This window comes from Gouania willdenowi, chromosome 16, assembly GCF_900634775.1.
Source record: "Gouania willdenowi chromosome 16, fGouWil2.1, whole genome shotgun sequence".
Lineage (NCBI taxonomy): Eukaryota > Metazoa > Chordata > Actinopteri > Blenniiformes > Gobiesocidae > Gouania > Gouania willdenowi.
The window spans coordinates 13,123,260-13,330,535 of NC_041059.1; the positions used below are offsets into that span (position 1 = coordinate 13,123,260).

General features: G+C 39.0%; 11 protein-coding genes across 31 annotated transcripts; all 11 read right to left on the reverse strand.

The window, feature by feature from the left end:
• Window positions 1-1,206: 1,206 nt before the first annotated feature.
• On the reverse strand, window positions 1,207-19,306 carry zbtb7b (zinc finger and BTB domain containing 7B). Of its 2 annotated transcripts, XM_028470097.1 has the most exons (5): window positions 18,818-19,306; window positions 17,175-17,271; window positions 15,134-15,333; window positions 3,728-4,797; window positions 1,207-3,637 (listed from the first exon to the last, which is right to left on the reverse strand). In XM_028470097.1, the coding sequence occupies exons 3-5, from the start codon at window positions 15,203-15,205 to the stop codon at window positions 3,031-3,033; spliced, it is 1,749 nt and encodes a 582-aa protein (XP_028325898.1). In that variant the 5' UTR covers window positions 15,206-15,333; window positions 17,175-17,271; window positions 18,818-19,306; the 3' UTR covers window positions 1,207-3,030. The 2 variants fall into 2 exon arrangements, with proteins under 2 accessions (XP_028325898.1, XP_028325899.1); XM_028470098.1 differs by lacking the exon at window positions 15,134-15,333 and having other exon boundaries at window positions 18,818-19,304.
• Window positions 19,307-24,984: 5,678 nt separating this feature from the next.
• Window positions 24,985-42,412, reverse strand: LOC114477645 (potassium/sodium hyperpolarization-activated cyclic nucleotide-gated channel 1). 2 transcript variants are annotated; one of them, XM_028470096.1, is made up of 10 exons: window positions 41,943-42,412; window positions 40,587-41,813; window positions 33,609-33,815; window positions 33,120-33,333; window positions 31,691-31,852; window positions 30,691-30,909; window positions 29,453-29,599; window positions 29,092-29,332; window positions 28,836-29,000; window positions 26,251-28,622 (listed from the first exon to the last, which is right to left on the reverse strand). In XM_028470096.1, exons 2-10 carry the CDS (start codon window positions 41,252-41,254, stop codon window positions 26,251-26,253), a joined length of 4,395 nt encoding a protein of 1,464 aa, XP_028325897.1. In that variant the 5' UTR covers window positions 41,255-41,813; window positions 41,943-42,412. The 2 variants fall into 2 exon arrangements, with proteins under 2 accessions (XP_028325896.1, XP_028325897.1); XM_028470095.1 differs by having other exon boundaries at window positions 24,985-28,622; window positions 40,587-42,412.
• A 1,607-nt stretch (window positions 42,413-44,019) lies between these two features.
• pklr (pyruvate kinase L/R) lies at window positions 44,020-67,106 on the reverse strand. 2 transcript variants are annotated; one of them, XM_028471846.1, is made up of 12 exons: window positions 67,052-67,106; window positions 60,212-60,376; window positions 59,095-59,186; window positions 58,856-58,987; window positions 54,907-55,093; window positions 53,940-54,213; window positions 52,450-52,600; window positions 51,604-51,756; window positions 50,792-50,958; window positions 45,624-45,690; window positions 44,438-44,552; window positions 44,020-44,353 (listed from the first exon to the last, which is right to left on the reverse strand). In XM_028471846.1, the coding sequence occupies exons 2-12, from the start codon at window positions 60,348-60,350 to the stop codon at window positions 44,247-44,249; spliced, it is 1,584 nt and encodes a 527-aa protein (XP_028327647.1). In that variant the 5' UTR covers window positions 60,351-60,376; window positions 67,052-67,106; the 3' UTR covers window positions 44,020-44,246. The 2 variants fall into 2 exon arrangements, with proteins under 2 accessions (XP_028327647.1, XP_028327646.1); XM_028471845.1 differs by lacking the exon at window positions 67,052-67,106 and adding an exon at window positions 65,042-65,195.
• A 192-nt stretch (window positions 67,107-67,298) lies between these two features.
• On the reverse strand, window positions 67,299-75,225 carry cyp11c1 (cytochrome P450, family 11, subfamily C, polypeptide 1). 2 transcript variants are annotated; one of them, XM_028471844.1, is made up of 9 exons: window positions 74,839-75,225; window positions 74,591-74,746; window positions 73,226-73,440; window positions 70,633-70,836; window positions 70,367-70,548; window positions 70,122-70,288; window positions 69,264-69,342; window positions 68,938-69,153; window positions 67,299-67,417 (listed from the first exon to the last, which is right to left on the reverse strand). In XM_028471844.1, exons 1-9 carry the CDS (start codon window positions 75,150-75,152, stop codon window positions 67,307-67,309), a joined length of 1,644 nt encoding a protein of 547 aa, XP_028327645.1. In that variant the 5' UTR covers window positions 75,153-75,225; the 3' UTR covers window positions 67,299-67,306. The 2 variants fall into 2 exon arrangements, with proteins under 2 accessions (XP_028327645.1, XP_028327643.1); XM_028471842.1 differs by having other exon boundaries at window positions 70,122-70,548.
• Window positions 75,226-76,074: 849 nt separating this feature from the next.
• LOC114478650 (complexin-3) lies at window positions 76,075-84,063 on the reverse strand. The gene is made up of 4 exons (XM_028471850.1): window positions 82,186-84,063; window positions 80,813-81,192; window positions 78,661-78,748; window positions 76,075-76,918 (listed from the first exon to the last, which is right to left on the reverse strand). Exons 2-4 carry the CDS (start codon window positions 81,127-81,129, stop codon window positions 76,694-76,696), a joined length of 630 nt encoding a protein of 209 aa, XP_028327651.1. The 5' UTR covers window positions 81,130-81,192; window positions 82,186-84,063; the 3' UTR covers window positions 76,075-76,693.
• A 3,444-nt stretch (window positions 84,064-87,507) lies between these two features.
• On the reverse strand, window positions 87,508-94,400 carry LOC114478649 (dual specificity protein kinase CLK2-like). Of its 3 annotated transcripts, XM_028471847.1 has the most exons (12): window positions 94,214-94,400; window positions 93,982-94,132; window positions 92,771-92,861; window positions 92,625-92,691; window positions 92,149-92,265; window positions 91,890-92,056; window positions 90,874-90,968; window positions 88,855-88,984; window positions 88,695-88,777; window positions 88,547-88,626; window positions 88,137-88,227; window positions 87,508-88,067 (listed from the first exon to the last, which is right to left on the reverse strand). In XM_028471847.1, exons 2-12 carry the CDS (start codon window positions 94,045-94,047, stop codon window positions 87,885-87,887), a joined length of 1,170 nt encoding a protein of 389 aa, XP_028327648.1. In that variant the 5' UTR covers window positions 94,048-94,132; window positions 94,214-94,400; the 3' UTR covers window positions 87,508-87,884. The 3 variants fall into 3 exon arrangements, with proteins under 3 accessions (XP_028327648.1, XP_028327650.1, XP_028327649.1); XM_028471849.1 differs by lacking the exons at window positions 93,982-94,132; window positions 94,214-94,400 and adding an exon at window positions 92,997-93,136 and having other exon boundaries at window positions 92,149-92,280; XM_028471848.1 differs by lacking the exons at window positions 93,982-94,132; window positions 94,214-94,400 and adding an exon at window positions 92,997-93,136 and having other exon boundaries at window positions 92,149-92,299.
• Window positions 94,401-94,964: 564 nt separating this feature from the next.
• LOC114478646 (meiotic recombination protein REC8 homolog) lies at window positions 94,965-109,482 on the reverse strand. 2 transcript variants are annotated; one of them, XM_028471841.1, is made up of 16 exons: window positions 109,366-109,482; window positions 103,730-103,798; window positions 103,504-103,646; window positions 103,358-103,430; window positions 103,173-103,287; window positions 103,012-103,090; window positions 101,457-101,524; window positions 101,294-101,372; window positions 101,073-101,196; window positions 100,826-100,988; window positions 99,004-99,211; window positions 98,152-98,370; window positions 97,975-98,059; window positions 96,846-96,935; window positions 95,346-95,449; window positions 94,965-95,093 (listed from the first exon to the last, which is right to left on the reverse strand). In XM_028471841.1, the coding sequence occupies exons 1-16, from the start codon at window positions 109,419-109,421 to the stop codon at window positions 94,990-94,992; spliced, it is 1,779 nt and encodes a 592-aa protein (XP_028327642.1). In that variant the 5' UTR covers window positions 109,422-109,482; the 3' UTR covers window positions 94,965-94,989. The 2 variants fall into 2 exon arrangements, with proteins under 2 accessions (XP_028327642.1, XP_028327641.1); XM_028471840.1 differs by lacking the exon at window positions 109,366-109,482 and adding an exon at window positions 105,455-105,565.
• A 1,019-nt stretch (window positions 109,483-110,501) lies between these two features.
• Window positions 110,502-131,055, reverse strand: LOC114478069 (histone-lysine N-methyltransferase SETDB1-B-like). 7 transcript variants are annotated; one of them, XM_028470874.1, is made up of 25 exons: window positions 129,285-131,053; window positions 127,281-127,484; window positions 125,704-125,870; window positions 125,553-125,602; window positions 124,537-124,663; window positions 124,271-124,441; window positions 123,962-124,163; window positions 123,795-123,868; window positions 122,840-123,030; window positions 119,505-119,634; window positions 119,203-119,398; window positions 118,659-118,772; window positions 118,246-118,537; window positions 117,887-118,148; window positions 117,159-117,249; window positions 116,961-117,077; window positions 116,598-116,767; window positions 116,227-116,451; window positions 115,993-116,154; window positions 114,575-114,705; window positions 114,334-114,353; window positions 112,760-112,878; window positions 112,421-112,677; window positions 112,243-112,331; window positions 110,502-110,786 (listed from the first exon to the last, which is right to left on the reverse strand). In XM_028470874.1, exons 1-25 carry the CDS (start codon window positions 129,848-129,850, stop codon window positions 110,669-110,671), a joined length of 4,245 nt encoding a protein of 1,414 aa, XP_028326675.1. In that variant the 5' UTR covers window positions 129,851-131,053; the 3' UTR covers window positions 110,502-110,668. The 7 variants fall into 7 exon arrangements, with proteins under 7 accessions (XP_028326675.1, XP_028326674.1, XP_028326672.1 ...); XM_028470873.1 differs by having other exon boundaries at window positions 112,757-112,878; window positions 129,285-131,052; XM_028470871.1 differs by having other exon boundaries at window positions 112,757-112,878; window positions 118,246-118,540; window positions 129,285-131,052.
• Window positions 131,056-135,219: 4,164 nt separating this feature from the next.
• On the reverse strand, window positions 135,220-146,741 carry arnt (aryl hydrocarbon receptor nuclear translocator). Of its 4 annotated transcripts, none has more exons than XM_028469896.1 (20): window positions 146,418-146,741; window positions 145,140-145,227; window positions 144,679-144,723; window positions 144,511-144,561; window positions 143,421-143,634; window positions 142,714-142,927; window positions 142,518-142,620; window positions 142,367-142,432; window positions 142,172-142,257; window positions 142,011-142,087; window positions 141,427-141,561; window positions 141,259-141,333; window positions 139,687-139,838; window positions 139,377-139,499; window positions 138,450-138,537; window positions 137,097-137,284; window positions 136,382-136,571; window positions 135,929-136,103; window positions 135,720-135,856; window positions 135,220-135,637 (listed from the first exon to the last, which is right to left on the reverse strand). In XM_028469896.1, exons 1-20 carry the CDS (start codon window positions 146,452-146,454, stop codon window positions 135,554-135,556), a joined length of 2,328 nt encoding a protein of 775 aa, XP_028325697.1. In that variant the 5' UTR covers window positions 146,455-146,741; the 3' UTR covers window positions 135,220-135,553. The 4 variants fall into 4 exon arrangements, with proteins under 4 accessions (XP_028325697.1, XP_028325696.1, XP_028325700.1 ...); XM_028469895.1 differs by having other exon boundaries at window positions 136,382-136,574; XM_028469899.1 differs by lacking the exon at window positions 139,377-139,499.
• A 2,096-nt stretch (window positions 146,742-148,837) lies between these two features.
• On the reverse strand, window positions 148,838-167,989 carry cers2b (ceramide synthase 2b). 2 transcript variants are annotated; one of them, XM_028469900.1, is made up of 11 exons: window positions 167,415-167,893; window positions 159,131-159,304; window positions 157,269-157,386; window positions 157,068-157,186; window positions 154,324-154,381; window positions 154,080-154,130; window positions 152,989-153,081; window positions 152,745-152,873; window positions 152,204-152,310; window positions 151,936-152,089; window positions 148,838-150,372 (listed from the first exon to the last, which is right to left on the reverse strand). In XM_028469900.1, the coding sequence occupies exons 2-11, from the start codon at window positions 159,301-159,303 to the stop codon at window positions 150,217-150,219; spliced, it is 1,158 nt and encodes a 385-aa protein (XP_028325701.1). In that variant the 5' UTR covers window position 159,304; window positions 167,415-167,893; the 3' UTR covers window positions 148,838-150,216. The 2 variants fall into 2 exon arrangements, with proteins under 2 accessions (XP_028325701.1, XP_028325702.1); XM_028469901.1 differs by lacking the exon at window positions 151,936-152,089 and having other exon boundaries at window positions 150,227-150,372; window positions 167,415-167,989.
• A 4,270-nt stretch (window positions 167,990-172,259) lies between these two features.
• On the reverse strand, window positions 172,260-203,684 carry LOC114477944 (CUGBP Elav-like family member 3). 4 transcript variants are annotated; one of them, XM_028470669.1, is made up of 15 exons: window positions 203,539-203,683; window positions 203,267-203,296; window positions 202,657-202,846; window positions 201,122-201,204; window positions 185,595-185,643; window positions 184,996-185,124; window positions 184,814-184,893; window positions 184,390-184,545; window positions 183,820-183,964; window positions 183,446-183,592; window positions 177,611-177,676; window positions 176,359-176,463; window positions 176,073-176,216; window positions 175,766-175,929; window positions 172,891-173,301 (listed from the first exon to the last, which is right to left on the reverse strand). In XM_028470669.1, exons 3-14 carry the CDS (start codon window positions 202,799-202,801, stop codon window positions 175,802-175,804), a joined length of 1,377 nt encoding a protein of 458 aa, XP_028326470.1. In that variant the 5' UTR covers window positions 202,802-202,846; window positions 203,267-203,296; window positions 203,539-203,683; the 3' UTR covers window positions 172,891-173,301; window positions 175,766-175,801. The 4 variants fall into 4 exon arrangements, with proteins under 4 accessions (XP_028326472.1, XP_028326473.1, XP_028326470.1 ...); XM_028470671.1 differs by lacking the exons at window positions 203,267-203,296; window positions 203,539-203,683 and adding an exon at window positions 201,710-201,786 and having other exon boundaries at window positions 172,260-173,301; window positions 202,657-202,789; XM_028470670.1 differs by lacking the exon at window positions 172,891-173,301 and having other exon boundaries at window positions 175,765-175,929; window positions 203,539-203,684.
• Between the last annotated feature and the right edge of the window lie 3,592 nt (window positions 203,685-207,276).

Consider the following 207,276-nt stretch of genomic DNA (forward strand, 5'->3'; position numbering starts at 1 on the left):
TCATTGCACACATGCTGAGGGATGATGGGAGTGGAGGAACCTCTGAGCCTCTTACTGTCCTCACAGCAGAGAGTGATACGTGCCTTCATGTCTCTCGAACGTCAGAAAACTTTCCAATAACACAAGATTAAGTCCCTACATTTGTTTACTAGTCTCCATAGAGAAAACAGTTGCCAACACTTGTTGGCCCTCCTGAAAAACGGGGAAGGGGGGAGTGTGGAGCGCCTCACGATTCTACATATTGCAGCTTTAAATGATCATTAATTAATTGAAAGACATGTATTCACGCTATAGAATGGCTTTAGTTGCCAAACATGTGATATTCATTAAGTCTTTAAGTCTATTAGACCAAAGATGAAAAATAAGCAGACTTAATCAGAACTTAACCTATAGGCAAAGTGACAGTAAACTTTCCAGTTTAATGCTGCCTAATTAAGATTAAAAAATAATTAAAATGAGGCTGAGAGCATTAGGCTGATCACAAGGAAACATATTAGGAGTTTCTTTGTTCTCAAATCCATCAATGATTGGTAAAACAATGCAGTAATATGTCAACAGTTCTAATCCCAAAATCCCTGTTTGGGTTTACATATAAAGCAACCTTCAACAGAGTATTGGGTTTAGACTACAACACTTGTCCACAAGAGGGCAGCCACTCACCATATACAATATTCCTCATTCTTCAAAGATAAAATTAGCTAAGAGAGACAAATATAAAAATGTCTTCAACAGATTTCGTGACTTATTTAGTTTGAAATGGTAATGTTTTGTATGATTCATTTGTCTTCCGGGTCTGTGGTTCCTGACCACATTGAGTCGCTCTTCATCCTGTAATTTATTTATTTACTCTTGCATCATCTGAAGAGGTGAAGGCAGACGGTTGGTCACCTCTACAGTCTGGGTCTTTTTTTACTTCTCACTACAGCCTATTGTTAATTGAGGCTTTTAAAAATGTAGTTTGGATCCTGGTTGGAAGAAAGTTATTCCAAAAGAAGAAACTCAAGCTTAGATATGTTTATTTTCTTAAATGGACGGAAAAAAGTGGAAATTAATTTATAGATCTGAGAATGTCCACTAAAAACTGAAAAACAAACATGTATCCCTGATAGTTGGGGTGTGTTCACACAAACTGAACCCCCCCACCCCCAAAGTCCCTTCACCGAGAACACGAAACAGCTCGCACAAAATCACTCATTTCAGCCGACATTAGTTAACCCTCATCCATTCATTTATTCATTCACGAAGCCCTGATGAGGAACACCCTTCATGCACAGGGCCAACTGTCATACTGTTGTTCCAGTAGGACTGGTTCCAGTAAGGCCAGTAGCTAATTTTCACTACTGTTATTTCCGGGTTTGATTCATTGATCCATCTTCAACATTTAAAGAAACAATACAAAAAAAATCTATAAAATTCATGATTTTCAAGCCACTGGTATCACCCCACAACGCCAGTTTGATTCCACAATCACAGAGTGCACTGCTCAAGATTTCCTGAGAAGAGTTGCAGCATCAATCAAACTAAGGCAACTTTACCCCAACATCATATGTACAACTACACATCTGCACCAACAGGCTGGAGGAAGAATGTGTACATGGGTTTTCAAAACCTATTATCCAGTAAATCACAACCTTGAATGGTACAGAGAGTGTTTAAGGTCAGACAATAAAGGTCAAGACAAAAAAAAAAAAAAGCTTGAAGCTCTTAAAATTCATAGTGCAAATACATTGGACATAAAAACAAACAAAGAGCAGATAGTGCACACAAGACCAGATAAGCACAAGTGATTATGCAAGACTGCTTTTTTTTTAGAAAAAGAGAAATACAGCTGCTGTCATTCAAATCCATCGTTGTTTTGTTCCAACTTACACCCCAAAGAAAAGCTCACGTTCTGTTCAAGAGAAAGAAGCAGAAATATGTTTTGGTCGAAGATTGATAAACTGAAAGATTAATGGCTATTTTTAAACATGTTATGGCTAATTTAGCAGACACACAATGCAGTAACATACACTACGCTACCATACATGTTGAGTTAGCAACAGAAACGCACACTCAGGTGTCAGTTTGTGTTTGTGGAACATGGGACTTTGCCATGTTCCCTTCTCTTTTCTCCTGAGCTGGAATGTGGCAGAGGCTTTACAAACCTGACAAGGTTCAATGTGCAAAGAATGCATTAAGGGAAGACGAGCTTTAAGTAGAAGATTTCACCCACAACGTCAGCTAGCATTTTGTTAGACTTTGATGAGGAATCGATAATCTGTCCAACCTTGTGTTGTCTCATATAATTAATTCAGAAGAAGGATCGGAATAAATATCAATAAATAAATAAATACAGTAAAGGAGCACATCTTTGTTCATCCCCTCACCATTTTCCCCCATAGAACCCAAATGAGTGCATGGAAACATTGATTAGCATCAATTTTTTACCCATCGTTTGTCTCTTAATAAAGAAAACCCTGAAACGCTCAGATAGAAAAGCAGATTGTTTTTACATGGCTAGAAAACAGTTGGAAAGAATCGTCTCATTAGACTCAACATTGGCTACAACCTGTAAGAAAAAACCAAAGATCTTTGGTCCAAGTACCAAATTACTGCAACGATCCAACAGACTAACTAAAAGAGAATGGATTCCGACATCATACAAAAAGACAGTACATAAGAAAATAGCTTCTTGTTATCTAGAATATATTATTAAATTGCACCGGAATCAAAAATAGGTTCAACTATAATCCTATAAAATCCTCTTTGTACTACAGCCCTGAATCTTAGTTTGCATAGTGAAGAACCGTCCCAACACCCACATGCTCAAGACTCATCAGCCCCGAACGAAAGCTCAAAAGAAAAGATAATTTTAAACACAAACAAAAGTCGAAAGCCAACAACAAAAGGAAAACAATTTAAAAAATATAATTTAACTTTTTAAGTGCTCTCTTTAAGTCCAGCCACCTGAGCTTTTTTTTGTTTTGTTTTGTTTATTCTCTGGATGCTTTTCCAGATACACCAGCATTCACACTAGCACACAACCCTCCACTATTCTTCTTCTTCTACTTCCGCATCGCCATTTTCCTGCTCTTCTTCAGGCCACTGCTCACGCTGCCCTACTGGAGAGTCAGGTCTTTGTGGATTGTCTCCTCCTCGCATTTCCAACTCTCGCAAGAAGAACTGTGGGTAGCCGGCAAGCCTGTGGGGCCCGAGCTGAGCCATGAGGGCCAGAGACCGCTCTCTCTCTGCATTGCCCATAAATATCAGTGAAGGACCGGCACCTGACCCACCGCCACCCTCCAGCGCCGCCCGGGTAAGAAAGCCAGAGGTGTGGGCCTGTAAGGACAGAGCTTCCAGAGGGTTGGACCGTTTCACCCCATCAGCATCCATCCTTCCATCCTCTATCAGCTCAGACCCTCTTCGGGGGCGGCGTGTGCGCAGCTCCAGGCAGCTGTGACCTTTGTGGTGCCGCTGAAGATGATCTTCTCGGGCGAAGGCCTTGTGGCAGTGTGGGCACTCAAAGGGCCGAGCTCCACTGTGGAGGGAGAGGTGATTCTTAAGGTCGTACGAGTGGAGGAAGCGGGCAGGGCAGTGAGGGCAGGAGTACGGCCGCTCGCCCGTGTGTTTCCTCATGTGGATCTTTAACTTATCATTGCTTTAAAGAAAGAGGAGAAAAGACTGAATGAGTAACACGACAAATAAGTTAACACATTTACATTAAAGTCGCACTTGTAAGTTACTGTACCGAGTAAAGCGGACTCCACAGGCAGAGCACTGGAAGGGTTTCTCTCCAGTGTGTGTCCTCATATGCCGGGGCAGCTTTCCTGCACCATGGATGATCTTCTGGCAGACAGGACACTGCTGTGGAGTTTGAGACTTTCTTTTCCTCCCACCTGCCCCTACAGAAGAAGCTGTACTTTGATCAGTTCCCGGGGTCGATATGGAGGCGCTCCCAAGCAACACCCCGTTATCGCCAAAACTCTCCATCTCATCATCCTCAGACAGCTTGTCCTTGGGGGAGGGAACTGGTGGTGGGTGGGCAATACGAGGTCGCTCTGTCAGCCAGTGATGGAGCCCTCCATTTAGAGTGGCACCCCGGCCTGGCTCTTTGATTGCCCTGGGGTCCCCGTTCTGCCTGTAATTGAGGTACAGCTCCTCCTGCTCCGGGCTGGGAGGTCGGGTGGAGGACAGGGAGCGATGGCTGTCAGATGCAGGTGAAGGATATGAGACTGGAGAGGCAGGAAGTGGATTTAAAGGTGAGGAGTTGGGATTTAATCCGATTTTCTTCATTTTCTTTCTGTCCATTTTTCTCCTTGACGCTTTCTCGATTCCACCCCCCGTTAAGCTCTCTGCCACCTTCGGGCTGTGTTGACTCGCCTGCTCATCTGCCACCTCCCCCTCCGTCGACAACCCCAGGATGTCTTTACAGGCATCAGCCACACACTGAATTCCCAGAAGCTGAGCGCCTCGCAGAACATCTTTCATGCCAGAGCTCGGGATCGTCAGCGTGGCAGTGTAGGCAAACTCTAGCAGTGCGTCCAAAGCGTCGGGCGCCACGCAGTCCAGCTGGCAAACACTGAAACCGCCGCCACCTTCACCGCAAGCCCCCTGATCAGCTCCAAACAACCGGCGGAAGTAGAGACTAACAGCGGCCATGACGGAGCGGTGCGTGGGATATCGAGCCCCGCGGGAGGTCAGGGTGAGGTCACATAGAAGCCCAGTCCTCCTCTGGTTGTTGAGGTGGGACAGGAGCTCATTGCTGTGCTCCGGGAAGGGGATCCCAATCAGACCGTCCTCTCCTGGAGACATTGCTACCTGAATCAAAGAAAGGAAGGATCAGCTATGTAATGGTTCTGAGCACTAAGCAAAATACAACGTAACCGTTTTTCAAAATCTACTGTACCTCAGATTTCACAAAAGATCTGTTTAAGGTTAGCGACCTAAAATTTATTAAACATTTTCTATCAGAGAGAGTCAGCAGTAATTACTGTGACTAACAGACTCCTTTACACAAGGAATGGTTTCTTCATTCAAGATTACTTGGTGTTGACTTTGAATTAGAATTGTCAATGACAGAGCATATAAATATGATGTCAGAAAGAATATAACAAACTCATCTAAACAAGGAAGATAGGACACTAAAAGCTTAATCGTATTAATGTGGAGAGGATACAGTGTTATGCAATTGGCTGTGGCTCTGTCATACCTTAAGGCCGGTAGGTTAATTTGGTAAAAAGGTTTATTGCATTACCCGATCAATGTAAAGACCTACAGAAGACAAAGAAGTAAAAAATGCAAAGTAGGGAGTGACGGGTGAGATGATGAAAGGGGCAGAACCAGCAACAGAATGAGGAAGAGAAGACACTAAATTTATTTATAGCTTTGCCAACGCTGAGATTATGACATGTGGATTTTATGCATTACTTATTAGTAACACCTTTGATACGTCAGAAGCTGCAAGTTCAATTGAGTGGATTACAATCAAAGCTTTTGCAGTAAAAAGCAGAGTAATAAAATGAGCATTCTTTATTTCCTTGTGAGGTAAAACTTTGCCCCTCAGTAATCAGACCCACCTCCACCCTTTGTTGGATCCCTGAGCTCGCACCTTACCCTGTCCACAAGGTCGACAATATCCTTCACACACCTGAACAGACAAGATTTTCCACAAACAACTCACCCTCCAGGTTCCCCCTCCCTGCCCTGTTGTGTCCCTCCCTTAGCAACTGGCAGCCCCCTGGCCATCCAATAACAGAGTTCACACTGTGCCCAGAGGGCTCTGCACAACAACAGCGCATCCACCCGACTAACCTGCTCCAAAACACACCCTATTAAACACACAAATTAGCATTGAAACACACACACACACACTCAAAGATGCACACATTGCGTGCCAATCTGTACACCCATCACCCTCCATTGTTTAAACCAACCCGTTGGGTGACCATCTTAAGCCTTAGTCTATTTAAGACTCATAAGTAAAACTCCACCCTTACAGCAATTAAAAGAAACTGCTGCACAGTAAATCAAATACTTTAAATGCACATATTATCCAACAAAGACTTCTCAAAGCCTCCGATCTATCTAAGGGAAAGCAAACCTTGCAGGAGGTCTTAAATGTTTTTTTATAAGTCTCATCTTCATGAATATTGAGATGGGGAGCATCATAAGCCTTCTGCTGAGCTGCATGACTGTATGATGAACCAGTTAGAGTAAAGAGTGCTAAAGACTGACCTTAGGCTCCTTTGTTGTAAGACCATTTGTACACACATTTCCAACTAAATATTCCTTAAAAACAACAAAAGTTAATTTATATTGCTTCTGTTTGTAGACTCATGGTTCTTGACAACGGATGCACAGCTTGTTCTTGGTTGTGAAACAGTAGATGAGCATAAACCATGACATGAGGCTAATCCACATAATGGCATTCTCTCCAAAAAAAATTTTTTAATAGGCAAGTTTAGCATTATAGGTTTAGGAGAGGTGAAGACTTCCTTAGGACTTTATCTAAAGTCTGACATGGTTTGAGAAACAGGGCAATGACGAACCAATCTTTTTGAAAAGAGGGGATGTCACAACACACCATCCTCAATGGGGGTGACGCACATGCATATGGGTGAATGTGTGTGTCAGGGATTGTGTTAGCTTGTAAGGGACTGTGTCCAGTTCAGGCACCCTTTTGCCAACAGTAAGATTGTGCCCAAAACAATGGATGATCACTTTTAGTCATCAGTTCATACTGTAAACAAGTGTTTATTTCTCACATTATCATTTAAAAACAATGAGAAAATATTGAATATACAGAAGAATGTGGAAAAATAGAATGAGTCCAGAGGAAAGCTGCAGTCAGTCAGTCTCTGTAGGCCAAAGTACACAAAGTGGCCTTCATGATAAACTGCTTAATGTTGTGTTCTACATCAACAACATGGGTTTTGGATAAGATTACTTTAAGTAATGAACAGTATCTTAATGTCTGATTAAAGAAAAATAAAGCAGGTCCACAAAAAAAGAGGCAAGAAGTCTTTTTCAAAACACAAAGGAAAAAGACAAGGTTGAGAAGTGGGCAGAGTTTGTGGTTTCACTTTTAGCCTTTCGCAATTTCAATTTGCGCATGCGGCGATTTGCTTTACGTCACGGGGTCATTTGTGATAAACAGAGCGTCTCTCCCTCTGACTTGGATGCAGTCAGAAAGTTAGGAAATAAAAAGGAGAAGAAAAGGGTCAAGTTGTTTTGCCGCAGGTGTCACGTTCAATTTGTGCAAGGTTCCATGTTGTTTCACAGTAGTCTTGTTGTTTGACTTTGAAGCAGTGTCATTCATTTCTACATGCATTTTTAAGATGACAAGAGGATAAGCAAGGACATGTCATACGTTTTAAGTGGTCAAACGTACTGCTTAACAGGCTAGATCTGTGCTACATAAACATGATGTAACCAGTGATAACCAGTAAACGTGGGAGGATATATCTTGCAACAAGACATCGCCGCCATGATATTAGAACAAAACAAGATAAATCCACAAGATCTAACACACTACACATTGTTGTGGTTTGTTTGTATTTGGTTATATTCCTATTGAGTTGACAAATAAATATGTCCAGAGTTAAAGTCCAAGTAAAAGCATGATTTTTCTTTGTCTTTTTTCAAAAATATTGGATTGTGAACTCAGTGAATCGTCCCAATGCTAATAACCAGTGTTTCTTCCACACACACTAAGAAAATTTTGTGTCCAGACACGTAATGTTTCAATTGTAGTCTAAAGTCATGCTTTGGATACTTTTATTTACAGTTAAAAAGCAGTCACCTTTGTTCAGTAAAATCCTAGAAACTATCGATTAACACAATCATGAAATTTAAATGCTACTTTACAAAGTTTAGAAGTGATTAAATGTGTGCGGATCACAGTGTTTTCAGGAGGCCTTTGTAGCTTTCCTTCTCCTGGAGCTCAGCTTGTGGCGTTGATGCCGGAAGAGCAATGATTTCAGATGGCTGCGATGCAGCAAACATGATGGTAACATAAATGTTTCATTTCTGTGCGTTACTTTTGATTTTGTTTTGGAAAAAAAATATTTAATGCTGGAACTTTACTCCCTACTTACAGACACGCACTCAGACCAAGTCTCGTACAAAACCTCTCCAAGCTTGTGTTTATCACAAATAATGAAAGGGTCTTTTTCCTGACAACAAGAAAATGGTGAGTTACTGAACACTCACACAGAGTTGCATTGTGTCAAACTGCACACTGCTTTAACACCCCCCCCCCCCTCAATCTTTTTTTTGTCAGTATGTTTTTGCTGTGTGCCAAGGACAAGTCTGTTGAATCATGTCACACATTGTACCAAATCAGAGCACATACAGATACCACGTACAGATGTGGTCTTTTACGCAAACTTTTAGATCACAAAATATCAAAACAAAAAACTATTTTCTCAAACTGTTCCATGCTTTAAAAATGTCTGCAAATCCAAGTGTTCCAAAGATTTTCTCTTTAAATATTTGTCTTGCATTTCTTTCCTTTCTGCCGTCACCTCCATCAATGATGTCACCTCTGAAGTCAAAATGTACAATTGAAATAATTGGACCCTTAACTGTCTTCAATGTTATGTATTGCAAACATGCAGAGATCCTCAATCCTCAAAACGTATCCCAAGAAACAAAAAACAGCAAAGCATCTTAAGACTATTACTAATTATTTTTAGTAAGGAGGAATATGGGAACTTACTGCAGCATTTCTGTTGACAGGTTTGTGTGAAGGCCAGGAAAACAAAGGTGGCTGCTCCACACAAAGATTAGAACTCCACAGAAAACCTTGCGTACAGAATTCACCATCTATACAATGAATTCTAACTGCACACACTCTTGTGCTTGTGTTTACTGGAACTAAAGCTTTTAGTTTTATTTTTAGGGCGCTCATTTTCCATTGAAGCCAGTGTGTTTTCCCAGTCCACCTCAATTATATCGGGCTCCAGCTCTAAAGGAGGAAAATATGACTTTATAGTCATAAAAACCCCTCTGAGGGGAGAAATGGCTTTTCATATTCTGATGTCAGATGTTTTCCAGAAAGGTCCCGTGCATTTGTGACTGAGTGTGTTGTGTGAGTATAAGGCTCTTTCTCAGTAAAAGTTCAATCTTAAAATTCACCAGGAGGGAATATGAACTCAGTAGCTCTGGTGGGTATGATTAGAAAGTTACCTAAATTGCTAGACATAACTATAAAATGGTTTACCTCAAAGGCATGGATGCATTATAGAATTAGTATAAAATGAGAGTACAGTGAATATACTGTATATATCCTAGAGTATACATAACTTGATTGAGAACACAAGACCTTACTGCAAAGATATTTGCTTAAAACTATTACCTGTGAAGATAAAATCAAGCTCACACAACATACTGAAAACCACAATGTTGCCAGAACTAAAAAAAAAAAATTAAGGCAATCAATTTTTTTAAAGCTGCTATCCAGAGTTTCTGAAAAACGTCTCGACGTCCTGCCCTAAACAGCCTCACTTCCTCCCCCTGCCTCTGCCAATCTACCAGAAGCCACGCCTCTACTTTTCTGCATGCGGAACATAATTGGGTCGCATTGATATAGGTCTATGGGTCAGGTAAGAGCCAAAATCCTATTTAGCTGTTTACTGTTGTGATGCGCTGCCTTGTTTCCGTGCACAGTTCCGCATTCACTTTAATTGACAGGAAGTCAAAGCCTATTGGCTAGGCGATCCCAGCACTCGTTTCCATTTGTATTGGGGTCTATAGGACAAAGGCGGGACTTGTATACGGTGACGCAAACCATAGTAAAAGACTTTCAAAAGAAACATACATAAACATAGATGTCTCAGAAACTCCAGAAATCAGCTTTAAGTTGATAAACTCAAATGTCAAAATTTCCCAAAACTTAAACAGTTGGATGACTGGCTACTTGTACTTTTAAGTGCTATCTAAATAATCCCTATTTGAAACAACAGAAATAACAGGACTTTATCATTCTTAGCATGTAATTACTTAATTCTATTAAGTTGTACTTAAATTGTGTTTTTAAGTTATGCTTATTTATAAACAAATATAGCAAACAAATATCCATTTACTCAAAAAACATTAGTTACAATATTATGTTACACCAACTTGACATATACAAGTTAGTAGAACTTTTTTTAATAACTGAGTATAAACTGCTTAATCTATTTAATTACTTTGAATGTTCGGGTTTTTAAGTACAGGGTGGTACTGAGACGACGAGAAAGACGAGAGCCTGAGAATCAAGAAAATTAGGACTTTTACTCAAAATCATTCATACGTCTAACCTGAGTGATGTCCAAATAATACAAAGGAAAGCAGGTTTTTACTGACATTTAAAACCCCACCTCCACCTGCTCTGCCTCCCAACTACTCTCTCTGGATATAAGATTTGCATCCCACCAGGAGATATAAATACAGCTGCATCCAGGGAGGATTTGAATCAACATTTGAATTTGTCCAAGACCTGAGACATTAGCAGGACTTTTAGGAGCATCTCTTCCTGCAGCAGAAAGACGTTCATTCGTCTTTTAGCAACCAGCTGAATGGTTACCTTAGCTGTCCTTACTGTAACTGCTCTAAACTATGGTCCGTCTTTGTGCACGTGTGTGCACGCGTGTGTGTGTGTGTGTGTATAAAGTGTAACACTTGAACACGGCCTAGTCTTAGCTCCAAGAACACAATGCATTATTCATTAGGCTGACAGCGCAGAGGCCCTTATCCCCTCGCCCTCTCACACCACAAACTTCTACCTGGATCTATCAGAGCAGTGAGTTTGCATGCTAGCGCTGAAAACCAGTGTGAATTTGCAGCAGGATTATCACATCATCAGCAAGAGCAGCAAAGGCCCAGAAGTAGTGCTGCACAATTATTAAACAATAAAACAATGATTTGACCAGTTAGGAACATTTACAAATGTATCATTGTGATAGCATAACTTAACATACAACAAGGTTAAATGCAAAGATTGTTCAACTATGGGATTCTGCAGTGTTTCTCAACCTTGGGGCCTGGAGCTTGAATGGGGTCACCTGAAATGTCAAGTAATTGATAAAACAAAACAACAAAAAAACTAATTACAGAATAAAAATGTATTTTCAAATGTTGTAATAATTATTCTTTTACAAATTAAAAAAACAATCTTAAGCAACTAACTTTCACTTTGTCAAATATAAATCTAGTTAATATTAATTGTAAATTGCAGTATAAAAATATCTGAGTTGACACAACTTGTTACTAACACTGTTAGCTCTGTATTTGTAGTACAGTATATAACAAACTTGAACAAAAACTAAATATAGAAAAAAAAAAGTCTTTGGGGTTCCATTATATGTGTTGAGCGTGTGCCTGCGTCTTCATGTGTTAATGCACTCAAAGGTCATTTACTCTCCATAAACCGCAGACGAACTAGAAATAGTACAAACAACTTCAGTTTCTTTTTAACATTAACAAAACTTAACTCTTCTCGTTCTTTCTTTGAAAGAAAATGATATAAAGGTATTGGAAAATTCAACATGATTTGTTAGAAGCTGCTGATTACTGAAGAGTGACAGTGATTTGGTTTTTTACAACATATTTAACATGTTTAGACTTGTTAGGAGCTTTACAAGTAGTACATGAGTAGTTGGACTTAATTAGATAGAGGAATTGTGTTAAACTGTAGCCTTTAGGGTAAATGTAAGATTCCTTTGCTCTCTGACTTCACATGGAGTGTTGGTTTGAGCTGAATTAGTTCAAAGTCTATTAAAAATGTTCATTTGTAACTTATTCCTTTATTTTCATAGCATTTAACCTTAAAACCTTTTTTTTTTTTAACGATATACATATTGTACAACATTGAAGACATTTTTAAGGATTGCATAAAGATCACCACAAAAGACAAACTGAAAAGATTTTTTGCGGAGATGAAAAAGAGCAAAACACACATGTTAGTAGAATTCCCCAAACTATGCACAATAAGTGAGTAAAAAAGTCAGGAGTGACTGAGTAGGCAGGGAGTGGGTGTAGTGTAGTGTAGTGACAGTGAAAGACAAAGCAGCAGAGAGGGGAGGTTAAGGACAGGAAAATCTAGTCTCAGCTCCGAACAATCAGTGTTAGCGAAGAGACATGAAACAAGAGCGGACAAGGTTCAGTTACAGGGGGAGACAGAAAAAGACATGGGAGAAGAAGAGCATGACTCCTGGACGACTAACTGAACATGTGCACGTCTCCACAAAAAGAAACTGTGCAGGTGCGTGCTGTGCTGGAAGCCACTTCTGTCACTGACATCAACACACACACATACACAGATGTGAGGGGGGGGGGGGGGGGGTTGGGGGTGCTGAGCAAGTGGTTTCATAATACTCTCTTCCCCCCTTGTACAGTTCTGATTCTGCTCAGCAGTTTTTGACCCTGCACACCAAGCAGGGTGTGTTAACACAGCTGGAGCCTTAAGGTGTGTGTGTGTGTGTGTGAATCTTTAACTGCATCCTGTAACTCCTAATCATAATGGCGGCTTTTATATCAGACACCATGTTTGACGTTGATCAATATTACATGTAGCTGCACTGTATAGTCTCTCTAGTAAAAACTAAATTTTTGTGAGATCATTAACAAAGCTAGTTACATATGCAACTTTATTCAAAATAAAACATGTCTACCGTATTTTCCCAGATTGACTATCCCAATCAAAAATGTGAACAAAACCGTACAATTGTTTGAACAGTCTGTTTATATAACAAAGAGATTGCTGATTATGAATAGGGGTGTCCCGATCCGATACTGATATCGGACAAAGGTGCATTATTAGCCAGAAAATGAATATCACAGATATAAGCACTCCAATAAAATGTTCGGCTCCAGCGATTCTATCCATAGGTGACTATAGTTCACACTCCAACAAAGTTTTTATTCAATTGTAGAATAATGCAGATATTATGTTTAAGGTTAAAATGTATGTAACCAATTGGTTAATAATAAATGGGTCAGTTTTTCTCATACCGACCGTTGCTGACTATTGTTCTCTGTTTGAGTAACATCACTTGATCAAGCCTTTTCTAACATTCCACACTACAAAATAAGTAATAAAAGTATGTATGATTCGTGCTGATATCGTATTGGATCAATGTCGGTATCGGACGATATGCAAGGCTGCAATATCGGTATTGTATCGGAAGTGAAAAAGTTGTATTTAGACATAATTATGAACATTAATATATAATTTCAATCATAAATTAAAATGTATTATAATAATTGTGATTACTCAGTGGCATAATTGTTAGCAGGACTGCTATAGTTATTCAGTTGCAGGTAGGTTATGCTAACAGTTATTCTATGCAAGCAGGTTTCCTTCATGTTGATGGTACTTAGCGTGAGATGCTTTGCTTTATGATCTTTCAATGTCTGCTTCCCCAGAATTCACCAAGTGTCCATATTCTAAAAATGTTGAGTCTTAACCTGTTCATATCAAGCCTATTGTTAATGACGTGTATGAAGGCGTCCAAAGCCTTGCTACATCAATGCTTACCAGGCTCTACTGCAAGTTGTGTGATTCAAAAAAGCAACTTTAGTCACATCTCCATTTCTCTGCTCGTTAGAACTCTACCGTCCTTGTCTGCATCTCTGTTAAACATCTAATGGTTCTCCTTTTGTGTCCTTTTTCTACATCTTAGGTTTTTTGGGGACAAAACACAAACAGTATCTGCAGTGAAAGTGGAAACCACTGAAGTGCAAGGCTAAAATGAAAGGATCAACTACAAACCAACAAAAAAGCATCTTGATTGCTTAAAAACACAAACATTGGAAGTGTTATGGTGGCTTAGAAGCTTATCTGATGGGTGAAAGGGTTGATGCACCTTTGCTTCTTCTTGAAAAAGCTTCGCTGCATTTGCAAATGAAATATATTCAAGCAAGTTTGTCAAACAGTGTTAACAAGTGTGAGTCTAAACAGCTGCTCTCTGATACAAATCATCTCCCACTAAGGAAGATGTTGCAAAAGCAGTGGACACACAAATGAATGCACAAACACGAGAGAAATTTCGTAAAAATAACTGATCCTGATCACTTAGTTTCCTCTTCCTGTATTCAGAGTATCGACCACGATCAAGAACTGATGGAGAGATAAACTAAATACAAACTCACGCTGAAGAAAGCACTACAAGTGAGAAATATTTTACCTGCCTAAATAATATTGATTAGACCATGACATGGTAAGGGGATTACTTTTTTTTTCCTTTTTTTAAATACAGTAAAAACATCTCAACTTTTTATTTATACAGAATGTGATTTAAAGTTAAATCAAAACAATGTTAAATCACTTCACATTTGGCTTTTGTATCTGAAAGTGTAGAAATGTTCAACAGAATAAGAATCACTAACTCATACTTTCATTTTATGTGGTGAATCTGCAGCAGGGCTGGAAGATATCGACCAAAACTCATAACTCTAACTAAAAAATATATATATATATATATATATGTATATATCAAAAAGGCTACAGTATATACAATATAAATCTCGATATTTTTAACTCAATAAAGTCTTACTAGAAAGATTTTAGATTAAATATGCTGATGCAAAAAATGCCACACGCACACATTTATTAACAAACAGCTGCACAATATGTGCCTTTTTCTCTTTTAAGGGACAGTACATGTGAGTGAGTTCTCTAGTGTGGCTTGTTTAGGGGAAGGTCTTAGGAAGCACTCCGTATGTGAGAATCAGCAATAGCAGCAACTCCTAAAATGAGCATTTTAATAAAAAAAATAAGTTATAGAACAGAATAAAATAGAAATCTCAATATATCGTGAATATTGATATATTGCCCAGGCCTAATGTTCATCAGCATAAAAAAGCTTTGATCCGCCTTAACTGTGAATAATTATAAACATTTTTTAGGACTATTTCTGAGTAATGGATACAACAAAAGCAACAACGGTGATGCAAATTTTGCAACACATTTTTTTGTTTATTCTGTCCCTTATTTGCTAATTCAATTCCAAACATTTTATCCCCAACTTCATGATACTCACCTGCTCAATACTGAAAAACAACTGCACTGCTTCTAGAACCCATTGGTCAACTCTCTTCTAGGTTTTCGCTTCTCCTCAAGCCTTTTATACATATGTTTAAACGCCATGCAAAAAGAGAAGTCGATACCTACTGCAAACTGGATACCACTGGGGTGTGGGCTGTGAGCTGGTGGTCGAGAGTAAAAGGAGGGACAGAAACTCATGACTGAAAAGAGGAAACGGCTGAAAAGAACTTCCTCTATCGACACAGAGTAGGGGGTAGTCTTAGCAGTGGTAGAGGCAGACGTTGTGTTGTGCAATGACCACTTCAATCAGGAGAACCAACAGACATCTATGGAGAGAAGTACTGATTTCATTCACCAAGTAAACTTTCAATCTTAAACGTACAAGATCGAGAACCTCACTTTCCTCTCTCTGCTTCAGTATGAAAAGGGGGAAATTGTGTGGACTGACATGCCCCAACTGAGGCATTTCCTGGAACTGGGTTTGTGTGTGTACATACAAGCACATCATCAGCGCCTGACAGACCACTGGCTGTCACTTCCCTCTTTGCCCACCAGTTCACAGCACATGGTAGTCAGCAGTCACAGTCCAGCAAGGCCAAGATCATATGATCTGTCACTCTTAATATTGTCCCACATCATTCAAACACAAATATCCATCAGACAACAATCTAAAATGTTTCCAAAGTCATTTAAGCTCATTTGTGCCATCCATCCATTTTCAGACCCTATCTCTGGCTCACGCTGGGCCCAAGGTGGGGGTACACCCTGGACAGGGTGCCAGTCCATCGCAGGGCAACACACAGACAAACAACCACTCATATTCACTCCTACGGGCAATTTCGAAACTCCACTCATTCTAACGGTCATGTTTTTGGATAGTGGGAGGAAGCCGGCGTACCTGGAGAAAACACACAATTGTGCACTCGTTTGATTAAATTAACTTTATTTAAATGATGGATTAAGCTGTTATTTTTGGTTTGAGGCTCTTTTTATGTTTTCGTAGGACTAGTATTGCGATTAGTGCAGGTGTGTTTTTAAAGATTAAAACTGTATTAATTTCATCTAAAAACTCCTGTCGCTTGTACAAGACTTTGTTAAAAAACCCATTCAAACACACGACAAGTAACCTAGAGGCACTTTCCCCTGCAAGTGGTTAAAAGTTTGCTCCTGAGGGGGTGAACATTGAAGCAAAAAGCTGCTCCAATAAGTCATTTTCCTTGTTTCAACCAGCAGGTTATTGATCAACACATTTCCAGGCTTGTGTTTGCAGCCTGTGACGTGATACTGATTTGATTGCTGCTGATAGATGTCAACATTGTGTTTTTATGTTTCATGTCATTAGACTGCCGCCATCAGCTCTGAAAATACACACAATGCTCGATCCATAGAAAGGGAAAGAAGTTTTTTTTTCAAGAAATCTTAATGGAAGCATCTGTCAGAATTGTATTTATTTATTTCAAATAGTGCTGCACAGCTACAAGGTTTTGCAAATATGGGACAGTGTGCATAGATGAAGACCAGTTCAAGCAACATTAGAAGCTTTAACCTCACAAAAACTTTGTATACAAGTTGGACATTTGTTTCTACCTGACATTGCTTGATAAACCATGAGCTGTTTAAAGGAAGTGTAAATTAATTGAGCAATAATGTTTTGATTTGTTTCAGCTTTTACTTTCCTCAAAAATCTATATTTTGTGTTGAGTGCGCATGAAAACATCACAAGATTATTTTTGGCTGAAGTCCGGTGCTCTCTTTAAAAGCTTGTTGGAGTTGGAGACCGTCTCCAGTAAGAAACCTCAGAGGAGTTAACTTCCAGGTTGCTGATCAATTATTTAGCAGGTTGACCACTTTATTCAGCTCCCATTCTTCAAAGAATGTTTTAAGAGACTTCAAGAGATGTAACTTCGGTTTGATGCTCACAATAGGCCTTACCTTGACAGCTAAAAAAAGACATACAACTGATCTGAGGCATGTGTAATATAAAGTCTTGCATGAAGTATATAGTACATAAAGTCAACTTTTCATTGTTTCTGCCACCAAAGAACATACAGTGACTTACAAACAGCTTCCTGGAACCAAACATTTTGGTTGCAGGACACAATCTGTATCACAGCTGGACTGACATTGTGACTGGCTTTGTGTTTACTGTACAAGGTGTCAAACCTACCTCCAGTCCATAAACTCATAGACAGGTGGGTGTCTGCTTTCTGTGTCTCTCTTGTTCAGCTCGTCTTCTCAGAGATCAGTGGAGGTCTAAAAAAAACCTGAAGAAAGAGGAGAGAGGTTCAACCTAAGTAATCAGTTATGTAACGCACACATACACCAAAGGCTGTGATGGAGAGGTGATACACTAATAAAGAAAAACAATGTAGCATGTAGCATTAGGTGATTCAATGCAATGAATGGAATTTGAATGGAATGAGGGGGCATCTTGTAAAAAGTAGCACTTGAATCCCACTTTAATAGCGTCAGAAAAGTTGGGGAAAACTGCATCATCAATAGGATGCAGCTAATTGAAGTGAAGACATTTTCATTTTCCAATTTTACTTTTTCACAAACGTTAAACATTTAGAGAATTTCCAAAAGGGAATGACAACATAGAAATATCAGAATAGTGCCAGGGGCAGCAAAAGCAGCATCTCTACAGAGATTTAACATGAACTTATAAAATGTTGGAGGTAAACTGATCCCTGTGTTACAGGCAGGCCTATATGCACAACAGTGCAGGACGGAGGTCATGTCAGGACAGCCAGAGCAGGGAAGAAGCACAGATGTCTAATTACATTGCAGACAAAGTAAGGGGGCAAACCGAACTGGCAATAAGAATCATTTGCAAAAGCCCTGATGGCTCCTCCATGTGTGGAGATCCCACTGTAGACAAGAGCGCTTTGGAGATCCCCAGTCACATGATGGTGCTATAATGAGGACTGAAGGCAATAGGAGAACAAAAAATAAAATAAAACACATTTTTCCTCTCTATGGTCATGAGAGCTATAAAAAAAAAAAAAGATATTTCCAGGGAGATCAAAAGGTTTCTCTGGTGAAGCCTGAAGGGGGGGGGACTGAGACTGCAGAGTGCAGCCTGCATGGGCACAAGATTGAACCACAAGCTGTGCCCAAGACAAGGAAACCAAACCCAAGCCAGTTGAGCTTGTTAGGCCGGTCTGTCAGAGGGGCGAGCCCCACACACACACACACACACACACACACACACACACACACACACACACACACACACACACACAGTCACAAGCCCACTGGCATGACAGCCACTGAGTGTGAGCACATCCTATTGTAACACAGGATTAGAATTAAATACTGGGTGCGCCATTGTGAGGAGGACGAGGATGATCATAATGGTCATAATGATGATGATGAGGAAGATGATGATTAACGGGCCACAGAGGGAGAGATCATTTAAGTACACGAGGTTAAACTCGCGCGGGCAGGTGATGTGCGTGAGAGCGCAGGTCGGGTTTTGGATGTCAGCCGGTGTTCTCTGCTATAATTAGCAGCTCCTGTCTCCACTGACAACACCGAGCAAACACGAATTAAAGCCTCCCCCCAGATAACGAGAGCAGAACCCGTCCCACGCACGTTAAATAGCATGTTTTAAAGAGTGAGCGGAAGAAGCGCGGAATGCCATCGAAAGTTATCGAACTGCTATGACGTGGTAGTGGTGGTAGTCCTCCCGTGACCTCGACCACAACAGGGAAGGAGAGAAGAAGCAGACATGCCGTGAGCACACACTCAGCCAAGAGTACAGAACTGCTGGTTCTGGTTCTGGTTCTGTCAGGGACAGACTGTTACCTGAGTCACCTGTCCCCGACGCGTCGCACCTGGCCGGTAGACCCACTTCCTGGAAGCTCCGCTGCACCCGGCTGTGACTTCTTTTTCTTCTTCGTTGACTATTTACGCAGATATCTTCTTCTGCGATTCCTCCGCGTCAAAGTTCGCCCACAAGGAGGATGGACCACCTCACGTCCTCCCGTATGCCAGCCCTCTGGCGGCGGTGACCCTCTGTGTGTCTGCTGGCCCACTCCGACAGTCCCAGCTCCTCCTTTCTGAGAACCAGGAAGCGGCTTGGCCTACTTACACCCAGCCGCGGATTGGCTCTGGTACAGTGCTGAAAAAGCCCGGCGGGCGGGCAGGGCGCAGGGAGGGACGACAGGGCAGAAGTGGTCCGGCTGTGGTGCGATAGGACAGGAGGAAGAGGAGGAGCAGGAGGATGAAGAAGAAGAAGAGCAAAGTTAGGGTCCTTGCTCCTCCCACTACTGTCTCCACAGGGCATCTGTGTGTGAAAGGTGGACAGAGAGGCTGATGGAGCTCTGACACTTTAGCTGTCAAAGTCTGATCCTGAACCTCCTGCAGGATGAGTGGCAGAGGTGTAAAGAGTAGATATATCCTACTCAAGTAGAAGTAATGTTACTTGATTGAAATTGTACTCAAGTACAAGTAAGTCATACATAAAATACTCAAGTACAAGCAAAAAGTAGCTCAATTAAATGGTACACAAAGTAAAAGTTATTAGTTACTGTCACCCCTCCACGTTTTTTTTTTTTTTTTTTTTTTTTTGTTGGTAATAAATCTTGCCACGGTTCCCTTGCATACAATAAACATCACATGTATAAACTTACAGTAAAAAGGGAAAGACCAAATCTTGCACAATTTTGAACTTATTGTATTTTCCACAAAGGCATTTGTGTAAAATAAAAGGTTTGTCAAAATGTACAACTATTTTTCAAATAAAATAACACCAATTAATTCAATTCAAAATAATAATAATAATAATAATAATAAAAATAAACATTTTCAGGCTCTAAGTATACAATTACATTTATGAACTCTAAAACAGTGCCATGCCAAATGTGTCATGTGGGTAATATAATTGGTAGAAACCCCAACCTGAACAGAAGAAAGTTGGCTGGGCTTTGATCACAAATGGCACGAACAAGAACATATGAATTATGTTCAATGTGCCAAGAGACCATTAAATGGAAATCTAAAAAATAAAAAAAAAATCACAAAAAATTATAATTTACTCAGTAACGGTTGGGTAGAAATGTAATGAATTACTTTACTTCTTTTAAAACGTATAAGTACAAGTAAAATTATTGATTTAGGAATATAGTAAAAAAAAAAAAAAAAGTACAAATATCCATAAAAGCAACTTCATGTCACTTATCACTGGCATAGAAAATGTGCTTAATACTTTGCAATAGTATTTCTGTTTTCCAGTTAGCAGCTATGTCATAAAGTCACATTGTTATAAAAACCAACCTGTATTTTCATTTTATTTTTTTATTTATTTTTGTCAACCAATTAGTCATCATTTTTGTCAAATAAACTTTTTTCAATACAATAATTACTATAACAAGACTAAATGCAAACAAAATATGATGAAGAAGTATAAAATGCATGATATATACAACCAAACACTTTGAATGCAAATCTCTTATTTCTGAGAATTCTGTTGAATGGAATATCATCCTCTGTTGCAGTTCCTGGAGTGTTTAAAATGGGCTTTAAGCAACAATACAGACCGGCTTTTGTAAATAATCATACATTACCATTTTAATGAAAGCTCTACTTGTGCTGCAGTTTTCCACCTTGGCTAATACGCTGTTCTCCATGTGCAGTAAATCACATGCATTCACTGCATAAACCTGAACCTCACTATTCCCTAAGGAAGTTTATGCTGCAGTCAGAAATGTTATTACGACCAGCAGTAACAAAATAGTTCTTGGGTGAAGTACAAAAATATAGTGCAAAAATAAAGAAGTCATTAGGGATAATCTGACAATTAGAATAATTGATCACTTTCATTATGTGGATTAATGTTGGGCAGGTCTACGAAGCCAAAAGTTACTGACAATGTATTTAGTAGGTAAAAAGTAAATTTTCTAATGCATTTTCCCCCAATATTTTATATAAATGTCTTAGTCATGGCACCTGATAGCTATAATTAAAGTTAATCATTAGAATCAGAAAAAAAATTGACAATACTAATGCTTTGAGCATTATTCATTGTTGTAATGTGGACAGTTTAGAAAGATAATCACTATTTGTTGCACAAAATTACATCCGGTTCTCATTTCCATTTTGTTTCTTTGTAATTCAAGACTCTCTGAAGGTTAAGGCAAAGCAAGGCAAGGCAAATTTATTTGTATAGCCCATTTCATACATACCTATAGGAACATTTAAAAGCAGCAGTAAAAACATTAAATCTACAATAAAATGATTAAAGATCTCCCTCTCAGTCATACGCAGTAGAGAAAAAGATGGTCTTTAACTTTGGTTTGATAAATGTTCACATGTGATGCTGGTATAGACCGAAATATTTAACAAATATTATCACCAGGTGATGTAGAACAAGAACAAGTAAAAAGTCTCTGCTCTTTGTAAAATATGCGGATCGGCGAATGCAGCAGCCCGCTTCGGCCGATGCCGATACACTTGAAAAACGCAAAAAATCGGCCGATGTATATCGCCAACGCTGACTTCAGTTTTTTCCACTTCTTTGCAGCATAACAACTAAAAGCAGCATCACCATGTTTGCTGTGAACTCTGGGCTCCACTATCTGACCTGTGTCCATAAATCTGAGAGACCTCCTGGGTTCATACCTGACTAACATCTCACTAATGGATTCTGGACCAAACCCATTCACAGATGTATACACCAGCAGCAGAACTTTAAAGTCTATAGTTCAGGAGAGTTTTCACTGTGAATGAATACTCATCATGCATGGAAGGGCAGTTTGCTCCCCTCTGAGTTAAAGTGAGCAAAGGCTTCCCCCTGAGCCTATTTCAGAGCTGCAGTGCCAGGGCAGCAATTACACTCCTGTTCATCCCCCACCACCACCTCCTCTATTCATGGCTGCTAATCCTAATTAGGATGCCACCATTAACCTCTTCTACATCATCTCCTGGCTCCACTCTGAACTCCTCCCACACACAAACCCCAAACACGTTCCAGGTCCACCTCTTCTCTAAATACATTGTAATGATCAACAATTTATACCATCCTACCTGACACTGCCAGTTTTCCATCCTACTGTTTGTGTGCTATTGCCGTCTAGTGGCCATTGTTTGAAAGGCAGGTATAAATCTCAGCTCATTGCAGAAATTATTGCTCAAAACTCACTTTAGAAACTTCACAAACAATTTCCCAATTGTTAACAAAATACAGTAGATTTTGTTTTCCCTCTTTCCTTTAATTTTATTATATTACGAGAGCATAAAAATACAGTGGACACTTTCAGACACCATGGATTGATACATCTTTTGCCGCTCACAATTAAGATTTGTATGCTACAAAGCAAGGAACAAAAGACAGAAGGTCAAATGTATTCCTTTTGAACGCTCAAGAAATGGTAAATAAATATAGTAAATAAAATAATGAATAAATATAGCAAATAAATAATAAATAAAAGTCAATAAAGAAAGCCTCCCTAGGGACTTTTAAAATACAATCATAAATAATACAAACCAATCATTAGGTCTAATAGGACAGTGGTGACAAAGACTGACTCTTGTATTTTCAGTTCATGATCTAATCAAGATCATTTCCAACATCATTTTTATGATGATCATTTTAAATAAAAAATAAACATTATAAACCCCATTTTTGAATGCTTTCATTTGTTAATTTTCCACTCTCTCTCTCTCTCTCTCTCTCTCTCTCTCTCTCTCTCAAGTACCCCCTGTAATGCCATTGCGTACCCCTAGGGGTACACATACCCCCATTTGAGAAATACTGCAATAGGACATCCCCAACAGAAAGTATACATAGAGAATTACAGTCATTCAACCATTCCTTCTGTCTGTAAAGGGTCAACATATCTGATCTGATCTGGTGCATTTCCACTGGGATTAGCAAACGTTCAGCCAATCCTCTTTAAATATTGTAGGTTACACTCACTCTCCCATTTTTATATTCATACTGTGGGACTTTTTAGACAATAGGCCTTTATAGATTTTGGAGATGACACCCCTACTCGATTTATCTTTATAAACAACAATAAAAAATTACCAATGTGGGGGTCACTAAGGTCTGTTTCCTTTCTGATGTTGTGTTCGAATCGGCGAGGAATCTATAAAAATCAGTTCTTTCAAAGCCATATAGTCTTCCCTCAACTTTTCAAAGTTTTTAAATTGTCCTTTTTCTGTAAGAAGGTGTGGCATGTAACGTTATCAAAATCCATGATTTAAATCTCTTATCGATTACATTATGCTTAAACGCACACCATTGAATTATCTGTATACTCTTCTCTCATCATGTTCTGGGACGTTTTGTTCCTCAAAATAGCAAAAACAAAAGATAGAGATGATTTAACCAGCAAACCCAAATCCATTCTGTTATTATGAATATATTCACAATTCTGCTATTTGTTGGAAATAACAGGGCAGTGCATATTGGGTGAATAAAATATTTCAACAGCCACATCAGTTGAAAGACAGGAAAGGATTTCTGGAGAATTGATAGGAGCGAACGAGAGGAATAATGAAAGGAGAAATTGAAGGCAGCTATGAGTGTATTCATGAGTGTATTAAGACTACTACCTGCAGAGCTGAATGTGGTTCATTATTTGGTTCTTTTCAAGGACAGCTGAGATTCAAAAGCTGCACCCACACTTAGAAGCTTCCCCTCAGAGGTGAGACCACCTGGTGCAGGATCCAAAGAGTTCAGAGAAAATTGAACAAGAACCATTCAGCTCAGCTCACACAACAGGACATTTTACCCTCTAGTCAGAGTATAAAAGCAAGTCTTGAGGTCTACATTAAATACAGTTTTCACTGCTGCTCACTGGATTAATGATATAATGTGGAAATCAAAATAAAAAAGAAGAAAATATTAAATTCAAACTGTAAAACAACGTTGATTCAAAACTATTGGTGTATAAATTATTTCATCTAAATACATGCAAATGTTTTTCTTCTTGCGTATATGACAGCTTCATTATATTAATTTGACAATTGTGGGAATATTTTTTCATTCAAATACCTTCCTAAAATAATATATATTTAAAATGATGTAGATTTTTACACAAAGGATCAAAGATGTTTCTGCGGGATCTCATTTAAAAACACTATGTTTTCTTTCACTAATACAGAACTAATTCTGGTGACAGACACAGCGTACTTTTCTACACTTTGGGTTTTGAAAATGTGTGTATTGTATGCAGCAGTTAACAGTTTCCTCTCATATTATAGGATGACTTATTATAACTTCTATTCTGCCTATGAAGTGAATTCAGCGGGGGTGTTTCTGAGCCCATTGATGAACTGGTGCCATGTTCATGGGGTTTCCCTTTATGGGCCTTAGGTAGGTTAAGGATGGAGAGAAAAACGAGGCATTCTGGCTTCTACAAATGAAAATTTCTCGAGGTGTGTTGAATTAAATTTGGAGTATTAGCGGTGTCGCTATTCATGCAATCTTGGCATCAGCCCTCCGGCACTTAGCATGGCACACAAATCCTGTGTGGGTAATCCTCAGGTACACTGATTTCCTCACACAGCCAAGATGCCTTTAAAACTCTCCAAAGTTGCTTCAGTTGGTCTAAAAATATATTAATTTTGCTGCACATGGTCATCAATGCCTTTGATATTTTGTTCTGGTTTGATCACTAATTCTATATATCAATAGGTGGCATTAAGTCGCGCAAAAAGGCTCCAATGTGGTGCATGTGTTGACAGGTGTGTTACAGAATGTTGTCTTACGCAAAATCAGTAAAAATAATTTTCCAGTGTCAACAAAGGTTTAAAAAAATGTATGTTGAAGAAATGTAAAGTTTCTAAGATGTGAAAGCTCAACTAAAACCTACTACTCATTAAGTTTAATAGAAATTGTTCTGTATTGCTGTGTCTGTGAGTACTTTCAAAAACACAAATTAAGTGTCTCACAAAAATGATATCGAAATCCCTTTTATTCTGGCATCCAGATATACACCATCATCATCATCATCTCAAACGTTGACACTGTTATTCATTCCCTTCACAGCCACACTGTGTCACCAGTCTGACATATTAGCTACTTCTGCTTTTCAAAAGCTAAAGCTGTGATAAATAAAAAATAAAACATTTGGTCCTTGAATATATAATCTAGGCAACATGGTATCAGGGGTTAAGATAGGAATGCTTTGTTGCTACCCACAGAAAACATCAAACATCACAGGAAATGTGCTGAAGTGATGCAGGGCGACAGGAGGAGGTTGCCAGCTGAACACCAGGCCAATGGCAGCAGAGAGCAGAGTGTCAGGGAAACTGAGAAAAAGGGAGCGAGTCAGTGAGTGTCGAAGGAGCATTTGGCAGCCCGAGCTGTTAAATCTGATGAAAGGATGTGGGAAAGAAAAATAAATGAAAGACAAATAGGCTAAAAAGTGAGAGTGCAAACATTAGAACCACACAGAGGCACGTATATACAAGAGAGTGACTAAGGTAGAGCAAAAAATAGAAAGAAAGAGAGAGAGAGAGCTACAGTGCAAAGCAGAGAAGTGTTATGAGTCTCATACTTTTACACACATATTCAAAAAAGCAAACATAAAAAAAGAAAATCACAGTTTTCCAAAAAACACGTCGTATATCTGAAAGCTTTGTATTGTTCAGTAAACTAAACACTACACACTGGGGACAACAAAACTACCAAAAGACTCCTCTTAATTGTTCAAATCTAGGATTTTCATCTTTACAGTAATTTGAAATGCTATATGTTTATGGTTATCATTATTATTCTGAAAATACTACACTTTGGTGAAGAATGGGAAGCAAGGGGGAGTTGGAGCCCAAAACCAACAAGAGTCTGCTCTATTGCCTGCATCTCACCATTTTTCTTGTTTTCTGGTCCTGTTACATTCTTAGGGTGAGTAAAATGGTTTGCAAGTATTGCTGTTTTCATCTCAACTTTCCAGACTCCAGACGGTCAAACGACACCATGTCGTTTGACCGTGACAAGCCTCAAACTTCAGCTCCCCTTCTTGCTCCAATATTCACTAACACAGTAATGTATGTGCACATTTTCATTTTTTTCACCCAGGAGATCTTCCTCTTTCTTGATTGATGGCTCTGTTGTAAGTCTCATGAACATCTGATTTTCTAAGACAATCACATTCTAAAGTGAATGCAAACAAGATGCACTTCTTCGTGTTGAAATCAGGGACTATGGTGACACAACTCTGTATTTTCATGGCTTTGCTAAAAAGCACAGGCCACATAATAAAGTTCATCTTCATGTGAAACCGTCTTTCCTACATGTTGGCAGGCAGTTTGTGTCTTAGTCCTTCTGAGTCTTTCCTGGCGAGTGACAGCTGAGGATCTTTCTTCCCACCTTTAGGGGAGGGGGAGTTGGCAGTGGAGGCTGTATGTGTTGTCTGGGCAGGTGGAATGATGGATGCCTGAGTGTTTTGGACAGGGAGTGTGCTGAGTGTTGATGAATATGTTACGGTAGTTGTGCTTGTTGGCATTTGTTTGGGGGAGTTAGAAGAGCTAGAATATTTAGTAGGAGAGGTGGAGGGAGACATAGGGGGATTGGTGGTGCTCTGGTTGTGGGCTGTACATGAAGGAGGGCTTGAAGAAAGGACAGGAGATGTTTGCTTCACAGGATGAACAGAGAAGGTTACTTTGGTTGGAGCGTTTGTGTTGGCAGGTGTTGGGGCAGACATTGGCGTTAGAGGTGATAGCTGTTTTGTGAATTGGCCTCTGGTTGAGCTGGCTGGAGCAGATTGGAGACTTGATATTGGACAATGTGAGACAGTTAAGGAAGAGACAGATGTCAAAGGGATGGGAGATGGTGTGGGGCTTAGGGTTTGGGTGGATGTAACCATTCCAATTGTCTGAGTTGTAGTTTGGGAAGTAGTTCGGTTGCGAGTGGGAGTCAGTATTGGTGAAGACACTGGAGTGAGAACAGGGCTTGGTCCAGATAATGGAGAAGCAGAGGGAGGTGTGTTGGATGTCTTGGTTCTTGGGCTCTGTGGATTAGGTGGAGAAGACACCAAGGAAGATGGTGGAGAAGAGGATGGAAGCAATGAGTTGGCTCCATATGACTGAGGTAGTGGAATAGATGTTGAAACTGAAGATGGAGGTGGTGTGGATGAAGGGGATGGAGAGGAAGAGCGTGAAGATGAAGTAGTTTTTGGTTTAGGACGAGGAGTTGATGAAAGCAACAGTGGGCTTGTGCCGGCCGAAGGAGGACTTGAGCAAGGTGGAGGAGAAGATGAACGAGAGGGGGGCATTGGAAGAGGTTTTGGACGAGCTGTCTGGGAAAGTATGAGTGTGGGAGATGAGGGAGTGGGTGCAGGGGAAGGTGAGGCAGAGGATATTGGGGTCTGCTTTGGAGAAGAAGAAGATGGTAAAGAAACCACAGAGGGGATGTTTGCAGCCATGGGCACTATGGCAGTGTGTGCTGCATGTTGTGTGGCAGTGTTTGCAGAGCTTGCCTGTGCTATAGAAGCTTGAGAAGGAACTGGGGCATGTGCTTGTGTTTGTGCATTTACTGCTGCAATGGTCATCAGCTGCCCTGATGGGTTAGAGGTCAGTATACCTGCACTGCCTCCTCGTGCTAACTGCCCCACCAGGAATGGAGCTGACAACAAATTACCACCAGAGGCCTTGCGATGGAGAGGTGGATGAGGCTGCATGGCAGCCCAGGAGCGGTGAGGCAAAGTGGGCTGTGAGGCCGACAGCAGCCGAGCCTCCTGAGTGAGTCTGCCCAGTGCTGGCAGACCCTGAGAGCAGTTTCCTCCATGACGTAACAGAGCCTCTTTTGCACCTTGTTGACTCACAGCAGAAGTGTTGGGATCCAAAACAGCACTGGCAACAGCTGTAGGGTTGGTCGTTAATACCTTGTGTATTGGTGGTGGTGGCCCTACCCCTGGTGGCGTTCCAATCGATCCAGCCATCACTAAAGGATGATCAGCTTGAAGGCGAAGGCTATAGTGAAGAGTCCTCCCTTGTTGGACAGAAGTCGGGACAGAGGAGGCTGGGGTGGGTGGAGTTTTAGCAACAGGGGGTGATGTCACCCCACCAGGGAGGCCCATGGTTGAGGGGGAGGCGGGGAATCCTCTTGGGGACAAGCCACCCATTCCTCCCATCGCCATCATCCCAATAAGAGAACTCACAGAGGGGCGAAGTGGCTGCAGCACAGGAGGGCGTGGAGGTGAAAGAGGAAAAGAAGAGGAGGGAGATGGAGAGATGAGAGGGGAGGGCAGGAAGAAAGCCCCGCTCAGGGCGTGCTGCTGCAGCTGCTGGAGCTGCTGCTGCTGTTGCTGCTGCTGATGCATGAGAGCAATAGCTACGTTACTGGTGGCAGCCGCTGTCTGCAGGGGAGCGTGTACCAGTGGTGCCCAGATAACAGGGCGGGGTCGTGGAGACACGGCGCCGCTTCCACCCATGATGCAACTTCTTCCAGCCGCAGCTGCCGCTATGGCGTCCTGCATAGCTGGCATGCTGTCGTGTTTTACAATCTGCTGCACCAGCATGCTATCGCAAGAACCAAGACTTCCTGCTGCCAGGCCTCCTGAAGCTCCTGGACCCCCCCCACCCCGGCCTCCTCCTCGACCCATGCTGCTTCCCAGAGATCCACCCTGAGACGACTTCCGCAAGAGTACAGAATTCTTCCTCCCTGCAAAGAAGATAGAGAAGAGAAATTAGGCAAAAGGAAAAAAATATCCAAACACCTGTTTATGGTCTGACACATTAGGTGTGAAGAGTCAATAAGAACAACCTTTGTTGTCCAAAAGATTTACAAATACTGGCTTGTTTTTTTTTTTTTTTTGCCCAAGAATCTTATAATGGATACAAGGTTGAATCAAGAATGTAGACATGCACAGGTTACCAATACGGTCCAATCGATCTACAGCAACTGTTTCAAAGGCACGCCGCATCATGGGATGTTCCTCCAGGACCTCATTGAAACTGTCCACGCTGAGGGAGTAGAGACGGCAGTATGTGTCAGCGCGGACACTGGCCGTTCTCCGCCCACGGGTCAACAAACAAATCTCTGACAAGAAGGGAGAAGAGATGATGCCATGATATCACTGTGTATGTTCACCTAAACCTCTCCTTAGTGTAGGACTGCTAATAAATTTCACCTCCAAAGTATGACCCATCACTAAGCTTGGTCTCTTTGTTTCCTCGTGTCAGCACGCTGACTCGGCCATGCTGGATGAAATACATCTTGCGCCCAACTGTACCCTCACGGATAATGAAGTCTGATGGCTGAAACACTTCGAAGCGGAGCTTTGTTAGCACAGCGGTAACAAAGTTTGGATCGGCATTGGCAAAAAGGGGCATATTGGCCACGAGGCTGCGACAGTTAAAGCTGACTATCTCCTTTATGAAGACAAACAAAGAGAACAAATTACAAAAATATGGACTTTAGTACAATCTCTTGGAGGCATGATCATGGCCTATATGCATGAAGGTACAAGTTTGTTTTTGGCTCTACTTTACCTCTTTAAGTGGCTCACTAAGTTCACCCAGGATGTTCTCTTCATCAAACATTTTCCCCTGGAAACGGTGCTCATAGTACTCGTGGATCTTTTGCCGAACATCTGCAGGAAGCTTATGGAACGACATGTACTGCTCCACTTGTTTGTACTGCAACAACAAAATTAAACACATTCAGTTTCCTTTGGTTCACATATTTAATTTCTTAAAATACACTCCCTGTAGATTTAACTTCAAAGCTATCTAATTCACTGCTTTTACTGATAGAGTAATTACCATCATCATTTTGTAAAGTGGCTTTCAGGTATAATGCCTCAGTGGAGGGTTAATTTCCTGTCTAATGCAGTTTGCAAGAACATGAAAATATCATGAACCTAAAGGTGCACATACAAGCATGTGATCATAGGAAGAGCTGCCTGTTTAGAAATGTATTCAGCAATTTTTAAACTTTGAACCTAGTGTTAAGTATATGCAGATAGTACGGTCTGATTTACAATCAGCCCTCTGTCGAAGATTCTTTTGGAATGAAATGCCAATGCGATGGACTGGTGACCTGTTTAGGGTCCGTCCTATATAACATTCAACTCAGATAAGCTCCATCACACCGTAATCTAATATCAAATCATAGCAATGTTTAATTTGTTTGGTTCAAATCTAATACGCCAGAGTTCCCCCTCTTGACAAACATTGAGAAACATGCCTTACAGTAGATATGCAAAGTTATCAACAGAATTTGAAAACACTGTGATTTATCATTTCATGTATTTAAAAAAAAAATGATTACAGATCTTTCTAAATAGTTTTATGTAAATAATAATCATACCGTACAATGGACACACATCCTGTCCCCGGAATCAATAACCTGGCATCACATCTGCCTGTAAATTCTCATTGATTGTATTTTAAGTAATAATATTGGTCAAAAAGTACTTTAAATGTGTTTTTTTTTAAAATAAATAAATATGCATATATTTTGTTTATTGGTAATACATTAAACACATTTTGTTATATGCTTTTCCTCTGCAGGTGGATTTCAACATTTAAATAACTTTTTAAAAATTTGGTTAGGACTTAATTACTAAGAAAAAATACAGTATATGTTTTGAGATTGTTATTTGTATTATGCTTTTGGCACCTTATCAGTAAATTACTGGTTGTACTATAGCTCAAAATTGAGCATAGAACTGTTGCACACATTGAGAAACAGCTTTATTGACTGAAGGATGGAAGCCATTAATCACCTTTTCCTGATACTGTCGCCGTGAAGAGTCCAGTGATTGTATGAGAGCGGTGGCATGGCCGATGAACATGGCATAGCAGGTGGCACCTACAATCATACTGAGCATGGTGAGCCACACATCCGTCATCCCCTCCGGAGCCTGAGCGCCGTAGCCAATACACAACATGTGGCTCATGGCTTTGAATAGAGCATAGGAGTACTGCACGCCCCACGTGTCGTTCTGGAAGTGGGAGACCAGCAGAGAGGGCGACAGCCAGTGAAGGAGTTCTGAGTGTTAAATGAAGAGGTGCTGCAACAGTGAACTGGGCTTTTTTTAGTCGGGTTACAGGAATTCTCTCCACTTAATGTCAATCAGCCGTTCAACTTCAGGAAATACAGCTGAGATCATAACATAAAACAGCTGAGCAATTTACCTGTCAAAACCCACCCAGTTAACACGTCAACTAAAATGATTAGCTGGAGAGCAGTTAAAATGACTATTGAATATAAAGCTGTGATGATGGATTACTTTTTGAACCTCCACTAAAACTACAAAAAGGAAAAATCAATTTAGGCAATTTCCTACCTGATTATTATAAAAATGGTTAAAGTTGGATGAAGGGCTTTCTCTGGGGGAAAAGCCCAGCATCAAGCTGCTTAGCAACTGTCACTCAGGCAACCAATGGAATATGACTCAGCTATTCCTACAGCAGTGTATGTGCATCCACTGTGTACACACAAGACAAGATCTCCAGCAAATCCCAAGGCATTGTTCCATTTGTGTGCAGGCACAACTCTACCTGATCTTGATAGAGTTTTTATGAATTAGAAATCTCTCTCTTGGTTTTCATGTCATATTCTAACTGGAGCCAGTAACAAGGCTAGGTTTTGTGTGCATCAATGCACTTCATTTATTGGTGGGTTGTTTTTTGTTTGCTCAATTTCATCCAACAATTATTTTTTTTCATTCAAGCATGTTAAAAATAACCTGCTAGCATTCAGCCTGTTGGGAAAAGACTCACCACCATCAGGTTCTTGGAAACCCAGCAATCAGGTGGGAAGTCCTGCAGCATGGGGACCAAAAACTGGAGGCAGCCGTCCCAGTGGCACAGCAGCAGCATCATACCAATCAGGTTCACTATTCTCACCATGGCACTGGCCAAATCATAGGTCATGTGGAAGATCTGCAAAGAAAGTATAATAATGTTTAAAAGCCTGTTTAACATTACCAGCAGGTTGAATTTTATGAGCTCATTTATGTCATTCTTGCCATGATTTTTTTAATCACCCTAACCCATTCACAAGTCTTTTAGAGACTCTTTATTAAAAAGTGTTCTTAGAGAAACCGCATTATTATCATCATCATCACAAGCACAATACTCCAAAGCATGAATGCACTTGCAAAAAAGCATTCCATTTCATAAGACACCTGCAATGAGTCACGGATGAAAGCTGCACTGCAGCATTTTTGCTGTAAAAGAGTGTTTTTTACATACAAGCTCCCAATAAACAAAGATCACAAAGAATATTTTATTAACTAAATATGGCAGATTGTAGATTTGCATGATCAAAAGTCTGTCACGGTTGGTAAAGTAGCTAAAGTATACTGTCGTGTGTAGTTCCTTTTTAACATAAAAGGGGGGTAATTATTTTTGGAATATTCCATTACATTTTGGAGGGGATCCAGATCAATTCTGGATCCATTTTTTAAAAATACAAAAATTCCTGTCTCTTATCTTTGGCAAAATTTCAAAAATGAATATCTTGATTCGTAATTAACCGATCTTTATAATATTTGACTCAGTTATGTTGGGTTGGTTCCTCAATTACCCCACCAAGTTTAATCTGGATCAAATCTTGATTGTGCATTTCATCAGTATTTTTTTTTTAAAAATGGGCATGCCAATACATTTGGACGTACGGTATCGTTATTAATGGGAATAGAAATTTATTCCAACCATTTAAAGTGTGAATGGTAATGGTACCATTAAAAGGATCTCTGATCCAAATAACTGCCAAAATTTTGCAAAGAGGACATTTGGTATTTGGTGGAGGTTTGCGCTCTCCGATTGTTTTAGGCTGTTTTGATGCACAAACAGTAAGCTCAAGATTTGGTTTGATGGGTTGTGTTTTAAAGCTCCTACCAGGGCTAATGCAGATCATTAGGTTCTTTACAGTTGGTCTTCATCACCTGCTTTCAGACTGGGAAGTCATAGAAAATAGTGTCAAGAACTTGAATTTGAAAATTCAAGATACACTGCGTGTAATATCTTCAGGTATATAGTCATTTGTGTGATATAGTCATTTAGTAACCTACCCTAATCATGAATTTCTTACTTTCTTTTTAAGTTGGATATATCATTATTATCAACACTTCACAGGACTAAAATGAGTTTTCAACAAGTCTAAAGTTTACAGTTGAGGCAAAATAAAGTTGAGTGAGACATGTACCTCCTCCCATTGGTGGATGTACCGGATCAGTCTGGACAGGCGGAGAAGCCGAAGTAGGCTCAGGATTTTAGTGAAGCGAACTATGCGCAGCGCTCTAGCTGTCCTGTAGACTTCTGAGTCCAAACTGTCCACCATGAGGAAGATGTAGTCCACTGGAATGGAAGACACAAAATCCACGAGGAACCAGCTCTTCAGGTAGTTCTGGCGGATTGCCCTGGATTAAAAAATCATGATGAAGATTCATCGTTTGGCAATCAAACAATGCAGGAGAGAACATTCCTGGACCGTAAACATATTTCATTAACATTCAATAGGAAAACATTGGAATCTGAACAAAGCTCTGGCTGCACATCAGTCTGTAACATCTCACACATGATTATGTTTGATCACAGCTTTAGGTAGAATAAATTCATGGAAAGTGGCTGAAATAATATTGTACATCTGACATGCACACAACAACTTCATCGTACCACAAACTGAAGCACTGACCTGGGGTCCAGCAATATCTCAGTGTTGTCTTCTTTTACAATCCCCGTCCGAAAGTTGAGAACCAAATCAACCATGAAGAGTGTGTCAGAGACTACGTTAAAGATGATCCACGAGGGAGTATTCTCATCTCGAAAGAAGGTGATGCCCACTGGCAGGACAATGAGGTTTCCCATCATCAGCACTAACATCAACAGATCCCAGTAGAATCTGAAATAAAGAATACGTACTCTCCTAACGTTAGCAGGAGTTAGGGTTCAAGTGAACATCTAAAATATCTTTAAGTTTCATTTTGCAGAGGAAAACCTTTTTTTTCTGTATGTAGTCTATGCAGAGGTTTTCTCCAAATGTTAGAGGGAGTTTTCTCCAGTAAAATAATATGGACAAACCAACTTTAAATGGTCTAAATGCTTTGGCAAAGAAGGTTTCAACGTGGTATGAAATTTTGACTTTTTTCTCACAGTTACAGATATCTCAGTTCACGGGTTTTTAAAGTGTGAAGCATGTCCCACAGAAGCCGTTCAGCACAACGTCAAACTATTTCCACCACATTGCAACAAGTAGAATGGGACAGCCATCAGAAGACCAGTCACTTCTCAATGATATTTCTCCAGAATTCACACCAATTTTACATGGAGGAGTATTTTTTCAGTCAAAATTGTTAAATGTATTTAACGAGGCCACAAATGGTTTTATTTCAGGTGAGCCAGGTCAGAAAACTCAGAGTGAAATATCCACTAATTCTGCTTACAAGCATTGAATAAATAAGGACCTTTCAATAAGGCTGCATGGTGTTGTTACTGGTCCCCTTCGCCGACCCGCCTTCCATCCAGCACTGGACAACGCCCCGCGTACGCTGGGTCGCCCATCCGACCCGACCCCCGGCGGCGGCTGCTCCTCCAGCCGCAGCACAAGCCCAGCCCCGCTTCGCACCCCAGCCCAACCGACCCAGCCCTTAGAGCCAATCCTTATCCCGAAGTTACAGGTCAACTACTGTCTGCATACTCAATCAAAAGACAAGGGAGGCTGACCCGACTGCCACTAGAGGTGCTTGACGTGAAAGTTACAGGTCTAGTGCCCCTAGTGGCCAAAAGTTACACAGTGTGCCTTTTATGCTGTGTTCACAGCAGATACGTCACGAAATGTCCGTACGTACGATGCGACCCAGATGCGAAATCTTTCCAGTGCGGCGTGATCCGCACGTCAAGCGCCTTGGCCGTGCGAGCGCGCTCCCGATTTTATGCATATCCACACACCCGCACATTCGCAAGAGTTGAAAATGTTGAACTCCTGCAGCTGTTTCGCATGACGAAAGCCAATCAGAGTCTTTGTTGAAGATGACGTCAGGCCGTCAACACAGACACCGGTCTGTTCACCCATTCAACCATGGAGTAGAAGCTGTGTGTGACCACATGGAGCTGTATGACACAGCCTTTATAACCAGGACAGGACTAGGAAGGATTTGGCGTGGAGGAGAATCAGCGAGGAGGTGGTAGTAGCAGGTAAAAGTTCTCTCTGTAGTTTTTATCTTTGAAAGTAGGCACTGAGCTAGGATAGCATTAGCCGCTAATCACACCGGCTTTTTTCACTGGTGGTTTATGTTTGTGAGAGGAGAAAAAGGTAGTGAAACTCACAGAGTTGGATGTGTCGCTGGTGGACGGTGATTCGCTTCAGACGTAGATATGATGCAAATGGGGACATTTTTTTATCCTGCGGAACGTTTCGTGCGGCAGATGCGTCCGCTGCCGCAGAAGACGCATTCGATGTGAACGCAGCATAAGACTATTGATCAATGACCTCAAAAATACATTATTTTTGAAGCTTCACTCTTCTTTCAGCCAAAAATGTCAGTGTCATTTTAACAAATCTGCCACAAAAAAAAAAAACCTCATTACAGTAGTTAGAACTTAGAAGGCTTAGAAAACAACAGAAATGAGATGGAAATAGACAAACTGCACAAAAAAGAGAAGGGAAACAATAAGCAACCTGGAAAATGCCAAAACCAAACCTTCATCCCTGTGGCGCTGTGAAAAAAGCCTTTACATTAATCTTCAGGAAACCTTTCTTCTTATTCAGATGTTCAAAGTGATTAAAGTATGACTGATGTGCAGTTCCAGTCATCAGGAGAGAACTCCCATCATTCCTCTGTCTCTTTTCAGCCTGATCCTGTGATCCATCACTTTAACTGGTTAGAAATGACTGTGTTGTTCTTCTGTCTGTCCCCGTATGTCTCATTTAGGCTCTTTGTTTGACTGAGAAAGTACACTCCAGCTCTGTGGTCGATTGTTACTGAGTGCTAATTTAGTAACACAACCTCATAGTGTGACGCTACCACTAGACTGAGGAAGATTAGGGGAGCATGAGTCATAATTCTCACACGCACACACACATACACGCACACACAGACACAAACTTGTCAAAATGAGAAGCGCCCCACATCCAAATCACTGTCAATGAAAACATAAACACTAATGTCTATTTTGATGTTGTGGAAGCAGATTTATTCCTGACCTTGAGAACCCGCTTAGTTACCTCCGATAACAGAAAACAAGTCAGCAAATCACATCCTACGACACTGCCTTGTGTCTGTCTGATCTTTCCAGACGCTGTATTTTAAAGTGTCTCTGCTGAAAAACACTTAAGAAAACTTTGAGACTAAACTGTTTCCATAGAAGGACAGCTTGAAGGTTAGAATCAAGTGACTTATTCAAAAGGTGTAGTTTATAAATAAGAAATGCAGGGTTCACATTGCACAGGCCATAATAGATCAGAACATCACTACACTAATGTGTACCATTATAAATGGTTTATTGAATATAATAGAATAATGTCTTCCTATCCAAAGAAACCATAGCATGCGATGGATGGTTCAGGTGTCTTTTATACTGATAACGAGTTCAAACAGGTTCCATTAATACAGGTAACGAGTGGAGGACAGAGGAGCGTCTTAAAGAAGAAGTTACAGGTCTGTGAGAGCCAGAAATCTTGCTTGTTTGTAGGTGACCAAATACTTATTTTACTGAGGGATTTACCAATTCATTCATTAAAAATCCTACAATGTGATTTTCTGGATTTTTTTTCTCATTTTGTCTCTCATAGTTGAGGTATACCTATGATGAAAATTACAGGCCTTTCTCATCTTTTTAAGTGGGAGAACTTGCACAATTGGCGGCCGACAAAAATACTTTTTTGCCCCACTGTAGGTAATATGTTCACCCCATGTCTTTTGGTTTGTAAAGACAGATTTTAAGGTAATTTGACTCAGTTATGGAAGGGCGGTTCCTCTATTACAGCACAGAGTTTAACCTGGATCGGATCTGGATTCCGCATTTCATTGCGATTTTTATAGAAAATGGGGGTGCTCATATTTGGACCCACTGTATCGTTATTAATGGGGATAGAAATGTCTGACAAGCCAATAAAATGTGGATGATCATTGTACCATCATCAATGATCAGGGTACCATGATCAGGATCACTGATCCAGATAAATGCCTATTTGGCACTTGGCATAGGTGTGCGCTCACTGATTGCTTTTTTTTTTTTTTTTTTTTTTTTTTTTTTTTTAAAGCAGATCAACATTTCCCAACGCTTGGCCTAATGAAGTGCAACGTCAGGATATAATGAAACATTGCTCCTCATGTGGATCAAGTTAAATAAGTACGTCCACATTTTGCTGTCTTTAAATGTATCAAATATATGACTAAATAACTGCCTATTACAACGCAGACAAATTAATTTAAAGTTGAATTAAATTTTAAATGTTTGCACCTAAATGCATCAGCGTTGAGTAGGATAATAAATTGGCATTGTACATGTCACTGCACTCTAATCAGCCTGTGAGAGCTCCCTGCTCTGGTTGAGCTCTAATTCCAGTTTGAACTCACCCAAAGAGTTAAATAACAGTATTAAATGTGAGCAATGAAATTAATTTGTCACATCTCTGGACTCAAGCAACGTAGGTTAGAATGCAATACACTTTACACACAAACACACACTGGAGCACGCTGCTAACACGCATTCACATAGGAATTGCAAATGCAATCAAAGCAGCTCTTTCCGGCCTCATCAGTATTCCATTTCCAACATGAACAGGTGCTGGAGGAGAAGTGACCAGTATCTACCTGCTCAGCTGTTGTCACACCAAACACTAATTCTACTGTAATTGAGGCCAAGTGTCCCCTGAGTGGCCTGTGATTGGTTTTCTCACTCGCAGTTGGACAGATGTCGATTTCCAGCAAGTTTCCAATCAGATGTGCCAAAACGGGCCGACAAGAAAGCACAACAACAGCTTCCCATTACATGTAAGTTTACTGAGCACAGAGGTTCTCTTTAACAAACTGTCTCACTCTCTCTTGGTATGCCATGCTCACACATACAGTACATGTCTATATTGGAGCCTACACACTCACACACTGTTGTACTCAAGGTCAAAACCAGGACAAAACCCTATTAAGGGGCTTTAAAGTTAATCGCTCTCCCCTTCTTTCCTAAAAAGTTGGTTCCCAGACATGACTCCAGGAACTTTGATGAAAAGACAGAGGACTGAATTATGCATAAGGCCTACTTAAGGTGCATAATTTAGAATAGCCTTTACAATTTGAAAATGCATTGTAAATCTGCGTTAGGGTGTTTAACATGATAACAGGCATTAGATAATGTATCAATAAAAGACATAAGGCTGAGACTCACAAACCCATCATCCAATATATCACCTGTGAGCAGCCCACACAAAACAGCTCATGTGGGTGTTCATCAAATTGACAGGCTATATGACACCGTCAGTGCGTGTCTGTGTGCAGCTGATGAGACAAAACTGGGCCAGGAGCCCTTAGGGATCAAGTCACCCATTGTTACAGTCTGAAGATTTAGAATGCTCCCTCTGCTGTCCACCAGTTCAATTCAAGATGTTTCATATGACGATGCTAAAAAAAAAAACCCACCAACTCTGTCCTCCTATGACTTTTGTCATGTTCTGAGAAAAAAATCGTTTGGTGTATGAAATTTCAGCTTTGGTATCAATTAGGGCAATATTGAGATTCAAGATATATTAAGTTTTCTCTTTTGGTGATATAGAAAATGCAATATCGCAGATCGATATATATATATATATATACAGTATATATTATAGGTATTTTGTTTTAAAACACTCATTTTTGGAGTCGTTAGATGGTAGTTAGATAGATTTCTGAGTGCATCCTAACGCAGACCTTCCCCTAAACATCCACACGACATAACTCACTCACACATGCTGTCTCTTATAGTAGTAGTATAGTAGCATTAAATTTGGCATTCTTGCAGTTTTTGACCTGCTGATTTCAAATCTGGTGGGAGCCAGAGCCAACTCTCAGTAGGGTCGCCATATTGGGCAATTCAAAAAGGTGGCCACCCAAAAACAGGTTTTTTCTGTTACAAGCCAACAAAAAGTCACATATTTAAAATTAGAAACACATTTTTAAGGATCTGGACCTCAGGGATATGATGCCTATTTGAGAGAAACCTTGATTGATATCGCCATAATGGAAAATCCAATATGGCGACATTTACAACCAAGGCTGTCTTTAATTTACAACATAGAAGCCTGACATCCCAGATGAAGGCATCAACCAAGTCAACTGTTTAATAATAAATGTGTCTGTGTGGCATTTTGCATCAGCAAATTTATCCCAGAATTGTCTTTCTGTATAATATTGAGATATGAGTTTTTGGTCCATATCGCCCAGCACTAGTATCAATGGCATGTTATAGTGAATTCTACAGATTGATATTGAATCGCTCAAACCAGAGAAAACAAAGATGTTTCTGTCAATTGCTGATAAGGGCCTCGTGCTGTGTTCATCTGTTGTTTGTGTGATGACATTTTACCTCATTTACATGGAAGAGCACTTGTACCTTTAGGCTAACTTTCTCCTCCCATAGAGGGGGGGGTCTAACTGTATTGTACCATCTGGAGGCGATGTTCCCTCTTTCCACAGCAGCTCACTCTCTGCCTGTGTTAAATGTTAATGGGTATTAGTTCACCTTTATTGTGTACTACATACACAAATTGTGTTCTCTGCCTTCAACCAACACATGGCCTGGGTTCTTTCTGCTTCATCCCCACCTCTCACATTTGACCCTTTTGACACTTTCTACCTTTGCCCTTCAATTCCTCATGAAATGTCCATCCATCTGAAGAATTAACACTTTACTTGAGAATTATACATAAGGATGACATTACGCTGTCATTATCTGTCAATAGAATGAATAAGGTGTCATGAACGCTGTCATTTAGTGTCATTCACTAAATTATGACACCTTTGGCGATATGATGGCATTTTTTGGGTAAGGTGGAGGGAGTGGGGTCAGGGTCAGGTATGGGTTAGGGTTAGCATTAGGGTAACAAAGGGTTAAGGTAAGGAACGACAATTAATGACACCTTATTCATGCTAATGACAGGTGTCATGTCATAATAATGACATCATAATGTCAGCCTTTATGTATAAAACTTCAAGTAAAGTTTTACTGAATTAACGTCACTTCTTTCATACTGCTGCTACCTGCATGTCATCCACTTGCAGGTGCTCTTTCTTCTCCCTCGGCCATGGGATGATCAGTTGATGATCTGCTTCATTTTCTTCCTCTGATCACATTCAAAGCTTATTTGGATTCATATTTCAACCCGTTCATCAACCATTATCTTCTATCCAGCTCATTCCCACTGCCTACACTACTCTACCTTACGTTTGTAAGTACATTTGAACAGAATGATAACATTTTGTCCATTAATCATAATTACTGTTGCTCCTCCAGAAGTCTGATATTTATTTATAACTTTCATATTGAGTCCTAACCCTAATATGCAAATCTTTGGAAAATCTTTGGAAAAGGGCACTGTAGTTCAGGACTTGATTATGGAGAACATGCAATCCCAAAATTAGAAAGCAGATCAAACTCAGTGTGTGTGTGTGTGTGTGTGTGTGTGTGTGTGTGTGTGTCTCACCTAAAGTCACTGTAGGGGTGTATGATCCATGCTCCTGCTGATTTCAGCCTCTCCTGCTCCATGGCCACAGCTTTGTGGGATCCAAACATCCTGAGGCTGAACTTGTTGACCCCTGGCTGCAGCATGGCTCCAAACTGTCTCTGGATGAAGGTGCTCTGGTTGGAGTTGCTGTAGTCCTCTCCGTCCAGCCCCATGATGCCAAACCCACTCATGAGCCCGGACTGACCCATCATCTCGGGGCTCCCTGCAGCGGTGGTGTTGCAGGCTGTGGTGGTGGTCTCTGCTCCTGTTGCCACCACCATGACTCCAGTCCCGATGGAGGAGGTGGAGGCCAGGGCTGTGCGGGGTGTGGTGAAGCCCACTGAGCGTGGGGGAGCAGGGTGGTTGGTGGAGGAGGAGGAGGCTGGTGGAGGCGGCAGGGTCACCGGGGTGGTGGGTGTTCCTGCTGAGCGGAAAGGAAGACCATCCCTGTTGGAGCTCATGATGGAGGGGCGGCGGCCGCGCCCCCCTAAGGAGCAACAGTCCTTCTCCCCCTCCAGGGAGGCCTGGGACAGTCTGTAGCCTGGGGAGGGCAGACTGCTCTTACTGCGCCGGTTTGAGTCTCCTCTGTTCCTTCGGGGCAGGCTGTCACCCCCAGAGCCACTGCCGGGGGTGCCCACCCCATCCATGGCCGCCCCACAGGTGGAGACTGATGATACAGACTATATAACCAGTCTCTCAGTTCACTTCAATGTTTAGTTAACTACACACACTCACCAAGTGACGGAATGCTCAGTTAAAAAGCAGAATTAATGAGTTTTGTATTTTTGGAGGGGAAGACTCACCCTCTGCCATCCTTACCCCCGTGCCCTTGGACAAAGCCCATCGGGCACCAGATCCTCCCTCAGCAGCCCCAGTAGTCCCAGTAGTCCCACTGTGTGTTCCTCTGACTCCTATGTGTCCTCACAGATGTGTGGCTGACATTCCCCCTTCCTCGTCCTTGAAATGCTGCTCTCCGCCCGAGGCCCTCCCTCTCCTCACCACAGCCGCCCTTAGCGCTCCGACGCCGGTCATGTTGGCACCAGAACCCGGTGCTGGTCTAACGGAGATAAACGGCGCTCGACGCTCCCGTCTTGTGTGCGTAGCCCCGGCTGTGTGTATACGTACAGACGGCTCACCCGCTTTTTGTGCTTTTCCAAGCATGTGTCATTATGTAAGGGGTGTTTTGGGGTGATGTGGGACACCCATCTGCGGATGAATGACAAGGATACTTCAGAGGAGACTAATGGACGCGCGCACTCCGAAGCGCTGATATTTAATAAGACACGCACACAAATGCCCGCCGCCGACAGAAAACACAAAGAGGTGATGTATTACCTCCAACCGAGCCCATGTTTTCAGCGAGTCCTCCCTCACGTTGTCATCCATAGACAGAACATCATCTTCATCAGCACCGACACCAACAAAACGTCTCCAAAGCAGCGCCGCTGGATGAACTTGAAGCTCTGACCCCAGAAACACAATATTACCACTTCTCTCCACTTTCAGTCAAACCGTGTCGACATCACATGGATCCTCCGTCCTCAGCACACACTGACTGCTCATTTAAAAAGGCAGAAATCCGCGTTATAAAGGCAGAGGCTGCGAGAAGAAGAAAATAAAAATAAAACAACTTGTTGAGCCTTTAAGGCGCGCGGTCCATGATGAGAGCCAATGAAGTCCCCGGATCCACTACTCGAGATCCAGCACGTCCGCAGAGGCACGCGGCGCCTGCAAACGCTATATTAAACAGATAAACGCGTGCGTAAAGGTCTGGGTCTGGTCGGCCTGTTGCCATGGCATCCGCATCTCCATCATCCGTCCCCCAAGGCCGCGCGCCAGGCCAGCGCAAGACGCACGCATCCCTCCCAGGTACAGGGCGCGCGTCACCCACAGGACTGATGACGAAACTTTATTTAAAAAGAGTGAATGACTCGTTGACAACGGACAGGATTCACCACAGCTGGCCACGGATTAAAACCTACAGGGAAATATATTTAAGGCATATAACTGATTCATCTACTGTTTGGGAGATGTCTGAAGTAGATGACTTTATGTTGGCTTTTATTCTAAATCACAATAGATAAACGTTTTAAAAGTAATTGCCAAATTTGGGCAACATATAAGGATTAACAACTATTAATAGCAAAATGTAATCAGTTCAGATATTCTTATACTGCATTTTACTTTAAATAGATCTATATTTGAGAAAGTGAAAGTAGAATTGTTTGAGATTGTGTGTGTGGTGGTTTAATTTGAATATTAATTATCATTATTTAAGCTCTTTGAGCTTACTTCCTCTTCCTGCACTGTACATCTATTTCTGTGATATTATATATTGTTTTTTTAATTGTACAAAATAGATTAAAAAAAAAAATAATTCAAATAAAATAAAATAAAAAAAAAATAAATAAAAAAAAATATATATATATGAGTAATTTAAAAAAAAAAAGTTATTACGAGACATTTCAGGCGACCCCATTTTTTTTCTCCAGGCGACCACACATGGGGTTATGACACCAAGGTTGAAAAACCCTAAGCTATAGTGTGCAAATAACTATTTTCTATTTACATCAAAGACTATTTGGTCTTTGGCCAAATCTGCACCAATAGTCTCCTTCAAATAATAATAAGACTAATACTTTGACATTTAATGCTACATTTCTCATACTTTTTTGTTTTGAGTTTGTTTTGGTCTTAAACACAGTTCGTGAATCGATGTAAATTACTAAATTTATTACATTTTTGGTCAATCCCAAATAAGAAAAAACACTGTATGAAGTATAAATTTGCCTTTTTTAATGTTTTATAGTTATTGTACTTTATGCTGTATTTAGCTGATATTCATATCCTCATAAACCAATATCTTTTTTAGGATTATATAATATTTTATTTTTTAAACTATCAAGGATGAAAAACCTATTAAGGTTTCTGTAAGAACAAAAAAAATAAAGAGTTGCTCCAAGTGATTTAGACAAGATTTTGAGAATGAAATGATTTCAGTTAACCACAAATACTGTATATTCCTCTGACCCATTACGTTTGGCAATTATTGTCAGGAAATGACCGCAATAGCTGCAGGAGAAGGATCTGAAGTGCATAACTGAGTGAGAAAGAAATGGGAAACCTGTAACAGTAAACATGAAAAGCTCCATAACAGAAACCTAATTACAATGCAAAGGGTTTGGCATGCAGATGTGGACATCTGGGTTAAATAATGGCCACCATTGATACATTTACGACTATAGTAAGTAATGGAAACCTTATTACCCAGAGCATCAATGCAACACTGTCTATAACAAAAAATAATATATGTAGGTGGATGGAAGGCTTAGTGAAACATCCCCCCCCCCCCCCCCCCCCGACACCCCCCACCCCCACCAAAAAAAAAAAAGAAGACAAGAAAACAATAAAGTAAAGGTGAGAGTTCAAGTTTTATTCTAAGTGAATAATCACTGTCACAAACATAAATCTGAAATTCATGAAGCTATAATCAAGTTTTAAATGAGCACTCATTGGTTTAGTATACAAGAAAGGTTGCAGCTGTAAATGTTCACATTAACAGTCGTTTCTATTAAAGATAAAACACAATAACCTTAAAAAAAATACTGGTAGACTGGAATCTTCATTAAAGTCTGGCTGTTATGGGACATTCACTGCCCTCATGATGTTGGTGTGGCTGGAGCTTGGAATCCAGCCTGTCACTACGATCACCATGTCACCAGACTTATAGAATCCTCTTGCTTTGCCTTTGAAGAGACAGAGAAATAGTGTCTCTGTCATTGTTAGTTTCTATAAGGTATAGACACACACACAAATGTGTATATACTGACCGACTTCTATGCCAAAGTTGACCCTTCTGTCCACATCATCGGCCCAGACAGGAGCAGGCAGAGGATGGAAGAGGACAGGAAACACGCCTCTTAACAGCTGCGACTGACGAGCCACCTGAAGAAAAGGAGGTGGTAGAAGAAGAAGAGGGAAACATCTGTAACAAAAATCCATACGCTTGTTTACTTGTAACTTTGAAATAAGACTCACAATTAAAAAGAGGAAAGAAAACGCACGTCAACGTGAAGCACACAGACAGCTGTAATGTATCTATTCAACACAAACACTCATAATGTTTGTTTTTTAATATTCATTTTAATAACAATACAAATTATTATAATACATTTGTTTTAAAAGCAATTTTCTAGAACCTCAAAGATACTTTACGGTAGGTTAAAATAACAACAGCAAATACGATGAAGAAAACATAGAAATATGAATAAGAAAAAAAGAACATCAGTAAAAAGAAACAGGCATCAATGTTAAAAGCTGAGTGAAACAGGTGTGTTTAGAGAAGCGATTTGAAACCAAACTGCCTTTACAATGTCTATGTAATGATAAAGAACAGCATGTTTTTGTTTAACATCACTCTAATTCTAGATTAAAAAACAACAACGTCAGAAACATTCAGAGTAGTTCTACATATCTGTTGTATTTTAATGTTTTTGTAATAATTATGAAGCTTTTATGTTGGTAATCCAGATTCTTTTCTGTGTTCCTGTGTGAAACTGGCCGTTCCATCAACTCCAAGCTTTCCATTAATAATGCATCAGTCTTAGTCACAAAGAACCTTTGACCTGCCACAACCCAGATGTTTGGATGAGTGTGGCGCATCCAGATGTGCTTTCCTGGCTCTGCCTCTGACCTCACGGCCTCATGAGTAGTTTGTAGGATGTTGATGATTTGTTGTATACGTATTAATTCTGCACTTGTTTCAAAGTTAAATATGTATATTTCCCCATTTATAAACGTCAGAGAAACTATTTTTGTAATTCTATTAAACAAAAGACACTTTAACATATGAGAAAACATCAATTATAATGAGATTACTTCCTGTTTACGTCACTCTGCAGGCTGACAGCACATCTATGGTCATTATAAAGCGTGTGATGCATTGGAAGCATTGAAATGCACAGGAGCTCTGCATAAAGAAAGTTCTGCTGTTTAGGTCATGAGAGCAGACTGTACCTGAGGGTTTCTGGTAACCGCGATGATAGGACAGCGAGGGCGGTACCTGGAGAGGAGATGGGCAGACCTGGAGAGAAGGGAAGTAAAATGAGGACAGAAGGAACGTGAATCACCATTGTTAAACTACTCAAGGAAAAGGACGAGTATTGTGCAGTTCCTTTATCCTCTAGTCTGGGCTTCTGTTTTCTTAATGCATAGCAAATTGCTCACGTCCATCATGTGCATACAAACAGCATCAAATATTAGGTTCATGTGTCACTGGTGCAACAATAGGCATCTTGTAAAGTCAGCATGTCAGAGAATTCAATGCAAAAATACAGTAAAATATGAAAAGATTGAATTGAAGATTAAAGCCATATAAAGCCTGACCTCAGTCCCAGAAGCTAAAAGTATACATTGCATTAGTTAATGTGCTGCACTACTCTGGGATAAAGGAAAAGAACATGCGAGGGGTCGTAACCTTTACAGAGCATGCACTTTATATGTGAACAGAGAGCAAAGAAAAGCAATTGTGCATCTGAGATTTTTTTCTGTCCCATTTGCATTAGTTTGCTTAGAATCCAAGAAGCAACACGTACATTTATCACTATTGGGCACTTTGTTGCTCAGTCCAAGATTTTCAGTTTGTGCATTTGTTGCACCTGCAGGTTTTCTAATATTTTGATACATTTTTGGGGGCTGTTGTGTTTGCTGTTTCTCAGGCAGAGATCACGAGCTTTCAGCTTGTCTGTCTCTCTATACTACAAAGCTAGATAATTATATCCTGGATTTATCTCCATTAGTGGGCTTCACTCAACCAAACATTGTCTGTCAGATAGAAGCTGTCTTACAAATCTTGATTACAACTTTTGAGACAGAGGAGGAGGTCGCAGCGTCAGACCAATCACAATCACGGAGAAACTGTGTAGAGCAATTTATGTCACAATTGAGAAATAATTCTCTAATAACGTGAATAATTAAAATCCATAATTCAGACTAAAAACAACACTGTTGCTTCAGAGTAAATCAGCAAGTAATTAATGCAGGAATTGATGAGTTCATCCATTCATCACCCGCTTGTTCCTGTTTTTTCAGGGTCGCGGGGGAATTGATGAGTGTTAATGCTTAAATTAATGAGATTACAACGGAGAATAAACAGACACTCAGATCAGTTTCACTTTCTCTTTTACCTTGTCCGTGGCTCTGATGCTGCGTTCATACAGATCAGCCTAAATCATAAGGTGGAATATATTTATATTTTATATTATCTTACAGGACTGAGGCTCTTTGTATCACCCCAGAATACATGAATAAATGAATGAATTATCGGTCTGAAAGCACAGCCTTTATCAGCTGACTTATTTTACTTCATCAGTCCATCAGATTGTATCCATGTCTAAATATTCTCTCTCCTGCCAGCTGTCACGTCATATCCACACAGAGACGTGTTCACACAATGACCCTCCTTTTATTGGACAGGTCGATTTCTAAGAGATCTGATTGGTCAGGAGGTAGTACTCGTTCAGAGCCTAGCCAGAACAAAACCAGGTCCGAACCAGGTTAGTCGTTCAGCCTAAGTTACCATGGTGATTTAGCTCCATAAGACATTAGCCAGCTTCGTAGGACAAGCACACACTGATTTAATCCCGGAAGTTAGTGTGATAAGAGGAACAGCAGTGAGCGGGTCACTAGAGGCTCTGTGAGAGGTGACTGTGTGATCCCTCTGCGTAAGAGCACCTTCAGTCAGTCCGTCTGGTCCGTTAGACGAGCCAGAGAGTGGAACTCACTACCAGAGACAGCTGAGCACATACAGGGTTTTTACAAACCACCTGAGGGGATGGCTGGTGAACACTTACACCTGCCATCATTAACTGTGAGCTGTCGTATTCGTATGCTTTGTTTATCCTGTAAATAGTGTTTTTTTTTTTGTTTTTTCCCTATTGTGTCAACTTATTGTTACTGTTGTCTTGATTTGTTTTTTCTATCATGTATGTTTGTCATGTTAATGTATTTTATTTGCTTTTTTAACATCGTGGCCAGGGGATTACAGATGAAAAATAGCCTCCATGGCTAATTCTGGCTTTTTTACTCATGTTTAATCATGTGTTTTATTAAATTGCACTGTCCCCTATTGAAATACAAAAAAAAAGAGGAAATCTAGCTTCGTAGTATAGGCCCTTTGTGTCAGTCCTGTGATAAACTGGCATCCTCTCCTGGGTTTACCCTGCTTTATACCATACGACCTGAGCTAGGATTCTAATATTTTGGTTGCAAATGAAGGAAAGACAGAGGAGACTTCAACAGAATGGCCTAAGAGTATATTGTGTCAATATAACGAATAAATTGATCCTTAATTACTATTATTAAAACCGTGTTAAGAACTTTCATTATGGATTGGTTTTTGCATTACTGCAGTTACTTGATACACCCTAAATAATCATCTATCCATCTTGATTCACCAAGTGATTACATTTAAATGTATTAGGCATGCTGAGGCACTTTTCACAATCTAAAATTTAATAATATTGATAATAATAATAATTGCATTTTGTCTTGTTTTCCCCTGTACTTAAATGTTAGCCTTGACCTCCCTTTGGATGTCAGTTAGCTCTTACAGCTGGTGCTTTCTCCTCCTCTCGACACCTGATTCAAATTAGCAATCAGGTCAAGAGGGAGAGGAAGGTGGAAAACATTTCACACAACCTTGGAAATACACACACGTGTGACAGTAGTTACATGAGGAGAGGGCCTCCTCCGCTTTGCCACTCGACGCCATGCACATAAGTTTGTTTTAGTTTGGCCTGGAAATGACTGCTCCTGTTTATTCTGTTGAGGTTTGATCTCGTCTTAGTAATGGTTGGACTCTGGGTGAGACGCCCTTATATGGAATGGTTCGGCGTCCTCTCGTTTAATGTTTATTGTTCAGTCTTTAGTCCCTTTTATTTACTGGATTACCTCTGCCAAGGAGATAATACTTACACAGGTGTTTATTTTTAAGATTCCATTAAATGTCATAGGGGATCTGGATTAATTTACTGATTCTGGATCAGTTTAAAAAAAGCTTCTTAATGACCGACCTTCACAAAATTCGAGTCCGTTATGTCGATTTGGTTCTTCAATTACCTCATTGAGTTTCATCCGTATCAGATCCTGATTGTATATTTTGTTGCGATTTTTTTATTTTTTACTTTAAAAAAAATAAAAAATGGGTGTGCCCATACATTTCAAGCAACAGTATTGTTGTTAATGGGGATAGAAATTTCTTCCAAGCCTTTAAAGTGTGAATGATCATGGTACCATGGTACCATGATCAGGGTCACTGATCCAGATAACTGCCACTATCTGGAAAAGATGATTTTTGGCTAGGTTTGCGATTGTTTGGTTTTATTTCTGTCAATTTTCATTGAGTTCTTGTCTGGTGTCTATTATATGTTGTGGCCTTCTCTTCTAACAAGCCCGACACTATCTCCTGAATTGAAGGGGTTTGTAAGGCAAGGCAAATTTATTTGTATAGCGCATTTCATACTCAAGGCAACTCAATGTGCTTTACATGATAAAACATTCAATTGTTTAAAATCAATAAGAACATTTAAAATCATCAGTAAAATCAATTAAAATCATCAGTAAAATCAATTAAAATCATCATTACATCAACAACATGACAAAAAATTTCTCTCTCAATCATATGCAGTAGAGAAAAAAAGTGCCTTTAACTTTGATTTAAAAATGTTCACATTGGATGCTGACTTCAGCTCTGCTGGCAGTTTGTTCCACTTCTTTGCAGCATAACAACTAAAAGCAGCATCACCATGTTTACTGTGAGCTCTGGGCTCCACTATCTGATCTGTGTCCATAGATCTGAGAGACCTGCTGGGTTCATACCTGACTAACATGTCACTGATGTATTCTGGACCAAACCCATTCACAGATTTATACACCAGCAGCAGAACTTTAAAGTCTATTCTGAGGCTGACTGGGAGCCAGTGTAAAGACTTTAAAACTGGACTAATGTGCTCTGACGTCTTTGTTCTGGTTAAGACCCGAGCTGCAGCGTTCTGAACCAGCTGTAGCTGTTTGATGCTCTTTTGGGGGATTCCTGTCAGAAGACCATTACAATAGTCCAGTCTGCTGGAGATAAAAGCATGGACCAGTTTGTCCTGATCTTTCTGAGTCATTAAACCTTTCACTCTGGAGATGTTCTTTAGGTGGTAGAAGGCTGTTTTTGTGATAGATTTGATCTGACTGCTGAATGTAAGATCTGAGTCAATCAGAACACCAAGGTTTTTGACTTGGTCTTTAGCTTTTAAAGATTGAGACTCAAGATAATTGCTGATAACATTAGGTATATTTATACGTTCTATTTATATCCATATTTTAACAATAAATAATGATCTGATATTAAAAAAAGACCATTATAGAATGTGTTTTGGTAACCATGCCCATAAACAGCAGCCAGTTTAACATAAAGTTCAAACTTTTCAAACATCTTTATGTAAATAAAACAAATGGCACAGTTTGTATTCTGATGAAGCCGTCTGTGTGCAACCATACAACACAACAGAAGCTGACTCACTTCCAAAATATTTCTGATGAATTTTGGCTGAAATACAAATTCATTACAAAGAAAACTGAACGATGAATCACAACAACAGCTTAATTGATATCTACATGGAATCTAATTTGATGTTTGTGTTTTTTTTTTCCTCTGAGGCTAAAATAATGCCAGAACAATATAACAAGCACAAAAAGCTCAAAATTAAAAAACAAATTGAATAAACATGACATTATATGTTTAGCAAACTACTGTCAAAAGGCCTTTGTGTGTAGCTTAGTTTCCTTTTCCTCCTAAAAGTGTTTCTATCGTGAGGTGAAATAAAACTCTTGAAACCTTGAATCGACCCCTGATATACAGGGGATGTATGAAATACTTATCATTGACTAATGACAAATTAGTTAGTGTGGAAAAGAAGGTATTTGATGGATGAATCAAACTGCACGGCAAGTAGGCACTCTTTAAAAACCCATTCTTACTCCAAGAAACACATGTTTAAATGTAACAATCAAAATCACAAATGAAAACTTGGTTTGTTTTTACTTGTTTCTGTTCAAAACATATATTTCTCATTGGGATAATGGCAGTGTTAGTTTGTATAAAAACTCCTAGCTGGTGGTACATTGCATTTACACACCTGCCCTTGGTAGTGAGCACTATGATGGCCCCAGCACAACACTTAAAGGATGACTCCACGGCTCCAATGGCGGTGACCTCTGTGGGGTCAGAGGTCAGAGGAGTGAGGCGACGCAGCTCCTCAAACAGCTGCTGGTGGAAAATGGCCCCCTCAGCCTCCCTACACACCTGAGATAGAGAGCGAGAGTAAGGAAGGGTGTGTTCAAAATCACATACTAACTAAGATAGTATGGAAAAGTTGAGTAAGCCAGAAATACCAGGATGTATACTATATTGGGACATTTTTGAAGTATGCACGGTGGGCACACTAGTCATACTTAACCGCCCCATGATGCATTGCGAGCGGAATGTAAAATTATCCTGGGACCGGCTTCAAGCTAAAAGTCAAAGATTCCCTTTTCAAAATAAAAGCTTCTCTTCTTGTCTTCCATTAGTTTTGAACCCTTTTGGAAATAGGGCTCTTGTTTTGACATTAACTAGAAGTTCCGTCAGTAGCACAATGTTGGGTTTCTGAAATATGTCGAGTTTTATGGATCAAATGACCACATGTTGATATTCTACTTGGTCACTTTCTCGCTTAAAATGTATTCAGAACTTTCAAAGGTGGGAAATAAATGAGATATTTAGCCTCAGTGTGCTTCCGGTTATTGTTATTGCAGGTTCAAAATGCATCTTTGGAAACTTGGAAGTATATTTCGGTGGGAACGCTCATCATATTAATAGTAGACAGTATATACTCATTGAGTGTGTAGGACATTAGTATGCGACTTCAAACACAACCACTGTGTCACATGTAACACAACAGACACACACCGAGTGCATCATGGCCACAGCCTCCAGAGGGAACGCTCCTTTGGCGGTTTCTCCAGATAACATGACACAGTCGGCTCCGTCCAACACGGCGTTGGCGACGTCACTACTTTCTGCTCTAGTGGGACGGGGGTGGAACACCATGCTTTCAAGCATCTGCAAACACACAAAAGTACACACACATATACACAGCTTTTTCTTTAAAGACAACACAGATGTCCCAACATTGCCTAAAAAGATGTACCCTTTCAGTCTTTCAAGAACAATTTGTTTCCAAAATGACAAGGTGAGGCTTTCAGAGTCTTTAGGGAAAGAACTTTGAGGAAGGGTAATGGTTGGGTGCCTTACAGCACAGGAGGAGAAATGATGGATCATTTAGAGTCCAGTATGACTTTGTGAGATTGTTAGTGGCATGATTCAATGAGCAAAGCAGGCAGCCTGAAAACTCGGCCACTCTCAGCGTTGCCTGGGAGGTAAAGAGTGCATTTTGCAGTAGTTAAAAAGCAGAGGCTGATGCTATGTTAATGAGTGTGTGGGTGTTGTTTGTGGGCTCAGGTCTTTAGTAGCAAACCTGCTATAAGACTGTCATTCTGAGTCAGGAGTGGTAGCATAAACAAGACATAGCAAAGTGACTCAACATGGCTGCGGGAGTGTGTGTGTGCGTGATGCAAAAGTTGGGCAGTCTGGAAATAACTACGCAATATACTCATCTAGTCTTAGTTTATGTAAAAACAATATGCACTGTATGATTCATCTGTGTCTGTTAGGTCTGCAGGAGAGTTTTAAATAAACATGTAAATCTACATTCAGTGCACGAATGCTGTTTGGTTACTTTAAGGTCATCCAAACCTGCGTGGCACAAATAACAGGTTTCCCAGCAGAGTTGCAACGCCCGATCATCATCTTTTGGGCGATGAAGACTTTCTCAGCAGGAATCTCAATCCCCAGGTCGCCTCTGGCAACCATCACGCCATCGCTCTCAGCCAGGATCTCGTCAAAGCTAGCAGAGAGAGTCAACATTAGAGACGTGAGGAAGCAAAGCACTGGGCGTTCAGTGTAAAACCAAAGGATAAAAAGTTTGATTTGATGTTGCAGCAGCAGTTAGCTTTAAATTGTCATCGAAACCAGTGGTTCTCAACCTTTTCAGTCATAGACTCCCAAAATGAAAATGCCAGAGACCGAGGAAAACACTGTACCTGAAGGTGGTTGAACACAGACATGAACAGTCATGTGGAAACAGGGCCATCTATAAGGGGGAATAAAAGGGAGAGCTTTTTGGGGTCCATCCATAGTCAGTAAAACGATGGTCCATTGTTACATGAATCTGTGATAACCACATTTATTTATTTATCTGCATAATATCCACTGTTATCCAGGAAGTTTAGTATTTGGGCTATAGTATATATTCATCTTAAAGATCATTGTTTTAATCAAAAATAAAATGGCTGACCAAAAATGGTGGAAAAGGTGGTGAAATGGCATTTTAAAAACCACAGAATTTGTTAAAAGTTGCTAATTAGAATGGGCAAAAACAGAGAGAAAAAGTGGTAAAGGGGTTCAAAGTGTCAATATTTGAACAATTAGTATAAACTGGCAGATAATAATGTGGTCAACAATGGGGACATGAGATGGGAAAAGTGGTGGAAAAGTCTTGAAAGTGGAAAAAAAGTGCAGAAAAGGCAGTGGAATTTGATGGAGAAGTGGCAGAATTGGGAGTAATGTAGCAAAAATGCATTAAAAGGAGCAAAAATATGGTAAAAAAAAAATATGACAATAGGGTAAAATATGGCAATTTTGGAGTAGTTTCAGGAAAAAGGGTAAAAATATGCAAAATTGGTCTGTTTCTTAAAGGCATCTGGGGACCCCCTCCTAGTGCCCAACCCAAAAATGAGGTCGCAGGACCCCTAGGTTGAGAACCCCTGATCTAAACTGAACAAATCCAAAATGTTAGGGTTGTGAACAAGTGCAGGGGAGGCAATGAATGATGGCACCTTTATAGAAGAGGTAAAAACATCAAGCTTCAGTCTTTCTACATCCAGACAAATGGGTGTGAAATGACATCTTATCAATCACAAAATTTTACTGCATTTCAACTGCTGTTGAACACTGGCAGTGACAGTAGGAAAAAGGAGGAGATAAGTAATGAAGGTAACTGAATGGAGAAATAAATTGTGTTAAATACATAATATTGACACCATAAGTCTTACAGACACAGAGATCAGACAGGTAGTAAGAGCAAGGAGACGAAAACTATTCCATCATCGACATGCAAAGATTCATTTCTGTCTGCGTTCAAGTAAAAGTACAGCCAAGACTATTATTACAGAGTCATTTCTCACTTTTGAACTCCTTGTCGACTCTCCACCTTGCTGATCACTTTGATGTTCTGCCCTTGCTCGCCTAAAGCTTTTCGCACGTCCTTGACATCCTGAGCCGAGCGGATGAAGCTGGCAAACACCATGTCTATACCCTGGGCCACGCCAAAGCGCAGGTCAGCGGCGTCCCGCGCGCTGACCGCCTGCAGACCGATGAGGTCACAGCCCGGGAGGTTAACGCCTTTACGACTACAGAGCACACCACCGGCCTCCACCTCTGTCTCCACCCAGTGTGAGCCTGTAGGCAGCGGGTGGCAGATTAACATGTGTGCACTGGTGGGAAAGCACTAGAAAAACACTTGGCTGAGTACATTAGCATTCAGTAATGGGTGACATCATGAGAAGTAGTACAGTAGATGCACATGTTTATAGGTTTGCATGTGTGGAACAAAGGTTTGAGTCAAACTTAAAAAATCCAGACTCCACTGCAAACTACACTAAAATATTTTAAACAGATCAGCTGATCAAAAGGATGGAGATTCAACAAAAAATATTAAAATTTTATAATTTGGTAGAATACATTTCAAAAACCATGTACAAAGCAAATTTAAATATTTGACAAAGAAATCTGCTAAAAAAATAAGAAAGTAATTATAACTTGCGTGGAATATAATAAATTCAGAACAGTGACAACAGTTCAGGGGGTCAGACTATGGAACAATATAAATGATGGCATCAAATGATCAAGATCACTTAATATGTTTTAAAAGAATGTGAATTGTATTATGTTGAAGAAATACAAGACAAAAGTGTAACTGTATTGTGGTTTCAAATGAGATGTGACAATGACTGCGTGGCAGTTTGCCTGTGTTTAATGGAAATAATTTTTTTTAATGGAGGGGGCAGATGTTATAAGTTTTTTCTGCTCCTTTTCATTCATCTTTTCTTCTTGAATGAAATAAATAAACAAACGTGTAATGTATTTTGTTACCTAGTTCTAATACTTTGAGAGCGATCAGGCCGTCATCGATGTAGATGGTTCCTCCCTTGGCCAACACTTTGGGCAGGTTGGGATAGTCCACCCAGATAATCTTTCCATCCGTCTTGTCTTTCTCACTTTCTTCTGTCACCACACGCACACGACTGCCTTTTATCAGCTCCACCTCTTCCTCCACTTTCTGCAAACACACAGAAACACACAAACTACTTTAAAGAACATACAACAAGGCTGCACATCTAATAGTAGCAATTCAACGACACATTAATTACAGTATGTGCACATGTTCTTAAGCAATGTAATAATCTCAGCTTTGTTTTTGGCTGAGTAGTGAGAGTCAAATTGACAATAGTTATATATCGTTGGACGTTTCATGTTCATTTCAAAACAAAACAAAATTCAAAAGTAAGATATTGTTTCTTCTAGGGATGTAACGATTAATCGTGAGGCAGTTAAAAATCGATTCATAGGTATCAAGGTTCACATCGCTGCTGTGAAAATTGAATCGCAGTACTTTTTTTAACCAGCAGAGGGCGCTCTCCAGAAGTGTTGGCGACGAGTGAAATCTTCTACTACTTTCTTTCTGGCCGCCTTCTACTCATAAACATATTCATAAATGATTCCTTACCCCTTTAGCACCAAAAGAATATCTGTAATATTACGTGAATATCTGTAAAAGTCACATTTTTCCATTAGCTCTGTCTGCTAGCATAGCATCTCTTCTTCACTGCAAGATATCTGCATGCCAACCGACCACTGGGTTACCAGCGCCCTCTGCTGGTTCAAACAGATGTCTGACCTAAATACAGTAAAATGACTGTTTTTTTTTTTTAAGTCCAATTGTTAAGGCACAAAATACATTTTCAGTTGTTCTTTTAAAAAGAAAAAGAACTATTTTGCAGTTTGGTATTGTTTACTGTAGAACCAGAATTTAAATAATAAGCTTCTTCTACATTTGTATTATTCCTTTATTTATTTCATTCAAGATTTGTTTTTAGTTAAATTGCATTGTTTTGAATAGTTTATCAAGGGATTATTTTGACAATGAAAAACAGTATTTTCCCAAAAAAAAAATGAGGAATATTTTTGAGTCATTTATATACAGTCTCATTTTGTAAAATAAATCGTGAGAGAATCGTATCGTGAACCCAGTATCGTGAATTGAATCGTATCGGGAGTTGAGGGAATCGTTACATCCTTAGTTTCTTCACAATCCATAATTGGGATTGGGATCCAACTTTAAATTAGTTATTGAACAATTTAGCCACACATTGTGTGTATTAAATGTTTATGTATGAATTATGGGTAGATGTGTTCAGATAAGAAAACAAGGTAACGTTTTAGTTTAGGGAACACGTATTAACCATTAATGAGTTGCTTATTAGCATGGAAACTAGTAACATATTCACATAGGGTTAACGTAAATCCTAATCCTAATCATAATCCTAACCCTGTTTGGACTGTGAGACTACCATTAAGTGTACAATAAGGCATTAATAAGAATAAGGCATTAATAAGTACTTAATGATAAGTAATTAGGAACCAATATGTTACTAATGCTAATAAGTAACTAATTCATGGTTAATAGGTGTTCCATAAACTAAAGTGAGACCAAAAACAAGTTTCACAGTCACAGCTCTAGCTACAAATGTAATTTACCAAGCAGGTTTTGGTCTGCACTTTAAATTTCAGCTAAGAAAATATGTAAATGAATTCAACTTATTATTACATTTGTCAATTCAATATGCAAACCATTTGAATTTAGCAGCTCATAAAAAACAGAACACTTGGTTATGCATCGAATAATTCATCTTGCTTCTGTCCCTTTCCTCAAATTTAAAAATTATCAAAATTATCATTTTTTTTTTATCACGAGCATCATATTGACTGTTTTACAGAGACGTTCCCTCATTGATGCAAACAGAACTCAAACGGTCATGCAGATGGTTAGTGTGTTGTCCACAGACAGGCTGCTCCTTTAATTATACTTTTTTGTCAGGAACATATATAAAGATGTTATGATTATGAATAAAAACTATACATACTATCTTTTATATGCTTTAGCGTTTCATACTAACAGCTAAATATCACAACATTCACATCACAGTATAGATTTGCAGCTAAGGCACTAATACATGCATCTGATTTTGAACAGCTTCATTAATAATATCTTATTTTTTACTAATCATTTAGAAATGGCCTCAGGAGTCACATATTTCACACCACTGTTGAATGATGGTCTTACTGACAGCTTTGTAGAGTAAATGCTTTGGAACGGTAAAAAACAAAAACAAAAAAAAACGTTAGAATGCAAAAGTTCTGCACCAGTTGGAATAAAGATGACGCCATAATATACTGTATTTCCTCAGTGCTATTTGCATCAGAAGCATTTATAGCAGAATTGTTTCATGAGATCATGTTAGAAAGTAAAAGAGAGGCCAATAAAACAAACAGTGCAGCTGTCGTCATGACGAGCTGTTTCAAGGACTGCTCTTGTACAAATTTCCCCTGCAGCAGAAACATGAGGTGGAAAATGCTGAAATGAAGAGTACAGCTTTCATCAAATGAAAACAACTCTCTCTAGAACATCAGTAATCTCCTAATGTTTCTCCAAAATGAATGTTCTTTGAAATTTGCTGTTGCTAAAGCCCAAAAGGACATGTTTTTCATGTTTCAGGGGTTTTGTGACTGTCAGACCAACTGTGTATGATAATTAAACAGAAACAACTGTCACTTAAGTGTTTGAAACATGTTTTTGTCTTTAGGTGAACGCAGGATTTAAACTAAATGTTGAGGATTTTATGCTGTTATGGATTTGTGCAAATGATGGTGAGATGTGTTGACTGCTTCACATGATATTCATTTAATGCAATATACATTTTACTTAGATTTGAGTGTTGGCCTTTCACATGCTTGCTCTTCCTCCAATTCCAGCTGCATGCCATAAACGAATCTAACTCCGGCCTTTGTTCATTGATATATGGGAGTTTTACCACCGTAATAAACATTTGTTGCGTCCTTTCTTTGTCCCTTAGCCTTAGACTCCACATGTTGGGTTTCAGGTTTCTCGTCAGATACTGTATATATGTCTTTGCTTGGCTTTTTTCCGGCAGAGCAGTGTTTGGCTCTGCTGCACTCAGATCTACGATGGAGGGTCTAATTCGGACACTCACCTTTACTTTGTATTAATAAAATGTTAGGTTTATATCAAGAAGGTGTCCGCGGAGAATTCTTCACATCATCACATCAACATTTAGATGAAGGAGAACCCACCACAATGGCACTAAAAATAATAAACACAGTAATATCTCAAATGAAATAACTACATCAAATAATGAAAAGCTAAAACCACATGATCTTAATGTACTGAAAAGTGCAACATTATTGGTGACGATTCAGTTTCGTTACAAACATCTAGGTCAGTGGTTCTCACCCTGGTCTCACCCTGGGACCCATATTCATTAAATCGCGACCCACTTTTTTTCAGAATTCAACCAACCAAAGTTAGTTTTTCAAAAATCGCTGTTGAAAACACACGTATGTAATCATTTTTTAAATCTAAATCTATATATTATACTGTGCAATATGCATTTCACAGCATGCCTGTCAAAAGAAAAGTTTAATTCAAGATAAAAGACAAGCCCAACACAAAAGACATTAAGTATTAATTTGGTTTTGACCAGCTGTCCGCGGCCCACCCAGTACAGGTCCACAACCCACCTTTGGGTCCCGAACCACCAGTTGAGAATCACTGATATAGGTTATTTGTTCAGCGAAACAGGCAGAAACAGAAACAGCAAACAGCTACGTCTGCAGTTCTTATAAGAAAAGTGACAACCCAGAAACAAATAGACCAATTATTATCAGCACCTTTTACACCTGAATGGATATGACAGGCAGATTAGGTGGAGACTACTTGATAGATGAGACACAGCATGTTTACCCCTTTCACTAATCCGGTGCGGATCTCTGGACCCTTTGTGTCCAACGCGATGGCGACTGATCGATAATACAGAGGGTCGGGCGTCATCGTCTCCACTGCATCTCTGATGTTTCTGATGGATTCACCGTGGTACTGAAAAACAAATAGAAACCACACTCGTCTGAGCAAAAATTCCATGTTTGTAATGAAATATACTGAGATCTAAAGGATGCAACAACTACTATATACAAAGTACACACTTCATGGCTCCCATGAGAAAAGTTAAGGCGTGCAATGTTCATCCCAGCCTTGACCATCTCCTGGAGTGAGGGGATTGATCGAGATGCAGGACCTGAGAGAGAAAACAGGGAAGAACTTAAATAAATAAAAAAGACACGTCCCAATAAGTTTATTATTGAAAGCTAAAAATTTCCCAGTACACATAATTTGAGTTTTTTAAAACAAAAACGGACAACAGGTGGCCCGGGGGCCGTATGTGACTCTCGGTCTAATTTTTGTGCGGGCCTCAAAGAAAATGAACAAAATGACACAAAACATAAAATTATAAAGTTATACACAAAAGATGAGAGAAACAAATATCAAATGACAACAAATTATATTTTACAAAACGACAAAAAACATACATTACATAAAAACACAAAATGACATCAAAAGAACACAAAAACAGAATGAAAATTCAACAAAAATGCACAAAATTATCCAAAAATGACATAAATAACAAACCTTTTTGTTCTTATTTGTATTAATGCTGACATTATATTAAACGTCCACAAATTTAATCAAAGAATCAGTGAGAATTTTTGACCTTCATTTCTCAAATCACATCTATGATTGTTTCTTTTACTATGACAGTCCTTTTCAACCTTGGGGCCGGGACCCCCTCTGGAGTCACCTGGAGTTTAAATGAGGTCACCTGAAATGTCTAGCATGGTAATGATTAGAAGAAAAAAATGATTCAAAATACAATTTTGATTTTTTTTTTTTTAATTCTTCTTTTTTTAAAGTAAAACAACACAAAATTCTATTGATAAATCTAAATCTAGTTATTAATAATAATTAATGCAGATTGTCACTAATCCTGGTTACTCTGTATTTGTAATACAGTGTAACAAACATGATCAAAAACTAATTCTAGAGAAAAAATGTTTTTGGGGTTGTCAGGAATGTTTTATATCAAAATGGGGTCACGATCCAAAAAAGGTTGGGAACCACTGAACTATGAGATCCGTATGCAGTCAACAATCAAACACAGACGACTTCTCACCCCCTCAAACCGGCCGTCTGACCCGAGCTGACAGTGACAAACAACAGTTGCCTGAAAATAAATGTGAGAGTGAGCCTGGCTGTCACACTCACCGATGGTGCAGATTATGCTGGTGTTGCGAGCTGTGATTGGCTCCTGGTCAATGTCCAGCAGACAGAGATGCTCTAGGAAGGTGTCGGCCATGCTGGCGTCCAGCTGCTGTCGCTGGATGAAGGAGTCTGGCAGTGTCATCACGTGTGAGTAGCGCCTAAAACAAGCTGTGGTGACAATAGAAGAGTATCAGCGAGGTTAAGTCAGTCCTTCATGTTCACTTGTCATCTTAGATATCAAATAACTGAGGACCTAAAAGGAGAAGCTGTGTGAACTTAGTGTTAAAAACCAAACATACTCTGAACAATTGTACAGTGTTACATAAGCCAACACAACAGATTCACAGACAAATGAGTTTACACAAAGCTCACCTGAGAATGACCTGACTATAACTTCACCTGCATGCTGCTAACATTCAGCTTTAATGAGTTTAATGATGAATTACATGGCATTTATAAAAAGAGGGCATCTGATGAATTAAATGAAAAAATGTAAAGGCTTCTCCGCTCACATTTGAAGATAATGAAAATCATCACAACAGAAACTTCATTAATTCAGTCATTTATTGACATTCTCAAACCCTTTTAATATATACAGGGTTGTAAATGCTGAAGGTCACGTTAATATGGGGTGCCGAGTGTAAAGATTTAGTATAAAAGTTGTAGCTAACATATTTTCATTATTTATCTTACTTTTCTCATATTTAGCACATTTTCCTACATTTAACCACATATATAGAGGTAAACAAGCATTCAATCTAAATATTTAACTCTAAATCTAAATGGTATATGTTATATCTAAATGTTAAATCTATATCTAAATATTTAATCTAAATGTTATGTTATATCTAAATGTTAAATCTAAGTCTAAATATTTAATCTAAATCTAAATGTTATATATCATATCTAAATGCTGAATCTTATATCTAAATGTTAAATCTAAATCTTAATATTAAATCTAAATATTATTTGTCATATCTAAATGCTTAATCTTATATCTAAATGTTGAATATTAAATCTAAATGTTAAATTTAAATCTAAATGTTAAATCTAAATCTAAATGTTGAACCTAAATGTTTCGCACATATGCTAATTGACTCCGCCCCTTGTAACCTCAACCAATACACAAGCAGAGACGCACACAGATTTAATTTATACTAAATTTTTACACTTGGCACCCCATACAATAATGCCATATTTTTGGTAAACAATGATCATTGGCTATTGATTGTAGTTTGACACCAGCCTCCTAATCTAGTTTGATAGTACTTTTCTTTAAGGTAGGGGTTGCCCAATGAGGAAAATGGTTTTACTTGTTCTTGCAGATTCTGTGCTCAATGTCAGAAGGTTAAGTCATGATTCTTCCAGCATACAGACTTCAACTAATGTACGGTAGTTTGGCACCAGCCTCATTGGCTGGTGTTTGCCACATATACAAATTAGTCCAAACAAAATGTTAGTGCATAAAGAACTTAAAATTTGAATTTAAAATAAAGGGGTAATTATAGCCAACTAGAATTAATGTGTAGCTCTGAGTCATTGCTTTGGCTGCTGCTGGTGGTGAATCGAAGTCATGAAATAAAACTCTACATTAAAGCTGTGTTAAAAAACCCTGCAATAATAATAAAAAAGAACAAAAACAGGAAGACATAGTCATCAACATCCCCCACAGATTGGTTCTCATGACAACTCACAACCTTTTCCTAAATGTCCTAAATCTAAGAACTTAGATGTAGACATAAGAAAATATTATCAAAATTACTAACAAGAAAAGCTGTCTCTTTTGAAGATACCTCGAACAGAGTAAAAACATGTTCTGATGAACTACGGCCCATGGCCCATGCTAGCACGTACCATGTTCCCAAGAATTCAGTGAAATGACTCGGAAGTGTAACAAATGAAATTGTGCGATGTAAAATCATAATCTACGTTGAATTGCTTTTGAAACGATATATCACACAACTATGTTCCGATAAATTTGGAAATGACAGGAAATGGCCCAGGCCCCATTTAAAAGAAGAAGAAGAAAAAAAAAAAGGGCTCCGAGCGTCTCATCATATTCATTCATAGATTATTCATACCAAACAGCATCACAATCTAAGGAGAACTAACAGAGGAGTAGTCATTATAAAAATGGGGCACCCTTATCCTATCTTAAACACTTTCTGAGAAAAGCTGTTCCCTTTAACTCAGACGGACGGGTCTCAAACTGATATCTTCCTTCCACTTTGTGGCGGGGGATAATAATAATATGTTGATTTTTATATAGCGCTTTTCAAAAAACTCAGAGACTTTAAAATGAAAGAACCGATGATATAAAGAAAAGAGTACACATAATATAGAAAGTTGTACAAGACTAAATAGATGAGTTTTGAGGCGTAATTTGAAAGACTCCAGAGTGGTACAATTTCTAATATCTTGAGGGAGTGAATTCCAGGGAGAGGAGGGGTGGGGGGGGGGCTACTGAGAATATATTTGATTTATTTCATCACTATAAGTGGTTGCTACCACCAAATTATACATCCAATTGTACAAAAAAGACAAATTAAATGTATTCTATTCATGCTCAGGCAGAACATACAACCTCAAACCTACAGCAATAACCTTTAGCTGTAAGCATGAGGAGTGGAAACCAGAAAATGAAGATGATTTCTTTGTTGCGAAGCAGCGAGCATGCTGGGAACTATTAGACGTAACAATGGTCTTCATTTTAAAAGCTGTCACACTTGGTCGGGTTTGGCATTTCTTCCACCACGGGAGGAACGGAGCAGAGCGATGGTCATAGGTGGAGCAGCAACGTGGCAGACAAGGGTAGCACTCGGGGCGCGACACGAGTGATGAAGCTGAGTAACGAGGGAAAGGTGAAGAAGGAAAGATACTGATGGGAAGAATTTATGAATGTAGTTCTGCACATATTCTCTGACCTCACACAGAGACTTTTCCTTTGTTTGTGACGAGTGCAGGAAGAGACCAACCATGCAGTGAAAGGTGACTGAGGGTTTCAGGTGAAATATGGAGAGTTCCTCCAATCTGTCGATTAAATGTCATAGTCTCTCCTTTTTCCAGCTTCCTGTGACCCAGTTTTGCTGCACCGCTGCACACATCATTACGTGTCCCGCTGAGCTACTCCCATTCCCAGAGTGTACTCATGAACACACACACACACTGAGGTACCTGTTACTGGAAAGCTATAAATACCATTGACAGGAGGTCAAAGACTCCAAACTTTGACAATGTCAGTGCATTACCATAGAATTGATAAGAGCGGTGAACCCGTAGATGGGTGTGGCCACAAAAAAGCAAGAAATGACCTGTTTTTACATGTCACAGTCTCGTGTCACAGGTCATGTGTACGAAGGCCTGATAAGAGAGTAGATTCTTGTCCCGCCAGGACTCCACACATCAGACTGAAAGCCTCTGAGCGAACGTAAGGTCAGCTTGGTTGTTAATGTAATTTATTACGCTGAAGAGAGCAGAAATTACAAATGATTAACCTCCCATGTTTCCATTAGGGACTACAGCCTAGGGAATGCTCACATTATAGTTCCTCTCGACTGTTTACGCACATTTTCTGAAAGCATGCCTCGTACTCTCAGAACTCTACACACAAATGAAAACACACACACACATAATGGACAAAAACTCCTCAGTTCTCCTGCAAAATGAAACTTTACACTTAAAACAATGTTTCCTCCAATGACACAAACCATCATATGAATATGATATATGAACATTTATAAGAGGGTCAATGACCTGACACCTAAATATTCTGTCAAACTGCATTTATTTCAGTTGAAAAAAGGTTTATAAATATAAAATTAATTTAAACATATCAATTATGTAATAAGTTAGTATATAGGCGCTCACTTTGATTTTATTGTTTTAAGTTACGTTCTAAATTACTTCTGTAATGTATTTACAATAATTTTTTTTAATCTTTAAAATTACTTATTGTATTTCCTGCCCTATTTTAGGTATATTATAGTCCTGTAAAAAATTTCAAAGTATTTCTATATTTATTTTCATCATCATTCCGTAATCACGCAAACCTTGCCCAATGATGCCCATTTTATGAAATATCAGGTGGTGAAATCCTTCACCCAAGATCCAGTTAAACACTGATGTGTTCAATGTAAAACACTATGATTCATTCATTATAATGACTTTGGCCTTTTATGTTACAGTACATCGATAAGCGTGCTGTAAAATATTTTAGAATATTGTTTTCATACTCAGAACACACAATTACACGGAAGCAAACTGTTTTTTCCCCCCCCCAAAAAAACCCAATGTACAAAGTGTACATTCCAACCAAACAACAAAGTTGCACATTAGTCTACATATAAAACAACAGAAGAATTTACTGTATACAAATACAGTAAAAACAGATAAAACAACAATAACTATGCTGCATCCTCTGACCACAGCACCTCATCCACATCACAAACAATGTTTGCTTTTTATGCTAAAACTCTGACTACTTTATGTAAAACTGTGTGACAGTCAGTGTGCATAGCAGAGCAATTCACTTTAGAGGTTTGAATGACAGTGTGTTCCACAAGAGATATTCTTCATGAAAATTGTTCCAATGCAGAGAATTGTGTGTCGTGTTTTGAATAAAAGTGTGTTTTAGAACTGCAATTAGAGTGTAAAGCAGGAATTGTGCTTGTGGTTTAGCTGAATTGGTTCATGGGGTTGGTACATTAGAAACTGTAAATTATAATCCACATCAAACTATCACTATGAAGCCAAAAAAATATTTTAGATTTTCACATAATGCACAGAAAGCTTTTTTTTTTTCTTTAAATACAAAACAAAAATAATTATTCTTACCCATTTTGAGTGAACTGCTTTATTATTCCAGCTCCTGAGTTTATTTCTCTGTACTTCTCTTTCCTTTCTTGTGCAAACGTTCAGCTCTCTGACTTCATTGAGTCTTCTGTCACCTGTAAAAACTCTCTTTTTCACGTGTACCCTCTGACCCCCCATCTGGCCCTTCATCTCTCCTCCCACTTCACACTGGTAACAATCAGACCAAAGCAACAGCTACTAATGATTAATGCTGACACAGCTGAGATGATGCCAAAGCTATGGCCAAACTTAAAATAAAGTATGACACTCATTCGGATGCACTTATTCAACTCATGGAAGTTGATTTTAGGTTTTTAAAATTAGTGTCAAATGTGTGTCAGTTCATCCAATCACATTCCTTCCTCTTTTTCTCCTATACTCAACCATTTCATCATGTGCAGCAGGTGAGTTGATGGCAGTTTTAATGAACTCTCACCTTCTATCAGCCGTTAACAATCACCTGCTTTATTCCATCAGCAGATCACCTGCTTAATCATTAAAGATGAAGCGACACCGTCAGAAGCACAGAAGTATCAGTGGAGGCAGGCACTGCTTTAGAGGCCCCTGAGCAACAGTGGCCCCTGAGAGTCAAAGTGATCAGTGACACGTTAGGACAGTGGTTCCCAACCCCTATTTTGCACCATGACCCCATTTCCATATTACACATTTCTGTCAACCCCAAATACATTTGTTTTTATCCTACAATTATTTTTTGATCTCAGATATTCTTATACTGTCTTTTATTCGAACTAGATTTTTAATTGAGAAAGTGAAAGTATATAATATAGTTGTATAAGATTGTGTGTTGTGTTTTAATTTTAAAAATTATTTCATGATAAACGTGTATATATTAGGCCATAGGCTACGATAGCTATGTATCCGTGCAAATCCGCGCAAAGTTTTTCCTTCGTTACCTCACAAAGTTATAACAGATTCAAATTTGAGTAATATATCAAAATATGACCAGGATTGACACTTGTTGTGATATTTGTTAGCATATATGCATATAACCCCATTTAAATTACAGGTGACCCCAAATGGGTCACGACCCAAAAGGTTGAAAACCCCTGCATTAGGAATTTTGAGCACTGTACACTTTAACCTGCAACATGAGCTCACACTGTAGGCCTACTACAGGTCGTTTGCAGCTTTTCGTTGCATCATGGAGCCCCTCACTGGCTCACTCGTGCACGCGCACAGCTGCGCACGAACCCACGCAGGCTGCAGGTGGTAAATCTTTAGCCAGAGTGCAAACAGACCTTTGGTCCAGTTATAAAATGTGTCTGCAAAATGAATGCAGATGAGATCATGACGATCATGGATGTTAGTGCGCAAAGGTCAAAGGCCAACAATACAGCAGATGTTTGTTTTAATCAACACGAATTACCATCACACATTGATCAAGATTGAGAAAGATCATTGATTATTGGCTTCACGTTGGAGGCAAATCTACTCCATATGCAATGTCAACAACAAGACGTGAAATGTGATCAGCATAAAACAGACAAACAGGAAAAAAGGTAAAATATGTTATTAGCTGAGAAAGTCTTATCTATCTTCCTGTTCGGCCAGCTCGAACATGAAAACATGTCGTGTGTGATAAACACTGCACTGTGTTATTACAGGTCAGATAGCCAACAAGCAGATGTATTAATATTATTATTATTATTATTATTATTATTAAATGTTGTTGTTTTTTTTGTAGTTGTAAAATAAATGTATTTCACACACACACACACACACGCACACACACACACACACACACACACACACACACACACACACACACACACACACACACACACACACACACACACACACACACACACACACACACACACACACACACACACTTTTACAAAAGGCCTGGTAATCAAACATCATCAGGAATCAAAGTGTAAGTCTTGTAAAGTCATTAGTTGGCATTGTAGGCTCTTTAAAAGTCTGATGTCAGGTCGTAAAGTTTAGCTCGTAAGGAGGGAAATCACCAACCTGTTGGATGGATCAGGTAGATTAAGAAGAAGAGCAGAGCAGGAAGGACGACGAGTAACTAATAAATAGAATAAAGGTGAGAGTCTATGCGCCATCTACAGGTAACATGTGTAACTGCTGCTTTACGCAGGATGGAGACACTGTTGGGTAAGGGGCTGTTTTATTATGACTGAACTCAGAGTGTGTGAGATCCCTAATCTACAGTGAGAGTAAATGCAGAAATCCACTGAAAGATCACACATGTGACTGTGTATATCAGAGGTTGGTGAAAGAGATCCTTGGGGGGGTCTCAGGCTGCAGGATGAGAGTAGCTGTGGTTTCCAGGTCCTCTGAGGATGGGACACTGAGACGGAAGCTGAGGAGGATCTGGACAGAGAGGGAGAGATGGGATTGGAGCACTCAGGGTCAGGGAGGAGAAACCATCAAAAAAATTACATTTAGACTGTACTTTGTCTTTCTAACTACATTAACCTGTCATACTACGCTCCAGTCCACGTCAGAGTAGCTTTACAAAAGTGTTCCAACACGACATTTGTCTTCATTACCTGTAGTATTCAGACATAATGGCAACTTTGCATAAGAGCAAGGCTCCACATTACAAATTTCTACAGTAACTACACCGATTAGATTAGTCTTAAACAAGGCAATTACACTCAAGACATCGGATTTAAAGACAACATGGGTTGAAATTCTGCTGGTGGTTACCAGTATCCCATGTGTCTGTGTGTTAGTCCTGTGATAGACAAGTATCCTGTGACACTGTGTACAGGGTAAGTGAGTATAGAATATAAATGAGTGAGTGTGTGTGTGTGTGTGTGTGTGTGCGTGTGCGTGTGCGTGTGCGCGTGTGTGTGTGTGTGTGTGTGTGTGCGTGTGTGTGTGTGTGTGTGTGTGTGTGTGTGAGAGAGAAAACTGTCAAGATCAACAAGAAACCTATAGGTTTAAGATAAAGTCACATCAAAATATTCTAAAATGGATAATTGAAATTATTTTTCAGAAATGTTCATATATAAAAATGAGTTGAATTGGATTTATTATTAATTTGTCTTGTATAAAACCAATCAAGCTTGAGTCCTTTTGGTATGCACCACTTACACCTGAGGTTGTCTACAATGCAAGTTTAACACCAGAAAAGGCTCCTTCAGACAACATCTGAACAGTTTGTATTTATAGATGAACTAATTTCTCTGTATTATTTGTTTACAACAAAACATAAGTCTTACCTTTTTGAATGAAGAAACACATTTTAATGTTTATTAAAATGGCTTGTGCATTCAAACATAAAAATCAATAAAACGAAACTTTCTAACAAGATTGGAAACAGAGAATTATCGTATATTCATATTGTTTCGCTTCCGTCAGTCTGCCCCAGGGCAGCTGTGGCTAAATAGTAGCTTACCACCACTAAATGTGAAGTGAAAGAATAATGCCTTAATTCTATAAAGCTCTCTGAGTGTCTATGATAAAGTGCTATATAAAAGACTAATACCATTATAAGGGCCAAAATCTGAGCTCTAATGTCCTGAATAGTAAACGTAGCCATCATAAGCTGTGGTTAGTGTTTTTGAGGCGTTATTAAGTCGGAATCGCTGGACTCCAAAGCTGCTGCGTGTGACGTCAGCACACAAGTGTTATGTGAGTGATTGACAGGTCTGCATCATTTGGCAATTTGTGGACAATTTAATGGATGAGGAATCTTTTCATTTAGTTTGGAATAATGGGGGGGGGGTCTGTCTCTACTCAGCTAACACCAATAAACCTCACTAAATCCCCTGTGAGGTTTTCTTGCCCAATGTCTCCACCAGATTTTCCATCCCTCTCCTTATCTTGCAAAAGATCTTCCTCCCTTATCCTCCTCCATCCTTTTTCTCAGTGCGAACACTTACATGCATGAGCACAAGCTGCATCTCATTCTCCGCAATCCTCCTCCCAACGCACTGCCTCGCCCCGAATCCAAAGGCCAGGGAACGAAACCCTCTTCCTCCTCCCTCTGGTTGGCCTCCCTCTTTGCTGGTGCTCCAGCGAGCTGGATTAAAGCTGAGGGGATCCTCAAACACCTCTGCACTCCTTCCCATTGGGTAAAGACAGGCCTGAACCATTGTCTGACAGAAAGTGGATCAAAGACGTGGAGGTCAGAAGGTGCTCTGAATGAGTGCATGTGCAAATGTGGGTTTGGAGCTTAATAACAGGACTTCACATTATGAGGACTAACCCCTGCAGGTATGTGGTAGTTCTGAAGAACAATGTCTTTGACTGGATACCGCTGCACTGTAATCCCCACCGGATACAACCTGACACAAAGGAATAACAGCAGACATTATTTCAATGGTCGCTTTGACTCTTCCTCCTCTCGCTGGATTATTACTGATCACAGTTATTCTTTTTCAATCCCTGATGGAGAATCATGTAAAGGAAAGATAGAGCGGTATACAGGATCAAACTATCTGCTACGACTACAGAAACCTTCAAAGCGATGCTTGGGTTAGAACTTAGAACCAGCCTCTTCTGCTAAATTTTGTTTAGGACTTATAAATACAAGCTTTTAAAATTCAACTTTCACTATATTTTACTTTATTTTCATGAAATGTAATTAAATGTATATTTATAATTTTTAATGTAAAAAGTACAATGAGCTTGTTTAAAACAGTTTTCTTTTATTCTTCTTATTCACATCTTTTATATGTTACTACATTTGACGCGAGGGCACACGGTGGCTTAGTGGTTAGCACGTCTGCCTCACAGCAAGAAGGTCCAGCGTTGAAACCAGCATTGGAGTGGACACTTGGGTCCTTTCTGTGTAGAGTTTGCATGTTCTCCCAGTGCTGGTTTCTCATAATCAAAAAACACAACTGTTGGAGTCTCTAAATTGCCCATAGGAGTGAATGTGAGTGGTTGTGTGTCTGTCTGTGTGTGTTGCCCTGCTATGGACTGGCGCCCTGTCCAGGTTGTACCCCCGTCTAACGCCCGTTGAGAGCTGGAGATAGGCACCAGCAGACCCCCCTGAGTCCCTGAAAACGGGAACAAGCGGGTCAGAAAACATATGGATAATGAGGGGTATGAATGCACATACCTAAGAACTTCTTTGATGGTGCTTTTCAGTAGTGGCGCCCCCTGCAGTGCTTTATGAGGGTCACCGTCAGCCTGTGCCCACGACGCTCTCACCTGGTGCCTCAGCCTCTCCTGCACCTCCTGGTTACGTCCCAACTCAAACAGAGCAAACTGCAGTGGTACGGCTGTCTGTGGGGGGGGGGGGGGGGGGGGGGGCAAAAGATCACGTGAGTTCCGGGTAACACACACACACACGTACACACACACCGTGTCCACCCCTCCAGCCATCAGCTCTGTGACGTTTGCTTTGATGAGATCTAAAGACAGCTTCCCTTTCTCCATGAGTTGCGCCAAAACTCCACTGTACTGGACTCCTTCAAGTGCAGGATCTAGGCCTCGTTTCTTGGGGGACGTCAAACGCTGGTAGGCCTTCTGTATCCTAGCCTCGGCTGTGAGAAGCACAGGACAGGATGGGAAAGCCAGGTGAGGTAAGGAATTATAGACTCTTAGATGATCTAAGTTCATGTTCTGACCATGACTGAAGATGAGGTCCCATGCAGTGGCGTGCTGGGTCCATAGTGGCGCGCCGATGCGTTGGAGTAGGCGAGGGGGCAGGTAGAGGAGGGGCGGTGTGGTTGTTAGCATTCGCTCCACGGCCCAAATGAACTTCTGAGATTCCAAAGAGGGAGAAGAGGACAAAAGGCCAATTCGCTCCCCATAGATCACATGGCAGCTGGCTGCAGGAAGCAGGAGACACATGGATTCAAAAACCCGATCACCATTTTGTACATTTGAGTACAACAATCCAACACACATTTTATGACAGACTTAAAAAAACATTTAAAGAAACAGAATCTGTGTTCTAATACTTTGCACCATGGGGCAGATATGGCATATTTTCCTGAATTCTTATCAACACCACTTAAAAACACTCGTAAGCCTCAATATGCTTCATTTTTTTGCATAATCTTAATAAGATTCCATAAGATTTTGCAATGTATACATGCTAACGTTTGAATAAAAAAAGGAAAGTATGTAATGATTACAGAAACAGTATCAGAACATCTTCATTATACTTGCAATGATCACTGACTGCATCCTTTTATTGACATATGAATAAGATCTACATATGCATTGATTATGCGAGATTTACCAATTCATACTACTCAAACTGTTGAAATGATAAACAAAAATAGATTTAAATCAAAATTTTGACACTCGATAAAGGGTTAAGAATTTCAGTTTTTCACAGATGTACTCGTAAAAATGATTTATTGCTTGTGTTTAATAACTTCCTGTACATATAGTCCATACAAGAGTGCAGAACGAAGAAGTAAAAACAATACTTCTAGCCTTCAAACAGTAGGTATAGCACCCATTGAGTATTTCAAGGTAAATAAACAGCTCTGAACGATGCTTTTTGCTTTAACAAATACTCTATGCACAGTGGGTCCTTGCTGCAGGAGAAGGCTGTGAATTGTCATCACTCCATATCTTTCTTTGCAGAGTTCTCCCTGAACATTCATCCATACATGTTGGAGACAAACGGGCTCGAAACTAAACTATTGATTGTGATCCTGTGTGTGTTTACCTTGTAAAGGAAGTCCAGCGTGCCTCGAATAAAAAAAGCTTCAATGCTCCGTGACAATGAATTCAATAAATCAGCAAACAGGAGGGACAGGATGGATTACAAATGTCATGATTTTATTATTGCTTTAACTTATGGGTGAATAACTGTTTGAGAATCATTTTTGGGAGCCTGACAGAGAAACATTTGTCATTTTAATTCATGCCTTCACACAAAGGGAGATCATTTGGCTTCTTGTATGAATACGTCATGTGACAGAAACTCTCTCTCCTCCATCAGACATTCATCATCCATCCAACATGCCTGTCTTACTAGTAACCACACATCAGCAGCTTGGATAAGGTTTCACATCACCCCTATTTCTTCTCCGGCTTAGCACATTCATTTTCTCTGCCTTGGTCCAATGAGGAGCAACGTGGCTCAAAGCCCTCAGCTCCTGTCTCTGGTCCCTCCTCTCTCTGTGCTCACGTATACACACTGATGCAGATGACGCTCTCTCTCACACAGGCATTCACACTTGTGAAGGTGGCATGTTGCAGAAAGGCACACCAAAGTAGAAGACCTGCTGAAAAGAAAAGCAGGAAGCTTTGATCATTGCCGGCTTTGCTATTTCTGAAAGTGTCTGGCTCCCTTTGACCTTCACCGTCTGTAGCCACGGACATGCCTTGGGTTCGAATGAGCTTCAGTGTTCATAGGAGGTGTGAATATTTTTAAACCACAGCCGTAGGATGAACACGTAGGGAGTCGTTGCAATGGAGAAGAGGATTTTTAAGAAGGCGATGTTTCTGCAGCTTGCATAAAGTCTTCCGACATCACAGACTGTCACAGTGTGTCAGCATTTCTACTGTGAGTAAAAGTCTGCAAAGGAGGGAAGCCACAGAAATCTATACCTGCTGTTGTGACAGAGCCAGATCACTGCTGGAGGAAAACCACACATGACAGTATATGGGATAGAACATTTTCCATCACACTGCTAACATTATTCACTTTCCTCTGCCATCAAACACATGACATGTCAATGTACAGCAGGGGTGTCAAACTCATTTTAGTTCAGGGGCCAAATCTCATGTGGGCTACAGTTTTTATGCAGGAAAATGAGTAATTTCAACATTTTGTCCTAGTTTGACCTTCTACGTATACATAAAATACAACATGTGTAAGAAACCAACTACATCCAAGCACTAAGTGAGAGGAATTAGTGCCAACAGGATCTTTACTTTAAATTTCTTCTATTTTGTGACCAATTTTTATTTAATTAAGGGAAATATTATGTTAAAATTTGAGAAAAATTAAAGGATTTTGTAAGAGTTTTGAGTGATTTCAGCTGTTTATTATTAAAAATGACTGCAATTATGAAATATAAGCAACAGAAAAACTGTGAGCCCCTGCAAATATTGAGTCAAATTGGACGCTTCAAAGGGCCGGATTTGGCCCCCGGGCCTTGAATTTGAGACGTGTGATGTACACATTGGCTTCATATGCACAGTCACACTCTATAATGTCACAGCTACGAATCAGTGGAGAGGATGAACTCTGACCTTCCAGAGCAAAGCGGAACAGGTCAGGACTGGGATCGATGGTGAGACTGCGTTTTCCAGTCTCTCCTCTCCCCTCGTTCTGCACTCTCGCCTGCAGCATTCGACAGAAGTCCCTCGCCACCTCATCAAGGAGGGGAAGAAAGCACTTCACGGACGAACTCATCATCACCTCCTTGTTGAGCTGCAGACGGTCAGCTCTCCACTCCTCGCCATTCCTGTGGAAAAAAGGACACGAGGCGTGGAAATCACGGAATGAAGGTTTGAAAGAGGATCAAAGAGCAATGCAAGCCTTTTGAAAGAAGCCATTTTGGGCCAGTTTTGACATCAAAGAATGTGTCATTGTTCCACATGCCGGTAAACAAAGCAGTGGATAATAACAGTATCCGCTGACTGACGTCACGGCCAAGATGGCAGAACAATCTAAAGTTTATATATGCGGTAAACGCCGCTGTAACATGCAAATATGTATATATAACATGTACTTGTTATATTGCACATAATGGGACTCCAATGGGCTTTATCAGTGACACATGTTGGAGGGTTTCACTTGCCCTTTAAAGTCAGACTCACTTCACACTGTGAATCTAGAACAGTCAACAGTGTGGTATTAATGCACATCATTCTTGGCTTTGTGCCACCTTAACACAATCTCAATGCAGACTGTCCACATGATCACTTTGTGAACCTATGAGGTACACCCTGCACATGTGATCTTGGATACAGTTGAACATGCAATGGGATTGTACAGGAAAATAAGTGTAAGGAAGAACACACTGCTAGCGTAAAATATTGTTCAATTTCAACTAAACCTGACTAATACATATTGAACACAATTCAATTCAATATCTTATCCTGACTTTATACAGTAATGCCATATAAGAGAAAGAATAATGTGAATATAAGGAAAGCAGGAAGGTAATATTACGCAGGCTGATCAGAAAAAAAGCTACTATTTGACTGTGGATGCGTCATTGCAATATTTCATTGCCTTTTTTCATCACAAGCAGCATCAACAGTAATGAAACCCATTAGAGCGATCAATAATAATCACAATGTAAGCTTGAAAAGCACCATGAGAGCCTCCCTGTTTGATAGTTTCATCATGAGTTTGTATGTTATCAGAAAATCTCCTCAAATGCTTTTAAATTTACCGACCTTGAGTTCAGTTTATTTCATTTTCTCATTTTAAAAATGGTTCATAAATTCCTGCATAATTACACTTCCTGGTTTTGTTGTGATATGTTGGTTTATCTCAAGCTCAACAATAGAACTCTATAAAGAGCTTTCAAGGGCAACACAAATGTGCATCAGCATTTCCTCTTATCTCAACTCAGCTCCATTTCACATGTCATTTCTTGTACTAACTTGAGGAAGACTCCCTTGCTGTGTTTGCGTATTTCTCGATGTGTGGCCCACGGCTGCAGGGTCATCCTTCGGGGGTGCAGGCCCTCAGATTGGAACAGCTCGCTGATGTCCGACGGCAAAATAATATTGACGCTGCTTACAGTGCCCACGTTCTCCCTTCACAGGTACACCAATAGAACATGTAGTAAACAAGCAGCATGACTGTTCTCACAAACAGAAGGTGGATGAAGATGACCCCTGCTTTGTACCTGTAGATGGGGCCCAGGGCGTTGAACGTCCTCTGCATGTACTTGTGGAGATGTCGGAATCGGTCTTCTCTCCAGAACTTGACCAGGTTAACCCATCCACTCCTCCCCGTGTGAGGGATCTCCTCAAAGCGTCGCACCTGTCCATCCCCTCCTCTTCTCCTCACCTCTCCACTGGGCCCTTTCACACCTTCCAACTTCCCACCAACCACTGTCCCAGCTGTGGCCAAGCAAAGCCTCTTTCCTGGTGTGACACCAAAGAGCACATTTTTGAGTCCTGAAGTGGTCTGAGCTCTAGTCCACACAGTCCTCCTCATGGTCCCAAACCTGAGGTGTTGGTTGTGTTCGACCCTCCTGGTTGTCGCTGTACTTTCTGTAGGACAGATTAGTTTCTGCTCTGACACCAACCACATGCAACATCCTTGAATTTGTTTTATCGCTCTGATGAACTGATACGAGGAGATGATTTATGGATCCTCAGGTCAGGATTCAAGAGAAAAACAACAAAGTCACGCACACACACACAAACACACACACAAATACTCCATTAAACAGGGAAAAATCCAGTCTCTCTGGTCGAAACATTGTTTTATTATGATTAGGTGATAAGCATATAACATCAAATAAACTGATCTAACTTATCTTTCACTCGGTCACAAGGTTCTTCAGTGAATTTGAGATGAATTTCTTGGACTTGACAACACGACAGTGTTACAGTAACACACATCGTAAAACACACACTGAGCTCTCTAGCAGCGTTAAGTTTGCATCGCACTCTTCACTGACACTTGTTTGGCTCACTGCGATGCAGATTATTCAGTGATGTCACAGTGAACACAACAAGACAAATTTCTTACATGTTGAATTGCAAAATTCACATTTCATAGCTTGAAACGTCGTACGCACGTTGTATATTATGTCCCTGAGATTCCTCACTTGTGTATATATCTCCATAATAGATTTATTCAGAGCTGAGACAGCTTTGTAAACAAGCCACAGTACTTGCTTGAAATATAAAACAACATTTTAAATGACTGAACATTAATAATCATAAAGGATTTAACCACGGGTGTCAAACTCATTTTAGAATAATATTTTTTTTTTTTTTAGTTTGCGGAAATTATGTGATATCATTTCAGGAAAATTGAGTTCTTTGAACAAATTGAAATTTAAAATGACTGCAGTCATGTGATAAAAGCATGGCGAAATTGCAATCATCCAAATATTGTGGAGTTTCATTGAAATTGTGTATTTAGATATCTGAGCTGATTTATCTGCAACTGAATTATTTAGTAATTTGAACAAATGTTTATGTTTTTTAACTTTCTCCTACGGGACAAATTTGATGGTCTAAGGGGCCGGATTTGGCCCCCAGGCCTTGAGTTTGCCACACTTGCGTTAAACTAATAAAAAACAGTCTATGTGATGGAAAATCTAGGAAAACAAACAGGTGCCAATGTTGTTAGATGGATATTGTGCAGCGACTGACCCTGTGCTAATTCATCAAAAACAACATTACAAATAGTTATACAGTGAAATCCTTGAAGTGCTACATTTCAAAAGTAGATAAAGCCACAATCATTGTGACAGATGAGGTAATGGAAAGGCCTTGCATTTTCAAACATTACACATCTGTCTTTGGGTCTAATTGTTAAACATGAGTAATTCCACTGTCATTGAGCAGCCACTTAAAGTATTTTTTAGCATTTGAGAAAAAGAATGTTTGTATAATGGTAGTTTCATCGTGGTAAATTGAGATTTAGTTGATCCAAGCACTGCAAAGTTGTGAAGTACAATCCCATGTTGTTGTCCAACAACAGCTGCAGGAGTTGAGATCCTCTCCCTGATTGCATATCGATCACATGACCTTGCAAGTGTTTCCATTTGCTGGTGTGTCAGAGGCCATGTTGCAGGGTTTCCCCCCAGCTAGCAGTGTGGTGTTGAAGCTGAGCCCTTGGAAGGCACTGAGCAGGTTGAAGCCGTCGTCCTTGTTTTTGGTTTTAGGATGAATGATCTTGGAAAGCTCACGGGGAAGCGACACTTTGCCTCCAACAGACCTCAGATGGTTTTTGTCCACAGGGTTCTTTGTTGTTCAGGAGAGAAAAACACAAGATAAAGAGAAACTGAGAGTTTGATCATGAGACAAATGAAAAATAAAAGTTGAATGGAGTTTTTTTTTTTTTTCATTAATAAGAGAGAGGGTTTTTTTTTTATTATTATCCATTTCCCCTCCAAAAATGTATGGAATCTTCAATGGCACATGGTCCATCCTTAACTGGTTTTAAAAAAATCAAAACCTGTTAAGTACTTTCCTCAATATTTTCGATGTAATCCTGCCATTAGGTTTCGGTCCATCAGGACCAGAACCTCCAGACACAAAAACAGCTTCTTTCCCTCTGCCACTATCCACATGAACACACCCCAAGTCACCCACTGTTTTTTTTAAATTTTTTGTTGTTGTTTGTTTTGTGCACCAACTACCAAGACAAATTCCCTGTACTGTCCATAAAACTGTACATGGCCATTAAAAACATTTCTGATTCTGATTCTGATTAAATAAAAATTAAAATATGACCACCTTGGCGAAGGTAATGCTGCAGCAAGTTGGGAGTCATTTCTATAGTAGAACATTGTTATTGATAAATGTTGTGAAAATGCAGCCTAAAGGAAGTATTAAGATAAAAAAAAATTCAAAGGGTACAAAGACAGAGCCTTGGGGAACATTGTGTTTTACTTAAAGGCACACTGTGTAACTTTTGGCCACTAGGGGTGATAGAACTGTAACTTTCATGTCAAGTGGCTACAAGCGCCACAGCACTGTTGCAAAAATCAACAAACAAGCAAATCGGGCCAGCCTCCCTTGTCTTTTGATTGTGTATGCAGACAGTAGTTAACCTGTAACTTCAGGATAAGGATTGGCTCTAAGGGCTGGGTCGGTTCGCGCTGCCGCCCTCCTCTCCCCGCTGCCCGAGGCCCAGCGCTCGGCCCTCCTCGCCGAGTTGGTAGCGCACCCACTACTCCCTGGCCTCATTGCCGACGTCAGCTCCCTTTGCCGGGGGTCGGCGTAGTGGCCGGAGTTAGGGTGGATGGGGCACAGGAGACATGGCGTGCTGCGTGAGGCGGTGTCCGGCACCGGGCGGTTCGGCAGAGGGGGCCGGGTCTTGGCGGTGTCTTTTTACCCTCCTCAGAAGCAGTTTTAAACTTTTTGCTTGCGTCGGCCATGACCAGGAGTCGAGCAGGCGGAAAAATACTAGCAAAAGCCTTAGCCCAATGAGTTTATCCGAGCCTGTGGTTACGTGACTGCCATAAACTGATACGTTCTCCAGGCATTCTCCAGGTCACATGACCTGGCCAAACTTACATGTTAGGCATTTTAAGAGGACAGCCCCGCTCGGAGCATTGATACTGTCAAGCGCTGTATATTGGCCTAAGAAATCATTTAAAATAACTCATATGGGTCAACTCTTCAGGTCAAAAAGTCAGCCTTTAAAAATGGTACAATTTTCACAGTTTGAATAAAGAAATAAGAAAATTTAGTTTAGTTTTGTTTGTGTTTCTTGTCTTAGGTCAGTGCATGCACAGGCTAAATGATGTAGGTTTTAGGGTTTTCAAAATAAGATAAAGCACTAATAAGTTGGATCTTTCTGGCAACAGAATAAGCTTTTATTGTGCATTCAACATGATTCAGTTTCAGTTAAATGACCCATGAGGGAGTTTGAACAAGACATCCGAGTTCATACATCACACAGTGTTGTGTACATGTAATGAGACATCCTGCTAAGCGAAGCATTAACATCACTGCCATCCTCAGCCACAGACACCAACCTCAGACAGCTGATATTTTCTCCTGAAATGAGCTCTCATGGCAGCTCTCTCTGCATTCTTCTGAGCATTCACAGCTTCCCGCTGCCTTCTGTAAACACATGACAAAACACAAGCACACCTGAGACATGGCAGATGGGTGGCTTAAAGCCAAGCAACTAAAATAGCACATATCATGAGGATTTTTCTGCTTTTATTTTGAACCACAACAATAGTAAATCTTTCTATAAAGGACCCGTAGGACCAGCACAACCTGCTGTTGGCAGAAATGATGAACGACGTTTTGTTGTATTTTGTTGACTGTATAATAACTACATCACACAGATATATTGGTATATTGACTTTTTGCTTTGAAAAGCTTTTGGAAATGTTTTTTCAGCTGTAACGTGTGAGCGAGGTTGGAAATAAATCTGCCTCGAGGCCTTCAATGATTGCTGTGCAGATGACTTGAGTCGTATATAGAAAACTGCATAAGAATGAAGTTGAAACCAAATGTTCTGTTGGCCTCAGCATGACCCCATCATAGTTGTGTAGAACCTTTTGTGTGCCACTCTACAAACAAGCAGTTTTAGAAAACTATAGAAAAAAAACCGTAAAACTGTTCTCACAAAACTGGCCACTGTTCAACGTCAGGACAAAATTATTTTTTGCACAAAATCTGACTCATGAATGAGTTTTTAGAAATGTGGCAATTTTGACTGCATATGATTAAATAAAATCAAAGTACAAAAACGGACTTGAGATGTAAGACCTAATTCCAAGTATGCATCAACAGTTGGGATGAAGTCAGTCACCAGTTAAAATGGTCACCAGTTAAATCAGAACACTCACTGAAACTCAAAACTTTAAGTTTACTTACTACATTGAACAAATGCAAAACATGATGTGAGAACAATTAAATATATAAAAAATGAATTGTGTTAATTTAACTCATTATCTTTATTTCAAAGAACTTAACTCAGGTGATACCAACTGAACCCATTCAATGAAGTTGTTCCAACTAATTTCTGTTTTCTGTGCTGTTAGTTATGGCTGTGGCTTTGGTACGACCTTTCTGCTGTTCTCCATAACTCTAATAGTTTTCATAAATGTACAGCATATCAACTCACCACATACATTTTGACACATCTTTACAACAGTTTTTTAGGAATAATCTACTTCGTAATGAAAATAAAAAGGCTTCATTTTATTCTGTTATCAATAGTTTAGGTTTCATACAGTTAGCTTATAAGATATATGATCATTTATTGTCATTCAGACATTACATCAGTAGTGCAAACATGCGTTAAATATTGGTCACAGAGTAAATAAATAGTAAATAGAGAAAACATAGATGTGGACTTTAGTGACCTCAAGCTACAGCAAGTAATACAGAATACACAAGAGTTATTTGACTGAAATTGTACTCAAACAAGTACGAGTAAGTCATACATAAAATAGTCATGTACAAGTAAAAAGTAGCTCAATTAAATAGTACTCAAAGTAAAAATTACTAGTTACTTTCATTCCCATGTTTTATTTTTGGTAATAAATCTTGCCACGGTTCGCTGACATACAGTAAACATCTCATGTATAAACTTAAAAAGGAAGAGAGCAAATTTTGCACAACTGGAACTTAATTCATTCTGTATAAAAATAAAAGGTTTGTCAAAATGTACAATTCTTCTCAAAATAAAATAACACCAATGAATTCAATTCAAAATTTGAAAAAAATCAGTTTAATTACATGTATGAACTGTAAAACTGAGAAAATAAGCAGCATTCAATGCTGTTTTTCCACTGTGCATTACGATGCATTTGCTTGTTGTCTGGACATTTCATTTTTTGGAGTTTCACAAGGTCTGTTGATCATTTTAAAACAAAAAATTATAATTTATTCAGTAATGTTTGGGTGTAGAAATGTAACTAATTACTTTACTTCTTTTAAAACATACTTAAGTACAAGTCAAATTACTAACTCAAATGAGTAGAGATAAAAGCAACACAAATACTAGTACGAGTACTTTTAATCCATCACTTTCACTTCTGCACAAGAGGATGTTTGGAAGTTGTTATTATTTTTGTATAGTTGTTGAATTTTATGCATAACATAAAGTTATGAGTATTTTTATGACCAATCTGTGCAGTGAAACTGATTATTTTTACTCCTACTTGCCTTTCCTTTTCCAGGTCGGCCTTGTATGAGCGATTAACTGACGACTCTTTGGGGTGAGTAGATCGAAGTGGGGGGGTCCTCCCCGGCCTGTTGATGCCTCCACCTCGGCTTCTCCCACTTTGGCCACGATCGTACCCACGTCTGGCACACAACTTCCTCTCCTTCACCCCTGACACACAGCTGGTCAGCATCTTGATGGGCATCCTCATTGACTTTTTCACCTTCACCACAGACTCCATGACACAGCGTGGCTTTGTGGGAGGACAGGGAGTATCGCAGTTGTACTTTTTGTAATAGATGTTGAACGACTCGCTCATGTTGGTTTCTCTGGCTCATGCACAACCTCTCCCGTCTCACAGCAATAACTCACAGCCTGAGTCCTGGACAAGGACAAGGACAACAGTAAGACAAGGCTCAGACAGCTGATTATAAAAGTTCTATTCTATCCACACATTAGGGCTTTATCAGGTAGACAAGGTCATTAGCATATTACAAGAGAAGGAAGAAAGTGAAGTAACTGAACACAATATATTATAGAGAGTTATGTGAAACAGGAGAAATATGTTTGTGTTCTTTGTTCAATATTTAAAAAAAAGAAAGGCAACTCAAACATACTTTTTCTTTTGTGTGTATTATTGAAAAAGGTACAGTAACTGAAATGTTGTGATTTATGTTGGACATATAAGCATTTTTACTTCTGCCTGTTTCAGTCTTATTTTATATTTTTAAAATCGGATTTATGTTTGAATATTTTTTTGTCAGACTGACACGAATAAATAAACTGAAATAATAACTGGCATTTTTTCCTATTACAAATAACATTCAATTATTATTTTTCCCCTAAAAGACAATTACAATTATGTTTATGTGTGTATGATGTCGTGTTAGCATCTTTGCATTTCAATTTTACTGCATTTATTATCTTATGTAAAAGCCCAACTAAGCCCAAGAGTTGGAATTTAGCAATAGCTGTAAACTCTTTCTACAAAACATCAGTTACATCCACAGTATTGTTACTCTTTGTATCGTCCCTATTTACAGTAAATAAATTCAATTATATCCTTAACTCGAACCCACGAACCCCTAACTGTTCTATCACTTACCGCCTGTATGAGGTATGAGTGTGAAAATTCACTGACAGGTAGTGGGAAAAATGTATATGATCTATATTTTAAGATGTTTTAACTACATACGTGTAAGCCGTAGTCCTGTTTTGCATTTAATTAAATTGTAATTGATAGTTTTTAGTGAGTTTCCTTGGTAAAGTCAATTATCTGAACTCAATTACAATTATAATTAGGTCATAATTGTAAATCTTTAGCAATTACGCAATTACAATTATAATTGACCCCAACCCTGGTTACAACGAGTACCTTTATTTAGTGAGCTCTTCTTCTCCCTGGCCTCAGTTCCATGCAGGTGGTCAGATTTGGCTGAAGACTCACAGCATAAAATCCTAGCAAAGCACAGACCAGATGGTCTCCACCAGCTCCACCAGCTCCACCAGCTCCACAACCCAATCCTCTGAGCTTCAAGACAAACACAAAGAAATGTGAAGCTAACAAATCCCTTTCAGAGGTGATTTCCTTTGTCTCTACAGATGAACATCACACGTGTGCTCTTCAGGTTTGTCCCCCCAGCTTTGCTTCCTTCTTTATTAGACTCGTCCCATACCTCAACAGCCCCAACTCACCCATACAGATTACCACTTAAAGGATTTAATGAGGGGGAATCTCATTAGGCCTGGCAGTGAATGCACCAGATGACTCACGTGTTTGTGATGAGGATTTAGTGGCAATGCCGTTGTCATGTTGAGTGACACGCGCGCACGCTTCCACGGGCCTGACATCAGCACTGCTTCTATTTTAGGAAACTCATTAGAGCTCCTATTGCTAGATTTCCCAGATTTCTCCACTATTGCGGGAAAGATAAGATTGAAGGAAGGTGACAGGAACGATGACGGCACTGGTATGAAAGTCTCACACATTCAGGAATTCCTTTAATGCTTCATTAAGCAGGAGTCAGTGTTTTTCTCACTGAATATTTGCAGAGGGACAAGATATGAAAAGAGGAAATGAAGGGACACCCGAGTGGACGGAGTGTGACCTGAGACAATGGCTCGATAGCTTTAGTGTCATTAAGAGATAAGAGGACGAGAATATTGGCAGCTGGTCTGAAAAGGTGAGAGAGAATCAGAATAAAGTCGCGGTTTCGGAGCCGACTTCAAAAGAATCAAATACGTGTGTGCATATGGTGAATAGTCTCAGCTTTCATCTCCTAAAATGACAGGGAAACTTATCCTAATACCTTCTATTAATGTTATTAACAAGAGCACGCCGAGAGCGCAAACCTCTGCCAAGCATCACATACAGTAAATATCCTTGTTGCCAGATATTCTCAGTTCTCTGGATCAGTGATCTGGATCATGGTACTATGATCATTCACACTTTAAAAGGCTTGGAAGAAATTTTGATAACACTTTACTTTGAAGTTTCAAACAGTCTTTATGTATAAAACTTCCAGTAAAGTGTTACCAAAATTTCTACACCCATTAAAAGTGATAATGGTCATCTCAAAATTTAGAAAAGAGAATTTCATTAGTGATTATGATTCAAGTTTTGCAGTCTTGCAAAAGGACTCCTGTACATGTAAACAAATGCTTTAAGAAAATGGTGTTGATTTTGAATAGAGTGAAACAGATGTGGCATCAACTCAGCTATCCAATGACGGTGGTGAAAAATTCATATCTCTATTAATACCAAAAACAGTAGGTTGAAATGTTTGGGCACCCCATTTTTTATCTTTTGGTAGGGTTATTGAGGAACCAAACTGACATAACTCAGTCAAATTTCATAAAGATCGGTCAATTACAAACCGAGATTAGAATTTCTGTCAATGATGAGAAATAGCTGGGTTGTTAAATATTTTTAACTGATCCAGAATCAGGTTATTGATCCGGATCCCCTCAAAAATTCAATGGAATCTTCCATGGTGTGAGGTCTATCTATGGTTCAAATATTGTGAAAATCTGGTGAGTACGTTTTATGTAATCCTACTAACAGATAAATAAATAAATAAATAAATAAATAAATAAATAATAATGGTCTGTGAAAATGATGGTGAATGATGTGAAGGACCAGAGAGACAAGCTTTGATGTAAATTTTCTGTGCTTTAAACAGGGGACGGGACCTAGATAAGCAAACTGCTTCTCTCGTCTCCTTTTTCGACATGTACAAAACAAAAAAAAGAAATAACAAAACTTCTGTAAATGCAACCATGTCAGAAATAAACTGAATAAATAAATAAATAAAATAAAGGACCAATTTAAACAGATTTATTACAGTTTTTTTTTTAAGAACAAGCCTCAGTCATTGGCTTTAATCTTCTTCTCCTTGCCACATCTCTAAGTGGCTTCTTACAGACATTTTTACGCTCTATGACCTGCTCTCATGCCCCAGTTGGTAATGACTTGAAAACATTCACATTTCAGGCTGTTAAAACACCTGATCCTTTGTCACCCTCTGCAACCCAACCCAAATCTGCCTGCTGCACTGATCACTACCACTCTGGAGACACTTTATTCAAGAAATCATTTCATTTCATACTTTTACTTTAACTAGAATACATCAAATACAAAAATAAGAACATAAAAAGCTTGTAGAATTTGAGAAATTTTCGACTGAGCATCCAAAGGAAGCTGCTGATATTTGTTTGTTTTTCTTGTAGAAAATACAGTCGACCACATGCTGCGTTAAAGGGAACCAATCACTGTAACTCGTTCTCCACTGAAGTCAATCTTAAAGCATTGATGCCTTATCAGTGTGTACAAGGTTGTTCCCCAAAACTGTTACACAACCTGCATCTTGTGCCTCCAAAACTTTTAAAGGTAGAAAAAAGAAGGAATGACTTTAATTTATTATATTTCAAAGTATTTTTTTAAGAAGGCTTCAACAAGCTTCCCTTTGTTTTTATTGCTTCAATGGTTTTAGGTTTCATATTGAACAGCAAAAAAAAAAAAAAGAGATTCGGCAGCCAAGTGTTTTATTGTGTGGTTTTAGTACAATGTGAGAAATAGAATTTATTAGAATTATTACTTCATAATTTGTGTTTTAATTAGTGTTTTTTTTTATTAATTTAAAAAAAGCTACTTTTTTCCTTTTTTTTTTACAATTACTTCCTTACTGGTATTCCGTACTTGATCCACCACTGCTGGCAGGTGAGCAAGATTTAATACTTTAATGGGATTCTGAGGAAAAGCCTGAGGAAGGCGTGGCTCATGTGCAACAACTGAGTCAGATCACCAGCATTTGCTGCCAAATTTGGGGATGTACACTTTATAAGCAAACATCACTCACTAGAGCATCTGAGAAAATCATGTTAGCTTATACATTTTACTTTGAAAATCCTACTTGTTTTAAAATTTAAAAGCAGTGTAGTTATAGAGCGAGTTATAACGAAATTCAGGATCAACATCATCAACCAATTGCTTGTGTGGGCTTATTGACTTGTGTGTGCTAATAAAAGAGCACACGCACAGATTGCTCATAAATCGTTAATGTATGAATGCAACGCAGAAATATTAAAGATTAAATGTGTGTGTGTGTGTGTGTGTGCTTCATGAGAACCCAGCAGAAAGAAGCACTTAGAGGATTCCCATTTGGATCAGCTTTCAACATGTGACATACGACACACGCACGCACGCACACACACACACACACATAATCCTGCCGACCACTGAAGAGGTCAGTCACTGATTAAGTTGAAGTCACAGCCCAGTGAGAGTAGCCGGACAAAGAAGCCGACTCATGCTAAAGAATTAAAGTCAATTAACATGACATTACAATGGCATGCAGGGAGACATGTGATCACACACGTGCCTCCTCGGTGTCAATTCAATTCAAATGAACTTATTCAACAAATTACAACAATAGTCATCTCGAAACACTATCAAAACATAAAATTCTTAAGAAAAATCCAACAAATCCACATGAGCATGCATCATTACAAGTGAAAACAATGAATATTGGCAGTGGCTGTCCGTACGGTTGATGTATCAATATACCGACATCCTATCCGTACGCAGCGCCCCTCATTGGCCAGTTTAGGTCACATGACCAAGACTAAACCTAACCGTAAACCCTAACCCTAAAAAGTGTTGCGATATAGGGTTATAACCTAAACCTGACCCTAAATCTAACCCTAAGACACTACGTAAGTGTACTTCGGTAAACGTACCAATGGGTTGTCCATAAGCAAACTGTACAAATACACACTTTTATGAATATTAGAGACTTTCCCTCATCCTTTATCGGACAGGGATAGCAACTCGATAATTGCTGCATTGATTTTGTTACGTTTTTGATGCTTTAGCCTGTTCCAAATAAATGGACCATTATAATGTGTGAGCAGAGCTTAATGAGGATCTATTTGTTTGAATCAGGAGTGTTGAGGTGGCAGGTGTGGACCGTGCAGGCCAGATGTTTACCCAGGGACATGATCAGGAAACAATGATGTATTGTTAGTGCTGTGATGGTTAGCAGTGCTGCCTCATTGTGCAGAGGTTGTGGGTTCAAACCCTTCTGGTACAGTTTACAATATATAGAAAAGTGTCTCAATAGATTTGTTTATCTGCCTTTATTTTTGTGATAATGGTGTCAATTTTATTTATACTTGTTCTCAAATATGCACACACACGCACACACATCTGCACTCAAGAAAACCATCCACACACGCACAACCCATTAATCAGCTGCACACTCATGTTTTTGCAAACCAAGCCAAGACTGAAGAGAAAAGCAGGCAGAAACACACACATACGCACACACACACACACACACATACACACACACACACTGGCTAAGTCCTGTGACCATGATGATCTCTGCACTCAATCAAGCAGCTCGAAGAGGCCGAGATGACAATAAAGTACATTTATTTTACAACTAAAAAAATAACATTCAATATCAAATAAACAAAAAACTTTGCTATAAAGTGCATGTCAGTAACATGATACCCTGAAAGTATGATAAGCATTTTAATTTTTTTTTTTTTTTGCAATTTACAATTTAATTCAGCTGAAGCTTTTATCCAAATTGGCGTACAACAAGAGCAGTTAGGGTAGGGCAACTTGCTCGACATCCCCAGGTTGGATTCGTACCAGCAACCCTCTGATTACAAGGCCGCGTCCTCAAACGAGTACACCACCATCTCCTATTTCACTGAAGTTTGTAAAGCTTTTAATGTTATTTTGTTTGTTTTTATTATTATTATTATTATTATTATTATTATTGCAATGAAACAAATACATTTATTCTATTGCTTCATTGTGACCATCACCAGATCCCCCTAAAGAAGGATAAGAAAAAATGTAATATAGGGAAAAATATAAAAAGAAAGGGCAGTGTTACACCTTGGTAAATGGTAAAATAGACTTGATTTATATAGCGCTTTATCACCACACTGAAGCAGTCTCAAAGCGCTTTACATATCAGCTCATTCACCCAATCACTCTCACATTCACACACCAGTGGGACAGGACTGCCATGCAAGGCGCTAGTCGACCACTGGGAGCAACTTGGGGTTCAGTGTCTTGCCCAAGGACACTTCGACACATAGTCAGGTACTGGGATCGAAACCCCAACCTCTCGATCAGAAGACGACCCTCTACCACCTGAGCCACGGTCGCCCGTGGTGGGTGGGAAATGAACAGAGAAGAGAGAGTTAGGGTTTTGGTTGTACTGAAAGTATTATGTGATGCTACTATTGTGCATAATGTGTTGTGGGTGTAATCTATTGAACCAGTCTGGTGACGAATGTGGAGAGATTAAATAGTATAATGATGGTGGCTGTGACAGACGGAGAGGGTGAGTGCTCACACCTAGAACTGATAGTTCCAGACCAACATGTGTACAACACAGGACCTGCAAGACCAGCCAGTCCAGCAGCACCAATGGGAGTCAACTTTTTTCATAATTGATTTCTCCTGATTGCTGTGTAGAGTACAGATGTGTTGTTATAGCGGTTAGCTAACACCCTTATATGGTCCCTAGTGGGTGAAGCGATCACTCCTGATCATCTGCTCATATCACAGCTGTTTCTCCATATCTGATTTCTTCCTGGATGAACAAGAGGGTGGAAAAAAGGATGCTGCAATGCTGAAATGAAAGAGATGCGCTTTAAGGGTTCATAATCCAGCATCATCTCCAGGAGGTCAAACAACTGGTGATGTTCTCTCGCCTGGGATAACAAGTTTTTCTGGAAAATGAGAAGAAAAGGGTCATCCAACTGGTGTTTAAAGTTGGAAACACATGTATCCAGGCTCACCCTTAACGGTTTGCATTTAGATTTCACATGGCGTCCAGCCTTGGTGTGCTCGCTCCAATCCAGACGACCATTATGGAAGTATCTTTGCTTTCTGATAAAAAAGGCGAAACGTTTTGTGTCAGTGATTCAGATTGTATGTCACATAAATTCAAGAAAGTGTCTATTTGTATGGACAAGCTCCAGTGCTATTGGTACGGTCACCGAAGTACAAGTACGTCGCATCTTAGGGTTAGGTTATAACTTATTATCGCAACAATTATTAGGATTAGGCCTAGGGTTAGGGTTAAATTTAGTCTTAGTCACGTGACCTAAACTGGCCAAAGAGGGGCGCTGCGTACGGATAGAATGTCGGTATATTGATACAGCAACCGCACGGATAGCCACAGCCTAAATTCAATAGAGGACGATACCTGCTCCTGTAAATCATTCTCAGAGGAATTGCTCCGTTGATCATCTCCATCATGGCCAGGTGCTCCCTATTGTCATGAGTCTGCAGGTGAAAAAAAGACTAGTGAAAAAGTGAAGTAGCAACAAGAAGCTGTGATGTGTACACTGAACCTGAAACAGTGTGAAGCCTTTGTAGTACTCGAACAGGATGCAGCCCATACTCCATACATCACATGGATGACTCCAACCCAACTCTGCAGAAAGAGGAAAAGCTTCATCAGCAGCTGAACAAATGAACAGGATGAGTTGGAGTGAATAACCAGTGCCTTACCCAGTATTACCTCCGGCGCACGGTAGTGACGTGTAGAGATGATGACGGAGTGATGCTCGTGGTCAAAGGTGGCACTGCCAAAGTCTACCAGTCGCACTGTGGTGTCGTTTATTCTCCTTTCGTTGCATTTCTGAAGTGTCAATGTCAACAAATCATCAGATTCTAACGTCTTGTCCCAAATTAAAAACACATTTTTGTGCTTTTACTATATTCTATACTTTAGTACTAGACCAGAGATGGGCAATTTCTAGCAAAGCAGGTACCACAGTGGTGGACAGTCGCTCCAGTTGTATCTGCCATTGTGTCCTTGGGCAAGACACTTCACCCACATTGCCTAGTAAATATGCAGTGTGTGAGTGAGTGTTAGTGGTCATCAGAGGGACCGATGGCGCACCATGGCAGCCTCGCTTCCATCAGTCTGCCCCAGGGCAGCTGTGGCTACAATAGTAGCTTACCATCACTAAGTGTAGAGTGAAAGAATAATGCCTTAATTCTGTAAAGCTCTTTGAGTGTCTATGATAAAGCACTGTATAAAATCCAATGCATTATTATTATTATTATTATTATTATTAATAATAATAATAAAATGTGTTTGTTTGATCGAAGGGCCACATTGTTATCATTCATGTCAGGATTTAGAATGATGACCAACCTGAGCATTAACACAGTAAATAACTAAGAGTTTTTACAGTAAGTTTGTGTGTTTTTCTGTCATTCTGTGTATTCTTGCTTGTTATGATTGCATTTTGTGTATTTACTGTATGTTGTATTTTTCCTGTCGAATGTATGTTTTTTGGAGTCATATTGTGTTTAATGTTGTCATTTTGCATTTTTTTGAATTATTTTGTGTAATTCAGTTTCTGTTGTTGGTACTGTGGGTTTGCAGAGTAATTGTTTGTGTTATTCTTGTAGTTTTGTTGTCATATTCTGTAATTTTGTATTTTTTTTAGCCATTTTGTGTATTTTTGTTGTCGTTTTGTGTTATTTGGAGTAATTTTGTGTTATTAGGAGTATTTTTTTATTTCTGTAGCCATTTTATTCATTTTTGTTGTAGTTTTATGTGTTTTTGGAGTATTTACTGTTTTTCTTGTCCTTTACTGTTATTTTCTGCAATGTTCTTTTTATTTCTTTATGTATACTTGCCATTTTCATTTACTTTGGAGGCCGCATAAAATTAGACCGAGGGCCGCATGTGGCCCCGGGCCCTCAGTTGCCCATCTCTGTACTAGACTGTTATACTGTAGCTTTCTATTCAAAAACACTGAAAAAGAATAACAATGGGCCACTCGTATATGTAAGAGTGCATGACAAGTGTTTAGCTTAAGGAGTTGACCTGCACTGTGAGATGTAATGGAGAATAAAACTACTCAGACATCTTTGTAACAGAGAAGAACATCCTGCCATGAACAGATAACAAACAGGCCTCTGGACATTAAAGACCTCTAAACCGCCTCTGCCCGTGAAACAGGTTGCTTTGATTCGTCTTTGACCATTTGCATCACTTTAAGGTTGTTTTTTCTTTGTTGTTGTTGGGTTTTTTTTTGGTCTCTTTGAAGCCACAGACAAAAAAAAAAGCCTGAAAAAAAAAACAACTAACCCTCTTATACACATCATTTTGTATAGATGTGGCACAGCTCAGGAACGTGAAAAAAATATTGAATTTTTCATCAGTAAAAAAGTGTAATCACCTCGCCATCAGTGCTGCTGTATTTACCTAAGGGCAGACAACATAGAAAAACACATCATTCAGATTTTTTTATGGCACTGCTGATGTGTAGATCAGATCCTTATCTGCAAGCTTAAGGCTTGGATACAGAAAATCATTTTAGTGGTAAAAAAAAAATTGCCTCCATTGTCTCACTGCTGCACACACACAGCCTACAATCATCCTGGATAAACACGAGCCTGTTTCGGTAACAGATGTGTGTTTAACTCTCATCTTGGTTGAGATTTGTATGCCTTTGAATCCTGCATCTGAATTATGATCATTTCCTGTCTACACCTGCAACTGTGTCTGACCTTCTCAATGTTGTATATGAGGGAGAAGTCAGAGTTGACAAAGAGGATGTTCTCCGGCTTCAGGTCGGTGTGAGTCAGCTTGTTGTCATGGAGAACTGTGGAGGAGAGAGAGAGAGAGAGAGAGCGAGAGAGAGAGAGAGAGAGAGAGAGAGAGAGAGAGAGAGAGAGAGAGAGAGAGAGAGAGAGAGAGATAGAAGGAAGACATTTATCAGGAGGCGACGCCATCCTCTGGTCAAACTCCTTCACTTAGAGAATTCTGGGGAAAAAACAACTATAGAACATAATGATGGAATGAATCTCCCTCCTGATGGGTGACCTCATGTTCTAATCAAGATCATTTTTGTGTTTTTGATGTCATTTTGTGTATTTTGTTGTTGTTCGTCTGTTCCTTTTATTATTCTGCATATTTTTCTCTTACTTTGTGTGTTTTGTAGTGATCTTGTGTATTTTTCCTCTCATTTAGTGTGCCTTTGTTGTCGTTTTGTGTGTTGCTGGTAATAGTAAAGATTTTTCTTAGTGTGTGATTTTGGTGTCAATTTGTGTGTTTTGGGGTTGTTTGGTCTTTTTATTATTCAGTTTTCAGATTTCTTTCTTATTTTGTGTGTTTTTGTGAGTTGCTGATACTATTCAGTGTGATTATCATTTTTCACTGAAATAAACATCATAAAACCCCATATTTTTTAAAGCTCTCATTTGTTCATTTGTTCTTTTCCCCTCTCTCTCTCTCTCTCTCTCTCTCTCTCTCTCTCTCTCTCTCTCTCTCTCTCTCTCTCTCTCTACCTTCTGTCGTGCAATCATAGGGGGTACACGGGGTACCCCATTTGAGAAACTATGGTCTAAATAACCTATGGCTCATTAACATAAATAGACAACAATGCAGTTTCCTGTTGGGATATTGTGCTGGCTGCCCCATCAGTTCAATGTCTGTGGTGGATATTATCATTACAACATTGATCCACATAGGAGAAGCTATGAGCACAGAGACAACCAGTTGTTGTGATGTGTCCTGGACTCACAGCGGACAGCGTTGCAGATCTGCTGGGCCATGTGTCGGATCTGCTTGATGGGATAAGGCAGAAAGTTGTTGGACTTCATGAAGTCAAAGGTGCTCAGTGAGAGCAGCTCGAAGGAGATGCAGACGTGGCCATAAAAGTTAAACCAGTCCAACATCTGCACGCAGTTACTGGATGTAGAGAGAACATAGAGTTTTTTATTGTAAAGGACTAAAAAAATCATGTTGGTTGTGATGAAAATGGAAAAATACTGAGAACTCACTGTTTGTTTTGTGGATCTTTCTCGCTGATCTTCTCCAGGACTGTGATTTCTAGTTTGGCTGCTTCGCTGTATTTCTCCAAGTTCTTGATGATCTTCAGCGCAATTTGAGCTCCTCCTCTGTGTGTTCAAACACTGGGATCAAAACATCAACCTGCGCATATTATTATTCATGTGTTCTGATATGTGATAACACTTTACTCAAAGTTTTATACATAAAGGCTGACATTACGCTATCATTATTATGACATGACACCTGTCATTAGCATGAATAAGGTGTTGTTTATTACCCTAACCCCACTAGATCCCTCCACCTAATCCAAAAAATGCCAACATAGCTCCAAAGGTATTATGATTTAGCCAACAACACTTAATGACAGCCTTCATGACACCTTATTCATGCTAATGACAGATAATGACAGCGTAATGTCAGCCTTATGTATAAAACTTCAAGTAAAGTGTTAGCGCTAAATCATTACCTGCCATTGTCGATACATTGCACAACTTTTCCAAACGTCCCTTCACCCAAAGTGTCGACTATCTCATCTATAAAGCAGATTGAGATCAAATCAAACCTCGTGTATTATGAAAAACCTCTCATTCCTTGAGCTGCTCAGAATCCTACATCTGTCCCCAAGGACGTCCCCGACTTTATAGATCAGGTGACCGCTGGGAGAGTCCCTCTCGCTGTCTGCTGGAGCTTCATATCTACTGCGCTGCAAAGTCAAACACAGTCATGGAAGAACGAGACGTGTGAGAGGAATCAACTCTGGATCAAAACAGACATTAGCCAAACAGGCCTGAAAGGGCAAAGGTCATCAGCTAGATTTACACCAGGCCGTTCTACTCACAGAGAGCCTCGGTGCCGAAGATTAAAGCATTACCTCGATCGCTTTGACCAAAGCTCGTTCTAATAGAGCTTAAAAGAAAACACCGAATGACTTCTGTCCTCTTTGGAAGAGCTGAGACTCTATTTCAATCCACATACTTCGACTGATATTGATATCAGAAAGCCAGTGTGTGCAAAAGTGAGATGATACTTGGTGTGAGACACAAGCCACAAATATGACACAGATGTGAGACTGACCTACATAAAGACACACAATCTATATGAGGAGCATATAGTTTAAAAAGCTTGCTGATGGTGGCTGAAAGGTGGAAATTTGATTTCTTAGAAAATGCACAAACACGACTCCACCACTGTGGATGTGTGCAAATACAGCTACTTTCACTTGTGATATTCATAAAAAAATACACAATAAAAAAACACCATGTGATATTTGCCCACTATAACCACCACCTGTGTACTTTGCTGTGCTTTGTTTATTAATACAAATAATAATTATGAAAAAAATAATAATATGCCTGTAGTATTGGAAGGGCAATACCTTAAAATTATCAGAATGCTTACCTTGAAAAGTGTAGAACTGTATATTTTGTTGTTAACAATATTTTTACTTCTTTTTTTTGTTTTATACAACCCTGTTTTGGGCAAAAAAAAGAATTATCGAGGTCTTTTATTCAAAATGGATCAATGTTGTTATGACTCTTTTACGACCAAGATGTACAGCAATGAATACAGATGTGAAATGTATGTATGTATGAATGCACTGTTATATTCTGAAAATAATAATAATAATAATATTTGTATGTGTTATATAAATTTAGTTTGGTAATTGCAATTTTTACTTGAAAAAGAAATGGGAAAAATGATAATAGCCTCCTTTATTTATTTGATTCATGTTAAAAATACTTACATGACAATATATTATTCATATAGGCTACAAAGTTTTTTTCTTTTTAACATTTTCGGTTGGTGGTGTCGGAGATACTCACAGACAAGCAGAGGCACAGACAGTCCAGAAATCCATTATACAGAGAATACAGCTGGGCTTTTCCCATTGGTCAGAGCAGACGGTGGACCAGCAACAACTAGATGGAGTGATGCTGCTCAAGGGTTCTATCAGAGAGGTGAGGCAGCATCAGACTACAAAATAAAGCATGATAAAGCTGAAACTGTACTGGAAAAAATAAAGATAAAGGGAAAAAAGCTGGAGAAAAAAGTCACACAGCCTGTGGAGTTGTTGAGTTGACAGAGAGACAGGCTTATATAGAGTCTCTGTACAGGAATACAGAGATAATAACATCCAGGAAAAACACAAGTTCAAGTCAAAGTGTAGAGAAGAAGACAGCTGAGGAAGACACGGCTTGAAAATAAGACAGGAGGTGAGAGTCAGAGAGAGAGGGAGGGTGGTAGGACACAGGCTAAGAATAAACTGGACACAACCCCATGTGAAAGTCTTCAACCCAGAATCAAGATGTGGACGCAGATCCAGTTTCACTCAACTGACTTACTCTCCACCTTGTACCTCCTTAACCTCTGCAGCATGTTTTGCTACACCTGTCCTTGCTCTGCATACCTTCAATGTCTAATGAATGCTTGTTTTCTTTTTTTTTTTTTTTTTTTTTTTTTACAGAAAAAACAACACAACTCCCTTTAACTTTTTATTTTAGATCTCAGAGGGTGAATGATAAGATACAAATTCATTTAAAAGGCCACTTGTGCAACAATGCAAAACGCTAAAACATCAGGAATTTAATCAACTGTTAAAACATCATCGAACAATAAATAAAAACCCTGAATTGTACAAAGCTGTAAATGCAACACTTTAAAAAACGGAATCATGTAAAAAAAACATACATAACACGCCAAAACCATATATATTCATCCTGCGTATTCACTCACGTGACATCGCACTTCTTTAAATGTTTCGTACATTCAATCCATGTCGTGATCCACAACTCTTTAGACAAACATCACCCTCGCAGGTTTTTCTGTAGACTTTAGGGCGACAGGTGCACCTCTGAACTGTTGGCTCCAGGTGATATGATGATATCACCATAAGGTTCGTGCTGCACCGCACGCACTTTACGGCTTGATAAATGACCTATAGAAACACACGCACACGGGAAAAAACATCAAAAATATAGTCTTGAGATTTTCCTTTACCCTGAACCCACCACAGTCATTTTAATGGATGTCAAAATTGGTGTAAATGTTAATTTACACCAATGAAATGAAATGAGTGAGAACGCCCTTGGTTTGGGCCTGTTCCGCCATTAATGATGTGTATATTAATCATGTACATTTCAGCAGGCCTTTGACAGGCTTAGTTCAAACAACAGAAACACATTCTTACCCAGAAGCCTCAGAAAAATGTTGCTGACAGTCCTGCGGTCGACATCCGGCGGCAGCAGAGACTGAAATATGACGAGTTCATGTTCAGGAAGCTCTGGCAGTAACCTACACACACACACACACACACACACACACACACACACACACACATTAGCAGACAGACTTTAATATACTCTAACACAAAAATATACATTGATACAATCAGATGGAGAAAACTGAACCAAACAAGACTTTTTTTGTTGCCAGTCCACCTTCTAAAGGGTTTCATTCCATTTTTTTTGCTGTAAATCTTGACTTAGCTGCGTGTTTGCACATTAAATATTTCTAACTGTGAGAGGTTGTACAGTATTTATGAGGGTGTGATGTCTGCGGATTACCGTGTGCCCTCAAACTAGCTTTCATTCTTTGTTTACACACCTTAAACCAGCAGGCCTAAAGTTTAATCAATTTCTATACCACATGTGTCAAACTCAAATCTGGCCCTTTACAGCACCAAATTTGGCCCCATCGAGAAAGTAACAATCATAGAAATAACAGGAAACATTTTGTAAATAACCAACCAACGCTGTAGATATCTCAGCCGCTTCAAATACAAAAATTTAAGTGAAATCTATACAATATGTGCAGAGCTCAGTTTTCTCATTCTCATATTGCATGATGGCAGTCATTTTAATCAAAAATTATTAAAAGAACTCAAACTATTTCACAAATGTTTCCCAAATTCCCAAAATCAGGGAAATTACAGTGAAGTGCACATACTTTATAACAGAGGTTCTCAACTGGTCTCACCCTGGGACCCACGTTTTTCCATGGTCATTAAATTGCGACTCACTTTTTTCTTTTTTCTTTTTTTTTTTAGAATTCAACCAACCAAATTTAAGTTTTCAAAAATAGCTGTTGAAAACACACATATATACTCTTTTTTTTAAACATAAATCTACATATTTTCCTGTGCATTTCACAGCATGCCTATCAAAAGAAAAGTTTCTTTCAAAATAAAAGACAAGTCCAGCATGACAAACATTGGTTGTTTATTTATTTATTTTTGACTAGCTGTCCACGACCCACTCAGTATAGGTCCGTGACCCACTTTTGGGTCCCGACCCACCAGTTGAGAATCCCTGCTTTATAATTCATACATCATTTTTACATAGAAGTGTAAACCACGCCACATTAATGTTGAATTTTGCTCTTTTTCCAATTTGAAATCTGTGGCCTACTTAAGGTCAAAATGGTCCGTATTTGGCACGTGAACTAAAATGAGTTTGACACCCCTGCTCTATACTGACATTGCACTAAAAAATACACTTATTTTTGGTCCCAAGCAATATGACTTCTTTTTCTACTTCCACTTCTGACAAGGAAAACCATAGCTGCATCAGTTTTCTTTTCCCACTCTTTTGCTGTCAAAATAACAATAACTCAAAGACACGGATTTATTTTGCAGCTCAGAAAAGTTTCCCTGAGTGTGTCGGGTGGTGTTGAGACGTGTGTTGGTTACCCTTCAGATTCTGGTGTTGTTTGCTGAGGCAACTCTTGTTCAGCCTCTGGGATGCCCTGCAGTGCAGAAACAGACCTGGAGACTGTGGACCTGCAGACAAAACAACATCAAAGTCAGTCTGTGTGAAGCAAATCAGGGCATTTCCTTCTGATCTCTGAACAACATCAGAAAACCAATGACAATTATTTCATGATGTCCACTGTGTGTGTGTAAGTTATTATTAATCGTACTATTCGCTAGGATGGCAAATCCTATTTATCACGGTAGGTTTGTTTGGAGTTTACACACATAAAAAGGCTGATTTGGTAGAAATTTAATAAGAGGTGTAAAGAGTACTGATATACTGTATACTACTCAAGTAGAAGTATTGTTACTTGATTTAAACTGTACTCAAGTACAAGTACAAGTAAGTCATACATAAAATACTCAAGTGCAAGTAAAAACTAGCTCAATGAAATAGTACTCAATGTAACGTCTTGCCACGGTTCCCTTGCATACAGTAAACATCTCATGTATAAACTTATAAAGAAACAGATGAAATCTTACACAATTGGAACTTCATTTTTTTCCACAAAGGCATCTGTATAAAATAAAAGGTTTGTCAAAATGTACAATTCTTTTAAAAAAAATACTGTAACACCAATGAATTAAATTCAAAATTTAAAAAAAAAATGATCAGACAGCATTCATTGCTGCTTTGGCGCAGTGCATTACATTTAATCTGATTGGTCAACTATGATGTGATGCATTTGATTGTTGTCTGGTCATTTCATTTTTTTGTAGTTTCACAATGTTCGTTGATCATTTTTAAAACAAAAAAGAATGATTTACTCAGTAATGGTTGGGTGTAGAAATGTAATGGATTACTTTACTTCTTTTAAAACGTGCTTAAGTACAAGCAACATTACTGATTTACAAATATACTCAAAAAAGTACAAGTAACCATAAAAGCAACTTACAGTAATTACAGTGACGTGAGTACTTGTAATTAGTTACTTTCACCTCTGAATTTACGTTCATATTGATGTTGGATGCAGATGCAGAGTTTCCTGTAACATTCTTTATGTATGAAATCATGTATCATGTGTTGCTGTTGTGTAGCTCACAGCGTTGTGTCTTTGCTACTCACCCCTCTTTCTCAGGCGTGTACATGGGGGACATCTCCCGTGACACGTCCTTCTGGTCAGAAGCCTCCAATGGCAGAGAACCCTGGGCTTTAGTCACACACACACACACACACAACCTAGTCAAACCTTTCTACGCTTCAGTGTGTGTGTATACGTTTTTGCTGATACAACAACTGTACCAGAAATCTCAAACATCTCTGCCTCTGCTGCCAGTTTGAGGATCTCCTCAGGACTAAGTCTCCTCTCCTCCCTTTCTGCCGCCTCCATCATCTCCTGCTCTCTTTCTCTTTCTGAGTCGGTCGACTCGATTCCTCGCTCACCGACCTGCAGGTTCAAGCCCAAGATAGGCGTGATGTTTGCAGCCTGTCTCCATAGAACCTGAATCTCTTCAGGCAAAACTGCAGGGGAAAACAAATTGTGGAAAAAAGAAGGAAAATTAATTCTTCCATTTAAGTTCCACTGAGGTACCTCAGAAACACCCACCATCACTTCCTTGTTTATCATCTTTTAGGTCATGGGCACAGCACAGCAGCCTAATCAGGATAACGATCAGATATTATATACTGTGGTAAGTATTAAGTAAGGGTGACCAGATACCACTTTTTCACTTAAGTCTCGATACCAATACTGCAGCCTTTGTTTATACTGTATGCGATACTAGTATTGAACTGATACGATATCAGCACAAATCACCCAAACTTTTATCATTTATGTATTTTGCATTGTGGAATGTTAACATTTATTATCAACTATTTGATAAATATTTGAAAGCCAAAAGGTTGAGTTTGAACACAAATCTACGTCCATATGTATGAATATATTGCTGTCGGTTAATATGATAAATTGCGTGTTGGACAAATTTAACAACAGTATTGAGTGTGTGTGTGTGTGTGTGTGTGTGTGTGTGTGTGTGTGTGTGCGTGTGTGTGTGTGTGTGTGTGTGTGTGTGCGTGTGTGTGTGTGTGTGTGTGTGTGTGTGTGTGTGTGTGTGTGTGTGTGTGTGTGTGTGTGTGTGTGTGAAAGACACTCACATGCGCAGCAGGGGTTGTTGAAGAGTTGTGCTGCAGATGGCATCCTGAGATGAGAGGGTGGGAGGTAATCGGGGGCTCTGGTTTCTATCAGTGGGTTGTTGAGCTGCTGCTGCTGAACCTCCTCAGAAAGCTGCGTCTCTGGGTCGAAGAAGATCAACTGTCTCCTCCTCCTCCTCCTCCTGATTGGTGTCACTGGAGGAGACAAATCCTGGTGGGAGAAAAACACAATAACAACTCTAAACATTTTTATTTCAGATGTATTTCATTTTAAACAAAGATGTATCTATACAAAAATTCTATTCTTTTTTCTTTTTTTTACATTTTCTGTGATATTTTTCTTAAGCAAATTAATATCAATACCAATATCAATTAAGTAATATCACACGAGAGAGAGTATTCAGCAGAACCTCCAGCGTGATATTGCTTTTATACAACAGTTCGACAGGCGCATTTTATTAGTCAACAGTATTGAGCTACAAGAGATTATTGATTTGTTTATTTAATCATTTATTTGGCTGCGCCAAAACAAATAGGTCCACAACTGGAAAGGAGACAAGACTGTTGCCAGGCAACACATAAACATGTCATAACTGAAAGTTGACGGTTATTAAAACGCCTGAACAGCCGAGTGATAACGTCTGTAAAAAAGATTTCTGAATCCAAGTCCCCCCTTTGTCCGACTGCAACATTTCGAAGAATCTAATTTTGTAAATAAGTAGAAAAAACTGTATTTAATGCAGTGGTTCCCAACCTTTTTTGGACCGTGACCCCATGTTGATATCAAGAATTTCTGGTGACCCAAAAACATTGTTTTCTAGAATTAGATTTTCATAATGTTTGAGCTCTTTTTTTTTTTTTTTTAACTGCATTTTAGTTGAACTTTCGATTTACAAAGTGAAAGTTGTTGTTGTTTAAGTTTGTGTTGTTTTATTTTCTCTCTCTCTCTCTCTCTCTCTCTCTCATTTGAGAAACACTGATCTATATCAGCACTCATGGGTGTCTCTTGTCCAATCAAATTACTCGGTCAGAACTAACTGTTGTATATTGATGTATGGATGGATCAGATTGAATATTCAATTCTAAGATTAATTTATTCAGCTTTAATGTGGTTTGGAAAAACATTTAGTTAATTAGTGCATCAATTTATCGGGATTTAGAGTGAATATATTAACTCTACATTACTTCCCTCTCGTCACCATAACCGTCAGTAGGTGTTTATGTCTCTGTGTTCACCAGTGTTGGGAGTAACGCATTACAAAAGTAATGAGTTACTGTAATACATTCCTTTTTTCAGTAACACAGTAATATTACGCATTACTGAAACTAAATTTGACAATATATTCCCTGTTACAATCTCAGTAATGCGAGTTACATGTGCATTTTAATGAATTCCACTGATGTTACAATGAAAACAAGAAATTAGTGAAAAAAGGTTTGACGACACCAACGTAAATTCTACCCCCTTTTGTGACGTAGAAGAAGAAACTCTGCACAGACTTCCTTCCTGCAGAGAGGATTGTTGCTAGTGACCACACAGCTAAATCATAACGCATGGCCATGGAAACGTGTTTAGAAATTTTGTTTCAACATTGTTTTGCAAATGTTGCACATTTTAAAGCACTGATTATATGTTTACATTGTTAAATAAGAAGATATTAAGGTCCTGGTGACTGATCAAATGTCAATAAAATATCATAAAGAAAAGGCAAGTGTTTGTGGTGTCACACTTGTAGATATTAATCTGTATTGTCATCATTGTAATAACATTAGTATTCTAAAATGGCTTCACATAACATATAAATGTGTGATAAGCTAAAAGCACCTCCAGCCCCAGACTCCTGATGAGTCTGCGTCGTCCCTCCGCTGCCTGCGTTGAGGAGCGCGCACTAGGAGTAGAGATGGGTGTCATCCAGTCAATGCGTGGGCCAGGCTCCTCCTGAGGCAACAACGTAACATCTTCACTGGAGGTAGTGGTGGGCTGCAGCCTGTGGGAGGAGGAACCACCATCAGATATCCTTCATGCTCCCTGTGAACCACTGCTTTCTGATCACATGATCCTATTTAGTTACTCAATGGAGGATGGTGTGGGCTCCTTTGTCAGCTCCTTCTCGTGGTCTCCCTCGTCTGCCTCCCTCTCCAACTCACGCTCTGGTTCTTCTGGTGTCACTGCTTCTCTCGGCATTACCGGTTCCTCTGTTTATTATAAAATCACGCTTAAAATGTTCATGCAACTTTTTTTTAAATCCCATACTTCTGTTAAAGTTCAAGAAACAAACACTTTGCCACACACCTTCAGGGAAGTCATCCGTTTGAGCCAGGAGCATATCGAGGATATCTGGAGGGTGATCATCAAGCTCTGCACCTTCAAACTAACAGTGAATAGATGTTGGATTAAAAAGAAAAGAAAGATGGATATAAAATGTCTCTGAGTTTTTCAAACGGCTGCTCGGTACCTCTGGAGCAGGAAAGGCGACCGGCTCAGGCTCTCTCATAGTGATGCTCTCCTGAGATGCAGTGATACCTTCAGAACAGAGTAGATCATGGTCTACCATCAGCACTTAAATGTCATAATGAAAAGGAATCAGACTAAATGAAATTTGGAATGTTATGTGAATATGACATTAAGGCCCAAAATGAGTAAAAAAAAACATATTTTTGTATGTTTGAATGACAGAGTGTATCATGATATGTTGCAGCATTTTGTTTTCAGGCTTTAGAAGTGTGTTTAAGGGGAAAACACTGAGAATCTTTGAAGTATTTATGTTATTTAGGTGATTTGATAAATACAGATGAGCATCAGGGCCAATTTTGATGAAGAAAATACTTTTAGGCAAATCAAGAATAAAGTCAAAATGTCAAGATTAAAATTTGAATTTTGAGAATAATGTTGAAATATAATGTTGAGATTAAAGTGAAAAAAACAACAACAAAATTAAAGTTGAAATGTTGTTAATAAACTCAAATTACACTATTGTGATAAAAGTCAATGGTTTGCTAATAAAGTCAAATCTACGAAAGCTGGCGAGGGCCAATTGACCATATGACAACAAACAGCAGATCGTGCCTGTCTACAAAATGTTGTGTATCGATGAATGCGTTAAACTATTCTTCGAAGATGGGCTTAATAACAAAGGGATTATTTCTCTTTTAGCTCGTAAACACGCCGTTGTAATCTCTGAAGTTGTTTTGGCTCCGATACCAATAGCTGTTCCTAGTGGCTATAGACCCCTTACTGGCCCACGTCGCTGGAGGCAAAAACATGAAACGCAGCTGGCTAAAGCATACAGTACATGTATATAAACACTAGATGACGCAAGCTCAATAGCGGCCATCTTACCTCAGACAACTGATGTTCTGACATTTTGACGCGCTCTACGGTAGCTGTTGGAAATAACAATAATAAATACCCTTAACTCGATGAAATATTGACGGATTTACAAACTGTTTGCCTTATTACAAACCTCTTTGCCTCTTGCCATTTGAAAATTGTTTGGAAGATTTAACAAGTTAGGGTTATTTAAATAGTACATGCACCATTGACATTGATGTAATGAGCCGGCTGTCTGAGGTAAGATGGCCGCCATGTAGCTACGTCACTCCCCATTGTCTAACAGCACGGGTAAGTCATCTAGTGTTTATATATTTATGTATGGTGGTTTGCCTCCAGGCTAAGCCCCGCCCAACAAAATACGTCACAATGTTTACAAACAATCAAAGGGTCTATAGAGCAGCTGTACGATAACAGATTAGGGCCAGTTTTTATGGAGACTGTGGTCGTATATGGTGAATTAGCCCTAGTCCGCCTCCGTAGATTAGCAAACGTCCGACTTTTATCACAATATTGTATTTTGAGTAAATTTTTGAACTTGCGAATTTATTCACATCATTTGACCATTTGCCAAAAATTATTTTCTTTATAAACATTGGCCCTAATCTGCTACCGTAGATAAAGTACCTTCAGTAGCAAGTTTGTTTTCATGTCATTACAGCCTTATCATGAGCTCTTACCGCTTCCCAGCTCAGAAGTGACTGGACTGTGACGTTCAGGATGCTCAGGGGACGCCTCTCTTTGATACTCCCAATTCATCTGAGAAACAACAGAAAAAACTCATTTAACATCTGTTGTTTGCTGCGAGGTCATTTCATCTCCATATGTAGTCAGATGTTACCTCCAACAGCGTTCTGGGGCTGGGCATTACGTCCTGCATCACACCAAACAAGGGGTCCAGAGCTGCCTCTGCCTCCTCCATCATAGACAGAACATCTGGGAGCACCAGATGGCTTCTGACAGAAAATACAAACTGTGACGTAAATATAGGCCAACATGTGTATGAGCTGAACACTTTGCTCCTACCTGCTGTCTTTAATATCAATGTTCTGCGAGCTCCTCTTTTTCAGTAACTTGGTCACAATGTATTGGATCTCATCTGAATGGACCACATGCTCAACACCAACACATGTGCACTCTTGTTTTTTTTTTTTTAAATCAAGGTTTTCTACCCAGTAGGATGGCACACTGTCGGTGGAAGACCACAATGACCCCATACTGGAGCTGGGATGAGAGGTAGAGGGAGAAGCGAGGCCGGGGCAGACCTGGTTGAGGTGGCGGGACTCGCTCCAGTACATAGTCCATGATGTCATCACTGGAATAATGTTATTGGTAATGACGTCACTGCTGCTCCAAGGAAAAACATGGGAAAATAAAAACATCCAAATGGTGACTTACCAGGTGCGTATAACGTTGACTTTCAGGAAATCCTTACGAGGGACTTTGATGCCCTTTGTAGCAACAAGCCTGAAAAACACAGGAAAGAAAAATAATTTCAAAAGAATATTATTATTTTTATTTCTGTTACTGTTGAACCCTTGTCCTGCAATTCCCTGCTGTAATGATTCAGCTCTGAATATGACTATAATCCTTGTTTTAGATTAATGTGCGCTATTGCTTGGAAACATACCATCAATGTTGCTGCCAATCAATTAATCAATGTACCTATACCACCTATCTACCTCTGTGAGCGAGACTAGGAACCTGCATTACCCTGACAACCCAGTATGTAGTATAAAGCAGGAACAGGCGATAAATGAATGAATGAATGAATGATTAGTAGATAACCCAGCGGTTCCAAACCTTTTTTTGGATCGTGATCCTAGTTTGATACCAAGAACTTCTGGTGACCCTAAAATTAGATTACTTTTTGATCATGTTTGTTATACTGTATTACAAATACAGAGTAGCCTGGATCAGTGACAAGTTGTGCCAGGTCGGAATGTTTTTTAAATGTATCTTATTATTATTATTATTATTATTATTATTATTATTAATAATAATAATAATCAGATATATGTTTGACAAAGTGAAAGTGTAGAATACAATTGTTTAAGATTTGTGTTTTAATTTGAATAAAAATAATAATTAGGGCTGGGCAATATATCAAGATGCAATATATATAGAGTTTTCTATTTTTGGCGATATAGAAAATTACTATATCTCCTATATTGATAATTATATTTTATAACTTATTTTGAATTAAAATACTCGTTTTAGGAGTTGCTGCTTTCGCTACATCTCAGAACATCCAGATGGATTCCTGAATGCGTCTTAACCTAAACCTTCTCCTAAACAACCCATATTGCGGACTTCACTCACACGTGCTGTCCCTTATAGGTGAAAAAGCCAAAATTGTGCAGCCTGTGTGCCATTTTGCATTAGCAAATTTAAGCCAGAATTGTTTTTTCTGGTCTGACTTGAATTAAAAATATTGAGATTTATATTGTGTATTGCCATTTTGAGAAAAATTATGGAGATATGAATTTTGGTCCATATCGCCCATCCCTAATAATAATTGTAAAAAATATTGAAGATGTATTTTTAATCCCTCCGCAACCCTGAAATAGGACAAAGTGGGTCTGAAAATTCATGGATTTTTTAATCCGTTTTTTTAATTATTATTATTACTAGACCAGGTGACCCCACATGGGGTCCTGAGCCCAAGGTTGAAAAACACAGAAATAACCAGAAGGATCCTGGTTTTGACACTTGGGTGTGGAATCTGCATTTTCCATAACATTCCAAACATAAAACCATAACTGTATTAGTTCCAGTAACTAATTCAAAGTTAATTTAAAAAAGAGAGCATTCTGAGAATGAGCCCCGTTGTGTTAAGTACTCATCAGCAACTTTCTTGCATTACTAGAACATTGACAATGCTGACTGACAATCACCAAGCTCAGTTCTAACGAACATCTCAGCTCACAGCAGTGAGAACCAGTCAGCGCTGGATTAAACCAGGGCACTTTCTGCCAACGGTCCGGGGACTTTCCCCTGGGCAGGAAGGAGAAACCAGGTTCTCAGTTTGTAGCCCAGAGTGCAAGACTTCGGAATGCCCAGAAAAAGGCGGGACTTAAGGGCAACTTATACCACAATGCTACAGCAGGCTATTTAACTCACGGTCTCAATGAGTGGCTGCTATAGTGTCTAAAACTCGTAATACGGAGGACTATTACGTCATCTTTTAAACACCGCTTCATTTTTACAGAAATAGTCCATATTGCCTATTTATTATCATCACAAAGTTACACTAAAGTAAACAATATAGGCCGTGAAGGATCATGGGAAAATTTAAAGCTGTAGCGGACTCGTTTCGATTTAGTCAGGGTGGAACGGACAGGTCGAGGTTTATTCCTTCAAACATATATAAATCACACATATAAAATATATAAAATCACAAGCATTGTATATATATATATGGTTAAAAAAAAATTTATATTATATTATAATTATTTTTTTAACCTTTTAATTGTAAAATATATATATATATACTATCATGTTCTTAATGTAGACCTACATGTTTTTCCTTTAAAACTACAACATGCAAAATTACAGATAAACATTTTTGCTTTGTTTTATTATTATTTTTTTTACAATGTACAGACGTCACTGCCTCGTGATCACTTTAACATATTGCTATTTATTAAATATTTTTAACCCAATAATTCGTTTTTTCTTTTATTATTAGTATTCTCTGTTATTATCATTATTATTTTTTGCTAGAAACACACCTAGAATTCCAGTTGATTCACCTGCAGTAAATGCTGCTTTGTCGCATTTTTCTAATAATCCTCCAAACAATTCATTGGTATATCTTTTGTTTGGTTAGCCTTAGTATTTTTGTCATTGTTGTCAAAGTACCAACGTTTTCTCATAATTTCTCATTGGAGATTTTTTTTATTTAAAAAAATAAAAATTAAAAAACGGTGTTGCCACGCCTCTTTTCCAGCATGCTTTAGTTTTCAGAAACTGACTACAATATTATGCAATGTCCCGACATTAATTTCAACTTGGAACATAACGACACATTAAACGAAGCCTGAATGCATGTAACTGTATGAAATAACAGCATGATTTGAAATACCCTGAGTGAAGAACATGCATGTAAAGCAGGGATATATATCTGGATCTCTTTTCCTTCGTCTACCGGTGGGAGGAAGCTCATTGTAGAGGTCACATGCTGAGTGCTCGTCACTCGTCCAATCACCTCGGGGAAGGTCTGAGACAAGAGCCAATCGCTGCCCTTGCAGGGCATCACCTGATTCGGGTGAGCGAGTGAACAGAAATCCTGGGCTAATGCTTGCACTTCTCACAGGAGAAGCCAGATGACGCGCCTTGAGCGGCTCTGGTGGATGTGGTGCGAGCTGGTTTGGAATCGCTCGCGGCTGGCGAATGAGTCCGATGTATGAGGTGGGGCACTGCTCCAGAACCCAATTCAGACTACTCTCCACCCACCTTTTAACATTTAATTTATTAATTCATTATTTAAATAATTATTAGTTATTAAGTTGGTTACTTAATTTGTTTATTTTGTCATTTTACACATATTTAGCTGAGAATATATAGTTACAAATATCATTTTATTTTTTAATAATCAAGTGAATCTTTATCTAATGAGGAAATGTGAAAGCACTCTATATTGCTTTATCATTCATTTTGAACAGCAATTCTAAACTGGTGGGTCGGGACCCAAAAGTGGGTCACAAACCTGTACTGGGTGGGTCGCGGACAGTTGGTCAAAAATAAATACTTAAAAGTATAGTAGACGATTTTCCGGAAGTTTAGAAAAGAAACGCCTTCTGCATATGCAACACACGTCCAAGAGGGAACGCCTACGTGCGCAAGAGAGCGTTCACGTGCCCAGTTTTCTTCGTGCACAGCTCTGTTTACAAGTTAGAGTCAGCTGCAAAAATGCAAGCTTACTTTCCAAAAGATGATGTGCACTTTTCCCATTAAGTCAGACTTGCTACGGTACGTGAAAATCCATTTTCAAAAAAACCCGATGTGCACCGGACACGAGCACGTACGACGTCCTTACGTAAACATATCATCAGAATGATTGACAACTAGGAGGACCAATAGTCTCGATGATCCACCCGGAATTAGAAGCCAAAAAAACATTGTCTACTATACCTTTAATGTCTCTTGTGTGGGACTTGTCTTTTATTTTTAGATAATGAAATGCATGTTACACAGGAAAATATATAGATTTATGTGTTAAAAAAAGATTATATACAGTACATGTGTTTTCAACAGCTACTTTTTAAAAAAAACTAAATTGTGTTGGTTGAATTCTAAAAAAAAGAGTGTGGATTGAGATTTAATGAACGTGGCATAATGTGGGGGTCAGGTTGAGACCAGATGAGAAACACTGAGAAGGCAAAGATAACTTTAAGCATAGAAATGTTTGTTAACTATTTTTTTAAGCTGAACATATCTGTGAATAATTCAATTTCCCCCCTTTGTAGATCATCTGTGATCGATGAGTTTTAATGCACACAGGTACACATATTTTTCTCCAAAATGTTCAAATTTTTCACAAAATATTTAGCAAAAGAAAAAAGTAAATAAAGCCAGAAATATATATATTTTAAGTAGTTTTTTTTTTTTTAATCAGTGGTTGTACATTTTTTAATTAAATGCCTTCCTGATTGTTAAAGCGTTTTTGTTTTCTGCTGAGCTGCATGATGTAGCAGACAGGCATGTATATCTTAGGCAGTGATTCTCAACAAAATAACTGAGGGATCATCTGTTTTACTGTGAAATAAAATTCATCTGGTTGATCCAAAAATGTGATCCTTGCAAATGTACCTTCATTTATTTCCTATCAGTGGGAAATATTCAGCATTTATTTACAGAGTAATTTAAACACTCGGTGGGAATGGCTTTATATGTGCATGTGAGCCATTTTATGGGTGTGAGCATCATCAACCCATCAGACCCTAACCAGGTAAATGACACCAGTAGATAGGTAGGTATAGCTTCATATGCTGAGAAATGAGTGTGTAAGATATTTTTGTTGGTCTCTTTGAACTCTTCAGCCTCATTATCTTCAAAGCTACAGTTTCTTCTGAACATCAAAAGCTTCCAGTTTGTTTTGACTTTAGTTGCCAGATGCACCTGTCCTTTACTCTCCAACACACACAGATTTACAGCAGCAAGCACACAAACGCACCTGAAATAAAATTAAAAAAACTCCTAAATTCTCCAATATGTAAAGTTATTTAACACATTTTGACTAATTTCATATAAATCATAATCATAGCAGTAATCAATCAAATCATATGTGGGTCAATGAGGATTTCACCGCATGATATTTCATAAAATGTACATGATCAGGCAAGGTTTGCATGAATATTATGATGGAAATATTTTTGAAATCTTCTACAGGACTATAATAAAAACTAAAAACTAAAAAAAGGGCAGAACATACATTTGAATAAATTTAGAGTAATTTTAAAGATTTTTTTTTTTTTCAAAACAAAAGTCATATATATTGATATTTTGACACTTTGAATAACAGAATAAATTACAGAAGTTATTTAGTGAGATTTTAAAAATAATAATAATAAGTGAGCGCATGTACATTAAGTTACAACATATTTAGTATCGTTTTATGCATTTACATCTCTTTTTTTTTAACTAAAAGAAATGCAGTTGGAAGGAATATTTCGATGTCACGTCATTGACCCATGTACAATTAAATATTAAAATATTCAACTATAAAATAGATGATCAAGTTAACATTAATAGTATGCTGATGTATTACATCAACATATTCACATTTGTAAGTCAGGGGGAAAATACCTAACATTAGGATGGAGAATGATATGTGACATAGGAAGGAATTGTTACATATTAATAATCATCACTTAGGTGTTTTTTTTTTAATTATTATTCATTCTGCTGTAAAGTCACGTTCGTTGAACATTTGTCGCCTTTTCTGAGCTCGCAAACCATTAAAAAAAAACACACACACACACACACACACACAGAAAAGTCATTGTAAATGTTGGTGTTTTTATACTCACCAGATAATGGAGAAACATCCCGAGTGTCGCTGTAAAACAGCGGGGTAGAAAAACATGTTGATGGGGTTGGAGTTGAATCGTTAATCCGAGGAAAAAAAGGCAGAAAGTTGGTCCCAGTTGAACTGAATGTCGCTTCACATCAGAGGTTTCAACAGGCTGATCGTTAGTGCAGGGGGACGATCTGATTGGATAGTTCAGCTGTGACGTCATCCAACAAATGTTTGATCATTTAACACAGTAAAACTGATCCAACCTAAACTGCCCAATCACTAATTCAGGGATTTGCTTGAAAATGACATCTTTTTAAAGTCTGTAACATATGTGTAATAAACCTTTACGTTTTTAATCAACCTAAGTAAACCTAAATAAACTAAGACATAAAATGAAAAGTTGTAGGACTAAATTATATACAGTATGTAAGGCGCTGATAATATCCAAGCAATAAATGACATATCGGTCCCTTCAGCGATTTTGTGAACAATTTTTTTGTGTAATTTAAGGCAAATTTGTCAGACTGAGGTGTTTTTTCAACATTTGTGATGAAAGATTGCAATTAAAAATGACTTAGTATGGAAAACTAGTGAGCCCCTGCAAATTTGGAGTTTAATTGAGTTTGAAGGGACTCAGATATTATATATAACCAATCTATTTGGTAATAATGAATAATGTTTTTCACATTCTCCTGTGGGCCAAATTGGATGCTTAAAAGTTCCTGATTTGGCACACAGACCTTAAGTTTGACAGTAAAAAATTAGAGTTGAAATTAATCTTAGGGTAAAGTTGATGATTCCACAGTGAATCTATAGGTTGTGTGAATTTGGGCAAGATTCCTCCCCAGTAAATTGACATAAAACAAAACAAAAAACACACAAAATCATGCAAAAATGACAATATCACACAAAATGATATTATACAGAGAGAAAAATACACAAAACAAAAACACACATGCAGAATGACAACAATATCATACAAAAAGACAGGAAAATACACAAAATTACAATAAAAGACAATAACAAACACCAAAAACACACAAGACAACATAAAAGCCACACACAAAGTGATATCACACAAAAAAACAACAAAAAAAATCCACAGTCGATGGTTGTTCTAGGCCAGTAACACAAAAAATTCCTTCATTTAAGAAACAAAACCATTTTATTCATGGGTAGAGAAACATACAATGAATGAAAACAATTAAATGAAAAAAAAGCAGTAAAATAAAAGCTAAAAAAAATCAAACTAAACATAGCTACAGTAGTGAAAATGATCCTTTAGTCCTTGACAGGGAAGAGGTTTGAATAAATCACAGCAGACGTCCTCGACACTCGGTGGATCCACAGCAGCACAGCAGCACTTTACCTGCAACGCTGCCCACCTCATAGTTATAATCCCAGGTCAGCTCTGTGCCTGCACGGATCCGCCTGCACGAGCACACAAGCACGACACATTAGCAACATTTAACAAAGAAGATTTGAAAGAAAAAGTTTGGAACATTGGCTCGTGTCAAAAGGTGCATCATTAACTCTAGAACACTATCACCAGGTGATTTTCACCTGAGCAAACGTATTATTTTCATGAAGTTGTGTTTGTCAGAGTGTTTTAGGTTCTGGGGAAGCTTCAGCATCTTCTCTAATGTTTTAGGTGTGGATGTTCCTCTGCTACAAAGCCCACTTTTACCTACAGGCACACGTTCAGGTCATTTTCAGCCAGCAATAGTGTCAGTGTCCCATTATTACTACACTGTATGTACTGACTGCATCTAAAAAATAAAGTAAGTAAAAGTGGTCATGAAATTTCCATGTCATTTTTATTTAGTCAAATAAAATTTGTAAATAAATATCAATAAGTGGTGATTTCCAAAGAAATTCATATGGTGATAAAAAATTATTTAGTCAGATGATAATTTTTACTGTATCAAAAAATGCCATTTTTCGTTCCACTCTCCTGCAACTGTTCATGTGTCAAAGAGACGATGCTTCAGATTAAATTGGGGCTTTCGCCTTTATTTATCATCACATATGTTTTACAAATTAATGAAATTTGTTCTCTGCATTTGACCCATCCCTGAGGAAGACATTGGGCATCCACGGTGTGGCGCATGGGGAGCAGATGGGGGTTAAGGAACTTGCTCAACATCCCACAGTGATGGCCCGGGTGAGATTCGATTACAAGTCCGCTTGCTTAATCACTAGGCCACCGCTTCACCAGGGAAGCCTCAAATGTCGCAAAAATGGGTGGACCAAGGATTAAGTTTCCAGTTTTTTCTAGAAAAAATTTGTTCTTACATTCCCAATTTTTCAGTAATTTTGGTTAATATTTTTAGAGTCCACCCATGGTAGGTTTTTTCATTTTGCTAGGCATGGCACAGTTGAAAATGAAAGAACACAACACAAAGTTGTCATGTATTGTTATATTTTGATGATAATTACTTTTTAAAGGGTATAATATATTGGGTAATCACCCGGCGATAATGGTGGTCTTACTAATTTCAGCGATAGTGTTCTAAGGTTTAAGAGACGACAATCAAATGGTCTGAAATTAACTATGCTGTAGATATGAAATTGTGAGTCAAACTGTTGCGTTTACAAATAATGAACATTGCCTTCTTAAGTAGGGAGTATGTTAAAGTTGACAGTAAGTCTTAAGGTAAAAAGTCTGCATCTTTCACTCATAAATAAAAGCCAAAGCCAATCAATGCAGATCATTATTGAGTTTGTATTGATATGACAGCAGCGCCATCCAAAGGCATCTCTTCTCTCCACTATAATTACTGCCTGGAAAAACCAATGCAGCCTGTTTTAATGAATGTTTTTAACACTGACTCACCACAGGCTCATAGATTTTATGAAGGATGTGTAAATAAGTAACAGAACTCACTTGCTGGCAAAAAATGCCACCCAGGGGAACCGCAAGTCATGTGTGTCCACAAACACATTCTGGACAAAAAGGTTTGGACTGCAGCTGTGCTGTAAAGCCACACAAAAAAAACAGGATGGTGAGTGAGATCATAGGTTTTCTAAAGTTCAACAGCATGAGCTCTTATAGATGCTCTTACGTTGAGGTATCGCCCTAGATTTCCCTCTATCTTAGCATCGATGATGTAGCACGACTCCTCGCCATCGAAAAACAGGCGGGTGTTTCTGCTGGTGCTGTCTCCGCCTCCACTCGTCTGGCCCTGTTGACCACTCTTCCCTCCTAACCCGCCTGGCACCGTCCCGCCTGTGGAGGCCCCAGTTTTCACCATCATCCCATGGCCTGTCTTCAGGGCGATGCCACGAGTTGATTTCACTGCTACTTGCTTTTTAGTCACACCTGAGGAGATAAAAGATGATGAGGAGAGTGAAAACTATCTATGCTGTAGAGCTAGGCCCAGTGATCATTAGCCAGTTACCACCAGTGGGAGCTTTTTCTTTGTCTTTGTTGTCTTCAGATCCGGAGCTGATGGTCTGAACATCGTCACTGTCGGAGAGAGTCATCACATCTGGCTTCTTTCCAGGTTCAACCTTCTGCTGACTGCAAAAACAAAATAATATATATGAAACAGAAGAGCTCATGTGTGCTTGAGTATCATCAATAGGGAATGTAAGCAGTGTGGTTACAGCATGTCACAAAAGTCACTCTGCAATTTGCTGATCGAGACTTCAGCTGTAGTTCTGGTGTCGCCTGTCGTAGCACGACGATCAGGGAAATAAATTAAATAGTTTTTGAGGTTTTTATGAAATAAAAATAGTCACAATTGATGGTGACACCATATATTAGGTTACAGTGATGGGAATGCATTAGAGCTGCTATCTGGAGAGAATGTCTCTATGTCCCGCCCTCAAAAGCTCTACTTCCTCCCCTGCAGCTGCCAATCTACCAGAAGCCACGCCTCTACGTTTGTGCGCGCGCATTGCAAAACATAAAGTCGCATAACTACAATGACAACTAGACTGCCATAACTTTTGATTAAAATGTTTATTACCTTCCCATGAGAAATGTCGCCAAATCCTGGTGCGTTCGGAAACCTGTTAAAAGCAGCAAGTCCCTCCACCGTTGAAAAGTAAGCAATCAAGGAATTGTTAACTGCAGTTTCGGAGCGCTCCTCCATAACGCTATGCTGCTCAGTGATACCTGTTTGCTGTTGTGACGGTGCACACGCATTCACTTTGACTGACAGTGGCCCGCTCCAGGAAGTCGAAGCCTATTGGCTGAGCAAAGTCAGCGCTTTCTTGCATTTGTATAGGGGCCTATGGATGAAGGCAGGACTTATATACATTAATGTATATGAATGACCACCGACAGTAGATCATAGTAAATGACTAGTTAGGCATTTTTTCGCATTTCAAAAGAATGATACATAAACAGATTTCTCAGAAACTCTGGATATCAGCTTTAATATCATATATGCATCAAAATATATTAAATTAATGACCCAAAATGTATAGGTTTTAAGGTAAATCCGAACTAATCCAACCTCACCTTCTAAATTAAGTTGCCATTTGATGTATAGAATAGCTCTTCTCTGGCTCTTTTAAACTACATTTTGGCAGGATGTCACTGTGTTTGTATACCCGCCCCCCTGTCAGAAACTCTGGACGAAACGATGAAACAAAGTATGAATATAATACAGTTTAAAGAAATGTACAAAAGATATATATTTGAAAAGTACAGAAATGAGGACGGAGAACGTAAATCTCACAAATGTTAATGGCGCCTGTTCATTTTGGGTTTTTTTTGTGAGTGTTTTGTTTGGGGGTTTTTTGTTCTGTTTTTCTTAATATTAATTATCTGTATTGTCCATTTCGAATATTTTATTGGATTTCGCATTTGTTAATGGTGAAGAATGTGGGTAGGACTTGACAAACCTATAGGCTTCTTCCTGTGCATTGTTCTGATGTATCAACCGAAGTTCCATTTACAGTGCACTGAAATTGCCTTTTTTTTTTACATTTTATCTACTTAACCTTAATTTGTGTCTCAACTCACCTTTTGTTGTCTCCAGCATCCTATGAAGGGAAATTAGGAGACAAAGAGCAATCATAAAACTTTATTACATATAATAAAGTCACCAAATACATAATGCATGAGCTGTAATATTACATCTTTACTTCACTATAAGACTTTGCAATGATTCTATTGGAGCACAGCTTGATGCCCCACAGTCTGAAACTAAAACCTCTGTCCTGTGAAACATTACTCTTTACTGCTCTGTGCCATCTTTACTCACTTTCTTCATCCCCTGGCTCGTCAGCCAGGAAGCCACTTTACTTTTGCCTGTTTCCTCTGGCATTGCCAGTGGCTTTCCACCGTCTGCTGCTGCGGTTGATGGGTTTATTCCGTCTTTACTGTCCTGGCTCCCTGATGGCGGAGAGAGAGAGAGAGAGGGAGAGGGAGAGAGAGAGAGAGATGAACCTCAATATTTAAACATTATTACTAAGGACTGATTTTTTTTTTTTGTTTTTTAAGAGAATCTGATCAATATTGTATTAATTGTCAGTATTTCCTGAGTCAGTAAAATGAACAATTTTAGATTTCAGGTAAAAAGATTTTCTTCAAGTCAAAACTGGAAATTGACATTTGTCGACACAACATCCATCCTATTAAGTGCTAATATGATCATACCAAGTAATATCTGTCTATTATGGATTGATGGACGCTATTTTCAACAAAGTACAAATTCTCTCATTTTAATTGAGTTTTCCTTGCTGAGCTGACTTTACCTTCTCTGCTTTCTGAAATCGATCACTTTTCTGTCTGAACGAAATGAACCCACATGCCATGTTTCCATCCTGAAAGCTATTGCCAAAATTGACTAACCAAACACTTTCCATCTGTAGATGCTGTTAGAATGTAATGCAACAGTTTGTCTGAGTTTTTCACTCTTTACTTCTGGACTGATTTCAGGAGGGAAATCAGAAGAAACAGCCCAAAATTAGCAGAGAAAGAATGAATATCACAAACACAGTAAAACATTTCAGCCACAAGGAAGGTAGAGCTAAGGGCGTTAGAAAAAAATCAATGTGGCAATATATTGTGATATTTCACAGCACAATAAACGTATCGATGCAAAAAATTGTGCTAATACTGTATATGCATGGCACGTAAAAGCCCAGTCACTAGGTGTCAGTGAACCACATCAGACCTTGTTAAACTACCTCACTCCTCATTGCATTTTAGCTTGGAAGTTGATTGAACTTCATTGTCAGAAAACATACCGTGCACTTTTATAGATGCATGTGGTAAATTTTTAAAAGAATTTAAGAACTTAACAGAATCAGAATCTGTTGTAGAAGCAAAAGTTACATTTTAATGAAAAATGTAACTTGACAGTTTGATAAACACATCACTTGTTTTTTATATTGGTACTTGAATTACAGTTAGTTACCATTTACTTGTTTTCTGAAGTTTAAAAAAAAATTAAATAAATTGTATTTTATACAATTTTGTACTGAAATTTGTAATTATTGATATCACGATATATTGCGATGTATATCGTTTGTTTAATATTGGGATATATCGTATCTTGACATGCAAACCGTGAAATGTATGGTCAGATTCATGGCAATGCACACCCGTAGGTAGAGCTGCGTTATGAAAGCCTTCACAAAACAACAACAAAGCTCATTTTCTTTGCACTACACTCACCCTCCTTATTGCCCTTGGCTTGTCCCCGTGTGGTGTAACTCCTCCACACAGAGCTGGAGTTAAAGTAATTTTCCTTCACAAACGTGTCGTCGGAGGTGTCGCTTTCCTCGCTCTTTGAGTCTTTGTCGTCGTCATCGTTGCTGTCGCCTGAGGAGCTTTGAGCTGACAAAGGTACAAAGATTACAGACCAGTTACGGACCGTCACGTTCTCAATGGTTTCTGAAGTAAGCTCACCTCTCCTGGCCCGTTGCGCCCCAGACTTGCCCCCCACTAAAGCTGATGGCTGGATTTTCATCTTGGACAGATCAACGCCGCTTCCCTCGCTGTCTGAACAGTGAGCATCGCTCTCATAACCTTCTTTAAAATTCTCCACGCTCTCTATGTGGTCCAGGTTGGCAAAATACTCATCGCCCATCTCGAGACCTTCTTTATCAGCAAAGTCATCAGTCAGAATTTTACCTAAAAAAAGTAGACAAACAGGAAATATAATGAGATCATCATGTAATTAAATGAATCTAGTCGTTTAGAAAACAGGTGTTAAGAGGCCTGCATGTGTTGTTTTCTATTCCACTGCTGAACTGATGGTTTAACAAGTGTTTCCTCACCGGCATAAATACAAACAAATGAGCCCTTGGCCACATCGTCCAAACACCGGATGCCCCAGCCTTTGTTTTGAGTCTTGAAGAGTTGGAGACGGATCTGCAGACCATGCTGCACCAGCCGGTTGGTGCACATATTAGCACAACATTTGCACATTTTATTACACTCGTAAATCCTGAAACGGAAAATAGAGAAACTATAATTCCTTGTTTTCTCTGTTTTCCTTTCCTAAGTGCAGAATTAGTCTGAGCAGCTGAAAATAAGCACCTTCCTCTATGAGTTCATGAGGAGTGAAAGTGAACTGGCCTTCTGGTAGTTCACCTCACTAAACCACTAAACCATAAATGAAGGGTGTAAGAATGTCTCACCCTGTGGGGAGGCACTCCTCCAGTCGCTTATTCAAATAACCAGCATTTTGGTTGACCTGTGCTCCTGGAGTACAAGCCGTAGCCTGAAGAGTCAGCTGGTGGCACGAACATTTAGACCTGCATTACGGAAACAAAACGAATAAACACCAACCAAGGCTGAGGTTGATGGTTTTAAAAATACTGAGGAGTAACACTCACTTGTCTCTGCAGCCGTCAGTACATTCACAGCCAACCAGGAACTCTGAGCGGGTGTTAATGTACACGCCGTCTTCAGGAATGCGTTCTTTACCTTGAAGGAGAAACAAAGGTGCTCTTTGTGTCTGCGGATTATTGCTAAAATTCTCACAAAATATGTCACTAGAACAGATCATTTCAAGCTCTTGCAGGTTGTTCTGGGCCAAATTTGATCTGCAAAGCTTTGTAAGAAATTTAAAGTAGGTGAGTGATTGTGCAGCTGTGGCACTACATCTGTTACCATTGGCATACTGTGCTCATGCTTGAACAATGAACTCAACGATATGATGCACTTTGTCACAAAACACAAGCCTGTCAAATACTAAAATTTGACGTTTTAAACATTATATTGAGATCTAAATTGTGTTAAATGTTATTTGCGTTTTGACTGATGTGACACATCATCAGTTATGTTTAACAATGTTGAACTAACACAGCCACGTGTGATCACTTTTTTTGTCCTTCGTGCCATTACACCTTCAGCCAACACACGTTCTTTCCACCTCAAGAACGAGAACTTTTTTTTCTGATTAAAATACTTTTATATAATTTATATAAAACAAAGAAAATGTAAATATAGATAAAAAATATAAATAAATAAAAAATAAAAAGTTTGATATCTTAACATTTAACAGGAAGTAAATTACAGACTAATAGGGGACACAAAGTTGTATTGTTGTAATTTGCCTTACTGTAAGCTACTTTGGGAGGCGGCGTGGTATCAATCTCATTGACGCAGGACAGTGCAATGTCCTCCTTTCCCCCGGTAATGTCTGGAATGTAATAGAAGGGTCTTTGGGGCTGGAAGGGCCGATCCACGAGGACGTAAGGGTCGAGACAGAACATCTCTAAAAATATAAAGTCACAACCAGTCTGGAAGAGGTAGTGCTCAATCTCCCCCATGTTACGCAGGCAAAGTCCACATGGAGCCTTGTAAATGACGTGAAAAGACATCTGAGGGCCAGAAATTGTGAAAGAGGGATTTAAAAACACACAAAAAAAGGAAAACAAAGCCACTTCCTTTGTGCTGCTGCTGCTGCTTGAGGTTTACCTTGCGGTTGACTTTACGTCGACCTGTCATACGTCTGAAATCATAGAGCAAAGGTGTGAGGAGCGGGTTCTTCCCTCTGTGGAAGTCTGACTTCGGTGGCCGAACTCGGTTAAGACAAGCGGGCTGGCATGTGTGTGCCAGGTAGAAGATGCGGTCGGTCGGTGCGCGGTACGCAGGCTGAGGTGGGATGGAGGTCATGACGGTCACTGGAGGAGAGCTCTGCGTCAGCTGTCTCTGGTGCAGCTGTGTTACAGTGGCAATAGAAGTACTGGGGGCACTCGACATTCTCACACTGCTGTATAAAAACAAAAAGAATAAAAATAAATAGTAAATATCAATACAAAACAATAGATTGTGACATCATTGTTCAAAGAAGCAAAATATGTCATTAAGTAAGTTGAGTTTGAGTTCACCTGGTGAGGTTGCTGGTACTGGTGTTGAGAGACTGCATGACTTTAGAAGCATGTGTGCCTCCAACCCCGGGGACAAAAGGAGATGTACTCTTCTTTGCCATTTGATGTTTATTCCTTAAAAAACAGAAAAATTCAACAAACTCAGTAGATTACAACCAAGCCAAAGCCTATGTCAAAGCTGCCTGGAACTTACATTATAGGCAAATATGTGAATAATTAAAATAGAGATATTTCAAATCTACTGAGATAAAAAATATTTCAAAAACGAATTTGATACAGACGTATTTTTTGTGGTCAAGTCTTAAAATATGTATTTACTCTATTTGTTGTGTTAAACCTTTTGATTCTCAGAAAAGCAAAGCTAAAAAGCAAAAGGGCAATGGCATAAAATGTTTTTATTCACTTATTAAATAGCTTATAACAGTTTAAACACTAGCCCTTGAACTTGGCTACTTCAAAATCTTAAAAAATGATCACTAAACATTTAGAAAGCACAGAAACTGTTGCACAGACTGCACATCATTTGCTTTGCGAGGTCACTCACTCAACACGAGCAGACTGCTGAGGCTGTGGGGGCACTAGGCTGGGAGTGGAATGCTGGGTTAGAGGACGCTGCTGAGTCTGGGCTGTCAGGGATATATGGCCGGGCGGCGTCTGAGGAGTTTTGATGGGGGAAGGGGAAGCTCCAACTTGTCCATCACTGGTATACTGAACAACTGGGCCTTTGCTCCTTAGAGCGCCTGAAGATGGCAAACAATGTTCAACAAGTTAAACAGATAAACAGACCAGGACTGACTGACCAAGTGTGTAAATGCATTCATGTGTTTCATTATAGAGCTTTGTTACCCATGTTTGGTCTGTTCCTCTGCTGTCCAGCCAGCTTCTTCTCATGGGTGTTTGCAGAAGTTAACTTCAGATTGAACATTGGTTCCAACCTGGTCGAGCCTCTGTAGATCCATTCGCTTCTTTTATCATCCTAATCAATCCCAGACACGAAGAGAAACAAATATCAGTGGTCGTTGCAACACACAATTTTACCAGGAAACAGTAAACAAAGCTATTTAAAATGAGAAATTTTACTTTGACAGACACAAATGTCATTTCACACATTAATATTTTATTTTGCACTTGGATTAAAAACAAACTCAAACTATTGAAACAAAATCTGAGGCATCAGCTGGTGTCAGGATGTTATCATGTAATGGGGTGTATCTTACAAAAATAAAAAAAGTAATCATAAAAGTAATTAAGTCTTATTCTATTATCAACTACTGAAAGTGAATTTTACAGGGAGTATATCTAAAGTTAATAATATTAAAAGGCAATAACAGTGCTAAAAAGACATTTGTGCTTGAAGACGCTGAACTATAACAATAGCGGTGATTTTTGTGACTAAAAATAATAATAATAAACATATATATAGACTATAAAGGTAAAGGGTGTATCTAGGTGAACAATGTAGGTGTTCTTAGTATAAGAATGAAATATATACATAAAAAAAATAAAATAAAATAAAACTGTTACATATAAGAGCTTGACAATAGATTGTGATCTAAAGTACTTGCCATTGTTGGTAACTTATCTTTTTGTATATTTATGTGTATATATAAGTATGTGTATATGCATGTGTGTGTTTCTTGCATGTAAACTGTTTATCTGTTATGTTAACTGTTTTGTGAAAGGAAGCAACCACTGATATGAATAATGACAATTACAGAGGCGTGAATTTATAAGTTTAATTCCTCTCTGTTTTGAGTTTACGTATATATGAAAGTAGTGCAGAGGGTTGTTAGTCACCTCCCTCACTAAAGCCCTTCTTCCCTGATCACTCAGTGTAGAGGGACGGCCAGGTCTCGGAAGAGTCCTGGTGGTTCCCAACTTATTCCATTTATGGATGATGGAGGCCACTGTGCTCATTGGGACCTTTAAAGCAGCAGAAATTTTTCTGTACCCTTCCCCAGACCTGTGCCTTAAGACAATCCTGTCATGCTTGTTTTGTGGTCTGACATACACTGTTAACTGTGGGACCTTATATAGACAAGTGTGTGCCTTTCCAAATCATGTCCAATCAACTGAATTTACCACAGGTGGACTCCAATTAGGCTGTAGAAACATCTCAAGAATGATCAGTGGAAATAAAATGCACCTCAGCTCAATTTTGAGCTTGATCTCAAAGGCTGTGAATACTTATGTACAAGTGATTTCTTTGTTTTTTATTTTTAATAAATTTGCCAAAAATCTCAAACATTTTTAAGTTGTCATTATGGGGTATTGTGTAGAATTTTGAGGAAAAAAGTGAATTTAATCCCTTTTGGAATAAGGCTGTAACATGACGAAATGTGGGAAAAGTGAAGTGCTGTGAATACTTTCCGTATGCACTGTATGTTAATAAAAGAGTTGTGTATACGGTATGTCTTGCACTGAGGAGAGGCTTCCGTCGGGCCACTCTGCCATAAAGCCCCGATTGGTGGAGGGCTGCAGTGATAGTTGACTTTGTGGAACTTTCTCCCATCTCCCTACTGCATCTCTGGAGCTCAGCCACAGTGACCTTTGGGTTCTTCTTTACCTCTCTCACCAAGGCTCTTCTCGCACGATTACTCAGTTTGGCTGGACGGCCAGGTCTAGGAAGAGTGCTGGTCGTCCCAAACTTCTTCCATTTAAGGATTAAGGAGGCCACTGTGCTCTTAGGAACCTTGAGTGCTGCAGAAATTATTTTGTAACCTTGGCCAGACCTGTGCCTTTCCACAATTCTGTCTCTGAGCTCCGTGGGCAGTTCCTTCGACCTCATGATTCTCATTTGCTCTGACATGCACTGTGAGCTGTAATGTCTTATATAGACAGGTGTGTGCCTTTCCTAATCAAGTCCAATCAGTTTAATTAAACACAGCTGGACTCCAATGAAGGAGCAGAACCATCTCAAGGAGGATCAGAAGAAATGGACAGCATGCGAGTTAAATATGACTGTCACAGCAAAGGGTCTGAATACTTATGACCTGTTTTCTTTTTTAATACATTTGCAAAAAATTCTAGATTTCTGTTTTTTCTGTCAAGATGGGGTGCTGAGTGTACATTAATGAGAAATAAAATGAACTTTTCTGATTTTAGCAAATGGCTGCAATGAAAGAGTGAAAAATTTAAAAGGGTTTGAATACTTTCCGTACCCACTGTATGTAATGTACATTGAATTCGGAAAAAACAATCAGTCAAACTTTGGATTTTTCCTTACTTCCTGAATGAGAATGTTTTTACTTATTGTTTATAATAATATTAAGGAGATATTTACAAAATGTAACATTGCTCCACAAAGATCAACTTGGACAATTATGAGTTCTGTCTCTTACAGTATATGCTGTCAGTGATAAACTGTAGCTGAAGCTAAAAACTGTGCAATGTTGTAGATTTAGCAAGATTTGATTAAATCATTTGGAGTTTTGGTGATAAACCTGAACTTAGAAGATTCTACTGGTGGCCCGAATTTCTGTTTATCACTAATCTATTTTAAACATTAAAATAAAATAGACTATACAGTATTTCATTCTGAAGACTGGAAAATCATTTTTTTTCTCTCCATAACTTTAACAGGATTTTCATGACTGTGGGGACCCTGAACATGTTATATATTGTGCATTGCATCCTACTGAGTTTACGCATTACATTTACAGGTCATAGTGAACATTCACAGCAGTTAAAAATAGAAAACGTTGGTTTTGTAACTGAACTAAAATCATCATTATTAATGTATCTATAGATGTCTGTGTGTATGTTTCATTCTCTTACGGGAGAAGGAACCAGCACCAGCAGACTCACTGTTACAATCCAACATCATCAGCTTCAACCGATGACTGGGAATGTGTCAAAGCTGCCCCCATTGACCCTGCTGACCTACACCACCACCTGATACAGTGAGGACCCAGTTAGTTAGTCGCGGACCTTAAGAGGTCAAATCAGACTTCACATTCCCTAAAGGAGAAGATGGAAGAGACGCCATCACCACAGACATTTAGTCAATGGTGGAAAAAACAAGAGTACGATGTCTCTACATTTTAAATAAATAATAAATGTGAATACGCTGCATATGGACTTCTTTTTTCTTTTGGAGGGGGCGCCAAAGTCCACTCTCGCCTAGGGCACCAAATGACCCGGTCAGTGTGTCAATAGCAAAACAGATATATCAAACTTACTAAAAAGAGAATCTTGACCAAGCTGCCATCAACTTCCTCCACTTTGCTCCTCCACCAGGTTCCCTCCCACTCTGTCTTTATTATCTGGCTGACTTTCAGGAGCACCATGGGCCTGCTGGGATACGCAGTGATGTACTCCTCAATGAAGTCTCGACACGATGCATCCTCTATGTCCTCCCAAGTGCGCTTCACTGAAAAAGAGTAAATGCTCACTTAAAGAGTAACTAAACCCCAAATCCACTTTTTTTCAGCTGAATAAATATGTATCTGGGTATTAAGTAGTGCTGTTGATTGATCCTAGTCCAACTTTTTACATTTTAGTAAAAGTATTTTAATTTTAGTTGTAAAATGTCAGTGTTACTGGCCTCTAAGGGTTGAACGCCGGCTATTACAATTTAATTTTACTATTGGTGGAAAAAACTTTCACTCTTAGCCCCGCCCGTCCTATAATATCTGAGAGGAGGGTTTCCTCCTATAACAGCCCTCAGTGTGCATTGATTGACAGCCTCAATGAGGAACTCCAGTCCTCTGAGCGTTAATGTGGTGATGTTTTTGACTCTGTGCTTCTATAAAGAGCAGATTCTGGTCAAATCAGAGGATTCATCAAGCTGTGCGTGTATGTACAGACACAGTGTGTGTATTCCTGTCTGTCTCTGTGCGTGCACGCAAATGTGCATGTACTTCTCACTTGTGTGTGTGTGCAAGGCCGCAGTGTTCTGAGGCTCATGGTAAGAGTAGAGCAGGAACTGTTTGTGAGTACTATAGCGTCTGTGGGGCTGTGTGCTTATGCTTGTGGGACATGTACTGTGTGTAGTAGTAGTAGCAGAATCAAGCCATTTTTTTTTTATTTCCTCCCTAGTGGCAGGTCAGCAAAAAGCAGGAATTTAGGTACTCTTTAAGTGACCTGATCCAGGCTTCTTTTTACTAAAGGAAATGAAATAGATATAACTCTCACGTGGTCTGCAAATGGGGTACAACTCCGGTAGTATCACATATGAAGCATAACCATCATCAAAGAAGATAAGGAACCTGCGGCAAACAGAAGAAAAAAAAAAACATTAATTAAAAACTCAAAACAGTTAGCCGGCAACTTTTTATCCATTCAGATTTTAAGGGAGCCACCTCATGCGGTTCTTGTTGTTGGGCATCTCTGCCACTATTCCAGCATACAGCCACTCCAGGTTACCGTCCTTGTACTTGGCAACAACACGAGCGCCGACGTACAAGCTCTCCAGGATGGGGTTGTAGGTAAAAGCCACATGATTCCCAGACAGCAGACTCTTGCCTTTTTCAAATTTGACTTTGTACTTGTGGACATTATTACCTAAACACACACAGGCGACATATATATATATATATATACACACAATACATATGGAAAATGTATTTAAAATAGGATGAATTCTATAAATTTTGAAAGCAGTAACACACCAATGGAGTTAATAGCTACAAGGCTGCCATAGTGCCAAGTCTTGGTTCGTTTCTTTCCCAGAATGGTCATCCCCACTGTAAGCTCATCCTCAGTAGTGTTGGGGTTGGGCTGTGTCACTGACTGCGATGGCACTTGGGATACAAACACTGCTGGGGGTGCATTTAGATGACCTGAAGGAAAGATGAAACACAGGCATCATCAGTATCAGAGGAACAAAAAACCCAGAGGACACGTAGCATGTCGGGGTGTGGCAGTGGGTGCTCACCAGGCTGAGCTGGAGTGTGAGCGGGTGACCGGAGCAGGTGGGTGTTTGAGGAGGACTTGTTGACAATGTGAACCAACTTCTGAACCTGTTGGGAGGTTTTCTGCAGAGCTGCAGAGGTATCCTTCAGCTGGAACGATTAGTGTAAATATGTAACAAACCCAGTCGCTTTTCTAATGTTTATCTCAATTATTCACAGTTTATCACTGGACAGTAGGGGTGTGCATTGCCATGAATCTGATACGTTACGATTCACAGTTTGCATGTCACAATACCATATATCCCACTATTAAACAATATGATACTCATAGCAACATCAAATTAATTAATCAAAAAAATTCATTACCGTACAAATTTCACCTTTACAAGTACAAAATGGTATGAAATACAATTTATTCAATTTTTTTTTTTTACTTGCGAGAACACGTAAATGGTAAATAACTGTAATTCAAGTACCAATATTAAAAAAAGTGGTCTGTTTAACAAACTGTCAAATTACATTTTTCAAAGTTTAACTTTTGCTTCTACAACATATTCTGTTAAATTCTGAAACACTTTTTTATTAAAGAACAACCACATACTATATCTATAAAAGTTTTATGAAAAAAAAGCGCAATCAACTTCCAAGCTAAGATGCATTGAGGAGTGATTATTTGGTCCACTGGCACCAAGTGACCAGGCTTTTACATGCTATACATATGTTAGCACAATTAAATTATTTTTTCATTAAAAAACATGATTTTAAAAAATAGATTTTTTTCTTACACCCCTACTGGACAGATTATGTCAAAAAATAGATAAACTAAAAGCAGTACATCACTACAGAAAAAGTAAAATACTTATTTAAATGTTATTGAAACTGTTCAGACAACCATAATTATAGACACAGAAAGAGCTAGTAGTAAATGAAAAGATTGATTGTTCAAATCTGAGTAAATTTTCCACATATAAAAACTACCAAGGGCCAAGACAAGTTCTGTTTATGGATGTTAAAATATAATTAATCATCATGCTCTTACCTCTGGATCTTTGGTGGGGGGGATAGGCTGTTTTGGTTTTGGAGGAACCACTGAAAAGTTGGAGAGAAATTGAGTGTTTGCACAAAAGTTTTTCATCAATATAAACTCTGCACATATATATATATAAAAATATTTTAAAGCACAAGCTTACAGCAGCCAACAGCGATCACGTCATCGTCATCATCGTCGTCTATCTCGATGACCTCAGAGGACAAAACACCTTCGCCACGTCCCTCGTCCTCTGAGCTGCTCTCCAAATACACCAGACCGTTTTGTCGGTAGGTTTCCTTCACCAGTTTCTCACACTCTAACACAGACCTGAGAGGGAAGAGGAAGGATAGAGAGTTTTCAGCTTTATAAATTCATAAAATAATTACAGTGTTACAAACACTATATTACATCAACACTCACCACTTTTAAATAACATCTAAAACCATACATATTATGAAATAAACAGAGCGCTTCAAAGTAGAATTTACAGCTGAACGTGTTCATTTCAATCAAATTGAATTGTGTACATGTCCACTGGATCAGGATTAGGGGTGGAAACCTCTGGGTACCTCACGATACGATACGCGATACAAAGCTCACGATATGACGATACTGCGATTATCGACATATTGGTCAGAAATCAATCTACGATAATCTATGACATAACAAGAAAATTTTTATTTTAAATCTCTGAAAGACAATAAATTGAAAAAGTGTCCTATGAACAGTGACACTATTTTAGTGCAACATTTCTGTAAATAAGTGTCAACATGCCAATGTAAATGAATAAGTATCTCCAATAGTGCTTTCTGTAAACAAAAAATAGGTTCTTTCTTACCAGTGACACCAGTATAGTGCAATATTCCAGTAAACAAAATATTGGTTCCTTCAACAAACAGTGACAACATTTCTGTGAAGACGTACCAGCACATTTTAGTGAAAAAGCAGAAAAAGTTTTGGGGGGAAAAAAAAAAAAATCGATACTTAGCGGGAGCATATTGATAGTCGTCCATGCGGAAAAATATCGCGATATATCACCGTATCGAGATATTGTCACACTCCTAATAAGGATAGCATCAGTGTTCATAAATATGGGGTGCCGATTGTAAAGTTGTGCATGCTAAAATTAAAAGCAATTTTTTAATTTTTAAACCACGTTTAAAAGCGTATGTGAATTTTTTCACGTTACTTTTGAGCAGATTTACAGCAACATCTGTGAAATTTGTGATATTTTTTTTTCTCGTAAAAATATAATGTCAATGTTAAATCTAAATGTAAACATATTTAGATTTATATTTACCATTTACATTTAAATGTAATATTTACATTTAACATTTAAATGTAACATTTACATATTTTTACAGAAAAATATATCACAAATGTCACAAATATTGCTATAGACCTGGTCAAAAGTAACGTAAAAAATTCACATACATTTTTGAAACGTGGTTTGTTACCAAATGTTGCAGTTTATTTTAGTATGAGCAACTTTACAATCTGCACCCCGACAGTTATGATGCAGGCACCAAAAAAATTAAATCAATTTGAATCAAATTCACCAGTCATCTATCCCCCCCCCCCCCCCCAAAAAAAAAACATGTATTTTAAAGGGGAAACTACTAGCAAACTTCGCCCACAAAACGTGTGGTGAACCAACAACCTTCTACCTATTAAGCAGTGTTGACAACCACTTCTACATGTGTAGTATTTATTAATTGATATTGAATAATTTCTCACTGATTGGCATCGTTCAGAAGCTTCTCTGTCTTCTCCTTCTCCTCCTCTTTCTGCTCCACCCACTGCTTCAGCTCTGTCAGCTCTGCTTTTTTCTTCTGCACAATCTCGCTCTTCTCCACCATGTCATCGATCCACTTATTCAGCTCTTCCAGAGAAATGCCCAGCTCTTCCTTCAAACTGGAGTCCCAGTCTTCGACCTCCATTCTGATGAGTCAAAAAAAAATGCAATATTTCAATAGGTACAAATGACAGCTAGAACATTTCAGATGAATGTGATTATGGGAATACAACCCAAGGAGCATCAGCCGGAACAGATTTTTACAGAATTAAAATGTTCAGGTAAAAACAAAAGTTACAACCAATAAATAAATAACAATGCAGATGGATTTTAGGAAGCTGGTGATGTATGGACTAAATATGAAGGGAAGATCAATGTTGCTTGGATATCAATAAACTTAAATAGAAAATATTTTCCAATCAAGACACAGAATCAGTAGCAAATGTTCTTTCAAACACCTGCTTCTAGGGATGCACGCTTATGGCCAAAATGACCATCACAATTATTTTGATCAATATTTTAATCACAATTATAATCGTAATTATTTATCATATTACGGAAAAATCTGTGTTCTTATTGCACTACTTTTAAACAAACAATATGTGTACAGTTTACAGTGCAAAATGAAGCATTAAATGGAATTATAATCAGGTTAATTTAATGGCAGTGGCTATCCGTACATAGCCGTATTAATATACTGACATTCTATTCATACGTAGCGCCCCTCATTGGCCAGTTTAGGCGACATGATAGGTCATGTGATTAAGTACTTGTTCTTCTGTTTGCTATTAATACGTAGATTCCTAAACTACGTTACGGACTAGCTAAACCTAACCCTAATCGTAACCCTAACCCTTAACTACGTTAGGGACGAACTAACCCCAAATCTCTCCCTAAACTACGTTACGAACTAACTAATCCTAACCCTAAACTACGTACCGGACTAACCAACCCTAACCCTAACCTACGTTACGGACTAACTAACCCTAAACTACATTAGGGACTAACTAACCTTAAACTACATTAGGGACTAACTAACCCTAACCATAACCCTAACCCTAAACCATGTTACAGACTAACTAACCCTAACCCGAAACCTAACCTTCTGAAGTGGATTTGAATTTCTTGCCATCGTGAATTTGTGCTTGTTCAGCCATTTTTTCTTCTGATTTGAATGTACGAAATGGTCACATGACTTCCAAGAACGTCATGGGCCACCTACGAAAGCACCGGGAGTTGTCCGTACAGCTACGTAGGGATAGCCAGTCTGTAATTTAATCGTGACCACGATTATAATTTGATTAAGTGTGCAGCCCTACCTGCTTCTCTGTTTTACCTTCTTTTCTTTAGTCGCTAATATTCAATAAATTAAATACAAGCAGCTCTGGCTCTGGTTAACAGGAACCTCTTGTTATGATGTGAGCACACACAGGAGTGTTTAAAGTTTAAACTATCATTTATGATCATTTACTGCAGTATCCACAATACATGCAAGTATCATAATAACTATTCATATGATCAACAAGAAACAAACAGTTTATAATTATTATTTACATGTATGCAGTGTGCACGGTGCAGTACATAAGCATTCACTGAAGTTTCGTTTTTTCTGAATTGATGAGTTAAAAATAAATTAAAAAAAAAAAAAAAAAATGCCCTGTTTTTTTTAGGAAATGTTTTTCCTTTTCTTCTGAATGGGCTATATACACCCTCCCCTCCCACGTTTGAGTGGAGACCGAGAAAGAACTTACGGTTCTGTATTATAACAAATAATTATAGTTTTCATATTAATCTCACGCAACTCAACAATAGTTGAATAAAGCTACTGGCCTTTCACTGACAAATAATTGTTCCCGTTTATTCAGAGTTGCTCCTCTTGTTTTATGTTTAGCTAGGCGCAAATGCTACTTTAACAGCTACAGCTATGTTTTCATAGCATTTCTTACCTTGTATAAAACCTAATGTCCTCATCTGAAGCAGCAAATCGTTCCGAGCCAAACTTGTTGCTGATGGCCATCTCCTCCTTCTGTCTATGGAGCGCAGCGTTTTCTGCCCGGACCTCCTCTATAACACTGAGGGCTAAGTCCAATGCACCCGGCTCAGCAGAGGAGCAGTAGTTGTGGTCAGGATATGGTACATTCGAGTCTGGTCGCTCTCTTTGCTCCCAAACACCAGAACGAGAGGCAGGAAGGGAATAATTATTCCATTCAAAAAGAACAGGGACAGCTCCACTTCTTAAACGCCGACGCCCTTGTGGATATGATGGCTCCTTCATGTCAGCTGGCAAGAAATGACAACTACAGACCCTAGTGTGGTTTGTAATCACACTAGGAACATCTCTCCGGATGTTGACGATCCACTTCTTTCGCAGCTCATCCTCTTGTGGGAATGTAAAAAAACTCAAAACAGAATTACATCTAGCTGAAGTTGTACACTTAGGGACGCAACAGTGGTATCTTGATGTGCTATCTTCTCTTTTTTGGAAGGTAAACTTCGTCCTTTTGGATGTCATTGTGTAGAGAGACAACCACACAAACAGGCACAATAAAATTAAACTGTGAAAAACACGTTTCAAAAGTGTGACGGCTCAATGTTTTGACTGTCCGACAGCTAGACAGGAAGGACGTAATCGGTCTTATTTTCAACCGGAAATATGTTACGTCTCACTGTGCATATAACCCATAAAAACAGGGCCAATTTTTTTTTTTTTTTTTAAACGGAGTGGCTATCCGTACATAGCCGTACGAGTAACCCCCGGTGCTATTTTAGGGTTAGTTAGGTTGTAACGTGGTTTATGGTTAGGATTACGGTCAGGGTTAGATTGTCCGTAACGCAGGTTAGGGTAACAGTTAGGAATAGTTAGTCCGTAATGTAGCTTAGGAATCTACGTATTAACAGCAAACAGAAGTACTGGGCAATGAGGGGCGCTCACGTGAGCTCAACTGGCCAATATGGGGTAATCTGTACTATACGGCCACGTACGGATAGTTACTGCAATTTGTTTTTAATCTCATCAACTAAGAAAAACGTAAAATATTTCATATAAAAACAGAAAAACGGTGCATTTTTTAAATTTACTTGTTTTTTATCTCATCATTTAAGAAAAACCGGAAGTTTTTTCCCCTCAGTGAATGCAATAAGCTTCCGTAGTGCTGGGATGCACATACAGCAGCTTCCTGATATTATGTTGATGCCTGCAGACACAGTGATGGTCGGTGATGGATGGAATGAAATGCCACTCACAACTAAGCTAGCTGAAACAATAGTGAACAGGATGACGCTGTCCATCAACTTCTAGTGATATTATCAGCATCACTGATATTTATTAGCTTATGGACCATTGCAGTAACACTGCTAGAGTTAAATAGTGCGTGCTCGTTTAGAATTGCAGTCTGTGTGTACATTTAAAGCTGCATTGCTTCATAGATTTTTATTTCAAAAAACCATTCGTTAGGGCTGCACACGGGTAAGAGCTGGGTAGCCTGTTAGCTTAGCATAAGCACGGAGTTTCACGTGATGACAATAAACACAGATTTCAAGTAAACACACAGCACAGTCCCTGGACTCTGCTCCCCTTTAAAGACCAAAATGTAAATTTAAAACTAACACAGCGCCCAAACTCACCCTTCACTGCCCTCCATCTTGCCTGTCGCTAACGCGCTAATGCTACTGGGTACGTTAGCTACAATAGGGAGCGCACGTTTTCTCAACAGGGAACTCTGCGGAGGGCGGTGTGTATGGGATCAAATTAGGGTCAAAAAGATTTTGTGTGCGCAAAAAAAAAAAAATCTGTGAAAAAATTATTTGTAAAAAATAATAAATTTGTCTGCAAAAAAAATCTGTGATAAAAACATTTCTGTGTGTGTGTGTGTGTGTGTGTGTGTGTGTGTGTGTGTGTTCCTAGAGAAGACATTGATTATGCTCAATGTTGAATAAATTAAAAAATAATCACAAAAAATATGAATTTACACAGTAACTGTTGTGTGTAGAAATGTAATATTTTCTTTACTTCTTTTAAAACTTTTATCACGTCATGTCTGGGGCTCAGTAAAAACGTACTTTAGCACAAGTAAAATGACATGACTGATTTAGAAATACACTTTAAAAAAAAAAGTACTAGTACCCATAAAAGCAACTCAATTACAGTAACGTGAATACTTGTAATCCATTACTTTCTCATCTGGAGATGTGTCCATTAATCAACAGTAGTCAGTAAAAGAAAAGCTTGTTTTTTAGCACAGCCCTGTGCAGATTTACTGTGTTATATGTCATTGCCAAACCTCTCTCGTAGGACTGTGAAACCTAAAAGCTTCAAGCTTATTGAGTTTATCTCTAAATGAACAACTTGCACGAAAGTCTTTGCAAAACATAAGACTATGGTACATATGTTTTGTATCAACTACATCCAAACATCTGTGCTCTATTAGTAGTGAAAGGAGAGCAATTTGCTTTTGTTTGAGTTGAGTAGATTTCTGTTGTGGGATAATGGAGCGATTCTCCAAGAATTCTGAGTCATCTCATCCTTCTGCTCTCTGCGGTTCAGCACAAAGCACAGCCTCCTAAATCATAGCTTGGTGGCTTGGGTGGGGACTGGATATTTATCTCCCTTTTGGAGACAATTTTCCAAAAGAACAAGAGATGAGCTGCATGTAGAAGCAGAGCTAAAGCTTTCACTTGCATTGGAAATCATCAACAAGCCATGACTCAAATACTGGTAAAAACAATCATTTTTAAAAATTCATATTTATGATGCCTCTTAAAATTGAGGGAAATAAAGCACAGTAAAGGGACATTCAAAAGTGAATTAAAAATGATAATTTTAGGAATACAATTAATATCAAATGCTACAAAATTTTGCCAAAAAAATAAACTTTTTTCCGAACAACTTGATCAGCACTTAAACACACATATCCATCCACCCGTTTTCTGACCCGCTTGTTCATGTACACACTAGTCAAACCTTAAAAATATAACCACAAGATTTTTTTAATTATAATTCTTTCAAAACACAAAAGCCTGTGACCCTCTTACGGATCCCGACCCATGAGTTGGGAACCCCAGGTTAAGCGTATCATTTCTACACATGTATCAAATGAATAGTACTAAAGGCTTGAGCCTTTACCGGCTAAATCAGATTACCTTACAACGTGAAATACAAACTTTACAAATGTTGATACATGAAGACGATATAATAAACAGTCAATGCATAATTACTCACCTGCAGGGGCGTCGGACTGGGGGGGGGGTAAAGGGTACTGAGTACCCAGTGCAGGGTAATCTTTGTTAATGTAGGATTCTTTTGAAATCCAAAAAAATACCTAACTAGTCTTTTACTATGGTCTACTGCCAGTGGTTATTCATATACATTAATGCATATAAATCCCTCCTTCGTCCTATAGACCCCTATACAAATGGAAACGATCGCCGAGTGCGCCCAGCCAATGGGCTTTGACTTCCCGTTTTTGAGACTGTCAATCAAAGTGAATGCAGAACTGTGCACGGAAACAAGGCCGCGCAAACAGGTAAATATGATTTTGGCTCTTACCTGACCCATAGATCTATATCAATGTGACCTTGTTATGTTCTGCGATGCACGTGTAGAAAAGTAGAGGTATGGCTTCTGGTAGAGGCCGTGGGAGGAAGTGGAGCTATTGAGAGCGGGACATCGAGACGTTTCTCAGAAACTCCTGATAGCAGCTTTAATGTCCCAACAATTTAAAGGATATTATTGTCTGTAATGGAGGAACGTGTCATTCCTCTGTTTGCTCTTCCTGGTACGTGGGGATGGAGATGGCTCTGTAAGGGTCCAGCACTCTCTGAGCACAGCGGATGATGATCACCAACAAAAAGAAGCAGAGCAGGAAGAAGAAGAAAAGGGCAAACCCAAGATCCACATCCACCTCCAGCCTGGACACAGGTGGTAGCGGTGTATCCATAGCAACAAGTCCAGAAAAAGAGATTCATCTACATAACTTCCATCAATGGCATCCTTTAACTCCATCTATTTAGTATCGACTAGCTTCACTTTACTCCAAGTTGATGAATGGCTGTCTTTGCTGGTTTAGTATATCAGTGTTGTCCATGAATAGTTGATAAGGAGTTTGGTGACGATCAGGCCTTTCCTGAGATTAGAACTCACAGGTGTTGCCTCAGGAGAGCACTTAAGGACAAAAGTGACATCAATACCAGGGACAGCAGATCTCTCCGCAGCAAAACTGCCTTTGGACAAACTTTAAAAATCGACTAAGTAAATTTTATCTGCGTGCTGCTTACTGTCGGATTACTCTACCCATCCACACGGGAAACAAGGCCACGTCAAGTCTTTTAAGAAAAATAAAAGTAAAGAATCTTTAAGAAGCTGTAAAAGAGAAGGGTAAGTAAGAGAAAAGGGATGCGTCGCTAAGTGCCAATCTACTTAAGAGGCTTTGGAAACTGATACGACAAAGAAACATTCAGATTACAGCTCTTAAGTTAACACAAACGCACACACTGTGGTAAAATCAACAGAGCGACACATGAGAAAAGATCAGACAGGAGAGCTCAATGTTGTGCCACAAACATGACTTAGGAGTGTAAACATGACCCCTAAACACACCTGAGACCAGCTGCCCCATCAGCAATATTTGGCATATTGATTCAATGAAAAAGACGAACTAAACTGAAATGCAACACAGTGAACTTGGCAATAAAAATTTAATACAAAAGAAGGAACATATCTTTGTTTTTTAAATTTTCATATACATTACATTTATATATCGTGTTTCTAAGAGTGGAAAAGAACCTGGGAACATGGCAACCAATACGTTTACAGTAAGTAAACGACAACAAACCATTGGGAGGAGAGAAATTAGACAAATGATCTAAAAGGGTTCAAAATGAAATGATTATGAGATGACAGAAAACTAGAAATAATTTCTCTTTTAACCAAAATAATATAATTTCACATGCTACTCTTTTTTTTTTTTTTTCTCCAAACAAACCACAAATTGGCAAAGATTCAGTCTTTATGCCAAGGAAAATGACAAAACACAAAAACAGGATGTTTTCACCTGAACATCGTTTAAAACTTAGCTCTGTTGATTCCATTTAAATCCTGAATACCCTGATTAAACCATTAAAATACCAACCAGAGGAGGGTGACGAATAGCTAACAAGAAATAAAACAACTCAATCAAAACCTAAATTTACTGCCACTTTTTCCATTTGGAAATTAAAATATTCAAGGACAACAATGAAAATAAAGAATGGCTTTAAAAGTACACAATACCTGTTTGCTATTTATTGCTTTTTTCTTATGATTTCTGTTAATAAAAATCAAGTGAAATAATCACCTGCCTTAACAGGAAGTCATGGGACCAAACCTGCTACATGGATCTACTGTACAAACATACACACAGTTTGTAGGTACATGTAAGCAAAGTAAGCAGAGTCATCATTTCCAGGGAGCACCTTAAAGATTAGCATGCAGCAATGTTAAAAATATAATAAAATAAATTGCTCCATTAAAAAAAAAAAAACTTTACATAGTGATAAAATTCTAGCAGAAAACCATGTTTTTACGCAATACTGTCTTTGCACTGTACGAAGTGCACAATGAAAGCTGTTCAGACATGCAGAAACATGCGGTGGATGTAAAACTGAGTGATATTAACGTGCAGTTAAGTCCTAAAAAGATTCCTGTGCTTGTATATTCCTCTTTTTCATTCATGTATTTTTATTTACCAGTTTAAAAAGACAAAATACATCCCTCCATCTACTTAAGAGGAAAAAAAGACACTCTTTAGCAAAGCCTGAGAATAACCCTTAACATGTAAAAGGCCGTAGTGTGTATGTGCATTTTTAACTCCTGTGTTTGTGTACAGTCTTTTCAAGAGTGGTTGAGTGATTGTGCGTTTATTATATATTTTCATATAGATGTTTTTTTTTTTTTTTAATATATATATCACATATCTACAGTTTAAGCTTTGGGCAGTGCTAGCACGAAAACTGTCTTACAATGGCTGGAATATTGTTCCAATATTCTTTTAGGACAGTAGCAAGATACTGATATCGCTCCTCTCAAAATCTTCTAAATCAGATTTATTCTCCATCTTTTACTGGCCTTCAGCCAACAATTTAAACCATGCTGAGCAGGAGAGAAGTGCAGGATCAAATTATTATTATTAAAAGGGGGAAAAAAAGGAAAGAGCAGGTCACAGTAGAAACGCCGACCAGGTCACTCGTTGAATGATGGGTACATGGGAATCTCAAAGTCTTCACTGTTGAAATTTCCATTTGGTTCCAGCATTGCCAATACATCCTAGATCAAAAAAGGTGCACATGGATAAGTGTGTAATAAGGTTGAAGTTAGGAGTTAAACTACAGCAGGCGACACTACTCACAGGAAACATGTCTTGCTGGTTGCTCTGAGCGTGCGGGTGCTGCTCAACGTTACCCTGTGGGTGCTGTTGGCCTTGCCACTGGGGCCACACTGCCTCAGCAGCTCTAGAGGGGAACTGCCCTCCGGACTGAGCGCCTTCTGAATTACACAACAGAAACGTGAGCACCATAGATTTGATCAAACTGTTGATCAATCGTGCGCTCAACGTACCATAAGTGCTGGCGTTGATATTGGCGCGAGCATTGATTTGTGGATAGTTTGCAGCGCTGGAAGGTGTGGGCGCAGCACCTGTTGGCATCTGGCTGAAGGTGTTGGAGGAACTGCCTCCGAACCCCCCCATTGTAGCAAAAGGTGGTGACATTGTTTTTGCTGCTTGGGGGGCCACCTGCTTGCAAAAAAGGAAGAAATGTATTAGGAACAGGTTGGCATGGGGTGCTGCTGCTGCATGGGTGTAAGGTGATTCAAATTGAAAAAACTTTGACTAAAATGTCAAAGAGTTGGACAATAATCAATCAACAACATTACTTTATACATAATACATTTGTTTTCAGCAGAAAAAAAGTGAACAATGCTTTGAATCAAATGTTCAAATATGATATTAAAGGTGTGTATTTTCACTTTTGAGTTGTGAAAAGCAGATCAAGCCGTGAGAGGAGGGCCCACCTGGTTATTAAACTGTGGTCTGACTCGTGTTCCGGCCACGGGCCATCCTCCTGCTGGTCCTCCATGCAGGGGAGTGCTGGTGCTGGATGGAGCCACAGACTGTGGGGCTCCATTTTGACGAGACATCTGAGCCAGCATTTGCCCTGCTGAGTGGGCGGGCTGAGCCATCTGTGGAGTCATACTGACCGGTCTGCTGAGAAGTGTGAACAAAGACAGAGCTGTGGAAGCTGTACCCTGTCATCAAAACTTGTTTCATTTGACTGGCAAACTGCCAGAAACTTCAGCAGCAGACGTTATTCCCACTTTTATAGAGTTAATTCTCTGTGTGGCATTTGCCAAAAGAAAAGGCAAAAGTTCCCAACTTAAAGCCATTATTCCTCTGGATCTTTCATATAAAAAAATATGTGGCCTTCATTCAGCTTTTTCCCCAGAGGCTGTTGCTACTTAATATTGCACAGCTTTGCCATCTGGCAGGCATGCAAACTAGTTGGCAGGTTACAAAACATGTTTGACACTGGATGGTAGTTTCATAATATCCACTTCAGTTTGGTTTCTGTCATCTTTGACAACAGTTTACTTTAATAGAGAAATAGTCCTATCAATGACATGAATCCTTTTGTTGTCTGTAAAATATTGAGTATTTAGAAGCTGAGGACTGAATTTCTTGTCCTGTCTAAACATAGCTAAATGATGACACATGAAAAACTCCTCCTACCTGTAAGTTTCATTGGAACGAGCTGGGGGGAAGTTATTGGCTGGAGCGTACATCTGATTGGACGGAGCTGATGTTGAAGGCATGCCATTAGTCTGGTCTTGTGCTTGAAAAAGGGAGGGGTACAGCTCTGGTTTCTCAATGCTGTTACTATGCTCAGCTATTGCTGCTGTCACTGGCTGCACCGGCATCTGAAAGCCACAAAAAACAGTTTGTCAGGCAACACACTGAATAACACAAAGAGGAAAATGTATCCCAAAGGTGTTATATTGGGTTGAGGTCTATTGCTATATTGAAGGCCAGACAAGTTTCCCACCAGTAACCATGTCTTTCTGGACCTTGCTTTATGCACTGCCAGATAGTCATGTTAAAACATGACCAAACTAATCCCACAAAGTTGTGACATTGCAAATGTATGTGCTTTAAATTATTAAAACAAACTTATTCAAAAATCTGCCTCTCAACATCACATGGGAAGATTTTCAGCTCTGCTGGCAGTTTGTTCCACTTCTTTGCAGCATAACAACTAAAAGCAGCATCACCATGTTTGCTGTGAACTCTGGGCTCTACTATCTGACCTGTGTCCATAGATCTGAGAGACATGCTGGGTTCATACCTGACTAAAATCTCACTGATGGATTCTGGACCAAACCCATTCGCAGATTTATACACCAGCAGCAGAACTTTCAAGTCTATTCTGGGGCTGACTGGGAGTCAGTGTAAAGACTTGAAAACTGGACTAATGTGTTCTGATCTCTTTCTTCTGGTTAAGAACCAGAGCTGCAGCGTTCTGAACCAGCTGTAGCCGTTTGATGCTCTTTTGGGGAATTCCCGTCAGAAGACCATTACAATAGTCCAGTCTGCTGGAGATAAAAGCATGGAGCAGCTTCTCCTGATCTTTCTGAGATATGAAACAACTTCTGGAAAAACAACCCAGTACCATACTCCCCCAGGGCGTACCTTACCTTTCACTTAAAATGAAATGGGATAAGCTCCAGCATTCTATTATGCTGATTAGAATAAGTGGCAACGTTATTGAAACGTATCAGTGAAGGTAAAAACTAACTTGGGTTTCCTAAAGAGAGCTTCTTTTTGTCTCACAATTACAGAGAAAAGTATTTTTTGTTCTTTAAAAAGTCTACTTTGAACTAATCACCAAGAGGCGCAGCTCACAAAAGCTCTGGGCCTCAAAGCAAAGTTGTGATAATAGATGCGCCCCCACCCAACCCAACATCCGGATGCTTTTTCCTGGCGAGCAAACGATCAACATCCTGCCACTGTTTCTAGAAATAAAAAGCTGAATGCTAATTATTTCTTCCTCAAATGACTTAAAAACAGACGTGCTTGTGAGCGAACCTGTGAGAGGGTGATCGGGCCGGTTTCATAAAGGCCATCCCTCGCTCCTCCTCCCTCCAGGTCAGCCTGCTGCTGCTGCTGTAACTGCCTGTAAAGGTAAACAAGAGAAACTGTTGATTGAAATCTGCTTTAAATAAAGCTCTATTTTCTTCTTGTGTTGCCACTGTTGACTGAAAGTCCCAAACATCCGCTGCTCAGGCTCCACTATATCCACCACCAGTCACCATGGCATTGGCAACGTAACCAAAACAGGGGGGGAAAAAAGGGAAAGGTCTACTAAAACATACATAGAGCTAACATGCTACTACCCGATGAATATATTTATTAACCCTTTAGGCACGAGTGTTATCTAATAAAAATAGATACTTGTGATGTCAAAATTTTAAATAGACTTTAAATGTTGTTTGATACACAACAATACCTAAAGGGAAAAAATGATAACCCCTTATTCATTGTTTTATTTAGTACTTCATTAGCCATGATTTACCTGACTTTGTACTTCAAAAGGTGTGAAAAAAATCCTAGTATCTATTAAAATGTATTTACTTAGTTAATCAGCCTGTGCCCGTTCATTGACTTTGCCATGTTTGTCTTGCAAACACACGTTTGCACAACAAGTTTACCCTAAAAATATAAATATAAAGCCATTAGAAAATACAGTGTTAGAAACCATCTATTTAGCCAGCTAGAGGTATGAAGTGTAGGATACTTCGGTGCTTAGAGGGCTAATAATGAGAAAAGTCATGCTTTCTGTCAATACTAATATTTTAGCACTACAGAGATGAAGGAAGGATAAATATCTCAAAGAAGGAAATGAGAAAGCAGATACAGAATGATTAGCTGGAAAAATAGTTGTAGTTTCCCATGAAGAAGCAGCCCCTGGTCACCAATGCAGGACGGGGATTGGCAGGTCAGGCCTGGTCTCACCTGGTGGCTATTTGCCCTGGACTGAGCATTATGGGTGGGCCATTTGGGCTGCTCTGACCCAAAGAGGGGGGCACCAACCCCCCTGGAGAGGAGATGGGAGTAAGGGTTTCCTGAGATGCGTTTCTATTTTCCCCGGTCATTGGGGTGCAAGGGAAAAGTGTTGGGAGAGATTAGTCAGTGTCTGCATTAGTGGGTGGGGCTCTGGGTTTGAACGACATGTAAGGTTTTGGAACGAGGAATATTTTACAAGCATCAATAAAGTCATTATGCTATAATTTGATTGTGTATCCTGGCAGTGTGTGTGACTCACTTGACATTGACATTTGTGCAGATGATATACTCAATCTCTTCGGAGAACGGGTTCTGGAAAGTGAAGGAGCTCGTCCTCATCCAGATCCACTCCCTGGACTTGGAACGAAATCTAAACATCACCGACAGGACCTGACCTTTCAGCTTCACTACCTTAAAACAAGCACAGAAAACACAAGCTACTTCACAACCAGTCGGTGGAGTTAAACCAACTTTAGCAGAAATGCAGTAACGATGAAATACATTAACAGCTGCTGCCGTCACACAGACAACAACGTTAACATTACCAGCACTTTAATAATGATGTTGTAACAAAGATCCAGCTCATTTTATTACCACTTTTTATGACAGATCATTTGATAAGGAATCTTAAAAGCAAGATGGAGTTCATTAAGTGCAAACATTGCCATGTCTGCGGAGAAATGGACATGTTTCGCTGTTCGCTTTAAGCACAGCCGCTGGCATTGCCCGCCAACAACTTCCGGGAACTATTTGAGTCTATTTCGAACTTCCATTATCGCAACTCTCTGTCACGTCCGTAAATCAATGCAGTTATTGACGACAAAGTACCTAGAATCCCAGTTATGTCACTCGGAATCAATGGATTCGAATTGTCCGACGCGCCAATATCTTCCGGGAACAATTCTGTGCTACCGTCCAGTCTAACCACGTCCAAAATAAAACAAAAATAAACGTTTTGCAACACACTTAAATACCTTTTAGCAGTACAAAAACGTTTTTAATATTGACCTTTTTTAAACCTGCAAACAAACTGCAACACAGTGACATCTTAAATCAGAACAGGAAGTACCGCGGCGCGATAAAAATTTGGAGCTGTAATCTCAAAATAAAATGAGAATAAATGTTTTGCAACCCCAAATGAGTCCAAGTGATGAATGCACACACTCGGACTATGTGCAAGCTGTTAAAAAGTTTCAGCTCGATCAGACCGCGTTAGGGAGATATGCGCCACACACAAACACACACACATTCCTTGCTTTTATAGAGATGATCAGCACATATTTAGCAATGTGCCTAGTTCTGATGTGATGTTGCTGTTAAATTATGCTGATAAAAGAACTAATTACTATGTTTTATATTTAATGACAGCATTTTGTGAAAAGTTTCTCTCATCTCAACTAATTATATTTTAAGTATGCTGAAATTTAGTACTAAAACAAACTCCAAAGATTTTGAATACATTTGCCTTTTTTTTAAAGAAGAGAATTAGCTGCGAGGGGGAAAATTAAGGATAATGATTTACAAGTAAATAAATTGTGCCATTGTGTCATTTATCTATGGATAGGCCGAAGTCCACTATTGGTCTAAAAGTATGACATCTTAATTGTTCAGCCCTAAAACACTAATATATTTAGGATAACCCAAACCGCAGATTCAAACATATAAACATTCTACAGAACAAATCAAACTACATCTCTGAATGTAATAGTTTAGGTTTATTTTTTTAACTGCAATTCTAAACTAGTACTACACAATTACACACGAAGACCAAGGCATGGTACCAATCAAAAGGCCTAAAATGGGTCAAAAGCCACACAGATGCAAATCCCACCTGTTGGAAACTGTCTCTCAGTAGTCCCTGTTCCTCAGGGTGAGCAAGCTCAAGGATATTCTTTCCCAATAATTCCTGAAACACAAAGAAGGTAAGACGACTTGACTTACCACAAAAAAACAAAAAAAGCTGCGGTAAGGGAAGCTTCCTGGCCACGCTCTTGTTTACCTGTGGCTGATAACCAACAGCGGCCAGGCAGCGGTGGTCTACAAAGGTAAACATGCCCTGGCAATTGTGACGAGAGATGAACTCTACAGGAACACTGATGCTGTTGAGATCTGTGTCGCCTGGACAACACGTAACCTGAGAAATAAGCACATAATAATCAACTTCTCATGAAAAACACTCCAAAAACAAGACAAGGAAAGCACAACTTAACTTTGCCAGCTTAAATATTACAATAACAAAAAATTAACTTCATTATAGCAGTACCAAATACATGATGATAAACTGAAGTGCATAAGCCTAACACTGTATAAAAACTCCAAATAAGTATTTTAAGTGTAAAACACTGCCATAATAAAGGCCTTTTTCCATCATGGCAAACACATTTTCTGAACAATGTGAGTCTACAACTGCTCTTTGGTAAAGGACAGTCCTATTGCCACAAATTATGCTCCTTATTTTCACAACATTCTCTTTATGAAACTGGCAGGACCAGTAACAGATCATTTAGTCCACATATTTTCCTCTAATTTGGTTTGGTAGAAAATAAACAAGCACTGTGCATGCACACCATATATCAGTTATACCTGTAATCGTCCAATGGCAACAAGACAATAGCGACTCCCCTGATTGTTGTCTGTTTCATCTTCTGTTAGTGTAACACCTGTGACACAAACAAAATTAGAAATGCAACCACCCATATGCTACTTTTTTTATTGTTAAAAAACCCCAGAAATGTATGTTTCACCTGCAGGAGGCCAGGACTTAATATAACCTGTACAGTGGACCACTACGTACTGAGGGTCTCCTTCTGTGGCAGTGCCCAAGCCATTCCTGTGGTGAATACACATTCTGCATTATACTGGTAGTAAAACAAACAGGGTTTGTGTGCATTTGGTTTTTTCATCAGTTTATCATAGCAACAGAAGATCACTTTTGTCACCTGTTTCTGTTTCGAAGAAAATGTAGTCTGTTCATTGACAGCGGCTCCACCGGACATGTCCCACATCTGCAAGCACAAATACACTGTCACGTAAGGCAGATATGCTAATTCAATAAAGTCCAATGATAGGTGACTCAGGACGAAGTCTAACCTCATTCTGCAGATAAATGATCGACGAGCTCCAGAACTCATTCTTGCTGATGACTGCTGACTCTCTTTTTTTACTGTTCCAGTCTTTAAATCCAGCATCCTTCCTACAAATATAATATATATATACACATTATTGAAGCCCTTTCTATATGCTTGTGACTCTTTTTTTGCTTTGTGTCAACATGGTTAATTCATACCTGTGTTGTTATTCTCTGCAGTGGACAGCTGCTCCCTGAGCTTCTTTGTGTCATCTGGGTGAAGCTGATCATAGAGGGAGGAGCCCAGCCATTCAGACTGTGACTGATTGAGGACGGGTGTCAGTGAGTCTGACACATAAACAATGCGGCCAGTCTCGCAAGACACAACAAACAAGAAGCCATCGGCTGCCTCGAGGATCAGGTGCTTCAGCTCCTGTAGGCATAAAGCATGAAAGAATGAGGCCAGAGAGGGCAAAGAGCACAAGATCTGACCGATTATCACTGAAAATGACTTGCTTTTCCACAGAGGTTTTTCATCTTCTTTAAAACTAGGTAACTCTAGTTCAAATGTTTAGATAATGATGTGTAGATCTTTTAACTGGCATTATTACCAATAAATATTAAAAATAAAAAATAGGGAGAAATTAATCTCACGTTGTGTTGAGGTATCTATTATGCTGCTGCTGCTCTACAATAGACAGGCAGCCTACAGGGCAAATAAATGGGAAACAGTAAAACCATTAACTTTCGCAGACAGAAAAACAACAATGTGAGCATTTAACCATACAGAGCCCTGACATCTTTAAAGAAGAAACTCCTGCAGCATTGTTTTTTCAGAACTCAGTGATAATAATGCCTGCACTGTACACATAGATATATACATATAACAGCACTCCTGATTGATGATTGATGAAATTTTGTCATACCTGGTCAGTGAGAAATGAGGGCTTGTATGACCCATCTGGATTAGTATTTCCACTTCCTCTCAAAGTCTTCATATGAGACACTGCCATTCGTAGGATTGTTAGCTTGTCTGGTTTCCGTGCCAAGGCGCTGCACGTGGGCACCATGTCTGACAACTCTGTGATATAGGCAGTCATCTTATTCCGCCTCCGCCTTTCAATCTCACTGTGGTTCTCCCTGGAGCGAGGAAATAAGAGAGGCAAGAGAGGAGAGGAAAGGAGAGGAGATCGAAATGGGGAAACAGATGGGCAGGTGGACAACCACATGGAATAGAGTTTAGAGTTAATGCTGCAATGTGATGCTGCCTAACAGAGAGAAAAGCTATAGGAATGAGAGGAGGTGAGAAAAGCAGTGGTCACACAAAACACTAGTGTGTGGTTAATGGTCTGTAAAAATGAATTTGAAAAAGTGGAAGAGTCTGGACTTTCAGGGCCAGTTTGTGTGACAAAGAGAGTAAATGAAGAGAGAAAGTCCCTTCAGTTTGCCTGAGAGGGGGGAGACAAAATACACAGAAAGTCTGGTTGCTCAAGAAGAAGGGATTACCAGGTAGAAAAACATCCCCGAGACAAACACACCTTAGCAGTTAGTGACACAAAACTAATGTCGGGAGATGAGAGACAACCAGCTCACTGGATCAGAGGCAGAGCAATCTGACAACGGAGACAAATAGAGCAACAAAATAATATTGGTTGTCTGATCGATCATTTTGAGGCGCGGGTGTTGTAGATGCCAGCAGGACAAGATAGTTTTTGATAAGTGCATACAATTCCGAACAAACGCAGGCAAGCGGGAGTCCCACTTTGTGGTACAGGCCATACCTGGCTAGTTTTTCCTTATCTGCAAAACTTTGATCTCCCTCCAAAAACCTGGAATTAAAACGAACCCACTAAAATAGAGGCCCAAGATAACCACCAATACATAAAGCTGATGCAAAACCCCCAAACAAACAAATAAAAAGATAGTTATGTATGTACTGGGATCGGGAGGTGCTGGTCCCAATACGCTCAATCTCTCCCTCTCTACAGTTTAACTTTTCCTGGTTTAGCCTCCTACCTCGCAAAGCGCTCTTTGTCATTGTTGGATCCTGGCCCTTCATCGTCACATCTGAGAACAAAACAGAAGAAACAGTGGGTTTTTTTCTTTCAAAAACTCAAACATTTAGAACAACAGCTTTTAGGCCTAATTTTATTTTTGGTATAAAATAAACTGAGATAAACAAACCTAAATAGTTTGCTTCCATCATCATCATCATCATCAAAGTCAGGTCTGAAAAATAAGCACAAAAGCAGCTTTTTTATTTATTTTATTTATTCAGTTTATTTCCGACATGGTTACATGCTTACAGCTTTACATGACAATGATTTTAAGCAATGGCTGCAAAAACAAAAACCTTTATTTATGATTTTTTTTTTTATTATTACAGCTTGTGTTGTTAAAAAATAACATGTAGCACAACCTTAGGTAAATTAAAAAAAAAACAACAACAACAACATTGTGAGTTGTTAGTATGTGGTTCTATGGATATTTCAGAAGAACTACATCTAAACACAGAAAAAAAAAAAAAACTTGGCAAAATGTTGTGTTATAAATTTGACAGTGGACAGTCAGCAAAATGTAAATTTCAAACAAGTTTTAAGATCAAAAGTGAAAGCATAAATTAAAACAGTGATACAAGTACTTACGCAGCTCGTCTTTTGTTGGTGCCTTTTGGTATCACAGCTCCACAACTAGTCCCACTAGCCCCCATGCCCAGATTTGGGTCTGGCAAATCTATTAATAACAGAGGAACACAACAGAGCCTCACTACAGTACAGATAAAAAAAATAATAAATTGAAAAAAAAAAACTAACTGAGCCACTCCTGGGAGCCCTCAGTCACAGGACACATTCGGGCAAATTGGGGGGGACATGCTTAAAACTGGTTCTCTGCATTCACACACCCCTGAAGTGCAATGACCAGCTCCCAGGCTGTGCTAGAGCAGCTTTTAGGTCAAGAAACCACACAGTAAATCTGGTATATTTAGGGAAGGGTAGATTAAAGATATTTCTTTCAAGACATTTCCCCTAACATCACTTTAGTTAGCTCATACATTCTGCAGTATGTTATTGATTTTCCACAATGATCGAAAACAATGTCGCAGACCAGACCATTCCAAACGAGGGGGGGGGGGGGGGGGGGGGGGGGGGACATAAATATATGGTAATAGGTCAAATATGTTTAAAGTTTAAACGGTAAAATTACACATTGACACGATCTGCATCAAACAGGGTTGGCAACTGGATTTTAGTCAATAACAGCTGATTGAAGACATTGATAGAGAAGTTTAAAAGACAACAGATAAGTTACTCGTTTCAATTTGTTAGTACAGATTATTTGATCAAGACACTAAATAGTCCAGATACCCAAAGCTTGAAGTGTTGAAAGTGTCAAACAAACCTATCAACAGGCCACAGACTAAACGCAAGATTACACACTTTTACAATAACCTTAGCAATACAGAAACCCCATGGTTTTAAGTTGTGACGTAATCTTAGTGGAAATACAAACAATTCAATGTATACAATATTTTGTACAACATGACAAGACATGTTTCTCATATTGTAAACAACTTCCCATGTTGAGAATACTATTTAAACATTGAAAACAGAAATAGCAAGCATTAAGAAGTTAACTTTGAATTGTCATTGGGGTCGCTATTAGTGGGAGTAAACAAAAAAAAAAACAAAAACAAAAAAAACTGATAAGTGTTAACAATGAGTTGAAAAAAGAGAGAACAGGCTGGTTAGCAGCTTGAGTTGTGCAGCACTGAGCTAACCGGGCTAAGCTAGCCAAGCCGCTGCTGTCACGCTATCTTTAGGAGTGCATTCGCTAGAGCTCGACTGCAACAAACTCCCTAAATGTTTAACAGCTGTACACGACAATGCGTGCAGACAGATAATGTGACTTTTACACGGACTCACCTGGATTTGAAGCGGACATGTCTATGTGAAACAACATAAACAAAACAAAAAAAACCTTCAAGATGCAGGAAAATTCCTCCAACCCCCACCCCTTTCCCGTCAAAGCTAACAGCTACCAGCTAACGATTTCCCCCCTTTCATAAACGACTTTTCAAAGTGATAAACACACTACGCCATGGCCAAAATCACCACAGAAGGCGCTAAAACGACTCTTAAACAGTCAGAATATCCTTGACTCGTTACAGTGTCGTTTTCTTTTCTTCCACTCGTTTAAACCCCCTGACCAATTAAGATGGCGTGTCGCGCTCGCAGCACTATCTACGGTATATTATTCTCTCCTCCCATTGGTCGACAGCAGCTAGATACAGATGACGTCACGTGTTGGGAAATCCTCGATTCTCACGGAAGCTAAAAAATACTTACAGTGCACAATTAATAATAGTAATAATAATATGGACACTTAGTTAATAATGTTCAATTGAATTGTAAATGCATTATGTACTTTGAACATACAAAACGAAGTTGATTTTATTGTAAACCTGTTCATTTTATATGGCAAATTCAACATATCTCCCCTTTTTTGTAAGCTTTCTGTGTGAATTTAAAGAATATGTGTGTGTGTGTGTGTGTGTGTGTGTGTGGGGGGGGGGGGTTATTCAATAATAATAATAATAATAATAATAATAATAATAAAACAAACTACTATGAATACCACCACCATTACTACTACTACTACTACTACTACTACTACTAATAATAATAATAATAATAATAATAATAATAATAATAATAATGCACAATATTATCTTTCTGCTAATATTGACCAACACAAAATTTTACATTTCCAATATTAACTAATACTGATATGGGCTATACACAGACCCTCTCCCCAACAATTTATTTTTATTTATTTATTCTGTTTATTTCCGACATGGTTGCATTCACAGAAGGTTTGTTATTCCTTTTTTTTTTTTTGTCCATGCCGAAAAAGGAGACGAGAGAAGCAGTTTGCTTATCCAAGTCCAAAGCTTGTCTGATTTTAGGTCACATAATATATATCTCAAAGATAAAAACAGGTTCAGCTTACTTTTAATGTGAAGTCCCATAGTATTTATTACACAAATAAACATTATCTGCACATAATAAGAATTTTTATTTAACTTTAGTTATGTATAAAGTGCCATATCTGTTTTTAATGTGTTTTCACAAACAATATCACATATCAGTTTTTCAATATCAGTGGATAAACCGATACGGATGCCAACCAATATCACATTTTACAGCTAATATCGGCCGATAATATTTGTGAGCTGACAATATCACCCATATCTAATAATACTATGAATTAATGCGTGGATGAAAATCAGCCCAACAACAGGTGATGTTACCCTTTCACATGAATCTTTGGACTTTCCAAACATTTGTAGATGAATTGACCTTTGTCAATGAACACAATTGTTGTCAAAAGGTTGGAAAAGGTAAATAATTTACTTATAAAGATCACTATTCGAAAGAAATCTGACCAACCAATCAACAGCTTGGATAGATTAAAATGTGTGTCAAACTCAAGGTTCGCTGGCCAAATCCGGCTCTTTAGACTCCAATTTGGCCTGCAGGAGAAAGTAAAAATGACTGAGAATACGTCAAATTCATCGTGTAAATTACCAACTAATTTAGTTGTAGATATCTCAGCCCGTCCAAATACAGAAGTTCAATGAAACTCCACAATACTTGGAGGGCTCACATTTTTCCAAAACTTACATCACATGATGGCAGTCATTTTTAATCACAAATTATGGAAACAACCAGAAATTATTTCCCAAAATCCTGCAATTATCCTCAAATTAAAGGGGCAAAAACATAAGAATTTTATTCTTCTTACTGCTCCTTTCCAATTCTGAAAATATTTCATTTGGACTGTGATATTATTTGATGTAATAATCTATGTTGGTTTGCATTTTCATGAAAGGAACAAATACGTTAATTAATCAACATCATTTTGTTAGATTAAGGTTAGTCACAAAATCAAGTAAATGTTTACGATCATGATTTCTTTACATAGTAATAGAATCCAGAGTCGACGTTTCAAATGGTTTTGGAGAAAAAGCTACTTGGTGAAGAATTCATGATTTGGGAATAACAAAGAAAGAACAAGTAGAACCTCAGGAAGTAGCAAATCCTACATGGAGAATTTGCCTTAAATGCTTTAAAAATGTCTATGGAGAAATCCTGAAGATTTTTAGGAATTGTTTTGATCATTGTGGCCCAAGAACCAGCTTTGAAAGTAAAATTGGTTAAGCATAAAAACACTTAAAGTTCAGACTCAATACGCCATGTTAATGTGGCTCCACGAGTATTGAGAACTGTGACCCAGATTGGACTCAGTCTTACACAATGACGAACAACACTGAGACACTTTGTTTATGATTTATCATCTTGGATTTAATCAATTATAACAATACTTGGGCATCATCACCCCAATGAAATGTAAAAAAAAAATAACACTGTAATTAGGACACAGCTATTCTGTATCACTGGGGAGGAGAGGTCGTATGTTGGTTGGATTAGTAAAATGGACAATGATAATGAAGTGAGAGTAAGGTTGAAGAGAGACGTGAGAAGTGAATGACCAGCAGGGAGGTGGCATGATAATGTTTATGAAGTGTTGAAAACAGGGGAAAAAACAGAGAGGCGCTGAGGACAGGAGAGCTTCCCACACATTAGAGTTAAGGCACTTAGACATACTAAAGCTTTAAGCACAACCACAAAACTCAAACCCTCCTCAATGTACAAATTGAGCAAAAAAAAAAAAAACCACAATTATACAAAGAATCATACAAAAAATCACTTAAAAATCCCCTTCTGGGTTCAGTGACTCAGGCTATTAGGCAGTAAGGTGAACAAATTTGGCCCCTTATTTCCTCAAATACAGAAAGCGTGAAACTGTCCCATCGAAACTTCAGCATTTCAACAGAGCTGCAATCAATTCGCCTTTGCTTTTCAGAATGTGGCATCATCAGTGCTCGATTGCTTCACATGAAACAAAAAGAGAAACCACACTTAGCAGTTTGGGATAAAAAATAAATTGCAATCTCTCTAGAAATTGTTGAAACATGATTAAAAATAGTAATTGCTTAGTTTACACTGAAATACTGTAAAATGGCAGCACTGGGAGAGCAAAGGCATGTCGTTCCAATGCACGTTATTCTTCATGTAAGAGACAATGCGTGTTTGTGCAAATTAATTGTAAAAAACTAGAGTTGCATAGAAAAAAAGACAAATCAATGCCCTGTTCTTTCATCTTCATCACACCATTATTTTGTTGTCCTAGTAAAAATTAAAATGATAAAGCAACACAAATTTGAAGTGGAAAGCTTTAAAATGGCTTTTAAAAAGCCATCGGCTGGCTCTAAGGCACACAGTGACAACATAAAAGCTAACATTAAATCAAAATCAGCATCAGCCCTTTCCCTCCTCAGACTCCTTTCTCTCCTCTTCTCCTGTTTCGGGTCAGAATTTGGGATGCACATAAAGCAGGGCGACAGTTTTTATGAACAATAAAACAAAGAGGCGATGCCACTTAATGTAGTGTATATCTGAATCTAGCTGGGTGAATGTGTTCATGTGAAGGTAAATAACTGTCTAATTATCAACATTTTCTGGTTGAAAAATCTCTCACTTCTCCATCTATCCCCCACGTCCCTTCTTTCCTCTCTCTTTTAATCCCTCCATCCTCTTCCTTCCCCACACTGAGGGATATGAGTCCTTCGTGTCCTTTTGTTCTCACATGTCATTTATGTTACTCAGTCTTGTTGTGGTTGTTGTTGTAGACAGTGTGTCCATTTTGGATTGGTCCATTTTTTGTTGAGTGCCTTTTGTCTGCGGCAAATTCATCCTCCTCCTCCTCCGACTCGTCTGTTTCATCTTTGTCGCTCCTTTCATCGTCTACTTTTTCCTGAAAGCAGAGCAGAGTGTGTTTGTCGACACGCTGTTGATCAAGAACACTTTACACTCAGTTCTGACTGTCCAGGAATAATGTGAATGCCAAGTGGCTGTGTTCACTGTTTACAAATGAAGAAGAAGAAGAAGAAGAAGAAGAAGAAGAAGAAGAAGAGAAGAAGAAGAAGAAGAAGAAGAAGAAGAAGAAGAAGAAGAAAAAGAAAAAGAAGAAGAAGAAGAAAAAGAAAAAGAAAAAGAAGAAAAAGAAAAAGAAAAAGAAGAAGAAGAAGAAGAAGAAGAAGAAGAAGAAGAAGAAGAACTAAAGCTTTTGAAGGACAAACATAAAGAATTATAACCCATTTTTATTACGAGCTTCAATCAGAAAGAGTCTGTCTGTGGGTTTTACACCCCTGAGGAAAAAGAAGGGCTCAATCATCAGCTGCTACTTCCAGGGCCTTTATAATTTAATTTATAATTTGTAATTTAAAATTACATCTATGACGTAATTATAATTGTAATTGTAATTGAAAAATGATGTTGCTGTTGTAATCGTAATTGCATTGTAATTGAGTTCAGATAATTGACTTTGTTATTGTTTGTAATTCTAGAAAAACTGTTTTAAATTACAATTTAAACTTAAGATTATGGAGTCAACAATTATTAAAAACATGTTTTATATCAAGTTTTTCTACTACCTGTCAGTTCTCTTGAGGATAATTTTACCATGAAAAGAAAAAGCAAAAAAGAAATTGAGTGGCATACTGAGAAAAAATATTAATACCAATATTTTATTGGATAAGGAAGCCTAATAAGGTAACCAAGAGATGAAAAATATTGAATGATAATGAATATTTTTTAGTGTATTTTACTTAAGACATTAAGAGATGCTAAAAGAAAGCTAACACAAGAGGAAGGTTACATTTTATGGGGTTATTTATTTCAGGCTCAGTAATTGTAATTTAACTTAGCATAATTATAATTGACTTTTAAGGGAAAAATAAATATTGTAATTGTAATGTAATGTGTAATGTAATGTGGGTCACCATAATTGTAATTGAGCTGTAATTGAACATGGATAAATGAAGACGTAATTGTAATTGAAAAATGTAATTGACCTCAACCATGGCTATTTCTGTTACTGATGGATTCATTCTTCACATGTGAAGCCATTGGCCTCTTGATGGCACTGAGCAACTGCCACCCAGCAAAGAAAGTTGTACCCTTTAGAAAGTTTACATGTTCACCTTTCTTTTTGGTTCTTCCACCACATTGATAAAATACCTTTAAGTTTGGAAATGGGAAATACTAAATTTACAAGAGGGTGAATGTGTCTGTGCCACAGTCTGTTTGTCTTTGTGTATTAGCTTTAGCCTGGACACTGCAAAAAAAAAAAAAAACAACTAGATTTTTCTTTTTTTAAGAACACAAAAACATTTTTTTTTCTTCTTATTTCATAATAGTTGTTAGCTGCTTTGTAGTGGCTTAGCAAACTACAGTCGCTTTGAACAGGATACGTGGAAAACAAAAACCGACATGATAGTTTCTGATCTCTGCTTCTGTTTACCAAGCATTTTCTTACATTGTTGGTGAGGAATCGGACAGCTATGCGTATGATGAGAATGGCCCAAAAGATGTGTAGACACTGCAGGACCATTAGCAGTCCATTAAAGAAGTAGTAGCCAAAGAAAGGCTCATAGATGGTTACTGGGTAAACCCACGTACAGTAAATGATTCTGTAACAGAAGAATAACGGTTCAGGTAGACATGATAAGACAAATAGCATAACGAATGATAAGTATACTGCAATAATGAAAACAGATGAAACGTGTGTGTGTGTGTGTGTCTACCCAAAAGGGAAGATAACCAGGCGAGTGACAATGAAGACTGCAGCAAACACAATGAAGATGTAGTTACAGGCATTTCGCCAACCAGCGTAGTTGAACATCTTTGCAGACTGTAAAAAAATAAAATAAAATTGTAATATAAATGATGAGGATCAGCCTCATCAATTACATTTCACTTCTAAATTCATTTAACCTCTGCTTTACAATGTTGACAGCCAACTGTGGACATGATGGAATAAAAACAATGGAGAACTTTCAAAGACGTAAGTTGTAGCCAAAGACAAACAACTAACAACCAGTACACAAAAGCATCAAAGGCTTATAATACAATCATTGGTAACATCAAAGTCAAATTAAAATAAAGATAAAAGAGAAATCCGGGTTCATTAAAAGGCCCTCCCTGTTGGAGAGAATAACCTGCCTGTTGCAACAATATCAGATGACTTTCCTCCACATGATGGCAGTGTGGGCTCAACATTCAGCATAATTAAACATGACCTGTATGTAAGGGTTTAGAGAAGCTACACTAGTGAGTGAAATTTACCTCAAGGAAGTAATCTGAGGAATCGTGCACCAGCATGATAAGAGTTCCAGCACGAATGTAGTTCACACACCAGGAGAAGCTGATGAGCAGGATGGTTGCAACGTGGTGGACTATCTGTTCCTTGAAGTCCTAAAGAGACAAAAAGACGTGTTGGGAGAGAGTTGTTGCAAGATGCATCTGTAAAATACAGGTGTAGGAGAGATTTTTTTACTTGAATGTTGCTGGAAAAACAAAATTCACCTACTTTTCGTTTGACATCAGAGGCGACGCTGAAGAGCAGAGAGCCATAGAAACCTAGCTCAATCATGTAGTACCAGTACTGAGAAGGCAGCAGAGTCTGAGGAGGAGGCAACCCTTTAATGTCACTATCTGTAATGGATTTATATGATCTGTAAAGTCCCCATTATCACTTATAATGATAGGGATTTAGACCCTAGATTCCCAAAGTGGGGTAAGGGTACCCCCAGGGGTACGCAAATTGTTATAGGTGGTACGTGAATAGAAATTAAAAACAGGGTGACAACACTGGAAACTAGAATATAAATAGACCAGCAGTCAGGAGCCTCCATGCAATGCCACAAATTACACATTGGCCTATGTGCATCTGGAAAGTATTCACAGCTTTTCACTTTTTCCACATTTTGCAATGTTACAGGCAGCCTTATTCCAAATCGTATTAAATTAATCTCTTTCCTCAAAATTCTACACTAAAATACCCCATAGTGACAATGTGGATACGTTTTATTTAGATTTTTGCAAATTTTGCATTTTGATATGCTTCGTTAAAATTCATTCTTATATTCTATATTTAAAACATTCATTCATTTTTTTTTAGTTTTTACAATGTTCTTTCAGGGGAAAAAAATTCAAAGAACTATCTGACATGTTGATGAACAGTGGGAGGAAGTAGGAGCAGCTGTATTAAAAGCCACACTTACTCAGGGAGAACATCAACCACTGCTGTCAGACTGTACAACAAGACCCTAAAGTAACATGTGCAATAACCCCCCTTTGCAAAATTACGTGCAATAATCTCTATCAGTGCCACTTTATTATTCTATTTGTATTTATTCTTATTTCCAAATTGTTATAACTCCATATGTTTGCTTTTACTCATTGTACATAAGATGCCTCTTTTTACTATTTAACTGTCTGCACTTTTCTGGTCTATTCTGCACACCCTGAGTGATCTTGCCAAATGTTAACAAGTGAATTTCTCCATTGTGAGATTAATAAAGGATATCTTATCTTATCAAACCTCTGCTCAGAGTGGAACCACAATCATTGAAATAAATGCTGAAAATTGCTTAATTGCCAATTATCATGGACTCTTACCAGCACAGGAAAGCCTTCCCACATCTCCTTTAATTCATAAAGCCAAGGTTTCTAAAAGGAGAGCAGAGATACATATTAGTAAAACTTGAGGGGACAGGAGGTGCATTTTCACACACAGCATGACCAAAAACTACTAAAAGTTACATTTAGTGATGTAGGGGTAGAGATCCTGAATGATGACATAAATGTAAAGAGAGTATAAGAGTTAGAGAACCAAATCAGGGTAAATAAAATAAATACTCACATCGATGAGGGCAGCCAGGCCAGCAATGAAGGCAAGAAGGTAAAATACAAATCTCCAGCTGCAAGAGAACACACACACACTTAGTCAGTCCTGAAAGAAAACCCAAATAACACAGCTTCAGACTTCCACAAATGCAGACATAATGACATAATCATAAACACTTAATTATAAGGAGGCTGTAATACTAAGCGCCTAAATTTTTTTTTTTTTAATGAATTGCACTGTGCGTGGCAATGCACTTTGTAAATGATAAAGCACTGGAAGTTGTCTAAGTTTTAACTGCAAAATCTAAGGCAACTATGGTTTTGGGCAGCTGCAAAAATTATGACTTTAGTCTACCTTTGTTTAGACTTTAGAAGATTAGAAGTAATCCAAGCGTTGTAGTCACTACAGATACTAGATCAAATCTTCTTTAAGTGGAAAAATGTGTGATCAAAACTGAATTTACAAGAGATTGTCAAATTGGGCTCAGTCAGAATCTGATGAACAAAAGTATATTTATTTTACTTCCAGTGTTTTGAGTCGTGTTTCTGTGAGTGTGAGTGAAAGTAATAATGTGATGCAAACTGTGAGAGATAAAAAGGAATAAAAGACAGATACTGTATTTTGACATTGTGGAAGTGTCTGTGATCCACAACAAGATGGGCTCTTGCTGTACGCTCTAATAACAGCTATGTACTTACAGCACTACTTTCTAAATACAAACAACCACTGCTTCATAATCACCCAAATTCACCTGATTTATATTTTTTATGAAGCTCAAGCAAAGGAGGATTTTGCTATTTTGACAATGTGTGCACATGACTGAAAGAAAATGACACTAAAACACATTTTGTATTGTTAGTATGAGGATCAGTATATAGCTACTGAGAGACACAGCATTTTTTGTGCACACTTGGACAATAGATTGACTCCAAAGATGAATGCGATCATATAGTATCATGCACTGTGTAAAAACAGACAGCGTCGAACACATAGTCATATGCACATCATTATAATGAAGCCACATTTTACGACACAAACCGTTAGAAAAGAACACGTGACAGCAAACAATCGGCAGCACTGAGCTGCTTTCTATGCTTATATCATTTATTGGTTCTATAGTAAAAGCATTCTTGTTTAAAGAGAGGGAGTGAAGAGACAGCAACAGGTCATGTGACATGAATTCACGAGGCCAAAGGCATGTTTCTTCTGCACGTGCATACATCTCTACTTATAAAGGCACTCGTTTTCTCTACTGTGTATGACTGAGAGGGATATCATATTATTGTTGATTTTAAATGTTTTTACTGCTAATTTAAATATTCTTATAGATATAGTTTTCTGTTGCACTTTTTAATCATGTAAAGCACAGTGAATTGTCTTGTGTATGAAATGTGTTATACAAATACATTTCCCATACCTTTTCTCTTTTTTGCCTCTCACTGAATCTTAGGATACAATTGTTTTTCTCAGCTGACATCTTTTTAAATTAAGAGTGACATTTACATCTCAGCACTTTGTACAGAACTAATTGCAATGGCCAATTATTTCATCATTAGGCTGTTAGTCTGCTATATCTTCTTGACCCACACGGCAATGCTTTATCTCACAGAGGAAAGAGACAAATAAGCTACAGGACAAAAATGTGTCATAGTATGAAATTTTTTGATACTATATTTGGTGTTTCATTTTTTAGTAGTGCTTCTTGCTGCTATCTTATAATTTGTTAAATACATTTCTGGAATGTAAAAAGCTTTCTACATGAATCCTAATACATACGAATTATAACTGTGAAATCACACCCAACATGTGCTGAAATGTACTCATCTTTATGCAAAACAATGTATCCATGTTCCTGAGCAATGCATTAGTCCAACTAACAGTGACAGGCTGTGAGCTGCTGCTTCTGGCACCCTTACTGCCAGTTGTACTGCACGTTAGTGTCATCTGTTGCCGCTCTGTGAATCCTGCCAGCTGACGTGCACTCGTCTCAGTCGCCTTGTATTATCGAGTGACCATGCTGTTGGTTTAACTGAGCTTCTGTTACAATAAATGCTTGTGCATAAAAATAACCAGCAGCGAGGATAGAGGAGACCCTGCAGCCAAGGCCATGTGTTAATGACTAGGGTGTCCCGATCCGATATTGATATCGGAAAATGGTCCGATATCACCCAGAAAACGATTATGGGATTTTATGGGACCGTATCTAAAATCTCTGATATATATTATATAATATTATATTATATTTATTAAAATGTAGAATACTGTAGATATTATGTTGAAGGTAAAATGTATGTAACCAATTGGTTAATAATAAATGGGTCAGTTTTTCTCATACCTACTGTTGCTGACTATTGTTCTCTGTTTGAGTAACATCACTTGATCAAGCCTTTTCTAACATTCCACACTACAAAATAAGTAATAAAAGTATGTATGATTCGTGCTGATATTGTATCGGATCGATATCGGTATCGCCCAATACTCAAGGCTGCAATATCGGTATCCGAAGTGATAATGTTGTATCGCAACATCCCTACGAAAGACCCTGTGGACCACTAGGTGTGAGTGTGCGTGCATGCATGTGAGAAAAGAATCTTCAGCAGGCATGGTAGCAACAGACTGGCATTGTAACAAGAGTATGTTAAAAATAGAAAGGCCCTTTCGCGCTGTGAGACTTGCTCATACAGTAACAAGACCATAGGGAAAGGCAGCTGCCATAACACTTCTTGAAGCATAGAATACATTCATGTGTTTGCGTCTACCTGGCTTCCCGAAACTTTTTGAGTAGACTCGGCCTGTCCTGGTTCCTCCGTCTTCTGAACCATCTTTGCACTTGTCTTTCTGAGGAGCCCGTCTGCTTGCTAAGGCTCGATACGGACGACTATGGACAGCACAGAGCAGTCAGAAGTTAGTGATTCTCACAAACATTGACCTCAGCGTTGTGGAGGTGAAGGTGAATCTACCTGTGTAGGGTTTTTAGTAACGTTACAGTAGTAGGACTCCAGTGTGGGGTTGTGTGGGGCTTTGAGTCGCGCAGTCTCTCTTACCCCGAGTAAAGAGGCCAGAGGTGTCGCCACTGTCCTGTAATCACAACATCTGTACTGAGCAGCTGCTACTGGTGAATTATTAACCTAACATGAGCATATACATACATATAATGAGTCATTATGGAACCATTATTGACTAATAAAGGCCTCACTCACTCATTAATGAGTGCTACACAAAGTATACAAATGTGATGAATAGGGGGTCTTATCATGTTTAAACGATAACCCTTAATAACCTCAACTTTAATAGAGGTAGCAATAAAAACTATTCAACTAAATAGAAATGTAATGATTTACGAATTGGCAAATTGATTGTGTACTTTTTTTTTTTGCCAAGCACAGCTTTTCTCACAAGTGCGTGTTACAATAGGAAAAATAACACAACAACAACAACAAAGAAATTAATATTAGAAAGACCAACAAAAAAATGGTAACACTTTACTTAAGGTTTTATACTAAAGGCTGTCATTATCTGTCATTAGCATGAATAAGGAGTCATGAAGGCTGCCATTAATTGTCATTCGCTAAATTGTGACATCTTTGGAGCTATGTTGGCATTTTTTGGGTTAAGTGCAGGGATCTAGTGGGGTTAGGGGTTAGGGTAACACAGAGTTATGGTACGTTCACACCAAACGCATTTCGGACATCAAAATAGTGCCTCACACGTGTAGTTGGACGCTTGTGCTCATTGAATACAGACACTTGTCACCAGTGTCAAAGATGCTCGGGACGCGCGCCCAGCTCGTCGAGGGGAGGGGCTTCTCTGTTGCCGGTGATGTTCATAGAATAGATGATATTGTGGCGATGAGTTAGGTTCATAATTCACCCAGTGATTTTGAAGTGGTGGGGAACATTGTGTTGAGAAGGCGGTGTTTCCGGTCAGGATGTATTTTGGTGTGACTCAGTGTGTGCACTGCGGTGGAATGGAGAATAAAGTTTAGAGTTCCTTGCTGAACATGCCGTTCATCGGCTCCCGTTCATCGGCTCTACATTATACAGAGAGTGGCTTGGCCTTAGTTGCGCCTCGGTGCTGTTTCTGAATTCACCAGCGCTGCGCTCGGACGAGAGTCGCTTTCAGCGCTACTTCCGTCGCTCCCGTGCACGGTTTGACGACCTGCTGACCGGCATCGGCGCTCGCATCCCATACCAAGACACCAACTACAGGCGTTCTATTCCAGTAGAAGAGTGCCTGTCCATCTCTCTCCACCTCCGGTTAGTGTTTTTTTCTTCTTCTCAATATTCTGAATATGTAATGGTTGGGGAACGCTCCAGATTGGTCGACGCGCAGTGATATGCCCCAAAAGGTCAACAATCCCAACTCCAATCGGCCGCGTTAGAGGCGCCGGACGCATGTCAAAAGCATCCGCCACGCAAAAAGCTTCAAAACTCGCCGCACAGGAGGCGTGGGACACACCTCTGACGCTCCCTAGAAGCGCGTCCACCATGTATTGTGAATGTACACCTGCCACTATTGATGCGTTTGGTGTGAATGCGCCATTAGGGTTAGGGTAACGAATGACACTTAATGACAGCCTTCATGACACTGTATTCATGCTAATGACAGATGTCATGTCATAATAATGAAAGCGTAATGTCAGTCTTTATGTATAAAACTACAAGAAAAATGTTGCCAAAAAATCCTTCTTACAGAATATTGCACAAGGAAAATTACAAAAGAAGGAGGAAGCAAAGGTTATAGAAGAATAAAATGAACGTTTGTATAAAGCAGATGAGAACAGGTAGACAAACGTATAGAAGATGGTGAAAAATGGGCTGACCTTTCAAAGATTTGACGGATAATGAGAAATAAGAGGGAAATGGGAAGTGCCACCCACAAGTCACGGGCCTTGGCATACACTCGTCCATCTCGATCCTCCAGATCAGCCCAGCCAAGGCCCTCCGGAAACCACAGGCGCTCCTGCCAGAACCGCTCACTCAGCTCTGACAGCATCCTGAAAAATGGACACATGGGACATCAGCAACATGTTAGTATCTTTATTCAATTTCAAGGGCCAAGTATTAAAAGACATTAATGATTTAGAGACTGAAATACACCAGTTAATAATAATAATGCATTGGATTCAATATAGCGCTTAATCATAGACACACATTATTCTTTCACTCCCTATTTAGTGGTGGTAAGCTACTATTGTGGCCACAGCTACCCTGGGGCAGACTGACAGAGGCAGGTAGAGTGACTGTGGCACCTAGAATTCTTGTGGTCTCCTATCCAACTAGTAACCAGGCCCAGACCTGCTTAGCTTCTAACATCTAATGAGATCAGGCAATGACAGGCTGGTATGGCCACAGTTGGCTTAACATGGTTTCTAGAATGTACAAAGAGTCCAAAGTCTGTCCTTCTATACGGGCTGAGCTGTGTGCAGGATCATGTGTAGCTGTGTTTTGGAGTGATTAACATCGTGTAATGTAAAGCATTACATGATTCCACTCTTGATTTTGACTCGGCTCAATTTTTTTTCTCCAAATCACATAACAAAGCACAGGCATTCTGTAGTCAGGAGAAATCAGAGCAGATCATTTCCATCATGTCTTTGATATCCCCGTTGGGGTGGGAGCAGCTGCAAAAGTTGCTATTGTAACTGACAAATATTTCCAAGTTCAGGGAGTGGTATGGAAGGGAAAAAAGAGGGAGGGGGCCAGCAGCATGTAGAGGAGAGACATCTGAGGGATGTGAGTCATAATTCATCCATATGTGCACTGCCGTCACTCACTCCCACCACAACCCAATCCACATCTCCAGTTACTCATACCCCCCCAGCTGTGGAGGCCAAAAACTTATAACTGACAAGCCTGCACTCCCTTCTCCACCCTGCTGCTCCCCACTAGCAATCAGGAAGATCCCTTAGCCACGTGTAAAGCTCTCCTCTCTCATCATGGCTAACTTTGAATATCCAGCCTGGCTCTAGCATTATGACCATGATAGAGAGAGAGAGAGAGCGTTTTTGTCAACAGTAACTCATTAATAAAGAAACACTTTTGATACAAAACTATGTTAAACAAAGATAATTTATTTAGCGTACCTGTCTATTTAGTGGTTAAAAGTCTTTTACAAAACTGCAAACTTGATTTTCTTTTTTTAGTGTTTGATTTACCATTCTCTATACTAGACTTGTACCTCTTTATAAGGCAAGGTCACCAGAAAACATTGAACAGTAAAATCAGCAGCAAAAACATTTAAAATCATCAGTAAAAACATTTAAAATCAGCATAAGGGAAATATCATTTCAATACATGCTTTTTTTCTGTACTCAAGGGATAAGGACATTTTACTGGAGCTTTTATTTCCTAATTATGGGAAGTACTTCCTGTGGGATAGTTACATTTGAATACAGAAATAGGCTTTTCAAAGTTATATAAATGGCTGAACTGTCCTTATTGCTGCACACACACAACACCTGAAGACTTAACTAAACTTTGCACATGTATATGTTGTTATACAAAAGAGCCGCACATGTGCCAAGTTTAATGTTGTAAAGCCTTGTTATCAACAGATAACTATAACACTGTTTAACTGTTACAACAGGTCAACCAAGATAAACACAAAAACAAAAAGGTTATCTTGGAATTATTGATAATTTTCATTAATTAGCCACATGCTAACTGATACATCTGGTATCACACAATGGATAAGTTAAACTGTTAATTGTTTTTTTTTTACCTAACATAAATCTTGAATTTTTTTTCTGCTGAATTTCTATTTTGACTCTATCAACTTTACCTCAAAGCAACCAGATACAGCAGCTGACAATATCAATGATAATGTGTCATGGATGAGTGTGTCAGTTAATTCTATTTTTTGTATTATTAGTCATAGCCCCAGTTTCCTATTGCAACTTCACAGCTGGTTGAATAGTTTCCCTCCTGAATTTAGCCTTTTGTCACATGCTCCACTTCAGTTGAGTCTCTCTTCAGAGGAGTTCAGACAGGTCTTGTGAGCTTTGTAAAGTACATTAACGTGTTTATCTCTGGCACAAGAGCCACAGCCTTAACAGAATAGACAAACCTAATGAACTTCTAGAAATGATGAAAAACTCGTCAAAATGTACAACTTTACTCCACAGTTGTTTGCAGATGTGTGCTCTATATTTGCATTACGGTGTGGATTGAATATGTTGTTTCTGCTCTCAGTGAAATCATTCAATTCAGCAAATGAAAGCACTTTCCCTCCTTCCAGAAGCTCTCCAAACCACACAACCATTGGCCCACTAAGTCACATGACTAGTCTCTGACCATTTCACAGGCCCAATAAAAGCAAAGGATGTCTCTGGCAGGAAAGGGAGACAGGAAGTGATATCTGCCTGCCTCTCTGTTTTCCTGACTTTACTATGAATATTACATTATAAACATAAAGGGGTCTAAATCAAGATTTCATGGGGAGTAAGTACCATAACACTCTCCAGATGTTTTCTATTAGCCGTTTCTCAGTTTATGAATCAAAAATAGTATTTTGAATGGCTTTATATTTACCACAAAGAGATTCTATTAAACACGTGCTTGTGTGTTTTTTCCAACCACTTTGGTTTCTTAAAAAAAAGAAAGATCTGAAAAATGATTGATAGAATTTCCAACACAACTGAATCAAAAAAGGAAATGAACATGAAGACATAAAAACATACAAAAACACCAAAAAACTTTCACTACCTTCTGACAAAAAACTTCACAAATCAAACCAAACCCTCAACCCTGAACTACAAAATCATTTCTGAGAAGAATTATGAGGAAAATAAAATCAGAAGTGAAGAATTTCCAAAACATTTTAATGCCAACAAAGTTACGATAGTATAAAGAAACGGCTGGGAAAAAAAACATAATGACCACAAAAACTATAAAATATATAAGCAACCATTTTTTTCTATATTAATTAAGAAACAAACAGAAGGTCAAATTTTTATTATAGGGCAGATAAGAAAATATGATAAGAAAGAAAAAAAAACAGAGGAGACAGGAACCTGGTACAGAGTCCAGGGAGTATTTAGAGAATGTAAACACGCTACCATACAAACGATGCCAGGATTTCCATTTTAATGAATGAACTGCACCTTGTAAAGTTTTTACAATCACAAACTTTGCCAGAAGAAAAGAGAGAAAAGCAATTTGCTCTGACTGGAAGTCACTCAAGACATCATCCATCCAGGATGTTCACTAATAGATGAAGCACTAAAACCATTGGATTTATAGATCAGAACTACAAGCCTAAAAAGTTAGAAAGAAAGCATAATAAAAAAACACAACGGGTCTTCTAAAAGTTAATTTTGCAATCTTTCTCTTTATACAAGCAAAAATGGATTCATAGGTATCACGGTTCATATCAATACTGTGAAAATTGAATCGCAGTACTTTTTTAAAACAGCAGAGGGCGCTATCTATTTATCCTTCTCTTGTCCAGAAGCCTAGGCGGCGGGCGGAATTTCCTACTACTCTCTTTCTGGCCGCCTTCTACTCTTAAACATGTTCATAAATGATACCTTACCCTTTTAGCACCAATAGAATATCTGTAATATTACGTGAATATTTGTAAAAGTCACGGTTTTCTATTAGCTCTGTCTGCTAGCGCATAGCATCTCTTCTTCAATGCAAGAATATCTGCATGCCAACCGACTACTGAGTTACCAGCGCCCTCTGTTGGTCCAAACAAATATCTGATGTAAATACAGTGCAATGACTGTTTTTTTTAAAGTCCAATTGTTAAGGCACAAAATAAATTTTCAGTTGCACTTTTAAAAAGAAAAGGAACTATTACGCAGTTTTGCATTATTTACTATAAAACCAGAATTTTAATTAATAGGCTTCTTCATTTGTATTATTCCTTTATTTATTTCATTCAAGATTTATTTTTAAATTGCATTGTTTTGAATAGTTTATCAAGGGATTCTTTAGACAATGAAAAATAAAAGGAAAATAGTACAGTATTTTCTAGGTTTTTCTCGAAAAAAATAAAGGAATATTTTTCAGTCATCATTTGTCTACAGTCCCATTTTGTAAAATAAATATTGACAGAATCGTATCGTGAACCCAGTATCGTGAATCGAATCGTATCGGGAGTTGAGTGAATTGTTACATCCCTATTAACAATGTATATTATCATTTTATCAGATGAACAAAATGCTTTGAAGTTGAAGTGGCCAATGGAGTGTTGAATCATGCTATTTTGCTTCTGCATAACAAAGATTTTGTTGAGCTTTGCAGGAAGTAATAACAGTGTCTGAAAGTTAGGCCTACAGACACCATGAGGCGTTCCTTTGTAGCTTACAGTATGTAACCACCATGCTACAGCAGAGGACAGATCCCTACAGAGAAACATTATAAACCATAATTTTGGATAAAACAAATATATACTATTAACAGCCAAAGTGGTTTAAAATAATTGCTCAGTTGTGTTCAGGTATGCTGTCCAGGGATTGTTGTAGTTATTTTATGCAAACCATTACACCTTTGTAAGCAAACGTCATGCAAATTAAAGACGTATCAGTAGAGTATATATAGGCAGAGTGTGACAGGTAGTCAGCAATGTTATTTTACTGAAACACAGGCATGGGTTTTTGTTCCAGTGATCACGCCCTGTTTTACCATGTGGAGTCAGAGCTAAAATAATTCACCTCAGTGCTGGACAATGACATTTAAAGGTGACAATATAGAATTAACAGGTGGTCAACCCTGCAATGGTCCAAATAAGGCACAGATTACGGAGACCCATTGAAGCAAAAATGCATGAAATCATGACTTCACATTAAATAGAATGAGGTTGCAGTTGAGGAGGCTGACATGGATCCAGCACATGGTTCATTAGCTGTAACTCAGGTCAGACCTTGGACATTTTGAGTCAGAGGGTTTAGAAAGTGAGTCATATGCAGCCTTTGCATTTCATACGTTCATGAGCGTAGTTGAAGGGAGAGTACAAAATGCAGGGATATAGTTTGTATGTGCAATAATAAAGTCATCACTGCTCACACAACAAAGATCACTTCAATTATTGTGACAGAGATAAATTATTAATGACGAGACTCAATCACACAGCAGAATACTTTGCTTGAATAATGTCTATACAGAAGGTGATAAGGCAAGATTGTGATGCTGATTTTTCTTCTCCTGACTGGATGCAGGCTGGTGGGACTCTATGGGGGAGGATAGATCCCTCCCCTCAGGGCACTGCTTTGGCTTCCTTCAACATACCTGAGTTTCTCATTCTATTGGGGGAGCACAGACACCAGCACTGAACACAAATTCAACGTCAGAGCCCCTTTTTCCGTAATCTAAGGAGCATCTTATTGATAATGAACTATAGTGGTGACGATTATTCACAAATAAAATATCTATAAAGATTTCTCAAAAGCATTTATTCTGAGAATAGCCTAATCGTAAACCTAACCATAACCTTAACAATAACCCTAAAAATTGTTGCGATATAGGGTTATAACCTTACCCTACCCCTAAGATGCTACGTACATGTACTTTGGTAAACGTACCAACAGCACCGGGGGTTGTCTGTACGGCAATTGTACGAATAGACACTTTCAACATTTTATAGGTGCACAATCCGGTCCACGGGGAGATGGCTGGATTAGCTCTTACTGAGGATCACCGCCGGCTCCCTTTCCTCATTGAATAATAAGGGAGTTTGATTCAGCTGAAAGCAATCCTGACTCATTTAAATGTGCCCCACCCGTCCTTCAGGGATAACAGTAATAATTACATACAGTAACTCCACCTCTAGGGCTGTGTTAGAAATGGCATACTCCTATACTATGCACTACAAACTCAATGAGTATATACTATGTACTATATATTATAAGCATGGTTAGGAGGATTAGGATGATGACCGATCCCACTGAAGTATACTTCGAAGTTTCCCAAGATGCATTTGGAACCTACAATGACAAAGACCTGAAGCACTCTGAGGCTAAATATCTCCTTTGATTCGCCACCTTTGAAAGTTCTGAAAAAATTCTCAGCGACCAAGTAAATGTGGTCATTTGATCCATAAAATTCATGGGAAACACATTTCATGTCCACATTTCAGAGATTTTCAAAGACCCTACATTGTGCTACTGACAAAACTTCCGGTTAACTTCAAAACAAGAGCCCTATTTACAAAAGTGTTAAAAAACCAATAGAAGACAACAAGAGATGTTTTTGTTTTGAAAAGGGGGATGTTTGATTGAAAATAGAAGACACAGCCGGACAGATGACAACAACTTATCCAAAACTATGTATTTCATTCCACTCCACTGTCAAACTTCATCACTGTGTTTATAATAAGCAAAACAACCAAATTGATTTATTAGCTACAATTTTCAACATTAATTAAGCCAATACATCTTTCCTGCAGATAAAACTTTACGTTTAACACACACAAACATTTACCTCGCACTTATCATTCTGTAATCAGTGCAGCAGGCAAAAGGAGAGATAGGCATCCAACAGAAATAGGCACAGGAGCTTAATTTAAACACAGAGCTCTGAATGAAACACACATACTAGAAAAAAAATGACAAAAAATCCCAAAACTTAAATAGACCATTTAGAGTAAACACAAGAAACAGAAATTTTGGAAAAAAAAGCAAAATCAACATCAGCAAAATAATCACATAAAAACAACAAAAACATTCAATGATATGGCATTTTATAGCTGGAAAAGGATTAAATGTCTGTGTCCAGGGACCAATTTATGTCCTATTGTTTTGCTATTATCTAGAAGGTGAAGTATAAATAACTACTGTAAATATTATCAAAAATATATATACCAAGAAGGAAAATGCATGAATAAACACAATTGTTTAAGCTCAAGGGACCCAAAAGTTTCATATAGTAATAAATTGTGATAAATAAACAACACTATCTTAATATAGATGGTCTGTGGATTATTTGTTGTCATGGTCCAAAATTATGTACAAATACAAATACAATAACAGTAAATGAAATTGTATTTGAGTGTTTTACCTTGCATTAGGTAAGCTCGGAGAGGCGCTAGCATCCAAAGACTAAGCAAGGTATCAGGTTAAAAGGTGGAATATAGAAAATAAAAAAAATAAAGATTCTTTATCCATTAATTTCTCTTAAGTTTCTTACAACCTTAAAAACATTTTGAAAAATCTCCAAATTATATTTAACAAACAAAAAGACTCGTTTTAAGAACTCTACCAAGACGATAGGGGTAGTTAATCACCTCAACTTGATTTGATTACAAAGTGATTATTAACAATTATTAATTTGAATATTGATGAATATTGATTTTCATTAAACATCAGTCAGCTGCTGAATTATTTGACTTCTCATTTCTCTCGTAACACCTCACAACACCTTCAATATTGTATAGTGAATATTCACCTATTTTGTAATACAATTTGAAAAATGTAAATAATTGATCTTTGGATATTTAAGAATCGATTCATAATCGTCAATAATAAAATCGTGATTAATTGATTATCCTTTTTTTTTTACAACTCCTACAAGAAGATGTCAAATAAATAACATTAAACTACTCATCCATGACCTCCAAAAAAAAAGTGTGGCTATTATCATCTACTTGTAGTTGACAAACACGTGATGTTGGCTGTACCAAAGTGAGAAGGGGGAGAGGGTGTTTTCAAAACATGTGGGGGTCCTGATTAGCTTAGATGTAGCAACTACCCAGAGAATAAATAACACAAATCAGTTTATTTTGAGGTATCAGCTGGTTTTGTTATGAGTCCTCGGTCTGTAGAAAGTGGTAATGTGCCATAATCCGCTACTGGTTAGCCAACTTCCCACCACCACTGCTAAATCAAAGGCTGTTATAATCATTCAACAATGAAGCTCTGTGTTTGTTAATCACGTCTTATCCACTGGTGGTCGGTGGGCTTCCCGGAGGCTCACATGAGGCCTGCTGCTATGTTTATTTATTCATTTATCATTTTTCCTGCTATGTTTATTTAATAGTTGTCCCTACACTGCTGCGTCATGACGTATCAGCGCAGAGGATGTGGCGCGTGCTATACTAACCACTAAACGTACCCCCCCTTCCCCCCCCCCAGTCCCGACATGAAAAAGTGAAACAGTTCTTACTTTGGTGTTTTCCCGATGACCTGGAGAGTCTCCGGCCTAAAAAACAATAACAACAACAACAGTCTGTTTCCACCGCGTCGTCCTGGTCCTAGTCCCGGGGTGAGAAAACTAACGGTCCCGCTGCAGTGTGAGTCCAGTCCAGCCTGTGGCTCCGTGTTCAGCCCAGCGTCAGTATCCGGTGGACTGACTTTTACATATTTCCATGGTGACTAAAGCGAGAGCAGATACAAAGTTCAACAGTAAGTACAAGCCTCGGCACAAATGAGATCATGCGTCCGATGCAGCGACGGATTTTCGTCCCTCTGTCGTCGAGTTCCGGTCAATTTCAAGCTCCAGGCTCGGTGTTTGTGTCGTCCCGGTGGTCCACAGGGTCAGTGCCGGACTGGGATAGTATAGCTGGTCGGGTCGGGCCGGGCAGAGGGAGAGGACGGTGAGGGTATAACGGAGAGGGAGGGAGATGGAGGGGAGAGGGAGGGGCCCGGGTGGGTGACGTGACGTTCCAGCCCACGAGGCACTGAGGAGAGTGCGCTGTTTCCGCCGCGAGGAAAACTTTCATCCACAAACTAGAAAATCAGAGAAATGCTGCGACCATCCTCAGAAAACCATGAATTCACAATACGTTAGACTAGTGTTTGTGACCCAGTAAGACCAGCATGACGTCTGGTTTTTATTCGCTCACCTTTGACCCCCCTCTGGTATTTGCTAACTCTGCACATTTTTGTGTTTCCTGTTCTGTTCCGTCACCATCCATGTCTGTACTTCCCTGTTATTTTCTCTGTTTGTCACTGACAAAAAAGTGTCTGTGAAGTGTCGGCCTGGTTTAAAAGCTATAAAACAATGTACTTGTTTTTAAAATACGTTTATTACAAATGTTTAGCACATTCTAAACACCTAGGAAAATTTCCCGATATATATTAGTGTTTCCTTACCTTTTTAAATGACAAGTACCCCATTCAAGGCTGGGATCAATTACAATTATGTCTTTCATTATCCATGTTCAATTACAATTACTTGTTAGGCTTCCTTATCCATTAAAATATTGTTATTCATATTTTTGGTGTGGGAGTCTGAGCTTTTTGTTCCTATCAGTATCCTATAGGCCTAACCTTTTTTTTTTTATTAAATGCTAAAATGATGCTCAAGAGAACTGACGGGTATTGATAAAAGTTCACATGAACCTATTTTAATAATACATGTGTAAGCCATATAACTATAACATATCATTTCCCAGCTTTGCATTAAATTAAATTGTATTTCACAGTTATTTTTAGAATTAAAATTTAATTACAAATACAATAGCAACAGATTTTGTTAGTGTTAGTCACTGACAAAAAGAATACATTGCTGTAAAGTGTATATACACTTTTTATGGTTTTGTGTATTCTTGGAGTCATTTGGGGCCTTTACGTTTAGGGGCCACCAGTTGCCAGTAGGATAAATGTTGGAGTATTCTGTGACAGATTCAGACGACATAGAATCTAATAAGAATGTATAAATAATAATTGAAATATTAATAATAATTTGTACTATGAACATTTGTTAGTCTGAAACTATTTTATGAGTGTTGAATTTGTTGGTGCAGTATTTTTTTATTTTATTTTTTTAAATAGATGTGCATGTTTTAATAATAGGCTATGCCATTTGCTTTTTTGTTTTTGTTTTATTTAACTCTAAAATCAAATCCAGTTAGAATAAGCCTGTTTTAGTTTGATCAACATTAAATACTGTGGCTCGGAAGAAACACTGCGGGCTTCACTTCACTTTAACCTAAAAGCAGGCGATAATACGCCACATTTGGGCTGCTTTTAAATCAACCAGTTTAGAAGGAACAAATAAGGTTATGTGAGTTTTCACTAGTGTTTCCAGTAATCACATTTTACACAAAACTTTAATGTACTTTTTATTAAATACACTAACAGCGATTGGTAGTCATAGAAATGCATGAACGACGTGCAATCTGTGCACTTGTGCATTACGAGTAGCTTGATGAAAAAACAAAACAATTGAAGAGATCTGGTAAGCATGCAGTCGCAGCAAAGAATGAGATGCACATGTGCAGGAACAAAATAAAACGACACACCTTGATTTTAGGCTTTGGAACAGGCTGAGCAACAATGTAAATGTTGACGACTTAATAATTTTGTCATAGTTTTCATTTACTACATTTTTTAAGTGACAGTAACTGGACTATGACTGATTTTCTAAAAAAAAAATACAGGTTAACAAATACATTAACACTTGAAGTTTTATACATAAGGCTGACATTACATTGTCATTATTATGACATGACACCTGTCATTAGCATGAATAAGGTGTCATGAAGGCTGTCATTAAGTGTTGTTCGTTACCCTAATCCTCAGTTACCCCACTAGATTCCTAAACAAACTATAATTTTGTTACATGGGACAAAATCCAATCAGAACTTATGTGATCATGTGGTTTTAAGCATTGATCACCTCAAATTTGTCTGCGTATTTACAAATATTATTACCATCCCATATCTAGCTGATAAATGGTAATTGAATTCTAAGTTTGGACTAAAACCACATTGTATTTTAGTCAAAAAGACTATGACTAAAACTACATCAAACCGTGTTGTCAAAATTAACACTGCAATGCAAACAATTTATTATGAAAAAAAGAATTAATTGATGCAATGTCTAAACAACAATGTTGTCAAGTAAAATGGTGGGAAAAATGCCAACCTTTATTATGCATTTTGGCTGGGTTTTTCAAGTATATTTACATTGAAAACAGACAAAGTGACTATTGATACTTAAAACTGAATAATAAGCACTTGAATTCAAGATACTTTGCAGTTGATATTTTACTGATATCTCAATACCAAAGTGGAATTTCTATTGGCGTTCAGAGTTTTATGCTATTGATTTAAATGATCTGTGAAAGACAAAAAAAAAATGTAAAAAATTGTGTTGACTACAGCCTCTGACAGTTGTATATGCTTTAAAAAGTCCCAGATAAAACAATATATGTTTTCATTTCACAACCCATTTCAAGCTCTGCTCAGAATGTGTTATCACAGCTGCAACTCTTTTTTTCATGTGACAACAGGAGCACACTTTGACTTAGAGGCAGACTGGCCTCCAGGCTGTAAAAGAGCCTGACCCTGATAGTAACACTTTGCACTTTGCCAGAAAGGTTCAGAGGCACATGGTCAGCAAGGCCATGGTTGTTATAGAAGAAGAAGGTGGGCTTTAAACTTGGTCCCACATGACTTCACAACTTGAATGAACAAACAAAACCTATAACTGACCAGGTCATCTCAACCCAGTAAGTCTGGGCTGGCTATGTAAAAAAGTACAAAACAAAATCCTTGACATCTCCAAAGAAAAATACTTTAATTTATGCTATTTCAATAATGTTATTCTAATTGGTTCAGGGAATTTTGTTGTTGATGTTTCTGCCAGCAAAACATCGCTGCAACTGAACAATCACATCATTCATCTATTTCCTAAAACTGTTTAGTGACACAAAATGTTTCGATATTGTTGTCAACAAACACAATAAATCATTTATTTCATTTTATTTTATTTAAAGCATTAGCAATGTGCCCACGCACAACACAATGTTATTATTATTTTTTTTCTATTTGGTAAATGAAATTGACTTTTGCTCATGCAGAATAAAAACAAACTTGCATATTGATTGTTCAAGACGGGAGGAGAGTTTACAGGAACGCTGTTCCTAAAAGATAAAACTAATGCAGCGTTTAATTCTGCTGATAAGTGAGCAGCCTGCGCTTATAAACCAATAGGGGAGACACAGAGAACTGGCAGTAAAGCGATTTTCTTTATTACTCATCACTTGCCTCTTCTTCTTCTGCCCTCCTCTGGTCACGAAATGAATGTACCTAATATGTCACCACACACACACACACACACACAGCGCCAGAAATTATTGTAAAAGAAACAAGACTTCGAGAAGCAGAATCTGTCGTTTGAAAAGCACGTTTCAAAACTAATTAAAAAACTGTATAATTCAATTTATGGCAGTTCAGATATACTCGCCCTCAAATGAGCACAGATGCAGCCAAGCTTTATATGCATGTGATGATATTTTCACATTTTACATATTGCATCACAACTTGGTCTCTATCAACCAACACTGTGTTACAGCAGCTCCATAGCTTGTACAAACAGGCACTTAAAACATTAGATAAAAAACCTGTTTCATACCACTACTGTAACATTGTTAAGACATATACAATTTTAGTGTATCAGTTTAGTGTATACAATTCTTCATGATTTGGCCCCACAGCCCCTTAGAATGTTTGTGAAATCTTGTGTAGAGGCAGGACTTAGAACACTTTAGGTCCTCTACTTTTGGACAGAATTGCTTCTCTGTGAAAGCTGCAGGGATGTGGAACTCGTTGCCATTAACTGTTGGAGGGAGTAGCACCTTGCAACAGTTTAAACTTAACCTAAAAAAGTGGTTGAAAGACGGTCAGACTTGTGATCATTAGCACAAAACTGGTTAATCAGGGTATTATTAAAAATGGAAGAAGGTAATTCTTTTAAAAACTGTAAATAATTGTAATTGCAATTGTAAATACTGTAAATATTGCATCTGAATGTTTGTTGAGGTGATCCTTTTGCAAGTGCTTTATCTGTTTTTTATATTGTGAATAGACTCTTAAGTAAGAATGCTCATTGTCCACTGTATAAAGCTGCTGTCACTTTGCCTCTGCCCAGGAACTGCAGATGAAAATGAGCTTGTAGCTGTCTCTGGTCTGTGCAACACATTTGTTGTGCAATGTTCCTGTTGAATAAATAAATAAATAAACACACACACATACACATGAAAAAAAATGAACGCAAGCCCAGGTTTTAGTATGATACTTTTTATTTTAACTTAAAAAGAGCGGATCAAAAAACAGTTTTCAATAAATTAGAAATAAATATAATTGCTGTAATAATTAATACATTTGAATTGCGTGATTGCAAGAGTCGGACCGAAACAGGCCCCTTAAAAGTGTTTTTTTTGTCTTTTCTCTAGAAAATTCCAAAAATCATATTTTTTTTGCAACTCATTTAATCCCCTTTTCCCAATAGACAAAAATAATTGATAAATTAGTAAATAAATAAATAAAAAATAGCTCGGATAATAAAACCTTCCCATAAAAGTGCGATCCCTCCCCCTTCCCACTGTTTCAGCTAATATCTACGTAGAAATTCAAAATAAGTTTGTGATTTTTTCCATTTTACAATTTGGAATGTAAATATCCTTAAAGGAGATAGTGATGTAACTATTGGCAGTAATAATAGTAATAATAGAAATAATAACAATAATAACAGTAATAATGTGTCCTTTTAAGTGTTTATCTTATCTTTTTGCTTTTTTGTTGATTTTTTTAAATGCTGTTCTTTGTAAACTAAACTATTTACAGGTCATTAAGTTATCCTCCAAAGTCTTTCTAAACTACTCATTTATCTTTTTTGCATTTTCCCTCTTTTTTATTATGAAACAATGTCCCTCTATATATGTCATGTAATAGACACAGTATAGACATGTTTAGGTCGAGTGAATTGATCTATCAGTAGTTTGTACCAGTGCTTTTTTCTACACACTTGCTCTGAGTTGTTGTATTTCTACTTTAACACCCTGATCTGCACAAACTAACCAAGTTCCTGGCTGCATGGGTGATACTACTGACTTGTATGCCAAGTGTGTGTTTGTGTGAGTGTCAGCCTAGTTTGTATTTGTGCACTTTATGTACATTTGCGCCTCATACCACCTCACGGTATGCGTGCGTGTGTGGATGTGGGTGTGTTTAGTTTCACTCCATGGACGCTCACAGGTAGGAGACACAGTCTGAAAGCCCCTCGAAACCCTGGGATTCCTCCGTGACGTCGTTTGAAAAGGTTACCTGTGAAGGAAAGGACAGTTGGAGGACAGAGGGAGTAACGCATGGAAAAGAAGACAGGGACAGAGAAGGAGAGAGGAGAAAAAAAGTCAGTTAAAAATACACTGGAGGTTTCTGTTTGTGTCTGAGCTGCACAAAACTGGAACAACTATCACATTTCTGGCAGCAGCCTGACGAGGATCCTCTGTTTCATTTATTTCTCTGCTTCACCTTCCAGTGGTGAGTTAAATCAAGAAGACACTGTTGTATATAAATCATTGTGCTTTTTTACACATACACACAGTGCCTGTATCATGCAGCTCAATACAGTGAGAATCAACACTATGTGGCGTCCTTTTGGGGCTGTGAGATGTGAGAGTGTGCGTGCGCGTTGCTCTCGTGTGCCTTATATCATGGCAAGCAACTACTATCACCAGCATGCATCACTTTCTGGCATTTGCAGTATAGAAATTCTGGGGGAGAGAAACCAAAGCTTCACAAAGCGGAGGTTCAGGTCCATATTGTGGTGTATTGGAACCTTCTCATTATTCAGTAAGATTTCCTATGAGTTAGTGAAGAAAAAGAAATAAAATTTGGTAACACTTATAGTTTTACGCATAAAGCTGACATTACGCTGTCATTAATAATTATTATGACATGACATCTGTCATTAGCATGAATAAGGTGTCATGAAGGCTGTCATTAAGTGTTGTTTGTTCTGCTAACCTTAACCCTTAGTTACTCTAACCCCTAACCCTACCTAAACCCACTAGATCCCTCAACTTAACCCAAAAAATGCCAACATAGCTCCAAAGGTGTCATAATTTAGCGAACAACACTTAATGACATCCTTCATGACACCTTATTCATGCTGACAGGTACTGACAGCACAATGTCAGCCTTATGTATACAACTTCAAATAAAGTGTGACCATAAATTCTTCATTCATTTGTGCTGCTGTTTGATGATGTTTCTACACAATGACCTGGCAGCAGCTTATGAGACTAAAGAGGATCACATTAAAAGGTGCCTTTTGGTTTTGTTTGTTTCCCAGAATTCCTATAGTGGAACGCTGTTCTTTAATAAGCAAGAGGCACTCTTCTTTGATCGTGATGGCAACATACCCTTTACCTCAAAATATGAGCTAGAGGAACAGAAATTAGGAATATGGGTGGAAAAGAAAAGAATATTTAGACAGAAAGTTTGAACATATGGGAGAAGATTAGGAGACCATAGGAGCGAGGTGAGAAAAGGAGAGAAGAATGGTGCACTAATAAAACAAGGATAGAAGATGTAAGAGGAAAAAAAGCAAATGCAGAAAAAAAATCAAAAGTGCCACATCCAACCGTTAGACAAATAAGAAACCTAGGATAAAAAAAAACTCAGCCTATTAGAATTGAGCACAACAGGATGGTTATAAAAAAAATAAACCACCTTAATTATTTATCTTCTAGCCTGCATACTAGCCCAGCTTTCATGGCCATTATTGAGTTCTGCATATGATACTTAGTCACCACAGCCTCTTGTCCAGCATCACCTGCCACTGCATAGTGCAAGAAATATTCAAAATGATTGGTTTTCAAATCAACTACAGTATTTAATGTTAGATTCCCTTCAGCAGCACAACAAGGATTCTGCTCCTTTGTATTAATACACTATTAGTGGACCACACACATTTGCACACATTGATTGATTTGCACACTATTTACCCAAACATTTGGTTTAAATAACAAGTACACCAAACAGAGCACTATGAAAACTGATCAAAAACAACCCTGGGAAAAAAGTAACAAGCTTTGCTGCAGAATTGATCCGAATAAGTAATTAAGAGTATAAAATATCCAATCAAAATGAGTTGATGATTCTGTGTGCAGTCCTGAGTAATGACAGTTATTGATCAGTATGTGCACGGGTCAATACAAAATAAAGTCACAATGCACCAAACACAGTCTGTGGTCACTACAGCAACAGGACATGCAGGTCAACGCATGGCTGGTTGCTCGAGGTGACGAAACAAATGTTTCCAAGGGCAACCAACACAGGCAATCAATCGCCACAGCAACCCAAACACAGGCCAACCAATCAACTTACAACAATGCGAGAGGAAGGGGGGGGTCAAGGCTTTATCGGTCACTAGGCAACCATTGCCATAGCCATGTGGTCCTGTGAATTGTGATTGGACGGAAGGATGTCGTGAGGTAAGTTTCCGGTTTTAGAAACACATCAAAACAGCAGGAAAAATTAAGATTGTAAAAAACAATGACAAATGGGAAAAAACAGTATTGTAGTCATTCCACTTAACCTAAAATGGTGCAATTGTTTTTATTTAAAAAAAAAAAAAAACCAAGAGCATAAATGTCATGCTACACTTTTTATCTAAACTTCTTCAATCAGCATCAAAATACATATAAAGTTATGACGACAACTTTGCTTTTTCAAATCCTTTCCGTTCAACACACTGTGCAGACACTATCGCGAATCCCCTCACCTCTCTCTCTTTGTTCTCTGTTCTTCAAGCAGTCACTCAGTATGGGCGGTTGGCATCTTTAGGCCTTTTGAGTTGCACTTTCAGTCGTTTCATGCCGATCTGGAAACCATTCATGGACTGAATGGCAGCCTGAGCACTGGCCGGGTTGTCAAAACTCACAAAGCCTAAAAGGAAGACACAACAACTCTCTTTACCATCGGGCCATCATAGGCTACTCTCATACGTTAGAGCAAAAATGCCATCTCAGAAGTCTTTTGTCATGCATGTATTTCTTTGCTTTGACAATCCATTTCTTTCTTTGTCTCACCGAAGCATTTGCTCTGATTGGTGGCACGATCCACAAACACCTTGGCTGAGATGACATTGCCGAATGGCAAGAACATCTGCAGCATCTCAGAGTCACTGAACTCCTGAGGCAGGTGGTAGATGAAGATGTTACACCCCTCTGGACCTGAGGCACACAAACAAGCATACGCACAAAATAAGCATTCGAAAATGTGCGACAGATATTCTTGGGTGGGGACATTCTATGAGGTAAACAACAATAAACAGCATCACGTGTGGTCCCCCTGTTAGATTGGGTGTCACATCACCTTCTCTTTGCTGCTGTTGCTGGGGCTGCTGGTGTTGCTGGGCAACCAGTGTTGGCTGCTGGGGGAACGGCTGTCCGACCAATCCGTAAGCAGCAGGATACGCCGCTATTGGGGGAGACAGTTGCAGTAGTAAAATCTGATTGGTCAAAAACAACAGGTGGCAACATCCTCACATCCAATTGAGTCATTTGGTTTGAACTGATATGTCCCCTGATGAAGGTGAAAACTATTAACCGGAACAACTCAAGTCTGCTAAACAATGACACTGTTGATCTCAGTCTGGTTTGAAGACACTACTGTGCCCTTCTTTTCATGGATATGAATCAAGTACACTAATATTGTGAATGTACGGTTAGCTGTATTACGTTATTGCCCACTTCTCGTTTCACTTTGAAATCAGATAAATCAAAACAAATTTAATTCACTCAGCTTGTCCTTGGAATATTTTGTCCCTGTAAGTCAGAGAGCTGAAGCTTTTCTTCTCCTGTTCTCCTTCACTAATGTACATTTTCATTCAGTGTCTTTGTCTAATTCAGACTTTAACTATGCCTGATGCAACGCAAAGAAAGAGGGCAACACAAAATAAATAAAAGCACTCAGAGACCACAAACCTCCGCCAAGCACCAAATCTCCTGCCAGATATTGGTAGTTATCTGGATTAATGATCTTGATCATTGTACCAAAATCAATCACACTTTAAAACCTTGGAATGACTTTCTATCGCCATTAATAATCATACAGTAGGTCCAAATATATGGACACCAATATTTTTTGGGATTAATCGCAATGAAATACACAATTTGAATCTGATCTGGATGAAACTCCGTAGCACAATTGAGGAACCAACCCGACATAACTGAGTTAAATATTATAATGCTCGGTTAATGACGAATTGAGATATACATTTTTGAAATTTCACCAATGATAAGAGATAGGGATTTTTCCTTTTTTAAAAACTGATCCAGAATTAGTATAATGATCCGGATCACCTCCAAAGTTTGATGGAATCTTTTATGGTTTAAAGTCTGTCTTTAGTTAAAAATTTCTCAAAATAGGTTCAGTACTTTTGACGTAATCCTACTAACAGTCAAAGAAACAAATAAATAAACAGGTGAAAATATAGCTTCCTTGGCAGTGGTAATAAAGATTAGACAATAGAGCCATAGGAGCAAATTGAGCACCTTTAATTATACTGATTTTATATGATTTAAGCTAAATGGATACATAACAGAATCACTGTCACTGCACTAACCTGTGTAGTGTTGCATGCCAGCATAGGCCTGCTGTAGGGGATCCAAGGCAGCTACTGGACTCTGAGCTGAAGAAAAGAGATCAAATCGGACAGTATGAAGATAAACATACTAAAAACTGATAATCATGAATTCTATTTCAGATGGTTGTTAAAGCTGCAGTTTGTAGAATCTGTGGGATTTGAATGGAAAGAACCACATCCCCCCTTGTCCTCCTTGTTTCAAATCCACTCGTTTACTGGCATTCTTGTGAACGCTCACGACTGTAGAGCTATTTGTTCTGTGCTGCTATTATCCCATCTGTCATCACTTGCTGTGTCTAATGTCGCAATAGGGACTTTTCTTACAGGAACGCCTTCCATTACACCGTCACTACCGATAGGATGTAAACACACATCGACTTTTGTTCGAGCAAGGCAAGGCAAGGCAAGGCAAATTTATTTATATAGCGCATTTCATACTCAAGGCAACTCAATGTGCTTTACATGATAAAACATTCAATTGTTTAAAATCAATAAGAACATTTAAATCAATAAGAACAATTAAAATCATCAGTAAAATCAATTAAAATCATCAGTAAAATCATCATTACATCAACAACATGACAAAAAATCTCTCTCTCAATCATATGCAGTAGAGAAAAAAAGTGCCTTTAACTTTGATTTAAAAATGTTCACATTGGATGCTGACTTCAGCTCCGCTGGCAGTTTGTTCCACTTCTTTGCAGCATAACAACTAAAAGCAGCATCACCATGTTTACTGTGAGCTCTGGGCTCCACTATCTGACCTGTGTCCATAGATCTGAGAGACCTGCTGGGTTCATACCTGACCAACATGTCACTGATGTATTCTGGACCAAACCCATTCACAGATTTATACACCAGCAGCAGAACTTTAAAGTCTATTCTGAGGCTGACTGGGAGCCAGTGTAAAGACTTTAAAACTGGAGTAATGTGCTCTGACCTCTTTGTTCTGGTTAAGACCCGAGCTGCAGCGTTCTGAACCAGCTGTAGCTGTTTGATGCTCTTTTGGGGGATTCCTGTCAGAAGACCATTACAATAGTCCAGTCTGCTGGAGATAAAAGCATGGACCAGTTTCTCCTGATCTTTCTGAGCCATTAAACCTTTCACTCTGGAGATGTTCTTTAGGTGGTAGAAGGCTGTTTTTGTGATAGATTTGATCTGACTGCTGAATGTAAGATCTGAGTCAATCAGAACACCAAGGTTTTTGACTTGGTCTTTAGCTTTTAAAGATCGAGACTCAAGATACTTGCTGATAGCAGTCCTCTTTTCCTTGTTACCAAAGACAATCACCTCCGTCTTGTCATGGTTTAGTTGAAGGAAGTTTTCACTCATCCAGCAGTTTACTTTTTCTAAACAGTCACACAACACCTCAATGGGACCATGGTCATCTGGGTTCAGTGATAGATATAGTTGTGTGTCATCTGCATAGCTCTGATAATCAACCTTACAGTTCTGTAAAATTTGTCCTAAAGGAAGCATGTAAAGGTTAAACAGAAGGGGTCCAAGAACAGATCCCTGAGGAACCCCACAGGACATTGGTAATCTGTCAGATTCAAAGTTTCCAATGCTTACAAAATAGCTTCGCTCCTCCAAGTATGACTTAAACCATTGCATTACTTTTCCATTTAGTCCGACCCATGTTTGCAATCTGTGCAACAAAATTGTATGATCTACAGTGTCAAATGCAGCACTTAGATCCAACAGAATGAGAACAGATACTTTTCCTGAATCAGTGTTCAACCTTATGTCATTGATCACTTTGATAAGAGCAGTTTCAGTGCTGTGATGAGAACGAAAACCTGACTGAAATTTATCAAATATTTTGTTGAATGTTAAGAATTGACTCAGTTGGTTGAAGACCACCTTCTCAATGATCTTGGCCATGAATGGAAGGTTGCTGATTGGTCTATAGTTAGCCAGTATAGAGGCATCCAGTGTTCTCTTTTTTAACAGCGGTTTCACAGCAGCTACTTTCAGGGATTTTGGTACGGTGCCTGATTGGAATGAGCAGTTAATTATCTGACACAGATCAGTGACAATTGACTTTACAACAGTTTTAAAGAAGTTTGAGGGTATTGTGTCAAGGCAACACGTTGATGGATTCAGCTGCTGAACAGTTTCCTCTATTGTTTTTGGGTTCACTGTAATAAACTCTAACATTGTAATTGACTCATCCCTCAGTGGTTGAAGCTGTTCAAGCTTTTTGTGATTTTGCTGGTTTGTTCTGATGTTTGACCTTATTGATTGTATTTTTTCATTGAAATATACAGCAAATTCATTGCATTTTCCAGCTGACAGTAATTCAGGGGCTATCTGATCTGGGGGGGTTGTGAGCTTTTCAATTACAGAAAACAACGTGCGAGAGTTGTTGACATTTTTGGCAATAATTTCAGAAAAGTATTGCTGCCTTGCTTTGAACAAGCCATCATTGAATTTTCGCAGACTTATTTTGTATAGTTCTAGATGAATTTGGAGTTTTGTTGATCTCCATTTACGCTCAGCTCTTCTACAGTCAGATTTCAAATTCTGCATTATCTCAGTCCTCCTCCAAGGTGTTTTCTGTGTGTTTGGTTTTCTCTTAGTTTTGATTGGAGCCACCACATCTATGACATTACAGACGTTTCTATTATACTCATCCAGAAGATCATCAACTGTCTCAGCACTCAATGTTGGTGTCATTGCTATGGCTTCCATAAACTGTGCACTTGTGTTCTCATTTATGTACCTTTTCTTTAGACACACATAACTAGGGGGAACAGATGTTACAGTCTCTAGGTCAAAAAAGACACAGAAATGATCAGATAGAGCTAAGTCTCTTACATCAACAGCAGAGATATCAACACCTTTAGAGATAACCAGATCCAAAGTGTGACCTTGAGTGTGTGTCGGACCAGTCACATGTTGTGTAAGACCAAAAGTATCCATTAAAGCATACAGTTCTTTGGAAGTATTGTCCATGTTATTGTCTACATGAATATTTAAGTCACCTGTTATTATTAAAAAGTTGTATTCAGTGCATACAACTGACAGCAGTTCAGCGAACTCATCCATGAATTCTCCAGAATATTTTGGGGGTCTATAAATGACTAAAAACAGAACTCTTGAATCACCCTTCAGTAAGAATGACATATATTCAAAGGAGATAAAATCACCAAATGTTATTTCTTTGCACTGAAATATTGATTTAAAAATGGCAGCAACTCCACCACCTTTCCTGCAAGTACGACACTTATTTAAATAAATAAAGTCTTGTGGTGCACTTTCATTGAGAATAGTATTACTGATACCATCATTCAACCATGTTTCATTAAGAAATAAAAAGTCCAAGTGATGTGTCAAAATAAAATCATTAATTAGTAGTGACTTGTTAACAAGAGATCTAACATTAAGAAGAGCTAATTTTAAAGACTTTACTGGAGACACTGGTGGACTTTTTGGATGACATGTTATAGGAGTCAAATTTTTATCTCTATAAAGCTTTTTGCTTTTCTTTAATTTCACAATTTTACCTGTGTTACCTGTCACCACAGGAATTAAAGAAGCTGCATTAACTCCATAAGGCCCTGACTTTTTCTGGTTGTTCCTAAAAATAGAGCTATTGCAGTCTGGACCCAGCACACATCAGACCTGTGTCGCTCTAAGTTGAACACAGCTGGCTTGAGGAGAAGAGTGATCCTGAGCCTGGTATCTTCGAGGAGGGATGGGTGGTGCAGATTGACCATGGTGGGGTAAAGGGTGGGGTGTTAGTCTTGTGCCAGCCAGAACCAGCTCGTTCATCTGGGCAGTTAAATCCAAGAAGGCAGGGGTAGGAGAGAAGCTGGATGAGGTGGAAGTAGGTGAATTTTGGGGTGAAGCAGGTGGGTCCTGAGATGCGGGGGTTGGGTTGACCTCTTCATTTTGGCGATTTTTATTTCTTGCTGGAAGCTCATTGACTCCATGTTCTTTCCTTGTTGTTTTGTTCTCCGATGGTACATGTTGTCCTCTGTCTTTATCAGAACTGATAGCAGTGTGACTGGTGAAGTAAAACAAGTTGGATGTGAAGAGTTTTACTCCAGCCTTGTTTAGACACAGTCCATCTGCTCTAAAAAGATGACGACGTTCCCAAAAAATAGGAAAATTTTCTATAAAATTTAGTGAAAGGGCAGCACAAGCCGAAGACAGAAATTTATTCAAAGAGTAAATCCTTGAGAATTTCAGATCTCCTTTGCGGACTGGAGGTATCGGGCCACTGATGAACACTTTAGGCTGTATACAGCTCACAGTTTTTAGCAGATGGGTGAAATCCAGCTTTAACACCTCAGACTCCTCCTTGGCTAAATCATTTAACCCAAAATGAATCACAACATTTTTCAAATGTGGGTAATCTGCAACGATATGCAAGATTTTGTCAGCCAGGTCTGATACTGTGTCATTAGGTAAGCAGATCACTTTCACGTTGCTGCTAAACATCTTCTGAGCATCTTTAACAGAAACGTCTCCCACTATCAGTGTGTGAGGTTGTTGCTTTGGCCTACCATGTCGCTTTTGTTTTCCTGAAGCACTTTCAGTCTTCGCAGTTCCAGAAGGTTGTGTGTTGACCTCATTAGAGCCAGATCCTAGGTCATTCAGCAGTGGGGCGAATCGATTACCCAGTTCTACATGAAACTGGGTTTGTGACTTGGTGATACTCCTGCCTTTAGCAGATGTCCACTTTTGTGCCTGGGCAGACAAAGGAGTTGATGTTGAGGCTACAGTCTGAGAAGCCAGTGCAGGCCAGTCCGTCTCATTATTGATATCAGGGCGCTTTGCTCGGCCCGTTAGCCTTTGAAGTGGATATGACTTTTTCTTAGGCTTAGCTCCCAGAGTATTCCAGGGAGGACTCGCACCTGTTGGCTTATCAACGGGAACAGGATCCTCCCTAGGCCTGATAGCTTTGTTAGCACGGGCTGGTAGCGAGTTAGCTTTATCCACTCCGCTGTTTTGAAACAGCGGCACAGTCGTATCATTATCATATCCACAGTGTCCATTAACCTCAATGTTTACTTGTATTCCTCGCACTGTAGTCTCCAGTTCAGTAATCTTTTGGAGAAGACTGCTGTATTCTGTTGTGGAAAGAGCCATTCTTCTGCTAGTTAGCTTGCTACTTGTAGCTAGCTAGCTTGCTACTTAGCTTTCCAGTTGAGCCAGCAAATAAAAAAGCAGTAGATGATTACCTCAGAGCCAGAGTCAGATGGTAAATGATAGAGTTTGATGTTGAGGTATCGTATCATTTCTCAGAAGAAAAAGTTCATGTTTAGTAAATAAATTCCTCTGTGAGCTCCGCTCTGCTCTTTAGCTGCTGTCAGCTCAGCTGCCGGAAGTATATCCAAAACATGTATTAGTAACATCCAAAACAGTTCATGGAACACTCGTACAAGGATCTCTGACTGGCTGTAGAAGAGGGTCACGCTCCTTGTTTTATAAAGCTTGAATAAAGAGCCAAGAGAAGGCACAGAGGTCCAGTGTCCTCTCAGTACACTTTGAATCACAATTTGCTGAAAGGTTCTTGTAGTGTTATGCAGAATGATTAGAATGCAGCGACTGTATCTTGCTAACTTTATTAGCTCAATCTGCTACACATAACACAAATGCGTTGCTCGACTGCTGGCTTACTTCCGATGGAGCACGTCACATAAAACTAGTCCATTCCGGTCACATCATATCCTTACACTGTTCATGTTACACCATGTAATAGCATGTTTACTTTATATAACAGTTGCTATGTATTTTTGACCAAATGATGTCAAAAACAACTAGTACATACTGCAGTCTTTTGACCCTTTCAGGTCTACCTACCTTGATATGGGTGAACACCGTTGGTGTATAATGTTTCTGTCTGTTGTCCATTGGTGGGAGCTGGCACACTGCCGTAACCATTCACCCCTAGTGGTGGAGGAAGTGCTGGCACAGGTGTAGCGGCTATGGTCGGTGGAGTGTTTGTACCTGCAGATGAACATTACATCCATCAGAGCAAAATGTTTAGGTATCTACCAGTGTTGGCAATTTAATACTATAAACACAGCAACAAATATAACATATATAATATATATGTTGCTGTGTAAAAAAACATGATAATATTAATATCAGTGTTACATTTACAATAAACTTAATATGTAATATGATCTAGCAACAAAAATGTACATGTGCATGCTTGTTGTGTGTGAGCTCACCCGAGGACGAAGTGATGGGTGTAATAGGTGTGGCAATAATGCCGTTGGCATTGAGAGCTGCCATCTGCTGCATCTGTACTGCAGCAACTGTTGCCACAGGAGATAAGTACGCTGACTGGGCTACCAGGGCCTGCTGTTGGACAAGCTGCGGACAAGGAAGGAAAGAGAGAGAGGGGTTTTCAGAGAGTGAAGAGTTGGGGGTCAGAGAAAAAAGTGAGGGAGTAGGAAAACACAAAGGGACCTTTAAATGAAAATAAGATGAATAGAAAAAACAAGAGAAAGAAAAAAAATGAGAGGAAGGCATAGGGAAGGGGAGTGATGGAGGGACAGATGAATAGAGATCTAATTACTTGGCCATTATGTCCCGAGTCAGTGGGTTAATGGTTGGGTGTTGCGGGAAAGCTAATGCTAGATGACGTATGCTCTGTTGTCTGGGTAATAACATTAAAGCCAATTAGACTGCTGATAGCCTCTTCAAACTTATTACATCCTTTCATAAGCACAGCACTCCCCTTACAAACTTGGTTTGTTCCCTATATGAAGGCACAGTGAAGGTTTTGGAGCGCTTGCCTGTGCGTTGACTGCCTGTGTGTAGGCGTTGTAGGCGGGGAAGTTGAGGGTCATGGGGCTGAAGATGCCGAGCTGGGAGGCCACCTGCTGCATCCTTCTCAGCCCTCGCTCCTTCTCAGTGTCTGCAAACTTTACCACCAGACTGGAGGATGCTCCCTGTGAGGGGAAGGCATTAGGAACACAGTGAGTCTCCAATATTTTGCCGATTTGGAGACCATGAAGCCTTTTTCTCTATTCGGTTAGTCTGATATGAGTTACATGTGATTTCATCACACATCAGCTTATGGACAAAAAACAATACATTAATATTACATACAATAACAACCCAATTTTACCTCCCCCATGTGAAGTAGAACGAGTGTGTTCGTGCTTTGTGTCATTTTGTCTTACATTTATTTTTTTTTTTAGTTTGTTTTCAACTTACAGGCATTGTTCGACTTCCATGCAAGCTGCTGATTGCAGCTTGGGCTTCAGCATGCCCTTGAAATTTTACGAAAGCGCATCCTGTTAAAAAAACAACAAAAAAACAAAACAGCTATTAAAAAAGGCTGTGACACAGAGGACCACAGAGAGGCAATGTGTATATTATTTATGTGGTAATGATACCTTTGCTAGTGCCATCAGGTCCCCTTAACACAGTGCATTCATCTATGCTGCCAAAGGGCTCGAACAGCCTCCTGACATCTTCATCACTCTGTTGCTTCCCCAGCATCCCTACAAACAACTTTCTGTCCTCTGAAATTCCAAAAAAAGAGAAAATTAATGAACATACCTTCCCATAAATCAAGACAGCTTACTTAATAATACATATGAACGTGTTTCTTTATTTTATATATACAGTATATGTGTGTAAAAAATGGTAGCTTCTGTGGAAGCTTCCATTTCTGTCCACCAGATGACAGTGTTTTCTACAGAGTTTAAGTCAAAGGAGCCTCACAAACAGCAAGAGAACTCCTGTCTATATACAAGACCTCAAGTTACAGTCAAACTCGATTTTCATCTTCGTAATTTTGAAACTTATATATAAGTATAAGATAATATTTGTGATATTTACACATTTCAAATGAAAAAAAATTATGTATGATGTTTTTAATAAAACATTGTAGACTCTTATGTGAGAATAATGTAAATAATTTAAAATACAATGACAAAGACGTTCTTTAGAAAGAGAGGGAGACAAAAACATGCACTTCAGCGTGTCTCACCTCCTCTGCCTTCACTGTCTGCTGGTTTCACCTGGATTGGCCGATTCATCTGATGAGCAAACGTAAACACAGATGGTTAGCATTATCTAAACCTTTGGCTTGTTTCATTGTAGGATATTTGGTTTTTGGACATATATAGAAAATTACATCAATGGAGCTTTTTGAGACCATATTTTTTATTCATTTTCCAGCTTTGCTTTTGATCTTTTGATATATTCAAAATAGTAAAAGCATATAATATGTATATTAAAACCAATATGAATGAAAGGCCTATAAGTGATTGTATGAATGTCTGTCCCCAGCTGCTCTCTTTACGTGTCGACCACAATCTTTGATTTTCTCCCACACTCAGAGGAGCACTGGGGGGATTGGGAAGTGATGAGATTAAGAATGCAGTCCAGTTGATCTGGATTACAGAAGAACTACGGATTAGATGAGGGACAAGAGTAGGCTGTGATAGAGAGAAGGGGAGGGAGGGGGAGCGGCGGCTAGAGACACATAGAGAAATATATTGTGTGTTGAAAAGATGCGTGTGTAAAGGGAAATGAAGCAGTCAGCTAAAAATAAAAGGATAGAGATAAAGACAACGGGGGGGGGGAGAGGTCTGTAGGCCCCCCAAGTGTCTTCGACCCACTAAAAAGGGCAGGTGGAGGGCCAAGAGGAACCTGGGGAGTGAATGAAAACGCTACAAAAAGGAACCATTACATGAAGAGTGAGACAAACACACTGAGAGTAGGAGGATGAAAGCAGAGCTGCCCTGGAGAGAACGATTCAAAAAAGAGCAGAAAGAGGGAGGAGGGCGGAGTGATTCAGTCGTGACTTCCTCCTTCTCTGTGTCACGACTGCAGACAGCCAACGACTGTATGGGCTGTGTATGTAAACAAGTTTTCTGTAGGCCTCTCTTCCATTCATCTACTTTACACACTGGTTTGGCACACATGCGCACACATCCACTAAGCGATGCATGCACTGCTTAGTCATAGCAGTGGGACGATGAGTGGAAATGTCAGGGGGGAACAGTTTGAGAGGGAGAGGGGGCAGTGGAGCCACTGGGGGGAAAACAGGAAGGAGCTGAGAAAAAGGTGGGGTGGGCCTAGGGGAGCAATAGAGGGGAGAATTGTAACATTACTATACAAATAACCCAATTTTAAGGGAGTAAGAAAAAAACAATTTGGCAATATACCGTGAAATTTCACCACACGATTATCGTGTTGATCCAAATCAATTTTATAAGCATGTTTTTTTAAAAGAAAAAACATTTATTTGATCTAACAAATCAATTGGTGTGGTCAGTGAACCACACCACACCTTGTTAAACTACCTCACTCCTCAATGCATTTGAGCTTGGAAGTTGATAGCACTTTATTTTCATAAAACATATTGAGCACTTTTATAGAATTTAAGTTAACAGAATCAGAATCTTTAAAAAAGTTAAACTTTTTGTGAAAAAATGTATTTGACAGTTTGATAAACATGCCACTTGTTTTTGATATTGGTACTTGTATTACACTTAGTTACCATTTACTTGTTCTCACAAGTTTAAAGAAAATTAAATCATTCCATTTTGTACTTGTAAAGGTGAAAATTGTAATTATTGATATTGGAATGTATATTGTACTATCGTCAGATCCATGGCAATGCACACGCCTACCCAATATTGTTATAATAACTTTCTTGTCTTACATTATACATTGTATACAAAGTCAACAAAGTAATAACATTGCTCATTAGGTTCATAGTTACTCCAAAAAATACAAAATAAAGTGTGCAAAAGAAATAAAAAGAGGAGGGTAAGGAGGAGAGAGTTTTGAAGGGGACAGTAAAGGAGGAGCTGTGTAGAGTGTGTGGAGCAGGGCAGGGAATGAGAAGGATCCCAGTGGGGTGTTAAGGCAATGTAATAAAGCTGGTAATTGAGGCGAGGGCAGAGTAGAGAGAGAGAGGCTGATCCATACATTTGATTAATCAGTGCTTAGCTGTCACCACGAAGCTATTGATTTAAAACAAGGCCTCAACAAGCATGTGCATGTACGCACACACACCTGCTCACGCACACTGCTCACATAAATCACATGCACTCATACACACACAGTCGACACAAGAATGATATACATTTTTAACCCCACACCTTCATCGACTGCAGCTGTCAGCACAAACATAAACTCAACAAAATACACATACGCTACCCTCCTCTGTAACCTTGAGTTGGACCATACATACATCCATCCATCCATCCATTCATTATACGCCTCCCTTAGTGTTATTGCTGTCTATCCACGCTGTCATCTGTCTTACACTATCAACTCATCGATCAGTCCCGTCCTGTCTATTGATTTCAGATTGTGTTGTACAGTGGGCTGATTGTAGCAAGATTTGTGTCCACTAACCCTTTCTTGATCCTTTCATCCATCCATCACCATCACCTCTTCCATTCAAGTTCAGTCTTATGGAAGGTTGATTGACAACAATTATTGAGCTTATCAAGCTATACATTGACCATTAATATATGATTAATATTAATATCTGATTCTGGCATTGAGCCGCAGACTGGTACAGGTCTGTGGTCCATTTGGTGTCAGATAAAGCACAGTTTTCTTTTTTTATGTATGTTCCGGTAAATTTATTTAGAAAATATCTTTACTTGACTGCATTTGATTTGACTCACTCTAGGACGCCACCGTGGAGCATATTTACTAAGGGTGTAAGATAAAAACGATCTGGCAATATGTCGAGATATTTCACCAAACGATGATCGTATCAATCCAAAAAATGTCCAAATGGATTCTTTAATCTTTAAAAAAACATTTAACTGCGCTAATATAGGCATAGTACCTAAACGCCACTATGTGTCAGTAAACCACATCAGACCTTGTTAAACTACCTCACTCTTCAATGCATTTTAGCATGAAAATTGATTACACTTTATTTTCATAAAACATACTAGGCACTTTTATATAGAGGTCGGCCGATATATGGACTTTTTTCAAGACTGGCCAATGGCCGATTTTTTAATTTATTTTTTAGAAAGAACATAAAAAACATCTATTCGGATGTATGAATATACAAAAAAAAAAAGAGTAATAATAATAATAGCATATGCATGGGATTTAAAAAATCAGTATCTGCATCGGCCTTTGAAAATCCCATATCGGTCGACCACTACTTTTATAGATGTATGTGGCTACTTTTTCTCAATATTTTAAGAACAGAATCAGAATCTGTTGTACAAGCAAAAATTTTTTGGAAAAATGTAATTTGACAGTTTGATAAACATACCACTTGTATTTATTTGAATTACAGTTAGTTAGCATTTACTTGTTCTCGCAAGTTTTCTTTTTTTAATTTGAAATTATTGATATGATTTTTTTTTCCAAGTATAGGGATATTTTGGCATATATCGTATCATGACATGCAAATAGTGAATCGTATCGTATCATCAGATCCATGGCAATGCATTGCACACCCCTACTATTTACTGCACAGGAGTCACGCAAAAGCCCCCATAAGACACCCCCCTTCCTGGTCCGTGAAAGGAAGGGCAGGTAAGAAGCCGGTCCACGACAGTTAAGATTGAGGACCAGTGATTTAAAGAGCTCTGACCTTCCCGTGTCTAAAGTGAACGTGATGCATGTGAAGAGAGAGAGAGAGAGAAAGAGAGAGACATCAACAGAAGTGTATAAAAGCAGCCTGTACTGAGGAGGACATTTCTGCCACTAAACAATGGCATCGGAAAATTGGCATGGCAACTGGCTTGTTGTCATGGCAATTATATGACGGCACACTGGGTAGGTAAACAAGGATGCTGGTTGCCAAGGGTGACTGCTGTGCTCTTTGAGTAAACAAAGAACGTGTGCTGGATAATGGTCTCCTGCTTCAGCATCGATGCATAGATAAAAAATGTCTTTCTGCCTTTTTTCCCCCCAACACACATGAGCAGCCACACGATCCTTTTGCGTCAAATCATCCTCTAATTACTCACGTTCCAATTAGGACTTAATTAACAGCAACCATCTGCAAACGTGTGCACATATACATATGAGAATCAGGCTCCATAGAGTGTGGTTTGATCCTTCCTGCTGCATACTAAATAGAGACACAGTTTCTGTATCTCTGCTGAAAGTGAATTTGTGAGGTGGAGGCTGAGCTGAGCCGAGCGCTCGAGTGCCTGCAAGCGTGCATGAGCCCTCACACATTTAGTAAGGGCACGTCCAGTCAAACACGGATGGCCAAACTCTGCATGCAAACACTGCTCCATTTGCATGATGTGTGGACAATGTGAACAAGACCCCCCCACACACACACGCAGAGGCTCGAACATGTAGTATACACTGTACTTTCCACTAGCTGACAGCATTCATCCTCTGCTCTGCTCACACAGACAGATACACATAGTATACTACACTCATACAGTTAATCTTACTCCCTGCAGTAATGCAGAGAGGATTGTGTCAGGATTAAGGGATATTAAATCCTTGGATTATCCAATCAAAATGTATTCTACCCCTCCCCCACCTATGCAAAATCAGTGGAATAAACCATTGCACCCGGTTTGGAGGAGAGAGGGTAAATAAATGTGCAAATCTGTGTGTGTACATGTTCATGCACATGGAACGTGTTTTAACGTGAATTATTGTGATTTGGTTTTGGAGTGAAAAACTCAGTCAGATGAGTTAACAGAGAAAATGTACTGGAGCAACATTTTTTTCTTTCTCTGTAAAACTTGATAGATGCCCTTTTTTCAGAGAGCATTTACAAGAGAAACCTATTTTTAAAGCTTCTCAATAATCTAACATTATTTTTTGCATTTCTGCTACTTTCTCGTCTCTCATATCCTCAATTGCCCTTCCTCTTTTCCAGCTCCATAATCCCTTTATACCCTGTCTAATAACACAGCCATCACAACTCTTCCTCTTCCTCTCTACTGCACATTGGTCATTTGCCATTTTGTAAATTTTATTTGCAAATCACTCTCTGACCTTAATTTAAGTGTGGGATGAATAAAGCAAAGGCTTGTGGTTTTTCTGAAAACCAATTTTCAGCATGAAATACATTTTGTTCTGATCAAATGGAGGACAAGTGCAGCACAAAAAAACGGATGGAACTGGATTTCTATACAAGGGAGATTTTTATAGACAGAGGCATAAATTATCCTATTTTCAACACAAGTTATATGCATATATACCCAAAAAGAAAGGTGTGTACAGATATCTATACATATTGTTCCTTATGTGATTCTGTTGAGCGTTAACATATTAAACACTCATCCGAGTGATGCAGCTGTTTTGACACTTCTCATTCACAGCTGAAAGAAAACTTTGACATTGAGAAGCAGGTGATGTGGAGTTACCCAGCAGAACAGCTCCAACCAAATTTGCTCTTGCCTTCCTACTATTCCACGTTAGGCTTTGCATCCCTCAGGTTACTTAGCAACCTGGCATCTTCCACAGCTCCGTTGCCTAGTAACAGGGGCCTGCAACCATAACATACAAGTTTTGGAGCAGCCCATCCCCCTGCACTCATCGTTTTTCCCCTCTGTCTCTTAACCCATTCTTCACACCTGAGAAGTTTGCCCTCCTTCTCCTGCACTCAATTCTTTATCAAACAGTTAAAAAAACAGTTCTCTTATCCACTTCTTTTTTTTCTTAATCCCTTTCTATAGCAATGTAGCAAAAACATGCATCAAATATAACACACAAACACATGGATTTCTAGAATATTACGCTGCTTTTGTAAAACACCAATGCTCTGGTTGCTGTACTGAAGCACTCACTGAAATTTGATCCTTTGGATTTAGTCCAACCTAATCCAACAGCACTATAGCGGATAACTGTTGGACCTATGCACTTGGACCCTCTTTCTATTTTGGGGTGAGTAAGTCCTTCAGGAAATGAGCTGGTGAATTAAAAAGGCTGCTTAAAGCCATGCAAACTCATGGCTTCAAAAATCCCATATTTACTGAGATTAGATTTAGAACAGACTCAGATACTTACACTGTTTTTCACAGGGTCCTGAAAGGTGAAGCAAAGAAAATACAAAACTATGTTGCTTATACTTAAAAATTCTTTGTGGACACAATAGTCAATATTTAGATTGTCACATAGATTATTTTCCCCATTTCTTTTATCCAAAAGTACTCTGATTCTCTTCAATAGGAAACATTGAAATTAAAATACTCTATTGGAAACAGTTAATGGATTGGCTTCACCAGTATGTTTGTTTGTATGGCAATATAGAAGGTTATTATTCTAATGCCACTGGGATACAAGCACTATTTGTCTATCTTTCTTTTCTTTTCTATATTCATTTAGCTTTTTTTTCAAAATACGTGCCCTTACTTTGTTTTAGAAGGTACAATTTAAACTACCTTAAATAGGTATTTTTGCTTTTTGGCAAAACGTTTTTTTTTAACACTAAATAAAAACACAGCCTCTTATGAGATAGCATTATTTAATAAACATTATCCTTTTTTATTCCCCCAAATTTCTTTAAAAACATGATGAGCCTAACAATGGTAAAAGACATAAATGTGAAGCAGAGAAGAACATTACCACTTTTGCCCAAATTCGTCATGGATATTTTTCACATCCTATTTTTGTCTTCTGCAGTTGAGTAGATCATTTTCAAGTGTCCAGAGCTGCACCTGTGGTAATTTAGAGTTGTAAAGCTGAAGCATTACTCTATGATCAGAGTAAAAAGGCCATTATTGAGACAGCCTGCTCAAGCACAGCCTTGGAGGGGACCTCAGAGCGGAGGTCTCGTCCCAGGTGCAACTTAAGTCCTGTCATCTATTGGCCCGCCTAATCACACCAAAGAATGCACGCTTGCATGCACACATGAACCTACACAGACATACACCAGTGGCCCCCTTTGACAGATGTCTCTGTTTAAATTGACAGAAGTGCGGCCTAACTCCCTCCCACTGCAACAGCACTCAGAAAAAAGCCCTTTCTTCTACACACCAGCCGCCTGGCCTTTCCTGCACGCTCATTATGGTAAACTTTTGTCTGGTTTCCTACTTGTCTCTAACCCGACCTTCTCCACTCCTCCCCCGTCTCACCCTTCCCCCTCTCTGTCTGTGCAACCCTATTCATGCCAAGCCTCTTCAGGGCCCTCCTCTACTTCTCTAAACCCTCTTTTTTCATTCACACATTTACTGAACCTCCTCGCCATAGATCTGACTTCGTCTGTTTCGGTGCAAGTTTATAAATATTACAGATAAAGGGTCTGGATCACAGGGTGCAAGGTTTAGTTTAGAAAGAAGATGCAAACTCATGCCAGTAACGCACTACAAGAACAGGTAGCATAATGGAGTTTCCATGTTCAGAACAATCAAGATTACACAGAGTTTAGATGTGCAAAAACAAGCCGATAAAGAAAAATAAGCAGAAATATAATAAATGAAACGTTTGAGTGTAAATTAGCCAGTGAATGGTGCAATGTTGAAGTAGAATGCTGTAAGATTTGGCACTGAACATCAGGGTCAGTGCTGCGCTAAGAATCCTGTTCCAAATCATCTTGGAAGCGAGAATCCATTAGAGTCATTACATTAAGGTATTTTTTCATTTAATTTTTAATAAAATTTATTTTAGCACACGTGGAGTAGTGCTTAGCAAGTCCGCCTCACAGCAAGAAGGTCCTGGGTTCAAGCCCTGGAGTCCTTTCTGTGTGGAGTTTGCATGTTCTGCCTGTGCTTGTGTGAGTTTTCTCTGGGTACTCCAGCTTCCTCCCACAATCCAAAAACACTACTGTTAGGTTTTTAGGAGTCTCTATATTGCCTTTAGTAGTGAATAGGAGTGTGAGTGGTTGTCTGTCTGTGTGTGTGTTGCACTGCAATGGACTGACACCCTGTCCAGGATGTACCCCCACCTAATGCCCAAAGAAAGCTGGAGATAGGCACCAGTAGACCCCTGTGACCCTGAAAAGGAGCAAGCGGGTTGGAAAATGGATAGATGTTTGAATTTTTTTTAAATTATTATCATTTCATTTTTTGAGAGTGCTCTTCTTTTCTGGTGCTTGTTCACTGCTAAAATTTGTTGAAAATCAATTTAAAATTTAAAGAAACTCTGGGCAGTTTTGGGTGTTTTAGGGCAGTAAGAAGGCCAAGTATAGAACACGTTGGACAGGTAGTCAATCCCTTAGGGCAGTGGTTCTATTTTGTCCCGTGTACCCCCTTTGCATTTTTGTCAAATCATGTGTACCCTCTCTTAAGTACCCTCTCCATAATTTCAAATGCTTTTTAATTCGTGGAACAGCGGGCTCTCCTAAACCCCTAACTGTGTCTGGGACATTGTTTCCATAAGGCTTAATTTACAAATTAAAAACAAGGAGTGTAATTTAAAGTGCAATTTTTTTTTAAATACCATGCACTTTTATGTGATTACTTTAAGTAAATACAATCTCTTTTGTAAATTGCAGCCAATTTTTGTCTCCTAGTGTCAGAAGTGTGATAAAATGGCCTCTACAGCATTAAATAATTCTGTTTCAACAAATTACAAGAAAATATAGTATTGTATTGAGCAATGGTAGTAATAGTTTGTGGTCAATTTGTTAAAAACAAAAAAAAAGCCTAAAAATGAACTACAAACATTTCCAGATTATTTTTAAATTAATTGTTAAGTATTTCCGAGTACCCTTTGAAATGTGCTGCTGTACCCCTAAGGGTACACGTACCCCTGTTTGGGAACCACTGCCTTAAGGGAAATTGGGAGAAAACCCCTGGTAAACTGGCACCAACTCATAAAAAAAAACACTCTTTTAACCACATGGGACATGGCCCAAACCCACACAACTTATAGCTGTAAAGAAGGTCTCTAGCCAATCTGGTGTTTTAAAAAATGTAAAGAAAATGTGTGCATCATTTGAAATCCGTGCACAGTTTGCTTTTTGGTTATTCCGTTTCATAACGGATTTTAAAAAACCCAAATAAACAGATCATTTGACCATTTTAGGTAAATGATTCTTTTTATTCAATAAATGTGGTCAGCGGGCCCTTTAGAAGCTTGGAGGATTCAGCAGGACCCTGCTGGATATACTAGACAGATGGTGTGTGATATGGACTCAACTTTGGGCTAATTTAGAACGCAGCTTCTGAGAGGCCCTGATTTGGCAGTTAATGACCCCACAACCTGGTAAGCATGGGACCAAGAATTCCAAATTTGCTGAGACGTCTCCCTTTGTGTGTGTGTATGTGTGTTTGTGTGCACGTGTGAGCGTGTGCACATTTGTGTGCATGTATGAGAGTGTTAAGCCTTAAAGAGCCAGGGCGCACTCCAGGGTCAAGCTTTTATGAGGCTATGATTAGATTCTGGCTCAATTTTGAGGTGAAATATGATGCAGGGCCCACTTTTCCCCCAATGTTGGAAGCACACATGCAGCACTGAGCACATACACCTGCATGCTAATACACACACACACACACACACACACACACACACACACACACACACACACACACACACACACACACACACACACACACACACACACACACACACACACACACAGTCTTTGTTTAAAAACAAAGTAAACTCCCCCATACTTTTATATACTCTATACAAATAACCTTCTGGTCTGCGAACCCTCCCGTAACACACCATCTTTTTTTATTTTTGCACACAAACACTCATACACACTTGATTGTACACCTGTCCCTTTACTCCTTTCTCATCCCACACATGGTGAGGATAAAAATAGAGAAACTGCTCGAGGGAGGGGGAATTGATACACATCACAAACCCCATCAGGAGAGGAGAGATAGAGGCACGAAAAGAAAGAGGAAGGGAAAAATTACAGAGCGGGGGAAGTGAGAATAGGAGAAAGGAATCTGGGGTCTGTTTGAGATTGAAAAAGCAGAAGTAAGCAGTGACGGAGAATAGTAAACAGCGCTGCTGACCACATAAATATGCTAAATTAGCCTACAAAGTCACCCTAGTGGATAATTGCTCATCATAGTTTTACCCCAATGGGATTTTGCCTGCCAGGCATCTTAGAGTCCACATAAACACACACATCATAAACAACATGCACAAGCCTAAAATGGACCTGATAAAAATCTAGTCCTTTATAATAGACAAATAAGGTTTGAAGCTGATATTCTTTATAACATGAGGTCTTCATGAAAGAAACTATTTAGTGGAAGCAGTTATATTCTGTGCAATATCTACATTTTTTTTCTTTTAGCCATTTCTAAAAATGAAGTTATATAACATGACTTGCAACATTAGTAGTGTGATGCGCTTGCTGAGCCTGACCCAGCTGTGTGCATGTGTAACACACATACAGGACATAAATATCTGCTCTTTTCCAGGCTCAGTTAAATGCAAAACAGCCTCCATCATGTTTGATTGATCCAGCAGTAACTCCAGAACCACAGCATTTCAATTTATCAGTGTAACAACCCTGTCAGACAATATGCATTTAATCAATGTTACCACTACCAACTTTTTTTTTAGTGTATCGATCGCCTGCTGTATCAGTTATTGTTAACTACTTGTCCTGTGATGCCTTTTCAGCCTACATTAATAATTCATCAGACAGTCAGTGTGTCTCAGGAAATGCATGGTGTGTGTGTGTGAGTGCATGTGTGTATTCTATATGGTTTGGCTTGCTTCTAATCAAAGAACAGAGAGCAGAGTGCTGCCTGGGGAGCAGTGAAGCATGACAACACACACCTGGTAAGCTGCTTATCACACTTTAATTTCACCTACACTGAGATCAGCCCAGACCAGTGTGACCAAACGGGTGTGTGTGTGTGTGTGTGTGTGTGTGTGTGTGTGTGTGTGTGTGTGTGTGTGTGTGAACGTGTACAAGTGTGTACATGTGTGCATGTGTACAAACAGTTGTGCTCGAAGTAGCAGAAAGATAAAGGGAGCGATAAACAGAGAAGAGAGTGGAGATTAAATGATAGAGAGATATTGACGGTAAAGAACAAAAGAAACAGATAAGGGGATAGTAGATATGAAGGGAAATAGGGCAGCAGCAGGCCTAAGAGAGATAGAGCACTAGATAATGAGCAGAGGGGGATAAAACGTAAAATTCTAACCAGGCTGGGAGAGAAGTGTAGCGTTATGACGACAGAGGGGGAGGAAGGATGGTTGAAGGGATTAGGATGAAGCATGAGCTGTTTTGTACAAATAATTTAAAAATTAGTTTGTTGGGCTTTCAAAAGAGTAAACAACGTTTTATCTTTGTTGCAACATATACAGATACTTTATAGGCCATGAGCGCTGCACGTTTGAGATTTAACGGTATTATAAATTATGAGCACAGTTTGGGGTTCCATAGCTATCAACCAGAAATCTTAAAATTATAATCTAAACAATAGAGCGCAATCCTCCATCAAGGACCAAATATCCATTTTACCAGATATGGCAGTTATCTGGATCTGTGATCCATGATCATTCACACTTTATAATATTGGAAGAAATTTCTATCCCCATTAATATCAATACAGTAGGTCCGAATGTTTGGGCACCCCCATTTTTTTTTCAAAGAATCATGATCAAATGCTCAATATAGTTCTGTTCCAGGTGAAACCTGGTGAGGTAATTTAAGAACCAACCCAACATCACTGAGTCAAATTTCATAATGATTGGTGAATTATGAGATATTAATTTTTTAGTTTTCACCAATGATAAGAAATAGGATTTTTTTTTTTTTTCCAAACTGATCCAGAATCAGTGTATTGATCCAAATCTCCTCGATAATTTTAACACTTGTTCCCTTATCGCATTTTGGTTTCCTTGAATTTTCGGCAAAAGGCCAGGAAAAATATAACCTCCTTGGCGGAGGTAAAACAATGGTGAAAATATTCCCTCCTTGGCAGAGGTAATAAAGATTAAAAAAAACTCTTCCTAATAATAATGTTACCTTGATGATGAGGCCAAAGTATTTCAGATGAAAGAAAATGCAAGAGTAAACACTGGGAATCCAACAAAAGCCCTTATGTTTAAAGCATTGTGCTCCACATGTGTTGGTCCAAACACATTAGAAGGAAAGGTCATTTCATTCTAATGATTCTGTTGCATGTAAAGTTTTACAGTCCCCCCCCGAACACACACACACAAACCTACCCTGAATTAGTTTAGTTGAGGCTGAGCTCTGAGCCTTGACCCCTGACCTCAGACACACGCTATAATATGCCTATTCCCTTCATCACTATCGTTTAATAAGACATAGAACAGTTGGAAAAAACTCTAGTGGCACTTGCAGAATTTTAGATAATGAAAAAAATATATTGTGATGAAAAAAATGTAATGCTTATATTGTTGTCATTACTGGCATAATATAACGATTCATTTGACCCAATTTGTTTTATGAAGCATGGTAGAAGTTATTTACTTTTTTCCTCTTGATTCCACTTTATTTTACTTCCCTTCTTCGTTTACAAGGTCTCTCTGGAGATCGGTTTAGAAAAAAATATTTCAACTATAATTTAGAAAAGTGAAGTTTGAGTTTACCTTGCACTGTATATATTCTCTGTCTCCCCACGTAGTAAAATAAAAAATGTACATAAGAAAAGATCGGAAAAAATATAAACAAAAAAATAACAATTTATCAAGACAAAATAGGTCCAAATGTAATCCAAAGAGTATTACAAATCTCTGATACTGTGACAGATACATTGTAACTGACATTTGCTTCTCTTTTCCTGAGTGTGACCAAATTAAACACAAGGCTCAGGACACTGATGAGGCCATCTGTTCATCTCACTCTCTCCTAATCCCTGTGTAGTTTTTTCATTTTCAAGTGCGGTGGGATGCCCCCCCCCCCTTCCCTCCACACACTATTTCTTTGCATATCTCCATGTGTTTATCTGTTTCTCCTCATTTCTCAACTGGCTTGAAGGAAGTGTTAAATCACTGGTAAATCCCATCAGTGAGTGACAGACAGCAGCGGTAATACTCTAAAGCAATGGACTTGTCACCAAACTGCTAATTGCTTGGTCGTGTGTTTAAGTAAAACCCATTAGTACCAGTGTTTGGAGCTACGATTGCATTAAAGTTGCATGAGATGTGTGACATTCCATCAATGTCTGCAATTCAGAGTGATTTCAAGATTCGAGCCTAACTTAACCAGCGCGGCACTCACTAGCTCACGCACGGACACGGTCTCACCTCAGCATTCGTACCCCACAGTGAACCCAGAATGTGACTATGAAAATGAGTTTGTAATAAAGTCATCATCGAGCTTAACAAGTAAAGCCCACGAAGAAGAGCAGAGAGGGAGGAGATTGGGGTGTGAAACAGTCAAAAGGGTCAACTAATCACGAGGAGGGGAAATGAGACGGAGAGTGGAAGAGCTGCAGACGAAGAAGGGAGGGGGGACTAACATTGAGAGGGGGACTTAAAGGGGTTACCATAAACGACTGTGAAATGAGAGGATCTAGGAAGAAGCAGTGAGAAAGGGGAAAAAAAAAAATTAAATCAAATACAGGACGTCAGTAAAGGAAGAAGAGTATTAGCAAAAAGATACCATGAAATGAAAATGGTTGAAAGAAGTGAACGGAGTGTTCTGTAATATTTTAACGGTGCAGTGTCACTGGAAGACATTAATAGGGGAGATGAACAGTGAGAGGCAGGGAGGGATTTGGAAAGGAAAACGGGAGATAACGTAGAAAGAGTAAATTCGTGTCTAGGTTTTTTGGGAAAATAAAATGAGGACAAAGAAAGGGATGAAAAAGCACTTTTTTATGATGGAGAGAAAGAATGGGACAATGGGGGATGCGTGGAGGTGAGAAATATTCAGGCTTTTATAAATTCTGTCAAAGACGGCAGCACAGGCAGTGAGGACAGGGAGGAGACATGGGGGAGGAAAAAATACTGACAGGTGGGGAAAAGTGAAAGCTTGGAGAATACGGAGGGAACACCTTCATACCGTGGCCTTCACTTATCCGAAAATACTTCCTTATCTTTACTCTCAAAAAAATGTAAATGTATAAAAACCCGTCAATCATCAACTAGATAACAGGACGAGAAGAAATTACTTTGAAACACCTAAAAAAAGACGAGATAGTTTTATCACTAAAACGTTGGATTTTTTTGTGCATTTTTTTTTAAAGGTGTCACGACGAAGAAAGGTATAATTTCAGAGAAACCTCTGCTTTAGACTGAGAAATCTGATTACCTAAGGAAGGTTTTTCAATAACAGTGCAGCCTTTTGAAAATGCCACACCTCATTGTGATTGTCGAGTACTAGCGCTTTGGTGAATCTCTGCCACTAATGAGTTATCCTGCCTCCAAATGTTTCCTCTGCCCATCCTGAATATTTTTCAGACTTTAATCACAGATCTACTCCTCGCAAAGAAGACACATGGATTCCCATCTTGTGCACCTTTGTCAAAGTCATCAGCGAAAAAAAAAAAAGGTAATGAATATTATGAAGTGAGGCAGGCGTTGAGGATGAGTCAGAAACCAAAGGGCAGCACAGGTGAGACACATGAAACAGAGCAGGCCGCCAAAAGTTGATGCATACAGAAAAGCCTGGGCTCTTAGCACAGCATAATTGGATTTATGTCATTATTACCCCACTACACTTATAAAGCTGAGAATTACCCATTCAAAGACATCCCCAAGCAGCATAAAAAAACAACACAATGACTTCAATGGATAGGCCTGCAGACATTTGAGTGATGTGCTGATCAAGACAAGTTCCTTCCTCCCCAAAGCTTTTTCTGAAGGCTCTCCAACATTCCCGGCGATCTTATCAACTTCTAAGCTTAAGAAAGAAGTGCAGTAACTAAAACTGTTAGAAGTTTCTGCGTGACACAAAGAGAAAAAGAGATAGAGAAAAGCTCTAAAATAAGGGCCATGCATTCACTTTTCAGCTATAATTGTGACCAATCTGGATTTAGATTAGGCAAAAGAAATGTCATTCTTAGTAAACATGCAACATTTTTAAAGCCTTTTGGCCATATGGGGCATTTGGAATTCATACAGTAAATCTGAATAAGACATCCTTCTGATATAAACCATATTTTAACGACAGTAAAACCAGGTCAGGGAGAGAAAAAAAGACATGTCAGAAAGGTAGAGCCTTAGAGGCAGACTCAGTGCCCCATCCATAATGAACAGTGCTCTACCACAACCCAGTCATAATGTGTGATCCTCACTGTAGAGACTAAAGAGACTAGAGGGGAAGTGGGATTAAAACAAAGGGGAATGGCCACATTAATTACACATACTCTCCAGGCAGAAGCTATCACCACAAGCCAATAGAAAGACAGAGAGATTGAGAGACAGAGAAAAGGAGATAACGCTCACGGAGCACCCTATGTTTGTCCGTTAAGAGAGAGGGTTTGTCCTTTGGCGCAAGCAGCCTAGCTGCTGGCGGCTGAGTTATGTCATTGTGTTACTAATGAGAGCTGAGCTGCACAGACAGACAAATGCATGTGTACTTGTGTGTGTGATTGTGGGTAAAGTGGGTAGACGGCAGCTTATTTATATGTAGGATAGAGTGCGCTCTGCCATTTGGATGCGAACGCTCACTAGCGTGCACTGTTGCATGTGTGTCTGTGTATGATGTGTTCTTACCCCTGGTAGTGTTTTCTGCTCGTGAAGTGCGCTCTGGGCTTTCAGTGCCGACTCTCTTGCGCAGTACGTCAGAAAAGCACATCCTGACAGACAGAAAGAGGCAGGGCAGAGGGAAAAAAAGGAGGTGGAGAGAAGTAATAGTGGAAAAGGTCAGTGAATGGCTTTAATACTTGTCATTTGTCATCTTTGTCCCTGTCTGGATTGTGTGTACACACACACACACACACACACACACACACGCACACGCATCATTTGAACGTATCATTTTCAGATATTTATGGTAATACGTCAAGTTTTCTGAATGATTACAAAGAAACGCACACCATTTCTTTTATTTTAGTCAATATTCAATATTCATGCACAGTAAAGTAACTACGCTGATGTACTCTAGAGCAGAAAAGGACACTCCACGGTACGGCACATATCAGAACGGCACGGCACGAGTCAGCACACATGACAGCACCACAGACGTGTGCTCTGAGCTAACAAGGCCTTGTCACTGTCAGGTTTCCTGCTCAATTTGTCAACCACTACGCATGCCTCACGATCACTCCAAATACACTCCCTCTGTTTTCCTACGTGCTGTACCTGTGTCTGTGTGTGTGAGGGAGGGGTAGGTAGCAGAGCTGGCAGGCCAGAGCTGTTTACTACACCTGTCACCACCACTAAGACAACAAGATTAGCAGGAGGTTAGCATCCCAGTGTCATCTCAGACAGACCAATGTCAAAATCAGTCAGATTTTAAAAAAAACAAAACAAAAGCAAATCAAAGAAGACAAATTCAGATGCATTGTACATTCTAAAAACGACTGATGACTCAACATGACTTGATTCAAATCAAATTAGATACAATAATCGTGAAACTCACCTGCACTGGTAGTTAAGAATGTACAACGCACACTTATATATACACATGTATCTTAAACTTCATCTCATTGCTTTTAAGAGGGGCTTACTGTGGCTGAGGGGATTCTCAAAAACAACAGATTCTTTCCCCTGTGTCACCCTGGCTTACAGGCCCATTACACTGATTGGAGGATACAGCTTAATCTTGTCCATAGTACACACGACCACAGGTCAGTGTGTGAGTGCGTGCGTGTGTCCATGTCTGTGTAAAAAGAGTGTTTGTATTTTCTCCCATTTGTTAACATTAAAAGGTATATACTCCATATTGTAAACAAAATAACGAGGATTCCAATCCATTCCATCTGAATTGGATAACTTGATCTCATGTCATGAATGAACAAGTATGTTAATAAATCTCGTAACATTTCAACAAAGATATTCTGAATATCTGAACAGGATTCAAGCTGTGTAATTGGGATTCACTGTCTTCACGTTCACACATTATAGAGTTAACCAGAGCTCAAGACAAGAGATGCTGAGACAGTTTCCATGGAGAAATAGAACACAGAAACGCCTTTGCAATTTAGCTCACTCTCATATATTCTAATCTGGCATCTAGCGATTTGTCTAGTTCTTAGTGTGTTTATTTTTTATTTTTCTTTAATTGGTGCTGTTAGGGTGTGACCAACCTTTGTGCATGCCGGTGTATTTGTCCTTAATCACAGTTAGCTCATAGATTTTGCCAAATTGCTCGAAGATTGGCTTTAGGTCCTTTTCCTCCAGATTCCGAGGAATCTGCCCAACAAACAGCTTGATTGCATCGGCCTCCTTCATCGGGACAAAGTGAAGAGGACGACTGGGTGTGAGGAGCAAATGAACCTGGAACAGGTATTTTTGATAGAAAGAGAACAGATGCTGGATCAGTATTTGGGTTAAAAAAAAAACAAAACAAAAAAAACACTGGATTTAAAAATCTTTTACTTAGATTTGTAATTAAAATAATTTCTCTGGAACAATAATGTGCTTTGTATAACTGTTTTTTTTTTTTTTTTTTTAAAGAATAATTTATAAAACGTGATATAGTTTTATCGTAAAAATGTTTAATTCAAACTTTTTCAACATAATAAAAACTGATTAGCAATCCAACTACTCTAACCTAATGTCCAGTCTAATGACAAAGGAAACTATTGGAGTACAGCAATTACGCACATGTTAAATGACCAATCAAAAACCAATGATTGTACTAAAAAGACAATTTAATGTACACATAAATCAAGAGGGATTTATCATTGTTTTTACCTTTTGGTGTTTGGACAGCGCTCAGGATCCCTCCACATGAACACAAGAAAGAACGTAATTAGAGGTAAATCATTGCAATGGAGCGACTCCTTTGTTTAGCCAGCTGTAGGTTATAGCATGTACACAGAAAGGATGTCATGGGGCTCCCGTGCTCTTTGTCCGATCCCCCCCCCCCTTCAATGTACACACTCACGCGCACGCACGCACACACGGACGCGCAGGCACAGAAAACACAACAAAAACACACGTAAAAATGTCCATAAGGCGCTTACAGTTAGTAGATGACAGGTGTAGAGAAATAGTGATGATGCTCTCCGTCGGGTCCCCGTTGTTGTCCTCGTCCCGTCCGCCTCCCTCTCCTCTCTGGATGCTCTCTGCTCTTTGTGCCTGTCGTGCTCTTCCTCCTCCTCCTCCTCCTCCTCCTCCTCCTCCCCGGTGCACAAATACTACAAGCTGTGCGCGTGTGTGTCGCTTTTTTTTTTTTTTTATTTAAAAAAAAAAAACACTTCCAACAAGCAAAGCCCTGTTTGTGTCTGTAGGAAAAGTCCGGGTAAGGTAGTAGATATCACCGGATATTACAAACACCTGGTTATCACTTTTATCGCGCGCCTTCTCTCTGTTCTTATTAAAACGGGCTCAACAGCTGTTTTAAAATATCCTAACTTACTAATGGTCACAGTGGCTCCACCCTCTTCTCACAGGTTTTCATTGCCGACCCGTGCTAACAGTTTTCGGGCTAGCATTGAACGGTTCGTCTTGTCTTCTGTGTTCTCCGTTCAATGGCTGAGCGGCTTTTAACGTCCCGTGTCACCGGCACCCCCTCCCTGCTCCCCCTCCCCGCACCAAGCGGTTGCTAGCCTGTGACGTAACACCCAGGGACCGTCAATAAGTAGCACATCGCACTCACATGAAAAATGTAAATATATTCTCTATAAATGACTGCAAATGTAACATCAGTCAAGGAAGCGTATCCGTTTACAACTCAACACCTTCAAAGTAATATATTACGTTTTTTTAAAATGTATGCAAATTGTGTGAAATGTCCTAGTTTTTTTTTTTAACTTTGGAGGCGTTGCCTAGACGACGCCGTGCGCGGAGCCGCCTATTGTTCTCGCCGCGAGCCCCTGGCCTTGGTGCTGAAAGCGCGCTCCCTGATGGGAAGCGCGCTGCCGCCGACTCACGGGCACGCGGTCACGACTCGTACAGCTGTTCACGTCGGAGCCCGAAATGTGGCTCACACCCACTCCGAGAGAAATGTGTGACAGTGGGGAGAGAGAGAGAGAGAGAGAGAGAGAGAGGGATCGCTCCGGGTTGGAGTTGGCCTACTTTTACAGCCTGTGCTTTGGAAAGGGGGCACACCACTGTGCACACGTACCAAACATATCTAGACAAGTTCCCCTCATCTTACCAACAGGACAGGACACACTGGTGTCCCTGTTGGAGGATCGAGGCGCGTGTCCGTTGGAATGAGTGAGCGAGTCCGACAGGAAGCAGGAAGTCACAGGGTTCATGTTAATTTGCTCCGAAAGGTCACCATCTGCCTGCCTCGGCTCGTGCCCTCTGTGAGCCTGCCATCCAGGCTCCACCATTCATCCAGTATGCACCCCCCCCCAACACACACATGCGCACGCACGCACGCACACACCTTCCCCATCGTCTCAGGGACCTCCTCACACAGGCCTGAGGATGTGAGGGTGAGATAGAACAGAGCAGCTCACGCTATTTCACTGGAACTTTTAAACCCTTAGCACGAAGACGAGCTGCAGCTCACGCTATGGCTGATGATGGATCCCAAAGAAGACAATGGAAAGGCCACTGATTATTACTGAGCATCCCTGTTTAAATGCTTTGTTTGCTCGGAAGCAGCAGAACTATCCTAGATTATAGGATTCTGTATCTACAGTTTCTATACTGTATAGAATATATTTTTTATATTTATCATAGGGAGACTCCTATTATCTCCTGCAGGTATTTAATCTTCAAATTGTATGTGTACAACAGAAACGCCTATACCTTATATGTGTATTCATCTTTTTTGACTACTAATGGCACTCGTGTATGAAATACCCTGGACCACTGCTGTAATTCTATTTAAACAGTTAAGTTTGGCTTTGAAATTGAAAATTGTATTTGCATTTGTTCCAATGATTCCATAAAAACCTTGGATGATGAATATTTCTTTAAACTGCTGAGGCAGAATAGTGAAGATGTTTGAGCAAAGCCTCATCTGCTCTTACACTGTTTCCAAATCAACAATTTTACCAGTAATATAGTAATACTAAGTGATGATAATTAACAGAATAAAAACAACAATTTAATAACAGTAATTAATTTAGTTATACGAATATATAGGCTTCTCAGCGAGCACAATTTTCTAAATATGATTTTGCAAATTATTTTTTTTTTGACTGACCATTTATTTTGTATTGTGGACAAACTATACAATATTTTCCAATATCTTCAGTCAGTTCAAATACAAATGATAATTAGGATAAAAATCAATGTTCTCAGTTGTCACTAACCGACATGTAATTTATTTTTTCCCCCATATTGCATGTCATAGGCCTATTGATATAACTACATAGATTAAAAAGCGAGGTCATAAATATATTAGTTTAATTAAAATAAAAAATGTAATTAAAAAAAAAAAAGGTATAACCAAAACAACACAAAGGTAACCACTATCAGTGTTCATCTTTCAGGAGACTTCAGTGGGAAAAAGGAAGCAAGACTAAATGCTGCCACCACTTGGCCAAACATGGTTATTTCATCCCTGTCCTCAAACAACCCCCATATCCACCCATCCACCCACCCACCCACCCTTAGTCTTCACTATCGCTATTACTACTTTCTATGGCATGCAGACTGAAATCAAATATGACGCATCATTTTTTATCCTGTTGTATTTTTCAGTTTTATTTTAAACAAAGCTTTGAAATAATCATATTCCACACCTTTTCAATTTTTTGCATCATTAAAAAAAAAAGTCAGTATGTATGAACAATCTCATAGACTCTGGTGGTAACAAAAAAAACATAAAATAAATGCTACAGCTTTTCCGAACAGAAAATAAATTACATGTCCTTTATGGATAGAAGATAAATTACTATCATTTTTTGCTTTTATATAAATTTTGCCATAAAATGATTACAGACAGGAAAGACATATAGTCACAGCTACAAATACATTACAACACTGGCATGTACAAATCTCTCACACACGCACACACGCGCGCACACACACACACACATAGTCCAAGCATCCAATTCTTGACTTCAAAAGCAGCATAGAAGAGTGTTATGACAGTTACAGAAGAATAAATGCATTCTACAACAACAACTCTGATTACTCTAGTCTGATTATAAGCACCAACTATATTCGATGCAATTATAGACATATCTGACAAATGTACAGGTTTCTCATGTGAGCAGATGTGAGGTTTTTACACATGAGGAGGGCAGACTGCAGATCAAACAGTCCTCACAGGAAAATATATAAAAATATACTTACATATACAGAGGTCACCACTTCAACGCACAGATTTATTATTATTATATTTTAAACTTTTGGTGTCGATACAGAATGAATGGATTGGATTATAACAGACCAGATACAAAGCACTTCAGGTTCTTAATACTGATAGGCCAGGGCCACACTCCCTCCCTGGAGAGCGATACCATGAAGACACTTTTAAAATCCTTGGGTGTTAGCATAACTCTTTGTGTTTGCCAAAGATTCAGTAGAAAGGTTTTCAGCCAACTGTTTCTGTTAAAAATGAAACCTGAAAACTCAGTCAGGCCTCAAAATGGTTAAGAAATCCAAAGATAGCTTTTAGTTTCCTGTAAACCGTGACAGGTCGTGACAGTTGATCGATCCTAGATTGTTGAATAAAAAGCTGAAGTTAGGGTGTAAATGTTTTTTTCTTATTCATGCAATCCGTTATTGCGTTTGCTGCCACAATTCTTTCAGTTAAGTTAACAATCAGCTGAATAAAGTAACATCCTCCTCCT

Excerpts from the sequence above, each read along its gene's own strand:
- zbtb7b (XM_028470097.1), bottom strand. The coding sequence starts at position 15,205 with ATGAGTTTCTGTCCCTCCTTTTACTCTCGACCACCAGCTCACAGCCCA. Across the intron at positions 4,798-15,133 it reads CCAGTGGTATCCAGTTTGCA|GTAGCAATGTCTCCAGGAGA; the intron begins GTAGGTATCGAC and ends TCTTTGATTCAG. Across the intron at positions 3,638-3,727 it reads TGTGGAGTCCGCTTTACTCG|CAATGATAAGTTAAAGATCC; the intron begins GTACAGTAACTT and ends CTTTCTTTAAAG.
- LOC114477645 (XM_028470095.1), bottom strand. The coding sequence starts at position 41,254 with ATGGATGGGGTGGGCACCCCCGGCAGTGGCTCTGGGGGTGACAGCCTG. Across the intron at positions 33,334-33,608 it reads GAGATATTGCTGGACCCCAG|GGCAATCCGCCAGAACTACC; the intron begins GTCAGTGCTTCA and ends TTTTTAATCCAG. Across the intron at positions 29,333-29,452 it reads TTAGTGAGCCACTTAAAGAG|GAGATAGTCAGCTTTAACTG; the intron begins GTAAAGTAGAGC and ends GTCTTCATAAAG.
- pklr (XM_028471845.1), bottom strand. Across the intron at positions 55,094-58,855 it reads GCACCGGATTAGTGAAAGGG|AAAGTGGAGGAAGAGGTGGA; the intron begins GTAAACATGCTG and ends GTGTGTTTGCAG. Across the intron at positions 50,959-51,603 it reads CTGTGGCCATGATGCACTCG|GTGTGTAGGGAGGCTGAGGG; the intron begins GTGTGTGTCTGT and ends TCTCTATCTCAG.
- cyp11c1 (XM_028471842.1), bottom strand. The coding sequence starts at position 75,152 with ATGAGGAGGACTGTGTGGACTAGAGCTCAGACCACTTCAGGACTCAAA. Across the intron at positions 69,154-69,263 it reads ACTACCACATACCTGCAGGG|ACAATGGTTCAGGCCTGTCT; the intron begins GTTAGTCCTCAT and ends ACTTTCTGTCAG. Across the intron at positions 67,418-68,937 it reads TGCAGCTTGTGCTCATGCAT|ATCCTCCTCAGCTTCCGTCT; the intron begins GTAAGTGTTCGC and ends CTCTCTGTCCAG.
- LOC114478650 (XM_028471850.1), bottom strand. The coding sequence starts at position 81,129 with ATGAGCGAGTCGTTCAACATCTATTACAAAAAGTACAACTGCGATACT. Across the intron at positions 78,749-80,812 it reads GCCGACCTGGAAAAGGAAAG|AAGGCAGCGGGAAGCTGTGA; the intron begins GCAAGTAGGAGT and ends ATGTGTTTACAG. Across the intron at positions 76,919-78,660 it reads GAAAATATCAGCTGTCTGAG|AACCCTGTGGACAAAAACCA; the intron begins GTTGGTGTCTGT and ends TGAACAACAAAG.
- LOC114478649 (XM_028471847.1), bottom strand. The coding sequence starts at position 94,047 with ATGGGAAAAGCCCAGCTGTATTCTCTGTATAATGGATTTCTGGACTGT. Across the intron at positions 88,627-88,694 it reads AAGGCTTCACACTGTTTCAG|ACTCATGACAATAGGGAGCA; the intron begins GTTCAGTGTACA and ends TTTCACCTGCAG. Across the intron at positions 88,228-88,546 it reads AGAATGATTTACAGGAGCAG|AAAGCAAAGATACTTCCATA; the intron begins GTATCGTCCTCT and ends CTTTTTTATCAG.
- LOC114478646 (XM_028471840.1), bottom strand. The coding sequence starts at position 105,534 with ATGAAGCGGTGTTTAAAAGATGACGTAATAGTCCTCCGTATTACGAGT. Across the intron at positions 103,647-103,729 it reads GTCAACGTTATACGCACCTG|TGATGACATCATGGACTATG; the intron begins GTAAGTCACCAT and ends ACATTATTCCAG. Across the intron at positions 99,212-100,825 it reads TCAGGAGTCTGGGGCTGGAG|GATTTGTCTCCTCCAGTGAC; the intron begins GTGCTTTTAGCT and ends TTCTCCCACCAG.
- LOC114478069 (XM_028470868.1), bottom strand. The coding sequence starts at position 129,850 with ATGACATCCAAAAGGACGAAGTTTACCTTCCAAAAAAGAGAAGATAGC. Across the intron at positions 118,149-118,245 it reads GACGTAAAGTCAACCGCAAG|ATGTCTTTTCACGTCATTTA; the intron begins GTAAACCTCAAG and ends TCTGGCCCTCAG. Across the intron at positions 117,250-117,886 it reads GCCTCCCAAAGTAGCTTACA|GTAAAGAACGCATTCCTGAA; the intron begins GTAAGGCAAATT and ends TTCTCCTTCAAG.
- arnt (XM_028469895.1), bottom strand. The coding sequence starts at position 146,454 with ATGTTGTTTCACATAGACATGTCCGCTTCAAATCCAG. Across the intron at positions 136,104-136,381 it reads GACCACAGTTTAATAACCAG|GTGGCCCCCCAAGCAGCAAA; the intron begins GTGGGCCCTCCT and ends TTTTGCAAGCAG. Across the intron at positions 135,638-135,719 it reads ACCAGCAAGACATGTTTCCT|GATGTATTGGCAATGCTGGA; the intron begins GTGAGTAGTGTC and ends TTTTTGATCTAG.
- cers2b (XM_028469900.1), bottom strand. The coding sequence starts at position 159,303 with ATGCTGTCAGAGCTGAGTGAGCGGTTCTGGCAGGAGCGCCTGTGGTTT. Across the intron at positions 157,387-159,130 it reads ATCCGTCAAATCTTTGAAAG|GACAGTGGCGACACCTCTGG; the intron begins GTCAGCCCATTT and ends TTGTGATTACAG. Across the intron at positions 153,082-154,079 it reads GGGAAGGCTTTCCTGTGCTG|ACTCTGCTGCCTTCTCAGTA; the intron begins GTAAGAGTCCAT and ends CCTCCTCCTCAG.
- LOC114477944 (XM_028470672.1), bottom strand. The coding sequence starts at position 202,801 with ATGAAGGAGGCCGATGCAATCAAGCTGTTTGTTGGGCAGATTCCTCGG. Across the intron at positions 184,894-184,995 it reads ACCTGATGGCACTAGCAAAG|GATGCGCTTTCGTAAAATTT; the intron begins GTATCATTACCA and ends TTTTTTTAACAG. Across the intron at positions 176,217-176,358 it reads GCAACAGCAGCAAAGAGAAG|GTCCAGAGGGGTGTAACATC; the intron begins GTGATGTGACAC and ends TGTGTGCCTCAG.